Source organism: Solea solea, chromosome 7 (assembly GCF_958295425.1).
Source record: "Solea solea chromosome 7, fSolSol10.1, whole genome shotgun sequence".
NCBI classification, from domain to species: Eukaryota; Metazoa; Chordata; class Actinopteri; order Pleuronectiformes; family Soleidae; genus Solea; species Solea solea.
In genome coordinates this window covers 21,921,934-22,189,413 of record NC_081140.1, presented here as the reverse complement: position 1 = coordinate 22,189,413, position 267,480 = coordinate 21,921,934, and the positions used below count along the sequence as shown (strand labels likewise).

The 267,480-nt window shown below is 40.5% G+C and overlaps 11 protein-coding genes across 17 annotated transcripts; 2 read left to right on the top strand and 9 right to left on the bottom strand.

The window, feature by feature from the left end:
* Window positions 1-63,767: 63,767 nt before the first annotated feature.
* Window positions 63,768-69,258, bottom strand: LOC131462795 (protein FAM181B). The gene has a single exon (XM_058634321.1). The coding sequence runs from the start codon at window positions 65,113-65,115 to the stop codon at window positions 64,129-64,131; it is 987 nt and encodes a 328-aa protein (XP_058490304.1). The 5' UTR covers window positions 65,116-69,258; the 3' UTR covers window positions 63,768-64,128.
* A 113-nt stretch (window positions 69,259-69,371) lies between these two features.
* On the bottom strand, window positions 69,372-84,206 carry prcp (prolylcarboxypeptidase (angiotensinase C)). Its single transcript, XM_058634320.1, has 9 exons — window positions 83,813-84,206; window positions 77,718-77,858; window positions 77,529-77,630; window positions 76,752-76,933; window positions 75,647-75,804; window positions 73,865-74,037; window positions 71,200-71,367; window positions 70,899-71,086; window positions 69,372-70,277 (listed from the first exon to the last, which is right to left on the bottom strand). The coding sequence occupies exons 1-9, from the start codon at window positions 83,990-83,992 to the stop codon at window positions 70,085-70,087; spliced, it is 1,485 nt and encodes a 494-aa protein (XP_058490303.1). The 5' UTR covers window positions 83,993-84,206; the 3' UTR covers window positions 69,372-70,084.
* Window positions 84,207-85,157: 951 nt separating this feature from the next.
* On the bottom strand, window positions 85,158-94,314 carry ppp5c (protein phosphatase 5, catalytic subunit). Its single transcript, XM_058634943.1, has 13 exons — window positions 94,162-94,314; window positions 90,985-91,226; window positions 90,202-90,349; window positions 89,941-90,062; window positions 89,780-89,845; window positions 89,544-89,642; window positions 89,318-89,423; window positions 88,831-88,973; window positions 88,087-88,174; window positions 87,951-87,991; window positions 87,224-87,402; window positions 87,050-87,131; window positions 85,158-86,330 (listed from the first exon to the last, which is right to left on the bottom strand). Exons 1-13 carry the CDS (start codon window positions 94,256-94,258, stop codon window positions 86,268-86,270), a joined length of 1,476 nt encoding a protein of 491 aa, XP_058490926.1. The 5' UTR covers window positions 94,259-94,314; the 3' UTR covers window positions 85,158-86,267.
* A 16,582-nt stretch (window positions 94,315-110,896) lies between these two features.
* Window positions 110,897-122,514, bottom strand: tgfb1a (transforming growth factor, beta 1a). The gene is made up of 6 exons (XM_058632983.1): window positions 119,778-122,514; window positions 114,418-114,705; window positions 114,086-114,329; window positions 113,440-113,590; window positions 112,200-112,310; window positions 110,897-112,065 (listed from the first exon to the last, which is right to left on the bottom strand). The coding sequence occupies exons 1-6, from the start codon at window positions 120,106-120,108 to the stop codon at window positions 112,018-112,020; spliced, it is 1,173 nt and encodes a 390-aa protein (XP_058488966.1). The 5' UTR covers window positions 120,109-122,514; the 3' UTR covers window positions 110,897-112,017.
* Window positions 122,515-124,032: 1,518 nt separating this feature from the next.
* LOC131462075 (cyclin-dependent kinase-like 1) lies at window positions 124,033-129,370 on the top strand. The gene is made up of 10 exons (XM_058632984.1): window positions 124,033-124,489; window positions 125,015-125,205; window positions 125,746-125,867; window positions 126,689-126,761; window positions 126,874-126,964; window positions 127,330-127,530; window positions 128,362-128,444; window positions 128,527-128,583; window positions 128,732-128,884; window positions 129,246-129,370. The coding sequence occupies exons 2-10, from the start codon at window positions 125,038-125,040 to the stop codon at window positions 129,339-129,341; spliced, it is 1,044 nt and encodes a 347-aa protein (XP_058488967.1). The 5' UTR covers window positions 124,033-124,489; window positions 125,015-125,037; the 3' UTR covers window positions 129,342-129,370.
* An 872-nt stretch (window positions 129,371-130,242) lies between these two features.
* Window positions 130,243-136,037, bottom strand: LOC131462073 (cytochrome P450 2F3-like). The gene is made up of 9 exons (XM_058632982.1): window positions 135,819-136,037; window positions 134,886-135,048; window positions 134,406-134,555; window positions 133,903-134,063; window positions 132,735-132,911; window positions 132,500-132,641; window positions 131,193-131,380; window positions 130,956-131,097; window positions 130,243-130,553 (listed from the first exon to the last, which is right to left on the bottom strand). Exons 1-9 carry the CDS (start codon window positions 135,993-135,995, stop codon window positions 130,369-130,371), a joined length of 1,485 nt encoding a protein of 494 aa, XP_058488965.1. The 5' UTR covers window positions 135,996-136,037; the 3' UTR covers window positions 130,243-130,368.
* A 1,423-nt stretch (window positions 136,038-137,460) lies between these two features.
* Window positions 137,461-141,701, bottom strand: LOC131463103 (cytochrome P450 2C31). Its single transcript, XM_058634794.1, has 9 exons — window positions 141,430-141,701; window positions 141,199-141,361; window positions 140,943-141,092; window positions 140,480-140,640; window positions 139,978-140,154; window positions 139,400-139,541; window positions 139,123-139,310; window positions 138,889-139,030; window positions 137,461-138,735 (listed from the first exon to the last, which is right to left on the bottom strand). Exons 1-9 carry the CDS (start codon window positions 141,598-141,600, stop codon window positions 138,554-138,556), a joined length of 1,476 nt encoding a protein of 491 aa, XP_058490777.1. The 5' UTR covers window positions 141,601-141,701; the 3' UTR covers window positions 137,461-138,553.
* Window positions 141,702-143,316: 1,615 nt separating this feature from the next.
* On the bottom strand, window positions 143,317-148,576 carry si:ch1073-83n3.2 (uncharacterized). The gene is made up of 5 exons (XM_058634793.1): window positions 148,498-148,576; window positions 147,202-147,460; window positions 146,039-146,072; window positions 145,578-145,851; window positions 143,317-144,395 (listed from the first exon to the last, which is right to left on the bottom strand). The coding sequence occupies exons 1-5, from the start codon at window positions 148,550-148,552 to the stop codon at window positions 144,040-144,042; spliced, it is 978 nt and encodes a 325-aa protein (XP_058490776.1). The 5' UTR covers window positions 148,553-148,576; the 3' UTR covers window positions 143,317-144,039.
* Window positions 148,577-154,282: 5,706 nt separating this feature from the next.
* On the top strand, window positions 154,283-186,908 carry LOC131462388 (tyrosine-protein kinase receptor UFO). The gene is made up of 20 exons (XM_058633569.1): window positions 154,283-154,865; window positions 159,244-159,454; window positions 159,937-160,037; window positions 160,122-160,304; window positions 164,750-164,830; window positions 164,906-165,021; window positions 168,154-168,349; window positions 173,999-174,138; window positions 174,262-174,406; window positions 174,571-174,588; window positions 176,068-176,197; window positions 176,454-176,545; window positions 178,456-178,551; window positions 178,921-178,998; window positions 179,479-179,571; window positions 181,253-181,374; window positions 181,912-182,021; window positions 182,154-182,313; window positions 183,358-183,494; window positions 183,982-186,908. Exons 1-20 carry the CDS (start codon window positions 154,721-154,723, stop codon window positions 184,436-184,438), a joined length of 2,811 nt encoding a protein of 936 aa, XP_058489552.1. The 5' UTR covers window positions 154,283-154,720; the 3' UTR covers window positions 184,439-186,908.
* Window positions 186,909-193,240, bottom strand: LOC131462389 (galectin-4-like). Of its 4 annotated transcripts, XM_058633570.1 has the most exons (17): window positions 193,112-193,240; window positions 191,801-191,889; window positions 191,216-191,420; window positions 190,542-190,655; window positions 190,358-190,456; window positions 190,240-190,275; window positions 190,128-190,154; window positions 189,978-190,001; window positions 189,869-189,895; window positions 189,361-189,384; window positions 189,238-189,264; window positions 189,094-189,120; window positions 188,950-188,976; window positions 188,808-188,837; window positions 188,350-188,438; window positions 187,422-187,587; window positions 186,909-187,210 (listed from the first exon to the last, which is right to left on the bottom strand). In XM_058633570.1, exons 1-17 carry the CDS (start codon window positions 193,154-193,156, stop codon window positions 187,064-187,066), a joined length of 1,203 nt encoding a protein of 400 aa, XP_058489553.1. In that variant the 5' UTR covers window positions 193,157-193,240; the 3' UTR covers window positions 186,909-187,063. The 4 variants fall into 4 exon arrangements, with proteins under 4 accessions (XP_058489553.1, XP_058489554.1, XP_058489555.1 ...); XM_058633571.1 differs by lacking the exon at window positions 190,358-190,456; XM_058633572.1 differs by lacking the exons at window positions 189,238-189,264; window positions 189,361-189,384; window positions 189,869-189,895; window positions 189,978-190,001.
* A 4,461-nt stretch (window positions 193,241-197,701) lies between these two features.
* Window positions 197,702-266,519, bottom strand: ryr1b (ryanodine receptor 1b (skeletal)). Of its 4 annotated transcripts, none has more exons than XM_058634117.1 (104): window positions 266,215-266,519; window positions 250,622-250,741; window positions 250,419-250,520; window positions 246,976-247,050; window positions 246,791-246,869; window positions 246,380-246,492; window positions 246,207-246,306; window positions 245,575-245,671; window positions 245,400-245,474; window positions 244,946-245,102; window positions 244,663-244,827; window positions 243,957-244,078; window positions 243,585-243,771; window positions 243,309-243,444; window positions 243,116-243,211; window positions 242,678-242,796; window positions 242,360-242,493; window positions 242,021-242,262; window positions 241,735-241,927; window positions 241,152-241,368; window positions 240,957-241,061; window positions 240,489-240,592; window positions 240,295-240,378; window positions 240,046-240,205; window positions 239,780-239,927; window positions 239,485-239,690; window positions 238,981-239,155; window positions 238,650-238,858; window positions 238,209-238,555; window positions 237,590-237,722; window positions 237,265-237,425; window positions 236,592-236,754; window positions 236,408-236,494; window positions 235,999-236,225; window positions 235,005-235,449; window positions 234,375-234,917; window positions 234,059-234,259; window positions 233,821-233,932; window positions 233,586-233,729; window positions 233,041-233,314; window positions 232,717-232,834; window positions 232,455-232,587; window positions 232,133-232,227; window positions 231,911-232,046; window positions 231,650-231,833; window positions 231,437-231,548; window positions 231,201-231,321; window positions 230,946-231,115; window positions 230,638-230,858; window positions 230,425-230,515; window positions 230,021-230,161; window positions 229,778-229,941; window positions 229,437-229,515; window positions 229,236-229,325; window positions 228,958-229,098; window positions 228,023-228,100; window positions 227,850-227,925; window positions 227,644-227,767; window positions 227,374-227,489; window positions 227,212-227,279; window positions 226,932-227,053; window positions 226,624-226,673; window positions 225,417-225,477; window positions 225,185-225,311; window positions 224,980-225,088; window positions 224,805-224,886; window positions 224,448-224,578; window positions 223,995-224,315; window positions 223,041-223,281; window positions 222,522-222,609; window positions 222,320-222,412; window positions 221,889-221,903; window positions 220,334-220,504; window positions 220,177-220,236; window positions 219,938-220,072; window positions 219,719-219,831; window positions 219,512-219,608; window positions 218,605-218,711; window positions 218,469-218,520; window positions 218,220-218,300; window positions 215,376-215,475; window positions 214,935-215,014; window positions 214,699-214,775; window positions 214,509-214,582; window positions 210,574-210,654; window positions 210,227-210,315; window positions 209,530-209,658; window positions 208,598-208,702; window positions 205,542-205,623; window positions 204,057-205,452; window positions 203,712-203,895; window positions 203,541-203,627; window positions 203,182-203,436; window positions 202,966-203,096; window positions 202,305-202,347; window positions 202,067-202,200; window positions 201,930-201,990; window positions 201,701-201,847; window positions 201,485-201,619; window positions 201,239-201,395; window positions 200,279-200,343; window positions 200,049-200,149; window positions 199,469-199,520; window positions 197,702-199,381 (listed from the first exon to the last, which is right to left on the bottom strand). In XM_058634117.1, exons 1-104 carry the CDS (start codon window positions 266,260-266,262, stop codon window positions 199,286-199,288), a joined length of 15,180 nt encoding a protein of 5,059 aa, XP_058490100.1. In that variant the 5' UTR covers window positions 266,263-266,519; the 3' UTR covers window positions 197,702-199,285. The 4 variants fall into 4 exon arrangements, with proteins under 4 accessions (XP_058490100.1, XP_058490103.1, XP_058490101.1 ...); XM_058634120.1 differs by having other exon boundaries at window positions 218,238-218,300; window positions 266,215-266,518; XM_058634118.1 differs by lacking the exon at window positions 221,889-221,903.
* Window positions 266,520-267,480: the final 961 nt, after the last annotated feature.

Below are 267,480 nucleotides of genomic sequence, written 5' to 3'. Positions count from 1 at the left end.
TATTTTAATATATTCAGTACTTTACAATCACTGTTTGGATTCTTATGTCTTATATTTGTCTCATTGTATTGCTTGCAAAAGACATTTCTATCTCAAAGGACTTCCTGATTTAATAAGACGTAAAAAAACAACAAAATCAAGTGGAACCGGCTGAACAGATTGCAAACTAAAACTTCTGAACCACTTGTACACGTGATACTGAGACCTGCAGTTTACAGCACATTAACATCTGACACTGTGTGCGCAGTAACCTGCAATCACTCCATGTGCTGCAGACTTTTCTCATAACTCCCAGTCCCCGGATGACATTTCAATCTAGTCTCTCTGTCAACACAAAGAGGCAGTTCTCATATTTCAGTTTATACTAAAACATCTCTCTCCTCTGCTCACACCTCCTCCTCTTTCACCATCAGACATAATATCTCATCTTCTGCAGCTCCTCACAGTTTTATATTTAAAATGTCTCCGTATTCTTATACTTTCAATAAAGAAAATGTTGACTTGTTGAGTTTTATTGGGATTGTCAACTATTGCTTTATTAATACTGTTTTATTAAGTTGCCTCAAGTTGCATAAATGTATACTTCTGTTCCTTCGCTTTTTATTTTGTGTTTTACAGAACTTACATTACGTGGACATCATCTATATTTCTGATATATTGTTACGTTTCTTTTTAGTATAATCTAGACTAGTTTGAAATTACAGAAGGGCAGCAGTAACTCAAATAACCACTTGTAAGAGTCTACGTATGCAGATGACCATCTCTAAACGCACCTTGAACCAGATGGACTAAAGGACCAGAAGACCACACCGGGTGCTAATCCTCCCACTTACAGTCTATCTAATAAAGAAACCAGTAAGTATATATATATATATATATATATATATATATATATATATATATATATATATATACACATATACATATATATATATATATATATATATATATATATATATATATATATATATATACACATATACATATATATATATATATATATATATATATATATACTCCTGAACAACATCTTGAGACCAGGAGAAATTCCCATTTTGTGCTGGTGAATCATAACCAGGTTGTAAGTAAAGCTTCAAATGCAAAAGAAGAAACAGGAGCGAGAAACCAAAAAATAGAGTCTGCAATTTATTAAAAACTGAGTTTAAACTCAAATGGGCTGTTCATCAGCTGATCAAAAGACCATAGCGTTAAAAGTAAAAAAAAAAACTGAACTAAAAGTGTCAAAAAAGGACTACGTCACTGCACACAGAATTACTTCAATAAATAAGTTTAGGCGTGCTTGACCTCAGTTTTCCCATCACCTCAGTAAAGCTGACCTTGACCTTTTGAACATAAAACCTGTTCACTTACTCATGTCACCTGTTTAGAATGAAAACTGATCACAACTAAACAAACAGGGTTCAATTCACTGTCAAAATACACAATTTTCAAACCCCATACAACTGACATCACAATAAATTAAATGAGCTATAAGTAAGAACTGCACCTTTTTTCCACAACGTAAACATTTGCTGGCTGTAAATTAAAATAAAAATTGCGAATAAACTGCCTGCACTGGCGTTGTTATCAGTGAAGCTGTAGTATTTCAACTTTATACGTTTCCTTAATCCTCTGAAAATATGTTACGGTCATTTTATGACTTGATATAATACATTTCGTACACACAGCACCTTTAACTAACTGTCCACCAGAAAAAAAAAACAACATTATCTCCCATAATCCTGCCCAATTTTTGAAAATGTCACATTCCACTTACGATGTCACTGATATGCCTTGAGCGGACATTAAAAGTGACTCACCTCGTAAACACGGTAAACCCGACCCCGTTCGGAGGCACTTTATACTCGGTGCTTTACTCGCGTCTAAATTGCATCGTGCCACGAAACACTGAATGTCAAGGATTTGACCCTCTGCCTTTGCTGTGACCCGACCGAGCGAGCATCAGCTTTGTGTTAGCGGTTAGTCATTTCTGGCACGACACAGAAGTGAATAACACATTTTTATGCTTTTAATGTTCATTCGCAGAACACGATGGCTGCCTATATAGAGTGATCCATTACAACATCCTCTGTTCAAGGTTGCTTTACAGCAGACTTCACCCTCATCGCTCTGATATCAATCTGCGCGGCCTGTTATAGGTATTATTGATGTTTTGCATTGCATTATGCTAATCTACTTTAAAGCTGACACCATTCCCAAATCGCTTGTTCGTTGGAGCTCCAGCAGGTTTTCGGTGGATTTGTGACCTCTTAAGCTGTCAGTCGAACAGGTGTGCTAACAAGCGAAATGGAAACAAATGAGCTATTTATAATAGCACAGTGATGACAATGCATTTGTGTGTTAAAAAACCGACTTTATTATTATTTTTTTTTTAAAGTTGAAGGCTGTTAACCTCTCTTGGCAAGAAGCAGAACATTGATCTCGTCTTCTAGATGACAACCGGGAGTCAGCTGCAATTGATCCAAATCAATTAGGGCACCAAGTTTCCTGATAGCCATCAGGAAACTTTACAATGTTAAAGGCAGGAGTGTCTGGAAAGCACTCGTTTGTTCGTGTGCACGCACGCACGCACACACACACACATCTATTAGCTGGTACCAGTGCACTTGATGTGATAAATTATCGATATGGAGCGCGCAGGTCTGAGAACACAGGACGGAATACTTGACACAGGAGATCAGAGATGAGAGCAGCGGCTTCACAGGTATTTGACCATGAGTGATGAGTGACATTATGCTGCACTTTATTCTTTTCCATTTAATTTGAAATGCTATTCTCTGCCATGTATAATTAATGAGCTGGATGTTTGGTCACATCAGTCAAATGTAAGACAGAAAACATTTGACTTTTGAACCGTTAATTAGGATTGACTACCACTCTGAACACCACACACACACATAATTAATAATAAAAGTGCATCTTATTAGGAGCAGTTTTATGTGCAGTTTATAAAGATGATGTCGTTTTGAGATCATTTGAAATATCCAACATTTTATCCAGGTCTGGATTTCAACCTCAATCAGCTCTCCTGATAAGACACAGAGACATTTCTGGAGGTTTGTCACTCTATCTCGAGACCAGACACCCCACGAAGGAGGAAAAGCTAATTTTGGCTGCTTGTATTCATGATCCCGTTCTTTCTGTTGTTAGCTCATGATCACAGGTGAGGGTTGGAACACGGATTGACTGGCAAATTGGGAGCTTTGCCTTCCAACTCAACTCTAATCATAATTTTCAAAAGAATCCAATTAAATTCATTAAAATTAAACTCCCTCAAACAGGCTTTTTTTTTCTTTCTTTCTTTTTTTTTTTTAGATTATTACATTTGCAGCTGTTCAATCCTCAGGCTACAACATTACCAAAAAAAAAACATACATTTTTCTAATTCCTGAAACAAAACAAAAACCTTGTGATTCGCTGCCAGAGCAGAAGTCCTGTGTTAATAATCCATGCCAAGGACTGCTTTTTGGTTCCCTGAATCATCCTTCTCATATGTTAATCAGGTCTGCTTCCACAGAACGTGTTCACACTCACTGATAATATTATTATTATTATGACTCTTAGACCTCATATTACTGCTGGTGCACAAGGGTCATCTGTGTCTCAGGGTTTGCTATGATTTCCCACAGTACAGCTAAAGCTCCCCTACCCCAGTAGCTTAAGTCGAGAACAGTGTTTCCTCTAATGTTGCCAGAGGGGGGGCAGCTGTCCTAAATATCAGCGTTTATTAAATGTACGCAATCTAGTGACGGTGGTTAGTAGCATGCAGTTTTGTTTCTAATAGCGAGGAGGCTCATCCTGGCTGGAGTACAGAGAGCTCTCCTGCTGTTACAGCTGCAACCAGCGAACCTCCGAGCACATGAGGACATGCTTTGACTTATTGCTGCAGCCAGAGAGGAAATACTCCTCCTGCCTCCACAAGACAGATACTCGTGAGGTGCAAAAGTAAATGCAAATGTAACACCTTAATGCGCCGCCATAAAAGCTTGTAGCACTCAGAGTGCGATCAAACTGTCCGGCGTTATCTGCACAGAACAACGGAATGCAAACAAAGAGCGATATACCCCCTACCCATCCACCCTCCGCCCTCCACCCCACCCACCCAACTACAAGACATGTTGACATTGACAACCCCCCCCCCCCCCCCCCCAAAAGCAATCAACCTGTGGGTAACACTGGATAACGAGTACATTATCTATGTGCATCCCCAGCACAGATCATCGCAATGCAGCAGAAGCGCCAGAGAGAGGCGAGCGACTACAGGCTGTTCATTATCATTGTTTTTGGCTGGTGTCACACGTCTTCAAGCTCAAAATATGTTTACAGGGTCAATCACCTGCCACCTACTCAGTCTGAGTAATTGAAAATGACAACTGTTACATATTGCATTTCCAGCAGAGAGGCAATTTGGTTAGTGGTTCTGTGCCTCAGTAAATACTTATTGCATCAGTGGGGTCCTTTGTGCTTTACATAAGCAGCTGCTCAAAACGACCTCAAGATGTTGTTGCAGTGAGTTTGTGTTGCAGACTGCGTCTGACAGTGGCCAATGGAAGAGCTCTGAGTGGATCCTGTACATGATATGTGTGGCGAGAACGATCCCAAAAATGAATGTGTAATAAAGCGAAGCACAGACAAAATGATCTTGTTGGGGATAGCTGGTCAAAACAATATCTTTCATATTGTACTGTTGCTATGATTGTGGTGAAATTCACCAGTTGAGTCTGAGGGCTGACAAATATTCATGACGAAATGTCATAAATGAAATGAACGGAAAACAATTAACAGAAAATAAAAATGACATCAATTGCCTGCAAAAAGTCACAGTTCACAATTTTCTCACTCCACTACAGTCTAGCCTTTTAGATTAATGAAAGCTAATCACTAAGATTGTGTGTGTCCTTCACTCCACTCCACTCCGCTCAAATAACATTAGCAGCTCCGCCCCCAAAGTGAACAGCAGTGCTACTTGTTTCAATTAGTGCTGCAGTGCCATTAACAAAAGTAATGAGAAGCACTCTCTTCAATTGTGGTCCAGATGTACCATAGGGTGAGAGTGGAAAAACATTTCTTTATTAATAAGATAATGAAATTGAATTTACTGCACGAGCCATCTCTTTCGTTGCTGATGCACAAACCAACAAAAGAAAAACAGTCACGATTTTCACGCTCATCAGTCACAAGCTCTTCTTTTTAACAAGTTTACAGCCTTCACTAGCTGTGCTTAGTAGCTCGTGCCACATAAATTCAAGATGGCTAAACATCCGCGGATCAATCATTTGATGCACTGCACATAAACAAGCTGTGACAGCATAATGACACCAGTGGTGTCTGTGGCGATCTGCACGACGCAGATTAATCTGGAGTAATTTAGGTAAAAAACTGACGACTGACTCTTGTTTGTTTTTTATTAATAGTTAAAGTAAAATACACTATTAAACATGGGAGGGAAGTAAGACGCTGCGGGCTCTTTGTTCACCAGACTGCGGTATATGTCAGTAATCCATCAATAGCGTGACATGACGTCACTGCTTCCTTATTTAAAGTTAAGTAATGTGTTTTTTTAAGGGTTTGTTTTCAGGCTTGGTCCATTTCAGGCCTCCAAACAAACTCAAAGCTCTAGCTTATTTTTTTTATTCCTGATATGTGAAGATTCCAAAAGAAGTCAGACCGGTCTGAAGCTAACCCAACTCAGATCCCAAGAAGGTTAGAGTGACAGCTGAATCTACTATGCCTCTCCAGATAAATAAGTCCACATCAAATAACTAAGTACAATGCACAGAAATGGTACGGTTTCACTCCAAAGAGGTTCAAAGCAGGGTGCACCACAGGAGGAGCAAACTGCAGCTGCAGGAGGGTAACACAAAAAAAACAACCCATCTCTACAACATGCAGAGTGATGTCCCTCTCTGTGTGTGTGGTTAGCGACATGAAAAATAAAGGAATAGGTCAAATTTTGAGTGATAATGAAAAGAATGCTTTTTTTCTCCATCTATCTAGACATATAGATATATATCTTTACCTCTATCGCGAGCTATATCACTCACACAGCTATCCTTTTAAGGACTCTCAATGACTTCCATTCATTTGGACCAACCTAAACAAAGCGTTATTCCTTACCTGAAACTGAACACCTTGGCCTACAGTTCTGCCTCATTAGGTCCAGATTTTGTACTACTGGTCCTCTCAAAGTCAATGCCAAAAAAGGTCCCAAAGATGTAACAAATACAAACTACACAACATGTGTATGTAATGTTAAAGGTCTTAGAACAAACAGAGGTTTTACCAAGAGGACCAGACAGACAACCAAGTCCAAATGATCAAAGACTGGAATTCAATTCACTTAAAGTGGACCACCGTTACTGAAGCCTGGTTCACGCGACACCACGGTTTTGCTGTCACCGCCAAGTTTTTCAATTCATAGACTCACAGTCACTGATGAGCAGTTGACTGTCAGTCACCAGTCGCTATATAAGTGTAAACTCTTCAAATATGTGATTGGAGAGTTACAGTTGGTTGCTTCATAGTATTCTTGAATAATCGCTTGGTCCTTTCATCCATAAAGTGCAGACACTACAGTAAAATGTGTTTCCCAAATGTTAAAATAACTTTATCAAATGTAAACTAACAATTTAGTTAGTAATCAGTTATTGAATACAACATTCAATATGCTTTCTCATGTCCTTCCGCATGTTTTTGAGACCAAACTTGGTTCAGAGACTAGAAATAAAAGTCGTGGCATATCGTGAAGTGTGTGATCACCCATCGCCAGTCAGCTGTGTGAACTCAGTGCAAACTGCAATCCAGTGACTTTGAAAGTAAAAAATCACTTGTGTTTCTAAAGACAAGAGGAACCATTGCAGATTGGAGGTCCACGGGTCACGACATTGGCCTTGCAAATCGCTGCAATTTAAAAGAAACTTGCCTGAATAAGAGTTCTTTTTCATAACACTATAAATTACAGAAAATTACACTAGCAATAAGCATGGACTGAAATATTCTTCTATTATTAAGTACATTACTTGTATTTAGTCATCTCATAAAAAGCTTGACAGTGCTGCCAGCTTCACCTTTTCCTTTCACTTATGGCAGATGAAAATAGAAATAAAATTTATGACAACAAAAGGCCTGTTATGGGATAATAAAAGCGGTGGATTAACTACTCAGGATATTACAGTGAGTGGAACATGAGCTAAACAACTTTGCATTTCTATTTTGTTTATCAATGCACCACTTAGGAGGAGTGTATGCTGTAATTCTGCTTCTAGATTGGAATGGGGGTACTAAAAAGAGCATATGGCGAGATGTATTATCGTTATTACATTAGATTAATATCTTATTTAATCTCTACATCAGCATAAGATTAATATGAACATCAGTATAATAGGATGAAACACTTCTGGGGGCAGGCAAGGTCACAGCAACCTTTTCGGCTCAACGCATGCATATCAAGTTTTTACATCCAAGAGTACATTTTAACCAGCTGTGTCAAGTCCAGCTCCCTGTGTATGAGTCATGGATTTGGAAATTAGACAAGACATGTGTTATCAATGTGTTTCTTTGAACATAGTCGCCGTTTCAAAAGCCATTTCTTTTTTCTTTTTTTACAGTGAGTTATGAATTTCTGCTTTCTTTTGTTTTTCTCCAAACTGCTGTGTAACTCATCATCCACTATTTTGCCCGGTCACACCCACTCAGCATATGTCCTCTATTATCAGCAACAGTGGAGGAACTGGGGGGGGGGGGGGGGTTTCACCTTGAATGTGTTTGTCGGGGTTGCATTATAGTAAAAATGTGGTGCCGGAGACCTGCGGACAGCAGTATGTCTGGGTAGCTGTCATGTGTCACTATTTTTTGTGGATAAGGCTTGTCTGTGTGTGGATAAGGTTTACCTGTGGACAGGATTAGTCTGTCAACCTGATCTGTACTTCTATTTATATCTTTGAGAGGTCCAAAAAATACATAAAAACCTTTCTTTATGGGGACATTTTGATGGTGTGGAGAGATTTTGTCTGGGCCCCACAACTTAAAGGGCTTTTTCAGGGTTAAGACCTGGTTTAAGGGTTAGCGTTAGTACAAAATGCAAAAGGCTCCTTGTAACGAATCTTTACATAACGACAAGGACGCTTACTGGTCGGCAAACTGGCTAAATACACAGGTGGAGGGATAACGATAAACAGGTGAAACACATTAGGGCGGGGCAGATAATCACAGAGGAGGGAAACTTTACAGGAAGCAGCCTTTTATTTCAAAATAAAACCGGAAACTACTATTTGTTTCTTGCACTCAATGGAGGAATAGTGTGGTTTCTTCATCAGTCCACACATTTGCTGTATCCACTGTTTACGCTATTTTTTTCCATCGCAGCAAAATGTGGGAGCAGGTTTCAGACACACCATTTCTGAACGTCCTCTATTGGATGAAACCATTTCCATGACATTCATTTGTATCCACCTTGTGTCAAGTGTAAAGGCTGATAAAAAAAATGAACAGGGTCTGTCTGTCCGTGTGTAAACAGTATTCGTCTGCAGGCGGTGACTAGCCTGGCTAACGCCAAAATGCATCTCTGTCTCATTAGTCTGGAAAGGGAGTAGTCACATCCCACCTTCAACAGGCGAGACAAACGCTTCTGTCCACAATTGGACAGACCTACAACCAATCAGACCAATGATCCAGATGACGTATGCAGAGTGACTTTTCAACAAAATGTGCTTGCTGAAGTTTTCTAGGAGTGATGACTATCTAGTCATGGCATCCTTCCAAGGACTTTAGCCTCAGGAAGGTCTGTGGAGCAATTCGCTTCAAATGGAAGCAACAGCCAAATCGAAAGACAGCTGCTCTTCAGTGGCCGCCATGTTGGATGTACACAGAAGCTGCTAAATGTCGCTTCTCATCTCATCATTGCATTAGGCCCGCCTCTAGCGCACTAGGGGTTTGTGATTGGTTCTTGATGTGTCTGCAGAGCAATGCGATGGCAGAGAAATGACCATATCCTCCACAGAATTTTCAATGACCTTTAACACCAAGGCCAATAGATGTGTCAACTGACCTCTGCTGCCACCCACTGGCTTTATCCCACACTGTTTTTTGGGTCGTGTTTATGTCTCAGGACTACCATTACAGCATTTGCTGCCATATCAGTTCAGACATATCAGATGCACACATGATATTCTGCTATTTTTTGTTTGTTTGTTTGTTTGCTTCATGTCCGGCCATATAACAGTGTTGAAGTGATAACTGGATATTCATGTAATAGCTTACTAACCTGTCTGTAATAGTGGAGTAATAACCTCCAATACCAATATCTAAGATAGACAGGAACATTTATTTGAACCTAAGGGAAAATTCCTCACACATTTACATCAGAAACATAATCAGAAATAAACACAACACTTACATTCAGGGGACCACTAACGTCCATATGGGAGCATTTCAGATGCAGAGGTGAGAAAATGTCCAATAATAGTCTTTGCCCAATGCATGACTCATTCCATATTTAGTACTGCAAGTCTGGAGAACTTACAACAACATACAAGTACTAATGTTATGCTGTAAATACTCAGTAACCTGTAATATTATAGATATAACTACTACTAATAACAAAACAACAGGTACACCCATAATGTAGGACTAATAATTACTTTGTGCACATGTAATGTAATGGTGAAGCAATAGGAATAGTGTGTACACATAATTATACTTTACTAACTACTAGATACACACATTACAATGCAATTATACGTGTTATATACGTGTTATACAGTACAGGCATCGCTGTCATTGTGCCTCATGCTGGTCTCTAGTTGCTGCTGTGGATTCACTTGTGAAACAACATCCAAACGAACAACAAATAATCACGTCTAATGATGAGTTGACGGCAGGCATGGCCGAGGATTTAAAAAACAGCCCACAGTGTTTACACAGCTGCACCACACTGGAAACGAACATCCTCACAGACAGTACCGCGGGCGACGTGTCACCTCCGTCAAAGCACAAATGTACACAACATAGCCGGTGCTGCTGTCGCTGCGTGCAATTGTCTTTAGCGATGTGCTTTTTGCATTCCAACAGGCACTGCTGGCCACATGGAAATGAAAAGCACTAATTTATGCAAATATTCACGTTGTTTGGAGTCTAATGAATTTTAATGCAGGTTATCAGTTATAGAGCAAGCATTCACAGGAAAATAAGAGGCTTTGCCTTACTAAGCTGCTGTCTGCTGTGCAAGCTATCAGTCAAAGAGGATATTAAGAGAGCATGGGAAACCCCTTTAATCAAATTTCGTTCAAAGGAACAACCACAATCATGTGACGTCTTTCTTTGAAGCGTTCATACTATCCTTGAGTGAGACAATGACTTTGGGTATTATGGAATGGAGGTCGATGGCTGGAGATATTAAGCAATTAAAGTCGAGTCACAATGTATATTAATAATGAAATTAACATGTCATTTAAATAATTTTTGAAGTACAATAGGCAATATGCATTTAAGGTTGATTCACTGTTAAATGCAATTGATTAAATCACTCTACTCTGAATTAACTGACATAATAAGGAAAACAAATAACAACCTCCTTTTTTTTTTTGCTCAGATTTCTCCGCCGATAAAAAAACTACAGCCTTTTGTACAAAGGGCTCCCCGAAGCATGTTAACAAGCAAACAATAAGTCATTTTCTAAACAGAAAGCACTGATTACTTGCTTTAATTAACTTCAGTTTTTCATCTGCTCATAAAGGCCACGAGGGAAGTCAAAGTCTTCCTTGTTTACCCAGTTAAGACCAAAAGCATGTAAAAGAAGGAAAGTGTGTGTTATGGATGCTGCGGTGCAGTGGACCGGGATATTTAATGTAAATAAAGCTGCCAACCACTTAATCCCAGAGGAAAATGGAAAGTGACTTAACTGCTGCAGGGGAGGGGAAACAGCACTCCTCAAGTTGTGACTGTGCATGATTATCAAGAGTGGATAAGGAAATGTACTAATGTCCTGGGGCTCACCTCTATTATTTATGTGGATTAATTATCAGTGTGGAAATAGAAAACAACCACCTCATGTTATTGTAATAAATTGGAATATCACTTTGAATGTTGTTGTTTTTTGGCCTGGGAGTTTGTTTTGTACAAATATTACATTCTCAGAGTGTGAAGATACGTTTCCAGACATCACAAGTAGTAGAGCAACAGCACAAAGAACATTTTAAAGCTTAAAATCCTCCTGGAAGTGACGTTTAAGGAACTGCTTTAGGCTTTAATCTATCAACTTTTCTAAATCACTGAGGTCAACAGGCTCAAAAAGAACGAAAATCCAATTTTTTATAAGACGTCTTGAAGATACGGTAGATTATCTTCAAAGTACAGCAGTAAACTGAGTTTATGTGGCTGTGATCTTATACCATTCTCTCCCAAGTGTCTTCTGTGACAGCAGCAGGGGTGTCTATACATGTGGCGCATTGACTGATTTGACTATTTAGTATAATGCAAGGCATGAACACCCACGGGTGGAAGCTATTTCTAACAACACAGTGGCCAGACATATTCCATGCTGTGATCTAATGGTTGAGCGACTAAACCAGTGAGTCACATGTTCAGGCTGAGATGTATCACTCTTTTGTTTGGAGCCAAACCTGCTGACGCACGGTCCATGGCCAGGTACTGTGAGAGTGTCTTCTGACACTGCACTCACGTGGACTCGTCACCTCGTCATAAAACACATCATTTCAGTGTAATGTTTCCTGAATGGCGCAGTAAATTGTGAGCGGCATCTTCATTTTGCACTCTAAATAATGAGGTCAGGACAGTTGATTGTGTTTAAATAATAAAACCCCATAAATCCGCCCTACTCTTGTGTAATACTGTAGGCATTCCTTATCTCGACAACTTAGGGTCAACAAAGACACCGCCCCACCCCCCGTATTTGTTAAATTTCACGATGCAAATAATTGTATTTGTCCTTTTTTTTTTGGGAAAAGGCAGTTTTGGCTCGTGCGCTCCTGTCCTTTCTCAGAGGAGATGACCTTTTGCTGTATGTAAAGCCATTCATCTGTAGCGCTCCGCTCTGACACAGGAGCTGAATGATAATGATGCTGTCGAGCAGAACCTTTTATAACAAAGTTGAAACCCCCGTGCAACGATGATTCAAGCCAAGAGGAAGCCCAAGGTATTTTCACATTCAATGTTGTATGCAACTTTGTCACTGCGTTACATAAGTAAAAATGTGTGACACTGACAGGAAATATCTTGATATTTTCTGGGATTTTCTGATACAAAGAACAGATGATCTTTTTTTTTTTTTTTTTTAAATACTGTTTCCATCATGATGCATTTCATTTTGGTATAATACGGTAAGGTTGGGAACATTAAAGCCCAGGGTCAGGCTTGTGTTTTGACTGAGAACAGTATCTTTACATTCACAGAGTGTCCACTCTGCCTGATGGCCGTGTCATGTAGAGCTTTATTATTAAAAAACAGGTATCGTAGTCAAATTTAAAACCTGTAGTTCTTTGCGGTAATGTTTGGTAGTGTGAGAGCTCGAAAGTGTATCTCTACCACCTGCAGAAACATCTTCATGATGTTACTAGTGCTTGTTAGGTCTCTTTTGCTGCACCCGTGTCTTTAGCTTGTCATGGAAATGAGTCCTTCACAAGCCATTTCCTGATTAACAGGTGGCAAACAGCAGTATTTTTTTGCATATTTCAGTTTGAACCAAAACCAAAAAACACCTCCATGTGAGTGACTTTTTTTCTCCCGACATAACCTACAAGGCTGGTGGATTCTGCATTTGTGTTTCCTCTTCTACTCATTTTTTTTTAACCTGCAGGGAAATGACTTGTGCAGCAGCTGGTGTAAGACTACCTAGTGGTTATGTGACCTCGAGCCTTGTTCGCTGCACTCACTCTCAGTGATGCAGTGAATGTGTGGACTCTCAAGTAAATGACCATTGACTGCATATAAAGATTGATCTAATCTCAAGGTGTGGAAAACACTGATTAGTATTCTCCTGAGTGGCCATCAGGGGGCAACCCAACTGGTTGCGAAAAAGAAGTCAGTTTGTATGTATGCAAGTCTAATTTCAGGTATTTATTTCAATACAGAATGACATCCGTTTTGTAAATGATGGTCCCATTTAGAGCCAAATTCAAGATAAAACATCAACGAGGGCATGGACATTATGTGATTGACTTGCAACGGACGATCCACATACAATCAAAATTAGATTTCAGCATTAGTTGCACATTCAACATGTTTTTAAAATTCATCAGATGCGTGGATCTATATCTTCTCTTTTGATACATCGGGCCTTGTGTTGTGCACAAAGTCCTTGGCGTTTTGAGAAAACTGCTCTTAATAAGGACATAGAATGTGCCATTATTGCTCCATCTGATGGATGAGCTGCTGGCAGGAATGTGAAACTGCCCCAACCTCCACTTTGAATCAAGAAAGTGCTGTTCCTTGAGGGGAGACAAGCTGTGATTGAAGTATTTACGACAAGACGGAAATGTGATGGCACAGAGAATGTGGGTGACAGTGATGCATGGCCCAACAGATTACTTTGTACAGACTGTGGAGCAGCCCTTTGAGTCGTGATGCCCGACTTTATTGTGCCGAGGTTAAAAGCCTCACCTCTCCGGGTGCTGTGTTACTCTACCTCCTGCTCTTTTTGATATAGCACTCTGAAGAACAAAGACTCTGTCAGCACAGGCCAGCTTAGCCCAGCAGACGATTTGGTAAACTTAAAAATTTACTGTGACAGGACACTGACTAAGACTGATAGACAGACAGTTTCTCTAACGTCTTAAATGTCTTCAAGTGTGCAATAAACCGTATACCTCCTCAAAGCACTCATTGTTCTACCAACAGTAAAAGCAGCCAGTGGAGAATCAGGAGATTCTTTCCTGATACAAATACAGACGACTACATGAACGTGTTTCTCCATCTCTTTATTTCTAATATTGATAATAGCTTGGTGAAATTAAATATAAGAAATAACATCTGTTCCTCCGATTCTGCATATTCCTTTTTTCTTAATTCTTTGCGCTCTTACAGTGATTCAAGAAAGACTCGTGTTAGGGATGTTGTCACTGATACTACAAACTCCGGGCCTGAAAAACAAATTTATTATCACAAAGAGTTTAGTTCCATGTCTTTGCTGTGATATCACTGAGGAGATAAGACGTTCACATGTGCACGCCCGCTCTAAAATAGTCTGCCAAGTATAACAAGACAGTTACACGATTTAAATTGATTGTGGTGTGTTAGTATCACTGGCAAGAGGAAAACAACTGATAAGCCTTATCTTAAGTCAGTTAAATTGCAAGTTCCCCAATGCTAATCAGAGTTTTTTTTTTTTTTTTTTTTTGAATTAATGCTGCATGTTGTTGTTGGCACCGTGCACAGCACAACACTTTTTGTCAGAGCATTCCGTTTTTGTTTGCCAAAGTAAAGCAAAGATCTGCATATGTTTTATTAAACTGAATGGGTCTTTATATGCCATTTAAAATGAAAACATAGTAGCGAAGAGCATTTGAAGTTGCCTCCACGATATACCAGGAGATAATAACGATCAATAATTCATTGATCATTAATCTTTTCAATTAAAAGTGTTTACGTTAGGAAACACTAAAGAAAGTATGATTTTCAGCAAGAAAATGTTTATTCTAAGAGGAAGTACATGCACCAACAACAAACCTCTGTAAGAAGGGAGTTAAATCCTAACTGTTGAACTATTCAACAGAGAAAAAGAAACAACAAAAAAGATATGAAGCCCTTGTAAAGCCTAAGGCACTGAGCCGACGATTTCACAAATTGTTAAACAATACTACTACATTTGTGAGCCATCACAAGAAACAATATATCATAAACATATAGTATTGTTTAGGGCTGGCAGTTTTTGCCCCAAAAATATAATTGAATAAATCTAAAAGACAACGTATAAAAGTGTCCATTACTGACAGTAAATCTAGCCTACTGTTTCTTGTTGAGGAGGATGTCAATCTTCATCATACTCTCATTATGTTAAGTTTTGATATCTTTGACAGCTCATATCCAGGATTCTCCAGTATTCTCTGTCTCCTAAAACATTTGTACTCCCTCCACGTAATGGGAAAGAAGATTTTAGGACTATGACTGTTTCTAGTTATAGTTATAGAAAGTTATAATCAGCTACATTCATACAAACAGTGTGTCTGGGCACAGATGTCGTCTGTTGACCTCAACTGCAGTCTCGTGTCTCGCGCTGCTGTAAATGGTAAATGGCAAACTAAAAAAAAGGATTTGCCCACAGATTCTCAGACTACACTGTAGGGCTGAACAATTAATTGAAAATTTATCGAAATCGCAATATGACCTACTGCCACTTTCAAATCTCAGCAGGTGCAATATTTGTTAAAGCTAAAATGTGTGTCGAAATATCATTTTAGATTAATTATTGTCTTGCCCCATACACATCTTATTCTAGAGAGTGAAGGGAACATATTTATTTCTCACAGACCTGCACAAATATCACACAATAATCATTTTAAATATGTTTTTTTTAATGAAAATGAGAATAATGATGTAAAAATGACCATTGCCTCTGATATCGCAAATCATATGTCAAAAATGTGATATTTATTCAAAATCGTTCAGCCCTACTACACCGGAAACACCAAAATATTGACTATTGACCCCAGAAGCTAATTCATCACCAGCTGATGTAGTCGATGGGTTATGACGCTGCTGCACAACACACACTGCAGAGCCTCCTGCAAAATGAACCTTCACCAATTCTTAATACAAAGAGATACTTATAATATCAAATTTAGAGTTACAGTATGGCATTACTCATGCTTGCCAGAGGGAATGTAGAAAGCACCAGATTGTAAGAGCAAAAGGCCAAACACCTGCCCCTATATATCAAAACAAGCTGTCACAAAAAAATCAGTCACAGAATGTTATTATTATAATTATTATTAATAAGACACACTAAACAAGGCTAAACAACAAGATTAAACAAGACTAAATACTCATTGGTGTTGCATTGGTTTTGTCATTGTAATGACACAATTAAGACAAGGCAGAGGGTTATTACTGACTGATTGAATGTCCCATCCTTCTGTGACATGACAAATGGCCTCGGCAATTTCATTGCCGCATTTCTCCAGATGGGGGTCCACAGTGCACGGTACCGTATCCTCGTCTCGCGCGTCATAAAAATGAGGTGGACTATAAATTACGCTGCCTTTGAACACGTGTACACTCTCCGCTGAGGAATACCGAAGTGTAGCTTGTGTGGGTTTAACACAGCTGCAGACACATATCCATCTGCTCCGTTTCAAGGAAAGCTGATACAGAATGATGTATCGGTGTCAGGATATAAATCCTGCTGTCAGTCTCAGCTGTTGCTATCAGTTTATGTCCTGTGAAAATGAAATGGTTACCTGAGCAGATCATCACTATTTACACTGATTGTACACTCTGTTATACAGCTGTAAAGTCCTCTCTTTCCCATACCGCAGGGTACAGCAACAGTCGCTGTAATAAAAAGAAGCCTGTGGGAGTCAAGAGCATGCCAAGGCCACGCAGACCCTCTGACTTTATAGCTTTTACTTGCTGTACAGTGTGAGCCTTTTACTGATGCGTTGTGCATGGTTTTTGCCATATTTCTGTATTTTTTCATTCGCGTCTTTGGAAAATCAGAGAATTAAGGATTTAAGAGTAACGAGGTTGTTGTAATAATGTACGATTTCTACCTTTGGTATGGCTGCTGTTGTTTTTTACCTAAAAAGCAACATGTTGCTTTTCTTACTTGAGCTGCTGAGGATAAGATTTGATTATTGGAGGCTTCCTCTATCAAAGGGTAGATTTTAAATGGATAATGTTTGTCCAATTAGGGATATAAGGTCTATTTGTTGATAGATACATAATCATGTCATGGCCTCACAACACAGACGCCGTCTAGAATCTCATTAACTCAGGTGATCATCATCCAAAATTCACTGAATCATTAGCAGAACTCTGTGGTGAAAGCCAGGAATTTATGGTGTGTTCCAGTTGTAGTTGAAAGTCAGAATTTCAAATTCCTAGTCAGAAGATGGATCTATGTTTTTTTTTTTTTTTACGACTTCTCAAATGGAACACCGTAAACTTGCAGGTGACGTCACTCCCAGTTCCGACATCTGGTGTATATGGAACACACCATTCCCACGAGATTAAACAACTTGTCTTTAATTTAGTCTGATGTGACCACAGACATGTCACATGACCTCCATTATACACAGGGTAAATTCCTGGGTTTCTCCACACACTTTCAGATATCATGAAGTCCTCTGGACGAGAGGTAAAATGTCTTCAAGAAATCTACAAGTCCTGGTGCTATTCAACGACTTTTATGTGATTATTATTCGTGGGGTCTCAGGTGTTTATTCCTAGAAACCTTTGGGAGCATTGTTAAAGTCTATAACAGCAGGAGGATTAAGTGCTTCTGAATTTGAAAGCAAGAGAATATTATATTTTGACCGATTTATCTTAAAGCCTGAAAAAAAGAACCAGTGTCTTTAATCACTTTCACGAAGCTCATCGTGGCATATTTATTTGGCGATTTTTTTAAGTCTCTTTTGTAAAACACTGAGTGTAAGTCGGATTCAGCAAGAGGCTGAATTAAGAGACTCCTCTCTGCAACTGATTTATCAATTTGACAACTATAACTTGCTGACCTGCTTTTTTTTGCTGTTGCATGTGTAAAAACAATTCCACGTGAAGATATTCTCCTCCATTGTCTAACAGCATTACCAATCAGTGAATGAGTTTTGTGAAGAACCACAGCTTTTTTCTTCCACTTTCATACTTTCAATCTGTCTTATCTGCCTCGGTTAGTGATTTTGTACATGAGACCATTGCTGACCTTCTGTGAACTTGCTGCTCTCAGTTGTGATGTGTGATGTGTTGGTGGAAAGGGTGAGAATGATAGAGATAGTGATAGTGACAGTGAGAGCAACAGATCAAATTTTTCAAATCCCTTACTCAAACTGCATCACTGCTTGTGTCTGTATGGCCTTATTATCTATTGAAGCGACTGTCAGCAGAGAAATTGGTATCTCAGCCCTTTTGTGCAATCGATTTCCTTCTTGTATGATCAAATTTAGAAAGAGCCGTCACAGCATTTATGTTCAGTCAGTTATTCTTATTTTTAAACCAAAAGCAGATCATTAACAGCTTGTTTTTTTTTTTTTTTTAAGAAAAACAGGCCCCCAGAAAATCATCACCCTTTCTCTGCAGCATCTCTCAGCCCAAAATAGTGTTTTAGCACCATTCAGCTGCTTTGTAGTTGTTCTCTTCACAGTTCTGGTTCGGTACAACTGAATATTTCTGCTGCAGCAGCCAAAAGTTTCCAGCAAATAAGCTCTAAAAACCCAAATGTGCGACTACCTGCTGTACACGACCAACATTAAATGACAAAACAGACAAAGCTGGCAAATGGAGATTCATAGCTCAACAGTTGCAGACCAAGAAGAACCTCTGCAGAAGAAACACTTTCAAACCAGACTGAAGTATGCCAAGGACAACCTGGAGAAAGATTACGCATACTGGAAGCTTATGTTGCTTGTGTTTGGAGCAAGAAGGGAGAGGCGTATAACTCCAAAGAACACCATCCCCACAGTGAAACACGGTGGTGGGAGTATTATGCTGTGGGGAGGCTTCAGTGCGTCTGGAATCTCGCCAAGGTGGAAGGAATCATGAAGAAAGAAGGACATGTGAAGATTTTTGAAAGGAAACCTGAAGCAGTCAGCAGGAAAACTGGGTCTGGACCGTCACTTTGTCTTCCAACACGACAACGACCCAACACATACGTCATTCCTGGTGAAAAACTACCTCCAGAAGACCAAGGTGTATGTTATTGACTGGCCTGCACAAAGTCTTCCATTGAAAATGTTTGGGGTGAACTGAACAAAAGTCCACGCCAGAAGAAGAATGGGCTGGGATTCCTCAGGAGACGTGTCAGAGACACGACTGCAGGCTGTTATCCAGCAAAAGGCATACAGTATTGACTATGAGCATCAGGGGGGCTAATAATTTTGTCACTGGTAGTTTTTGGTTTTTGTGGAAAAATTTCATTTCTGTGTGCAAAGTCAAATAATGGAAGTATCCAAAAATGAAATGAGGATGTTTGGAAAAAGCTGTGTTCATTTATTTTTTGCTCTATTAAGCACAACTTGGGAAATACTTTTAAAACAATGAAATGTTCATAGGAGGGCTAATAAGTGTGTCCTTAGGTAGAGATAGAAATAGATAGATAAAGAGACAGCCATGTGTATAGACCTATTTTCAGCAGAAACATGTAAGCAGACTTCTGCCATTATTTGTGTGAGAGACTCACAGTTTGGCATTTCCGGTCATTACTTTGGTCATTACTTCTACTTTCTAGAAAATAAATGTCTTCTGTACAGTCAGGGGTTGATATAATAGCTCTGACCTCACTGAAAATGTGTTCTAGGTCTGTCACGTTTTACCTGAAATTTATATCTGTTCAAACTTGGATGGGAAAATTCAGGCTTGAACCGTAAAAACCCATTCGAGTTCAAAATATACAGCCTAGAAGTGCTTTAGATTGTGTTAAGAAATCTCCAAAATTTCCAGTAGAGGGCACTGTGAGTGCAACTTGGCCAGCATTTATGCTCTCTTTGCTCATCAGAAGAAGGCAACAATGATGTTATGTTGTCTTGAAGTGATAATAGAGGATAAAAACAAGCTTAAATGTCCTCCTTGTCTGCCATTTTTAGATAGTTCTGTTTCTACAACGTAGATGACAAAGTAACTAACAAATCTGTAGACTCAGCTGTTAGATAACCATCTGTCCTTTGATTGCATAGCATGTCACATGATATTCATCCAGAAGAGGTGCAGAGGTCTAGTTCTCTCATTTCTATTATTTATATTATCCAGAAAGGTTATCATTAAATATATATTTTTGCACCTATTTGATAAAAAGTAAATTGTGGCTGTGTGCGTACCCCAGCTTTAACAATGGTTACGTGATTCACGGTGATTGCAGTTGAGTAATGTGTGAAACTAAGGTAAGGAGATGTGAAGAATGAAATACCTTGGTCTAGTTCCACCTTGTTGCAGAGCATTTACTGCAGTGTAGTTCCCCATGCAGAGGGGAACAATTAATAAGAACAGGCCTTTAAACTTTATACTGGCTCCTACGATCATGTCTATCACTTCTAGGGAGGAAATTAAAAGATAACACAATCTGACATGTCTGTCGCCATTGTCTTTTTTTTTTCACCCTGGTTTCTCGCATTGTGACAAGCTAACAATAACATATTTGGCCCTTGGAGACATATCTCCCAGTAATTGGTTCCTCACCTCTCATGTGTGAGTCGTCCTGCCAGCACATGTTCGTGGGTTTATGGCGAGCTGGTGCAGGTCAGAGGCAGCACCCAACGTCCTCAGGGTTGGAGGGGGCAGCTGCTTGTTATCTGTTGACAGGACAACACTGTGGGTGACTGACAGTTATGGTATTGATATTTTGTTTAACAACTAAAACATCTGTGATCTTGTCCCATACGTATTTGTTTTATTTGTTTTCCCACGTACCACTAGCCAATACAGCGATACTAATAACAATGAATCAATCAAAAAAATCTAATCCTATAGGGAATAAAAATCTTATTTCATCACCTATTTGAGTGACAACTAGTTTTTCCAGCTTACATTAACTGATTGTGTGCAGCTGTGAAGATTTTCAGCTGTTTATATTTTACTCATGTTCAAGCTAGGGTTTGATTTTTAAGTCAACTTGAAGTGCAGTTTTATCTGGAGCTGGTTTTGACTCAGAGGTATCTGAAATTCAGCATGCTTTGCCCCTTTCCATTTTCATTAGATTGCTTGCTTCCAAGAGCAGGAGCAGGCAATGAGACGTTACCACTGTGAGAGGCTTCTTCAAAACACATATCGAATGAGTGTTTCCTGGGAGGGACACCGAGTCACATTCTCTCTGGCTTGAAGATTCGGGGCAGGAAACAGGATCCCATCAGCCCTTTAGTGAATCGGTGTGAATGCACGTTCCAATTTTATTCCAAAGTTCGAGCAATGTTTGGGTCAAATAATGCATTCGCTCTTGACAAGATGATGTAATAGAAACTACAAAGTCAAACAAAGTCGTGTCTATTGAGACTCAAAGTTGCATTTTAACAGATACTGTCCAAGGCCTTTGTTTAGCTCATCTGTGGAAGGTTACAGGTCTTTATTGGCTATTATTTAAAATTAATTGAGGCAAGATTGTATTGAAAGCTGGTGTATGATTCGTATAATTAGGGATCCTTTTGATCTACTCCTGGTAAATGAATGAATTAACCATGTTTACATAGATATAACCCTTAATAAAATTGAAGAAAAAAAGACAATTTTCCGCACATGTATTATAGTACCAAAATACTTACATAAACATATATATGACTATATAAGTTGCAAAACATCAGTCAAGTTCAGAGCTTAATTATCCTTCAAGGAAAGATTTGTTTCGCAGTTAAATGTAGAAAAAGAATAGACAATTAAAAGACCATAATAAACAAGTGTACAGGACATTTAAGCAAACAAACTTGATTTAAAACAATCCAGTTGATAAGAACTATCAAAGTAATATGTCAAATTAATAACATTGATTGCACATGGAGCTGCTTCCAATAAATAATCATCCATCCATTATCTATTCTGTTTTATCTTCAAAGGATCAGATTATCATGGGCTGGTAAAGACAAAAGTATTTGTGTAGAGCCTATAGAATATGAATTTTCCTTTTTGACATGGTCCACATTTTCAATGCACATCATAAAAATAACTGACAATGACTCTAGGCTGAAAATCCAATCATAATACAGTAGATAAATATTTGCGAGGGGTGTCCTTGACACAGAACCGGCTGCCAGCAAAATGATTATATTATCAGTAAATTCAGGAATTTTAACTAGCTGTTGTCCAGCTGTGATAACAGATAGGAGAATTGAAAAAAACCTCTAGCTGAAGGCATTTTGTCTTCCCTAGCATCCTGCCAGTTTTGTTCCACTGCCCATTTGTCAACAGTGATGTCCAATCGCTCAGTGCCAGGCGGGCAAATCAGCACCTTGTCACTTTCGAAATGACAATTTGAGTCTCACTCAAGTCTGCGGCCAGTTCTGTGCCTTGGAGCCACTCACTACCTCAAAGCAAGCACTAAAAATAAAGCGAGCCCATCTGAAAACACAGGCCCGCATGCCTTCTAAAAAAACGGACCGTATTAGGTGCCTTCAGGATCGAGGAATCTTCTTTGATAAGAACAAATGGGGAATCAAAAGGCTGAAAAGCATCTTGGACAGTGAGACGACCATGTCCTATTTGTTCTTATTTGCAGACTTGTCTTAAAACAAAACCGTACATGTCCCGGTAAGTCATGTCATATAAGCAATTTAAGATGAGTGTGGAGCCGCGGGAGTGACACTGCACAACATGTACATTATTTAACATTTAAGGGAAAAGCACTCCTGTGATTACCGTGCCATTCGTTCATTCAGGCCAGAAAAACATTGTCATTTGTAGTTTTCTTTGCTCTGCGATTGTTATTCTAACTTGTAAACACACACACACCAGCACGTTCACTTTAGTCAGAATTAATGGACAGTTTGTCAGAGATGAGAAATGAATCAAAGAAAGATGCTAAATCTGTTATCTTCGGGACTGCATGTGCAATTGCCTGGTGGCACAGCTTTTGATCAGTTGACAGCTAACTCATTAAAAATCCCCAGGATGCGCCGCACGTTGCAACGGAAAGCATTTCAATGCATCTTTTGTATCAAGTGCTATTATTGAGCCGCTGTTGCAACAACAGCTCTGTACAACCATTTGAATGCAAACTGCTAAGCTCGCTGTCTTTTCCCCTCTCTGTGAGCGTCGCACAAAGAAGTGAGCATCTATCTGATTTCAGGCATGTTTGTAGTTTTCTTTCAACTGCCTCAGTCTGCAATTCAGATCTATAGCTTTATCAAACCACCTACATGTGCTTTGCATAATATTGCTGAGGCAGAGAAGGTCCATATTCCAGTAAAAATACAGTGGGTGTCATTTTATAACCATCCATTGTAGCGTTTTTGCCCTCTCTCATGAAGGTTCTCATTTTTAACAGAACACACTCTACACTGGGTCTGACACACTCTTGACCACTTTGCATTGTTCTCCTCTTTGGCAGAAATATGTGACTCACAGGTTACAGTGAACTGCAAATCTGTGCTAAACTCAATACAGTTAATATTATGTGCAAACTCTTTGATTATCATCACATTAAACTGTACTGAGTGACATTCAAAGCTGTGCTTATTATAAGTGTGTTGTTAAGAAAATGAAGGACCCTTTTTAATTTATAAAATGTATAAAAAAAAGCAAGAAAAGTTTTTTTTAAACCCAAATGAAAGCACACATTAAAACATGATGCATTATAAAGATGTATACATATTTTTTTTTTACAACCTTGTCCCTAAAATCATGTTCTTCGAACGCAGCTTAACTTCATACTTAATTGTGTTTTATAAAAATGTATTTTGTGAAACAAAATTATTATTATTAATATAATAAGATGTGCATATTAAAGCGAAATGATCTTAGCCTCTAGGTTTAAATTAAGAGAAGATGGTCAGCTGTTTAGGTTTAGGTAAGACTCGGTCAGAACAAGAGTCTGCATGTTCTCCCCGTTTTTTTTTCTCTGGCTTTCCTCCCACAGTCCAAAAACACACAGATTTAAATAAGTGTGAATGTGAGAGTGGATGGTTGTTTGTCTCTATGTGGCCCTGTGATGGACTGGTGACCTGTCCAGGGTGCACCCCGCCTTCTGCCCTACATCTGCTGGAATTGGCACCAGCGCACCCTGCAACCCTCATGTGGAGGATAGAAGATGGATGGATGGATGTATGGTCAGCTGCTTTGAGGACATCTTGTTATTGCTCAATTTGTTACATGCTACCACCTCATTTTAATCTACATGTCAGAAAAAGTCTTGGAGGTAAATACAACATTTACCAAATATAGGACTCAGTGGAGTTGTGGTTTTGATTTAAGCTTCATAGAGGCTGCAGTTTGTGATGCTGCTGGAAAGTGTTATATAATACTGGCAGGTATTCTTATTATTTTGTCTACCCCCATTTATAATGTGAGGAAAGGCTCATTAACGCAAACAAATCTCACAGAAATTATCAACCTCTCTACGACTAATTTCACAAGAAACAGAACATTATAACCTTCGGGGGGGGGGGGGGGGTGTATTGTATTGTAGAGCAGCAGAATTAGACTGCACTAATTTTAGCTAGGTGTTCCTAATTAACCGACATCTGTGTCACAGTAACCTTTGCAGGCATTTGTCGAATATAAAGTATAACATCAGGGTGTTGTCAGAAAATGACATCAAAATTAGTGCTTGTCTCTGGGAATTGTGCGAGTAAAATCAGAAACCTTTCTTAGACGCTGCCGCTGTAGTTTTTTACATTTCTTGGGTGATAAGCAATTAACTTTAGACTGTAAATATGTATGGGAGTAGTTGAACAAAGCCTGTCACCTCCCTTTAGTCCCCACTGCTAAGCACTGAGATGGCAGCTCCAGTCACAGCAACTTGGGTTAACGGTGAGTTTGGAATATTTCACCTGGAAATTAGATTTATGTAAATGAAAATACTCTGCTGAGCTGTTTGTTTATCAACTGAAGTGACTGGAAATAAATGACATGCTGGGGAAGTCGACGTGCACCCATGCAGACACCAGATGACTGATACGCTCGACGCTCTCACTTCATTTGATTAACTTCTGTTCCCCGTTTCGAGAGAGACATTTGGAATCGCGTCAACGTTACAGAAAGGAGAAGATTTAATTCTGGGCGATGCGTCGGAATTAGTGCCGACATCTTGTGAAGTTATAAGCATTGTTTGAGGATGATTAGGTAAGATACTGTATTTCAAGATAATTCAAGACTGCAGGACAATGAGAATTATTTCCCAATTCATTATTCAGTCTTTCTATTTGTACCTACAGTAAAGTAAGGAAAGTATTATGTAGTCGAGAGGTTGTTGAAAACTCCTAACCATGTCAGCCTTTTCCATAAACCAAATTAAATTGTTTATTTTTCCACATCTAAATTATAAAGAAGTACATAACACAGTACACATGTACAGTACATAAATAAAATACCTAAATATGTTGTCTGCTGTACAACACCTAGAATTAATAATAGTCAGGACAGTTTTTTTTCTAACCTCTCACTGCAACATGAAATATAACTCAGCATGGTTCACAATGACAGTATAATAGTTTTATAAAGAATAAACTGACATTAAACAAGTTCTGCTTTTCAAATATCTATTATAATTATATATAATCCCATCTAAGTCATTTATAAAGTGAAGTTCATCAACACAACTCATATATAACACACATATACACACACACATATATATATATATATATATACACACACACACACACACACACACACACACACACACACACACACACACACACACACACACACACACACACACACACACACACACACACACACACACACACACACACACACACACACACACACACACACACACACACACACACACACACACACACACACACGCTATCTTTGTTGAAATAAATAATAGGGAATAATAGCATATGTTTGCATATTTGCCCATGAAGGCATTTCGACATAAACAATGAAGAGTTTGGATGAAAGGATTCAGTCGTGAGGTACTCGGGAGGCAGTTCAGTTCAGTGATGTGTTTTTAATGATAATTAAGGAATAGGCTGTTAAGATTATTGTCTCCACCCTCGTTTTCCGCATGACAGTGTGCTGATAAATTTCTATTCCGTTAGCAGAGCTACACTTTCACTGTGCAATAAATTATTGTCAATTTTTTATTCTCCTATTCTTTCATGTGATAACGGCACACCCGAAAGATCAAACCCTGAAAACGAGCAGTGCTGGCCGAAGGAGTTGTGTCCTTGTCATGTTTTTTAAATGATCTGATCTGGCACTATATGGGCTGGTACATGTGGGGTCAGTGTCTTAATCATCGCGGAGAACATCTAAAAAAGTAACTTTGATGTCGTTCAATGTGATGCTTTGCCGCAGCGACTGCGACTCAGAGAGGGATTCATGGACCCTTTGTGGCACTGATAACGTCTCCAAAACTAGAACTTTCTGGCCCTAATGAGGCCGATCTGCACATTGTGCGAGTACCAGTGTCCTTGATCTAGCACCACATCAAACCTCTGTGATCGTGCACATCAGAGTGGAGAGATGCTCTAAAAGGAGCAAAAGCACTGGAGCCAACTCGCCTGCTTGATATTCTTTTAATGACTGGGGTGAAGAGGTAATCCTCATCACCCAGACCGCGAGAGATGACGGCTCAGTGTTTTCATTGCACAATTTAGAATGTCATTTCATCAATATTCAATTTGCATTTCTTATTTTGTTTCCACACCGAAATGCCACCGTTACCCTGGAAGTACTACTCTCAAATTACAATAAATGTATCACTTAGTTGTGATGGGGATAACAAGATGATTTTCTTTCTTGCTGGGTTATAGTGCGTTGCTATAGCAGAACCATGCATCTATTCACTACCAGGTGTTCTGTCTTTTTTCTCTTCTTTTTTTTTTGTTTTAATTCAGGGAAGAACTCAAACGAGAGGAGCATTTCTGTCCCTTGGATCCAGGCTCATTAAAGCATCACTTTGTTAAATTGGAGAGCCACCAGGCAGACCCACAGCCATGGTGAAGGCCTGTCACGAGCAGGCTGTCCGCCTCAGTAAATAGCTTATTGAAGTACCTTATATCCTGTTAAAATTCTGCTCAAATTCTCATCTCCACAGCACGGCAATGCAGTCCACAGAAAGACACATATATATGTATGTATATATATTTTATATATATATATATATATATATATATATATATATATATATATATATATATATATATATGTATATATATATATATATAAATACACACACACACACACACTATATATGTGTATATATATATATATACATATATACATATACATATATATATACATATACATATATACACACATATATATGTGTATATATATAATATATATATATAAAAAATCTTAATTAATGTTACAATTAGTACAGCCTTCATCTTATTGGGTTGTGCGGAACGTCGTAGGAAAAAATAGGATTTCAGTATGACGCATTATTAATAAGCTTTAGCGGTAAATTGGACACAATTTGGGCGGAAAAACAGACTAATGCTTTTAATTTCATCTTTTATCTTTTGCTTTTCAACCACACGCTATAATTGGTACAATTGAAATCTCTGGGGGGGATTGAAATGCCAGTCAACACACACTGCCTACTGTAATAAAGGAATGTATATAACTGCCTGCGCAGATGGAATGACAGGGCAGAAAATAGACTTGTCAAGGTGAATGAAGCAAAGCTGAAGCTTTGGTGGAAATGAAGACAGAGTGCATCAGTCCATCTCATTTCAAATTTACATTTCTTGTTTCCCTTTATTCAAAATAGCCAAAGGTATCACGGGGTGATAGGTGTGTGCCATAATAAGATTATCGTAAGATTGTATGGTAAGATTTCATTAAGACCTTACATTAAAAAAAAAAAAAAAAAAAAAAAGTGCTCAGATATTAAACAAGGATTGCCATGTTGTCGCCTTTTTCAATATTAATTATTGAGCCCCCACAGTTTTTTTTCTGGAAATGCCCAGATTTAGATTGTCAGTGCAATTTGTGCTCCGTGAGCGGCACATCAGTGCGCTGTCAGTCAGCCTGTCAGCAGAGCAACAGTGCCATCTACGGTGGCATAGCAAGCGGGCTTGCTCTTGCGTGTCACAGTGATGACATGACTGGCCTGCACTCCGATCCCCAATCATTACCATGCCAATGAAGAATGGTTTGTCCATATTAGCAAGATGAGTGTTTTAATGCTTGGCAAAACTTAATGACACCAAGAGGAATAATGTAATGTGCTGGAACCCCATTATATCTTGGCAACACGTCTCAATAATCCCTGGACATTGCAAAAAAAAAAAAACTTTCACCCTCGCTACCCTTTGTAAAAGGTGGCTATTAACCCCGAGATTGCAGTGACCAAGCGTTGCTTTTTATGCCTGGACATGGTAACGGAAATGTGAAGCACTGCAAGGCCATTGGAAGCACTGCAAGCAGTAATGGAGCATGCCATTTTACAATTTGCATGCTGTGATAGGTAGCAAGACAAGATATCATCGCAGTGTTTCACTTATATCCAAGGTCACGCAGTCTGTCCTGATATCTTAGCGCTTTAGAGTTAGTGAACTTTGGAATAATCGTGCTTGTACAGGCTAAGAAATTGCTTTTACACCCTGGCACACAAAAGGCAGTCAAACTATGCTCCCAATGGGAAAAGGCATTTTAATTAATATAAAGTTATGTAATTAAGTTCGGAATAATAACACATTCTTTAATTATGAAGTTCATTTAGTATAAGGTCTCCCTGATTAGATGCCCAAATGCGAATGAGATTAACAAGATGTGACATCCGGAAAAAAAAGAAAAAAAAAAGAGAGGCACTCGAGGTGCAACTCTATCAGGAAATATTCTTCATGGGGTTTTATAGGCTTATGAGGATTTGAGGGGATATTACTCATTCAAATTTATACGAGTGTGAAATTCCCATTCATGTAAATGAAACAATCAATATTAAATCAATAATCTTGCTCAAACCATACCTCTTAATTATTTCCAGAAATTCAGGCAAAAGAACAAAAACTAAAATGCAAATTAAACCATTTTATGTGAACCCCCCCCCCCTCCCCGTGCCACTTATATCCTTTTTTGAAATCCAATTTGTGGTTTTAATCAGAAACTGCTGTGCCTCCATAACCTAGTAATCATCAGTGAAGAACAAAAACCAATTACCAGGCATTCACACATTCTGCATTTAAAAAAAAAAAAAAAAAAAAAAAAAAATCACTCAGCATTGATTATATAAAAAAGAAAGAAATGGAAAATGCTTAGTTGATTCACCGTCACTTATTATCACGTTCATGAAAATACAAATACCAAAAGGCCTTGCATGCCGTTAAATGAGCAGGCAGGACACAGACAAGTGCAGGATTCATACGCCACTTGTCAATGCTCATTTATCTCGCTGACCCCACATGTACACTCAATTTATGACGGCAATGAAAACAAAAAAAAACAATTGGAATATTGCGCTTCTAATGGAATTCCAGGGCCACCGGGAGCACGAGTGTTTCCCTCCTCGTGACAGAACAAAACAAATCCTTGACCAAAGAAAGGGTGTGCTTTAATTTGGTCCCATAACGCGGTGAAATCCGACCCAGATATCGCTCGCAGTAAGGGGAAGAAGTCCATTAGGGTGCAGCAGATGTATTTCAGTAGCTTGGAAACCACCGCAGACGTCTTTATAAGCATACATTTTTGCAGCGCATGCTTTCTACCAAATGACCTTCCCCTCAGAAAGAGTCCATACCAAGCTGCAGTTTTACAATCATATTCATGAGGCCTGCTTTATGGGACTCATAAGGCCACCTTCATCCAGGAGCATAATATGTTTGTGTGAGGGGTATGAAGCACATAATGTGCAGTAAAATGTGTCCTTTAATGAACTTTAAAGAAAGATTGAAGCATCCACACAGCCATAAGTGCAGGGCACATAAAATGGCTAATGGTAACCTCTTGTACAACTGCTAATAGGACAGAGAATTCTGTCTGGTCGTCACCTTTGCTCTAGTTTCTATTTGAGAGATTTAAAATCCAAACACAATGCTTGTCAAAGTTCATGCAACCGAATCTGACATTAATAATTCCCCAGAACGAGTGACTGTAAAAGGTACAGTCTGGGGCTTTCACAGAAAGTTTGCGTTTTCACTTTCATGCAAAGCAGGGAACATGTTGCTCTTATTAATTTTGTGAAGCAAAACATCTGAATGTTATGTTTTGGAAAATGGTCTCATACATGTCAAGTTAACATCTGAGGGGTCGGTGGCATGTAACACAGCGAGCGCAAGCGAAAACCACAGACCACAGATTGAGCCCAGGCCAAGCCTCAACATGTGTGAGACTATATCCTGTGACACAATGTGTTTTTATGGATTTTATAGTGTTTGGTTGGGTTTATTTAGTTCATATGTAGCCATGTTTGCATTTATTTTTGTATAAACAGTGAAGAGACAGGGAATGGGGGGTAAGAGACATGTACTTAAGATGGTGACCAGCTGCAAATTCACCCATGTGGGGTGAACCCAGACCTGTAGGCTATGGGATGCTCGCTCCTGTTTTGTGTAATATGTACACCAAACCCTATCATTAGCAAGAAATGTTTTTTTATAACTCCCCTTTCCTAATTTTTGTCAAAAACAACAGAAACAGTTAAAACACATTGATATACTGTGCATGTCTGAAGAAAAGCATTTAAGTTGCTCCGTCCTTTCTTCTTTGTGCTTTCCATTTATGTCCGAAGTCAATCATATTAAAAGGAGCTAAAACAATCAGAAATCTTGTTTTAATCATGAAAAAAAGCTTCAAACCGATAATCAAAATAGTTGACAAATAATTTAGTAATCGAGTATTGTTTCAGCTCTAATGTCCACATATGAAAATTGAACAGTGTTATGTGTGCGACTCACTTAACATAAAACAAATAAGACAGACAATTAACACTAAAGGTAGCAAAGTGTTTTTACTACTGACGCGATTGGCATCCATCTTGGAATCCTATATGTTGGGTTTTGTGAGGATGCTCCAATACTCCGAGATGGAAATCCGACCAGAGGGGTCGTTCCTGTTGAAACCACCGACTAGGAACTTAAATTCCGAATTAAGATTTGTATTTTTGTGCTGTGGCCTAGTAAATCTTTACAGACTTAATGTCTTTAGCAAATAAGGCTAGGAATAAGATTCAATAACTGATTTAATTTATTAATGCATACACTTCAAGGATTTTTTTCTGAACAGGTCCTTTGTTCAATAAGACTGTGAAAAACGTACAATGACAACACTGTACAATCCTGACAACTGGGCTCATGTCCCATCATCAGTGGGCGTGTCACATTCTGGGTTGTGAAGACGAGCGGAAAGTAGAGGAAGTATGGCCATTTGCCGATGTTGTGTTTACTTCCACCTGAGTAACACAGAGTAACGTCCTCCCCCTTGGATTCTTAAACTGGTGTGAATGCGGTGGTTCGCCAGAAAGCACCAAGGTTCTGAGGCTCTGGCAGCAGAGCGAGAGCCAGAATCAGAACTGTCTACACTACCAGTGGTTCATTTTTGTAGTTTTCTGACAGGTCTGCACTTACCCCTGAGATCATAAAATAAAAATGTCGAGTTGCTGAACACAACTATCACAACATATCTGATTCTGAACTCCATTTACAGTTTGTTTCGAGTTTGATGCCGAAGTTATCAAACCTTGTGAAATGTGCTGCGCGCCATGGAACTGGCTGACACAAGATGGATGACGGCGGCGGTGGGGTTGAGAGGACTTGTGGACAGGGCAGACCCTTACACCTGAGCAGCCAGGGATGGCTTGGCCACATGCTGTTCGCATCATTACACAGCCTCAGCCTAGACCTCTGGTGCTGCCCTGATTGATGGGCTCCACCAGGCCAAACGGCCCAATGGAGGCGTTCCATCCAGACTCTAGCCCAGCCCATCCATCTTGAGTCCCGAGTAGAGAGTCGCGTTACTGTATGTCTCATCTGGAGTTGAGCTGCACGGCCTTAATCCCATCCCCTGATTAAATGGGCCACTGCGTGCAGAGAGGGCAGGATTCAATTTTGTATGCTAAATTGCCAGTGACAATCCAGGAAGTGGGGATGAATGCAACACAACATGAATATCCGCCAAAATACACGCCTTATTGTGAATACTGCATGCGCCGTATTAGAAATGATGGTGTTTATATACAGTTTACTGGGGATGGCAGTCACCCACAACACTTTCACATAATGAAAATTATCATTTAAGACATTTCCCAGACATAAAACCTGCATCAATTGAAATGATTATGGATAAGGACCATTCAGATCATGTCCATGGGGAGAGAAAAATATTTCTACTGTGAAGTACAGATGAGAAAATGTAGAGTAAAAACTAATCTCACTTAGATAAGTTGGACCGGTTTGGGAGAAATTGTTTTTTGATTAGGCTGAGTACAAATATAAAGGCTATTTGTATTACTTAAAATGAAGTACCTGTTTTAGTTTCTTCTTTGTATTTGTTTTCATAAGCAATACATTTGTGGTTTTACTGCAGTCAATAAGAAATTAAATGATAAGCCAGTTTATCAAATCAAGGCTTATTGTATCAAGCATAAGCTATACAAAATCCTTTTGTTTTGTCTTAGATAACAGTATCAAGCACAAGGGTTTTGATGGAGCAGGAATAATGCCCCAAATAAAATTACACTCCTGGATTAGTTGAGAAAAAGCCATTTACAGGTCATTAAAAACGTATATTTTGGGATTGAAGCTCATTGTCCTTGGTGTTGAGGGCGGGAAAAAATGCATACACTTTCATGTACAACATATAACTTGATGTAATCACAGAAGCACTCCACCCAAACTGACTCATGTTTAGTTGAGTCCAACTCTCTTTTATACTCTTTTTATGTTGTTTTGCAGCAGTTGTTACCAATGCTGGATTAGTGACCGTTACACTGAAGGGAAACGTACATGCTCATTTGTGGAACAGCCAATAGGAGGAGCCATCTCCTATGACTGAAGTCTATTATGTCTTCAAGGCCAGAAAGAAAAGTCTAGAGCAGACACAAAAGGATAATTCTCTCTCTCTCTCTCTCTAAGATCTCTTTATTAACACTATGTTGAAAGCTTATTATGGAGCTATTGATCAATAACACAATAACAATATGCCTATCCCTGCTTTATCGTTTCAGCACTGCTTTAATGAAAAGCCAGTTCTGGCTGCTTTGTGTTGCTATTCTTGCCACAGATGAAATTTTGAGGCATATCTGAGCTCCACTCCTCACTCTCACTCTGTCTTTTTGGTCTGTGACAGTGTATCACCATGCAGCCCGTGAGATCATTTTCAGTACATGACAATTACTGACATGCCATTTCTCCATCCACGGGGGAAGGAATGGTTATAACAAATGAATGTCTTTTCCTCCTGCCCCCTTTGGATGCTGTGCCACTGCAGCCAGATGCAGCAACCAGATGCACACAGCTTGTCTGCTACCTTCCCGCTTCAATAACTCTCATTACGGTAATTGTTGCTTAATGTTTTTCATAATCTGCTGCTTACAGGAAAACTGTTTTCTTTTCTCCGATAACCGCCACTACCTCCCCACGGTCCGATTCACAATGCCATTTTTTTGGAACACATAAATTATTTATTTCCGTCCATGCCAATAATGAAGCAAGAACTGTCCCAGCTGGTTGCTCTCACTGATCGAAGACAAAGTCCCGTGCAGGAGAGCACTGCTGGTTTGAAAGGGTGTCGGCGCTAAACACAGAGAGGCCGATGGATCCCACTCTGATTTAATGAGTCACTCACATGCCAAGCTGGCACCAGCTTCCAGCATCTGGCACTTGTGTGGTCCTGCACATTCACAGAGTTTACTTACATTTCACCTCTGCTGTTGCTCAGAATGAGTGATTGCGTACTTAGGCTACAAGGCGTTTTTATCCAAAAGGACCCCCACCGCACACACACACACACACACACACACGCACATGCACACACAGTGGCACATTTGGTTGGAGTGATAATTTTCACAATCACAAAGCAGAGATGCACTCTATTAAAGCCTGCACACAGCAAGGGCCAGAAATTGATTTATTTCCATGCAAAGATTTGTGTTCACCCTGGAGGGTTAATTAGTAGGCAATTACCATTATAACCCTCTTTACAGTGCACTGACAATTATCCACTCATCACTTTCATAATCTGTGATTCTGAACAGAAACTTTTTGAAATGCCATTTAGTGTATTAAAGCCAGGAGTGTGTGTGATGCATTGGTGGCCGATGAAATAATAATTATCCGTCCTACAGCCTATATTTAAAATTCAAACGCGCACCCACATCATCATACCCATCAGACCTGAGATCACATCTGTAGATGAAGCACTCTGTCATGAAGCAATACAATATGATATGCTACGATGTGATATATGATAACGTATCATAGTGGTATATGGGTTCTAAATTACAGTATAAAGGTGGTAAATGAAATAATAATGACATTAAAGCATGATTGTTTTCAGTTATTCACATTTTCCACTCAGCAAGTTGAGGTTTATCTCATGATGTAACAATATGTTATTAGTTAATGTCATAGATGTTCTTCAGTGAGCGTTTTAACTTTCTTTTTACTGTTGTTTATTGTTTTTTTTTCATTTTTTCCTTTTTTAGTGTCCTGAGGTGTCTTGAAGAATGCGTTTTCTAAAAAAAAATATTATTATTCATATAAACTATTTTGCTGTGTAATGCAACTCGTCACTGAGGAGCCACTAGTATCATAAAAAGGAGTTTTTGTTGTTATTACTTTTTCCTGTATTGTACATTTGCTCTTATACATTATCGGATCATTTAGCATCCTTGTATCGTGTCTCTATCTGTCTGTATTTTTGTACAGACACCACTTCAAATAAATCGGCCCAGTGGGATTCGTAGCGTTGTTTGAATTTGAATAAATTATGCCATGTTCTAACTTCAAAGTCAGATGCATCCAACCTGATATGTACATGTTTGGAGGTGGACATTGTTTTTGACCTGAAAAGTCCTAAACGTGTTCTTAAAGCACTCGCATTGCAATGACATATAAAGCAGGTAAAGGCCTCATGGGAACATGGGAACACAAGTTGTAATGTTTGTGTGATTAATGTCACATTGGTACATTGATATTTAATTACCGACATTTGTAGCAGAAATATATAAGAAAGAATATGATTCATGCTGCAATTTAGTTTGATTGTCTGGACTTGTCTGGATTCCTACACATGCCAGTGCTTTTACCTTCACCTATCACATCTGAGCAGCAAAGAAAACATTTTCCATGCTCTATTAAATGAGGATCCATTTTCAAAGAATGAGTTTGCCATCAGCAGAGGCTGACCAACGTATCGGATCATTCATTTTTCCACTAATTATCTCACATGTGCATTCTGCCTGCCCGTGACATTTACCAAGGGCTTTTTCAGTGAGTAACAGGGTGGACTGAGATGCCATTAGGTGATAAGGTTCATTTATTGTGGCCCTCTCATCAGCACATTTTCCTGCCTTAAGGCACAAAATACAATCCACACTGATTAGCATCAGCCCCATATCTGGAGAAACATAATAGCCCCCTTCTCTGAAGGTGAACCTTTTGAGGGCACAATCTTTACACAACACAGACAATTGCGACATATTTCTGTGCAGTTACAGGATTATCCCAGTGGTTTTGTGTCCTAAATGAGGCTTGCAGGATAGAGTTGTTTCACATTTGCATAACGTCAACATTGAATCCTGTAATTAAATTATGAAGTAACAGCATGTCCTTCATACTCCTGACTTGATGTAATGTTGCTGTCAAGGTTTATTAATTGATATAAAGACAAATTAGAATCGAGCCAAAGTGTTTCTGCGGACTCAGTAATTGAAACGAAGCAGTCTCCCGTTTGCCCTTGGGAAACAAATGCAGCTACGAGTTTGTTGTCCAACTGCTCCCTCTTTCTAGACGCCACTCAAATGTCACATTATAGAGAATTTAGGGGGATATCGCAGGATTCTTTTCAACTGCGGTTGTATAAGGCACTGACACGCAGTCAGTGCTGACTTTGAGCACACCCCCAGCTATTCCCCTGTGCTGGCAACCAGCAGTCCTTGTCCCAGTATACATTTCACTAGCAGGGAATCAGTTTGTTGACTGAAAGTGTGTCTGACTCTGCTATGTAAGGTGGCATTTTCCAATTGACCTATTACATTACAGGCAAAACTACTATAGCTGCCGGCAAGTCTGCACCCTGTTGAGTGCCAATTCGTGTCTTTCTATTATAGATTTAGTTATTTTGGCTGACGGAGCATACATTTGGTCTCCTTGTCATTCTAAAAAATCTGTTTCCCCATGTTTATCTTGCCGTTATCGTCTTCTTCTTCTTCTGCCAGCCTCTTGTATTATTTCCAGGTCATGCAAAGAGCACCTAGGTTAGTTTGGGTCCTGTCGGACATGGACATGCATTTGTAATTTGACCCCCAAACCGCAACATCTGGGTGTGTTAGTCCGACAAAGAGAATTTAGCGCATTTTCAGTTGTTTTCTATGAGCTTTGGTGCAGAGGAATGGGCAGTTTACAAACTTTCAGTTTCCAGATGTAAAAGGCAGACTAACACGAAAGATAGTCACAAACATATTTGTTGACTCAGGCAGGCATAGATTGTGTGAGCTTTTTTACGATAAATGTCTTCTGAAATCTGTTTTTCCTTGTGTCACAGCAGCTTTTTTGAGACAGTCTGTGTCTCTGGCTGATTCCTGGCATTGGGGACACACACAGCATTGTCAGCACTTCATAAAACTACACCACAAAAAAACAAACGACTTTAATGGCACAATAAGATTTTTCTGCCACCGTGCAAAAGTGGATTATGATCAGATGTGATCCATTACAAGGTGGAGTGACACAATCTAATAACGAGGTTGATTACGTAAGAGAAACCACCTCCAGCAGTTGTTAGTGGATATAATGGTTAAATCGGCTAATTAGTTGGGTTGGTTGTCTTTGATTTGTATAGTCTTTTCAATCACTTCTTAATCAGCTGAGAGCAATGATCCATGTGGAGACAAACCCAATTTAATTACAAAGCCTGTGATCATGACAGACAAACCAAGCTGCAAGAGGGGTATTTAAGAGCCACGGAAGATCATCATATTTTCTACATTGATAGATCAGATAAGCGAGTTGTAATGAGACGCGTCACATTGTTTAGGCGGCAGCAAGACGACGCGTTCCATGGGAGCAGGAAGATCTAAGAGCAAGACTGTAAATCTGTTATGTAAGCACACTTCTGCCTCAGATGTGTGTGGATTCACTGATTCCTTGAAGAACACGAGACACCAATAACTAAACATTGACCCGTAGTAGCAAATTCTTGGCATGTTCTACTGTTACTATTTCTGTACTACAACATGAGCCAGCTGCTATTATTGGTGGTATTAATAGCAGTAGTAGTACTTTTTGCAACTATTCATGCTACTATTTGTCAACAATTATCGAAATCGCAATACAGCCTTCAAACCACAGGAGGTATAATATATCTTAGGCCAAAACTTGTGGCAAAATATCATTTTCAATTAATTATTGTCTTGATGTATACACATCTTATTCTACAGAATGAAGAGAATATATTTGATTCTCACAGAACTGCACCAATATCACACAGAAATCATTTCAATATATGTTTTTAAAATGAAAATGAGATTAGGGTCAAACGGTTGGTGTAGTCAGGTTAGCACTCAACCCCGGGTTCACGACCCAGTCAGACCAAAGGCCTTTCTGCATGGAGTTTGCATCTTATCCCTGTGTTTGTAGGTTTTCTCCAGGTTCTCCGGCTTCCTACCACAGTCCAAAAATCAGAGAAGTATAGTAACGAAGTAGAACTACTTCACGACTGTACTTAAGTATTAAAATGGTGTATCTGTACTTTACTGGAGTATTTTTTTTCTCCTACTTCCACTTGCAATTCACCGCATATTTTCAATGACTTTGATACTTTTACTCCGATACATTCTTCATGTGCTGCATCATTACTCGTTTACTTTCAGTACTTAAAGTTCATTTTAAAATAAACTACTTGCTATACTTAAGTACAAAAATGTTGAATACTTTAGTACTTCCACTTCAGTGCGGTGCTTAACGAACACTTCAATTTCTACTAAAGTCCCTTTACTACTTTAGTACTTGTACTTCTACTTTATACATTTGCCAAAAACATGCAATATGGGGATTAGGTAAATTTGACACTCTAAATTGAATGTGAGAGATGGTTGTTTGTCTCGTCATTAGTAATTTAGATTAACGACGTTAATGAAAACTCACCCAATAAGTATTCCTGCAGACTTCATTGCCTCCGATCAGATAAGAGGTTGGGGGTTCTTTCCTTTCATCAGGGGTATATGATCCGATGGTAATGGTCCGATGATCCTATGCTCCACAGTCAGGTTCAGCTCCAGCACCGCTCTCCGGCGTCTCGATATCCACGTCCAGACGCTCTCCAAATTCCCTCAAAGTCCAAACCGCTTCCAGCAGCTCCCCCCGTCTTGCGCTCTCGTGAGCGGGTGCGATGACGGCGTTCACGGGATCTGGACCTCCGGCGTTCTCTTCGTTCCGTACTAAACGTGCCTTAAGTGTCCCACAAAGTTCCAACTGGTGCAGGTTTTCGACTAATATTATAGCAGCTCAGCCTCAAACTTCCGCTACTGAGGTTTCTGACTCCGGATGACCTGTTTGACGCGCTTTGCCTTGGCGATCGCTCTTTTGAACTCTGATTGAATGTCCACGCTGTTCGTTTCGTTGCAATATATTGGTTTTATTGATGTGCGTTTTCTTTGCATAATGAAATTCCAACAAACAATCCAAACAGTCATGAGAAGCGCCTCCGCGGTACAGCGGTCGAAAACCGTTTGCCCTTCCGGTTCACAAACCTGACAATGACAGTGATAATGCCACCTATATACACCTGAGTTCCCCCTTCTGAGAGCACAGCGACCCCACACACACATAGAGTGAATTACACCAAACCCTCATACCACAATCAAACACATTCGGCTTCTATAAGGGGCTTCTTGGTGTAATGTCGTCATCTCAGAAGTAACCACTTATTCTCATGTCCTGCCACCCTCCTTCTCTTACGGTCAATCCATCAGTTTGTTGTTCATGAGCTCTGGAGAAAGTTTGCAACGATTAAGTCCGCTAGCTTAAATGCTAACGCGTTGGCATAAAGTCCGCTAGCTTAAACGCTAACGAGTTGGCATAAAGTCCGCTAGCTTAAATGCTAACGAGTTAGCATAAAGTCCGCTTCAATCACCGGTGAAAACACACGCAGGTTCACGAAGCAGCAGCAACAGTGAGCGGCCCTGGCAGCAGCAGCAGCTGCATATTAAGTAGCCATGTGTTTCCTCTGTGACCAGCTGATTGGCCGAAAAAACAACACAAGCGCTGGAATGTGACGTCACTACACTAGCAATCGATTCACAGCGATCAAACAACCCTAATTCAAATACAAAGTGTATGGGTTTAAGACCCACAATACTGTGATTGGAAGCATGTAGTGGCTTCTTCAAAACTTGCATAATTTTGAAAAAAATACTATGATCCCTCATTTTGACTGACTTGTTGCTGGCGGGTCACAAATATCACAAATCATATGGCAATCCCAATTCCTGTCAAAATAATCGCAATTTGATATTTATTTTCTCTCTTTTCTGCCTCTATCTTGCACCCCCTTTCACCCCAACCAGCCTATGCAGATGCACTGACATCAAGGGCTTGCTGATTGTGTGAACTGTTGAGTTTCTATCCTCCTCTCTCTAAAATAGTGTAAGGTCTCTGCCTTACTGTGTATTGTGCCTTGTTGTGATTTGGCACTATACAAATAAAAATGGATTGATCTGATTTGATCTGATCTGATCTGATTTGACGAAAGAAGACTGATCTGAGGTCTGAAAAGAGAGCAGCACCGGAGAAGTCAGGAGAGACACTAGTTCGATCAGGGACGAGAGAGTGGAAAGGAGACAGAACATGAAACTGGAGATATATTGAGAAAAATCAATGGACAAGAGAACTGTTATGAACAGGTTGTGACAGATGGACACACACACGTGTACACACACACACACTCTGCAAACATCCTGTTGTGGTGTTCAGCCAAGTGTTGTTTGCAGTGTTCTTCTTAGAAGTCACAGGCATATGAGTGCAACATAATGAACTGGGTTTTGCTTTTATCTTTAAGGAGGAAGTAACTTCAAAACACGTTTATCTTATCTGTAGAAATCATTTCCATGCCCTGATAACCGTGAATAAATAAAGTTGTTCAAGAAATAAGGAGGAAAAAGTTGCTTCCAGCCATAGTTACACTACAAATAAACATGACCTATCATTTCGTTCAGAAGATATAGAATGACTTTCTGGTATTCCTGTCTGTTACCAACCAGACTGTGCATCTGTGATCTGTGCTCTCACGTGACTTTGATTTTAAAAATCATGCTGAATGAAGAGGCAAACAATGCTGAGGCAGAGATGATAGCCAGAGGTTAACGGGCGGAAGGATCTGTTCTTGTTAAAGAATTCTTGGGAGAATTAAGTTTGGACTCTTACTGACATTAAAGACTTTGCTGTTTGATTGTGTTTTTCTTAATCTTCTTTGTCTGTTTTTCCCTCGGCGTTACATCCTGACCTTATGTGCTACACCTGCATCCAGTAAGGTTCCCCCTCCTGTATTAAATCTCCTTGCTCCCTCTGTTTTTATTGGTTTTGAGTCTGTGATGGATATTTGGTTGTTTTGGATTTTGGATTTTCTTCAGCCCTGGTCTGAATTTCAGCTTTACCTGATTTAATGCAAGTACTACATTTCTTTAATTAGAGACAATTAGTGCTTCGATAAGAGGGCGAGTGGAAGTTGTGTCAGGTTCATTTTTGTGTTGCCTGCTATAACTAGTTTTTCCACAATCACAGACCTTCTAGCTGCAAAATAGCAGCACAATAATGCAACATTTACAAGCAATCATTGTCAACTTCAGCTTCTTTGTGGTTCACGTTTCCAGGTTACCTTCTGCTGTGGTGAATCTTGGAGTGACATGTGCCTGCCAAGATAAGACCTTACCCCGACCCCAACTCTCCAGCTGTTGAAGTCAAAGTCATTTTCTGTGTTTGGAATTTTCCACAGTCATTCTACAGCCTCCATGAATGCTAAATTAGAATTTGCTGAGTGTATACCCCCAGGGTTAATTCATGGGGATGAGATTAGGTAGAGAAAAAAAAAGAAAAAAGGCTGTAGGGCACAAAAAGGAACCAAACTCTTCACGTGTTTAATTACCACATTTTACCCATTGGCTTTCGTTTTGGACAATAGCTGAACAAAAACTTTCCTTGGCAAGTAGAGGTGGCTTGGCCTTGTGGGAACGGATAGATTTGTTTTTCAAACAGATGGTAACCATGGTGAAGCTGACATCATCATCATGCCAAAGCATCTCTCATCCCCTGTAGCAGGAAGCAACGGGGCATGGGAAGACCAGCAGACCATGAGTCCTCCCACTGTCTCTCTGCTGTTCACAATGCAAAGGCACCTCTGGCCAAAAGACAGCAACAAGTATAAAAACAAAACAAAAACAACAGCGCCCATTTAAGTACAGTTAAAAAAATGACAACTGCATACCGTTACAGTACGGACAGGAAATACTGCGTGACGTTTTGTAGCCACACTCACTCGTGAGTGATTTCATACAAAAAGGAGCGCTTGTGTCCGTTGATACGTAAATGCGGACACTGGGCTCTGACGCTGTCACCCCAGAATGAAAAGAACATGGAGGTTTCTCTAGAGTCTGAACATTATATTCAACTGTCAAAGACTGACAAATCCATCCTGGGAGAGACTGAGATGCCAATTTTGTTCCCGCGAAAGTGGAAAATAAAAGCATCAGCAGATGAAATTCAGCCACAAGACCCTGTGTTTTGAGTAGGGGGTAAAGCTGCAATCACACACTGGCTGGCTGGGTTTATGGAAACTCTGAGCTCATGATGACTGTTTTTTTGGAATTCTGCAGGAGCCATAATAAAATAAAAAAAAAGGGTTAAAAAAGAAAAAGTCAATGATTCAGAAAGTTTGTTTGTTTTCAGGTCTACAACATGACTATGTCGTGGCAGATTAAGGAACAGTGCTCTAGTTTTAAAAAAAGGATTTGATAATTGGACACAGAGGAGGAGGAGAAATCTAAACTAAGTGCTTCTGTCATATTTTATAAAAATCTCCTGAAATCCAGACACCAGTGGAGATGGTTGATGATCGGATGAGACTGATGAAGGACGATGGATCAGATGAAAGAAGGGTGGGCGGTGCACATGAGAGCAGAGTGAGAGAAGTTTTGGTTTTTTTTAAAGGCAACGTATTACTGTGTTAAAAATAAGGTGACAATGAGGAGACAGAAGAGACCAGCTGGGATGTGGTGGGTATAGGAACTGAGAGAGCCCATGATTTTGAATAACTTTTACAGACCCACCTTTTTCTCTCTGGCCTTCAATTCGAGATGAGAACATTTTATTCAGATGGATCTCAGAAGATTTTCTTTTTTTCCTTTAACGATTTACTATTTTACTTTTGATTTACCGTGTTTTATCTTCTTGTTGTACCTCTAACCTTGTAAAGCACTTTGTTCAACCCTGGGTGTTTTTTAAATGTACTACAGAAATAAAGCTGATGCTTCAGAGGAGATGAACAGGAAGTGTGGTTTATGAAACATTGATCAAAGCATGCAACAGAATGGTCTTCTTGACTAAACTTGCACTACTCATGACTCAAGTCTCAAAGGTTTACTTTGGTTTCTTTTGACGCGGGTACATAACTTGTTCTTCGCTTACTGCGGCCGACATAGCAGCAAGTACAACACCAAACAATCAAACCAGCACGTGTTGAAAACACAGTAATAATGTAAACATTGATAAATGTCACTATATAGAATCTGTCTGATCGTGAAAAGAACATAGAGCAGAGAGTCCACAGAGTCCAACAGTACCATTTACAACCAAGATTTCCTCTGACACAGTGGCATCTACAGTGATTCTGTTGTCTTTATTTTGATACCAAGATAATTCACATAGAGCTTGTAATTGCAGAGATATATTTCTTTTGGCCATGTCATTTTTCCATCAGGGGCCCCAAAAAAGAAAAGCAGGGATGAAGAGTGGTGCCAACACTCATGCTTTAAAGAAGCAGGGATAATTCCACTGTAAAAGTTCACAGTAAAAATGTTGAATGTCATCATGCTCTTGCAGTGGTCTGTCTCCCATACCTTCTATAAAGTCACTTTTTCTAGAGTTCATTTGAGGAAATAAGTCTCTTCCATCCATTTTGCTTATTTAACAGAATAATACAAGCATAGACCTTCACTCTTTCAGTGAACTAGGTTGATCAATTAGCACCACCTTCAGAGTAAAACACCCTAAGTTATAAGAAAGACAATTAAAAAGGAAATTAAAACCATATTTTCCACATCAATTACCAAGTTTATTTAAATTCAAAATGAAACTACTAATTCAGTGAGTGTTTTTTGTAGAAACAAGTGGGACCGTGCAGCTTTTTTAATTAGATACAACTGCTGACACCAAGTCAGACGTACTGTAAACGATCTGATTGAGTCCAGTTAATGGGCGAGTGGTGTGAAACGGTTGGACAACCCTTTACTCTGGCACTATAGTTTCTCAACATATTACTACAAACATAAGCACTTAATGTTTTACACTCAGCTGTTTGAAGACTGTGTGGAAACCACAGTTAATGTTAAAATTGTTCACTGCTCTCTTAATTCACAGTAAAATAATACATCATATATACTGTTTGTTTGGATATACATATACATATATATATATATATGTATATCCAAACAAGCAGTGCACTGTCTGCTGTCCCCTGCTTCAAAACAAACCGTTGAATTATTAGTTATAAGAATGTGTAAACTCTCCATCCCATCACTGCGTAATAAGCTCAACAAGAAAAACTGAAGATATCTTATAATGTAAGTGTCTGAGGGCGTGTTTTTTTCCTTTTATTCTATTTACCCACAGAGCCCGCTGCCTTGATCGTTCATTGCCATCCTCCGAGTTGATGAAGCCCTATTTGCTCGTGCTATTTTTAGTGCACGCTTTCAGTTTCATCACCAACTCCACAGCTATTTCATGATAATCTCTGGGATGACACTGAGATGATATTACACAGTGTGTTCCACGCCTGCACATTACCAGAGCCTCTATGGCGGAGCAGTGCCAATGCATTACAGTGCATCTAATACAGCCCTGCATGGCACAGGTATCGCTTTGGAGATTCCATTCAGACGCATGTGGCTCATTAAATTGCAATGTCATATGTATTTGGAGAATTCTTTGAAGTGAAGCGGTCCACCGTCGATATTGTCTTCACCTGCAGGAGCAGAGGGTTTGAGGGAACACTAATGGGCCATTACTTTGATTTAAATCTGTACGGCAAAAGCACCTCTGATGGTATTACCTTGTCTGGGAATATGGGGTGCAATTGTCCTCTGTCTTCTGCGACTGTATAATTTCTATCAATCATGATTGAGGGACTGTCAAGTGAAGCAGAATGATGTGAGATAAAAGGGAACAGGCAAAAGACTGAAGTCACATTAATTGGTTTTCGTATGCTTATTAATGTTACTTATTTCAAGTCAGATATTATGTGCAGTGATGTGACAGAGAAATTACTTTTTTTTTTAAGCATTCGTACTTTAAACATCATCAACGCCCCCGTCTCTTAATTTTCATTAAAAGAGAGTCATCTTCATTTGCCCCGCCCCCTGCATTTATCACACAATATACCCCTAAATTAGCCCTTAATTAAAATCAATGGAATTCAATTAAGATGAGCTTAAGATTCATGTATGTTAATTACAAAATGAAATGATACGTAAGCATTGTGTGCGCTGGAAGAAAAAAAAAGAAGTGCTGCTCGGTTTTCACGGCCTGTGTTTGCTGACTATTACAGGTGATATTAGGATAACACCTACACAACACAGCAGCAGGTATCACAGTGTCACATTATCACATCTTGAAGCAGCAAAGGATGCATCTGATTTATCGTCTTTATGTGAAGCTGACATCGCACCACCTTCGACGGTGGCCCCTGAAGTGCAAATCACACTGACTAATGGGAAAACAACAGATTACGCCACTTTTTTTTGTTTGTTCTTCTATTTCTGTATAGGCACTCACATAATGTCCTGATATCCATGGGAGTGTAGATATAAACCCCATTCCAACTGGTCTTAAAACCTTTTTTCATCAGCGAGAAGGTGTGAAATCAGCATTCACTCGTCGATAAAATGACTCTCACACGCAGGGTTTTTATGAGTTTCGCTTCACTTGATCACTGGGAATGTAAGATCCAGGTGAACACGTTAATTTCTTCTTCGTCTGCTCTGTTTTTGGCAGAGATGCAGCATTTCTGGCACAGCGCTACAACGTTCATTCGCTCTCCAGCTGTTGCAATATCCATGAGCATTAATGTTTGCGGCGACCCTTCCTGTTTAAAACTCGCGACAGCACTTATTTACATTTATTTCAGTTGGATCCTCTAAATGCAAAATGTTGAACACTGGAGTTGTTGTTGTTCTTCAACTCAATTTGTTTCTGGCACGAGGATTTATGCATGAGTGATGCAGGGATCACCAGAAAGAAAAGGGAACAATGTTAATCTCCTTTTTTAATGGTTTCTCCCGTGTTTAAAAATCCCGGAGTACACCTGCTAATTGCATCCAAGAGGGTTCTGTCGTTTGTTTTCATGTTTTGTTTTCTTATATCCTGTGGATTTTCATTATTATTGTTGTTTGCTGTGGTGTTTTGATTTACTGTGTATCTTTACTTTCACTAATAAGAATCATTTTTAGGTTATTCCAGTTGGAGGGACTTTTTATGACAAGAGTAAAAAACTAATAAAAAATGCTACTGGGGGAAAAAAAGACTGCTTATTTCATGTACAGCCAAATATGGGGTTCATCATTTTACCCAGATTTAAGTACCCAGTGATCAAAAAAAAAGAGAAAACCCTCTGGTGAGTAGATGACATATGATAAACCTTCATTCAGGATGTTTTTATAGCCTTTAGCCACAAAAAGAACAATTAAAAGCCATTTCATAGAAAGGTAATGTCCCCCATGTGTGTGAATGGATTTGACATGTGAAATAAATCACTGTGTGCAGGTGGACTCAACACAGATTCAGGAAATGAAAAATCAGGTTCACTAATCAAGCAGTCAGTCAAACTGGGCTTAAGTACAAAAACACTCAGTTGGCTACAGAGCAGAGTCAAAAATACACAATGATTGTCATACACATGACACCTTACTGCAGAACATTTGCAAGAAAACTGGTCAGACAACATGACTGAGAAGGGATTTAAAACTGGGTTTATATACAGCTGAGCAGGAACAGGTGAGATTAATTAGGATCACCTGTTTTAGGATTAGGATGAGAGCAAGAACTGGAAGTGCATGAGAGAGAGAGAGTGGTATTTCAAAATAAAACAGGATGTGATAAACGAGGAGAAAAAGAAAACAGGACCTGAGACAGACGTGACAACACGAGTGGAAGCTCAGTCGCCCACTCAGGTAACAGGTGAGTGCAGAAACTATTCACTCGGCTACAGTGGCTATCGCTAACCTGCTGCACACCGAGGTAGACTCAGCCCCCTTTAGATCATAACATGAATAAACATGCATTTGTATAGAAGCCTCAACAGTCTTCAGTCATAAATATCAATGTCACACAAACATCACTTTGTGTCTGTTTAAGTCCATCGCTGCTGAATGAGCTCCAACAGCCCAAGGCTTTTCTCCCCATGTCCGCATTATATTTGCACAAACATGCACCCACAGCCTCGTCAGCTGCTGTTTTACAATCAATAGAAAGTCCCACAGAAATTAATTAATAAGGTCACAGCTGGGCTTGCCACGAGTTCAGCTTTACCTGACCAGAATTAAGTGGCGAAGGTGAGTCAGAGTTCTCAGTTTGCAGATAGAGACACTGCAAGCAAACATCAAGGTATTTGTGTGGGTCAGGAACAAAAGAGAGAGCTGAAAGTCTGAGTGATGTCCGTGTTCAGATGGCGAATATCTGGCAAGTTATTTTTCTGGCCTTCGCCTTTCACAACAAGCAGGAAAACAAACTGTCAGAGTGATCATTTGATCTGTGCAGTTGTTTATTTGTGCAAAAGGATGAGAAAAAAAAATCACAAATGGAGAAATTTACATTATATACATATATATAGATATATCTATATCTATATCTATAGATAGATATAGATATACACGTATATATACAATATATGCTGATATCATATGCATTAGCCATTGATGCTTCTGTGGAGAGTCAGGTCTTTGTTTATGTTGATTTCCTCATCAGCATGTTCCCCAGTAACGTCTAAATCGGGGAATCGTGCCTCCTCCTCCTCCTCTTGGAGGGCATCCACTGACCTTCTCAACATTTTCACTATCATAATGTAATCTGAAAAGGTCACAGAGGACTACGCTCATACTAATGCTATTTGTCCTGATTGACTGGATTGGACCTGTAACTGCACACAAAGCTAAAATGCTATCCAGTGAATATTTAATGATAAAAGATTATCTTTACCCGGAGAGAGGCCACTGTCATGTGCGCGAGCATCTTTGTTTGGCCGTCGGCGCAACTGTTCTGCACAGTGGGCTCAGCGTTTATGGCAGCAATCATTTTCGTTTTTAAACTTGAGTGCTGCGTGATTGACTGTGTATGTACAAGGAGAGTGGTCTTAACAACATCTCGCTCATTGTAATTTATTATAGTTTAAATCCAGACCGAAAACCTTTCTGTTCACAAGTGCTTTTAAGTCATTCTACAAAATATAAGGTTACAATTTGATCTTATCTACTTTATTATAATAATAACTTTATTTCTTAAGTGTTTTACTTCACTCTCCCAAATCACCTAAATGTCTTTTTTTTTGCTCCTTTATTTTTTTTACCTAATTGGTATGAATCATGTTTCTCCAGTTTCTATTGACTTCTTTTAACGTTGTGTTTAGTTTAATTAAGTTTAGTTTAGTGGCAATACAATAAATCAACAGTGCCACGTAGCAATACAATAAGGAAGAAAGAAAATGAAAATGATAGAATTAAAAAGAAAAGACAAGACGTAAAACTGTTTAAAAAATGGATTGAGGTTGACATAGTGATAATTCAACAAGTCATTCAAAAGTAATGATGAAACTTTTGTAATATAGCACCTTGAATCTGCCTCTGTTCATAAAATCTTGCCTTGAACTTGTAATAACACCATGGTCAGAGACTCCCTAACACGGACCAAACCTACTACCATAATGCCAAAATTAAGAGAAACTGGTGCTTGAAATGTTTAAATTAAATAATCCCAATCAAATCCAAATCTATTTCTATAGCACATTCAAAAACAAACAAGTTTTTGTTTGTTGCAAACAAGAGTCAAACAAACGCTGTACACAATTTGAGTTGTCATTTTTCATGTAGAGATGTCATACTTTTTAATAATAGCACCTAGGGGGAGCAGATACAAAGAAAATGAAATAGGCCCCAGAATGAAGCCTTGGGGGACTCCATTTGGGAGAGGAGTGGACGATGAACTAAAGTCACCAAAGCTGACAGAAAAACTTATTTCAGGCAGGTAAGACCGAAACTACTCTAAAGATGTGCAACTGATGCCCACGCACGCCCCAGGTGGAAGAGGAGGATGTTGTGGTCTATGGTGTCAAAAGCAACTGAAAGATACAAAAGCATAAGAACAGCTGTGTTCCCAATGTCAGTGGCTGGACACAGGTCATTGAAAACTTTTTAAAAGGGCTGATTCAGTGCTGTGGAGGGATTTAAAGCCAGAGTGAAAGACCCCGAGGATGCCATTAAGATGTTTTAAAAAAGACTCAGAATATTTTGGAAAGAAAAAGAAGTTTAGAGATTGGTCTAAAATTGTTCAAAATAGAGGTATCCAGAAATTAAATTCTCAGTTTGTGGTTTGTTATTGCGCTGTATGATCTACTGAAGGTCTCGATTGAACCGGGGTTTGGATGATTTGTACCTATGCATATTTGCGTGTGCATTAATGTCAGTACAACACATTAATGCGGGATCAGATGCTATTGTTTTGAGATTTTATTTGATTAGGAGTTTGACAGATTTATTGGTTTGGGACCAGGGTTTGTTGATGAGTCAATAATCTCGCACGTAAATAAATGTGTGATCCTACATCTGTTGCAGCTACTGTGTCAAGCCGAGCTGGAGAGTGAGACCTGAAACATGTTTTACAACAATAAACTCCAGACAGCATCTTGTAGCTCATTACAGCTTGTTTCCCCTCTTAACAGTGGGCATCTGTTGTCTTGTTGCTATGGCGATAAGACACATTTTCACACAGACTGTGACACTGCCTACTGCAAAAATACGTTTTCATATTTCCAGTGCATAATTACCTTACATTTGAATGAAGGAAATTAAGTTATTTTTAATGGATGTCAGTTCTGTGGGTGTAACTGTAAATAACAAGTAAATAATAAAATGGAAACTGATTATAAAATGAAATGCAATAAAAATATAACAGTGTCTGTCTGTGTATATATATATATATATATATATATATATATATATACTGTATTTTCTTACCTTTATAAGACAGTATAAACACTGACAATGTGAGTTGTCCTCATAAGCCAGAACCTCATGCTCGACCCCTGGTTAAGTTTTGGATTAAAATTTGTCTGCAGATAGGTTAGGGATTAATTGGTTGTGGTTATGGTTAGAGATAAGGCAATGCAGTGTACAGTGCACAAATGTGTGTGTCTGTATGTGTGTGTGTGTGTGGCCTCCTTGTCTCTTCCACGTTGATTTGCAGCCCTACTTCTGACTGGAAATCTATAGCCAAGATGACTCAGCACAAAACTGCCCCATCTATAACACAAATAGACAGAAAAATAAAACTGCGTTAGGTACCACCCCAGATCAGGAAAAGCCTCGCACAGATAAACACCATATTTATCTGCCTTGTTACTATTCCAGACCACAGAGAACAGAGATCTATAAAATAAATTTGGGATCGCTGGTTGTCAAAATATTGACGTATTTTGTAAAGCTCGGTATTTGACTCCCAGTGCCGAGGTGGCTCTGCTGAAATGAGTCCTGTTCTCTGTCGCGTTCCACATAAAATCAGCAGGGTTTTTTTTAGACATTTAGTATGGATCAGCAAAAGGGGAGCCATGGAGAAGAAGAGGTGAAGGCTACCAGAACAGAATACAAGGTTTGATCAGCCACGGTTGGACACGAAAAACCCAATGACCTCCAGTGTATATCATTGACAACGTGCTAGAACTATAGTCGTATAATTCTTGGACATGAGTTGATGGCTGGGTAAGACTTTGGGACAACCAGAGTCCCAGGTTCACTCCACTTTAGCCCAGTGGTAATACGGCCACTTCCCAACCATAAGGTTTTGATCACAGGTCTCTGCTAGTCTACATGTCAATAGCACATTTTCCACCACAGGGACTTTTGCAATGTCCACTATAATGAAGGAATATTTATCATTATTTGACCCATTTATTTACTTGCTTATTAATCTTTGATTATGTTTCTTTGCCTAAAAGGACTCATCTGCTCCTGGGCTAATGATGTTGGGCTTTCTTTAGTACGTACACCTGCCATGCCATGTACCAGCCTGTTGAAATCCAAAAAAACGACCAGATTGACGTCAACTCTGATGCCAGATCATCTCTGCGTGTGCGGCGCACATACTGTAGTATTACAGAGGACGTGTACAACAAAGAAAAGCTCACTTTGTGGGAATACAACTGCTGCTCGTAAAACAGCTGCGAGCCATTTGTCCATATGGCCAATGAAGCAGTAGTGAATGCAGCTGCTTGAGTGGTTTACACTCATCTGCTTTGGTCTTTGTAGGCCAACATCGCTTCTGGATACCTGCAAAAGTTTGGGATGATGCCATCGCACATGGATTTCTTTTGTGTTAACTGTTGGAAAGACTTTTTGTCTTGTTATTACTCGCCCCTAGATTTCCCTGCAAACTACAGCGCCGAGCAATTCTCTCCAACATGTAATTGTGTTGTCGGAAATAGGTAATAAATATTGATATTCCTGGAAAACAGGACATCTGGTTATTTTGGAAGGCTGAAGGCATTTTTGTTTTTTTCTTTTTTTGGAAGAAGGCTAATGGAACAACTTAACAGACGTGTATGTGTGTCTTTTTTCTTTTTTTCTTTTCGTGCCCCAGAAATACAATCACTCCACACAGACGTCTCTCCTGGGACGGAGATGCTAACACACCCTCAACGTGCGCACATTAGCATATCACAAAAAAAAACTAAACAAGGACATTAGTGGAACTGTGTCTTCAAAACGACTTTGTTGTAACTCCTGAGTGGAAGGAAACAGTCATTGAGTGTCATCTATGGAAGACATGCTGTTCCATTTAAAAAGCACTTCTAAGTCAAACAGAGGGGCTGTCACGAGACTGTACGCTCGAACACTGGTTAACTATGTGCGGCTTTAGTTCCAGCATTTTTACTGACATCACATTTGCACTAAATTGTTGCACCAGACAGTCACGTCACTTAGAGTTTTGGCACTTGTGTTCAATGTAAGGTCTGGAATGGGAATACAATTTGGCATTGATTTAGAGTTAGTGGGTCACACGGCACGGAAGTTACCGAAAAGACATTTTAAATACAAGAATATTAATATAATAAACATTTAAATGTATTGAATGTGTTTCCAATGTATGCAAGCCTGTTGGATACACCCTGTTATTTAATTCAGATCTTGGCTATATCTTTACTTTCCCTTTTTTTTTTGGTGTTTTAGGGGCAGGTGCATTGTTTATATTTTTTTATTCTGTGTTATTTATATTCTGTGAGTTATATGTCCTTTGTAGGCTGTTTGTTGTCTCTGCAGTGCCGTGTTTTATCCTGCAGCTGCTGTAGCACTTTTGCCCAAGACAAAATGTAAAAAAAAAAAAAAAAGTATGTTTACTATTATTTGATCAGAGGAAAGAAGAAAAAAAATAAGGTGGCTATTATTCACAAATGAGTTAAAACTATCCATGACAAAATTAGCAAGTGTGTTCATCGGGCATGAGTGGGTGAAATGACACTGAAGTCCGTTTGATCCAGAAAAGTATATAAAATATACACAATATTATGGAGCCCCAGACATAACATGGGGGGAAATTTAAGGCCACTAAATATTAAATTGCGGCCACAAAATAGTAATTTGTGGGTTCTATTTTAGGTTAGGAATTAGTTATAAAGAATGCAAGAAATTATTCTTCCCATGATTACACAAATTAAGATTTTGTGTGCTCGTTATACTGATTTCATGGCCACGAATTAGAGTTTTCTTTCCCCGCCCATGTCTTGTCATGTCTGGGGCTCCGTACAACATTTTTCCACTAACAAATCATGCATAGTATCATGACCTGTCCAGCTGGGATTGGCACCAGCAGCCCCGTGACCTTCATCTGGAGGATAAAGTGGTAGACGATGAATGAATGAATACTTATCATGCAGCTGGGTCGGTAGTTTTATATTTCTGTATGCAGTTGTGAATACGAACCATGCAAGAAACTTGTCCGAATGCTCACATTTCTCCCAAATTGCTCTTAACATCTGTCATCAATTAGAGATATAACGCAGAGGAACCACCGCACTTAATGTGTTGCCTCAGGATTTGGGTCTCTGGCATAAATGATGTTGCAGTGGTGTCACGTTAAATCAAAATCTCCCTTTCTAGGATTGAGAGAGGCCAGATGTTGCTACAGGAATGACAAAATGAAAATAGATGCCCCCTAGATTTGCTCTGAAGATATTCTGATATCAGCATGTATGTCGTCCTTCACCCGCCGTCTCTCCCAAAGGGGAGGCTCCAGCAATTATGAGGGAGGGAATCTATACCAGGTAATGGGATTTTCTCTCTTTCTACAGATTATTATGCTGCTCAAGGCATGTGCAGGGTGGTATGGTACAACTTCTCTCCTTCAGATGATAGGCACATCGTTGGTAACTTCAGTGACACAGAGACAAAGAGGCCTCTGAGCAGTGCACGCATTCATCCAAACATCCTCAAACATTTGCTCCTGACAGTAGCCGGGGAGACTTTTTTTTTTTTTTTTTTGCCTTTACATGACTCCGTGAGTCACACGTCAAGGCACTCAATAGAGAGATAATTGCTCCACTAAGACGACTTCGTAACTCAACAGCTCCGTGGGCCTTGTTGGCAGCCAATCCTGACGATTTTCACATCTATTTTCGAGGTGAGAATGTTACTCACATTTCCCACTTTGCATAAAGACGAGCAGCATTCACGACAGAAGAAAGAAAGGAAACGTTATCATGCTGTGTGCAGTCGCAGACTTGGCTGCATTATTTTACCACAGACAGTAATATATATATATATATATATATATATATATATATATATATATATATATATCCAGCCCTCAGTGGTGATGTTACGCAACAACCTAAAGCAAGTAATTGATCATAATGTACATGAAATGCAGCTTTTTATTTAGCTTTTTGCTGTAAGGTATTGGACACAGACCATAATAGGACTTCATCTCGGACTAATAACCTACTGAAAATGGCTGCAAGGGGTGTGTGTCACAGCTTGTGAGTAAGTGTCATTGCTAATTTTGTTAATGTAGCCAATTATAACAAGGTTAATTTCATTGTGCAGATGCTTGAAATATTAATAACCAAGGCATTGAAGAAGAGCACAATGTCAACATCAGATATTCATCACAATATTGTTCTTATTAATACAAATGTTGTGTGTTCTTGGTCGAGATGCAAAGAGGGAGATCATTAACCAGGGTATTGTTTTTTTCATTAGTCAAGAAAAAGTGAAAGGGGACGTTTGACATATTAGTGGTGAAATCAGTAATTAATAACTGAAATAACATTGACTTCTACACAGATTGTGAAACTGTCCGTCTGTTAAAGTGAAGCCGTGTTTCCATGTGTCCAGGGGAAAACAAAATGTAACGCAATGAAATCACAGAACTATGTAATCTGTGTATTACTTATTGTATTGAATTGTCTGGAGTGTGGGGTTATTGAACAGGACTCAGAGCGCAGACACAAATGCTGCAAAGACAAAGGGAGTTCACTCACAAGTCAATAAATGAACGGAGGGAATGAAAGTCCAGGGGAGCGGAGGACGCGACGAGACACCATCGGACTCGATTAGGAGGTGATCATAGAGCAGGGGGAGGAAGAACTGTCAGTAACAATGATACAAAATCACAGAGACGTCTTAAATACAAGAGTGTCCTGACTCTCCACACCACTGGAGGAGAAGTGGGAGATAACTTCAAGGTGATGAGCTAATGGCCGGCAGGTGTGCAGGCAGGGAGAGGCGATCATGAGGAGATTCTCATCAGGTGTGCCAGCAGACGCAGCAGCCGGCGAGGGAGGGGGGAGTGTCTATGTCTGTAGAGCTCCATTAGATGATGTCAAGCAAGCCATCATGTAACATTCAGAATCAAAACAGTCAAGTCAGGACAAGCAAACAGGAGAACATTTTACCCTTAAAGATCCAGAGAGATGGCAGAGGTCGATCAAGGCCATAAAACACACTCTAAGTGATCATTAACTAAAAAACAACAACCTGGAACCCACAAGCATCAAGAATTCAGCAAGATTGTGCTTGTGTATGCCAGTGATCACTTCATATAAGACACGGAATCCAACACTTTCTATAGCTTTAACATCTTGTTTCTTTAACATGCTTTTTTTTCCCCCGGAATAGGATGAAAAGGGGGAAGTTTATAAGAAGGTTGAGTGTGTCAGGATACTGCAGGTGAGGATTAATGTGCTCTCTGGCTGTTTCCATGCTTGTGAAAAGCCCTCATGCTCATTAAACGGGTCAGATAGATTCGGTCTGTCAGGTTCTGCGTGGATTAAAAGTGTGCAGTGAACTCTGATGGCTTGAAAGTGGCACTGGTGGCGTTCATTATTAGTGTAGTTGACAGGGACCATGTACAAAACCAGGTCTATACCAGAGTTAGCTGAATAGCTCATTTGCATGTGTGGATTTGTGCAGAGGCTTTTCCTGCCACCTTGTTGGTATAAACAAACTTCATTTGTGTTACTTTTATGTGTTTGTTTTTTTGGCAGCCCATTTCTGCCACATGGAAAAACAACAATAATTTATACTCAAGTCGTAACTTCTTAGAACTTAGAGCTGTAGCATCTCAGGGTTAATCAGCGATCGACTTAGGGAAAATCCATATATAGTATCACGCCAATGTTTTCTGAACTGAAAGCAGCTCCTCCTCTGGCTTGCTGACGCCTTCCATCTCAGAGGCTTTTCCTGCTACCATGGCGGTTTAAACACATTTCATTTGTGTTACTTGTATGTCCAAGCCCATTTCTGCCACATGAAAAAAAAAAATAGTCATAATTATGACTTTTGACTTACTATCTCATAATTATGACTTAATAATGTATATTTCCATGTCTCAAGTGGCAGAAACGGGCTTCCATACATAACAAGAGTGAAGATCTGGATCCATGCCTTTGGTTACGTGAGCGTCTGTCGATGCAGCACACAGTAATAACCCCCCGGCTGTCAGACTTTATCCATGCAATGACCCCGACTCTTTCAGCCTGTCATCGCTGACCCGCCATCTGTACAAATTGCCACACAGACTTTCCCGGCGCAATCTCACTTTAATCATTTTAACATCCAGAAGTTTCAATATTTCCTTCCTTTCTGTCCTGCCCTGTAGGCAACAACACTATTTTGAATAACACACACACACACTCTGAGAAATGTGGGCTTAATGAATGTATTATCTGTCTTAAAGGTCGGGATATTGTTTAAATATAGTTTTTCCCAAGTGGCAACCAGTCATCATGTCATCTTAACACACATTTTAAAGCCTCGAGATTCGCAAATTTGGATAGAAACAGGCTCCTATTGGACGATATGTGTTGGAAATGTTCATTTAAAAAAAGTAATTTGTTACAGTTACTAGTTACTTCTCCCAAAAAGTAACTGAATTAGTTACTGAGTCACAAATTATAAAGGTAACTAGTTACTAGGGAAAGTAACTATTGCGATACTTTCAGGTACGTTTTAAATGCTCAGGGAATTTGGACCCCATCTCCAGCCCCTCCTTAACAGAACTTAAAATTCATGTGCATGTTCAGTTATTTATGATAAATCTGAACATTATAATGAAATGGACACTTCATACAATAAATTACTAACAGAAACGTTGTACACAAATCTAAACTATTTTAATGTTGCTGTGGGACAAAGTGAGTCTAAGATCCCTGACTTCCAGTTTGTAAAGAGTTGTTTTGATTGTGCGGCACTGTCTTCGTCTCCTTGGAAGTGTGTGACGTTGAAAGAAGTTTCATTAAGTCGGAATTGCTTGACACCGGCGTGCATTCAGCGTATAAATTCTTTCCTTTTATTAAATTTAATTGACGGAAAAGTAGCGGCTATACTTCCAGTTCAAGAAGGCCGCTTTAGGATTAACCGGGCTCTAATATAAATAAGAAATCAAGTTATAATAAGTTATAAATCAAGTGAGACGAAAGCTGACTTTGCCATAGACTTCCATTGAAACTAAGTCTCTCTCGCATGCACTAGTTTCTCCATAAATGTGTTTTTTTATTTTTTGTACCATTTTTGGTACATTGACTGTAACCGAACATGCACGCAGTTAAAGTCAGTAAAGTGCATCCCACAGCTCGTGTTGTTGTTGGAAGCATCCACATGCGGGGACCTTGTCTCTCTGAGGCACTGGACACCAACCACAACCCCAAATGTGTTTCTATGCAGTTCACACTGCAGCCCCCGCTCCACAGCAGCGAAACAAAACAAGCAGACGAGTGAATAAATATGCGCTTGTGAGTTGTTTTTATCTGGGAGACGTTGTGTGCGCGTGCGTCATCAGGCCGTGCACAGTTGCTTTAGGCTGCATCCTATTAAAAGAGACATGCTAATTCTCAATATGTGTTCAACTATCGCTGTACTACATATTAATACCTGCTGCACTGTTGTCTGCACAGCAGGTCATTGTGGAAAATGGACAAAATACAACAGTTATCACTATGATTTCATATTTGTTCGCCTTATTTTTAGAAGAAACTGTGTTTTATTATTATAATATAAACTATGTCAAGGTATGTGTTTACAGGATTTGGAAAAGTCTAATTATGGCTATATGGCTAAATAATAAATGACACCTGTGCAGCAGTTTTGTTTTTCCATGTCATCCTTCTGATTGAGCAATCAATATATTAATCCGTCACACTGCAGTACATTGTGTGAAGTGTGATGTCACGTGAAGTGCTGCACATAATGAAATAAATACCAATCGATCACCCAAACCACAGCGACGCGCGACACAAACGCACCTGCGACGATGGGGAAAACGCCATCATAAATCTCACCACACGAGCAGCGAGGAAACACAAAATCAATACAACTAGGACAACAATTAAACACATGAAACACACCTCCTAAATAAAAGAGTTAAAGTTCAGTGAAAAGTACAACTTAAAATGACAAAGTGACAGACTAAAATGTATGAATTAAAAAACAAACGAATTATCCGTAGTCTAGAAAAGTTAAAGCTGCTCTCACAAGTTTGGCAAACTTCCTGTCCGTTAATAGAGATATGAGCATGTATTTTCCAAGACCACTCTAAAGAATGCAGACTCAATAAAGAAACAAGGTCATCTATCTCTGCTCTCGTGAACTCAAACGTGAGGATCATTATTCCCAGATATAAGGTCACCTGGCTAATCGAGGTGAGAAAGCATGTGACAAGACAAAGATCGGTTGCGATAACATAAACAACGTCCCGGGGCAAGCAAATGAAAATGCACAACGCAAAGCACTTAAATTCTTCTGTCTGACCTTCGCCTGCGATAACCTGCTTTGGATCGCAACCAAAACACAAAGACAAATGGCAGAATTTGAGAGGACGCAGGGCGTCATCAATAAGAGCTGAGTCACTTCTGCTCTCAGGTTTACAGAGAACACAGTTTGCTTATTCGGGTGTGAGGGAACTTAGAGCCGTAGCATTTACGTACACAGTTTCCCGCCAATGCTTTCTGAGCCTGGAGACGAGAACTGCGAGCAGCAGCATCCAAGCGACACATAAAGTTGTGCGTCCAATGTCTTTGGAGTGCTTCACAGAGGACACAAACAGTGCACTGGCACTGAGCCATCTGGGAACCTGCAAGCAGCAACCCCTGTTGCATCATCGCAGGCCACGCTGAGCCTCCGCACACTATACTTTTCCCGTAGTTGCACCACAAGATGAGCTGCATCATAAATACTCTAGCGCTTGTTTGTGTTGAGCTGTCGTCATGAGGCGCAGTGTTCCTCTCTGTGGCGATGCAATATACTAGATCAGCACTTTGAGGCCCGTAAAAAAAAAACAACCTCTGAGGCCGATGCTCGGATCGTGTAAACAACAACACTGCAGTCGGCAAATAACACTGAGTTTTAAATATTTTGTCACCAATGGTGAGTTATCATGATCCAAATAGTACATGGTGTAACTGAGAGGCCTTGTGTCATGAGTGCGGATCAACAGAATTAAAATGAACTTGTGACACAGTTGATATCTTTTAACTTTGAACAAACGATATACAGTACTGCCTGCAATACCGCCAAAGCCCACTAGTGGTCCACAGTTTGAGAAGCACTGTACGAGATATTCAAAGAATATTGTTTATCTCTTTTTAATTTTCCATTTTCAACTCTCCAGGTCAGAAATGATGTTGAAGCTGAGGTGCATCGACAAAAAGCTACAGATACGGAGCCACATTTTGACAAAATACATGCAACTTGTTTATAACTTCAGCTCAGTATTTCTCTTTTTTTTATTTCTTCTTACTTCATTTTAGTTCATTTCACAAAGGGAATGTTGACAATCACATCTTTCAGCAAGGTCAATGTGGTTAAAAAGAAAAACAACAAAAAAGACCCTGGATACTCTTCTTCTTATTTTAGTGTAAAAGAGGCTTCAGTTACTCGAGCCAATTATTCCGTGTGGTCTGAATGAAACTATTTGTTGTGTTAATTACAGTATTGTGAGTGCTACATACTCCAATTTATTCATTTGTCCCCCCTCTCTTCATTTTCATACAAAATTATTTATTGATGGCTAACAGGACGTGAAGAAGATTTCGACAAATATGATTATAGCGTTTCAGAAACTAATTACAGACCCATCCTCTAGATTTAAGTTAACCCTTTATAACACCTGAGCCTCAAAATGTCCGTCTGGACGTTTTTTTTTGTTGTTCCTTATTTTAACCATAAGAAGGGCCAGAAAATATCCTGTGAGTAAGTGCTTTTGTCCATTTTTTCTAGAATAACTTTCAATATCTGGCAGTTATTTACAATTTTACAGCATGTTGAAATAGTGTCTTCACAATTAAAAATGAAAAAACACTGTAGTCGTACATGAACACCAGATTGAACAGTATAGATATTTAAAATAACATTTGTTTGAGTCTGTCTTAACATCCAACTCTCTCCTCTCCGGTGACAAAGATGCTGGTAGATTACCATAATAACCACACGTTGGCTTTGACTTGCAACTTGTCAGCTTTCAGAAATGGTTGTAATTTTTCCGATAGCACAAATCGTCACGTAATTACAGTAACGCAAAGCGCGCTTGCGCAAACGCAATCGGTGTTAAAGGGTTCATTTGGCTCTCCCACTTTTGGCTTTAGTTTATCGTTCATCCAACGAACACTGACGCATTAAAATCAAATGAGTGGATTTTAAACTGACGCTATTAACATAATCTACATAAGAGAGTTGCATCTGAGAAACATGAGTAGCATCTGCTGGAGAAGGAGGCAATATTATATTTCATCTCGCCAAGACTTTTGTCAGCTGCACAGCTTGCAATTGTTATCATAGTGACGAAAACACACAAGATGTAAGCAGGCATACACACAACAGCCCGAGGAGGAAAGCAGTGCATCATCGCTGCTGAAAACCAATGCAAACTTGACTGGGAAGCGGCGAGACATGAAATGCATATGGAACGAAGCGTGCGCGGCTGTGCTGTAAGTAAAATCTCACTTTCATGAACGGGAGAGGAGTATCAGAAAGGGACACATTGTTGCTTTAAAACCAATATTTTCTGACGCTCACTGTCGGAGGCCTTTCAGGAGAAGATGTGAGAAATGCGAGGGGTTATTGTGAAGTCACATTTTTCTGCACTGACCTTGGTTAAAGTCTGTAAAGAACTCACAGTCGTGAGACCTTGAGCGTGTGGGGAAGTAGTCGTCAACAGCCTTTAGGCTGAAATGACATTTCAGAAGTTGACAAAAGACTCTTAAAGGTTCTGCACGCGACCTTCACAAAACTCCAGTGGCCATTAAAGCACAAGTCGGCTCGCTTTTTCGCCAGGAGCTCCCCCTACAGTTCTGGAGTACATGTTTTATACAACACCACCATAAAAATGCATCAATTATGTACCATTTTATCCGACACTCCCCTCTCCCCTTCCCCTTTCCTGGCCATGTGCATTTGTTTTAAACGGACAAACACAAAGTCGTGCATTGTGTTTTTCAATTCTCGCCATTTGAAAAAAGCCGGTGTGATGTTTAGTCGCGTGGTCAGGAAGTCATTTCCTCTGACAACGGTTTTCTCTGCTTCTTTTTCGCCACCTCTAACATGATGAACATGATGATGTGTGTGTGTGTGTGTGTGTGTGTGTATAGTGCCGTGAAGCAATTCATGTTCCTCGCGAGACCTCCTGATTCTGAGGGCTCTGGGACGAGGCTGGTTTTTCAATAACAGACAGTAGGGGGAGTAAAGACGGCCCCCAATCTCCTCACAACAACACATTTAACCATCACAAAGACTCCGAAGCTCCGAAAAATCCTCCCTAGTTCTGCTTTAAGGGAACTGCAGCAGTCTGTCGTTTGTACTTTAGCTGGTGACTTGTCATTAGCCTGTCACGCAGCGTTATGCGCCGTTGTACCATCCACTACTTCAGATTTCCAGTAGTTCTTCAAGTTGACAGAGCATAAATTCTGACTCCTCATCAGTATAAAAAAAAAACTGCACCACTCTCGATTTTGCCATATTTTCTTCCACTTTCTGTGTATCAGGTTATTCTATTATTCACAAGTTATAGCCGGGGAATGAGAAGATGTGCCAGGTGTATATGTATGGATACAGTAATTTGACCCCCGGTCACATCGTATCAGGGTGTGTTGGTCCGGCTTTAAAAAAATGTTTTAGGACATTTCAGGTGGACAAAGATGTACTTAAAGAGTCTGGTTTTAGTCAGACTAACACAAGCATCTGACATCAGTTTAACGACATCATAATGTATGTTATTTACCCCACATTTAGGGGAAGAAGCCAGGTCTGTACCCAGCATGATGTTGATGAGGAAACTAAGGTTGCACGGTTAGACAATGGATATTGTTCTGGTCGACAATGCAAACACAACAACAACAACAACTCTTTTAAATAGCATTAATGAAGTATACGTCTTCATTAAGTGATGTTTATTTTATTAGTTTTGCATCGGCTTCAAGACAACAACACAACAATTATAATAAAAAGCAGAGACTGCGTCTCACAGAAAGAAAGACAGAAAAAAAATAATCATAAACATCATAATCTAGATGATAGGTTGACTGTGGTTTGGCATGATGGGATTTAACTGGAAAAATGAATTGTTGTTTTTGCCTGTTTGTGGTCATATTGTGTGGGAGCCTCTCAAAGCCGTCTTTTTTTTTTTTTTCATCGCATTACTTATTTTTTTCCCTATAAATATAAAAAAAGAAAAACCAACATGGAAAAATTTAATCTTTTACACCAGGCCAAAGTGAAGGGCTATGTGAATATCCCCCGGCACTGTGCCTCCATCCTGATGGTGTTAACAAGATGTGAAGACTAGCTGTGAAAGGTCAGCGAGAGGGCAGGTGTGGATGGATACTCAATTTCTAGTGCAGAACAATGAAGGAAACAACTATAAAATGTAGAACTTTTTCTGCTGCAGTGTTCATTTCAATACCCTGTTGTATATATTTTATTTTATTTTATTTTTTTTGCCACGGTGCGGTTTGAATTCGAATATAAATCCTTACATCATCTGCATGCAAACATTATTTGGCAGGATATTCAATTACGTATCATGCTGGAGAAAATCCTGTTTCCTAGATATCTGGCTCTTGTTATTCAGGTCTGCGCCAACAGAGACCTCGTTAATCGCTTTGACAAACATTGCATCTCCTTTGTGCCATAAATCAAAGCAGGATACAGTTGTGGCTCTATCAGTGTGGGGTCTAATCTGAATGTATCAGCCGGTGTCAACGCGTGGACAGAAAATCCATACACTTTCTACGTCTATAGTTTGCCACGCATTGTTTTCTCTCGCTAATGGCATGGGATGGTGTTGACCAAGAGGAAGAGGAGGAGGAGAAAATATCAGCTTCAAAGACGAGCACCAACACTGTTGCCATTAATATTTACACGGTTGTATATTATGCCAACTGGAGGCTCGTCGTTTACCGTCGTTAATGCCGTCCAACCCGATCACTAGAGGACATATTAATCTGATAAAAAAAAAAATAACTAAGGAACTAAAGAGCCACTCAGCTCTGAACACACAAGGCCACATTTTCAAACATCACACACAACCAGACACTTTTCTTCCTGGATGGGAGTGGTTGACAGCTGGTTTTCAGTGGAACAAGAGTGCCATCTAGTGTTTTAGTTGTGCAACTGCTTGTGGGGGCTGCAGATAAAGGACTATATGTCACAGAGCATGAAGTGTAAATATGTGGTACATCTATTTATCTATCTATCTATCTATCTACATTTCTCTTCTATATGTTCTGTCACCACAACGTAGATTTCTTATCCATCTATAAATGCAGGGACCGAATGATTAAAATCTGTCATTATCTGTCATTGTTATTATTATTATAATTATTATTATTATAATAATAATTAATAATAATATTATTATTATTAAGTCATTATTTCAACGTCTGTATTTATGTTCCATATAAAAATGAAAAAAATATATAAATAATAGTTGTGTAATGGTTATAGTGACAGTCAGACACACCACAAATATACAAAATGAAACCAAGAAATACACAAAAAAAACCGTGCGTATTGCACTAGGTCAACTCCATGTTAAAAGGGAAAAAAGAATAAAGTGGTCAACCAGCAGAGGGGGACAGTGTGGTGTCATGGTGCCGAGTCTCTGGACTGTGGAAGGTTTCAAGATTAAATGTCCAGGCAGCAAAATCTCAATAAACGAATCCTCGCAAACGTCCAAATAGAGCTATGTGTGGAGTCATGGTGGCAAAAACAATGCATTTACTTCAAATTTAAATTATAATTATATCATTGTACATGATTAAATAATGTTAAAACTGATGTTAATGTAAATTAATGTAAAGATTGACACATTGTCTCAGTGCAAAAACTATAGGTTTTTGCCTTATTATAACCTTTACAGTATTACTGTGCGTAATAATGGAATGCAGCGATTTTATGACTATTATAGTTGCATCAGATGATATGCTAAATACACAAGTTCTAGTTTTTTTAATTGACATGTTTACAGACTAAGAAACATACGCCTTCATGCAAATTATTCAAGACTGTGAAATGCAAGTGCTTTGTATACCTCCTTGTATCCTGATGATCAGGCTTCACCAACCATGATGATGAAGAAAAAAAAACAACACATTGTGATCACGATAATAAAGACCAGCTTTATTTATTTATTTATTTATTTTTTTAAATCTTACAATAGCTAGATACATTGAGGCTTTCTCCCAAAGAATGGAAACAAGTGGCAAATCAGAATACGCTGAGAAAAAGGATTTCTGAGTTGTAAATGCTGTAACACAAATACATTGTTGTGATCATCGTTTCACCAAAAAGGACCTTCCTCCCTCCCTCCCTCCCTGCCTCCCCCTCGTGTCTCTGTGATGAAATAGTGCCTCGCTGAGAGATTGTTGTAGCATGTTTTGTCAAAATGTGACAAATTATTCTGTAGTGTCAGTGATGCTTCACGGCCTAAACAAACAAGTGCTGCCGCAGCTCTTGGGGTTCTGTGTTTGAAATGTTGTGAATATTCCAGTAATTAAGCTTCATTCCAATGAGGGGGAGAATAAAATAATATAGACCCTAAATCAGATATATTTTCAATGGAAAATGATGTGGTGTATTGAAACGGCATCAAGAGTGTGCAGCAATATTATTTCCTCAACAAAACAGCGTCAAACACTCTTGGACTAATGTTAAACCCTTGTATCTGCAGCTTCTCATAGAGATGAATAATTAGCTCTGTTGTAACCACCACTTAAATCATAAGTGACCTGAGGTATGGAGCAGTCTGTGAAGAAGTTGGGGAAGGTCAAAGTGCACAGTGCATTGTCATCTATTGGCCCAGCAGCAGCAGCAGCAGCAGCAGCAGCAGCAGCCTCAGACTGACAGTAGACAGGAGGCTGGGCTGGGCCCGTCCGCAGGCTCTCCCCTGGTTTCTTAGAGGGTCCAGAGCAGCTAGTCCACGGCTCTGAGTAGAGGAGACCACTGACTAAATGGTGGGCGTCGTAAGACACTGGATCCAGGCCTCCCATCTCTGGCTGCGGCCGGAGTTGCACATTTTGATATAAGTCCTGGTCACTGACCATGTTGCTGTAATCTGGCCCGAGGAGCTCGAAGAAGTCTGCAGCCTCCGGGTTTCCTCGCTCCAAATCCTTCAGTGTCATCCCAGACGTGGAGCTGACTTTGGAGCAGTTGGCAGGCTCGGTGAAGAAAGAGGGGGGCAGATTGCGGTGCCTCAGTGGTGGCTTCTTGGCTTTTTCGCCCCTAATTTCCTTCACAGGACTGAAGAGGGCTGCCAAGCTCTTGCTCTGTAAATTGGCCTGGACCCCGTCGCGCTTAGGTAGAGTTTTGTTCTGTAAAGGGCTGGGCTGGACTAAAGGGGAGCCCTGCCTCTTCACTGGGGCCTCAGCTATATTCCCCGGTGTTATGATGCCAGTGCACCTTTTGATCTGTTTCTGGAGATACTTCCGGTGGTTGACTTTCCTTTTGGATTTCACCGGCTTGTCCAGAGCCAGCTTGATGTTGCTGGAGGCTGAGTCTATGAAGCTCAGCAGGTCCCTGGTGGTCTCTTTGTAGTCTTCGTCGTTTTCTGCCTCACCCAGGATACTCCCATCCAGACTCTTCTCCACATCGTACTCCATCACAGACCCAGGGAAGCAGAAGTTCATGAACTGAGGGTTCATGATTGCAGTCTGAACAGCCATTACTCTTCTGAGCCCGGCGGCTACACCTGTGGAACCCGCTGTGATTCCTGGACTAAAAGTTTCTTCAAAGCATGTCTTATCTCCTCACACAAACACTTAGTCCTGCTGCTGCTTCCTGTAAACATTCCCGAGGAGAAGTGATGGGCTCTGAGGAGAGCAGGGAGATCTTACAGGGGGCTGGACTAATGATGTCAGAACATCAAAGAGGAGGGGCAAAGGGACTGCGGGACTTAACTCTTTGCTTGTGCCCGACCACCTGCATCTAAGAGGGATTTGTCTGAAATTCCCTGCTGAGTTGAAGACAATAACCTCTGTCAGACCCCCCCCCCACCACCACTACCACCACTTTAACTGTTTGTGTGTGCTCTCAACTAAAAACAGTGTCATGAAACTGGAGGATATTACTGTAGTGGAGAACAGAACAGCTACTGGAGGACTTATTCCTTACATTTATTTTTTTTATTTATTGCTTTTTAACAAAATGCAAATAAAAGCAAAGTTTTAAAAAAAAGGTTGATTATTCACCAAAACCCTAATCTAATCAGCGCCATTATTCCCGCTTTTAAACAGCTATTCATTCACCACGCCTACTTATGTGCTTCCTGTCTGGATTACTAAACAGAGGTTAACTTGTAATCTAATTACATGAAGGCAGTGAAACAAACAACTTCAGTGCTATACAGTAACAAGGAAAAAAAAGGGAAAAAAAAGGGCCTCTTTTGTGTGGGAAAAACTCTGTGTCCAAACAGATGCCACAATCTGGAAGAATCTTCCCAACTGTTCACTTGTGTCTTAATCTGCTCATGGCAAAAGTTGATTTCTAGTGCATTCCCAGGCCAGTGGGAATTTCTGCCCTGGCCTGACAACTATTATGGGCTGCCTTTGACATAAAGCCCTACAGGGTCTAAATAGCCTCTATTCTTTGCCCGGCAGTGAAAGGGAGCTTTGTGCCAGAGATTCATTAAATTGCACCTCACAGCCCCTTCGTAAAATGGGTCTCAATAATGAACAGTCGATTTAACTAGAAAAGCTGCCGGAGCTGTTAAATTAAAGGGGAATAAAGTGCAGTTCAGGCTCAGTGTGCCAGAAGAAATGTTGACCTTACGAAATCCTCGGTATGAAACTTCTGTTGTAAACAATAATACTGTTTACAGGAAGTTTCTTGGCCAGTGCTGAATACAATAAACCGTGTGTGTCCCGCAGCCAGATCGCTGTGTGGCCGAGACTTAGCGCAGTTCAAGAGGAATTTCAAATGCAATTCAAGCTCATTTTGGACTGCACACAAAAATAGCACTCTGTACATTAACTCTGTATAGTATAGCAATGTTTCCATACATCCCAGCATCTGATTGTACAACACCGCAATATCTTTATTCTAATCTTTAAAAGGGACGTTTTGTGGCTAAAAGAAATGTTTGCATGTTTGAGGTGAGACCGACAGGACTGAGGAAAAATAAAGTTGGAAAATATGTTTCTTATGTTAATTCCTGGGTATGAACAGAAAGAAAAAGTGATACATTGCAAAAAATAAGAAAATATAACCACTATTAGGGGAAAATTACTTGTTTCAAGCTAAATTATCTGCCAGTGCAGCAATAACATGGCACTTTTCTTGAAACAAACTAAAAATATTAATAATTATCTTTTTAATTATTGATAATTATTGACTTATAAGTAAATAAGTCCAAAAAGTGGTGCGATTAGATAAATACACTTAATTCAAGTCAAGTCAATTACACTAGTACATATTTTATTTTTTTGCAGTGGCACTGAAAGGAAATCCAGTATCAGGTTACAAAAAAAGAGTCTGGCAAAGTTCCTAACTGGTGTCCAAAGACATGAACTTCTTCTTGCGGTAAGTTGGAGAATCGATTGTAAAGTTTGCACGGGTCACGACCCAAACTAAAAAAAGATTGTTACACAATCATCCTGAAGTGATGTTTTTTTAATTTAAAACATTTGGTTTTTATTACTTTAATACTGTCTCATAATTGTATTGGTAAGGACTATTTGTTGTTGCTTTAATTTCTTTCACTTTAAGAAAAAAAAAAGGTGTATTAACATTTGGTATTTGAGTGGCTTTTACCTTTATGTTTCTTTTTTCTTGCATCTGCTTTGTCTGTGCTATATACACACAAAGTAATCACTGTGAAATGCTGGGAAATGACTATAATAAACGTAAATGAATGTGGGAGACGCACTGAATACTAACTTATTTGAACAGTTCAAACACGTTGAGGGTTAATTGCAGTGACGCGGCGGAGGACAAGGCCGTCGGCTGCAGAAGCATCAGAACCTCTCATGGATTCCTGACCAAACTGGTCCTCCTTCCTTCTCTTTGTAAGCGGCACTGCTTTTTTGGCAAAGTGACATCATCGCAGTCGCGGCAGCCATTTTCCCCGCGATTCAAAGAGGTTTCTCAGCTTTTGTGCTGGTGGGTCATTCACATCAGTGGCTGACGCACAGATCCCGGAAACAAGTTGCTCTTGTTACATAAAGGCTGACGGGGAGAGAGGACGGGCTGCTGTGGAGTAGCTTGGAGAAGAAGTAAAAAAAAATACTGATGAGGTTTTTCTACTTTGGAGATTTTAATGGGGGGGGGGGGGTTATTTGCTAATTGATTTGTTAAATTCCTGTAATAGACCAGTGTTTGTTTTAGCGTTAATCACAAAGGTCAAACTATGGATTGCATTTTTCTAAAAACTCATTATGTTTGGACCTTAAGGTGGAGCAAGTTTAATTCCTGCGGCGCCCTTTTTCCCCACCACCAGCAACTTGTTAAGTGCACACATCCATATTGTTGAGATAGTGTTAAACATTACCACCACGCCCTCCACTTCCTAAGAATTCACTTATTCAGCAGCACCCATCCCCGAAGGTGCTGGGTGCTCAGTGCAACGTGATGTGACACACAGAGGCCTAATCTCTTCCTACTAGTGTGTGGTCCCCGTCTAAGCAGGGACAGACTCGGGAGTCTGGGGTCGAGCGAATACTAATAACAACTTTGATTGATGGCCGGTGTCAGAGACATAGAAAAGGCTGACGAAATTAATGACCTCTCAATGTCCTGAGAAAAGTTTAAGGAGGGCGTTTAGTAGAGAAGAACCAATCCTCCCCCATGTTTAGCTGTGTTTCTTTTAAACAGGGATGTCTGAAACGCAGTCAAGCCTGTGACAAAAATGTTGAGGAGTCAGGCTTTTCAGTCTCCTGGTGGATAATCATCCCACATACCAGCGCAGGACGTGATCCCACAAAATCCAGTGCACAACTTTTTAATAGCCCTTACTATAATTACCCCTACTATAAATGTACAAAGTCTTCCAGGATCTTCCTGGAGCCAAATAGGATGTGAAAATATACTAAATAGCCACCAGGGGGCAACTCCAGTGGTTGCAAAAAGAACTCAGTTTGAATGGAAATCTAAGGGCTTTCCTGTTGGTTTTGGATCATGATCATAATGTAATGTTTTATTCATCCTGACCTTCTACACACGTGTACAGATTTTCGTGCATGTATGATAATTGTGCTGTTCAGGGAAAATTTGAATCCATGAGTTTTGGGCATGGGAAAGGCCTCAAAAACACGATTTGGAAAAAGAAGAATGATAATAACTCCCTGCATTTCAATAGAGTCCTCCAACAACAACAAAATCACCAAAAGTTACTCACAGGAGCATCAAAGGTGAAGGGGGTTACCAAAAAGGCAACTGGCCTGAATTGAAAGAAGATTACAGGACGATTCTGTTCATTGCCAAAGTTCTTCAAGAGTCAGAGGCTTTTATCTTGACATTTAAAAACTGCGACTTCACGCTGAACTACAAAAGGCTTCCTGCTACCTGCCGAGTCCCTGCATCAACTCACTGACTCACTCTTAACCTTCCATCAACCCCTCTCTCCACCTCTCTGCCCCCCCCAGGAGCTGTATTAATAATATTACTAGCAGGGGGGAACAAACCAGTGTCTATGGGCTACCTTGGTGCAGCAATTTAGAGCTTTAATGGCAGCCGGTGAATGAATGTGTGCATGGGGGAATCCCACAGGTTGGTCCATGGGGGTGAGGTTAGCCAGAGTAGCTGCAATAACCTCCCACCACTTGCATTATTGCCCTCCTCCGATTGGGTTTTTATTAAATCTCAAGCACATGCAATTGTTCCTGCAGGAGGAGGAAACTCAAAAGCCCCCACTCTTTCTAAAATATGACAAAAGTGTCTTCACAATGTTGCATCCATATACGATTAAAAGACATTTGGAAAGAGGTGACAGTGTGATTTGTAGCTTTTAATCAGTTTCACTGGTGGAAGTGTGACAGCTTTTAAAATAAAAAATAAAAAAAATGTCTGTTTAACACAAACATAAAAGATTAAGAACTTCTGTGAAAAGTCTTCAAAAACAAAAACAATATTCTTGATTCAGCATTTGGTGTCAGCCTTTTCTCCTGAGACAGATGTGAGACGTTTGAAGAAGCATACAAGAAGATAAACAAGGACTATGATGTAACGAGAACAAAAGACGAGCTTGAAGTGAGAAATGCTTTTCAGGATTTTTAAAGTGGGGATGTATGAGGTACTTATACGCAGTTTGTCATATAAAGCACTGTGCATTAGATTAGTAAAACATGGCAGTGACCAGAATAACGTAAAGTAATTAAAGCCACGTCGATTTTTGGTTCATAACACTGTACCTTTCCATCGTTCAGCTGATTTAAATGCATAGTTTGTCAAACAAAAGTGTAAACCGATACTCCAGCAGGGAACATGACTAAAGTGTTTCAAAAAAATAAATCACGATTTGTCAAATTTTATATACAAATGAATGATTTTCATGTTAAAAGGATCAACACTGATTAAAAAAAAGGTAGAAACTTTGGCTCTTATGATGGACTGAGCTCCCTGTGAAACACCATGTCAATCAAATTAAAACCACGGCTTCTCAAGACTAGCTAGAGTGATTGTGCTGTTTGAGGTGCGTCGTTACCCCTGCTTGATCCACTCCCGGAAATACTTCACCACTAACGCTCGGGCCGCGCGGACAGAGGGGGGGTCAGCGTCATTGCTGTAGCGCAGGTCCAGGTGATGAGCTCCTTCAGGAATCATGACAGAAACCAGGGAATCTGTTATGTTGAAAGTCACTCCACCTGCCGACCACGGATCCAGTCCTCCGTTACTGGAATGGAACAACAGAGACGTGTGTGCTGAGAATGTGTGAAAAAAAACACACCATGACAAATCACAGCCATCTTCTTGTTTGGACTGTGGGAGGAAACAAATATATCACTCACTCAACACACACTGGGATTTAAACCAGGAACTCCAGACTCACCATATCTAATTCATAAATCCACAAATTAAAAATATTTGTTTAGAAAACTGCTAACCTATGCATTTTTGCTCTTAAAAAGCTTTTAAATGCCTTTATTTGCTAAACAACACTTTCATGTCATGTCTCAAAAAGGAAACATGGGTAACCTCTGTTTTTTGCCAGAAATCATCAGGACATTAACTGATCTCACTACACACTCATCCCTCTGGACGGTGACACAGGCTCTCCAGAGTGAAAACTACAAGATGAGAATTTTTCATTGTTCCATTTGCAGGATTCTTGACCAGAGTTGTTGTTGTTGTTTCTTTTATTGACAGTTCTTATTCACGTTGTTCTGTGTCCTTGTGTATTGTGTTTCTTTAATCGTTCTCGTACAGCCAACAGCAAAAACTAATTTCACCTTGAGGGATAAAAAAACAGCTCAGTGAACCAAACAGACTCAACAATGACACTGGCAGTGTTTACCTGAAGATGATGTTGCTGTGGGAGGCGAGGTTCTTCCCTCCGTAGACGACGCCTGCCCAGTCGGCTCGCGGCCTGATGCCAAACATTGCATTGCACTCATCAGAGAAGGCCTGGAAGTTCCACTCCTCGGGCTCAAACATGTCCTGGACGCCATCTGTGCACATGGGCATCACCATCTCTGTGCAGGCCTGGGGGGAGACGGATTGGACACACATTGATTCAGACAAGGTAAAGCTGCCCACAGACTTGTTTGTACATGTGTTTATGCAGCAGGGGAGAAATGATCCCTGCATCGCCACACCTGGTAAGTCCAGCCGAGGAAGCCCAGGCTGCCAGTGGCTGTCTGAGACGTGTTCAGGCAGGGAGAGCTGCCAGTGTAGTTATAGTAGACCTTTGCTGCTTGGGCGACACCGTGCAGCAGCTGGTCGTCGGACACGGCGGAGTCAAAACCGAGATACTTGCACACCACCTTGAAAAATGGAACACATGAACAAGATTTTCATGAAATGATACAGAGATCACGTGTATGGTGAGTTGTGACAACTATGAACAGATCAAATTTGGTGTGGATCTGGATAACAATGTGGATTTTGTAGTATGCAAACAGTAAATGGGCCTACTAATACTTTCTGAAGGCGCTGTTTATCCAAGTTGTTTACAAGACTGAAGATTGCTTTCTTGTGGCCGGTTAAGTGTTTTCCACATAAAAAGTGGTGGCGCCTGATTTGCATATGAAATTCGCTGGAATGAACTAGAATTTATGGCTCTGATCTTGGCTCAGGGGGCAAAAACATCCATTTACTCCAGTGATCTATACGACTCAAGTTGTAGAGGTCTTGCCCGCGTTACTACTGTGTTGTCTCACCGTGGCTGATTTCTCAGAGGTGATGGCATGGACGTTAAATATTTGAGTTTGAGCTTTTGTCTTATTTTTCTGCGTGTTGTTATGGTTGCAGCGGCAGAGTTGGCCGTGGCTGTTGTTCTGTGCTCTTTGTGAGGCAGGGAAACTGGGCTTTCTTGTTTGGGAGTTGGAGGGGAGCTGCGCTAGTGTGGAGTCTGTTACTAAGGCTTTTGTCTGAGGGCTGGGGAGGAGTTGGTGGTCGATGGATGAGGAGGGCCACAGACATGTCCAACCAAAGATTTATACCGTAAAAAAAAACAAAAAAAAAAAGAAAGAAAGAAAAAAAAAAACTGCAATTGCTCCAAAGCATCTTCTCCTTACTTTTCAGATAGGATTAGGCTTATACATTCATCTCTGCCAACAGATTTTCCCCCTCTAAGCCCACAATACCCAGTTCTCACACTCACTCACATAATCACATTAGCTTTGTCATTAAAAAAGCTCCTCTTTGCACCCACTGCCTAAACTGCTTAAACCACCCATAGGGGTCGCATACATTAAAAGGCAAAGAGCCAGGAAGGAGAAAACTCAAAATGGCCATTTTCTATTTGCTCCATTTAATGTGATGATCTCAGGTCTATTCAAGCGCTAAATGATACACAAATAACAAAAAAAAATGAAAAATCAGTCTTGTGAAAAGTTTTATTCAGTGAGTGCCATGTGAGGGACAGGGAAGGGGAGGGGCTACTGAGAGACCGAACACAGAGCCCGGGTCAATAGCAGAGTTTGGTTTATGCACGTGACGTTCCGGGGAGACCGGGAGAATACACTGCACCAAAGTCAGTCTCACACAGACTCTTTCACACAAAGCTAATGACACTTTTTTACATGATTGTAGTGATTGTTTTTCTAATTTTGGCAACTTTAAGTGAAGTATTTGTTCCCGCTCCATTGAAAAGAGGGTGGTGAACAACTGTTTAACGGCCTCGTGAGCTGCACTGGGCGAATGTGAGCGTCCTGAGAGGAACACCTCAGAGATCTGACGGAGTGTGCAAGTGGGGGAAAAAAGAATGGTGGCTTACTAGTAGCTGCTCGCCTAAAGAGTATCTCTTTTGAAAATCTAAAAGAGACGCCATCCTTATGAATATTAATGAAGCTAATTGACAGCTGTTGTAAACAAAGGGACTGGAAGACCACAACAAACACTTGTAACACAATCGAGTGAAACGCACATTCATTTCAATTAAAGACGGGCTGTCAGGTTCAGACTCAGGTGCTTAAGCAAAGACAAACGGAAAATGCAAAGCTGCAAAAAAAGAAAGACAGAAAGAAAGAAAGCAAATGAATCAGTTTAACTAGAAATTAAAATGTGTACATTTTAGAAAACAACTGCGAAATCGATACAGATTTGTTCATATTAGTGAGTAAATTGATCTATGGACTCATGTGAATGTAATATAAATATTGACAATGATTGCTAAGATGTCGTAATTACACCCTTTCGGCAAAGAAATGTGACAGAGGCTTGATATTTTGCAGTAAAACCATGTACTTAGGTGTAGTTTTCATACACAAAAGTAATATCATGGTAAAACCAACACAATGAGCCCACACTGAAAGTTTGAACAGTGTCTCTAAGTTATTCTTACTTGATATAAGGAAGCCTCAGAGAAAGAGTTGTAACCATGTGCACATGCTATGACCGTCTGGGGGCTAAGAATAAAAATAGAATGTCCAGAATTATAAATATGACTTTAAAAGATAATTAAGAGACGGCATAAGCAGCTGGTAAGTGAAAGAAAGAGACAGGTAGATTGCATGTGATCCTGTTCTTCATCTTCTTGTTTTGCGTTGTTTTTAAAAGATAGCCTGTAAAGCCACATCTGTGTACACTAAAGGTTTTTCTACGCTGCAAACATCTAACATGGAGATGATCATTGTAAAGAGGTTAAACACACATATTAATTAAAGTGACACCATTTCCAACACCCATAAAATGTCCCTATAGTCAAACTTAACTTAACTGATACGGATCCGTCTGTAAAAAGGCTCATGTTGTGTGTTTTCATACAAAATCCGGCTTTGGTTCTTCGATACAGAGATTTACCGGTGGTCGTTTTCATACCTGGATCGGCCAGCGAGGCAGCGGCTGGAGGAAATTAGCTTCGTAGGGATAGTCCACCATCGCCAGGTTCACCCACGTCTCCTGGAGCCAGTTCTTGAAGCCGACAGCGTCGCTCTTGCTTTTGAGTGGAGAACATAAACTGAACTCTTCTGACAGCCACTGAAGACCAGAGGCTAAACACAAAGAGAATGATTGGCGTTACCACATTAGTCATTCATTTCTAAATGCACAAGGTGACAGACAAGTCAGGTGACCATAAATAACTATAGATAATTGTAATCATATTTAAATATCACGTAAAAATCACATTTCTGCTGTTGTCTCTTCCTTTTTATATCTGCTCAGGTGAAAAGCCTCATCTGGTTTCTAACATTATTTGCTCCGATTAAGCATTTTGCAACATTATAAACAAATATTATTATTATCATTATTATTATTATCTTTTTAACTCTAAGTCCACAATCTCAAATTAAAACAGCGACACAACAAACAAACTGTCAACAATCCCTTGTGTCTCGCTGCAACACCGTGATGTTTTCCTCTTTTCAAACTGCTGATGATGACAAACACTCGTGCTGCGCCGCAGCTTGTTTACGTGTGTTATGAGATATTGATAATACTCCAGTGCATGATTCGTCTGTGTGTGCAGTGACATTTCAAAACCTGCAGTCTGTGACACGTGGACCATTTATCCTCTTGAGATCTTGTCTGAGATTTGATCAAAGTTTGCCTTGAAAACACTTATTATATTAATCACAGCGATGAGATAAACTACACATACTTTTTAATTAGCTGTTCCTTTACAGCTTCATCAGGTCTGTCAATTATTCACTAACGCTTTCTAGATCTATTTTAAGACTTTTCCTCAAACGTAAGTGTTGCCAGCTTGGAACAATACTTATTTTACTAGTTTTTAACAGTTAACCCAGCCTTACTGACTAAAATTAATAATTCCCAGATTAATAATCAGTCTTCATTTTATTTTTTTAAACTTGCGTATCTTTTAACACAGACATGTGGTTATTTCCGCCGCGCTCCTTGTCACATTTGAAAGGTTTAGCGTCACAACAAAGTGCGTCATTATCCACCAACAATTTACAAATTAAAAATGAACAAATGACTATTGAGTGCAAATACTGAAATGTTGACACTGGATAATTGCACATAAAATATCACAATAACATCAACATGAAAAAAGCCTTTAATAAGCATAAAATACAACTTGAAAATAACACATAATTCAAACAAGGAAGGCTTTGTTTTATTGCTTAAAAGTATTTCTTAAAATCTATTGCACATATCTCACAGCAATTTATTATTAATATGATAATAATATGTGTTTCCATATGCGAATGAGAGACAAAACTTGTGTAATGCTTAAGAAGGATTACTTTTAACCTGGGCTGGCAACCTGACAGAAATTTCAAATACTTTTGGTATCAGAGGATGTTATAATAAAGCTTTTTCTTCACTTAAATCCAAGTAAATTAATAAATTACCCAGATATGAATTTCAGTGCTCCATTTATTCTCTATCACAGTCTGTTTTGTGTGGAGTTTACGCCCAGTAGCACGACAGGTTTTAACAACAGCTGTCTAATTTCAGGCTTCACATGAAGACGCTTGTGTAAACCATATGGACAGAAACTCTCACAGTCCAAGAGGCTTACCCGTGGACAAGAGATCATTTATTACTGTGAATACTTCAAGTTGTATTTGAAATGATTAAAAAAGAAAGAAAGAAAGAAAGACATAATACAGTTTAGACTCATGTTTGACTTACCAGTGGAAGAAATGTTATTAATGGCCTTCCATGACTTTCTGATGCTGGCATCACAGTTGTAGCCACTTCTGGCAAAGTCCTGAGTGACAACTCTGTAGAAGTCTCCACATGGCACCATACCAGGGAACTGCCATATTGGAGCAGAGGAAGCCAGAGCTCTGAAACACAAGACGGAAAAACCATTTCTCATTTTTGTCTCAGTCCATTATCCTCGGTTCTCTCAGAGCAACATTCCTGCGAGATGTCTGCTGGAGGACCAGAGTGTTTCCAGAGTGCAAAATTCAATAGAGACACTGATAATGTGTCACACTTCTGTGATGCCCGGTGTAAAATAAAGTGTGAGCTTAAAGCAACGTTTGGCGCTTATTAAAGACATTTATCTTTAGAAACAGTGGAGCAGAACTCTGTCCACTCAACCCTGCTTTTCGTTTTTAATCCGTACGAATCATATGGTGTGAAATACAATAACCAGTTGGATGAACACGTACGCTGTGTGTGTGTATGCACTATACTACGGGGTTACAGTACATATTTGTAGTACATGTCTGTGTACAGTGCTTCACAACTTTATTAGGCCACCTGCCATAAAAATGAGAAAACATACATATTTTAGGAATCTTTAAAAAACATGTTACTGTTATTTATTTAGCAAATAAACTGAGTCAGAAACTAATTCAACCATGGAAACTAATCTTTCTGTTCAGGAATCCAATTAAATAACTATACTTTGACTTCTTAATCAAGAAATAATAATGTGCTTTATTAATATTTTCAAATCATGGATAAAAATAATATAATTTCGGTTAAAGTGCGTAATACACCATACTGGTGTATTAACCATTACAGAAACATAAAAAAGGATTTAACCTTACATTGGGTGGTTGTCTAATACATTTGTTAAGAACTGTATTTTTTTATGCATTATATGTACGACATGTACATATTTGTACTGCATGCAAAGTGTACTAGTATACATTTGTATTATATGGCTATTTGAACTATGGGACGAGTATTTGTACTAACTATATATGGACAGTGCCTATCTGGGTTAGTATGGTATTATACAGATCACGGTCATCAGATTCTCAGAGTAGTGAAGTATTACCCAACAACAACATTGGGGTATTTCATCCGGAACCAGGCGGAGAGCATCCCTCCATAGGAACCTCCGAGAGCGATGACAGGGCTGTGCTGAGCTCCAGGTAAAGAGCTCTTCAGGTTTTCAATCAGCACTGCGAAATCTGCCAGGGCCTGTTCTGAGGTCAGGAAGTTCAAGTGTTTGCTGTCCTGTAAAGCAAATAACAAAATATTGTTCCCAAATGAAGTAGTCTGGCGTCATCTAAAGGTTTTAATACACATTCTCTGGAAGGTGTATTTATTTTTTATTTTTTTTATTTTCATAATCAAAGTTGATTTTTTCTCAATTAATCGAGTAATCGTTTGGTGCATAAAATGTTGAAAAACGTCAATCAGTGTTTGTCAGTTATAATGATGTCTTTGTTATGTGGCGTAAACAAACCAGAAAATATTTACATTTAAGAAAAGAAATAACAACAGATCAAATTATATACGACACATGTCAAATAACATTTTGGCACTTGTTACTTTCAGTTCAAACATCTAATCCAGTGTGGCTTTTCCCCTCAGGATGACCCTTAGGCAAGTCATCCATCAGAGGCAGCTAAACATCCATAAAAAGGTTGTCATTTCCCTTTAATCTGGCACTCAATCTTTCCATATGTTCAACTTCTTTAACTAACGAGCACTAGACTTTTAGATTGTACATGTCTACACCTCCTGAATCACTTATCCGCGGTCAAACCCATGTTTATTCAGATTTTATTCAGATTTAATCTGTGTGTGACACTGCGTCTCCACTCACGCTGTAAGAGTCTTGTCCAAATGGCAGCGACTCTCCATAGTAACGATGCTCTGCAAAAACCAGCATGGCGCCCAACTCCTCCGCAATCTCCCACATGAAGCCCTGATGAGAAAACAAAGACAGGTGTTGCGTTAGAGCGAGGACGACTGCGCGCGGACTAAATATAAAAGCGACAGATGGGATGTTTACTGTGTTGTTGCAGAACCAGGTGATGTCGCCCTCATTGCCGGTGTAGAACAAAATGGGTCCGCCGGGCTGTTTCCAGTGCTCGTCGGCCACAAGGTATCTGTGTTTGAACGTGCCATCCTCCAGGAATCCAAAATGATCAATCTGAAACAAACAAAATCATCAAGAAAAATGAAATTCTAATCCTCCATATGTTCATAGACAATGAAATAATACAGGGAAACTACTTCAAAAAGGGCTACATGTGTTAATGTTCATTGTATATTTAAATAACACAGTCAAACAAAGTAGCACAGTGAGTATGTAGTACAATAACAAGATTATTATTCAAGTTATCAACTATTTTGATAATTGATTAATCAGTGTGAGTGGTTTATGCATTATTAAAAACAATTAATTGTTCAGCTTCTTAAATGTGAATATTTTCTAGTTGCTTTGCTCCATACAACAAAGAAATCATCAAACATCATCATTTCCAGGTTTGAGAAACAACGATCAACATTTTTCCAAAATATTCTGACGTTTTATGGACCATTAGTTCATTAGTTGCAGCCCTAGTAGTATTTAAAGTACACAAAGAAAAGATTTCTGCTTTTAAAAAAAACAAAAAAACAACATTATTTATTATTAATTATGGCTTTTTAACTCTTGTTGGTTTTGAATACAATTAAATTACATTAAAAATAGAGAAACATCTTCATCTTCATATTCTAGACCCTGTGATCTCGTCTTCCTGTGTGAGGCTTTTAACATTTTTGTTATTGTTGACACGGTTTTCAGCAAATTGTTCATTCCATGTCTTTTTTGAGTCAGGTGTGCAGGACATTATGCGTTCATGCCAAACAGCCATGCAGTTAAAAACGGAGGTAAACTTGTTTTTTATTCAAGCCATAAAGCAAACGGCGAGGACACTTTAACCACATTAACAAAGCCAGTGGTAGAAAATGGAACATGATGTAAAATATCAGGACAGCACGACAGTGTGAATACTGTGAATCTCCATTATGAGGAAAAGTAACTAAAGTCTTATATCTTTGAATAATCCCAGATTCAATATGAAATAACCTCAAATACTACGTTCAAACTCAAACCATTTTTAAAGCCTTTTAGCCTCTTATTCGACAACTCCATTTTACAGTAGAAATAAGCCAGATAACCTTCAGTGTCTTTACAGGCAAATGACAACATTATCAGTGCTGATGTTACAGGCGAGTAAACACCTCCAACTGATCTGACAAACCAACAAAGAGGAAAAAAAAAAAAAAAAGAGTCCACACATGAAGCCGCTCTGAGGTGGGCGGGATCAGCAGACACATGGTCCGCTGCCAACTGTGGTGTTTTCCAAATGACAGGCCTGATTCTGGAATAATTAGCCCCAATTTGTATTAAAATATGTTGGAGCCAGTTTAGGAGGATGTCACATTAGTTCCAGTTATCCTTTTCATCAGACCTCGGGGGATTCTGGGGCCATCTTCATGTCCTGTACTCTTTAAAATACTAACAATAACCTCACATTAAAGCCATGATGCCGCCGCTCCGTTTGGCCAACCCTTGCACAGGCCCTGGCACTCAATACAAAATGTTTCTGTTTTATTTTTTAAACCCCACCCCTCCCCCCCTTCTGCCTCTCTTCCTTGTTTTCTTCCCTCCTCAGTGGAAACAAAAGAAGCAACAATTTTATGAGCCAATGACAGCGAAAAGATTCTGGGAGACCTCAGTGTGTCTATTGAAGCCTGCACTGCTGAGAGCTTGGCAGAGCTTCTACGTGTGAGAGGGGGACAATTAAGAGAGGGAGTTTAAAAGGAGAAGTTCAGCAGCAAAATCAGCTTTAGTTTCCATCATTATATGTCTATAAAGTCCCACCCTTAGTGCACGCTTAAAATCAGGTTTTAAATGGCAGATTTTGACAGTATAACCCTGCAAATAAACAAGCGAGAAGTAAAATCACAAAGTGAAGTGGCTGAATATATCGAGTGCTTTGTCAAACGCAAATCCCTGATGAATATTGTATCACTTGCACCCCACTCAGTATGCACATCACAAAACGTGGGAGATTAGTCCTGTAACAGATCCACACCCTGACGACTACTGCCCCCATGTGGTCGCGACGTGCAGCACTTGTGTGCAGCAATAACTTCCCAGTCCAAATACACTGTGCGTGTGCTGCACCGCTCAGCGTGTGTGCGAGTGTGTGTGGACTGTTCCACAAGAAAGAAAGAGAGCTGCATCTGTTGTTCGGAAATTATAAGACATGAGGGAAACGACCACAGCAGGAGCTCCAGTAAAGCAGTTAATTAGGAGGATGCTAAAGGACACTTCCATTCATTGTCTGCGGGCAAAATGCAGTCAAGAGGATTTCCTCTGGACAACTGTGCTGGATCACTCGGTGCTCTCCTAACAGCCGCTTCTCCCGCAGAGAGTGAGAAAAGGGCAACGTGATGGATGATGATCACCGCGGCAAACTGAAAAACTTTGTGAGGATTATGAGGACTTGTTAAAAGAAAAACAGAGTTTCTTGATAATTGGTTTTGAAAAAAAAAGAAAGACATATGAGATAAGACAATGGGTGTGAGATGGGAGGAAATGCTCTTTATCTTCTTGTCAGATTGGAAGGATGTTGTGGGCTGGGCCAGGTGTGAAGCATTGTCCCCTAATCCAAACACTGTGAACAGTATCTAAATATAACACTGAGGGCGGCAACTGAAGCATTGTCAATTTATCTGATGAGCCACTGAATCAATTTAATTCTTTAAATCCTCCAAACACAAAGATATTACATTTATTAAAAGCATGATCATATTCTAAAATCTGCATCTGTAATGTATTTGGGTATTTTTGACTTCATTAAAAAAGTATATAAAATTGTATCTTATTTCAATTAGGGCTGCAACTAACAATTATTTCCATAGTCCATTACTCTGTTGATTATTTTCTCTATTAATCGAGCAATCGTTTGGTTCATAAAAAAGTCAGAAACTGTGGATCAGTGTTTCTCAAACCTGGAAATGATAATGTTCTCAAATGTTTTGTTTTGTCCACAAACCAAACTGATTCAGTTGTAATGATTTATTTGTCATAGCATGGAGCAAAGAAAGCACATTTAAGACAGTCACTTAGTTGACAATTGATTTAGAAACCGATTAATCAATTAATTGCTTCAGCCCTAATTCCAACTCTTTAAAAAAACAAACTTAGTAATTAATAAACTTAGATGCTGTGTTGTTTTTCCCAGTGACTAAAAACATGGATTGGGAGAGAACTTTCCCGGAAATGGAGACGGACATAACTGACCAACTGAGTTAGAAACTTAAAGATAGATACAGCGAGACACAATATTTCACAGATTTGATGGTTGTAAATTCTAACTACACATCATCTAAGAAAACCCAAGCTGATATTTAGAGGATGTGAAGCAAAAATGATGAGGAAAAACTATGAAATGAATAAAGAAAATAAAGCTCATCTTGGACATGAGGTTCATTACAGAAGCTAGCATTATAAACACGTGAACATTAATCAACTTCTTAAATGTGAAGAAGGTTCAAAGTTGCTCCTTTATGACTGTAAATATTTGGTTGTTGTTTTTGGGGCAAATCAGGATATTTGAAGTTGTCATTGGGAAACACAGATTATTAAATGTCCAAGACGATGCACTTGCTTTTTAAATATATGTCTCTGTATTTATTTTCCTCTGGTATGATATGGTGTAATATTGTATTATTATTTTCTTTTATGCCGTTACTCTCTTGTATCTGCCTCTCTTAATGCTGCCTCTTGGCCGCATTTCGGGAGTTTAAAAGGAGAAGTTCAGCAGCAAAATCAGCTTTAGTTTTCATCATTATATGTCTATAAAGTCCCACCCTTAGTGCACGCTTAAAATCAGGTTCAAAGTTGCTCTCTTAATGCTGCCTCTTGGCCAGGTCGTCACTGTAAATGAGAACTGGCTCTCAATTGACTCTCCTGGTGAGGTAAAGTAAATCCAAAACATAATAGACAGATTAAATGACAATAAAACACGGTGTCCTTTAAGTGGATAAATAACTTATAGGTTGACTTATAAGCTATAAGTCATACAAGGAACTGTATTTGACAACCATCTTAAATAGGATCTTAACATAGATTTGATTGCTTCAAAAACTGAATTATTTATTTCAGTTAGACCTTTGCTGGTTCCATCAATCTTTTAAACTTGAATTTCTTTAGTATTTTAGTGAAAGAAACAGTAAAACAAAGGTCTTCTAAGCTTTTTTTGCTCTGTGAGCATAAATTTATTAAGAAGTCGACGAGCGCCGTAAGCTTATCTGAGCAAATACTCGTTCGTGAATTTATGATAATGCTACGGCACTTACGGTTGCATTTGTTTGTCTATATGATCAAATGTTTGCCCCTGGGGAATAAAAATGGTGTTATAATTGGTGTAAAGCAGCACCTAAACATAAATAATCGCCTGTGTTGCAGGTGATGACTTGAAGCAGCTCACTGAAAAGAACGACTTGACTCGTGACTGCAGACACAGAAGAGTCATTAAGACAAAAGCTCCATCTTGTGATCGTGTGAGTCAGCTTCACACGTCACCGAGCGTGATGGTGTGTTGGCGTTGCACCACATGCGCTCAACATGCAATCCGACGCTCCGTGAGGTAACGGTAAATGGTAAATGGAAAAGCTGAAAGAGGATCGGGTGGCAAAGTGTTTCAGACTCACTGGGCCCTAGAGACCTTTTTAGGCCGGCGGCCAAGAGGAGGGACAGTTACAAACCTGCTGGAAAAAAAAACAAGAGCTGATTGTGGAGGTTTTTCCCTTCACTACAGGAAGCCAGAGGGAAACGTCTATTGTCTATAGACACAACACATTAAACAACCTCCACAGCATTAAGTATGTAGAACACATTAAAAAGAGAAATTGGTGCGTGTGTGTGTGTATGAGTAAAGGGAAAACAATGATGGCAAGTTGTGGATTAGTTGTGAATAAATAATCGTCACATATCAGTTTCATTATGGGAAAACACATAATCCTGCTTGTGCAATCATGATACTTGAACTGCGCTGCATTTCAAGTATGCAGCGCTGTTAAGTGTCTGACACATCTTAACATTAGATATAAATCCTGTTACTGTTTTCTTGTTATTTTTGTAGTAATTAGGACTGAACAATTAATCGAAATTGCAATATTTGTCAAAGCCAAAATGTGTTTCAAAATATAATTTTAGATTATTTATTGACTTGACCTATACACATCTTATTCTACAGACTGAAGGGAACATCTTTGTTTCTCATAGATCTGCACAAATATCACACATATAAATATATTATATTAAATGTGTTTTTTAATTGACAATGAGAATAATGATGAAAATATTACCATTCCCTCTGATATCGTGAATCATATGGCAATGAGATATGTATTCAAAATTGTTCTGCCCTAGTAGTAACATGCACATACTAAAATTATACTTCTTGTGATTCTGAGTTTGCCAATATCTTTATTGCTGTTTGAAACAACTGGATCAATAATATGGAAGAGTATTAGGGGCCCAATTTAAAAATTTAAATTAAGAGATTAAAGTAAGAATTTTGAGATTAAATCAGAAAGAATTCTGAGATTAGAGTCAGAAAGTCAGGATTCTGACATTAAAGTGAGAATTTGATTTGACGGAATTCTGAGATTAAAGTCAGAAACTCGGAATTATGAGATTAAAATCAGAAACTCGGAATTCTGAGATTAAAATCGAAACTCAGAATTCTGAGATTAAAGTCAGAATTCTGACTTAATCTCAGAATTGTGACTTGTCTCAGAATTCCTGCTGTTTTATTTAATCAATTCTTTTTACATGTGGCCATATTTACATGCTCCCTTTTAACACCTGTTTCATACCTAATGTGAATTCATATCAAAAAAGGGGATTTCTTTTCCATTCAATATGCACCATTACCACCTTTACTTCACCTTTACTTAAATTTCCCCTTTAAACGATCATGTAATTTGAAGTGAAGTGAAAGAGATAAAAGAGGAAGCAGCCACACTAACCAGTGATAAGTTATACGCCGTTTTCAATAGAAAAATTGAACATTTATGCATAATAAAGTTGAACAGACTCACCTTCTGGTTAAAGTAAAGTGTTTGATAGTTGATGGGGGTCTTAGTGGAAGAAGGTGAAACGCCGAGCCTGGTGAAAAGTTGTGATTTGAGCGCGATCACGTGTGAACAGCTGAACCACAGCGTCAGGACGCAGGCGGCGGTGACTCTGGGCAGAACCTCTGCCCTGACTCCGGCCATCATCGCTGCTACTGCGCGAAGCTCAGCTCACAACACAGCGGGTCTCACTATGTTCACTCAGCACATGACAACGGTTTCAAACCTCGCCTTTAACAGGGAAGACGAGACCTGTGCTGTCCCGTCCGAGGAAGGAAGTGAGACTCCCCGTGTCAGCAGTTCTACTGTGGTGTCGTTAGGTGGCGTGTGACCTACATTCAGCGTACATGTGTTCATAATAATAAGTTAGCTGCAGCCGGGCAGCAGTCAGCAGAACGAGCAGGCGGTCATATTACAAACATGCTCGCAATGGATTATGGGAATATGAGTTCAACGGGGTCACGTCCAACAACTAACCATGTTACAAGTTTGTTTTTGTTGGGTTTGTTGTTGTTTTAAAAACATTTTTCACTTACAACACTGTAATGCAACATCTTGAAAATAAACAACAATATGAACATATAACTATAGTTGGATCAAAAACTAAAATAGTTGTATAGTTGGATCTCATGATAAAACCACTTAAATATGGATGTTTTTTAATTTTTTAAAATATAAAGGTTGCCTATTAATTATCACCACCAAAACTCACAATATTGTCCCAAAATGTTATCGGACTGTACTCAAGTGACATTCCACTTTCTTGTTAATTGAGGCAATACAACAAAAATGTGGCTTTTTATGCTACACCTTTATATACCAAATAATTATTGCATTTATCTATGCTCTTCTATGAAATTTCCATTTCCTTATGAAAACAATATCCAATGTAATGCTATGCTATTAGCAGATGTGATATATTTACCTTGCTTAACTCTATAATGGTATTTTGGTGTTTTTGATGTGATCAGATACACTTGTGGTTGCTATTTACAGCCACTAGAGGGCAGGAAATGACTAGTTTAAATGTACATTTCCAGTATACAAATGAACTTTATAGATGGATCTTTCTATTTGGCATTTAACACTCTAAGGGAGCACAGGAGGGGCTTAAAAAACAAAACACATGTGCATTACTTTAATAATCTCCTGGCTTTTGTAATTGTCTTTTCTGCAAACCATATCTTTGTTCTTGCTAACAAAAAAGTATTTGGGAAAAAAACACCATCTTGAGTAGTTTGAACTGCAAACATCCATTCACATAAAACCCTGTTGCAAAACAAGGTCTGAAAGAAAGATATCAGTCTGTTCCTTAAATCACAGGACTTGATTTTTTTTATTCAATAATTTTTTCCAAACATTACACAGAATCTTTAAATGATACAGTATATATACATACACATCAGTGTATTTCTTTCTAAAAATTTGAGGGCCATAGGACAATGTAGCTGTGCGTTTCAAGACAGGATTTCCATTGTGGACATTTGTGTACTGGAGACATCCACATTACGGAGGGTTGGGTGAGTGGAGGGTCATAAGTCACCGGTGATCAGGTGTCATTTGTGTTTACCTTACACCAAAGCTACTTTGGAGAGGAGACTGCGAGAGCTGCCCGGTGAGTGGCACAATGACAGTCGGGGGTGAATAACATGGAGAGCAGCAGTATCTTCCTCAGCAGGAAGCTATGCAGCAGTGCAAAAACAAGTGTTAACCAGCTACATGACTGAACCAGCTTAATACACCACTAATGGCAAACAGCACCTTTAAGATTGTACGCAAAGACATGAGTGAGTACTCGTGTCTTTTTCTGGACTGGGATCATTAATGTCATGATTTGCAATTTGGGAAAAGTTTGACAGTAAAACAAAATGACCAACATACTGTAGGATGGTTTGAGAAACACTGATCAACTTGCTGCTCCAAACCCAGCTTACAATTCTCACAACTGTGTACACGGGCAGACAGTACAATGCTAGGTTTCAGAGTCACAAGACGGTCCTTGTTAAAACTGAACAATCATTTAAATCGCAGATCTTTGGTTCATACCATCTACACAATCCCATCTGCTGAGTAATGTCACATAATTAAAAGCCACGCAGCTCAGACGGGACACGTCACAAATTATTTGGGTCAGTTTCTTGACCGTGATCAAACACATGAGCAGACAAATGGACAATGGGGTTTTCCAGTTGTAACCAATAACATGACGGGACGTGTCCAGTTCTGGACTGGGCTTGGGCTGGTACAAGTGCTCTCTTCCCATCTCAACTGCACTGAATGTTTTCTGCGTACAACTAGCGGAAGTCTGTCAGGGAGAGGGATCCCTTAGGTCAAGCATGAATAAAAGCATGTCTGAGCACTGGAGGGAGTGATGTGGCTGGGATGGTTCAGGTCAGACGGGAGATACTCAGTGTCACAGACTCTACATCATCCCCATCTGCATTAGCGTGTTGGCGTACGCCATGGGCTTGACATTCGGATGAGGCTGTAACAGAAGAATAAAAGGAAGGAAAAACATTAGACGACACTTGAACAACATTAGACGACACTTGAACGCTTTTTAAAACATTTGCTGTCCATACTGACAAGTGATAATTAGCCTATTGCTATGTTAATTTCTCAAACGACAAGTAAATAGTAACTATCTTTATTAGTTTGAGCTTTAGTGTGCAACTTTTCAATAAGACCAAATGTTCATTACAGGCAAACGACCGTCAGAAGTTCACATAACGCTGTATAGCAGTGTTTTATTTTTGTGTCTGTGATGACAGTGAGTTATGTGATTTACATCACAACTGATAGAGGAAAGGCAGAAGCATTACAGTTAGTTAAGTGAGACAGCAGCTGCTTTTTCAGTGATCCACATTGTTTTGGCGGAGATATTTACACTGGACGTCCTTCATGACACAACCCTCTCCATTTATCTGGGGATGGGACTGGTACTGGGTGTATACAGGATTTCCAGTGATCCTGCCTACTACAGCTTTATCTAAACATACCCTGTTGTGCATCATTATAAGCAAAAAAGAATAAAAAAGAAAAGTAAAATTGTGCACACTGCTAGCACCATGTTTTATAACTGTAAGAGTGGCGAGTACATTACTAAACTAGAAATAAAAACATTCTTAACATTAGAAAATCCAATTTCCAAATAGGTGGTGGACAGTTTTGATGAATATACAGGTGAAGGTACAGGACACTAACCACAGCAGTGAACTGGTGGAATTCTGGCTTGAGGTCTGATCCCCTGAAGTGGATATACGCTCCTTTGTTTCCCATCTGGTCACTGGAGAAGGCAGAACACACCATAGTTAGCATCAAAGAGCTGGGAGCAATGAATGACTCAGCAATTACAAGTAAGCCAGCATTATCACATACCAGTAGTTTGGAGCTGAGAAAACCGTGATGCACTTCCCTGAGTGAGTAACCTCATAGCCATCACCTTTGACCTCATGACTCCGCACAATGTAGTCAAGCTTGTTCTGTTCGAGGAAGCGCTCGGTCACATCTGGCCCAAACTGACAACTCACACCACGTTTGCTGACCGACCGGCCATTCTGCATTAGAGAACAAAAGAAGATCAAACTTCAAACTTTTAATACAAGACATGGGTGGAGGGTAAGGCTGTCTCTTTTTTAATCAAAAATTCAGATATCCCTTTGAATTTGCAAGGGGAATTCTGTTCTACTTCAAAATATACAGCCTAGACGTGCAACAGAGCATCTGCAGTAAGTACTGTGTGGGCCAACAGACGGTGCTGTGGGCTTCTGATCCACTTCAATCCATTACTATTAGAAAGAGACATTATGGTGTTTTGCAGAGAAAATGGAGGACACAAGACAGCAAAACTGTCCTCCTGTGTGGACAATCACAAAGCTGCCAAAAAGGCATCACAGACAGGACACAACAAGTAAGAGTAATAATAAATAATGCCAACATGTTAGGGTGTGGGGGGCGTGTGTGGTATCCAAATATATTTGAAGGAATAACATGTCATTAAATTTGATAAAAAACTTGATTTTTTTTTTTTTAGTGACAGCCCTATGGAAGACAATATTTATAGACATGGAATAGTATCAAACAGACCAGATGAGTGGGGACTGACCTGAGGCTGTGGATCTGACCAGAGAAGGTCACACATTGGACCTGTCAAAATAAAAAATGAAGAGCAATATTGAAATATAACTCTCTTCCTCTGTTTCTTAAATCCAGTCAATGGTGCATTTAAAGTCTGATCCAACCTGAGTCAGGAGGTTGTCTGTTTCTTTCAATCTTCCTGAGGTCATCCAATGTGACGCCATCTTCACTGAACAGCCCACCGTGCATAACCTGAGATGGACAAGATTGTGTGTAACAGCACAGAATATCAGCCATATTCCAAATGAACAGCAGTCGTTGGTAAAATGTTTGGTGTCCATTTCACAAAAACACACACTATAACATACACTACTGTAATCAGAAAGTCACCATATACTTGAAGGAAACAAACACTATATTATGCTGATTGTAAACCAAAACAATTCAAAGCTATTGTTATCATCCATTTCCCCCTACAATGCTTTTAACCATTTTCTAAAGTAAAGACATTTTTAAGGTGAAAATTAAACTTGAAGTTTAAGAGCCAAACAAACAAAAGAACCTATTCATATGTAAAATGAAAATAATACAGGCTAATGTGCTTGAAGTACAGGCAAAACAAAGTATGATTATAATATTAATCAAATTAAACCCCAAAGATCATAGGGCTACACCTCACTACCGGATGAATCGGATTGTTAAGACATTTTAAAACAGTTAACAAGTTCAGCTCTGGAAACTAAATGATTACAGACAGAAATACTGATCACCATCTCTTCACATTCTATCATGGGGATAGTTGACTAGCATTACTCATCTTTAAAGTGCAGGGTCCTGGAGAGCAAAAAAATACATTGCTCATCCATTTGAGCTCGATATTCATAATATTTCACTTCACATCTACTTACCAGTACTTTGTTGTTGATACACTGGGCCAGAGGCAGCCACTGGAAGACCTCACTGAACAGCTGGAACATCTGGCCTGTGTACTTGGCCTTGACCTCCCCTTCAAATCCGTACATTTGGTTCATATTGTCTGTCTCATGATTACCTGCAGGTGTAAAGAGCTTGTTGTATAAGCCGGTACAAAGCGACGTAATGTAGGATTTCAACCTTCAAAAAAATAATGTCTCCAATATTATTTTTGATGATGCATCAACTTACAACAGGGTGAATGTCACCTCTGTCGAAGCCTGAGTGCGTCTGCATCGGCACAATGCAGGTGATGCAACCGAGAGCAAATCCCACAGTAACATAACAGTCAAATGTCACAAAGTGGCCAACAAATGGCTGTATTAAATGTGACGCATTAACGCGAAACTGAACAGGACTTAGAGTACGTCCGGGTTTTACCCATGCATCCACAGCCTTTAAATGTAGACAGTGTGTTCTCACCTCTAAGCAAGTGGAAGTTGTCGGGGAAGAGCAACTTGAAACCAAAGAGGGTGAAAATGACCTCAACAGAGAAAGAGCCGCGATCCACAAAGTCTCCATTGAACAGCTGAATTCTGTGGTTAAGCTCTGTGACGCACACGTTTTTCAGAACGACACAAACAGGTAGGGTAACAACACTGGACACAAAAAACCTGATGTGTGACTGTTAGCGGCAAAGAAAGGATACGTAGGGGTTGTTCTCTGAGGGTAAGCCGTTTAACTTGAAGATGTTGAGGAGGTCGAAGTACTGCCCATGGGTGTCGCCACAAATGGTTATTTTTTCTGTCTGTGGCAAAGAGAAACAGGTTACCATGAATTAAGAATATTTTGTTTTTATTTACTGTTGTGCTGCTACTCCATCTCCTGAATACAAGAGCATACAGTTGCTCTCAGTGTTCTTGACCTAATTGCAAACAAGCTCACCTCCTTTAATGTGATCTCAACAAGACTTGGTAGCTTTGATAGAACATCTTTAACTTGTACCAAAATCTGAAAGAGAGAAAAAGAAATTGGTGTCATCACAGATAGAGCTGCGTTTCCCCTCAGTGAGTGTAGAGTCACTTTATATTAAGAATGTGTTTTACCTGATAAGCACACTTCCTGTGCAGTTTCTTCTGGTCTTGGAACCATTCCATCATCTCCTTCATGAACTTCAATGTGACTTTTCCATCTTCAAGTTTGGGGCCTACGTAGTCATCCTCAATAGCTGCAATACAAGATCATCTCAAGTTGAGTAAAAAATAAAATTAAAATAAAAAATAGTTTCTATTTAACACACAGCATGATGCTTATGATTACAGAAAACACATCTGTTAAAATTGGTCCAATAACAAAAGGAAACATACTCATGTTTTCAATGTCCAAAGAATCAACGACAGACTTTTTTAACTCATCGCTGGCGATGGCTCTCTCAAACGCCTTCTGTTTCACGATCTTGTTACATTCCTGATATTTCATCCTTGCATCCTTGTCATTTGGTCGAACCCTTACTACCTGCAATCGGAGGAAGAAAAAGACATACATTTAATACAGAGGCTAATTTAAAGTAAATATTAAGTGTGAAATATTCCATTTTTTGTATTATGTAATCAACTATTAAACAAGTTGCCATGTCTGTTGTGTAAATAAAGATCATTAGTCACATACTGCTGTTGATATATCTAAATATGTTACCTCTAGGGTATAGTTACAATAGGAATCTTAATGCATATAAATTTAGTTCCAACACTACAGAGCTTCATGGTATTAAGTCTTACTTTCTGTTGTCATGGTGCTTGGTCAAGTTCATGTGGCATGTGATGACTAAGCTCTAAAGGTCATTGTTGTCAAAGCGCTGGTATATTTAACATAGCTTGTAATGAGAACAGCCCAAACAACAATAGACACCAATTTTGCTGTGGTATGAGTGCCGATACACTGGATCTAATAGGCACCATGGCTGGATTAGCAGTTAATCCTTATTTGTGGTTGTTAGGGCAACATGAAGAGCCCAGCTCCTGTTGACAGTTCAACAGATGAAACGGGAAAGATCTTTTGGGAGAAATACATTTAAATATAGTGTGCACTTTGCACATCCTGTATAAATTCATGTAAACAGCTAAAATGCTAGTATGTAGTTCATATCTTACCGTGTCATAGTCCTTAAGTGCAGCCTTGAACTTGCCCAGTGCCATGTTGGACGTGGCACGGCGGTAATATCCTTTGATGTAGTTTTTGTCTATCTCCAAGGCTTTCGTAGCATCTGCCAGGGCATAGCCATAGCACTCTGTGCGCAGGTATGCCAGGCTTCGGTTGCTGTAGTAGATGGCATTGGATGGATTGAGCTCCAGGGCATCTGTGTAGTACTTGATAGCATTGTCATAGTCTTTATCTGAAATACAAATGTCACATGTTTACCGATTAAATAATAAAGACAAAATGAGCTAAATGAAGATCTTGCTGTGGGTCTTATGTTATGTTCCTCATTATGTTTATTTTAACAATCCTTAGAAAATTGATACATTTAACTCATACCAACAGCAAACAATGGCAGCATAATATGGTTGATTTAATACCGAAAGATCAGATGAATAATTCAACAGTGCTGTGGATGATTATTGGTGGTTTAAATAAATATTTAATGTACAGTCTGAGATGGTGATGTGGCCTCTGAGTCATTACTGATTCACTGTGGATGTACTTAAATAAAAAAGATTTGACCGTAAATCCGGGAAAAACCTTTTTGCTGTATCACCGTGTAACAATAATTACACTCATAGATGTCATTTGGGCTTAGGTTACCATATCAGCAGTCCTGATATGCGTTACTTCAGCTTCAGCTCCGGGCCAAACAAACCAACATCATCAACGCAAGACAATTCTGCACACTTCCCTCTCAGGCTGTTATGAACTTATGAGATACAGTGGAAGTCATCCTATAATCCCATTAGTGAACTTAACAGCCATACGGTCTGTTCAGTGTCACCTGCAATAGAGGATAGAAAATACGAAGAAAGTTTACTGATAATGTACTGTGTGTGGCTATTCTTGTTCCCACTCAACATAGAAGACAAATTGTGTTACTGTTAATAAAAATCAGATCCGTATACAGCAAATACACTCATCTAAGTGAAGTACTGATGACTGAAATTAATCTATAACGTTGGTTTCTACCTATGCCATTACACATGAATGCACCTGTAGATGAAATGCTATTTAGTAGATTTGTTTTTAATCAAGAAATCCCTGCTTTGTTTTTGGCCACATTTTGTCTAACTTTGAGAAGCAAAAAGTAAAAGACAGCTTTTTACTTGTATTTTCTGGAAGACATTATTCGATGCTGTGGTAATCTTGACATGGACAATTCATTCATTATTAATGATTAGGGCGATAGTGGAGATAGGTGCTCACTGGGTGCTTTTAGTTAACATATATCGATTTGATTTGATTTTATACCAGTATGTTTATAGTTAAAATCATATATCTGCCTTTGTAAACAATAGTTTGTCATATTTTTCTAATAAGCAATCAAACAAGTAATTGGCTGGCAGTTTTTGAGGTTTTCATGATGATTTGAAAAATTAGTTTAGTGGGACTATGTGTCAAAATCTAAACTTAAACTGTTGAAGTCAGACCAGAAATAGCTCAAGCAAAAGGAAATAAACCTAAAACAGACAACCTTTATTCTTGATCTGCTCTGACTCGCCACACTGTCTGCAACCCGTCTGGAAAGCCCAAAACTCAACATACAGGAACATGAACACTAACACAACACTTGTGAAAGTGTCAAGTAGTTTTGCACTGAAGTGAAGAAGCAGCCACAATGTTCTTTCACTTAATGACAGAGCACCAAGAGAAACTTTTCAGAATAATATTTCTTTGACCAAAGTGGGAGCTCAGCTCGATGTGACTTTCAGCATTAAGTTGTGCCCTTGTAACAGGCAACACAGTGCTGAGAGTGTGTTGAACACAACAGTAAATGTGCAGACACTGATCCTGCTTGTGCGCATTGGCTGGATTGATTGGATTAATATCAGTGTAAGTGATCTCAGGAGTATAAGGGGGGATCATTTCAGCTTCATTTTTAAGTTTAGTTTGTATGTTTCAAACATGTTCAACTTTCACTTTTTTTTTTTTTTACATCACGCACTTACATTTCCTTCTGGTCACATGTTTGAAAGGAAGTAGGCAGAAGTATAAACATATACTTCTGCTTCTGGGGGGGATTGATGAAAATAAAGTCAAGAAGATAAACAGATACACTAGAGGCTATTGATTTCCGAGTATGTGCTTCATGGAAAATATTTTCACCATTCAAAGAAAGGAAGACTTTGTTATAACACATAACCCAGTTAGAAAAGAAAACAATGCATGAAAATATTCAAAAGATACAAAAAATGTATAGGATATAACAAACGTAATGCCCAAGACAAATGTGTTTCTATTTTAACTCGTTTTTTATAGTCTCAGTGTTGATATCTTTATATATTGTACATTTTTTGGTAATGCATGTTTTATTATCATTGTCTTTACTGTCTTTGCTGCTGTAACAATGTAAATACCCAATGTAAATCTTATCTTCAATGTAGTTGGGAATACCAAGTCATATCATCATGTGTATCTGTAAGTCTTTATATTCAAAAGTTAAATATTATATTTAAAGAAAAAAATGCTTATGAAAACCAAACAGAGTTTGAAATATGGGGGGAATGTCCCGGAAGAGTCGACAGTTTATGTGTATGAATAAAAAAATAGACTGCGTGCACACATGGGCTACACACACACACACACACACACACGTGTCAATATCGGTCATTTCCTCAGTGATAAAATTAGCTCGATTCTAATTTAATTTATTTTAAAATTAATAACATGATCCTCGCGACCTTAATATTTTGACGTGACATTAGACGTCGTTATAGCCCCATAAACAGAGTAAACCTAACACGTTTTTGCCACAGTTGCACCTCACACACATCTACACGAGGGCATTGCGAGTAAATGGTTCGGATCGTTGGATCGTTGGTGTGGAACGTGTATTCAGAGAAGTCACTAGATTCCGGCGTGTTTCTCATTTCAAGAACAGCGTGGACGGCGTGACTTCACATGTTGTGGCGCTAGCTTGAACCGGCTAATCCAATGAATGGGGAATTACAGCTAGCATGCTTTCTGGGGTGAAAGGAAATGTTAGCTTAGCCTAACATTAGCGGCCGGCTTCGCCTGCAGCGTGTCACGCCACAAACGTATGCTCTCGTAAAAACGCTCGCATCTGAATGGGTTCGAGAACACCGTCAAGAGCCGCGGACGCGACAAGTGCACGAAGTTACCTTTAAAGTACTTATTCGCCTTCTCCTTGAGTAGCTCTGCATCATCACCACCCTGCGCCATCTTCTTCTTACTGCCGTATTCTGGTCTGTGCGCCATTGGCTGTACTGTTGCAAATGTCGCAAAAGTCTTAACCCTATGGTGTAAAACGGCGCCCGTTTCCGAACTGCGAGCGGTGCAGTTATTGCACATAATATGCATTCATACACCTGCCACTGTATCAGACACATTTTCCTCAACTGGTCGTCAAGGATAAAAGGATGAAAGGATAGAAATGTTACTAACTTTGCTTAAAAAAAGACACAACATGAATGTTTTTGTAATGAAAATGTAATTGTAAGTGTTTAAAGTGTTTAATTTACATTATTAAAAGTCTATGGTATGAGGGCCTTGTCTTCTTGCTGCAAAGGCAAGCGTGCACTGCTCCCCCTCACAGTATAAAGAGGATGTTATGAGAAGCTATTTTTATATTGTCTGTGACAATAACAAATCTCAAGTGTGTGTGTGAGAGACAGTGAAGTTATCATTTCTAAACTCAAGGTTCTGGTAGACGATCCACACTGAGGACTTTCTGTTTTTGACCAGCAGGCGTCAGTATAGACCTTCCCTGAGGTAGTAGAACCAGTTGAGTTTTGTAGGCAACAACAAAGCTGTGTTGAGATTGTGAGTAATGAGTCATTTCTTAAAATATTTGGAAATAAGTGGCTGGTTTATCTGAATAGTTGTAAATAGACACTGACTGTCCCCGGTCTCTACAAGGGGATATGAAAAATCAATAAATTTCCATTTAATTAAATGCGACAGAGATGAAAAGTACAGCTTGGCCACCTTCCAGATGCCTCCAGGGAAGCTTCCTGTTGCCCGATCAGGGCGATGTCGTGCTTTCTCTCTGGCAAAAGTCCAGACTCAGCACAGCAGTGAGGGGGACTTATATATGGCACAGGTGCACATCTCAACAACTTTACTCACTCACACATGGCATCTGACGCACCCGGGGCCTCACATAACTGGTTTGCAAAAAGCATCACGCAAACTTTAAATGAAAACACATCCAAGCTGAAACACCTTCACCACAGACTCGACAGTGTATACGATTGTTTAAAAAGAAAATACTGTGGCTCAGAGGAGTCAGAAGAAAGAGACATTTCTCTTGTGTACCAGAAACGGAGGGGGGGAGGAAAAAAAACGTTTGTGGTTTGGTGTGTTTAGGCCTCGGATGGTTCGGGTTAGAAGTTCGAGAGAAAGGGAGATGTTCAAGAGAAGCATGCGACATGGACGATTCAGCCCAGTCCAGTCTGCCACCCTGACTCACAGGAGACACCCGCAGTGAAGAGTAAGAGGCCAAGCAGTCGGGTGACTCACTGCGACCCCTATCGAACACTTACTAACTCACTTTCTCTCAACAGGATTACCCATGACTCGTCTCTCTGTCTGAGCCATAAAACGTCTAGTTCTGTGACGGTTTTACTAGTGGAGCTCGAAGGAGCGGTATGAAGAGGACTGAGGACACGCTGACGTTACAGCCTCAGCCCCACATGAGAGTAAACGCAGACAGTGAGTGGGAGAGACAGTGTGGGAGGGAGAGAGGTAGAGAGAATCTGTAACCGCTCGGAGGATGGAGGGAGGGAAATTGCCGTCCTCTTGGGTGTACGATGCATGTGCGTGGGCTTTGGAGGGGTCCTGAGAAAGTTAAAACAAACACAAATGGAGGAGCAGGGAGATATACGAGCCACCAGAGCAAGAGACAGATGAAGGTCAGGGAGAATGTGAGTGACATTCCAGGGTCGTGAGCCAATGAGTGATGAGGCCTCGGAGCGAGTGGAGTATATGTTACATTCTCCTCATCCAGTCCTTCTTACTATTTATCATCCTGTTGCATGTAAGACCATGACATCGTGTTTGAACACCCCATTTTACAATCTCTTATTTTTTTTTCTGTAATTGTGATGTCAGACTCTTGCCAGAGTCTTGTTCCCCCCTCCAAATAATTCACTAATGAGGGCTTGACTTCAGGGGGTCTGTGGGGGGTCGAGCTTATTTGAACCATGTGTTTTTCTTGCAGGCAGGGCAAAGGACTTCAAGCGAAATTAAAGATAAATTGAGAAAAACAGTCATTCTCTAGGGCTCCGCCCTTCCTCCGTTTCTTTTTTTCTTCAGATGTAAGCTGGCACTTTTGTTTTTTCTTTTTGTTTTTTGTTTTTTACTTTGAGTCACTCACGAATCCCAGGGATTGCTCACGTTATACGGCAGCATTACAGAGTCTCGCGTCCACATCATAGTGGAATCTCCTGTAAATCAACATCCTGAAATGACACATCACAAGTTGACTGAAGTTATTTGTGCTGCACGGGGAGTGAGGACTAGGAAATTTCATGCAAGTGGAAAAAGAAACATGATGCATACCTGCCTCACTGCTGCTGGCTTCACCTTTCCACATTAAAACCCCTCCTGTTCTCTCCTGTGTTTCTTGGCCTCATAACGACGTTGGTTTTAGGTGCAGACCAGAGGAGGTAGCGTATAGAAAGCAAATGAGTTTAGATTTTTCTGAACGTCTGTTTACATTTCTTGTAGCACTGTATATAGTACGGCACGAAGTAAGGTTGTTTACTGCTGAGCAAACAGCTGCAATAAATGTCATGTGAGCAGTTATTATAAGAATCCAAACCATAATATTGCAAAAATATGACATTTATTGTGCTTTAAATCTCTATAAGATGGTTTTGGCAGTAAAGTTTTAGATAAAAAGGAGAGATGATGTTTGACTATGATATACAAGATATAGATAAGTCAATTATGGTATTTATCCATAACTTGCTGAATTAATAGCACGGAAAATGTATCTGTGTTCATTGTGCTGCTGCCTGTCTTGGCCAGGTCACCTTTGAAAAAGAGATGTTTTATCTCAATGGGTTTTCTCCTGGTTAAATAAAGGTTAATAAATAAATACAAATAATAAATAATTTAAAGTATGAAAGACATCATGACATTGAAAGAGTGCTATAAGGCAATACAGTGAAAATATGCATATATATATATATATATATATATAGAAACTAAATAGAGATGAATAAATAAGTTAAATAAGTGGATTTACCTAAAGGAGCACTAAAATAGTATAGAAAGTATTTCTAATTCAGATCCATTATAATCTATAATTATCAGAATACTGAATAGCTCTTGCAGGAGAACATGAAACCTCTTTCCATTCTTAAAGGACTTTTTTACTTTATTCCATTCATAAAACTTTATGGCCAATGAAAGCAGAAACAAAACTGGACTTTAAATCAGGTCCATGTCTCAAATGACTTCCATCCTTCATCATTTATATAACATTTAATTTTAGCGCTGACATTCAAAAACAAAAAGCACGGCTCTGGTTTTATTCCACATGGGACTGTGGGTCTGTGCATGTGGCTTATTTTCAGAACATATTTTCTAATCAAACTGGCAGCTTCAACTCGTGAACCGGGACAGTAAGGACAGTTGCAGTAGCCGCTGAAACCACCACTCCACACCTGAGTGAAAGCCCACACACAGCCTGTGAATGGAATCAATTCATGACGATGGAAATGTGAGGCAGTCAACATGAGGTTTTTAATGGCACATATAAGCTGCAGCCCCCCTCCTGAATCGACTGGCACCACTGCCTTGTTAAAGGAAATTTAGTAAATGGCTGACTAAACAGATAATTATAATAAAGCAAGAGAAAGAAGCCCAGATTTAGATCTGGATGAAAAACATGCAGTATGAACTTGCTTTGCCTTATTTGGTCCTGCCTGTGGATATTATTACAATCAACCACTTAGTGTTTTTCCTCTGGTTTTCACTATGTCAGTGACATCAGTTTGGATTTTTCCTTCCACTGTCCTCACATGTTGGCTCAGCCCGATTGTCTCCACTCGCAGTCGACTCTCGTTCACTTCCACTTCTGCCATCATGCCCTCTCACTTAAATGTTTTTCATGCATCCTCCTTCTCTGTCTCTTTTTCTGATTCTGAGCAGCACGAGCGTTTGATGTCTGCTGGGCACTAGAACAAGGGATCGGATACACACCCCAAACAGGAAATGAGAACTCAAGCAAATAGACCCCTGTGTGTGTGCGTATGTGTATGTATGCCTCAGAAAGAAAGAAAGAAAGAAAGACACAGACTTGCAGGGAGGAATGCAAATCGAGAGACACGGTGGACGTTGTGAAATACACTTGCTGAATCAAGAGGTTGTTGAAAAGGTCACACTGTGTGTGATGCATGAGGAAAAAGAGATGAACTCCCAGGGGATGATATTTATAGACATTGTCCACCCCAAACAAAGTGCACTGCATCACCCTATGACATCAACCATCCAACTGAGCCACAGTGAGTTGGCCTTGTAAAATTTGTAATTTAACTAAACTTTCCAGGACCCATCACCGTTGTTTATATAGCTTGGTGGGCCACAGGGGCAGTTCTTCAGGGGGTCCAATAAGGTCAGTACCCTTGTAATGCTCCCCCCCTCCCCCCCAAAAAAATCAATATTCTCAATATTTTAGTTCACAAATGGGGGCCTGGGGACACATATGGGGTCTGTGGCAAACTGGGAAGTTAGAGATTCGACCATGATATACTGTACACTCACCACTAGGTACACTAAGGACACTTAAGAATGTAGCAGGAGTGGGTCCTGGTGTGGATTTCCTGGCTAACTTTTCATACCAGAGCTGTTTGGTCTGCTTTGAACGAACCAGAGTTCGTTTCCTCTGATATTTCGGTTCGTTTGGGCAGGTGTGAAATCTCATCTGAACTCTGGTGCAGACCAAGTGAACCTTGTCTGGTCCGTCTGAAAATGTCAGTTCGCTTGCAAGTGACGTGGACTATCCAACAAACCAAGGAGAGAAAGTGAACCAAAAAAAGGAAGGTAGTGAGGCAATACCACCACAAACAAGCAGCTGTTGTAACTGTGTGACGTTGTCCATGTGTTTTCATCCGTTTACAAAAGAAAGTGAACTAAGCCTAATGAAGGTGCAAAACTTTGCAGTGCGAAATTCTCCGGCCCTCAGAGATTGAGTATGAGTCTGGTGTAGTCTCCTCCCACCTCCAAGACATTTTGGCTGTAGATCAAAATGCCTCTGTACGCAATTGGATACACCTATCAAAATATAACCAATCACTGGTCCGATTGGTTGTATTTTGGATATATACAAGAGCTGCTTCTGTATCATAATAATGTTAAATCCTTGGAGTAGTCTGGCCGTTCTCCACTAACCTCTGGCATCAACAAGGATTTTCTATCCACCCAGAGCTGCAGCTCTTTTTCAGACCAGTCTCTGTAAACACCATGGCTGTGCATGAAAAATCCAGTAGATCAGCTTGTCTGGCACCAAAAAACACAACTCACCTGTCTCCCATTCTCATACTCATGTCGAAATTCAGCAGCTGAACATCACATTGACATGCCTAAATAAAGACAGGTCCTGCTATGTGATTGGTTGATCAGATATTTGCATCAACAAGCAGTTGAACAGGTGTGCCTAATTGCGTGGCCACTTAGTGTGTATTTGGCCTTTAACGTCTTTACATAAGGCCTCAGACAAAAGCAAATGTTACAATATTTTTTTATTATTGTATTTGTCGTGTTGAAATGTTTTTATTGCACTGGATTTGTAAATCAGTGAGCGTGAGTGTATGGTTATTTATCTTTATGTGGCCCTGTGACTGGTGACCTGTCCAGGTTGTACCCCATCTTTCACCCTGTGTCACCTGGGATTGGCACCAGTGCCCCCCCCTCCGATCCTCATGTGGAGGATAAAGTTGCAGAAGATGGATGGATGGTTTTCTAAATCCTAAAATTTTCATTTTGGGATCTGAAATTAATATTATTATCTATAGGGGATCCTTGGCTGAGAACCTGGGTTAAATGAACTGCACTTTTTTCTAACTGCATCTATTTCAGGCTATGAAGGAATGCAGCTCATTTCGCCTGGTGGCAGCAGACGGCTCTGCTGAATGCCCTCAGAAGCAAAACTTAGCAACGGGTTATCTATCAAAGCGTCAGAGGTGCACAAGCAGAGCACTTATGTGACCCGCCGCAGCCCTTTCATCTGCCAGTGCGGTTGTTGTTTCCCCGCTACTTAACGGCAGTGCCGACATGTTGTGGCAGCTAGTTTATTTTACATTACAGCCAACAGCTCCTACTGTTTATGAGCAACGAAGGCTGGAGCACAGCGCACATGGTCAAGCTTTCCCACAGAACGAAAGCCGCATCATAAGTGACTCAGGATGTCTGGGTGCTGCACACACTCTGACCATTTGATGACTATGAGGCTTAAAGGGGAAGAAAGACTCAAATAGGACTCTGCCGCACACGAGGTGGGAAAAAGGCTGTTGAGAAAACACAGCGTCTTATAACAGCACTGAATTGTCTCAAGGTGGCTTGAATAGCTGGGATCTGACGCAGCGAGACAACAATAACAAACAAGCTGAATGCTAAATATGTGTCAACATCACTTTCCCAGCCACTCCATAGCGTGGTAAACACACAAAGCTTGGAACACAGATGCTTAAATTAGACAAAACATTGCCACGTCTGTACCAGCTGTGAAGCACAAATACAGACACAAAAATCCTGTACAGTGTCTGAAAATATCTAGTCACACATACGCAGTCCATCCAGGATGTTGTGGGGGAGAGTTTCCTCTTCCTGTTGCTCTGACTGTTGGACTTTCCTGTCATTTAACATTAACCACTGTCAGACCTCTGGGTGCCTTCCAGACTCATCCCTGGTCCCTTTTTTTTTTATCTCTAGGGAGTAAAATTCTTTACTGTTAAGTATTAGTTCACATCCTGTACACTTGGGTGGCCGAGCAGGAGAGGTAACTTCAGATCAAGGTATTCTGTGGAGCAGATGGCCTTTATGCACCTATTTGTGGGTACAATGCCGTTTAAAAAAGCAGACCACACATGTGTTCACAGGTGGTGTAAAACCAAAAATCAACCACAGGCACCAACAGCCAAACCCTCACTGGACCTCAGTGGAATGTAGGATCCGTGAGGATTTCCAGGAGTCTTGATGATGAAGACTTCACTGTGGTCCAACAGGTTGATCACACAAACTTATCAAAAAATTGCTCAGACGCCCTTCGGGAGTCTCAGTTGTTCCATTGCACTGACCTTCTGCCTTCGTGATTCAGCCATAATGTGGTTCCGATGATAAGGTTTGAATTACTGCCCGGATTTGAAGTCTGATTGTGTTATACCTATGTTCCTGTTTATGTCAGTGTGTTGAGCTCACTTGTTATGGGAGTGTTTACACCAAAGCTGCTGTCAGGTATAATCTCCTGTTGGGTGTCATAAAAAAAGACAATGGTTTATTTAGAGCAGTGGTTCTCAAACTTTTTATAGGAAGTACCATTACTGAGCTCTCCAAGTAACACCATTATCACAGACATTAAAATAGAGCTGTGTAAATAGGCCAAACAAAGTATACAGACTATTCACAGGAGGCAGATTTATTTTATTCCCAACAAGATAACTTGCTCCTCTTCCTCACATATACTTGACACACTGGTATAGTGCAATCAGATTAAGATAGTCCAAGGTTAATTCATTTGACATTTGTTAAAGTACCACCAGAGGCAGCTTGTGTACCACTGGTGGTACACCTACCACAGTTTGAGAATCATGGATTTATTACAGTCTGAAAGCAGGCAGCAACATTTTCCTAACCTCAATAACACTTATCCCTAGTTGAGTTAAATACCAGTGCTGAACCTGTGGGTCATATTCAAGAGTTGACCAAAACGACCCATAGTTACGTTTTAGTTGAAAGACAGGTCAGGGTTAGGGCCCACAGATAAGGTGATGTTAGAGGTAAGGTTAAAAAAGACAGAGCTAGGCAGTAAGTTACCGTCAATGACACATTAAAAAAAATAAATAGCATGTTGCGTGTTATGGTAACAACAGGGACTGGAACCAAACGCAAGACACAGGAGTCAGTAATGCAGTTAAAGTCAATATTTATTTGTGACAGTGAATAAATGTGCAGGGGGGAAGGGGTGCTGGAGAATCTGGGAATCCCACATGGTTTGGTGAAAGTGGCAAGTGAGTCAGTGTCTCACTGTTTGGCATCCCCACCACGTGTAAGGGCGGACCCGTGTCCAACAGGGAGGTTAATTCAGGAGACAAAGTACTCACGGCTGGGACAGGCGACAGTCAGGCAGGTACGCAGACAGGTAGACAATGTCTCGAGCACGAAGCAGGCAAGAACAGCAGGTGAATGGAACAGGTGTCTTGGACCTGAGTAGAGGCAGGGGGGAAAAACTAGAATTACACAGTGTTACCACGCTGTAGAAACAGGACAATCTGGCAATGAGTGGCTGGAAATCCAGAGGCTTTATGGAGTGGGTCTGATTGTGTAAATGAGTTTCACCTGGTGCTGCCTGCAAGAGAGCGTTAGCCACGCCCACACACAGAGCACACAGACAGGGGGCGGAAGAAACAGGGGGAACAGACAGACACGGGAAAACAGACAACAAACAAAAAGGAGGGGCTGCCATGACGTGAGTCATGACATGGCGTGTGTAAAAGTCTAACGTGGGAGTCAAACACATGTCAATCACAACAAAGTACAAAGCTTTACCCACTAAGCGAAATGCAGGTAAAAACCTGATTGAAGCAACTGGATGACGGCACACCCAAGGTACCAGATTGCTGGTATTTATGCTACCGCTAAGTGGGCGCCACTTTTAAAACTGTACCTATGGCTCCTAATTCCTGCGCTTTGAAAGAATGCAACCGATACAAACCACACAACCTCCCACAAGCCTTCCAGTCAAAGCTTTGTCCCCAAAACACTGAAAGTCATTTAGTGGAATTCTGAATTTTGATTCCGAATTTTCCCAACTATCCAGCTAACTTCTCAAGCTAACGAGCTAACTTCTCATTAGCCAGAGGTGAGCTGAATATATGTGGTCTGACTCTCATCCGTCATGTTTATTGCAGTTTATTGCAGTTTTGTAAGGCAACAGACATTTAGGAAGGAGGAAATTGAGGAAATTGTGAACATATGTAAAATCAGATATGTTTAGTTACAAGAGTATTTTGCGATTGGAAATTAAATTGAATAGAAGTTGAACGATTATCTGCAATTACAATAATGAAGTAAAGTGCACGTACCTTATACACCATGAATAAAACACAACAGGTGAAGTAATACAGTACTAGTACACAAGTATTACATTCTGTGTAGTATTGAAGTTTTGAAATACAATAACTTCTCTGGTTGAGAAAAAAAAAAATCACTCTTGCCAAGAATTAGGCAAAGGATCTATGTGTGTGTGAGTGTCCATATATTATATGAGTTCATGTATATGCCTGAGCATGTGTGTGCATACATCACCCAGACCACTATGAATGTCTGTGTTTGAATATGTCCTCATGGGTGCTCATATATTATATGATTGCATGTGAGAGTGCACTAAATGAGGAAGGATTGCATAAACCAAGCGCTGCCCTCTCCCAAAGTGGCCCGATCACAGGAAATGGGTGTAAAGGAATGACTCAGCGATCCACCAACACCACCCCACTGACTCCCGGACACCCCCACCCTCTCCTTCAGGGCTGCTTGTTTAGAAAAGCAACTCGTTTGTTTTTCTTCATCCGTTTTTTTATTAAATGAGCACATCCCAAGTTTGCTGATGAGTCATCGCTTTCTCCTCCACCCATCGCACTCATGCACTCTCCCGCTCCGTGTAATTCGATTGGCCTGGGATTCTGCACGGATGTTGAAAACAGCTGTGATGCAGACGTACGCCCTTATCATACCTGCTCAGGTGTGCAGAATACTCACAAACACACACGCAGACATGTGGCAACTCTGATGGTGTCACATTGAAACGTTTAATGCCCAGTCACTCACAGATAACACACACACACACACACACACACTGCACTCCTTCAAAGGATGGCATGTCATAAACAGAAGGACTGGGGAGGAGGAATGTGTTGTTCATTGGGGAATTCTGAACCAGTGGGGAGAGAAAGGAGGAGGGGGGGGGGGGGCATGCTGACCTAATGTCCCTCCGAGAGAAGGCCACAGAGGAGCCTTTCTCTCGCTCGCTCTCTCTCTGCTGTCATAACCTTTGTACGGCCATCGATACAGCTGAGAGCCCCTCTGACACAGGAGGCCACAGATCATGGCTGACAAATACAAACCAGATGCTGGACCGAAGCTACCTCGAGAAAACCAAACACCTCCCTTACCTCCCTCCACTCAGTCAATTAGAGGAGTCGGGTTTCCATGTGATACCAACAAAATGTGCGCTCCTATAGATGTGTATGTGTCCACAGAGTGGGGAAATAATATTTCTTCCTGTCAACTGTGTCAGTTTAACTCCAGCGTATGTGATTTGTGACTTTAGTCACACCTCTCTCAATTGGAGGCGGAGGCCTTGCCCTTGCTTTACCATGTGTGTGTGTGTGTGCGTATATACTATATATGTATATTTTTGTAACCTCTACTACCTTCTTTTACTTTAAGACTTTTTGTCTACAGGGGTCTGCAACTTGTGGCTCTTCGGTCCCTCGGCACTGGCTCCTTGCAGCTTTTGTGTGTCACGTCCAGTGTCTATATTAAAAAACTTCAACAAACTTGTGTTTGAAGTATGGGAAGCCATTCCCAACACTTCGATGAAGTGATATTATGTACATGAAGAAGTACACATTTGGAGTACTGTCCATGTGTGGCTCCACATACTTATGCCAGGCCGTTTTTCCTCTATCATGAACTACATTTATTTATTACTATTTATTTCAAAGAGGGTTACGTTTAAGTGTATTAATTTCCCACAAACAATGGAAGGACTAGGTCTATATAATTCTGTGTTTTATTTCAGAGTAGTTTTTCCTACTAGAGAACTAGAGCCCTTCACGTTCTCTAGGCTCTGCAGCCGTGGGTAAATCTGACCTGTGACTGGACAATTTGACCATCACATGGCAGTTACTGCAATGCAACCTAACTAAAAGGAGGAGAGTCAGATAATAAATGCAATAAAATGTGAGAACATTGGTGCAGCGCTTCAGAAATGGAGCGATTGCCTCAGGTCATTGTCCAAAATATTAGTATTTAATGACCTGGAGATCCCGCTTCAAACAGCTTTACAATTCATGTGGATAAATCAGATGTAATGCAGTAAAAACCTTCACTGTGGATGCATTATGTTCTTTTCTGTCACTGGTGACCTTGGATCTCAATAGGGCAGAAAGTTGTGGCCACGACATAGAGCAAAGGAAAACAACAATATGAGACTGGAGCTGAATGATGTTATTAATAATTCATAGATTTATTCATAGAAGAAGGTCACTCTGTCTTAGGCTTACTCATCTCACATTTACAGTAAATGTTAGACTAACCTGTGGTAAGAGGTCACAAAATAAAAAGCTGTGTTAAAAAAGATTCATTTCCCGAGTGACCAGAGTCCTTGAAGGCATGTCTCGCCACTCTGCAGCCATCCTGGCAAAGCCCCGGGCACGGTTATTTTTGGTCAAACGAGACCAGACTTCATAACAGAGCCATAACTTCACTTTGTCACCAGGAAATAAAAACTGCATGTTGAATCATCCATCAAATCTGATCAAAACCACATTAAAAAGTTTGCTCCAAAAATAAAACCACTCTTTTATTCTGTAGCCTTTATTTCTCTCTTACAGCAAATGTTTTTTTTAGTGACAAGTTAGAAACCTCCTGTTAAAAACCCTTTTAGGGCTTGCCTACAGCACTTGTGGGACCCTTAACCCTCAACCACTGCTCCATCATGATCACCCACTGGGGTACGTTCCTGTGAGGTTTATCTGCTATTTAATGGCTGCCTCTCCTCTGGGTGCAAACCCTGTGAACACTGTTGTTTCTGTCCAACCCTAGAGAGAGAGATCTTTTCCTTTGTTTATTACCCGGGGAGATAGTAGCTGTTTATCAGGGCAGATTTGTCCCTCTGCATCTAGAGAGGAGAGAGAGGCGGAGAGAAGGAAGGAAATGGAGGGGCAGGACCATGAGAAGGAGCCAATCCAGAGATGTAATTGGTACCTTTCCTTTTTTAGAAAACATTTCTTTCTTACTGAAGTCCTGCAAATGAGTCAGGGCACAGCGTGCTTTATAACCACACTCAGACACTCTCACATGGTTTGTCATACTTTCCCCTTTGTAGTTTTCACTTTGAAGAGGGTTCGCGTTTCTCCGCTGCCTTTGATCCTGCACATATTCAGCTACTGGTTATGAAAGAAAAGGGCACATCTGGTGAAACGGAAGTGACTTCTCATTTGTTAATTTGTCGTCTTTCTCAGGGTTTTGTTTTTCTCTCTCTCCGTGGTATAAAGCAGAAACAAATGGTGCAAGAAAATCAAGAAGATTGCCTGTGGCATGGCTGAAACGCAACAGATTTACCTAAACAAGGGAAGCAGATTTCTCTGAAAGAGACCTGTGGTTTACAAATAACTCTGGCTAATATGATCGACATTCATTTAAACAAACTGGAGATTCCATTCCAGGATCCAATGTTGCCATTGTAGGTTTCATATGGTTTTAAATAAGACTGTGATGAGAAGGTGAAGGATGTACAGGAGAACTAACGCTGAGAGCGACAACATAGGAGACAAGACCAGCAGCTGTGACAGTGAGCATGTTTGAGATGATATGGATTAAACTATAAAACTTAATGTCATTATGAGATGTAAAATCCTTAAAGCACATGATGTTTAATCGTGAACTGGTCTCAAACTCTGTTTGTCGGACTTACAGTCAGACCCTCCTCCCCCTACTGCTGGGAAATACTTGCAAATATTCATCACACTGAATTATTTTTCAGAATATAAATAGTAGAACAGAAAGAACATCTTCAGTACACGCAGTGCTTTTCTCTATCGTCATACACTGCCAGCACAGCCTTCAGGGAGCAATTTGGGGTCAAGTGTGCGGCCGTGGATCCGTGGTAGGGCATGCAGGCCATCTTCTAAATGGGAGGTTGGGGGTTTGATCCCATGCTCCACTGGAAGACAGTTAACCCCAAGTTGAATGGATATGTCGGAAAAAAGCACTGAATGTACTGTAGATACACTGTGTAACTGTGCGGGTGAAGGGGTAAATATTTGGTCAGTGGTCAATGGTCTCACTTGAATGTTTTGGGTCTTCTTTAATAAAACATGATGTCAGTTTAATAAATGATGTTTCCCCTCAGATAAAAAAATAGACAAGAAAGTATGACACATTGTTTTAGAATGCTTTGATTGGTCATCGAGCCGAGAAAAGTGCAACATAACTACAGACTGTTTGCTCTTGACTTTCCAGTTTTTTTATACGCTCATCTTTCAGCCTCTCTGAGTTTTTTTTTTTGATAAGTGTTAAAACATTTCATGAATTCCTTGCATGCAGAAGAGTGTGGTCGTCCCTCTCCCTCGTTCGTTCACCTCGCATGCATCTGTCTTGTTCCCCCATCGCCCGCCTTGTTGTTCGGTGTTCAGGTGATAAGTCAGAAGGGCTGGAGCGTCTTCAAAGAGCTGGCAGTGGTTAACAAAGGGATGAGAGAGGAAGAGAGAGAAAAGAGGCTGACTCAGACCTGATAACCATCTTGGTTATCTTAAAGTGCAGGTGTGAAGTGAGAGGGACGGCACCAGAGACAGGACAGGAGGAGAAGACTGTCAACTCCCTGTTAAAGCTTTTCCCCCTCTTGTACTCAGCAGGTCACGCTGCCTTCACATGAATACATCACAGAATATTTTTCTTACCCAAGTTCTATCAACCGCTCTTTCACTGGTTCTCACTTCCTCAAAGATTCGTTCGAGGGTCAAGATATCGAATTATGTGGAAGTGAGGACAATTTCAGAAACGTGTCAGCAATAAAATCACGTCTTAAAATCTACCCAAACATGCAGCTATGTGTCAGAGACCATGACGTGAAGCCTTACTGTCTGACACTGGAACAGTTTAACATGTATATAATAATAATAATAATATGTTTTGTCCTTTTTAATTGTCCTTAATTTCCTGATCAAGTATGTTATTGTCTGTTTCTTAAGCTTAAAACGTATGGTGGTATAAGAATAGTGAGTAAATTACTGATAAATAAACGCATTTAAACCTAACATGTAAAATAAAATGTTAATATGGTTGTGATATAATATGGCCTACAGTCTGTTTTAACTCAATTTAAATGTAGGTGAGGTGAAACTATAAAAAATAAACACAAATTAACAAATATCTCATGTGAAATTCAGGAAATAAACAGTAAAATAAAGAGTAAAATGTATTCAACCAGAACCTTTACTACAATTTATAAGTTTGCCAACATTAAAAAATGAATGTAGGTAAACACAAAATAAGAGCAAAATCCTAACAACCTTTTTTTTACATTGATAAATGAATAAATGAATCCCTATATGTTCATCCATGGGTTTCCTCCACATAACCAATACCCAATAAGTAAGTTATTAGTGATGTTGATGTTATTTTAGAGGGGAGAGTGAATAAAATCTCTCTCTTTGTACATGAAATGAAATGTACATTAATTCAAAAAATCAAAATACTTTTTAAAAGCAAATGACATCATAAAACAGATCTGTGTGTGTGTCTGTGTGTGTGTGTGTGCACAGATTCTGCACCTGCAGCAACAATGGCTTTGCGCAGCTGTGTGTGTTTGTGTAACGGAGCTGAGCAGCAGCAGGACACCGGGGTGTGTTATTAAGGTCACAGTCAGCTCCGTCTGAGTCCACAGGAATTACACCAGGCCGCCGTACCGCTCCACTTTTAACAACCAGTTGTGGCAAAAGATCAGTGGACGTATAATTGCACATGTCATAGATGTTGTAATGAGACAGAACCCGAGATAGCCTTTCATGGAGAACTCGTAGAGAAGAAAAGGTCAGAGGTCGGCGTCATGTGAAAACAGGCCTTTGCGAGACGATGAAAAGCAGCACGCGGCGGCAATTAAAGGGCCAAATATCGTGTGTGTCAGAATTCAACGACTTATTCGACACAACAACTTTCTGGTTACTCATCGACTCCTATGAACACGGCGCGTGCGGTGCGTTAGCAGTACGGGAACACCTGCTTGACCTTGAAATGCTGCAGGCATCAGTCTTCACTCTTTTCTCTTGTGTAACATTCAAGTTGCCCCCCGTCCCCCCTGATGGAGTGTTTCTGGGATGTGCTTCAGTCTGTGGCAGGAGGTGTCAGCAGTTTGTCTCCGTCCCATAAAAAGCCCGAGGCCTTGAGAGGAAGCAGCTGCTGAGAAATGAACATTGGTTCGAGGAGGATAAGCCTACTTGAATTTAACTTCCCCCTGGGACTGTTCCATTAACACTATGATAGATTTATGACCCCCTTGACATTTGTATGCTTTCTCTGGTCATTATAGCGAAAGTAAAAAAAAACAAAAAAAAGTGTAAGTGCCATTTTTAGGCAATTTTTAGCAACAAAACCTTGTGTTTTTGCTTGTTTAAATTCGATAATGGTTGTGTTTTCTTGCAGAGAAATACGCCTTTTAGCAGTCCAATTACATTTCCCCTGCCAGGATAACACGGTGCACGCTGTGCCATTAAAAATCAGGACCTGGCATCAGATCTGATGGAATCCTTTGGGGAGGTGGGAAGAAACAGGGATTTAATTACGCCGATCGTGTTTCATTTTCCCAAACAAGTGCTCTCTGCGTTGACTTGCAAGAGAAGAATTCCTGTGCTGTCGAGAGGGAAACCTGGGTAATGCTTCCAGCATTGGAACAAGACAGCACAGATCACTGTCACCTTGTTAGCAGCACAAGCATCTCCCCCCAACAACCACTCACTCGCACAAAGCTTATGTAAGGCGCTTGACGTTGATGCACGGGCCATGGCTGTGTGTGTCAGTGGGTTCAGTGTTTTCATGTGCATGTGTATGTGTGTTTGATTTTCCATGTAGTCACTGCCCTTAAGTCTGGGACTTACCAACGGGTCTGGACCTGCTCTCTTCATTCCCAATTCAGCCTCGTGGGCTGCCAGTAATCCCCTGAGTACTGCAGGGAGAGGGGTGGGGCTGACAGGGTGGGGGAGGACAAGGTGCATGGAGATAGTAAAAAAGAAGAAATGTTGCTAAGGTGTGCATCCCTTCAGGTGCCAAGAACAGGGCTTGTGTTTGCGGGAATTCTGGCGCTGGCTTAGCTCTGAGTGGAGGCAGAGCTCGCTGCTCTTCTTCAGCTGAGCTACAGTCGTCCAGAGTAAACAGGGTTGCCCAGAAATAGACCACACACCTGGCACACACCCACACTTTTCCACTGGTGAATCTCTCTTTTCTGACTTTGGTCATTGCTAATTGCACAAGCGGGGTTTACAGGATTTGCTAAAAGGAGCGTGTGCATGCTGAGCGGGGTAATGAGAGACATTAAAGATGAAGAGGAGCCTTACACTAAAAAAAAAAGAAGATGTGAGCAGGTGAGGGCCTTAAACACCAGTGCTGAGCTACAGTCTCATATTCCACTTTCATATAAAGTTATTTGTTTTGTTTTGTAGACGCAGACATGTCTACAACAAACAAGATAAAACCTTGCATTCACATTTTTGTGTTTTGCTCATTTAGTAAAAATGTTTTCTGCCTGAAATGAAAACACATACACATACATGCGCTGACAAGTGCAACACACACACACACACACACACACACTGACACAACACAGGCCTCTCTGACAAGTGGAAACATCACATGTGGTTTTACATTTCAGTCACAAAATCTTTCTTTCTGACGTGATAATTTAACATCAATGTTTATTGCAACTTTTTTAAAATATTTACAGATACAAATTTTAAATGGTAAGTGCACTATAAAAGACGGTAAACTGAAGAGAAATATTTATTTGGACACTGAGTTGTGCAAACGGCGTCACACTACAGACGAAAGCGAGATCTTATCCTGAAATAAAAGGCAATGAATTTAATTTACTACAGTAAAAAAAATAAAAAATAAAAAAATAACAGAGTGCGTGTATCAAGTCTTGAATGGCTCTTCCCTAAAAACCAACACCACAACCACATTCTCCGACCCGTGACCATCTAAAGACAACAAACTGGATGTAAATTCCAAGAGGGAAAACAAAAACACGGTGTCATCACTCTTACAACCAGCGATATTAGTCAAGGTTCTAACAGCCTGAGGATAAGCAGACATTCAGTTATGAACACGAAAAAAATCATGTGAGTTGAAAAAACAAAGTAAAACTGAAGGACTTGGTCGACTTGGCTGAATGCAGCAGCCTTTCAGTCAGGGGGAGTTCCCCCAGGTTGGACTGTCCCTGCGGTCGTCTGTCGTCCCTTTTTTTTTTTTTTAAGGTGGAGCTCGCTCCAAAAACACCTGCTGCATTTATTGTCCAGGAAAACCCCAACAACCTCTGTTTTCCATACCTGGGATTTAGCACCATTAACTATGACCTCTTCAGGAAGATGACGCAGCAAACAGACACAATCATCAGACATGTGAAAGCACATGTTCTTCTCTGGTCATTTTGGTCCACATGTCCTTTGGCCTCTTTTATCCAATTCTTTTTTTTTTCCACGTCAAAACTGATACACATTTAAACAACACACAAAATCTGTCCAACCAACAAATAAATTAATTCATTTCCAGACAGACAGTTTTGCAAAGAAGAAAAAAAGTATATCCACATTTAAAAAATATTATCTATATCTATGTAAAACAGTCCATGGTTTGGTGTGCTTCCAGCATGAAAATGGCAGAGCTCACTGGAAGTAAGCTTGGCCACATTGATCCAGATGACTTTTCATTTTCCTCGTCCCCTTTACGTCCTTGCGCCTGTGGTCTCAAACATGTCTCCTTCCATCTCTGCATGTCTTTGAGAAGGGGCTGCTGTATTTTTAGCTACACTTGCAAGATTTCACAATCATATTGGACAGCTGTTCCACCTAAAAAGTGAAAATAACAGTGTTAAGACCGTGTGATAAATCCCCCGAAAGTGTTCCTTTCGTGTAAAAAAATGCCCTGCAAACATTTCACCTCGGAGAGGTTACTTGGCTGTGGGACAGTATACTGAAGGTACCTTGTGTTGCCTGCCCACGTAGAAGAGGATTGGCAGTGGCTCCAGAGCCTGGGGAACGCAGCAAGGCTGGGCAGAGGCTCCGGGGTTATGATGCTTATACAGAGCCAAAATCTGTAAACAATTAACATGATGGAAAACACAGGAGAACACAAAGAAGTTAGCCCAGAGAGCCCATTACAGACATGACATGTGCCAGAGCAACTGGAATAGACAAGGGAGTTAAATCCGTGGTCTTGGCTGCGGATAAATCTTTGTTAGTTTTGTATGTCAGATCTTTTCCAATTAAAGCTTTAGTAAGAAAAATGGCTAGAAAAATAGCTGATACTTGAGCCTCATCGCCAGGAGATTAAAAACCAAGTGTGAAACATTTAGGAGAATCTTTTGACAGAAATTGGATAAAAACAGCAGCAAATCATGGCATGGGTTTCATGTTTTGAAGCTGAAGCTTACTGCGTCAATTAATAAGATCGACATCCATTCTGGTACACAAAGACCACCGTAGTTCCCTTGTGCACTACGGACAGGGAGGGATGAGCAGAGCAGTCCTCTGTTTGTCACTAAGTCTTACACAATAGACATTTCATGTCCGATGGATGCCTGAGTGGATAGGTGACTGACGTGTCTGGAGACCATGGACCTTTAAAAACTATTGTTTTGGAATAAAGCCCCATCCATGAAGCACTTTACTATGTTTATTGTCTGACTCTCTTTTAGCTTCTTTCAAAAAAGGTTTAGGGTTAGGGTTTAAGGTTGATTTGAAGCACAGGCATTTGTTTGTATTGGATAAGAAACATTTCAACGGAGGGGACTAGAGCAGCCAATAGGAGGACCCTATCTCTCTGAACTGGACTTTGATTGGTTTTACCCAAGATCCTAAATGGATGCAAAGGTCTAGTTCTCTCTCAGATCACTCAATTTACATTAACCTGAAAGGTTATTGGAAAATTATTGATCAACAATACCTAAATATCTCCTTCCTCAGCTTTACTTTATTATTTGAAATATGCATTAAAGTCTCCTTTACAGTTAACTACCTGCGATGAATTGTTTTAAACATGAATTTCAGTAAATTTCCCCCGAAAACACAACTGAGACCAAATAAAAGTGATGCAGGACTTCACTAGAACTTCTCTGATGCCATACTTTTGCACAGCAGGGCTTTAAGCAACACTCTGTGTCAGCACTAACATGTTGATGTTTACTGTGGTCGCTCACTCTCCGGTGAGGTGCGGCACTCTACCTGAGAATATTTGTTTTCGGCGTTCCAGATGTAGGTGCAGGAGCCCATGCAGTAGTTGGCATAGTAGCCCGTCGGCCTGTGTATCCACTTCCAGCCCAGATCTTTCCTGAAGTCAATATACAAGTTTCGCACGCAGCAGGTCTCTGTCTGGCTGCAAAAGAGAAGACAGGAAAGGAAGGAAGGTGAGGACCCAGCGGATGGTCCATGGTTAAAGCGGTCAATTCTACAGCTAAGGATAGTTTTAATGTAGGTATTCATATATCTCATCAGTGTGTGAACTGCAGCTGTTAACCTACAGGAAAAAAGTGAAAGATCAAAACTGAAGAGCTAAATACAAAGTGTCTGCTGACAGCACTGAGCCAGTGCTCCAACTGTGGCTGTGGCTCAGAGGCTTGAGGGTTTGTGGTTTGAAACCCTTGAGCAAGTAAGACACTGGACCCCAATGAGGATGGGGCTGTCTGCCTCACATGGCAGCTCTGCTCTGAGTCAGCATGTGTGTGACTGAGAGGCAGGTTGTGAAGCCACAGATTTGTAAGGCAAATAAACAAGAATGTTTGGCCTTTTGTTTTAGACTTTACTTCTCGCTGCCAAGGACAGGGAGCTTCCCTGCTGGTTTGCGCTCCTGGCAGCGCTCAAAAATACTTACGCAGTACATGTGTCCTTCCCGTCTGTGGAGCGTTTTTTGCGGGAGGAGGTGAGGTGGGTGCTGACGTTTTGAGGGATGGACATGGTCAGGATATAGGGCACTTGCTGGTTCAACTCTGCTACCTTTTGTAAGTCTCCCCTCCCAATCGAGATCCCAGACATGGAAAACATAAAGCCACTCTCCATAGTTTGGTCCGTCCCGCTGCATCCACAGAAGATCCGAAGTTGGAAACCCTGCTCGTCCTCTGGTGAGACATAAATTACAACCTGTTAAATAAAAGTCAACAATCTACTAGATCACTAGATAAGCTACCCAAGTTTATTGTAACCTACCAGTCCCTTTAAGCCAGGTCTGCAGGGTCTCAGTGACATCGAAGGATAACCACTTGTCTTTTAGATTGTTATTGATGAAGCGTGAAGCGAGGTAGTAGGCTGAGGTCCCCAGACCGCGGTACAGCTCCACCCGCTGCTCAGAATTTAGCTGTATGTTAGTTTTCGTGATAAGCATCCGCAGCTCTGCACTAGTCAGCAGGCGGTAATCCCCGACACTTTGCCGTATCTTAGAGATGTTGAAGAACATTGTGATGCTTTTGGAGTTCTTGTCATATTTGTCATTTTTACCTGTTGATTTAAAAAGGGGCAATTACTTACAACATTTCAGACAAGACAATTGTATCAATTGTTGGAGAAAGAAACAAAAAACAAAAAAAAGCTCACATGATCTTATATGCTTGTTATTAGTATTTAATAATCTAACACTCAATTCCTGTATAAACATGAAGCTACATAAATGCATTCATATAATGTCAGTTCCTCACGTATATGACGACCAAATAAGTAGACAGAAAGAAACTCAATAATAAGAAATGTGATTCTAATCTCTCATTGCATGTGGCCTCTCTGTTCCACTAACCACATTGGGGCTAAATAGACTTGGAAAAGAATAAGACTTTTCTTCCACAGAGAGCATTTAATCTATTGAGACGAACAGGGTAATTAATGGAGATGGATCAGTTCTTCCCACATGTTCTCGATGGACTTTGGAAAACATAACCAGAATGTCTTTTTTTAAGCTTTGCTTGTTTTTTTGCTTTAAACATTACATTTAAACATAATTTTTATAATAAATAACAAGAACACACAGATACTACACATTTAAAAACTCATATTAACAGATCACTAATTTCTTCATTTGGGTTTACTGATTAATACATCAGAACCAGAAAGTGAGAAGTCATTTTGGTGTCAGTTTTGTGTTCATTGACGGGTGGCGGAGCACTGGTGGTATAGTCACAAATGCACTAACTTTGACATAAAAACACAGCATTTTGCTTGACAATAGAATATAGGGCATGAGGGTCAAAGAATCAGATTTGTAAAAAAAAAAAAAACACATGATTCTTTTTTTGAGAAATGTCTAAAACATTTAATCCTGCTGTTTATTACTCTGCCTTTCATCATAAAAGGTTGTTTCAAACATGTTTTTCATAAATCTGTCTACACATTCATGGAAAGGAATCGCAAGATTCACAGTATTACTCAATAATCACGACTGCAGCCAAACACTCATCTCTTCCAGCTGCTGTAAAGTTGACCATAAAGATCATTTTTGTTTTCTTAAAGTTTCCCATACTAGCAACTTTTCTTCCTTTGCCTGCCCATATCATGACAGCAGGAACATTCCCCACAAAGAGCTTGACAGAGAACAGAGCAGAGCTACTGAAGGCTTTAACACCACACATCTATGAATGTTACATTACAGGAGGATTTAGTCAGATTGAGAAGTGTGAAGATAAGCACGGGAAGGTGAATGATTGAGCGAGAGAAACGCTGTGCAGGGAGAGTGAGTGGAGGCAGATGAAGGAGGTGGGACAGGCTCAATGCAAAAAAAACAAGATATGATATGGGGTGAGGTGTGGAGGAGTGTAAGTGTTGAGAAATTTGGAGCCTGGGGTCTGACCCAAGCCCAAACACTCGACTTTGCTGTAGCCTGCCAAAGCCAAGATGCTAAACTCTCAGATCCAGGAATTGCTCTATGACAGCAGCTACAACCCCACCTCACATATTTGTGTTGCATAGTCGATCAAAGCTGTACCAGGATCCTCCGTATCAAGGCTGCTTGTGTATCATTTACCAGCATCACCATCTGTTCTGCTGCATAGCTAGTGTTTCAGCCCTTGTGTTGACGCCAAACTGAAAGTGAAAAGAGCTGGTGTGGAGTGCAAAGGGAAACGAGATGACATTTCAGTGGTCCCACCCAGAAGAGTCAAATGTTCGGTTGTAAGCGCATGAATGGAAAGACAAGAGTGTCATAACTGCGTACCGTATGTGGAGATTGAGATGACCTGGCAGCGGCATACCAAGCAACACCGAGCACAGAAAGTCCTCATCTCCAGCTAGTTTAAGTAAACTGTGATAAATGTGTTACGGGTTAACAAAGTGTTTATGAAACAGGAAATTAAGTCACCTCCCAAAAGAGGCACGCTGCGGCAGTTCAATTAAAGTGAAAGCTTTATTCTTTCTTGTACTTTCCAAATAGCATAGTTTTCACGGTGCAGAAACAGTTTGTGTGATCTAAACACAACACAAAGTGTAAACTTTCTTGTCTTTCCCATGAACAGCTGAGATAAGGCCTCGCTCTTCCAGATAAGGGTAAAGATAGCACCCAAGCCAGTATACTAACATGGGTGTGGGGGGAGATTTGTGTCCTATCCGCAGGACAGCTGTTGTAACAGGTAGAGAGACAGGCCTGTAATTACCAGTGGGAGGAACCAGATTCCAGCAACAGGCTAAATACCTGCCTCCTCCATATACTCAGCTCCACCTTCCCACATCCCACTCGTCAATGTCTTGTTTCTCCACCTCACCCTGTTTTACACATGAAGCGTCTGACCCTGGTCGCCATTCTTCTCCTTCATAGGGTGTTAGCAGCTTTATTCTCTATTAAATGTAACCATCAACCTGCAGTCATGAGCTAATTCCAGTGCTGAACGGCATAAAGTGGCTCGTTTCCAAACTAGGAAAATGAGCTAAATAACATTTGGACCATTTTTGAAACAAGAGGTCAATTTGTGTGAGTTTCTAGAAAGGGTGTTACTGCTAACTGACAGCAGGAATTTAGCCTCATCCACCACAAAGTTACCACAATCGAGGTTAAAACAATTAAGCTAGAACATGCTGTGCGTAAAACTGTGTATCCCTGCAGCTTGTTTTCTAATATAAGGAAAGTGAGTTGTGCAGTAAAAAAAAAAAAGCCACAAATGAAAAAGACAGTTGATGAATATTCGAAAAACTTTCTTTCCAGTGGGAGTCTACTTAAATTACTCTGTTAAAATAAAGTCATCTTTCATTTACTTCCCAGCAGAAGTTGGATTGCCTCCCTCCCACACATACTCAAATAAGGGCTGAGCTTTTCTTTTTTTTTTAATAATTGCAATTGCACTTGGCTTTCACCCTTTTTCCCAGTGTGGGAAGGTTGGCTCTGTTTAAGAAGACACACTGAGGGATAAGGCTCTGTTTTAAGGGGCTGCACAGAGGACTAAGGCTGCAGAGGGGTGTTCTCTGGCATTCCACAGAGGTAGGAAACACATTGCTCCCCATGGGCACTGCTTAAACCGGACCTGAGTCAGTCAAGATCTCAGTGGCCATCAGCCTGATTTCCTTCCTGCCAAGCTACCCTGTCACAAACACGCTGCAAACACACTGATAATAGGCTCAGGAAACTCAGCAGAGAGAGGCAAGAGGGGAGAAGAGCGAGGGAGGGATAGGTAATCAAGGGCAGAGAGGCATAAATATTAAATAAAAAATAGTCAAAAAGAAAGAGAAAGATATGATGGAGAACAAGTGACAGGATAAGTAAGGGAGAACCCAATGCTCAGGTTTCAGGAAACCCCCAGTCCCCAAGGGACAGAGGGAGAGAAAATGAAAGAGAGAGGGAGACAGAGTGAGGGTGAAGGAGTACATTTCATGTTGTCTTTAATCTCATTTTTCTATTTTCCCCTCTCTTTGGATTGCATCTAAGCAGAACAAAATCATGCCCCTTCGGTCTGAAAGTTGCTTTGTTCTCCATTTTGGGCTCTCAAGCACGGTCCATCCACCAAAGTCTTTCTTTTGAAGTGGTGAATAAAAGAGGGGTAGTGTGGATGCCTGCCTGATAGGGTGAGCAGTGTAGGCATGTAGAGAACAATGGAGCCAAGCCACAACACCAGAGAAAAATATGTTTATCATAATAGCTCAAGAGTCATTGCAAAATTACAGCCAAAAACCATTTGGCTGAACAAACAGCAAAGGCAGGCTAGCCAAACAAACAGCGCTAATAAAGCAGTAAAAATGCTGTGGATGCCATGAAAGCAACGCAGAGCATCAGACCAGATGCAACTCTCAGTCCTACTAACTTGTAACGCCTGTGATCTCTGAACTCCACTGGTTGCCTGAAGATGTTGGGTGGAGATCAGAAGGGATACACGTGTTCAGGGAATTTATGGATGAGATTGGAATTCACAAAAACCCATTAGGCAAACAATGATTAATTCGGGGCCGTGGCCACTATGGCTTTGTACTGCAGGGTCTACTGTACAAGTGGAATAACAAATTCATTCTTTTCATAGTTTTTAAAACCAACTAGAATTGTAGGACAGTTAGGTTTAAGGTTTTGGTGTGTACTTTTTTCATTATATGTATTATATGTATGTACGTTTTCAAGTAACTACAATTCAATACTGGTCATAATCACTTCATCGTATATCAGAAAATGTCAAATCTAAGTGTTTGCATGTCTCCTTTAGAGGCCGATTAGATTCAGGCACAATTATTTTTAGTAGGGGACGAAATGGTTTAATTCAGTATGATTGGGTTTGATTTGATTCGACTCGATGTAATACAATTCTTTATTTAATACAGACTTTGTCTGCTATTTGCCAAGAGGCACTTGATATCAACTCCCACAAGAGTTGCTTGTGAGGAGGGGAACACCACAGCAGCATCATTAAATCATTTTACAACATTTAAGATGGGACACTGATTGGTTCATACACATTTTATATCGATACAGTGGTCTGTATATCGGGTGTATTCCTATCTTTTACTTTTAAAACCTGCTACAGATTAGTTTTTTTGTTACGCACCTACAAACTTGTATAATCACATGTCACAAACATCACGCCACTACAATCATGTGACCAGAATGTGAATACATGTGAGCCACTGTGTTGGAGTATCAGCACAGCTGTGTTATTAACAGCTTAGTTGTTTTAAAGGGATAAAAATGGCTGATATCGGGCTTAGAGTGGCATCGTTAATGTCCAACATTAGAAAAAAGTGGTATCAAAGTGGTATCACTACATTTCGTTCTCATAAAGACCACAACGGAAATAGGAGTGGTGAAATTTTTTTTTTTTGCATTGTTCTGATTTATATTAGTAAGAAAATGTCAGGTTTCTTGTACACTACATTTCATTATTATGCAGAGATTTGGTTGGCCAACAAATTGACAATACATCCATGTGCAATAGTTGTTATTGCAGTGTAAGATTGGAAAAAATGACTAAAGAATGGAAACAGTGCGTCTCCACTGTGTGAGTGTGTGCCTGTGAATAACGGAGTTTAAATCGCAGACTTCACGTAGTCTGCCTTTATTCGCAACAACGGGTGCCCATGTGTGTACATTACTTAGATGTGAGTTCTGTGGTACTCACTGGTCATGTTGAACTTGTGGAGCACCTTGGAGAAGTACTCCTCTTCCTCCTGTTCTGTGGAGATGTCTGTCTGGACCTCTGTCAGCTGCTCCTTCAGCATCTCCTTGGAGCTGTTGTAGAGGGAGAGCATAGCGGAGGGAATCTCCTCCTTGTCTCCCGCCTGATCCGGCTCAGGCTCCTTTGCCAGACGCAGTTTGCTGAGGATTTGGCTCCTAATAGCCTCAATGCGTTTTTTCTTCACCATCTCAAGGTCCACTGTCTGACATGTAGACATGCTGCTTACATTGCCCACCGTGTACACAACCATGAGCATCAACAGTGCCAGCTTCATGGTACCAATCTCACTGTTAGAAATTATGTGAGTGTTTTTTGGCAAATCCTCCCTTGCTTTTTATATTTCACTAGCTGCCCCCAATGCTTAGGGAACAGTGAATCACTCCACCGTGGAAAGGTGGTGTTTACACACAGCAGAACAATTAAGGCAGTGTGGAGAAGTCCTGAAAGTCCAGGACTACCAGCGCCACTGCTGTGAAAACCACCTAGCGCCTGTGACTTGTTTGCATAGAAGCAGGTGGAGAGAATCCCAGTGCAGAACAGACAGACATCGAATGACGAGCCAACCTCTGACTCAGCCAAACAGGTAACTGTGACGTCCCAGACACTGAAGGAGTTCAGAGTGGAGCTGTCAAATGCCAACAGAGTCCATCCAAGCATGTAGGTAAACACCTCCAAGTCTATTTAACACTGTCAGTCCAAAACAACCAACCAGCACGGAAACACTCAACTTAGCAGGTATGGTACTTACAGAACAGCTAAAACAAATCCTTACTCCACGTGTCAGCACAGTGCCATGTAGCTCACTAGACGGTCTGAATGAAGCAGTATAACACACAGCAAAATGAAGAGCAACTGTCAGAATTTACTTACTAAAACAAGGCTTCACAGAGGAGATTAAGAGGTATTCTGAGCATGAATCTAATGATCTAATACCTTTGTAAATGTCTCTGTAAAAGAGAGGACAGCAGTGATCTGTCCTATACGACCTTCCTTTTTCTCTGTAAGTGAAGTTTGATCAGATGACCTCTTACTTCCTTTACAGCCAAGATACAACTCTCAGGGGCTTTGAGTCAACCAAGCGATGATCGAGTGTCCACAGAGAAGGGAGTCAAAGTAAAATAGAGTGTTAAAAAAAATCTTAAATCTTATTCAAAAAACATACACAGTCAAGTTAATAAAAACTGTCCCTACAGAGAGAAAAATGTGACAAACTTGTTAACGCTCTCCAATCTGACTACCTCTTTTTCGCAGTAACAGCATGTGATCAGTGTACAGCTGCAGTTCACCAGAAGTTGCTTTCAACACCTCCAACTCATGCCTGTTTCACAGACAGAGCAGCTGTCCCTCTATAAATGTGTCCTCATTCTCAAATGCAATAGTATGTTAGTGCGTGGGACGCTATCAAATCTCTCTGTCTGCCAATGATCAGCTGTCCTCCAGTTAGAAAATATAAATTACCAAGCTTGACAAACCTTCCCTTTAAATGACCGTACCATCCAGACACAGCAGCAGCAATGACAACAACAGCAACTGTAACAGTCCCACTCAGCTCTCGCTGCTTTAGGAATCAGATTGCAGCCTCGTCTGTGTCCACTTTCTATCCATCCATCGGTATCACCTCGTTTCTGCACGTCACAGCTCCTTCACACCTCCCCTCTTGAGTCTCCTCTGACACAACTCCCTATTCACACCTCTGCCTTTCTACTTCTGCGCTCCCTCTTTTCTGGTGCTTGTCAGAGCTTGCTGGTGACAAAGTGATTTGTGGGAGCTCTAAGCTCAGCTAACTTTTCCTCTGCACTCCCTCTCTCTCTTTCTCTCACTCTCTTTTTCTGGTTCCTGTTACTTGTCTAATAGAGCGAGGAGCTCTCCGCCCAGGAAATGAGGGTAACGGCTACAGTGTAAAACATCTGCTGTTTAACAGAGTTCTGCTGCCTGCCTCCCATCCACATCAGGAAGCCAGGAACTGAACGTGCTGAATTACTGATATTAGAGGCACTAGCTCACTCACACTCTTCTGGCCTGTCTGAGACTGAGGCTGTGAAGAATGACTGACAACAAGCCTTGCATGGCATCTAGTGTCTAGCCAGATGACCGCCACATTTACCTGGTGGTTGAGAAGGTGAATGCCTGCCAGAAGAGAGTACTGAAGCACAAGCTGGTCTAAAAGTAGACTGGTGAATTTCAAGTCATGGAGAGCCAACAGGGCAGGACCATGTGATGCACCCTCCAAGGTCTGGGTTTTTTTTAGAGGTTGGATTGTATATTTTCAAAAAGGAGGGCCAGACTAAAACAAACTGTTGATGGTTTCACTCATCTCGCCCCTGTCTGAGGGATGATTCAACATGGAAATGAACATAGTAAATTGCCATTGTAGTCTTAGGGTTTTTTTTTTATGTTTTTGCTAAATGTGTTTCACATGGGCGTCTATTGTTTTCCATTCACTGGGAAAGTTTTAAAGAATGGTGACATTTACCATAAGGAAACTTAAGGCAAAAATCCCCTACGATAGTAGCAGAAATGTTATTCCCACAGTGACATCAGCTCTATCTCACTGACTTACCATTAATGATACGTTGTAGTGATTAAAATGAGGGTTGTTATGTCAACAACTATTACTATCACTTATCTTGTTATGTGGGTCTGCCGGAGCTTTAATGGATGTGTACTGCCACCTGATGGTCTAAAATGGTATATCATTTGCCTCATGTTTTAATTTTCCCTCATATAATCAATATGTATATTTTAATTACGAGTCAATAAAATACCTTAAAATGATTAAGTCCTCAAAAATATTTGTCCATGAAAATATTCAATTTACTCTCAAAGAGGAGCAAAGAAAATCTTAACATTTAAGAGGCTGAAATCAAATACTATGTTTTAATTTAAGATATTTATCAATTATCAAAGTAGTTGGTAATTCATTTACTAATCAATACACAATCATGTGCAAACATAGAAACATATATGCTAACTTGACCTTAGTAAACGTTCTGGCCTATCTTATTTATTCTAAATTGGTGTTTTAACAGCAGTACCTGAGCACAACAACTCTGGTGCCTCACTGACTCCAACAAATCTTACCAGTCTGCCATGGGGCATTTCATAACCTTTGCCACATGGCTTCGATGCCAGCACCTCCGGTGTCTGTGTGTCTCTGAACACTTGAGTGCAACAAGGTCTGCTTTCCCACCATTCACCTTGAAGTCCTACATGCGATTCTGCAGAGGGTCCCATTAGACGAGCCAAGTGAGGACGCTGGGAGGAAAAAAATGTTCACAGTCAACAAAGAGAGCAGATATATAATGAGTCATGTTACCACATCAGAGCTGGTCCTGCACATTTCACATCTGTGGTAGAATGAAATTATGCTGTAGCTCCAAACAGCTTGTATTAACTAGTACTGCAGTGCATATATAGTTATATAAGAGTTAATATAGAGCAGGGGTCTCAAACTCAAATGACCTGAGGGCCACTGAGAGTCCAGTGTGGTCATGAGGAGGCCAGTCAAGTCAAGATGAGTCAGACTTTTTGGTAAAAGCAGCTGTTCAGTTGTTTGTCTGGTTTATGGCTCATGTTTATAATACATTCATCTACATCAGCATAATTAGGCAATACACCCTCCAATATTATAGAATGATTATAAGATTGGACTTTTTCTTAATTTTTAAAGTAAATAACGAAAATTAATTTAGCAGAGTTGCTCATGACTTAAATAACTTGGTTTCAACAACACTTGCTTCATTTAAGTTATTTAATAAAGACTGAAAGTGCTTCATATTCTATTCCATTATTTTGTTATTGTCTACTGTTTAATGCACAGTATAGTTTATATCCTACCTACCAACCAAACAACCAAACAACCTATCTACCAACCTAGCTAACAACCTTTTTATTTATAAATAACAACTGCATTTTTGCCAGCCTATCATTGAATGCACACTAAATAATGCTTAACAAAATGTCGGTAGTCTAACACAACAGAGATTTTAAAAGCTATGTTTACAGATATAAGGACATATATATGGATATATGTCACTGAAGTTGCTGTTAGCTTTATTAGCATGCCAGGCTAGCAGGAAAACACACCTGGTGGCTGCGTCACTGCCTCACCTGCCGCTGCTGTGTCTCCTTGTCGAAATATATTTCAACTAAACCGAACCACAAGGTGGCGCTGCGGTAAATGAAACACGTCAAACACTCGATACTACACCTGTTCCGGTCGCCAGTCTCCGTGGATACAACGCAAGTGTATTCTTGTACGTGTTATAACTGACGTAGTCAGGTTTGTGAATAAACGTCTTCACCGTAGCATTGTTGCTCTTGTTTTCGCCGTTTCTAAGGGAGCGAGTTAAACATCGTGATGTTGAGTTTGTGTGTTTGCGAAGGAGCGTTTCACGATGAAGAGTAATCAAAGAAAGACGAAAATGAAGAGTCAAAGTCATAGATAGTGGAGTAAAAGTGCTGGGGAGGAAACACTGCGTAGACTGTAGGCATCAAGGACGAAGAGACAGACAAGAGTAAGAGTAAAACAGAGAGAGGATCTCCATCAATAGTCCCTGCTGATGTTGTGAATTTATGAGAAAAGTGTCTGCACACATAGATGCAGCTTTGCGGATTAATTTGAGGCACTTCTGCAGACTCCCTGCTGAGCACAGGTGAGTCTTCTTCTCAGCTGTTATAGGTTCAAATAGTGTTGGCTGGTGACATAGAAGACGAAGAACCAGACATTAGTTTGAACTACTACGATGAATCTATTTAAATGTGTTTTTTAAAAATGAAAATTCAACATATTTCAGCTTCTTAAATGTGGATAAGTCTGCTCGTTTGTGGACATTTCAGATATAAACCAAACAACTAATCAATTATTGGTTTAAAGAATCAAAATCTTATTATTATTATTATCATATAGTTTATTTATATGTGTACATGTGAATATATAATCATTGTTTTACACTGTTATTATAACGACATTATAATATACTGTATGTGCATTGTGATTGTTATTAATATTATTATTATTATGTAATGGCCTATTAGGCATGTACATGCTACACACACACACAAAATAATCATTATTCAAGTTGTAGCGCCTACAACTTGCGCCTTCTTCCCAAATGATACTCCATCGTTAAACCAGTTTTCTAAGAACATTGTGACTATTATGAACCTGGGTTTGACAGGTGACAGCAACAAACTTGCACTGATGGAGAAATATGAAAAGCTGGCCAAAATTGGCGAGGGCTCCTATGGCGTGGTGTTCAAGTGCAAACACAGAGATACCGGCCAGATCGTGGCCATCAAGAAGTTTGTGGAGTCTGAGGACGATCCAGTCATCAAGAAGATAGCACTGAGAGAAATACGGATGCTGAAGGTGAGAGGAGACGATCGTACGAGCACACTCTAGCATCAGTTCATGTCTAATACACCTGGAGGCACACGGCTACAACATGCATGGGCAAAAATACAGAGGTGGGGTTGTCAATGTCCCTTGTTCCTGTTGCAGCACACAGTAGTGAATTACACTGAGGTACAAAACTCTTATGCATGAAACAAACAATACACCATGTAGCAATAAGAGCCCTAGCCCAGTGGAAGGGAATTGGGCTTGTAACTGGACTGTTGCCAGTTCAAATTCCCCCCAGGTCAAGGGTACCCCTGAGCAAGGTAACCAATGCATACTGGTCATTGTTAACTGGACACACTAAATTGATGGGTTAAATAACCCAGCTTCTACAACACCAAGGCACCAAACACCATGCAGTCCACTCTCTACATTTACAACCTAAGTTACAATTATTAAACTGCTATATAATTTGTCACGTGTGAGGTAACCTCAGTGGATTTGATTTCCATCATTTTTGTCTGTAAAATGCTGATCGGAAGTGTTCATCTTGTCCTGTTGGTCCCACAGCAGCTGAAACATGTCAATCTGGTCAACCTGCTGGAGGTGTTCAGGAGGAAAAGACGCCTTCACTTGGTGTTTGAGTTCTGTGAACAGACGGTCCTCAACGAGCTGGACAAACACCCTCGAGGGTAGGTCACATGACGTACAACAGTCTGATGTGCAACCGAGTAGCAACCAGTCTCAATGTCACCCATAAGAATCTGAACGCCTGTTTTGAGAGGCGTCACCTGCAACCAGGCTAGATAACTAGAGAAGATAGAATTTACTTTTTGGGAAAATGTGAGTAAACAAAGTAAGAAATTGGCTCTTTAAATTCTTTCCACTACCAGATGTGTCGCCCCCTGGTGGCTATTCGATATCATTTTACTTCCGTGTTGGCTTCATCGAGCAAATCAGAAGATCATGTCCAATTCACATGTAAAGATGAATCTACCCAAACATTAGTGGGAGTGTTATTATTTTGTTTGCACAGCTCTAAGTAAAGAGTATGAATGTTTTTACAACTGTAAAGGTGAAAAACAGTCGTATATTACTGTTATCTCATACTGTAAAGAAGAGGCAGCAAAAACAAGAGATGTCAGAGATGTTAAATGTTGAGTTAGCGAAGAGTTAGAAGAATGGCTGGTACTATGAGCAGTCTTCATGCAACCTGTGGTCACCAAATATGATATAAATTTAGTTTTTGCAACAAAAACAGCAAACCTAAGCTACGAGGCCAAGTTGCTGACAGTCAATATTTCTTTTCTTCTCTATGTCGTGAGGCTGTGTGGCAGAAACTCTAGCTGCTCCTGAAAACAAAAGGCACAGTTGCTGTTAGAGACAGGCCCGAGGTCACCTGGGTGACGAGAGGACTGTGCAAATAAAGAGTTTCTTTATTTGAAATCATTGGGATGATGAATGAGAAAACTTTTACGACAACCAGTATTCCTTTGTGTCTCGTTTTCTGCAGCGTACCCGAGGCTCAGCTGAAAAGCATAGTGTGGCAGACGCTGCAGGCTGTGAACTTCTGCCACAAGCACAATGTCAGTATTTCTTTATTGTATATGGTATTTGAATCAATTTGAATCGATGCTCGGAAACGAAAAGATGCATCATGTTTTCCTAAATCCCTGATCCTGAGTGTTTATGTTCCAGTGCATCCACCGTGACGTGAAGCCAGAGAACATCCTCCTGACCAAAACCGGAGTCATCAAGCTCTGCGACTTTGGCTTCGCCCGCATCCTGAGTAGGTCACTCTGAAGGCCACGGCATTTATGTGCATTTAGTGTTATTGTGCCTCTAATGACTTATTCAACATGGAACCTGTATTATCCCCAGCTGACGGGCCTCCACACTTCACTGTTTCTATAAATGCATCACATAGGAGGAGCATTCAGCCAGTTAGTTTGCCTCTGTGTAGTGTGTCTCTGTTTAGCCTCCCCGGCCTTAGGTTTCAGTGTTGTGTTACCATACATTAACAAGTCATTCAACGTGCCTTGTAATCCCCTCCTGTACAATGTATGTGTTATTTAGTGTTCATTATTCAGTTTCTAAGTGTGTGTGTGTGTCCGTACAAGTCATCTCCATCTCTTTGTGTGCTGGTTTACTCAGCGGGGCCAGAGGACGACTACACGGACTACGTAGCGACCCGCTGGTACCGAGCCCCTGAGCTGCTGGTTGGGGACACTCAGTATGGGCCTCCAGTGGACGTGTGGGCTCTGGGCTGTGTTTTCGCTGAGCTGCTCAACGGGAATCCACTCTGGCCCGGGAAGTCTGATGTGGACCAGCTCTACCTCATCAGAAAAACTCTAGGTATGGATGCACAGACTGGGGTTGAATGAGGTGCTGGTACTAACTGTATACATAGTTAGTGACTCCCTGTGTCAAAAAAGCAGCTGCAGGCAGACACATGTGTATCAGTGGCAGCCAAACAACCCAGAATTGCACAACTCAGTGGGAAAAAAGACTTGAGGTTTAATAAGATAATCAATGGCAGAAGTATCCAAAACAACAACTACAACAAAAAAAACAGCAGACAAATTGTAGTCTAAATACACCAGGGAATCCCACAGAGAACATAAATGCTGCAACACTTGAATAAGGACAGAGAAAAACTGTCAGAGAACACCAGGGAAGGGCAGGTATATATACTCTAGGTGAGTGGGAGACAATTAGGCACAGGTGGAACACATTGGGGCAGGTGCAGGTAATCAAAGGGGTGGGAACAACACAGGAGGGCAGGAAGTGAAGACAGCACATGAAATGTACATTTCAAAATAAAACAGGAAATGGAAAAAAAATGGGCTAGTATAACATAATGAACTTCCCCAGAGCAGAGTCCACTGGCAAAAGCAACACTTTCATAAAACAACACCAGAGTTACAACTTATGTCATTTTATAACTTCAGCTTTATAACACAAGCTTACAGGAAGAGGCTGCAGTAGACAAACTGCAGACCAATTCTGGAAGTGAAATTGTTGTTTTTGTCAATGGACTCTGGTAAAGGCAAGTGAGTGATTTACAAAGTGACCTATTTTAGGTTTGCAAACCATTTACTAAACACATACACACACACACGCAGACCTGAATTCAAATGATGGCACAGGATAACAATTCTGATGACTCTTTATTTCGGATGTCAGGTGACCTGATCCCTCGTCACCAGCAGGTTTTCCGCTCTAACGTTTTCTTCAGTGGAGTCAGTATTCCTGAACCTGACACAACGGTAGGAAACCGATGACATAATGTAGAAGTGCTGAAAGTGTGATGTAGGAGAAATCGTTCCACATTTTCTTTTTTGCTCTTAGGAGCCGTTGGAAAAGCGCTTCCACGGTGTGTCATCTCAAGCCCTTCAGGTTATGAAGGTATGTTGAAGTTTAACACTGTGTGGTAGATATGTTGGGGCAATATTAGCTTATGCTTAATGAATTAGTATTGGCTGACATGTCGTCATCTGACTCTTTGGGTTAATGTATCAGAATTTATAAACAATGTACATGTCTGTGTGAGCAGTCGTGCCTCCTGATGGACCCCTCTCTCCGGTTGTCCTGTGAAGAGCTGCTGGAGCTGCCTTATTTCCAGGAAGAAGGGGGAACTAACTGGGGCCGCGAGAGTGAGCGCCCAGGAAGACGACACGACAAAGGCAGCCGACGCAGACAGGCAGGGGTGCGTATGTTATGCCAGCTTTTTCCTTGAGTTGGTCACACAGCCTTTGCCTGTTTGAAATCTTGGCCATTTATTTATACTCTTATTTATACTGCTTTTTTTAGTATAACAGATTCACCTCTGAGGATTATTTGGTGCCTGAATCTGCAAGACTGTATCATTTGCTGATCACAAAGAAAATTGATTAACTTATGACTTTCAACTGTTGCACTGTATTTTCATAACTCCATACTGGAGTACAAGCTTGGACCAATTTCTGCAAGGCTGTTTTGTAAGGTCACAGTAACCCTGACCTTTCACCTTTCACCACCAACCTGTAATCCAATCTTTGTTAACTGTTTGTCTCCGTCTCTCTCTGTAGGCACAGTACCTGCCTCATCTACCAAACAGCAACATCTCACCAGCACCGGATGTCAAGAAACAGGTGAAGCATAAATATCATCTGCCCAACATTTAACCACTCGGCAGCTACACTTTTGTGTGTTTGCCGAACTAAGAGACAGTACTATGTTCTGCTGGAAATCATATGAATACAGCTCAGTTTGAATACACTCAAATGTTTGAAATCCGGTGATTGCTTCCCCAGACATTTTCACTTTCTATTCTTTACATGATCAGTTTTAGGCGAGTTTGTTCATCATCGTATAATTACATTAAATATCTTGTGGGAGTCACCACTGTGCCATCATCACCATGACACAAGCACCAGGGATGTCTTGTTTTCAAGCACAGTCAGTGTTAGAGGCTAGTTAGTCAATTCAAAGTTGGCTAAACTTATTTTGGGTGTTACTGATCAATAATTCTATTAAAAATCTTTTTACGGCATAATGCGCTCTGGTCCATTACGGGAGATAAACATAAAGCCAACAACACGCTGTACTTAATATATGATTCGTCTTATAAAGGTTTAATCAAATGTGCTGACAGCTGACACTCTGAAGTAATTTGATGGGTCCTCAGTATGTTAGAGCCTTTGACAGTGATCCAGGGAGTCCGACATGGTGGTTCACTCTGTTGCTCAGACACAGGATAGTGATACACTGGAACATGCATTCACACGCTGACGGCCTCACATACCACTTGATGGATCGCCTGACCTTAAACTTATCAGATTACCGATGTCACTCCTTGTCAAACCTCACTGTGCTGAGGCCTTCGGCCGGGGTTAAAGGCCTCACACCCGGTCACAAAGCGATTGGGAGAATTTGGGTAAATGTTAAGTATTTCTTGTTTTTTCTGTGTAGCATGTGTTTTTTTTTTTTAGGATTTATCGATTTGGAAAAGAATAACAGAAATAAATGACCTAAGAAAATACAAACTTCATCAAATATGATGAAATGTAAGCAGAAGGCAGTTGGTAAAGTTAAATTTTTAACATGACCAGAGACCATTCATGTCACAGTTACAGGCAGAGATAAGACAGAGGCACCGGCAGGGAATTAGGGTGTCTTTTCCAGACGTGAAGGTTAAGCTGTAAACTGTCCTTACTGCCGCGGCGTGGCAATGATGGCGTAACTGCGAGGCACGTTGCCGAAGCCGCTGAGCTCGGGGGTGAGGTCGATGCTGTCCGGTCCTCCAGCGCAAGAAAGGGTGAAATACTGCAGGAGTGACACCATGAAGAGGAAAATCTCCATGCGAGCGAGGGACTCGCCAACACAAGATCTTTTGCCTTTGAGAATAAAAAAACAAACAAAAATACAGTCAATGTTGACCAATATGGATTTTTGGAGGCCAATGTTAGAGGGTAAAAAAAAAAGTCTGATGATAATATATTAGACATTATCTAAAAACAATGCAAAATGAGACGGTATTACACTTTAACCATACATTATATAAAATACATATTAAATAAAACACAAATGTAACCAATTATATAGTACTTTAAATAAAAATTGATTTACGTAAAATGTAAAGAAATTCACACTTTGCCTTCTTTTGAAATGGGAAAAATAAATACTCTTTACATGTCGGCAAACTTAAACATCTGCAAAAGACTCATGTCTATCGATTTTTTTATTGGTCAACCAGTGAATCAACCAACGCTCATAAATCAGTTTATTTCATAATTTACCTGCAGAAAATGGCAGAAATGCAGGATTTTTCTTAAAGTTGCCATTTTGGTCCAGGAAGTGCTGAGGGTTAAAGGACCACGGGGTGGACCACTGTTTCTCCTCTTTCAGCGCAGAGTGCAACAAAGGAATGATCACTGTATCCTGTAGACAACAGACAATGACTCAGAGAGAACATTTATTAAATGGAAAAAAAAAACTTTTTTATATATATTTACACACTGTATGTCTATGAATACCTTGGGAATCGTGTAACCCCTGAAAGAGATGTCGTGGAGGCTGTAGTGTGGGATGCTCAGGGGGATAAGGTCGAGAAAACGCTGAACTTCATGGAGAACAGCATCTGTGAAGGGGAGGGACTTTCTGTCCTCCATACAAGGACACCGCTCCTGTCCAATCGCAGTGTCTATTTCCTGCTGTATTTTCTCTTCAAAGTAAGGACAATGCAGTGTAGAAACACAAATGAATATCTCAACAGAATATCGCAATAAATCATTTAAAGGTCCAGAGCGTAAATATAATGACATGTCAAGGTGAGACTCTTTTCCCTTCTTTTCCTTTACGGCCTAAAGTACACGTTGAAGCAACAATAACAACCTAACAATTCTTATTTTAAAGGGTTTCTACACCAAGACAAACATACGTCAGTCAGTCAGTCAGTCATCATCTACCGCTTTATCCTCCACCAGAGGGTCGCGGGGGGGGCTGTGCCAATCTCAGCTACATCGGGCGATAGGCGGGGTACACCCTGGACAGTTCGCCAGTCCATCGCAGGGCCACACACAGATAGAGACAAACAACCATTCACTCTCACACTCACTCCTATGGTCAATTTGGAGTGTCCAATTAACCTATCCCCACATTGCATGTTTTTGGACTGTGGGAGGAAGCCGGAGAACCCGGAGAGAACCCACGCACACACGGGGAGAACATGCAAACTCCATGCAGAAAGGCCCTTGTTCCAACCGGGGCTCGAACCCGGGTCTTCTCGCTGCAAGGTGAGAGTGCTAACCACTACACCACCGTGTGGCCCACAAACATACGTATGGGTAGTATATTCAACTTCTGCCAATAAATCCTCCTAGATGTTATACACTGGAGCTTTAAGTGATTCATTTGGCAAAAGATGTCCAAAATCTGCTTGATGTCAGTGTTTGCGTCTTTGTGACAGTGGGCTGAAACAATTACTCGATTAATCCATTATTAATCGAGTACTAAATTAATTGTCAACTATTTTGTTAATCTATGAATCGGTTTGTGGCGTTATCTCATTATTGAGACAAGCTTTTGGATTTTTCAGTTTCTTAAATCTGAAGTGGCAAATAGCTTAAAAAAAAAGTGTGTGTCATTTTTGTTAGCTCTGCCACACTAATGCATGTTAAAGTGAAATGTGAATGTTTGATGCTATAAAATCAGGGTGTGACATCATTATTGACAGCTGAGACTGACTCATGATTGATTGAAGACATATCTTTGTATATAACGTTCATGATACGATCCAACAATGATGACAATGATGATGTGAAAATAACTGGTTGTGACCTACCCTGAAGTTGTGGGTATTTGATCATCACATTCACTGCAAATCTGATGGTTGAGCTGGTGGTTTCTGTGCCAGCAAAGAACAGATTCAACACGGTTGACACCAAGTTGTCATAGTGGAACTCCGTTGTGGGAATGTCTTTTTCCTGAAGTGACATAACGAAAAAAAAATATTGTTAGGACAATGAAACCTGCAGGATACAAACAACAACAACAACTCAATAAATACTCTGTTAAACCTGGTTCATTCTCATGAGGAAGGTGTCGACGAAATCTCTGGGTGAGCTTGGGTCCAGGGTGTCCATGTGTTCCTGGATCTTACCAATAATAAATGCCCTCAACTCTTCGACTTTGCCGAAGAGTTTGTGCTGTGGACCCGGAAGCCACTCCATCAGCCGAGGGAAGACGTTGTACATCTGTGATGGGAAGTGGAAAAAACTCCAGATGTGTTCTCTGAGAAAACAGCCATGGGCTAACGAATACAAACCTCATATTCTTTAAATGACTAAGTGAAAATATTTTAGCAGGATAAAAACAAATAATATCTGAGGGGGCAATTAACACAGTTACACAAAAAAAGAAAAACAACTTTCATCACTGATCAGCAAAATGAACATTCATAAATATTCTGTAATATGTATTTATATTTTACAGATATTGTAATATGTGCACTACCCTGAAACAAACAAATCACTGTGATTCTTTTCTGCTTAATATGAGACGTAAAAGTCTACACACTCGGAAAGGGTTTTCTAGTTGGTTGCAATTTGCAGCCTCACCACTAGATGTCACCAAGTCCCCCCCACACACACATCCTTAAACCCATGCTGAATTATCACATTAAACGTATGCACTAATTTGATAACTGCAAACATAAACCTCTGCTTCAAACACTAAAGACTAAACTATTTATTCCTATGTGACATCAAACTGCTGATGTATGTTTTCATTTCCTTGGGTTTTGCACGCCTGCTAAAATTAGAGAAACTTCCTCAACAAAAGAGAAGTGACAAATGAAAAATATATAAGCTTACTGTGTCCTGTGGGAGATGAACTGCAGTTTATGTCGCTCTTTTCTGGTCTTTTCTGGCCTCTCAAAGTTGCTTTACACTACTGTTTTTAGCCATTCACCCATTCACAGCCATTCACTTACACAGCCATATAGCATGTGTTTATATACTAAGTGTCTTGCCCACGCACACATCAAATGTAGACCAATAGGGTCCAGGTATGTTAGTCCGACTAAGAGTAGCACTCGATTTTAGTCTGACTAACATGTTTACACGCCATTAAGACTATCAGACTATTAACATGCATGTAAATGCATTGAGTGTAACGATGATTCTCCCTAACCACTAAATATCCCTCTCAATCTCCCCTCACACCACACTCCTGCACATCACGTACCTGACCCCAGGAACCGCTGCCAAATTTCAGGAAGCCCGAGATTGTCTGCAGAATGTAGTCAAAGTTGGCGTCGCCATAGCTGGAGCGCTGACCAAACACCAGGCAGCCGATCACATTGGACACTGAGTATCTTATGACGTAGCTCGGATCAAAAGACGCACCTGGAAGGAAAAACACGGGAGAACGTGCTTAGGGTCTTTAATCAATGTGACCCACGGCCTTCCCATACTTTTAGAAAAGCAGAGACAAGCTTTTAAAAAAAAATTAAATTTTTAAATTTTAAGATTGAGACCCTGTGGTACCTTCTTTTTAGTTCTTTTGTGATTAACCTTTATTTAACCAGGGATAAAACTCAATTTAAATATATTATGATATATAAATTTACATAAAACATACAGAATATTGTGTAAAATCACATGATCCGCACTCTTATGAGAAAATGATTCCAATCCGTTTTGAAAAATGTACAATAAATAAATAAATAAATAAATAAATAAATATACCATTGTTAGTGTTTATATGGGCCACCAGATGTTTGGCCTCCTCCTGGATCCACTCTTCCATCCCCTTGCGTCCCATTCCAAAGTCTCGTAGTGTCGTGAGAGTGAAACGACGCAACTGTCGCCAGCGGTCTCCATTACTAATCGCCAAACCTTCAGAGATATAGGAATAGTAGCCAAAAACTAACTTGTGGGAAAAAACACATGGCCTCTACATTTAAAAGAAAGAAACAGAAAATATGTTTCTGCTATGAGATTTAGTGCAGAAAATTGGCAAAATTAGGAAGACAGAAAGGAGGAAAAAGAAATGGACACAGAGCAAAAAAAATAATTAAGAAATGAATTTGCAGTGTCATGACTGCTGGGTGTGGTTTGGTGCAACAGAGCCTCAAGCTTTCAGTTTTCAGTATGTAGCAAAAATGAGCAGCAAATGTCTCACACAACTGAGATGAGGTCCACATTATTATAAAATTCCTGTATTACCGAAACCCCTGGTGGCTCTGACCAGAAAAGGAAAAGGCCCTCTGCCAGTGAAGTCATCTGCCTGGTCCACCAGAGCCTCTTTGATGGCATCATACCCCACCAGAACCACAACACGCTGAGGGCCCAGGTGCAACGTCATTACAGGGCCATAACTCTCACTGAGCTGCAGGTAGCACAAAGAGGAAAAACACTGAAGTCTTATACAGGTATACGTATAAATTAACATTTATTTTGCAACACTAATGTTTCTACTACTATTATTATTGTTATTTAACATCCATGTCTTGACATGTAGCTCAATCTCAATTTTATATAACTTAAAACAGTATAATGCAAATTAACAAATACTAAAAAAAGAAAATACTATATAATGATATGATGATAAATATACTATATTGTAAATGTAGGGGCTGTGCCATTGTTATCACCCAAAATGAGACAATACAGCACATATAATGTTGTTTTAAAGTGAAATGGATATTTTAACTTAAATGCATACATCAGCACTCATTGAATGATTGTGGGGGTCAAATTAACGACTGTTGGAACATGTAAATGGCTATATTTATTACTTATTTTATTTCATTTACGAGTCCACATCCTGACAGTGCTCCTGATTTACATAGTACAGTCTTATAATTACAACACATTTACATCAAATTTGAATTGATTTAATTTCACTTAAAACGAATGCATGTCCTGCATAATACAGTGCGCTTTCCAACAGATATAAAAGGATTTATGATGTGTGGGTGATTTGGCGAAGGAATGGGGGGGGGGGGCAAATGGGGGAGGCCCCAAAGTCCCCAAAGTCTCTTGAAACACCCCTGCTACAAAAAACCCGCTGAGGAACTCAACAGCCTTCTCGCTCTCTGTGAAAATCAACCCGTGTCTTCTCACACTGTAAACAAAAGCGTAGTGAGTGAGTGTCACCTTTAAGAAAGTCTTGAATGGCGCTTTTTTGTCCAGCTGGAGGACGTTTCCTACGACAGGCAGGCCGGAAGGTCCTGGAGGTAAACGACATTGTCCACCACTCTTCCTCTGCCTGAACAGCCACAGCAAACCTAAGCTGAGCCCCGCGAGCAGAAACACCGTGGCAGAGACGTCCATTTCACTGTTGTGTCCTCTGTTCTGTAACACTGCGAAAACACTGATTGCACAACAGTTTTCCTGACTTATATCACCCGCCTACGTGACTTCACTTGTTTGTGTGCACACGTGCTTTGTTTTAGTTGTTTTTTTTAAATGTTAATAAATAAATAAATAATAAACAGCATGAATTTTGAGATTAAAGTCAAAATCCTGATCTTTTTTCCTCAAAATTCTGACTGTAATCTCAGATTTATGACTTTTTTCTCAGAATTCTGAATTGAATGTTACTTTGAGTTTTTCGTAATATGGAGTATTTGGTGCCTTCCGGCCTGCAAAAAGATAAAAATAAAAAAAAGTGTGTCATAAAAACCCAACAAAAAGATGAACTAAACCCCCTGAATCTAATCATAACAGTGTACAAGTGCAAAATGTGCATCACACTGCTGATGTTGGATGCAGTTAGTGTGCCAGGTATACATCAAATATCCAACAGACTAAAGACACACATGCACATAAGATAAATAGTAATACATAACCCTCATGAGACACATCACATTAGATGAACTAACCCAATTAACTTAACGTGCATAGCCATATGTCCCACATTGTAAAGAAAACAAATTGATTTTATTGTGACTGAAAATACATTCCGTTCACTATAATAACCTCAGTATCTACCCCAGGCTTTTAAACACATTATTATCTACCAGCAAAAGTGAAAGGGGTTGACTGTATTGTTTTTAAGGTGTGTTTTTTGAGGGTGTTGTCACATTATCAGCACTAGGTTGGTTACCTTCGGCCTGGTTTTATGCACAGCTGTTATGATTTGCACATAAAAAGCACCTCAGTAGGTAGATGCAAATGAGTGCAATGTAGTTAGTGTTTGCCAGTCGACCATTTCACTGTAAAAGTGGAGGCAAAACGAAACACCAATCAGCCGTGATGTTGATGTCACATGACTGAACTGTCCGCATTCTGATGATTTTGAATAGCACTGAGCAAAGAGGTGTGCGTTGGCTGAGGAGGAAACCACAACATTCCTCCACTGTCCTTCTGTTGGTGACAGATTTTTGTGGCAGATATTGATGGAAACACAGAATAATTTTCTTTAACCAAATCTTTTAAAATTCAGTTAAATATATACAGTGCATATTCATTGGAAGCCGAGCTACAGACTTTGCTGAGTACAAATCCGGTTTGGGATTCAGATATTCAACATGGACATGATAAAATCTGACTTTTACTCTCCATTAGTCAGCATTTTCTGACAGAGAACTGATGTTTGTAATCTCCCGTCGTCTTTTCTTTGTTCATGCTTCACCAATGTAACATAGCCACGTGACCGCATGACCACAAGCGAAGCACGGCTGAAACAACGGCCTATGTTTACCTGAAAGACTACAAACAAGAACTGCCATGTCATCATGCATTGTCACCTGTGTCTGCCTGAACATGTCGAGCCTACAAGAACTCCACAGTGAACTTGAGAAAACACGTTTTTTAATTATTGTTTTAGCTGTGGATAGGTTAACGTACACACACACACACTATAAAGTTCATGTTTTTCCATGTGATCTCTGCCTGCTGAGCCTGTCGTGCTGTTTTACGAGTTTCAACAAAGAACATTTATTTATAATCCAATCCGATCTTTATCTATATTTTTAAGTGCTGTACAGAAGAATAAATAAAAACCATAATGAAAACAGATCAAATAAAATGAATAAAACAAAAAACAGACTTAAATGGAAATAACATCAACAACTTAAACTGTGTCAAAGGCCAATGAATAGAGGTGAGATAACAGGCAGGGAAGAGGCCTGTCTGATGTGCAGTGGCATGGTCCCCTCTGAGCTTGAGTTTAGTTTCTGACACAGTCAGGAGCGAGAGGTAAGTTGGGGAAAGGCCATTAAGGGATTTAAAAACTAAAATGAATCCTAAAATTTGTGGGCAGCCAGTGGAGTGAAGCTAAAACGGGGGGAAATGTGCTCGTAATTACGAGTTCCAATTAAAAGACTGGACACGTGGTCCTGTTAGCGTAACTGTTCTAGGAATACGGTCCCGTCCCCCTACGAGTGGGTCTTAGAAGTGTGGAATTAGCATCACAGTTTCAAGCCTCGGACCGAGGCTCAGACCAAAATACTGAGTCAGTCTGACTTATTCGCCTCCTCGTGTAAATTATCATGTTATATCGCATTATGAGGTATAAATTATAACGCTATATCACATCATGTGATGTGACAGTATCATTCTGATCCTTGTTAAGAATTAGACACAACTGAAAAACTGTGAACAAAGATTCACATCGACAGTTAAAGAGCTGTAACTGCAGTTCCCCGCTGCCTTACTTCATATACTGTGCATATAAACACAAACCATACTCTGGATATTTAGATTTTTATTAAAAAATGTGTGAGATATATGATAGTTGTTACAATATGTATGCTTTCTGTGTTGTGTAAAAACCATGTCAACAAAGAACCAAGAAATGGAACACAAAAATGACAAGACAACATTGAGGGGGTGAAGCTGATCCTTAAATGCTGCCCTGTAAAGGCCTGTAGGTGGATGTCCTCTGTTCACCGTGGCATAGCGACGATCTGGTGACAGCGAGGCACGTTGGCAAAGCCACTGTACTCTGGAACAAGGTTTATACTGTCTGGTCCATCGGGGCAGGAAAAGGTAAAATGCTGCAGCAGTGAAACGAGGAAGAGGAAAAGCTCCATGCGCGCCAGAGATTCACCAACACAGGCTCTTTTCCCTGTGAAGAAACACAGGAAGAAAGCGGGAGTGAGATTTAAGTACCCTCTGTTTGTAAAAGGACAGGAAGTGAGTTATAGATCGGGGTCGTGAGATTGTTTGGAGGCCAAATCGTTATGTCGAAAAGATAACTTGTCACGGCTCGGTGTTTTACCTGCAGAAAATGGCATGAATGCAGGACTTTTCTTAAAGTTTCCATTCTGGTCCAGGAAATGCTCGGGGTTAAATGACATGGGATTTGCCCAGTACTTTTCCTCTCTCAGCACAGAGTGCAGCAAGGGAATAATCACAGTGTCCTGTTGCAACAAGAAATCATGTGAACTTCATACAGTAACATTGCATGTTGATCCATTTAATGCTGCAGGGTGTACAGTAAACAAAAAAATACCTTGGGAATGGTGTAACCCCGAAAGGAGATGTCGTGCAGGGCATAGTGGGGGAGACTGAAGGGGACGATGTCCATAAAACGCTGCACCTCATGGATGAAAGCATCTGTGAAGGATAGGGACTTCCTGTCCTCCATGTTGGGACTACGGCCTCTTCCAATTACACTGTCAATCTCCTCCTGCAATTTTTCTACAAATAGGAAAGAAAAAATATCCACAATTGAAAATGTCCCATTTGTTGTAAAATGTAAGCAGCTGTGTCTTCGTGTGAACACCTACCCTGTATTTCGGGGTATTTGATGAGCACGCTAATGGCGTATCTGATGGTGGAGCTTGTGGTTTCTGTTCCTGCTAGGAACAAATTCAGCAATGTCGCCTTCAAGTTGTCCTGGTGGAACTCGGTTTTGGCATTGTGCTTCTCCTAAGAGGATTAAGAGGTATTATTGCACAGCACAATACAACATTACGACACGTTACAATACAGCTTTTAACAGCAGGCAATTTCTAACACCTCATATGCAATGGAGCCTTCAAGTGAAACATTGCTCTTTCACTCTGAATGAGGCGGCGTCCCGCGTTGATGAACGTCGTTGAGCATGCACAAGTGTATTTAGATATTGTCATATACTTTGTTTTCTATGTGCATACTTAATGTTTCCAAAAAGTTGCCAAACTAACAAAGTGGACATTTTTCAGTTACTACATTTTTGTGTTTGAGTCTGAGAGGACATGAGAAACATGAAGTATACACATGTACAAAGAATGTGCATGCAAAACATACAATGTGGCACAAAAATAACGCCAAACATTGTACTGTGGTCTCGAAAACAATGAGTGATCATAAAGTTCTCTCCAACCTGATTCATTTGGATGAGGAAGCAGTCGATGTAGTCTCGTGGGGAGCTGGCGTCCAGTGTCTCCTGATGCTCTTTGATTTTCATATTGATAAAGTTTCTCACCTCTACTATTTCTGCAAAAAAAGTGTGTTGAGGGCCAGGCAGGTGGTCCATCAGCCAGGGAAAGATGTTGTACAGCTGTTGGAAAGAGGCGCACAGCAAAAACACCAAAGCTACCTTTAAAATCTACATAATAGATGTACTATATTATATATATATTTGTAGGAAGCTGTTACAAAATATTTTCTTATAAGCTCCAGTGCCGTGCATGCTGTGAGAAACAAGTCACAGCATGCCTTATGTTTTATGTCTAAGCCAAACTATTGCTGTTGCTATTGCTTTCCTGAATTAATATGGTTTATAGTTCTTAAAGCTGGTGCATGATTTAAAGGGCGTTGTATGACATAGACACCGGGAGTAGACTGGATGCAACGCTGTCAAATCATTAAACGAGTCCACTCACCTGACCCAGAAGACCACTATTGAACCTCAAAATGCCAGCTATGATGTCGAGGAGATGCAGGAACTGCTTGTCATCATAAGTAAAGCGCTCGCCAAACACGATGCAGCAGATCACGTTAGACACGGTGCGGCTCAGTAAGGACGATGGGTAAAATGGTGCACCTCGAAAAGAGGGAGATAACAGAGGTCTTATTTTACGTGACAGGGGTAGAGTGTGTTGGGCCACTGCACACTAAAGGGTTGTTGTTATAAACATACAACATCCTGCTAACATTACTCCCACTGGCACATGGTTTCTGAAAACTAAGCAGATATTATTGCGGGTTATCTCCCTCCCTGTTTATTATCTAACCAGCGAGATACAGTCATCATTTTTAACTTTTCTTTGCTCTCATTGTTGATCACATACTGATCTTGCATGAAAACTGTGATCTGATGACAACAACAACAGCTTCAATGCACACCTTTGTACGATTCAATGCAATCCCGCATGTGTTTGCTCTCCTCCTGGATCCACTCTTCCATGCCTTTGCGTCCCATCCCAAAGTCTCTCAGGGTGGTGAGTGTGAAGCGACGCAACTGCTGCCAACGCTCCCCATTGCTGATCCCCAAACCTGGCAAAAATGAAGCGAGTGCTTGTTGACTGCACACAGTTGTGAAAACTGCGGAAGCATGACCGATTCCTACACAGAGATGACAGATTTGAAGTGTGCATGTTACCATAGCCATCGGTGACCTTTTCTAGAAATGGTAGTGACCATCTGCCTGTGAAGTCATTTGCCTGGTCCACCAGTGCCTCCTTCACAGCATCATATCCTACCAGGACAACCGTTCGCTGCCAGCCCAGGTGCACCGTCATCACTGGACCGTAGGTTTCACTCAACTGGAAAACAAAAAGCAATGCAACTCTCAGTTGTTTTTTTATCGTGTAAAAAGAGTTCCTGAACTCACCTTTAGGAAGCTTTTAGCCGGGGCATTTTTGTCCAGTTTTGCTAGGTTCCCTATGAGAGGAAGTGCAGCAGGTCCTGGAGGCAAATTATATTTCTTACTGCTTTTTTCTCTGAAAAGCCACAGTAGAGCTACGATTAGCCCTGCCAGTACCACAGTTGCACCGAAGTCCATAATGTTCTGCCCTTCTTGTCTCTTGTAAGCAGATCTTTCTTGCGACCGCTTTCACTCTGCTCTGACTCTCTGTTATCTCTTACATTTGTAGACCCGACAGGGAACTGGCAGGTGTGCTGCAGTGGGCCATGGGTGAACCTCGTGTTTACTATTTGTGCACCTTTCCCTAAAAACACTGGCTCAAAACCAGTATGGTGCAAGACTGACGATACTGACATGACATTGCATCTTTTTTTTTTACTGTCTATAACAACAGTTTACTATTTGTGCACCTTCACCTTAAGAAACACACGATTACGAGATTGACATGACATTGCATGTTTTTTTTTTTTACTGTTTTCATGATCACAGTTACAACGGATGCATGAGTGAAACTTTCACAACTGTTAGGTCGAAGATGGGCTTACAATATGTGGTAAATAAATAATTTGGTTAAGAAAGCGCTGCCCTTGTGGTTGGTCTCATAAACTTGGACCCAAGTTAATTTGGTTGGTTGGTTTCATTTTTCAACACTCACACACCACAAGGTGTCCAGCCCACATGGACTTACAAGACACATTGACAAAAATGAAAATAAAAACTAATAGCACAAATAGGTAACTCTCCTTGTCTCCCTCATATTTGTGGACCCGACAGGGAGCTGGCAGGTGTGCTGGAGTGGGCCATGGGTGAACCCTGTGGTTCTTGTGTTTTCTGTTTGTGCACCTTTCCCTAAAAACACTGGCTCAAAACCAGTATGGAGCAAGACTGACGAGATTGACATGACATTGCATCTTTTTTTTACTGTCTATAACAACAGAGCTATTGAGCAATAATGCTTTGACGTTTTATATTATTGTGTTGGAGGTTAATGGGTGGAGTTTACCAGCATACATTGCATAATGTGTTTCAGTTATTATAGGTTACATCTAGCACCTGCTGTAATTAACTTCATTACTGGTCCTTGTTCGTTGTGTTTTTGTGTATGTCTTTTTCTTTGCTGTTTTCAAAAACGTTAACACAAGATAGTTTCAGGAAATAATGTCTGTTTGTATGCGGTTACGTTTCGTGCCGTTTCCGTGTGCATATTTTGCGACTTCGCAGACTTTAGCAGCAGATCTAGCGACTTTCTGTCATAAACTCAATACTTTACCAGAAGGAAAAGCACAATTCTGCCGCACAAGTGAGATCCATTTAACTGTATTTACTGTGGGCAGAGAGTCAGACACACACACAGAGCACAGATAGAGAGTCAGAGACGAGAACGAGCTGTGGATGTGCAGGGTTAGGGTTGCTTTTTCATTCAAGTAAAAAAAGTTTTCTCCTCTCTTTATTTCACGATTCAACTTTTTTCACCCCTGTGTGTAAAATCGCTAAAGACAGGACATGTTCTAGTGATATCGAGCGTCTTTTCAGACTGACTTTAGTTACTTTTCATTGACAGTAGTTGGTAACACTGTCAAACAATCTCCAAACACAAGACAATTAATGACAGCGCGAGAGAGAACTGGGAATGTGACGTCATCGTTTTCCTAAAGTAACTATATTTGCTGTATTTGTACGCGTAAAGGCAAGGCCGGCGTATTTCAGGTCCCCTAAAACAAACCCGTTTCCATGTGGACGGCCCCTAAAGCATGTAGGCTGAAGGATTTTCCATCACTGATGCTGGATGTTTCTCTCAGCACATACTGTAAATTCCTTTCTGGTACAAAAACAGAGCACACATTCAAATCCAGCTCAAATCCAACAGATTATTTTTACTGTAATACAAAAGCTCAGCAGCACGCCATGGTGATTCTGGGTTACAGTGTGCTCTCCCCTCCCCCAACTTCAAACATCCTTCCTCTCCAAATGTAGGCATTGGCACCAACAACAAACAGAGGGTGAATGTTGAGAGATTGCAGCACAGTCACGATTTTTTTCAGAGCTTCACCGTTGTGCTGCGACTTAAACGTGCGATACTGGTTTGTGCAGGTGGTAGGTGATGCAGCAATTTGTGAAAGCAGGGCAAAAGGAAGTCAAACAGATTGACTTGGAGCAATGGAGCAAATGTGAACGAGGAACAAATATTTACAGCAAGCGTGGGTTTAAAAAAAAAAAAAAAGAAGTACAAAATCAATTCAGTGAGGAAACTCTACTGCTTTAAATGTGAGGCATTTGATTCCCCATAAATGTCTGTGTTGCTTCGTGGAATCATTTTACTTAGTCACCTGTGGCATGGAACAAGTGACACAACACAGATAGAGTGTTCATGAGTCACAATCATGAATGATTCACCTGAGGAGCATGGGCACGATGCCAGGAAAAACACCTTCATTAATTTATAAACTACACATACACTGTACAATATATAACTCAATGAGTAATTAATTAATTAACAACAATGCCTTTATATTATAAAGGAATACCAACACAGGGGGAACAAAAGGTCTTTGAAACAGTTCATCTTCCACATCGCACTTAAAAAGCAAATCCTCCACAGTCAAATGCGTCAAAGTCGGAGTCTCCCTCAAAGTCAAAGCTGTTGAAGTGCGGGGAGTCGATGTCCTGGCCACAGGCGTGGAAGGAACCTCCTCCAGGAACCTCAGAGAAGCCTCCTGAGCCATGACCGATCTCTGGAGCTCTGCTGGTGAGGGGAGAGGTAGGGGAGCAGGAGTTGAGGTAGGCCAGAGCAGAGGAGGCAGCTGCCCCTCCCATCAGCAGGCACACTGCCCTCACTGCCCGCGCATCACTGCTGTTGCCATGGCGGAGGCAATCTGACACACGGTTAGGAGGGGCAGAGGAAACGCTACACAGAGGCCGCCGTGGTCCACCACCTGCATGGACAAAACAAACTGACTTGTTGTATACCAATCACAATATATAAAGCATGTTTGTACAATTGTATCATCACTTTAAAATCTAATTTATTTGGTCAAATGAACCCATTCTATGTGCAGAGGTGTTTGCTTAATGGAGGCTGCATCTATTAGGCAAAATTGTTTCCACAGCAACCTGAACAGATACGATATTTCACACTTTCAATGTTGAGAGGCTTTGCTGAAATCGAGCTGACGCATAAACCAACAAAAGAGAGGAGATGCCAGAGAGTGGGAGAGCACTTTCTGGTATGTGAGGGCCTGCATAGTTCCCTAATGTAATTTGGAAAGGGAGGGGTGAGTCCTCCAGTTGTTGCACTCTGCGGTCTCACCACTAGAGATCACTAATTCTCACTCACTGGACCTGTAGCAGGTAAATAGTGCGTTTACATGCATGTTAAAAGTCTGATTTTAGTTAGACTAAGACAATAATTTGGTTTTCTTAATGTCTTGTAAACACTTGAGTCCGACTTAGGCTTAGTCGGACTAACATATCTGGATAATGCAATTCATAGTGCGATTACTCCTGCATGTATACGCTTAGTCAGACTGGAGTGGGACATGGCTCCCAGGTCTTTGACCGAAAGTAGAAGGAGACAACGTATAAACTACAGAACTGTTGCCGGAAAAGAACAACAGAATAGACGACACAAAGCTACGGAGATGACTCATTTGAGACATGTACAGCAGGTACGAAACATACTGAAGGGTCCTACATTGCACTTTGCCGTTTGTTTTTCTGTGACGTAAAGGTCAACAGGTCAACTGATCCAATAAGCACTAGCTTATAGAGAGATACAGCGCCACCTACAGAGGCGGAGTACACGGCCAATAAATCCCTTTTCTCCTCCGTGTGCATACATGAAATCAGCAAGTTGTCCGATTGCCTGTCTTAGTCCGACTACGGCCTTAGCTCGGTTAAACTGTGCATGCAAACGCATAAATGCATAATCGCTTCATCTCCAAACATTTTTTTATGGGGCTCCACTTTTTTTTTATTTGACAACTCTCCAGCAACCTGTTAAGGACCAACCCAATGTGTAGGTCCTGAACCCGTTTCTGAGAATGACTTACTATAAAAGCATGGTTTAACCACAGTCAAGTAACTACAGATGACCAGACTCAGACTCTTGAGCTCACCTAGGTTTTGGCCTCTGTCTCTGAAGGAGCCTCCTCGCTCAGCGTCTCTGAAGGAGCCTCCTCGCTCAGTGTCTCTGAAGGAGCCTCCTCGCTCAGTGTCTCTGAAGGAGCCTCCTCGCTCAGTGACTTGAGACAGAGGAGGTGGAGAAGTGCTTTTACAGACCAGGGGTGACCCAGGGTCTTTGTCGATGCACGAGTCTGGCAGGGAGTCCCTGTCTGTGATGCAGGGTGTGATGCTGTGCTGCCTCTGAAGGGTCATTTGCTGCATGACACCCTAGACAATGACAAAAAAACAAAACAAGGTCATTATATAACAGAGGCAAACCTTGTTAACATTATATCAGTATTTTCATTGTAAATTACTCAGAGATATACATGTGTAGCTGTTATTTCCCATGTCTCATACCAGATATTGTTAGATAATATGTAAGAAATGAGTCATGAAACTTCTGCTGACTCACCTCTCTCACTTTTCTGATCAAGTTCAGCCACAAACTGTGAAAGATAAACATAAAAGAATGTTTTGTTACGTTTGACACAAATATTTCACTGACAACTCAAAGGAAAGGGCAGTGAACAGTTCCCAATCTGATAACCAGGTTTTGTAAACATGCCTGATAGTATGTGGGACAAAGGATGTTTGTGCGTGTGTGTGTGTCTTTAGAAGGCTGTGTGGACCAGTTGTCAACCAAACCTATCTTTGTGAGGACATTTTGGCTGGTCCACCCAACCATCCAGGCCTTTGAGGATTAAGACCTGATTTTAAGGTTAGGGTTAGGCATTTAGTTGTGATGGTTAAGGTTAGGGCAAACATCATCATCGTTAAAGGGCTTTTGGGGGGTTAAGACCTCATTTTATGGGTCAGGGTTAGAATTGGGTTTAGGTAATGATTAGGGTAAAGATTAGGTCTGTGTGTGTGTGTGTGTGTGTGTGTGTGTGTGTGTGTGTGTGTGTGTGTGTGTGTGTAACTCAGCAATGAGAACCTTAATCTGTCTTGACCAGTCATTCCACACTGGGTTATGATGCACAGACGGTTTGCAGGATATACTTTTTTTCAGTTTGCATAATAGATTTGCTGAATTTCTTCAAGCTTTTACCAAGCATTTATTAAGTAGTGCATGTTGTAATTAAGCTATCAAACACAAACACACAGTTTATCTCTTGGAAATAGCTGGTGCACCTATTCAAAATAATACAAAATGCCAGTAAAAATATGAATTACTTTAATTCTTACTCATATTGTTTTTTATTGCACTACTGTATATTAGCAGGCCTTATGAACTTGAAATTTGATTGGGATTGTGTTGATGTCAAGTTTGGTTGTACTGTGTGTATGTGTGTCTACTGTATTTTGTCTTTTTTATTTGTTTTTGTACTTCTATCTGCAAAATTGTCACAAAAAAGTGACAATAAAGCTCTGAACTGAATTCGGAACTGGGCTGAACTCATTATGGGGACTTGGACGGTGGACATAGTGTAGAATTTTAACGTTAAAAGGGTATGTTCAAAGGGTGACTGTTTTTTATTCAGGTTTAAATGAGATTTGGATTCAGACAAATACAGGATAGTAACAGTGTGTGTGTGTGTGTGCACACTCATGTTCATGTGAGGCAGAGAGACTCGCCTGCAGTCGTCCGGATTGTCTGTGAGCAACAGCAGGAACTTGTTCTGTGGCAGAATGAGAGCAAAGCAGCAGTCCCTCCTGCCCCCTGGAGGCAACCTGGGCAGGTCAAGGATTTCTCGTCCCTCTGCAATGGACTCACAGCTGGTTTGTAATGCTATCACCTGATCTGGAGGGGATTCAGCATCACGGCACACCAGCAGGCTGCCCTCCATGGTCAGCACGAGGTACTTTTCTTTCCACTGTTTGAACATGAAGCCTCCTGCAGAAACGGCAGTTTAACAGAGGGATTACCTTCAGTACAGTTTGTCAATTTTTACACATCCCTTGTTGTCATTTGCTCTCATTCACTTTGATTTAAACAGCTGACAGTGCCCTGATGCTGCCTGACACAGTATTCTGTAAATCCACATAGTTATATTGAAAAAATAATAGCTAAATGTCCCAGACATTAACCATTTGTGTAATGACATTAATAGATGAAGAGCACATGCTCTATTTCACCATATAGAGGATTAATGATGAGCTGAGAGAGATGAACTGTCTATTCATGATATATACTTTGAAATACAGACTCATTATACTTTTCATATTATGTAAAGTATACTAGTAAAGTTATTTTTATTTTATCTACTAGCACACAGAGCTAAGAGAGCAAAAATCTGAACTCCTGACAGAGCTGATAAACAGTATCATCTGCATCCGTCCTCTGACGCCACCGTTAAATCAAATCGAGGGAGATTTAAAACAGATGTAACATAAATACAAAGGCGTAAAACATTGGCTGACTCTGTCTTTGGGAATTCTATAAAAACATCTGGCAGCAACTGACGGTGTCAGTGTCAAATATTCACTCACGCTTAGAAAGACGTCTGCATCAGGACAACATAGATGTCCTGATAGAATAATATTTGTCTCATATGTGATAATAGCAATAATAATAATTATAAGGATTTAAAATGACAACTTTATCCTTACTTAACTTGACTTAACTATTTAACTGTTTTCTGGTTGTATTATTTCACATAGTATAGCTTTTATCCTCCAGATCTGCTCTAAATTCAAAAGATTGTTGCATGCGTGTGCTTCTTTGGGCTGTTTTTATTACTGTTAAGCACAAATAAATGTTGTTTATGCACGATACAAGTCGCCTTGCCTTGCTAGTGGCTATTAATAATGTTGTAAAACCTGATACATGATATATTTGACTCAGATTTAATCAGAAGAAATACAAATATCAGACATTTCTGCACACAACGGTGAATAATTGCATGCTAATGAAGAGCTGAAAGGGCCTACCATATTTCTTGAGGAAGCCTTGGTGAATGCCTGCTGTGCTCATGCCTGTGGTCATCACTGCACTGTGGGATGAAATGAGAGGCAGAGATTCTGGTGAGGGAAAAATAGGGCAAAGGAGAGAGAGAATAATCCCCCACCCCTGTTTAGGCCCTCCTTCTTTAAACCTGTGAGTGGAATTGGAGCAGTTCTGACCAATGGGCACAAACTCGTGCGAACATGTGAGGCCCAAATAATCAGACTTGCAAAGAATAAATCCCAAATAGGACAAATCCAATGATTTTCATCACCTCCATCACCAGATGTTGTATCTGACATTCTTGTACTGTCTCTCTCGCTCAGGAAAAAAATCACAGATTTAAGCCTTTATTTGCAGCTCTGTGTGCAATGTACAAGTTGGTCTTTGACTCATACAATTATGCTCAAGCGTGTCTTGAATTAAGCCGGCGTAATAAATATTAGTCAACATGACTAATGACTATAAATCCTTGACACTTCAACCCAGGAGCATCAACCTCAAACAACCTGGGGGCCAATAAGCATCTAGTCTGGTCAAGAAGGGGCCGGTCTAGAGAAAAACAACCGTTCAGTAGTATATGAGTTTAAAATATAACCCAATATTCCATAATGATACCGCGATTAAGATATTCAGGATGATTGTTCACAGTATTTCAGAGTAAAAGTGTTTGTTTTGATATGAAACAATGTGAACTTCACAATAAAAACATATTTATGATGCAAAATAAATCTAAAATTAATTACAAGTGTAATTGAAACGCCAAACAAGATGTATATGTCCTTAAATGTTGAATGTTATACATCTAATAATGTGATATTTACAATCAAATGTCTTATTATTACTGTTCTAAAAATAATGCTGATAACTAGTGTTGGGCCACAGCACCTCTGCTTTAAGAAACTGATAAATGTGTTATTTTGAAACTGCATACATGTTTACCATATTTTCTGGATGTGCTCCAATAAAGGGACTGGGACATAATTATACTGTATGCTCATTGTAGCATTGCTAAAACAACCTATTGAATTTGAATTTTGGCACCGGACTAATTCACAAGAGCTTGTGATTAAACTGTGATCAGATCTGCATCTCAGTGTATCTCTGTGCCCTTGGATGTCCTCTGAGTCAGGGTCTGCCCACTCAAGCAGATTAAATTAAGGGAGATTATTATACTTGCAGAGCGGGAAGCCTGCTGTTATGCTGTGGATAGGCCCAAACAAAACTTTAATCTGCCCAAGCGAAAAACCTCCAAGATAATAACTGTTTTTCCAGTGTGGCATATCCAAGCTGGATTAAACTCTCCCCTCATTGTCTCAGCCTGTGCTTGCACATCACAGCTGGAATCATATTATATAACAGGAGGGATCATAGAGACACTCCCATACCTCAATCCACCATATCCCATAATATATCCATGATAAAGGGTCTGTAAAATGGTGGTAGCATGATAGAAAAATATGTTAAAAAAAATACACACATTTTGAATAAAAAATATTCAATTAAAACTATAAATGACAACATATTGGTAATTATACTGTAGTTTTCTCCAGAGATTCTATTTTCACTTTGCCCTAATCCAAGGAGGTCAGAGGAAGTGCAGCATTTGTCTATTTATTCACAGCATGCAGAACAAAGTGCATAAAGTCTATTGAATGTGGATGGAGCATCTCTTAACATACAGTAGCTTTCTCCACCATTATCCCGCGATAAACTCACTCTTCTTCTACCGGGTAACTTCCACCCAAGTTTCCCTCAGTCACTTGAGCAGTGCCGCCGTGAGGAGACATGAAGTAACGACGCCCGTCTTATTTGGGCCAGTGTATCATATTGCACTAGGAAGGACGACGATATTTCTGTCCATCACAGCTTATGCTTGTGATATAAATCATTTAAATTGTTGGTCCCAAGGAAAATCCAATATGGAAAATGACTCAATGTTCCTTGATGTATTTGGTTTTTGGTTTAAATAATGAGCCTGGCATCCATTCAGAAACACAATCTTTGTCATTCTTTTGGGATTCATATTGTTGTGGGAGTTACTGTATAGTCTTCATGACAAACAACTTCCCACACATTCATTCACTTGGATGAAGGAGAGATTAGTCACTTTACAACTTTTCTTTACACATGGAACCAGAGAAAGATACAGATTTAAAATAAAAAAATACTTGAAAATCAAACTATACACCAATAAAAAGCCTGCTGTTTATAGCTTGCTGTATAACAGGACTGGATACTGAAAAGTCAAGTGATAATGGAACATGCACATCATCATCATCATCATCATCCTCCTCCTCCCCACAGTGACTGCTGTGACTTTTCCATTTACCAGATGTGTGTTATCAAGTTCAGACTCAGACATGAATAAAATAAAGCAGATGCTCTGAATCTAGGAGTGTCACACTCAAATCATGGGTTGGGCTCAGTAGGAATCTGAACTCCAGTGTCCTCATTCTAGAGACTATGACTCATTTGGCAGACTGAACTCTTTGAGGGGTTTTTTTTGTCTTAATGTTCACAACACAAAACATATTGTGACATGAACAAATAAATAAACAACAAATAAATAAATAAATAAATGTCCAATTTTCACCCTGTTTTTTATATTTGTCTCTCAAAAGGAAAAAAAAAAGAACAGAGCAGATGTTTATGCTGTAGCACTAAAACAAACAAACATGCATTTAAATTTAGTTGGACTCAAGTATGTTAGTAAATAGATTAATTCAATTTGTTCTCCTAAGGGATTGATTCAGTGGCTTATTAAAACAGTCAAACATTGAGGAACAGCAGAGAAAAACAAAGAAATATGAAGAATAGCTATATAATGTGCAAATTAACGCAACAACAGCGCAAACTGTCGAGTAATTCTTTGTGTTGAAATGGTGCGGTGCTCTAACCGTGGTCAATTTGTGGCTGTTCTTTCCTTAGCTCATTAAAAGTACCTTTATTTATGTGCATTTTACTGTGTCTCATATCACTGGTATTTTCCCATTTGTCTTATGTTTTACAAAAAAATGGAGAGTTGGAGAAAAAGTTAAAGAGCATTTCATTTTACAAAAAGAAAAAAAGGCTAAACTATCTAAACCAAGATGAGAAGGAATAAAGTGAAACACACACAAAGAATTACCCAAAAATACAAGTGACTGAAACACACTGAAATGAAGTGAAGTGAAACTTAAAGGAACCAAAGCGAACACAGGAGAACACAGAAACTAAATACACTCCAGGGATAATTAAGCACAGGTGGAACTAATAAGACACAGGTGCAGACAGGACAGGAAGTAATGAACACACAGGCAGAAACTACTAAATAAATCCAGTGGTCATGACAATTTCAGCCGTCAATAACTATACACATCATGGCTGCAACCAGCTTATGTTCATTATCAATTCATCTGTCAAATATTTTCTCAATTAATCCGTTTGTTATTTGGTCCATGAAATGTCTTTGGCATAAAACTAACAAAAGTGCAATAAATACACAATAAAAAATATGGGCTTATAGGAAAATCATCCTTCTTAATTAAACAGTTTTTCATATGTTTTTCTAGTGCTTTTTCAGACACAGAGTGCCTGTGATGCAACAGTATGTGAAGAGTGAGGGATTTGTGGTGTTTGCCACCAGCAGAGGGCAGAAGAGCCTCAGTAAACTCCTGGGCAGACTCAGGTCATGGAAGTCCCTGTGATGTATCAACATGTTGACAAGAGGAAAATGTTAGCTCATTGTTGGTGACTCTGCATGACGTGCCTGTAGCTGGGAGAGCAGGAGGAAGGTGTTTCCCATGTGTTGCATCCAATCTCTCTCCCTCTCTCTCTCTCCTCAGTAACCAACAGGTTGTTTTGTTTAGCAGACAGTGGAGGAGCCCAGTGAGGATGTTGGTGCTGCAGCCTGCCTTTGTGTTTGCAACTCCCTTCACTTTAAAGTGTTGGTGTTTGGTGAATCGGGTTTGCAGGAGTTTGTTGTTGCTTAAACCTAAACACTGGAATCCTGGTTGCTGAAGCCCCTCCCCCTAACCCCCCCCCCCCCCCCCCCCCCCCCCCCCAAACACTCACTCCTTCCAGGTCCATCAAGCCCCAAAGCTGTGTGTTTTTGAGCAGAACACCCCTCTTTTTTGTGCAGGACCCCCTGGTGACCCTCTTCCCTTTCTCTTTCTCTCTCTCTCTCTCTCTCTCTCTCTCTCTCTCTGTGTGTGTGTGTGTGTGTGTTCCTATCCGGGAGCACTGAGAGCACCATTGCTCAAGCTCCTATTGAAAAGAGAGCATATACAATGGGGTCTTTCTCAGTCCCTCTCTGTCTCCATTAAAGACCCTGTGGGAACACAACACTGTCCACAGAGCCACTCTTAAAGGGCCAGTGGGACAGTCACAGTGGGACCCGCAGGTCTTTGCAACCTGACTCCCAGTTCTTCCTAATCGTTAAAACACGGGAGAGGAAACTTCAGGTTATTCCTGCACGGCCTGTGAACTCTGCAGGCCGACAGACGGAGAGAGAGCGCACCAGCATCACTGCTGTTCAAACAGAAACATCAGGTCAGACATCACAGTCTGCAACAACACAGTAAACACCACCACCACCATGCTGATGCATCTGATGGGAATCACCGTTTATTTAGACGGCAGCCACAGCACCCTGCAGTGATTCTGCTGATGTAATCCCCCCTATATGGTAGAGCAGCAGTAGATGCAAGCAGAATAGTTTTGTCCATAATCACTTGATCCAAGATTTGATCTTTTATATTTGTAACTTCTTTAGACTTTTGTACCTGTTTGCTCCCCATGTTCAGACCAAAATAAATAAAATAGAAATAAATACATTATACATTCCCCTTTATCTTTAACTGCCACTTTAATTTGTTTTCATTTTTAGGAATGTGTGTTTTTGAATTGTTATTGTTTTTGAGTGCCTGTGTGCTTAAAGGTGCGATGTGTAAGAACTAGTGACATCTAATGGTGAGACTGCACATTGTAACAAACAGAAAACTCATACTTTCATACCAGGAACTATGTTATTCTTCTCTGTGCAGTAAAGTCCGGCTTCAAACCATGAAAACCAAACAATTTGTATTATTATTTCTACACAAAAGTATAAAATAGTCTGTATCTGCCGATAAACCCCTCCTCTAAATGTTACAGACTGTACCTTTAAATGCAGCTTGAGAAATTTAGCAGCAAATCATTAAAATTCACATTATAATGTGACTTGGCATAATTAGTTTAAAGGTCAATGTTGAAGTTGATAAGAGGCTTCAGGTGTTAATGTGTTTGTGTATTCAGGTTTTTTGTTTGTTTGATAACCAGGGTGTGAGTATTGTTAACAATAATATAAACCATGCAACATTTTTTTTTATGAATAAGAAACATCATTAGAAACAGATGTGCGTACAGGTGTCAAAACAAAGCAAATTGACTGTTGTGAGGGGTTTTTAAATCAACCTGCCACGTTTTTTTGTCTGTGCGTAAAGACACTCATTGACGCTCAGCACAGGTCTGTGATTGACACAGGCTCACGTGCATGTGCTACTTTGTTTCCAGAGGGAAATGGTTGATTTACTGCGCCATTTACAACCTCGTTGGACCCGCGGGTAATTAAAAAGCGAATGGGGGATTGTGATACAACAATCAGCATGCCGCAGGGTTTCTCACACATCCTCTGAGAAAAGGAGGGAGACCCAGGAGGAGGAGGGGGAGGAGGAGGGAGGAGGAGTGTGAGGAAGGGAGGAGGGAGGGTGGAAAGAACTTGAGTTGAGGAATTTGAATCCTGTTTGAAGGGGGTGAGAGGGAAAAAGAAAAGAGCAGGGGGGGAATGTCTGAGTGAGTCTGAAGGAACCGGTGGGCAGGAGAGGACAGACGCTCGGGACGAGGAAACACTGGTTTAAAAATACTCCCCCGGTGTCTAGAAATAGACTCAAGCTTTTAGGACAACTTGACCAGCGGCAAAAAAAAGTGAACTTTTATCTGTTTTGTTTTGTATATTCTTACAGTAGTTCTTTCTATGCGCTTTTTCGGTGGGGGCTAAACGTCTGTTGGACAGCCGTGCGCATTTTGGATCAAAACAACAACACAAGGGAGGACATAAGAGGACTTGTGAGTGTTGTCATTCTGTTAAAAAAGGAACTGAGAGGATCGGATTCACTTTCCACATTTGCGGATAACCATCGGATCATTTCGGGATAAAAGCGCACAACTTTGGATGTTTGAGATGCGGTGATGGAGTCCGGCGCTGTTTCCACCGTGACTTCGCCTCTCGTGAAGCTGCTTTTCACAGGAGCCATGAGTTCGTCTAAAGTGTCACTTTTGATCCTCACGGTCGCTTTATGCGTTTGGAGGGACGTAACCGCGGGGACACTGACAGGTAAGATGTCCACCGACTCTGCGCCAACCACAGCCGCGCTCTATCCAACCAGGCTGATGTTTGGCAACTTTAGTGCAAAGCAGGCAAACATCGCTAATGAGCAATTAGCTCAGTCAGCCTTTTTTTCTCTGCTCATAACTCGTTAAATCAATTTGTTCACGGGTGGAGAGTGCAACCACAACTGCAAGTGTCTCCTCCACATCTGGACAACATGAACATTCATTACGCACGCTTTAAATGAAGGGGCTGCAAAAACAAGGTGAACAGAGAAAACAAATAAAGGATCACTGTTAGTGGTTTAAACAGGCTGAGGGTTCAAATAAAAACTGCTGATGTTGAGTAAGTGGCAAGAGAAGGAGATGAGTTGGTAAGTTTTTGTTTTTTTTCTTAAGAGCTGATACAAAGCTAGAGTAAAGACAAGTCATGAGATCAGGTGCAGCCAAAATCCTCATGCAGACTTCAAGAGCTTTCATTCTTGATAGGGCCAGGGAGCCTTAACCCTAACCAGGACTGCTGTGGAATGTTATCCCAGGCAGGAAAAGACTCAAGAGCTTAAAATAAGTCATGCTGGGAAGTGATGGAATATCATGAAATCCACTTCACAGCCCCACTGTGGAGGAGAACAGATAAGACTTCAGTCTTGAATGTTGACTCCCTTAAGAAGCATTTATTCTCATACTTTGCCTCAGTGGGCTTTACAATCTGTACATGAAGCAACACCCTCTGTCTTGGTTCGGGGGAGGAAAGAAACCTCAATGAAGAGCCATAGATGATGACTGACATGCAGTTGGTTTTCAGATGAATGTATGAATCTCTGGAATCTATTGACATCTGCAAACAGTGGATTAAAACATAGAGTCCCTACAGGGGCCTCCACCTGTCAGCTCATGTGTTTTGACCATTACAGTCACGCTGGCTCTCTGGGAGCTGCACTTCTGCCCTCAGTAGATGTATGAGCAGGAGGGACGAAGATGACTAGACACTGCTGTGATTTATAAGCTCAGGTCGATGTTTTCTCCTGAGAATTCTTTCTCCGTGTCTCAGTTCCTATTTGGATGTAGGTACAGTGCAAGGCTGGGGGGCCCAGGGGTGAGGGGCAGAGGAGGGGTTCCTGCTTTGGTTTGTGAGTCAGAGTCAAACCAGCTCTGACTCAAGCAGTGGGAATGATGGATGGGGTGAGGGTGCAAGAGCAGAGGGGAAAGAGTGGGGAGGGGAGGTGGCAAAATGTGTAGCGATGAATCGGAAGAATGGCATGAAAAGGAGGCTAAATGTGAAAAAAAGGGCAGAGGAGCGGCAGTGAATGGAGGGGCTGAATTGTGCAGCAGAGAGAATGAAAAAGGAGGCGATAAATGCTCGGACTGTGTCGGGTATTTTTGGTATGTGCACGGCCACTGACATTTAACATGTGAGCATTTTCACTGAGTAGCAGTCGAAAGACGGGGTGGACAGAGACAGATCATGAAAAAAAGTGTGGGACCTCAAGGGAATTCAGGGGACAAAAGAGAGGAGATAAGCAGATAAGTGAATCAGGGGGCCACACACAAAGGCAGCTATTCTTGACACTGCATTGACTTTCATTCATTTGGACATGATCACTAACCATAACCATAACCAGTTAACGTCTAAACCCAACCATAACCAAACCTCAAGTCAAATCTTAGCCCTAAACTTAACCAGTTCCTATGAAATGAGGTTCTGCCTCTGTAGGACCAGGTTTTTGTCTCCATGTCCTGACAAAGTCAATGTTTATGCCAAAAATGAACCAAATAGAGACACACAATTGTCCCTCTCTACTTGTCAGGACATTCATAGACATAATTCCTCCTCATAGCCCTGTACCCAAACCAGAATTTTTCTTCACAGCCTTATAAAGACACATTCACACATGTTTGTGCAGCTATTCGTCTCAGCACACTGCATTAACGACACATTAACCAAATCAGAATTTATATTTTAGCCCTAAATTCAACCAGTCCCTGAGAAATTAATTCCTGCCTCATTAAGACCAGGTTTTGGTCTCCATGAGAGCTACTGGTCCCGACAAGGTCAGTGTTTATGCCAGAAAAGGTCCTAGAGAGGTAACAAATACAAGCACGCAGACACAAACACACTCAGATTGACCATGACCTGCTCTCTTTGTTTACCTCTGCATCCTCATAAAAGGGTTACAAGCCTATTGTTATATGAATGCAGCACTAAAGAGACATTGAAAGAAAGTAGGGCTGTTTTTGTTCAATGTGGCACTAGGAGGGAAAAAAGAGAAAACAAGTCAGGGCCATGCGGATTCTTAAAAAGGCTCAGTGAAGCTTAAAAATAAAGGGAGGAATGACTTTTGACGCCAAAAAAGCTCACAGAGACAGTGAGGCAGTGAAGCAGAGACACAGCCGGCTCCCAGAACAAGCTTCCACAATGCTGCTGACTGTGTGTGTGTTTGTGTCGATCATATGTTCTACATATGAGTGAAAGACATGCCGCCAATGTGTGTGTTCTTTTTTTTACTTTACAACACGGCGCTGAATCATGTGTGTTTACATCTGTGAGAAAGGTCACAGTGACGGGGTCAAAGGTTTAAGGTTGACCATGAAATGGACTAGCAGGGCGTGTAGACAAGCTTGAGAACGTCCCAAAAAAAAGAAACAAGTGTGATTTATTCTTGGCTCGAGTCAAGTTGGAACGTTCCCAAATTATTTTTTATCTTTTACCGTTAGCGCTTTTTTTTTTACTAAGTGCAGTGCAGATTTTAATTTGATGGAGAAGAAAGCGGAGGAGTCTGTGTCCTTGCCACATTTAATGCAAAAATCCTCAAACATGCGTTCTTTCCACTCAGCAGCATCTCTACTCTCCGCTCTGTCGGAAAAGTAAAAGAAGCCAGAGGCAGACAAACAAGTATATAATTCAGCATGTTCACGATCACCTTCCTCGTGTCACTTTGTGGACGTTGAACAGTTTCACAGACATCTGAGCTGCGAGCTTATCAACGCTGCCCCTGATTGTGTTTTTCCTCTGTGTGTGTGTGGATTTTATTTTAGATTACCTTTTGGACCTTTTTCTGGCATAAACACTGACCTTGTCGGGACAATTAATCCTCATAGAGATCAAAACCTGATCCTCACATGGCAGAACCTAACGTCTGAGGAGCTGGTTAAATTTAGGCCTACAATATGAATTGGTGGTTAAGGAAGTTAAAGTTATGGATAAGGCTTTGGTTCCACATTGAATGTGGAATGGAAATCATCATGGACTCGTTAGAATTATAGCTGCGCAAACCTGCGTGTGTGTGTTTGTGTTGAGCTCTCTGTGCTCTGACACTGTCGGCGCAGTCGTCCTCTCACAAGGACCCTTTGTCCCAGTATCAGTGTCTGTCCTTCTCAGGTCAACTCCTCTCTCTGTGAGGGACACGAGATAACGAGACTCACTGAAAACCTGGTGTTGTGCAGTTGAAGGTGTATGAACTCTGGAGTGTGATCACGTCTCGTCGAGTCGGTCCAGCATTAACGGACACATTAATCAGAGTGAACACACAAGCAGATGACGGCAGCAGATAAAAAAAACCTTGGGATATTTTTTTAAAAGAATAAAGGTGGAGACAAACACAATGTCACCGTATATAAAAAGTTTATTTACAACGAATAAGCATAATGTACACTTAAAATGAGCTGCTCCAAAAGTAGCTGATTGGCCCACAAGAGAGTGAAAAACAGTATTAATTTAAACAGCCAGATCAGATCAGATCAGATCAGATCAGATCAAACCAAACTTAACTTAACAAACACACTGCTCACAGGTTATCTGCACAGAGCACCAGCCCAGCTTTTCCGCAGCTTTTTAAGTCCACAGCTTGATTGCTGAATTGGAGACACCTGTGGAACAAGCAGAATGGGCGGAGCCACAAAGCACACACAGCTCACAAAGGAAAAAGGATGTCTCACACAGCTCCCTGGCACATAACAGCAGTCAATAAGGGATCCAAGCCAATAATTCAGACTAAATAAGTTCATTAAAAGTAATCGATGACTTCAGTTATTAAAGTATTCATGAATTAATAAATCTATAGTTTAGTCAAGATTTACTGAATACTATACGGAGGCAACCGTGATCATGATTATTTTCATGATCAAATGTCATGTTATGTTGTGTGTTATGATTCAGTGTTAGACAATGTTTTTATATAAGAGTTGTTTCTTTAAGGATAGATAAGGGGGGGAATAAGGAATTGTGCATCGTGCATTTTAGTCTAAAAGGCCAAAGATGTGACTTTTATAATGTAAACTCCCATTTATATACTGCATGGACATCAGTGCAAAAAAAAAGCACATGTTTTTTGTTCTTGTTTTTAACACTAACTCGGTCCTCTGCTTCTTCCCTCTCTTACTCAAAGATCTAGAGTTTGAGCGGAGTCCTGCTACTGTCATCTCCTCTCTGGGCAAACCTGTTTGGCTGCACTGCGCCCTGACAGGGACAGGGGGCGAGGAAGAGGACCCTCCTGATGTGCTGTGGCTGAGAGACGGTATCCCACTGCAGTTTGCGGACACCAACCAGTTCCAAGTTCACACCGGCAGCAACAGTTGGACGATCATGAGCACACTGGGGTAAAGAAAACAGATTTCAGATGTTGTGAAGCAGCCACGCCCGCCACCCTAAAACTGTCAGTCGTCTGCTGTGATTGTTTTGTATTTCCTGTTCCTCCTCCTCATCCTCTCACCTCGCTCAACCAGTTCTGCCGCTGGTATACACGTCAGCAACCGCGGAGCACTTTGAAATGAAGTCTGAAATACATGTCATAACCCAAACACAATCCCATGGGCCTCTGCTGCTGTAGCTTAATCCCATAAAATGAGATGGTAAAATATAGAAAAAGAAATTAATCAGAGTGTGAGCATCGTTCTGCCTCCAATTCCCTTTCATATTTCCAGATTTCTAAATTCCTTTAAACACAAGTTTCTTTTCCTGCACTGTTACTTTTAGTTAAAAATGTATTGTTTTTATTGTGGAAAACTGGCAAAGTAATCATTTCACTACATGGTCTGCTTTCTTTTTTAAATATGCTTTTATTTCATGTCTTGTGTGACAGTATTGACAAGGTCCAGCTTCTGGACATGGGCTCCTACCGATGTGCTGTTCTGTCAGAAAGCCACCAAATTATGTCCGAGGAGGGGGGCATTCAACTGGAGGGTGAGTTCCTCTCGGAATAGTGTGCGCTACAGTCTCTTTTATTTGGACTGGTCAAAGGGTCTGATTCAGCCAATTCTCTCGCAGGCCTTCCTCATTTCTCTGTGGAGCCTCAGCACATATCTGTCGTGGCCAACGTTTCCCTGAGCCTGAGCTGTGTGGCCCACGGTCCTCCAGAGCCGGTCAGGGTCATCTGGCTGCAGGACGGTGCTCCTCTCAACTCCCTGAGCGATGCAGTGGCCCTGTCGCCCTCCACACTCAACCTCACAGGTATCAACTCTCACTCTATGACACAGTGTTATAATGTAACAAAGTACAAATACTTTGTGACTGTACTTTAGTAACAAAATGCACCTATCTGTCCTTTACTTTGTTATTTATATTTCTTTTACTTTTACTCCACTACATTTCCTCTTTGTTACTTGTTACTACCAAATAAAATCAGAAGAAGAAGAGTTGGTATTATGGTCTGTATTTACATAGAGCTTTTCTACCCTTGATAAACTGCTTTACACTATAGTTTTGCCATTCAGCCATTCACACGCTTCAACATGGGGTTAAGTGTCTTGTTCAAGGACACATATACAGTAGACTAGCAGAGCCAGGAATTGAACGCACAACCTTCCAGTTGAAAGACAACTGGCCCTACCACTGAGCCACCAAAATACTTTTACTTCTAAAACTTAAGTACATTTTATATCAGAAAATTGCATTTGGCACTTAAGTACAGTAAATGTCATATACCTTAAGACTTTTAAAAAGTTCTACCAAAGTCCTTTTCTGTTTGTACTTTCCCTTTAAGGTACTTTAAGACTACTATTACGTCATTATCATGAACATGGGCCATGCTTTGACTATTTTGATATGTTATTACTTGAAAATACGTTGACATTAAGGTGACGTAAAGTAGTGATACAGTGGACCAAGCTAACCTGCAGTGAACGTTTCCTTCCTGAGGTGCTGGCCTTTTTCTCCAGGCCTTAATAAACATCATGTTCAAGCATCGGTGTCAGTGTCATCATCTGTGATCTTAGGTCGGTTTTGATCCAGGACATCACTGATATAGTGCTCAATAAATAAGCCTGGGAGCTAAATACCAATAACATTTGAAAAGCTGAAAACAGAAAAATGTCAATTGACTTATTTACCAGTTACTACTTTTTTTTTTCAAATAAGTCAAGTAAGAAGTGACATTTAGTTTTGTGGCCCCAGTAGGAAAGACTTTAAATGACCGTCAATAAGACAAATTATAAAAAAAAAAAAACCAACACACTCTTGATATCCAGTTAATCCATTTTCTTTGATTGTAATTTGCTCCTTAAAAAGCCACAAAGCAACTATCTTCTACAGTTTCAAAGGCTTCCAAATCCCCCCCCCCCCCCCTCCCCAATTCATGGCTTCAACAAAACCATCAAATAAGAGCCCTCCCCAGAGAGAGCAGGCTGGCTCATTGCCAGTGGATCCACTGAGGACATGCAGTACCCTGCGGTCGTGTGGTTAGTGGGTAAAGGCAGAGCTGCACAAGATGGGCTACTGGGAGAGGAATTAGACGAACAGGGGAGATAAAAGGAAAAAAGTATAAAGGGAGGAGGGTAATGTTGCGGCCTGAGTGGAGACCACAGCTGCGTGCCACACATGTGACCTGCATTAAGTCCAGTAGTAGGAGGACGGGCTGAGTCAGACTGGAGAAGGGAGGGGCAAACACAAGTGGTCATTTGAATGATCGGCTTTGACTCATTGAAGCACGCTGCCAGGCTGCTGACCGGCACCCGTTTAACGGTAACCTACACTCACGTCTCAGGAATGGGCAGCTGCTCTGAACGACCACAGGTCTCAAACTAAAGCAAATAATCTTTCATTAGGACCTTTAAGAGCAAAGGCAGAAGTACTGTACGTCCCTGTAGTTTCCATTTACAGCTGAGTGACAGTGAAGAAACCAAAGCCTCCACTTTTAGTCCAGGAGGAAACTGGACACGTTAATGTAAACTTTTAGAATTCCACTTTGTGCGATTAAATTCAACATATATAACCTGAGACGAGACAGTGTTTTAAAAACGCAGGTTTTTAAAACACTGGTAAACCTGTTTACACTTACATACTAAAAAAGGTGCAGAGTCAGTGTCTAGACTGCCAAAACAAACCAGTAGAAGAAGAAACACACGTGTCATGTTTTTATCACTGCCAGTTGCACTAATTTGGCAGGAGAGTGAAGAACCACTGCATCCATTCCCGCTGCAAACAAAAGCCAGATGATAGTGGGTGTTAATGGGTGATTGTTGACCAGTGAAAGAGACGTCTACACAGTGATTCTTGGATTTTCACATTTATCCATATTCTTATCTTGACCCACAAGCTTTAAGTGAATTATCTTGGTATCAAAATAAGAATAACACAAGTGTAGCTGCAACTGTGTCAGTGTAAATGCAGATGGAACCCAGCATAAATAAATAAAGGATTTTTCTCGCCTAAAAAATTATATAATTTTAAAGTAAATATCACCTTTGTAACCATGTAACAACATGTGAAAATTAGCTGTGCAAAGACTGATGCTGCGGAAGTGAAGCAGAGCAAAATCACAGAGGTCTTAGTAAAGAGAGGCCTAGGCGTTCTCTAGTTTGGCACAGTTTGGCACCATCTGTGCCATTTGAGATTTCGTAGTTACCAAATGATATGTCTCTATTGGTCTCAAAAAAATGTACCCACACATTAATATACAGTAATTACCCTATTAAAATAAAACAATTATATTTGTCTGCAACTGTAGATTTACTGGAAACACAAAGAGCCTCTTAGTATTTTACTTTGGTGTATATAGAATTTCAAAACATTCCAAAATCTTAAGTTTTATTAAATGACTCATTTAATCAACTACAACCTGTGAGTGAAATCTTAAATCCAGTGAGCTGAAGAGCATAAACAGAGCATTGAGAGTGAGTCACGGTGCTGATGAGTCACCACTGTAGTGCCCATGAGTTCTTTCTGTTGACCGATATTTTCAGCTGTTGTGGGGATGTTGTGTCGCACGCTGCTGTCAAGGAAGGAAAGAGGCCGAAAGAGCGAGTGGTGCAATCTCGAGATGGCCTGATGAGTCGTTCATTCACACTCACAACCCCCTGTCTCTCCCAGAGAGGATCGCACCTCCCCCTGTCCTTTTTCCGGCCACAACACAATAGAGGCATGGTGCTGTCACTGACGACTGACTGACTGACCGACTGCGTAATTCTGCGTGTGTGTGTGTGTGTGTGTGGCACGGAAAGTGTTGGGGTCTTAGATAACAGTGATACAACGTGATTTCCACATGTTTCTGTGTGCGTGTGTGTGTGTGTGTGTGTGTGTGTGAAAGCCTCGGCTGTCGTGTGGAGTGACATGAGCGTGCTAGTACACTGTGAGTCACATCTTTTCGTTGGGATGTCAGTATGTGTCACAGTGTTTTCGCTCCCCCTCTGAGGAGCCCCAGTCTCATGAAGGCAGCAGCTCAGCCCTGTACACCTGGACCTCAGCAGGGCTGCTCCCTTTGCTCTCAGAAAATACACAACAAACTGCAGATGGCAGGGCAATAGAGGCCAAAAAGTTTTTATTGATTAGGATAGTCAGAGATTTAAAATTTAGTAAGCCAGTTAATCTGGGCTTTAAACTCTGCATACAAAATGTGTTTGTCGCATGCACACGTATTGGAGCTAAACTATTTTTGCTTAATTATCAAATTTATTCTGACAGAAATGACATTTTCTGTATAAAAAGTCACGCCTCACTTGGATGGAGGATGGAGCGTTACCTTGAATTATCATCACACTACTAATGCAAGAATAAGAACTATATGAACTATTTACTACAGATATATGAATTGTTACTAACATGCATTTTTTAAAATGGGCTTAACCTTTTCACACCGAGCGCATCGCAGACGACACGCTTGCAAGTGCAATTTGCGTTACCGTAATTACGCAATGGTTTGAATGGTTCTGAAAGCTGAGAAGTTGCACGTCAAAAGCCAAAGTGTGGTTATTAAGGTACGGGCACCAACAACTGTGTCACATTCAAAGTTAAATCATCGCTCTGATGGACTTCAGCACACCGACGAGACCACGTCTACCTGCATATTTGAATTAAGGAACAGTTGAACAAGTGTACCTAAAGTAATGGCTAAACCTATGTTATATACTGCACTGTGAGTAATTATTTTTAGGGATTTGCACACGAAGAGCTGTATTCATGTATTCTTAGACTTATTAGTGTGGCTGTTAGTTAAGACTGTGTGAAACAGTACAAACAGACCTTGTTCTCACCCTGTAAGTGGATTTGGAGATTTACTGACGAGTGGAACCAAATTTAGATGTCTGATTAAAAATAGAACAGAACAACACTGAGGATCTGTGTACATGTGCCGAAACAATCATTTTGATAAAGTTTAAAGAAAGTTTGCTTCACATTTTTGTTTGAGTGATAATTTCACATTCTCTTCAAAAGATGTACATCCACACCTACAAGCACTCACCAGCCCTAAAACTAATCACAGCGCCGTGGACGGGGGGATATCGACTTACTTTACGGAAACTATTACCCTCGTTCTGTTCTCACTTCAGTTTGAACTTTCACACCATTTCTTGCATCGGCGTTATACGCGACTCAGCTTGCTGAGCGAGGACTGTTGGTTTGTGAAGACCTCAAATGTTTTCCGTTTCACACAAGCATGTTTCATTTTTCTATTTGTCCAGGTTTGAACAGGACCAGCACTTTCTCTTGTGAGGCTCATAACCGCAAAGGTGTGGCCACATCTGGATCCGGAACCATCACCGGTAGGTGTCAGAAGCCCAAACACGTCGAATCAGCCATCTTCACCCAGCTTCTAAAATTGTGTTTTGTGTTTTTAGTTCTTCCATCTCAGCCTCAGAACCTGACAGCTGTGGAGATCACAGAGACCAGTCTCCTACTGTCGTGGCAGCCAGGGTTCGGTGGAGACTACTCCATAATCCACTGCACTGTTCAGGTGAGACAACCTGAGATAAATGAATGTGGGAGGAGATTAAAAAAAAGTGCTTTTGAGCAGAGTGAGGGAAACAATCACTGCTGTTTGACTTTCATGTTAAACAAACCCATCACTCACGTTGTGTTTGTGGGACCATGCAGATCACAGACTCCTACTCCAAGCTCAATATTTAAAGAAAAGAGCGTTTGGTTTTCTTTTCTTCTCTAAACTCATCCTCTACTCCTCCCTGCTTTATTCGTGGACCAGTGGATCAGGTTTCACTCTGGGAAAGTGGCCTCCTGGACCAGCTTTATGCAGCACCACTCCCTCGCTCTCCCCTTCTTTGTCAGTGACTCTCTGCCACTCTCCTGCTCTGTGGCCGTTACAGTTCAGAGCTGAGGGAATGGAAGGGGGGAATGTTTTCTCCTGGAGAAAGGGAGCAGTGCAGCAGAAGCAGCAGCACCACCCCTAAACGTCTGGTTCTAATAAAGCTGCCCCTCATACCTCTTGCTGTTCTTGCCCCCACCCTCCTCCTCCTCCTCTTCCCTCCCCCCTTCCCCCCTCACCCTCTCAGGGGAACAAGGCGAGGGGCCAGCCTCTGAAGAATGGGGCAAAAATCTAAATTTTACAGTTCTTTGTGTAGCGGGGAGAAAAATGACAACAGAAAGTAAGAAGGAGAGAGAGTGTAAGAAAGAAAGAAAGAGCAGTGACAGCAGGTATGGTGGGTCTGAGCCATGCAGAGGGAATGTAGTCTCAAATGTGACTCAGGGCTGAGTTTTACAATCAGATTAAAACACACTTGTTTACAGACTCGATGGTGACTCATCCAATCAGGACTGACGCTCTCTCTCTCTCTCTGACACACACATGCGAGCATTCATACGCTACTTATTCATACGACGTAATAAAGCCTCCTTAAAGTCACACCACCCTAACTCAGGCCATAAGGCAACATCCCACATGTGTAATCTGAAGACGTCTGTTGTTTTTGAAAGTTATTATGCATAACAGGACTTACTCACAGGGAGAGAGAGAGACTTACATTTCTTTATTTCTGCCTCACTGAAGCTCAAACTTTCTTTGAACAAAGGAACTTTTAAGCAGCACAATCTCTGAAGGATCCAGGCAAGAAGGTGTCACCTGGCTTGAGCAGACAGGAGGCAGTAGACTAAGAGAAGTTCCGGAAAATGTCCAGATTGACATTTCCCTTTCTCACATACAGAACACTCTCCACATAATATCCAGATTTCAGTGCATGTGTGGAAGTGTTTCAACTCTAAATTCAACACAACCCTTAATTCAAAGCTGCTGTGAGTGAAATACTTAAGTTTAAAGTCTGTCTTTGATAGTTCTAGATTCTTACAGCTCTCGCTCTGGAGTGTTCAATGACATGGGTTTCTCAGTCTCGAGGCTCTGAAAGAAAATCTAGGAGAAACTTTTCGAGTAACGATTCATACAAACAGGAGCCAGAGCTTCACGCTTCATCACGCTTCATCACGCTTCACCGTTATACAGTTCTAGCACGACTTGGCTCGAATCGTCTCGACTCGGTTTGGGTATCAGGCACGTCGTTTTTCATTACTCGGTAGAACCTCCTCGACTTGGGAGGGGTCGCCATCGCACGGCTGCGCGAAACTGCAGTGGCGTCGTTTTCTACGCGGCACAAACATGCTCTGTCCAGCTTTCTCTGGAGCCTCTCGTCAGTCACCAAACACAGGAACGTCTGATTGATTGATAATCGAATACTTGTTGCAGCCCAACAAAACTTTCAATTTCTCTATGGTATATTGTGCCGCTACATCTCCCTCTTATGCCTTACTATTAATCCTTACTTACTTTCTATGTATATGCAGTATTTTGTTTGTAAAATATGTTACGTCTCTATTAATCGTGTCGGGTGTGGAATTCATGACTCTTCCAGTAACGATACTCTCTGTGTCCAGCAGTCTGTTGATGTCACATTTTAGTATCGGCTCAGCTCGCTTGGAACCTTGTCAGAGCAGGTACCAAAATTCTGAGCCGAGACGAGTAGTGCTAGAACTTTATGATGGAAAAGCCCCATCTTTCTGCTCGCGAGGTTAAAAAGTTGGCCCATACAGACAGTTATGAACTCCAGTCTTTCCCTATAACCTTAATTCTATGTTTATTCACCCCAAAAATCCCCAAAACACTCTTTGTCATAACACACAAAGAGACATTTTCTGGCTCTGACTGGACCATTGAACACCCGTGAGATGCAGCTCTTTTAGCCTACAGCAGCCAGTGCAGCAGGGAACAATGGCCCAGACCAGAAACACTTTAATGTGGTTGTAAAATTGCTGCAATGAAGGATTTTTTCTCTCCGCCTCATGTTCCTCTTTATAAGTGTTTTTACCGCTGAGGTTGTGCAGAGACAGCAGGTTGGTGCCTGTGATGTTTGCTGTTTACTGGTACCTTGCTGAGTCTCCGCCAAGTTCAGAGAAGCAGTCGGGGAGATTTTACACAGAATTAAGAACATTTAATGATCACACACACACGCCAATGTTTCCTTCACAGGACTAATTCTGTCAGCCACTGCTCATACAGACATGATAATACCAGCAGATAACGACATGTAAAGTGAGGAAAGCATACATAGAAGTAGATTATTATGACTAAAGGTCATTTAACGTAACACAACAAGTGTGGTTTAGTGTTTCTTTCTATTACTGTTATCAGCAAATATAATGTAATAATGGATGCAAAAGGAAAATCATAACGTAGGTTCATACTTCCAGTTCCTTCCTTCTGTTAAGACTTTAAATCAGTTTAAATGAAGAAAAATAAAGTGTCTAAGTGTGTAAAATGGCAAATTATATTGTTTCATCGTGATCACAGGTCCCACAATTGTCTTAAATTCACTAAAATTGTGCCAGATTTTATGATTTTCATAAATATTGCATTGATGTCCAGAGAGTTAATTACACTCTTTATGAAATAAAAGTCACTTCATTTCACTAAAATTAGGTTTGTAGTTGCTGTTTGAATATATTTGAGTTCAATTTTGATTATGGTTTATGGAAAAACATTGGCTTTTGCCCTGGCAAGAACAACGTCCTCTTCCTGTTTGTGCCATAAAACAATAAAACACTTTTCAAACATCACATCGGAGCTTTGTTTGTCTCAATGTTCCAGGCCAAACACGTGGAAGAGTCCTTCACCTCAGGACCAGATAAGATAATCCACCACCAGAACGTGAACATCCCACCAGCCTCACACCTCATCGGGGACCTGGAGCCCCACAGTCTCTACACTGTCAGAGTGGCCTGTCACAGCAGCCAGGGCCCGTCGGAGTGGTCGCCCTGGGTGGAGCTGCGCACCAGAGAAGGAGGTGAGCGAGGCCTCCTCCACTTGAGATGTTTGTTTTCTCTCTGGAAATCTTGTGTGTGGGATTGGCTTCTTCTGAGGCGAGTCAGGGTCAAGGCTGCATTATCTGGCTACTGACTGAGCCTCCTCCTGTTTTAATAACAAGAAGCAGGCCCATCTGAAACACCTTTAAAGGTGTTTGGACCATATAAACCAATTTAAACGATTACTATTTGTTTTATAAGTGAGTCGAGCTGATCTTGTGTCATTTCCAGAGTCATTAGGAGTGAGTTATTGTGTTTTTTTGGCCGGTGGAAAAATGCTATTCACTCCATTTAAACACTTAGATGTGTTGGGTTTTGACTTCACTATGATCATGTGTTGGAGATTACGGCGTTGCATGACCTTGCTGCTGTTATGTGAATGTGTTCCATGGGTTTTATCAGATCTGGTTCATTTTCAATCAAGTTGAGCAGATTCTTTCTTTGTTATATTCCGAGGATCTCTTGTGCTTTGGGCTGTTTGTGTGAGTTTTGGGTTTCTTCTTTTTTTATATCTGACCTCGAACTGAACCGTTCATAGCCTCCAGAAAGTCGGCCACAGTGGGGACATTCTTTTTGTCAAACTGTAGAAAACATGTCTTTAACAAGTGTTTCTCTAAAAGCATCTTTGCCCCAAGACACATTTTTGAGTGTGTTATCAGCTAAATATAATTCACCATGTATCCAAAGCTGCTTTTAGACACAGGGACATTTTTTCTGGTCCAGATAATCTCCCACTGTACACCGTAGTTTTCCAGAGGCTGTGTTTGAAAACGGTTCTTGACGGCTTCACAGTTCTATCAGCGTCAGAGAGCGGTTGTTGGCCGTAATGTTGCCTCCTGTGCCCCTCTCACTTGGCCTGTGTTTATGAAAAATACCAGACACAAGTCACTGTACCTCTGTAAACCTGCTCCAAATGTAAACTCCTGAGGCAGAGGGCAGGCTGGTATTGGAGGGACAGATATGTGGAGAGCAGGGGGAGGGAGGGCGGACGTTATATTCCCCTGAAAGGCTTCAGTTAGCTTCGCTCAAACTGTAATGCTAGGCTGGTGGTGTGTTTGACTTTAGACTGAGGTGGGATTTTCCATGCCAGCTCATGCTGTCTTTATCCCAGGATGAATGGGAATATGGAAATAGAGTGGACTAAGAGCAGAGATATGCCACAGGAGGGATGACGGGGGATTTCCACAATGGAATCTGCACGTAATCTGAAATTGTTTCTCATGAGCAGAGGAGAGGAGAAGTAGCTCTCTGAGAAGTTCCAAGTCAGAATGTTCAGGGGTTTCAGTTCCTTATTCAACAAAGTAACAACAATCCTTGTTTCGCTTCAGCGGAACAAAGAATCTCTGTTTTGCTAAATTATATCATTTCTATTTGGAATGTGTGTGTTTTTTCTTCTTGTGGCTGATCTCTTTACACTTGTTCTAATGAAAGTATGTAAATAAGATGAGATTGGAATGAAGGGGAGAGGTGGACTTTTCTCAGCTTTTTCCCTGTAGTTTCAGCAGCGATAAAGACCGACACTCCCATAAGGCTTTCCTGGTGACTTGTTCTACTCCATTTGTTTCCTATTAATAAATTGTGAATATATTTTATGTGCTGCACTATATTCCTAACATGTGTCACCCTGGAACCGTTTTGCTGCTCTTCTGTCTCTTCACTATTTCTTCAGTGTTTCGATTTATCGCTGACTCTCATCCACATCCCGCCAGGTCCCCTTTTTGTTTTCCTATCCAACCTCCACAATTAGATCAGATGAACCTGCTCTCGTTTTATTAGATTTCTTTTTTTCTTTTTCCTTCTTCAAATCCTTTTTTTTTTTTTCAAACAAGCTGAGTGAGGTTTTTTTTCTCTTTCTGGATCCAGTATTTTAACTTCTCTTCTTCATCTCTCATTTCCCTTCTTTTTTGACCTCAGGCGACCCATGATTTCTCTTTCCAGAGCACACAGCGAGGCACTGTGGGAAAAAGTAAAGAAAATGGTGGGTTAATGATCAGAGGAGGCAAAGGAATAGATGGAGTGGAAGACGAGGGAAGAGGGGGGAAGGGGGCGCTTTGAGAAAACACTCATTTAGCTATTTTCCCAAAGCCCACTATTTTCCCGGGAGGACGAGAGGACAGGGGGGGGGGAGTCGGTGGGAGAGGAAGACAGACGACCCACGTCCACCCTCTTAATCCTGAAGCTGCAATGAGATTATGTTTTTACACGTTTGTCATGTAAACAGCATTTTTGGTTTGCGTCCTAAAATACAACTAACTTTGTTTGACAACTGCTGATGTGGCTACTTAAAAACACTTAACATGACAAAGTAAATGTTTTGATCAAAGGGATAGTTCAGGATTGTGGAGACAACAGGGAAAAAAAGAAGACTTGGACCTCGTCATCAGTTTATGTGTACACATTTTGTTGCTTTAGCCAGGCTTTTACAAGAGGAAATTAAAGTCTGATTCGCTTCATAAACAGCTCACTTTCTCAAACCAAAGTCTTTAGAGAAAGTCAGTGTTTTCACACAGAAACGGGTTTAGATGAGTATGCATATTTTTTTTTTTTGCCCGGAGAGGCGTTCCATCCACACGGAAACAGCGTTTTAGCGGACCTGAAACGGTATTCCCAGAGTGGGAAAATCTCAAAAAGCAGGCCTTGTGTTTCCGTGTAGATGGCGAATGCGATACTTTAGGAAAACGATTGACAGTGTTACCAACTACTGTCAAGTAAAAGTAAGTCTGAAAAGACGTTAGATATCACTAGAACACGTGCTGTCTTTAAAAAATTTCACACACGGGGGCCAAAAAAAAGTGTTGAATCGTAAAATAAACGGAGGAGGAAACGAAACCTATTTTTACTTTAATAAACAAAACAGATCAGGAATTGTTAAGCTTGCAGGACATGAGCGTTACTGGTCTAATGCTGCCTAACAACCCAACAAAGCACATTTTTACTGACTTATAGAAGCAGCAGTGGATCAACAATTTTATATGTGGAGAGTGAGAGGATTAACAAGTGACACAAACCAGTTTTTTGGTGGAAAAATGCTGTTTAAGGGCAAAGACAATGTGATTAATTCTTAAGACAGAGTACATGTAAGCTGATTTCATTTGGTCAGTCATTCCTTTAGTGGCTAAAATCCCTTTCTTCTGCTGTCCTTGTTGGAATCTTTTTTACTGAATGAGCTTGTACCTGCCTTCTTGAGTGCAGTCAGACCTAATCCCTTACCTATCCCTTTCAAAGATTCCCTTTTTTCCCTCTAAGCATTTGTTGGATCACATCTGTCCGTAGACCTTAAGAATGAGTTACAGGATTCACAAACTCACCACAGTGAGTTGAAAGTGAGTCAAGACAACGTGGCACATTCCACACACACGCAACAACAACCATCGAATGACAACAGTCTCCTGGACGTCCGTACACGTTGTGACATTTGTGATGACACCAACATTTGTGCTCTGTCTGATCTGGGAAACTTGTTTCCTGTGTAGTGCTGAGTTTGTTTTTATTAATAGAGACCAGACTCCAGATCCCAGGCTTTTATGAGTCAGGCTCTGGCTCGGGGTTGACCCTTTTCCATCTACGTGATTGACCCACACCGAGGCCAACCGGACTCAGAGGACGAGGCATATAGAATAAAGAACTCCAGGCCTGCATCCACAGTGTTTAGATGCTGTTTCAAACCTGTTAATGTGACACTGCGTCTTCACAGCACAGTGTGAAACAGTCTTTGCCTTAGATGCAGATGTTAACCTTTACAGTTGTGAACTAATTGCGCCCCAGAAGTGTTTGTTTCTCAGCTTTTAATGCCAAGTCCTGTCTGCTTTCATGTGGAAAACAAAGGAACTGCACGGAGCCCCTTTTTTTTCTCAGCGTTTTTTTCTTAAGAAGCTTCCCAAATCGTGCAACTGGTTTTCTTCCAAGTTTTTTTTTTTTTTTTTTCCCTCCTTCACAAAGTTTTACGTCAACAATTAACATCTCTGTTCACTCGACCCAGAGAGAGAGGCATTACCACAGGGCAGTGAGGGAGAAGAAAACTTGGAAGGAAGGAGATGGAGTCATGTTGGATAGGAGGCAGGAGGAAAGATGGAGAGGAGAAGAGACGAGAAGGAGAGAAAAAGGCAACACAAGAGGTGAAGAAGGAAGCAGAGGAGAGGGACAGACAGGCGACGTAGCAAAGGTGGACAAAGTTCTGGAACAAACCTGACTTGGAGGTTGTTTTGGTTGGTAGGCAGAACACGGAGCACATGTGGAAACAATCAGCCGCCAAACGCTTCCTGATAACATCATCCATAGGCTGGGCCATGTTTCCCAAACTCACACTGACTTGGTGTGTATGTGTGTGTGTGTGTGTGTGCGTGTGTGTTTTAGTGTGGGGGTGTCCAGCTAGTTTATGCGACTTTGGAAAAGCCTGCAGACGGAGTGAGACGCAGAGACAAAGAAAGCCTTAATTCAAACGCCAACAAAGGAAATGAGGCACTTTTGTCTCCCGGTGAAAAAGGTTCTTGGATCTCTGAGCGAGCCAGAGCATCAATCTCTCTCTCACATGGACAAACACACACACATTCCTCACACTATTTCTACTATGCAGTTCAGCGAGGTTCTCGGTCCACTGGGTCTTTCTGCTGCCAGCAGCAGTTTTCGCTCCCTGCTCCGAAGCCAGAAAAGAAAAAAAACCACAACCTGAATATAGAGAGAACAAAGCAGAAATACAAATGTAGATGGGACAGCATGAAGGACGGAGACACAGGCCTCAGCATGTGTCCAGTTCTTCCAACCGTGCTGACACAGAACGAGCACACTGGCTTCTTAACTCAGCTAATCATCCCTGTCTGCCGTGCCCTTAGCCTCCCTTCTTTGTCCTAATAAAGGCGAAATTCTCCGCATTCTCTGACATTTCCAGCTGCTGGACTTATCCACACCCTCGAGGTTTCAGCCTGTCAAAACAGCAGACGCTTGGCTAACCCCCAGCCCGGTGGCCCCTGACCACGGGGCCTGCAGCCGCGCGCCGCCGACTCCTCATTCATACCCAAAAAACGTCCTGACACACCGATGACTGCGCCCTGAGATACTTACTTACTCAACCGCACAGCAAGACGAATCGTAACTGTGAGGACTGACTGTCTTCATGTGCTTGTATGTTTATATGCAGTATTATTAACTAATAATAATAATAATAATAATACATTTTATTTGTAAACGCCTTTCAAAAACACTCAAGGTCACTTGACATCATATATAAGAAAATAAATCAAACAGACAAAAGTTAAGATAAAATGGACTTCAAGAGGATAATGTGCAGTTCACCTCGATTTTCTTGCAAATCCAAGTGCAGTAAAATGAGGCAAAGTGCAAATGATCTCACACTTATATAAAATATAGCACCCATAACTTTTCACTTTGGTTCCTTAAGGACTTTGAACATTATGGTCCCTTTTTTCCACAGCTGCATCACATGTTTTAAGTTATCTTCATCACCTGGAACACAGCGTATGCGGTTTTTCCTTATCTACTGTTAGTGTCACTTTTATACGTACATTTATTTTCTACTTGTGTAACATGTTGTATTCCGTCAACCTGCCCAGGGACCACAGATGTAAATTAGCCACTGACCCCAAATAAATAAACAAATCATTTTCCCCCCACAGTGCCAGAAAACGCTCCTGTTAACGTGACGGCGACGCTGAACGGGACGGAGGTGCTCATGACGTGGGAGGAGCCTCCAGGGAAGCTGAACGGAGAGCTGCAGGGCTACTTGGTGGAGTACAGCACACCGGACACTCAGCAGGTCAGTGAGGGACGGACACAAAACAACAAAAGCAAACCTTATTGTTCAGCAATGACATAATAAAAAGGAAAATGTTTGAATCTGACAGTTCATTCTTTACTTTTTCCCTCCTTCTGTCGACAGTTTGTCGTGGACGCTGGACTGGACAATGAGCTTATGGTCAATCTGTCTGTCCCCCTGTCCAACGTGACCTTCCGGGTGTGTGCCTACACAGGAGCGGGAGAAGGACCCTGGACGCTCACACAGACCGTGACACTTATTGCCCCCGGTGAGTTTTTTTATTATTACTAAACTAGTAGTAAAAATCATAAAAACTTTATAAAGGAGTACACATCTCATGTCAGATGTGACTGTATTTAAATTTGATGATATAATGATTTTCAAATAAGTGTCAAACGTTTGATGTGTGGTTTTCTGTTTTCATTTGCACAGAAATGGAGGAGTTTAGAGGTGAGTCATCAATCACTCACTCACTCACTCACTCACTCACTCACTCACTCACTCATCTTCTACCGCTTTATCCTCCACATGAGGGTCACGGGGGGTGCTGGTGCCAATCCCAGCTGACATAGGGCGAAAAGCGGGGTTACACCCTGGAGAGGTCAATCAATCAATCAATCAATCAATCCATTTATTTATAAAGCACTTTTCAAACAAATCAAATGCCATTCAAAGTGCTTTATACAAACATGTAACTTTGAACAAACATTCCATTAGAGTCTATGACATGGAACAACATGTAAAATAAATAATAGTTAAGCAAATATAAAGCACGGCAAGAGAATAAACATATTTGTGGATATGAAAACTGGATATGAAATAAGAAGTGTGAAATAAAGTACGTGATCACCCTGACCCTCCAGAGTGACACATGGTGACACTGGGGACAGTGGAAGTGAACTCATGCTGTCTTGTTTGTACCACAGGACTTCTCTTTCTCATTCTCTGTCACTTGGTTCCTCAGCGATGGTTCCTTCCTTTTCAAATCCACAGAAAAAAGGAAGGATGAGAAAAAAGGAGAAGAGAGGACCTCAGAAAGAGAGGGAGAGAGAGAGAGAAATAGACTGGAAAGGGGAAGAAGGACAGAGGGTGGGAAGTGGCGTGATTTAGGAGACGCATCATAAATATTTATAATGCTGGCAAGAACAGTGCAGCATCTCTGTTTGCTTAGTCTAATAGGACCAGACAGACAATGTGGACAACAAGAATGGCAGATAAAAAAGAAGGAGGAAAAACACAGAGGCAGGGAAAGTTGGGGGAGGATCAGTGTGAAAGGGAGGAAAAGTTGGAAACAGTGGGTGGAGGTTGTGAGTATTTTGCAGTGGCTTGCGGGGGTGTTGACCGAGTTAATATTTAAGAAAAAATATATATAACTATTCAGTAAAAGAATAAACATTTAGATTCAGTATGACGACAACAACAACAACAGAGCTCAGTCAGAACATGTGAAACTTATTTTTTATTGCACAATATTATTATAATTATTCATTTTACCCTGTCATCAACAGGCAGGGATTGAAAGTCAAAATGTTTGTAGTGTATGTTAAAGTAGAATTGTAATTTTGCCAACATACATCTACTTTAAATCGTCCTTATTACGCACAAGTATTCAACATGTGGGCAGCACACATTTGTGCCCAGGGAGCAATTGAGTTGGGTATCTGGGGATTCAAACCTCCAGTTACAAGCCTGATGTCCTTCCACTTGGACACAGGTTACCCCAAAAGAGAGTATATCAGGGATTTGAAGCCGGCACCTGTCGCATCATCTTTTGCACATGCCCTTTTTGGATTAGCAAAAAGGTCACTACATTGCTTAATACCTGAATACAACACTAAATCCAAACTCACTTTTTCCAGGTCCTAAATTCTGACATTTACATTTAAAGACTGTCTCTGTCTCTGTCTCTGTCCACACCCCTTCCCACAGGTCCGTCGTCGCCCCCTGCCTTTTCCTGGCACTGGTGGTATGTGGTGATGGCCATTGCCGGCGCCGTGTCCATAGCTGTGCTCATGGCTGTTTATGTGGCCAAGCTGCGGCGCAAGGAGACGCGCTTTGGGTGCGTAGGCTGTTAGTGCTGTCATGGTTAGAAGGGTGGAACTCGATAGCTGTGCCAAACACCCAAAAAAAGAGAAAAAAAAGATTTCTTTTTTCCCATCCACGACCTAGTTGAGTCACTTAGGCGAGAATTTGGACGCAGTAGAGAACATCTGTTCTGACATTCTCCTCAATTATGGAGTGATGCCATACTTTCAGCTGTGTCGGTGCATCAGCTGAATTGACCTCTCGTTGTGTGTGTTTGTGCGTACACACAGAGAGGCCTTTGAACCCATGATGGAGAGCGGGGAGCTGGTGGTGAGGTACCGTGCTCGACGCTCCTACAGCCGCAGGACCACAGAAGCAACATGTGAGTTAATTTGTCTCGCTCTGCCGCAGCATGCTTTGCAGGGAAGATGACACTCTTGTATTTTGAATCTGTCCCTGCAGCACTGAGTGGTGTAGGTAAGAAGCATGCCCGAACATGCCACTGTCTTCAGGACAGATAAGAACACTAGTAAAGTAGCATAACTGCATCTCCTCTCATGCCGTGGGACCGGATCTGTAAAGAAAGGAAATATCTGACAGGAATGACATCCTTGGCTTGATCAAAGGTGGAGTCTTGGAGAAGTTAAGGGTTAATGATTCCCCTCAAGTATGAAAAACAACCTTGAGTTCCATGAGTTAACATACTTGAGCAGAGAAGGTGTTTCAAATCTCATCCAGGTGGAGTAACGACGTCTTACTCTAGGAATTCCTAACATGTTTTGTGAGCTTATTCATAAAATCCTCGTGATTTCGGGCCGAGATACGTACGTACCTGTAAACACAGTACACGGGCTCCGATTTCACACAGCTGGGTTACATTCAATCCTTCATATTGTCCCAGGCGTGTGTATGATTATTTGTAAAGACCTCACATTCAAGTCTCAGCTTGCCAAAGCCACAAAGAGGACAGGAGAACGACAAAACTGCAGAGAGAGGGAGGAAAAAAAGAGTTCCAGTGAGTAAAATGAGAGGAGCGAGGAGAAAGAGATGAGGAGATAACGCTGTACTCTCAGTGACTGATAGTGAGAAGCACTCTGGGAATAGAGGAAGAGGAAAGATCGGAGGGATTTGAGCAGGATTTATGTTGCAAATGTTGACCGGTAATTTTGGCCCGTTCTCTGGACAAAGTCAAACCCCCCGAGGCTCCGGTTATTGCATGCATTGGCTAATAGCTGGTCACGCCAGCATGTGTTGGAACATGCTTGTGGACTGAGCGCATTGTTGTCTGACTGAGACAACAGATTGATAGTGTAGCAGCAGCTGGGGGAGAGAGAGGAGGTAAGAAGGGAGGGGGGGGGTGTCTCTCCTCCGTCCATGTCGTTATCTTGTCATATCCCGGTCCAGATGTGGAAGCAGAGCTAACGTGTTTAGCACAGTCTGCACACAACTCAGTGACGGCCAGGTGGTCGAGGAGACACAGAGATGCTAAATCAGTCATGACCTCATCCTCTCACTCTGACCTGGTCCCTGAGGGATCACATGGGCTCACACCTGAACAAACTGTCTGAGAGGACTGAGAGGACGGAGAGGCTCCGTATCAGACACAGTCTGCAGTTTCAGATTTATATTTCAAGTGTTAATGGTCTTAGACATACTCAGCCTCTTATAGACGTGTGTGTAAGACAGAGTCCATTGACAAAAACAGCCATTGAAGCTCTCAGGACACAGAAATTGTTGATTGTTTGTGTTACTAAGGTAAATCCAGACACTGAACTCACTAAATAATACTATTTAACTTAATAACACAATAAGACAACAACAACTCCTGAGCGAGGAGTGAGCACTTTTACAAAACGACCCAAACTTTAATTTCCTGTCAGAAAAGGCTGTCTAACAGCGAAGTTAAGACAGAGTGTGAAGAGTGCAGACACCTGTATGTAAGTAGTTAGGTGTATCTTGATTTCATGTATTTTAGAATTTGCAACAGTGGTTTGAGTTTGTTTCATTCTAATTAATCAAAGAGGTTATTGCTTTGCACGCAGATGAATAAATAATGCAATATTGTTGGGGCATTTTTATTTATAGATAACCCAGACAGTGTGTATTAACACTGTTTTTGGCTCAGTATTGTGAAATGTGTTTTTGGAGAATAAAGTGATTGATGTTTGGTACAATACGGCTGTTTATCCCCTTTCTTTTTCCTTTTTGTAATGTTGTTTGTTACAGTACTTAAGGCTTTAAGGGCCATTAAAATTCCTTAATGCTCCCCCCCTCCTCCTCTTCCCTCCTCAGTGAACAGCCTGGGCATCAGTGACGAGCTGAAGCAGAAGCTCCAAGATGTGATGGTGGACAGACATAAACTAACCCTGGGAAAGACCCTGGGAGAAGGTAGTGCTTTGTTTTTAGCACAGACAGATGTTAATGTGCACCATGTATCAGTGAATGGAGTGTTTGACAAACAAAGGGAGGTTTTTGAAATCACTTGTACATCAGAGCTGGTGCTTGGCACATAGTCAGGACTTATATGGCAAAGCACCAGTGCTTGTTTGCTTTCCTCTTATCTTTTGTTGATACTAATATGCTTTGACCCTAAGTTTAGTGTAACAGTTTTGCAACGTGATATCTGTTCAGCCCTGTTCAGTGCCGGGTCAGTGACGTAACTATTGTTCACTGCCAAACAAGATATTTAATGGCGTCAAAGCTAAAACTGCATCTGAACTGAGCTGATTGTGTTTTTCATGTCTTTTCTTTCTTCAGGGGAGTTTGGCTCAGTGATGGAGGGTCTGCTGACTCAGGAGGAGGCTGCCCTCAAAGTTGCTGTCAAGACTATGAAGAGTGAGTAGACAGCAAACAGCACTCACTCAATCACCAACAATGGATCCCTTCATGTCAGGAACACTGGCCATTTGATAGACATTTCACCCCCCATGGGGTCAGAAATCAATGTTTGGGGCAAATATCTCGGTTTTTGATCATAAAACAGACAAAGACACAGCTTGTAAAAAATGTTGGCAAAAGCAAAAGTTGCCCCCGTATAAACTGAAGTGCCAGAGTAAAGGCAATTGTGTAGAGTGACTTAAAGGGAGAAGATGCATATTTGAGGCATTATGGGGAAGAAAAGAGCCTCACCCTCATCTGTAAGAATTCAAACTGTGGTGAAGTTAAAACTGCTGGCGTTTAATAAAGGCAGGAGCCAAAACACCCACATTAAAAAAAAAAAAAAAAAAAAAATGCTCTTACCCCAGCAACCTCTTAACTTGACTGTTCCCACTTTCCTGTACCAACCGTTTCTCCTCACCTCTTTGTTGTCTCCAGTCGCCATCTGTACCCGCTCAGAGATGGAGGACTTCCTGCGTGAGGCTGCCTGCATGAAGGAGTTTGACCATCGCAACGTAATGAGACTTCTGGGTGAGACAGGGTTTATTTACGCTCTGGCCACATTTCATTAAAATAAAAATAAACGTTTTGTGATGGCCCTCATGAGACCGGTTGCATGCATAGCTTTATGCTGAGTATGACTGTTTACACTTGCATTCAATTGCATCTCCTGTGACCACATATCATCAGATCTGGCAGTAGACAACTGGCAACAGACAACTTTTAAGAAGTAATAGATTTGGTCAATGTTGTAAAATCACCATCTCCTGAGGAAAATGTCCACACCACTAGATAATTGAGAAGGTCCCACAAAGGCCCACAAAGAACTGTAACTGAGCTTGAGTAAGATGATTACTTTTTTACAACACAAACCATCAAGACAAACAAACAAACAAACAAACATGGGGTTTCATCTTGTCCAGTGACTTTAATTGTCCTGTTTAGTGAGTAGCGTCCATTTCTCCCATCTTCTGTGAAAGCTTGCTCCTTTAGACCTCAGGCAGAAAGTCATCTTGATTGACACTTGGGGACTCAGTTTTATATCAGTTCTTCATAATTCTATTTTTTTACATGCCGTTAGTAAGATTTTACACAAATACCTGTCTTCCTTTACAGTCATACTATCAATCTTGTATCCCTTGTATGTTTCCTATAGTAAGACGTATGTATGTTACCCCAGACTGTTTGGATTTTTGGGCATGGGCAGGAGTAACATTATTGCTTTGCATAAATGAGTAAAAATATCACACGTTGGCGCAGAATGCAAGGCAAGAGAACAACACAGTCAGTTTTGTACATGGAATTTGAAAAACACAAAGTTATTGTGTAAATCCGACTAAAACAAGACTTTTAGAATACATATAAACATGTTTGATGTTTGTCGATTGCTTCTCATGGTTGGACTAACACACCTAGATCAGACCAGAGTCGGTCTAAATGACCAGGAGAAAGATGTTATATTCTGTCAGCTTAAATAATGTTTAATATTTTTGAGTGATCTATAGACTCATAATGGAGCGAGTTAAATTGAAAACCAGCTAATACTGACAAGCTGGGGGACACACACACTTCTTTCATCAAATCATTTCCCCACTAGTGCTTGTATCCTGGGACAAGGGCAGTGGTCCAATTGAAAAGCAATTGTGACTTTACTGCGCATGGAAACTTGCAGACTGAAAACAAAATGTGAATGGTTTCAATTTCCCATTAACATCACGATGACATGCATCAGCCAAAAAGATGTCAGCTCTAGTTTCAGATTTTACTGTAGTTTCCGTTGATCAGTCAGCGTTATTGTGACACACTGGAGAGACGAGCTGTTTCTGGAGTCTTTAAGACCAGTTTCTCAAAACCAGAGCAAATGAAACCGACTGCTTTTGTTAGGAATGGGAATCGGTATCGGTTCGATACGGGTCAAAATCATTGGAACGGATGTTGGACAGATAAAAATGTAAAACCGAATCATTCCAAAAACCCTAAATATGTCACATGCTTCACTCTGCACAGACTGTAATCAGCGAAAGCATTTTAGCTGAGTCATGTTTGGGCTGTTCTTTTTAGGAGAACAATATTTGTTACACAGTTGGAGAATTGTGTCTTTGAAATATCGGAATCACAAAAGACACAAAAAAGTGGTATCGCCCCCAACTCTGATTATGATGAAACTGTGTTAATGTCTTGTGCACAAAACTGAATGGATGTGTTTTTACAGGTGTTTGTCTGCAGACTGTGGAGAGTGAAGGTTACCCCTCCCCTGTGGTCATCCTGCCCTACATGAAACATGGAGACCTGCACAGCTATCTGCTGTACTCACGGCTGGGCGACTGTCCAGTGGTGAGTCTGATTTACATTAAACATGCACACACACACAAACTTGCACACACATAGAATGCAACAGCTTAATGGGTTCAGGGTGTAGAAGTTCACGAGAGAGTCTGTCAGCAAAACAGGATCCAAAGTTCAGCAAAAACGTGAAGAAAGGGAGTCTCCACCCCACATCTTATTGGCAGCGTGAGCACTGTGAGATCATGAAAACACTAGATTAGTCTCTGTGGCTGCTCTCTGCGCTTTTACTTAGAAATGGATGAGGTGTTTTATTTGGAAAAGACGGCCATTATACGCAATAAGCCCCGGAGGGATAGAGAGTCACAACCCTGATCACAACAACATTTCCCCAAAATGTTGAAACATCCATGAGTTTGGCAAACTTTCATTAATAAAAAAAACACACACATACACTGGAGTTGAATCTTAGTATTTGGAACAGGGAGAACTGAGAGTGTAGGACCATACAAAGGTGATCTTTAGCGATCTCTGCTGGTGAACATGTGAATGAAAGCCCTTCCTCTCTCTGTGCGTGATGCCCTGCAGTACCTCCCGTCTCAAATGCTGGTGAAGTTTATGACGGACATCGCCCGAGGTATGGAGTACCTCAGCAACAAGAACTTCATCCACAGAGACCTCGCTGCTCGCAACTGCATGTAAGAACAATCTGTGCTTCTGCTTCTCAGTTCCCGTTTGTGTTCTCACATGCTGTTTTTCAACATGTATGCAAATGTTAAAGGAAAAGTTGGTGTGAAGACTGCTCAAAATGATAATGGTCTGTTCCTCAGGCTCAATGAGAACATGAATGTATGTGTGGCCGACTTTGGCCTCTCTAAGAAGATCTACAACGGCGACTACTACAGGCAGGGCCGCATCTCAAAGATGCCTGTCAAATGGATCGCCATTGAAAGCTTGGCCGACCGCGTCTACACCACAAAGAGCGACGTGGTGAGTTGTTGTGCAAAGCTGCACGGACCATTTTTATCTGAGAGCAAAAACAACCCTCTAATAAGGCAACACTTGCTTTAAACCACCGGAGCGGGGGCTTCTGTCACTCCACGAGGAAGCCTGTGTAATCACCAAATGCACTAACCAAACAAAAGTATTGATTCTTTCGATAAACTGTGTGTTTCCTTTTATCTATAGCTTCCACAGTAACTGAAATCTTGCAGAAATAATTGAAAACAGTGGGCGAGGTCAAAGGTAAAACATGAACAAAATAAAACAAAATACAACTGAAAACACTAAAACCCTCAAACAGTGAGTGAATGGGTGAAGGAACAGGGACCAGAACACAAGGAAACAGGAGACAACGTAACAGCATGAATGAACAAAGACACTGAGGAGCAGAGGGTCTAAATAGACTTGGGAGGCAGGGATAATTGGACACAGGTGAATCACATCAGGGTGGAACAGACAAGTCACAGAGATGGGAGGGGAAAACAGGACTGGAAGGAAAACTAAAACAAGGTACACACACTAGGTAGGAAGAAGTACAAAATAAAACAGGAAACCAGAAAGAAAGAACAAAAAACTCAAGGTTGATGGAAACAAATAGTCCAAACCGAATATATGTAAACCGGGAGTAACCCAGGGCTCAAGATTCAGTCATGACAACCAGCTTTTTATCCATAGGAACCTGCATTTCTGGAGCCTTAATACAAAGCATAGGGAATTTTGGGAAATCAGTAGCTATGTTTACATGGACACAAGAAATCGGAATAAAAGCTTTATGCACTTTGAAAAAAGGGAGGGATTCCATACTCGTGCTCATGTGAAAGGTTTTCATGTAAACATTGTAACCTGTGCATGAAGTCGGATTTCCGGATGTTATGTTTCCATCGTCAGTGTTTGACAAGAGCACATGGTAAGTGGTAAGGTGTGAGAGACTTAAAGAGACTTAAAGAGACTTAAAGAGACTTAAAGAGGCTTAAAGGAATTTAAAAACTGCTCACCTTGGTAACCCCATCTCTCTGTCTCTCTCTCTCTCAGTGGTCCTTTGGAGTCACCATGTGGGAGATCGCTACCCGGGGCCAGACTCCCTACCCCGGCGTCGAAAACAGCGAGATTTATGATTACTTGAGGCAGGGAAACCGTCTCAAACAGCCTCCAGACTGTCTGGACAGCATGTGAGTGTCTCACAGAACACACTCAGGCCCTTTGACATTACAAGTACCTTGTTTTTCCATAAAGCAGTCAAGGCCAAACACTTCCTGTCTATCAGTTCCTTTAAGGGTCTTTGGAGAACATGTTCAGTGATTATTATTGTTTCAAGATGAGCAAAAAGACAACAACTTTATAGTTGTTTTTCTGTCTTTCATGTTAATGTCATAAAAGAGTAGTATTTAAAATGTTTAAATTAATATTTTTATTAAAAGAATGTTTTATATCATTGAAGTCATGGACAAAGTGGTTGGCAGTTGATTCAGTAGTTATTATTATTCACTTATTCAATTAAATGATAAATTGATGCTGCACCTTAAATACGTATTATTTGTTATAACGTTTAAGAAATGAATATAATAATAAAGTGTAAATGTGGCATATTCACCCTAAATTACAAAAATATTGCCACTAACAACGTGTAAATAATAAATATTCCTCTGTTCCGTGCAGCTACGCCTTGATGTTCTCCTGCTGGCTGCTGAGTCCAAAGGACCGTCCTTCATTTGAGTCCCTGCGCTGTGAGCTGGAAAAAGCCCTTGAGGATCTGCCGGACCCCCAGGACCCGGACGAGATCCTGTACGTCAACATGGACGAGTCCTCCATGGAGCTCGGGGCCGTCGGGGGCCGTGACCCCTTGGCGATGCCGTCCCCTCTCTGCCTGAAGGGCTTGGACTCTGTAACCACGGTGGAGGTCCACCAACCCAACCGCTACGTCCTCTGTCCCCAGCACGAGACGAACCGGGCCCTCTCCGACTCCCTGGAGAGCCTGGACATGCCGGTGTCTTCGTCCACAGCCACGCTGCCTCTACAGGCGTCCTGCCACTCCACGCCCAACGCCACTCCAGCTCCAACACCCAACGTGGAGCTGCTGGAGGACAGAGAAGGGTCCAGAAAAGTTCCCTGGTAGTGATGTCATGTCCTCACTGACTGGTCATTACCGCCATTACCTTCACCACAGTCCAAGAACTAGATCCCGTCTCTTGCTACTGACTGAAAGAAACCTGATGTGCCCTCATGCATGTACATATTTTGCACACACACATACACACATGCCGGCGACATTCCAGGGAAGTGAAGGATAAGGACTACTTTCCTTTATCGTCTCCCCTCCTGTCAGACCAAGCACAGTGTAAATCAAGGAACGATGTCGTTACTCACACTGCAGCACAATCAGAGAAATCCATTCCCCGTCGCTACAGCAATAAAATACCACGTCTGTATCAATACAACTACCTGTAAACAACAGAGCGATCTCCTTTATGTCATTAAGCTAAAAAGAAAACAAACCCACAAAAATCAAAGATCTCTGTCGGAGACCAGCTCAAGACACTGCCACACTCAATCTACGAGTGAACCAACTCAGGAGCTCCAGCTTTCCAGAGACTAACACGGAGAACTGTCACCCGAGAAAACCTCGCCTGTACAAACCTGAGGATTGATGGGGGAGGAAAGGGAGGATAGAAGGACTGAACAAGGATTTGTAGGCTCATACTCGTTTGTCACAACTTGAAGTGAAATATGACCTGAAATGCAATTCCACTTTGGCCTTTAGTGGCTTTTTTATGTGAAGCTTTTGTGAATGAGTTTGTGTCACAGGCTGACGTATGAAAGCACAAACCAATCACGCGTTTCCTCGCTGACAGGTGAAGTCACCTGCTCTCAAGGTCCGATTCAACTGGTCACAGGTCAAATCATGAGGGTACAGAAAAGGAGAAAAGGTCGGCAGATGCACTGAGGGTCGACACGGGCGATGGACGATTGGAGTGAAGCTCCTCACATTTTGGCACAAGCACAGTGTTATTACACATTTTTGTACAATTCTATTTGATGCTGATCTTTTGTTTTTCTACAACTTTTGCACTAATGTTTTTTTTAAAACTTTTTTTGTATATCTTTTGTGTATACTCTCAGTCATTATCAAAAACCTTTCCACATATATAACCCATATTTTCAGAAAGGCAGAGAACAAGGCCTGTGAAAGTGTCGATTTCTGTCCATGAACGCAGACTGGGAAACACACGACTAACCTCGTCATCTGACATCATCCAGCCACTCTTTTTTTATTCGAGTATATATATATCCAGTTTATATATAAAACCTTTTTTATGCGAGCCTTGGCACTGTAAATAAACGACTGTTACCGACAGAGTCAAGGAAGTAGCTGAAAACAAAATGTACGTGAAGATCGTCCAACATATCCTGACATTGTGCATGCACTTATTTTTAAAGGGGACTTGACCATGTTCTAACACACATTTTTTGGGAGTACGACATTTGTTAAAACAAAGCGCTGTGTGTCTCGGTTGTATACGTGAAAAGGTACTTATATATATATATATATACACAGTATAAAGTGGTATGTTATACGTGTAGCATTGCTGAATTCCTCATGAAAAGATGGTGTACGTTTCTTGCAATGTCTTTGGTACTGTAAGCAAGGTTTTACAGTGGTGCTGAGGCTTATAACGGACTGTATATATACAGTTTTTACCAAAACTGTTTTGTACCAGGCGCAGTGTTTGAAACTGATAGTTTAGGTGTTTTTGAAGTGTGGTTGTGTGAGTTACTGTCATATAATCAGCCGGCTAATGTCTGCGACATCTCAAGAATACCTTTGTCAGTTTTATCTCGCCATTAAACAGCCTTTTGTGACTCTTTACCACCCACACCACACAAGTCCACACAGAAAATCGACGATTTCACGTCACAGCACACAGATGTTGCTGATGCGCTACTGCCTGCATCATTAATTTCACGTGTGTTATTCTGTCACTTCTGTGTTTTAAATCCGTTGTTTCGATTTTACTCAAGTGGCACAAACTTACCAAATGAGGCAGCAGTTGACCAGCAGCTCTCATGTACCTGTAAGCTAGAAATGCCATTTTTTCCTATGGATTTTGGTGTGGAAGAGTGAGTGATTTACAAATTTCAGTTTCCAGATGAGAGAGGCTGTCTAGTGGTGAGCTAAAGCAGCAAAATACTACTTAAGATATCGCTCATTTAAGCAGATTTCATCAGCCGAGCCTATTGTTAAGTGGCTTAAGTCATTTTGTTTGTGTGCTGCAAAGTGAGGGCGAGTGCTCGTGTCTCGTACCTCATTCAACCACGTTTTTAAAAATCTGAACCATCAATTTCATTAAAAAGAAAAAAAAAGATTAAATTGTGATGAAATCTCAGAATTTACCAAGTGCCTTCAGAGAGCCAGTATTTGTGTCACAGATGTGTGTGTGGCTTGTGTTTCTCCTGGTGTGTTGAATTGGGAGAAGACTGTATAAACTGCCTTTATATTGTCTCTGTCATGATTTATAAAACAGAGGGTTTTTTTTATATAGTGCATACAGTATTTTGTATAAGAAATAAATGTGTTCATTCATGAATGGGCTTTTGTGATGTGATTTAATTCACTTAGCCAGATGTAACACAGGGCTTCAGATGATAATCTAACATTAATCTTTTAATGCAGCACAATCAAAATGGTGGTTGACATATTACTGAAACATTTCTACCACAGCGTGTAGGTACATGTGAGGTCTCAGAAGTGGAGGTAGGAGATCTGCACGTCACCTTCGATCTCCACCCTGTCGATCTCGTTGAAGGACGGGAAGCGGTGAGCGAAGTCGAACAGGTGCTCGCCGTTCACAAACACCTTAAACCTTCCGTTCCCACAGCGAATCGACATCTGGGAAACAAAAAATAAAAACACATGCTCAGCATGAATAACACATTAATACACTCCTGCATTATTCAGATTTAACCTTCTGACCAATTGTTTAACTTGTGGTCTAAGTTATTAGTTCCATTTTGTTGTTTCCGCTTTGTTTCTGTGTATTTATTGTGTGAAAATACACAGAAAAATGAAAAACAACAACTCTATGCGCACTCATACTCACATCAAAGTACTGTCCCTCCCTGAAGGGGTTCATGTTGACCTCTCTTTCCTCATGACCCCAGGCTCCTCCAATCTTGCTGTTCCTCACGACAATTTTATCCTTCACCCGTGGGTTCAAGTGGAACGCAATGTCCCGAGATCTGCTCACCATGAAGTTGAAGGACATTCTGCAACAAACGGAAAACATCAGGGTCTTCTTCAGGTGAGGGCACACCAAACGGAAATAATTAGAACATTAAGCTATGTTTTTATTTACGACAAAAAAGAGCAAAAGATTAACTGAGTTTAAAAAAAAACAAGGTCATTTGTGGCACACACACACGTTTACCAGGCTAAGTGGGGACTGTCATTCTACACTAACCAACAGTGGAGTTCTGTTTCTGGCTGTTTTGAGTAATAGAAATACAAATAGAACAGAAACTGTTATTTTAATTTCAATTTCAAAATGTGCCTTTCAACATATATATATATATATATTATTTTTTTGAATTGTTGCGCAACCTCTACCTATCAAACAGGGGAACTTCACCCTATCACCTATCAAGTGCCTGTTTACTTGCCTTTCATTCTTTCTTTCTTTCTTTCTTTCAATAATGGACAAGTTATCTTACATTTTAATCAATCTTAAAACCTTTCACCTCCCCTGTCTTATTATTTCTCATTTTTATGACCTGTGTGGACTGGTGAAGTATAGACTGTCTTCATCATAATTTTAGCACAACTTAAAGCCTGACCAGCAGGGGGCCTGAAAAAATGTCCCCTGTTAGCATGGAGGTCCCCTGTTGGTGAATGTGTAACTACACCAAGGTCTAAACCTAATACAAACTTGAACCCTGAAAAAGCACCATGGGACCAGACAAAATGTCCCTACAAAGATAGGTTTGTATGGGTTTTTTGGTCCCCACAAAAATATAAAAACATATACACACTTCTTTGCACCATGAGGCACCATGCCTCTGATGATGATGGTTCTCTTTGGGAAAAATCCTCCTGGGATCATGCCAGCATAAGGGATAGGCTTAAAAACAAAACAAAATAAGACACTTAACATAATAAAAATAAAAATAATTCAACACACTCCTGCTACAAAAGACAACCAACTTTAATTGAAAACAGCACAAGTCTCATTTTTATTATCTTGCTATCAAAAAAATCTCTTTCTCTTTGCGTGTGAAGGGTGTTTATAGAAAAATAAAGTTTATAGAAGACGTTGATCATCATGCACAGAAAAAAAACAACACTCCAGTAAATCTATTACTTTAACTCAGTTCCCCTCTGTTACCACAGGAAGGCAGTAATGTTGTTAAAAGAAAAAAGAATATGGGAACAGGAAAGTCCAAATGTCATGACTACATCATCTGAAATACGAGTAACAAATGTTACTTACAGGGTTGTAAATTGGCTGGGCACCCATACCCTGCAATTAGATTAACAGACACAAACATGAGTCAGCAAAAGTAAAACAATATCTCATATTAAAGTATCAAAAAGGTAGAGAATGAATGAAATCTATAATGAGATGTTCTCACTGGCAGTTGTGAGCCCGGGTATCCTTCCTGAGAGTAGAAAAAAAATAAAGTAACATTCATAAACTGGTATGTATATCAGTTTCATTTAGCTGTTTAGTATAACAATATCTATTTATAAATGACACAAAAATAAAATGTCCATACCCCCATATTGCCTCCTGGATATCCACCCTGCATAGAAAAAATATACATATATTTAAACAGAAAAAAGTGAATATGCTCTGATTTTATATTTATTTTTACATGTTTTTGACCATTTAAGATGATAAAAATTAAGTTTTTATTCACCCCCATGTCACCTCCTGGATATCCACCCTGGTGAAAAGGGGGGAGGGGAAAATATTTAATCAATTATACTCAACAGTTAACAAAGGCATACATACACTGTATTGTATGTAAGTATCTACTTACAGCCGGGCCTGCTGGATATCCACCCTGTAAAAAAGCATGATTTATTTAGTTGATAAATTGATATGTAGATATGTCTGATTAAAGTCAATGGCTCATTTACATGCACACATTTACAGCTGTAGTCCCAAAGCAGGTTGATGGCATAAGACAAAATGCTCCTTTACTAAAAGTAAATTCAATAAATGGTCGCGGAAACAAGAAAAAAAATATATAAAGAAATAACAATAACAACAATATCAACAAATAAGGAGACGTAGTATAGGCTATGTTTCAGTTAACAAAGACAATATGTGATTTAGCAATTGTAAACTGGGAATTAGGGATTAGTTATTGAGAGTTTGAGAATAAATTGCCCATTGTCTTCATATGTTACACTTAGATTCACATGGTGAATCTATTAGTAAAGTCACAGGCATTTAGGTCTTAGTTTTTAAAACAGCATTACAAAACTGGTGTAATGTGATATTTTTGGAAGAGTAGGATTTTATATAATAACATATTTATTCACCCCCATGTCACCTCCTGGATATCCACCCTGGTGAAAAGGAAGGGAAAATATTTAATCGATTATACTAAAGAGTGTATGTAACTGATACTGTATGTAAATATCTACTTACACCCGTGCCTCCTGGATATCCACCCTGTAAAAAAACCCCAAACATCAATATTTATTTAGTTGAGTCAGTCTGTAGTCCAAAACCAGTGCGATATGTTGAGATTTGGGTGTTTTTGGAAATGTAGGATTATATAACAAAGTATTTATTTACCCCCATGTCACCTCCAGGATATCCTCCCTGTTGAAAGGTAGAGAAAGTGTTAACCTGACGCTATTTAAAAATACCAAACATATTTTACTCCAATCATGAAAGTATAACTTACTCCCATGTCTCCTCCTGAGCTTCCTGGGTATCCTCCCTGGATAAAAAAACAACAACAGTAAAACTCTCTTCAAAGTATCACTTTATTTATGTTTATGAATATTTTCCCAGTGACATACCCCCATGCCACCTCCTGGATATCCACCCATTCCACCATCAATTCCTCCTGCACATCCTCCTCCCCATCCACCACCCATTCCTCCACCCATTCCTCCACCCTGAAAGACCAAACACCAGCGTGAAAATCACTTGGATAGATAGATCAGACTCAACAAATGGAACAAAATAAGAGCATTGCTTCACCCCTATGACGTTAATGGTCTGGATGGAGACGTCTCCTGTGATCTGCAGCGCGCGCACACTGTACAGCGGGAGGCGGTGCTCGAAGGTGTGGAAGTCTTTCCCATCGACGGTGATCTGCAACACAGAAATGTCTGATGATGACGAGCAGAGGACGCCAGTAACACATAATTACATGAAATCTGGTTTGCTTTGCAGTTGCCTATGTCAGCTAAAAAGTCTTAACAACTGCATTAAAGTGCATTTCAGGTGTTACCAGTGAAAGATATTGTACTTAAAGTGTAACTATACTCCTAAACTACTTTTCTCAGGTGTAAACCAGGGTATATGGGTATCTAGGTATGTTTATTCTTGATCCAGGTGCAAATCTTCACAGTTTAGTCTCTGTAATCTGAAATTATACATGTGATTAACTGGGTGTAGCTATTGCGTATTTGGTCAAACATTCTTAGTCCATGCTTGTGTCACGTGTCACCTTCTTGTCTAATCAGCATGAGGGCTCATTGTCCCAGACTCCTCCCCTTTTAATCCAATTTGAATCACTACCAGACCACGCCCCCTGCACTGCTGCCCACTCTCCCTCCCACTTCCTGGCATTTTTCAAAATCAGGGACTGGGTGGGGTTCTCTTCAAAACAGTTACCATCCAAATATGCTTAAACTTGTGCTTTTTCTGACCTTGTAGCCTTGTGAAGTGACCATGATGACCATTTCAAAGGACTTGCCCTTGTTGAAGGGCATGCTACGGATCTTGTCCTCTGACCCCCAGGATCCACCCTGACAAGAGTTGAAGACCACTTTGTCCCAGCCATCAAATCGAGGGTTGAAGTGGAGGGCAATGTCGCTGCCCTCGCTCTGGCCACAGAGCAGGTTAACTTGAAACCTGCGGGCGAAAGAAGTGAGGTCACATCACTGAGTCCTGAAGGGTCTGCAGAGTTGTGTCAGGAAACAGGACAAATGCAAACACTGCAGGTACAGAGAAACCAGAGGACCCGTGTTCAAAAACACTTCTCCAAACAAAGGAGCGACAGACAATGTGAAACAGTCAGGTATGTGAAGTGTTTGCCTTGTCGACTAATGGCCTGTAAAAGTGTCTTTTACAACTCAGATATGACTATTTCGAAAATGGGACAATAAAACAGAGAGTGTTGATTCTGCTCCACCTACATTACGATTACACAGGGCGTTTCCTAGTATCACTAGCAATTCAATTTTGTGTTAATAAAAGTACAGAAACTGAGAAAAGACCACTCTAAAATGTACCTGGTAATGTCTTGAGGGACAGAGCCCTGGAGGTAGATGGACGTCCCTTCTCTCACACCTCCATAAATGGGCCCCAGGTATGGAATTGCCTGTACAGTGTATTAAAAAACATACTTTATAACATTGTATCAAGCACAAACATCTGTGATGATTGTAATAATGATATTACAAATATTAGATTTATATCAGTAGAATAATGATAATATTACCAATAATGAAAATATTAGTGAAAATTATAATATTACCAATATTAGTATTATATATATATGTACAGTAAGTAGGATTATTGTGATTCATAATGATCAGGAATTTTGTGTATATGATGATATTAATATGTCTAAATAATGCCAATGATAATATGTTTAATATGAGTATAATATATAAGTATATATGAAATAGCCAAATAGGGTATTGGTGCAGAGAGAAGGGGTGGGACCTTGTACATTTCTTCCCACTCCTAATCTAATGTATAATTTAGATTAATGATTCATCTAATCTATTTTTTGTCATTTATATTTTATGTACATGCTTCATGTCTCAAATAAAATGAATCATCATTGTATCAGTTTTATGTGCTTTTACTGTTTATTCTATCATTAATTTGTAAAAAAAAAAATACATATACAGTATAAATAAATGTAAGGAGGCATCTGAGGATCTCAGGGAGCAAGAGTGTGTTCAGAGTGCTGCTAAATAACCTGGAGCAAGACCATGCAAGGCTTTAAAATTTAGCAATAAAATATAAAATCAATCCTAAAAGCGACAGGTAACCAGTGTCACACAGCCAAGATGGGGTTGTGATAAAAAAAAAGTCTTTAAATTATTGGTGGATCGTGATGGAAATGGTCAGATTTTAGAGATATTTCTGAACAATTTTAATATTTAAACTAAATCTAAACAAATTTAAGTACATTCACCTAAAACACTGATGCATTAGAGTGGAGTTCATGGCAGCCATGAACAGATTTCCATAGTTTTTTAAGCACCTTTGTAAATAACATAGGTGTCATCTCCAAACAATAATCTATAAATATTAATGCAAACCTCTTTTCAAACTGTCCTTGGAAAAAAAATGTAAGAATAAAAACATTGCAACTTCCAGCAAATGCATTTTCCTGAATAACAAACAAGTTTCAAATTGTTAAATGCACAGAAAATCATTTGTTATGATAAAAGTGAGATAGAAGTCTACAATGAGTTGTATAAAGAAAAACAGGTGAGAAACGTTTACATCTTCATTCTGAATTCATTTGTATGAATGGAAGACAAACCCTGATAAAACCTCACACTGGTGTGTGTGCAGATACTTACAGGACTGTAGACTGGCTGATAACCAGGAGGAGCGACAAAGGACATGGCTGCAGTCGGCAACACAATGGAGAATCAGATGGAAAAAGTAGAGGTGGGTTGTTGTTTTTTTTGGGAACAGTTTTGTGCCGGAGACCTAGGTTTTATACCAGGGATGAGGGAGGGGCTACATCAACATATTTGCCTTTGGAGGCACTTCTAGGGAATTGACCTTTGACACATGAGAGAGGAGTGGCTCTGTCCACGAAAATGCAAAATGTGTTTGTGCGCGTGTGTGTACATGTAAGAGGCTGTGAGTGTGAGGGCAAAGTCTGCCTCAGGCCTGTCTTTGTGAGGACACTTTGTGTCGGGTTCTGACAACTTTTAAGGGCATTTTTGAGGGACTTTGAGACTTTAAGGTTTTACGGTCAGGGTCAGGGTAGGGTTTAGGTATTTAGTTGTGGGCTAGAGAATAAATGATGTCATCAAGAATGCTGTACAAGAATGAGTGTGTTTGACACCACCCGTTTCTGTACCATTTTGTTCATTTAACCTTTATTTATACAGGTAATCTAAGGGTCTCATTCACAAGAGAGACCTGTGTAGATATGAATAAGAACATTTACAATGTAACAATGATAATAATAATACAACTTTGACTTCTCTTTTAATTGCGTTGCAGTGTATGCATTGGGATTCTTGGGCAGGTCTCACATTAGAGGAAATAACAAAACCAAAAAGGAACACTATACAATTAAATGATGTTTTAATGATGATGTAGATGTCTATAGAAACAAGGTCTTTAACAGGTGAGTGCAGACTGGCCTATGATGGGCATTCTGCTGCTTCAGTCTTTTCACTACGTCCTCTTTATAGGAAACTGTGATTCTGTGCATTTCTTTGTGGAAACACAGCTTTTTCCTCTTTCTGAACCATGTTCCCCATCTTCTCATTGTGGAAGCTTATGAGTCTGCGTCCATAGTTTCACTCTACACATTTTTCTCCCAGAGTTATATAACATGCTTGTTAACTCAAAAAGGAATTTTAGACGAGACAGGGCATGTTCAGGGTGAGCAAAACTATCAGGTTAAAAAGGCTAAACTCATGTTTTGATAGGCCACAGCAAACCTGAGTTTGTGCCAAATAAAGAAAAAAGCTTTTAGAGGCCACAGTGACATCAGAGCTTTGACCACCTAAATGTAATTGGTTCATCCTTTCTGCCAAAGGTCCATTCAATCTTTCTTCTTTCTTTTTTCTTTTTGACATAAAGCCATTAAAAAAATCATCCAACAGAAAAGAGGAATTATGATACAGTGATAACCTGGTGAAATGATTTGCATTAAATCAGAAAATCCAGGTTAAAAACTCAATAAGACTAAAAGAATATAAATAGCAACAAGAATATGCAAAACTATTATAATAATAACAAGATAAGCAAAAATATAATACATTTAAAAATGTATTATTTCTACTCATGTTCATGAAAACACAAAATTATTACTAATGTATTCAAGTGTAAATAAGCATTTTACAACTGTAATTAATTGGCGAATTTGAACACATGGGTAAACTGTAATCCATGGGACTAATCATGTTTCCTAAATCTAATCTAAACAGAGTTTAGTACTGAGTACTAAACTCTTTACTATTTATTTATTCAGTACTAAACCAAATAAAAAGAGTACTGAAATATTCAAGTAATATTCAAACTAAGTAAAAGTACCACTATTTTGATATAAATATTTACTGAAAATGTACTCAAATTAAATTAAATAGCTTGTTTAAAATGTACTCAGAGTAAAAGTTACTTAGGTTTGGGTTCTTTCGTGTGTCTCATGAAATGACTTTAACAAGTACAAGTACACAAAAAACCTACTCAATTACAGTAATGCAAGTAAATGTAATTCATTACTTGTTAGAAACATGTCAAAGTATATAATCTGATTAAAAAGCACAATTTCAAGTTAAACCAAACGAACCTCAAATATTTCTACAGGTTTGTGAATGAACAAAAATACAATAAGAAACTTTGAACGATCCTGAGTTCCAGATCGGTTTCAGACGTGATCTTTGTTCAGCAAACACACGTCATTTAGAACCACTCTGAGATTAAACAAAGAGAGGGTGTGTGATTGTGTGTGTGTGTGTTTAGTTGTATTTATATCTTTGTGGGGTCCAAAAATAACTGTAAAAAACATTTTGTCTGGGCCCACAACAAGGGCTTTTTCAGGGTTAAGACCTGGTTTTAGGGATAGTGTAAGGGATAAGGTTAGGGTAAGGGGCTAGTGAATGCTTAATGTCAATGATGTGTCCTTACTAAGATATAAAGGTGTGTATGTCTGTGTGTGTGTGTGCGTGCGTGTGTGTGTGTGTGTGTGTGTGTGTGTGTGTGTGTGTGTATATACATTGTAAACCTACAGCCTCCATTATTAATTGCCAATGTTCAACTGACTGGTAGATAAGAGTTATTTGTGTCAGTGTTTGTCTTTTGTAGGCGGGTTGGTCGGAATATTCTATGAATCATACACACACACACACACCCCTACACACACACATAAAGCTGAACCTTTATATTTTCTTTCAAAAACAAAGAATTGTGTTTCAATAGACTGGTTTCTTCACTAAGTATTTTGATGAATAGCCCTACTACTATCTGAAACTATCGGGGGTGGGGTAGTTTAGTGGTTAAGACCAGTACCCCCATGTGTAGAAACATCATGGTCACAAGTTCAACTCCACCCCAGGTTATACTCAATTCCCTTGTAAGTCGCTGTGGATAAAAGCGTCTGTTAATGACATGTAATGTAATGAAAGACTGTCTGGGGCTGCGAGCCATTCAAATAATGGAGGAGTTTAAGAAACGACATGTGTGAATGAGGTGTTTAAATCTCTGCTCCAGCCAGCAGGGGCACTGCTGAGTATGGGCTTTAACACTCACACACAAGTCCCCACTTTGCTTATTATTAAAAAAAAAATCACCAGAGTGTCTTTGACATGATTGTAGCTTGATTTAAAGCACTGCTAACAGGGGACCTGAAAAATGTCCCCTGTTCAACGTGGAGTCCCCTCTTTGTGAGTGTGTAATGACACCAAAGTCCCCTGTTCTACTGGTTCACAGGTACACACACACACACACACTATATGGGTGTTTCCTGACTGAAAAGTCTGAAGCAGAAAAATTATATTTGTTTGATATTTGATTAATTTCTGCAGAAGACAAAGGAACATTTTATTTAAGACTCATGTCAGTGTCAGAGAACTGAACACAAAAGCTTTTTCATCCATGCCAATATTTTACCTTCATTATGGCAAATATGCAGTAAATTAAACAAGTTTCAAACAGGCTACTATTAAGAGTTAAACACTCACTTTTATAACATATTTATTTTAATAACTTCCCAATCTTGTTGTCTTATTACCTCCAAAGGCGTTCAACGTCGGCTCAGAACAACAAAAAACAAAAGCTGCTGAACCATAAACACAAAATGTTTTTAAACTCACTTTTAAATGCCCTTGGAGTCACATGAATCTGGCAAAACTTTATAAATAAATGAAAATGAAGATTACTGGTCATCTCTATCTCATATAGTCATGGTACATATTATTGAGTTAATGTCAGTGGATGCAGTACAGCGATACCTCGGTAAAAGTATTGAGGGTGAGGTCAGTCAGGAAAGCCAATGATCCTGCCTGACGCTGAAAAACTGATATTACAACAAGTGTGTGACATATCATGTTTTTCTCCACACTCCACATTTGCTTGTAACAACATTTGCAGTATCTCATGTATGCATGCGTAAACAAATGCAGTATTTATCCAACATAAACTTTGAGCCAGTGTTTCTCAATCCACTTTCCTGCGTGTTATAGATGCTCCAGCACACCTGATTCCAATGAATGGGTCGTTAGCAGGCTTTTGCAGAGCCTGTTGACGAGCTGATTATTTGAATCAGGTGTGTTGGAGCAAGGGGAAACATCTAAAACCTGCAGGACAGGGGATCTCCCTGAGGATCAGGATTGAGAAACAAAAACTTGTTTCTGGGCCAGAAATAATTATTTTGGGGCATTTTATTTTATGTTCTGACGTGACCTCTGGGAAAGTCTAAGTCTAAGACACCACCAGCGATTAATCCACAACGACTGAGAGTTCATCTTTTATTGTAACAAACTGGGGTAATAAATAACATTCACGGCAGATATTTGTCTAATATGAATGAAATAGTAGGACAGGTTTCTGTTAACATTAGGTTTAATAGAACCAGGATTGTACTTTTGTTCAAGTGTAGTTCAAACTAAATGTTTCACTTTACCTGTAGAAGCTGCTTTTTTCCTGATAAAGGTATAATTTTAAAACGACATACATGTTTTCCATATTTTCGTTCCAATAAAGTAATTTAGAAATAATTATGTTGTGTTGTCATTATAGCATTGTTAAGTCTTTTGCTGCACAGTACTGCACATAAACCAGGAAGATGAAAGAAAATGAGATTGATACTTGGTTTTGGTCTCCATGAGGACGAGGTCAGTGTTTCTGTGAGTAAAGGTCCTAAAGTGGTCACAAATACAAGTACACACACACACATAATTACTCATAAATGAGGACATGTGCTCTAGTTCTCCTTAAAATAATCTGTTTATTCTGTATTGAAACACAGGATTCAGTCAGAGGACACTCAGGTGGAAAGTAGTGATCTCCATTCAGCTTCATACCATCAACGGCCGCACATGCACACTTCAGAGACACCGACAAAGGCCAGTCGTAGCGCCAAATGCGAGATTGTGAGTTTGAATGAAGAGCAGCGACACAGAAGTGTCTGAGATCAACGCGTCACACGTGGCTTTCTTGATCGAGAAAATTAACCGATACGCTGGATTTACTAAAAAATATCTATCGTAAAAACCTAACTAGCAAAAACAAAAGCCGTCCTCTCGTCTGACTGCAAACTGGGCATTTTCTTCAGTGTGAGACCAGTTCTCTTCACCACTGTGGTTTCCACTAACAGGACGCGAGGCGCGTTCATGTCCGACAAAGTAGCATGGATGGTTTAAATTCTTCAAAGCCTTAAAGAAAAATAAATATATGTATCTATGATTTATGTAAAATATGTCTCTTCATCAAAAGGCCTCTTAGTAGCCTCGTCATTACTCAGTTATACAGATGACCCTTTGGCAAAAATGTATACATTAAATACATTCATCACTTATTTAAATGCACCGACAAAAACCTATTTTGTGCATCAAGTGTCACAAAGCAGGCCGTGGCCAGAAATACAGACGGGCTAAAACGGTCGTCTTCAGAAGTTCTGATCTGCATATAAACAATAAATAAATAACCTTGGCATCCTCCTGCACTGTATGTGTGTAAATCATCTCTATCTTATCAGGTACAGCGACACCGGCGGAGATAGAGGGACGCATACGTCCAGGGACGCGTTGTAAGACTTCAAAGTGCAAACTGTGTTTGTCTGTAAGATTCTCCGATCATTACGAGTCAGTCCAACACCAGTTTCCATACGTGGTCGCTTGCTTAAAAGATGAGATTCTCTGCCTTGAGAGAGGAAGAAAGGGACTCGGGTGGGACAAGGCTAAATGTTCGCTGCTCCCTCAAGGATCTCAGAGACTCAACCGTGAGCTGCTGAATCATTTCTTTCGACAACAAAAAAGCTCTCTCACTCTCACCCACCAGAGATCGGAGATGAAATACCATAATATCAAAGCAGCCACATATATATGAAACAAATCTCCAACATTACAAACGATAATCATAAAACATATACACTCTACTCTGAAGGAAAAGCATTTAAAGCTAAAAATCGAAACTATTTGATCGCTGAAGCAGTGACGTTGCTATAGGCACTGTAATGTTTACAGCAGTAGCTACTCAAAGAGCCTGTTGTGTGTTTACTTTACACAAAAAAGGCCATGTAGTGTTTCATAGCAGAATAAAAAAAAGGCCCCTGGCTTCTTGTGTGTATTTATGCCTATCTGATGTTTTTTATTCTACTTTTCTCATCCAATCCATTAACACTCTATTGCAGGTGGTACAATAGTGCAGTCAAAGTGTGCATAGCTTCAGCAGAGGAGAGAAAAAAGGCAAAACTAAGACCTCTCTATTTCTTCCTCCCTGTAGATTTCCCTTCCCTCCTCACTCCTCTCTTGCATCTACTCGTTCGGACGCTCGTGCACGATGGCGGGACGTTATCCGAGCTGATCCTCATACTGCTTCCTGAAGCAGTCTCCAGCAGGGTAGAAGTCCCAGCATCGCTCTTGGTACAACTTCCACACGTATGACTCCTGAGAGACAATCAAAAGAAACGAGTGAGGGCTGCAGCTTTATGTCGTCGACCCTTTGTTAATCTGAAACGACTTCTATGTACTGACCTGTCCTGTGTGTTCCGTCTCATCTTTATTGATGAGATACATCAGGAAGAACCTGAAAGAGAAAATGAAACTCTAGACTGCATATACTACCTTCTGTTAGCATCCTGTCTTCGCTGACAGGATTTGGCATGCGTACTTCTCATTACCGTAACTCCTAGACCGTTTGTGATATCTAGAGAATTCAAATTCAATGGACTGACAATGGGTGTGACCCTGCTTTTTGCCCTATGCCAGCCAAGATTGGCACAGCACCCCCCACCACCCTCATGTGGAGGATAAAGTGGTAGAAGACTGATAGATGGATACCGGAAAGCAGAGAACTAGAGCTTTTGCGCCCATATACTTGTCATTACGGTAGCCCTCCGGACTTCTTGTGTCTACTTGTGACGTCAGCTTCGTCAGTACCGTAATCCCTAAACGGTTGGATCACTGCCAGATGATGAAAGTGAAAGTTATCTTGGAAAAAAGGGGCAGAAGCACTCACTCATTGAACATTTTCTTGAGAATTCTACAGCCATAAAATCAAAATAAAGTCATAAAAATAAGATTATCATGATGGTCATAGGTCACCGTCACTCACATGTAGTTAGCTAAGTTGTGCTCTTCTAAGGTGTGTGTCTCAAAGCCGTGCGGCGTCGTGTCAAAGTAGTCGCTTCCAATTCCGCAGATGAAACACTTTGTCTGGAAGGAGGAAAGAGACAGATTACATTACTCACATCCCTCTTTTTCTCTCTCTCTCTCTCTCTCTAAGAACTGAAGGAGAGTTGAAGGTGGATTTCACTTAAAGCCCTCAGAGACTCATGATCTTACCTCCATGTCCTCTCTGACCTGCTCCTGCTGGTCTCTCAGCTCTCCAAAGGCATCAATGATCAGACCTGACAGAAAGAGACAGCAGTCATTCCCTACTACACAGAAGATCAGAGTGATTCACAACTGTTGAGGAAGGTGAAGGTGTTTACTTTCATATTTGAAAGAGGCAATCTGAGAAAAATAACAGGATATGAAATCATGTAAGACGATCGACTTTGACACAAGACATAATACAAAAGGTGGATGAGTATCTTTTTGAAATACTGCCAGAATATTGGCAAGTAAAAAAGCAATTACAAGATTATGTTATAGAGTGGAACCACCGACCGAGGACCAATGGCTGAGCATTGTGGAAGAGACATTTGTAATGGAAAAACTGACACATAAATTGCGATTATAAGAGACAGTTTAACGAAAAATTGACTGATTATAGAAGCCAGGAAGAGGACACCACCATTACCACTAGACAATAAGGACTTTGAGAAAATGATCATTTTCTAATGATGTATTTATGTTGCACCTTGACAAAGTAATCATAAAAATCTTAAAAAGCTTGTTAAAAGAAGAAAGAGACAACCTGAAAACCTTCCTTAAAGCTACTGGCTTTCATCAGACGCTGCTTATTATTTGCATTTCATGAGCAAAGTTGAATAAGTGCAACTTATTTGTATTGTCTAATTTACCACACGTACTGACACGAATCCGAACCTTAAAGTACCATCACTGTTTTCAGCCCTGTTTTTCCAGGTGCTGCATTCCAAAAAGTCCACAAATTCTTCAGATTTAATGCAGACGTGGCCAGAAAAACGTGTGCCATGATGTGTGTGTCACAACTGTGTTGTTCACGTGTGTGCGGGTGACTCCTTTAATAAGAACGTATTTATACACGTGAATATACAGTATGTTATAATACATGACACTAAATCACAAAAGAAATATCACTGGTAGGACCGTTTGTACCCTGGATAATAGCCAACAGGATGACAATGACAAAGAAGAAGAAGGTGATGTCGAAGACCACTCGGTAGAGCTCATATTCATCTCCAGCTGGGTCCTCGATTTCATCTCCAATACCACCACCGGCACGCACGCCAACATACATGTGGAACAGGTAACACTGCAGGGGGACATGAGCACAGCGGTCAGGTGTGAAGTGTAGTTTTTGTTTAGTTTGGTTGTTCGAATAATCCGCTCAAAATAACTCACCGTCATCATGTCGTCACACTTCATGTCCGGTTCGTCCTCGTCCTCGCTCTTGTTGTAGAACTTGCGGAAGAAGTTGAAGGCCACCACGGTGTACAGGTACACCACCACGGCGAGCAAACCCACCGTCATCAACAGCTGAAAGGAACGGGGGAGTATATGATCAGTATATAGTCAGTTTTACAGTTTGTAATATAGAAAAGGTGGAAGCATGCAGACCTGTTTGCCATTGTGAGTAACGGAGGACAGGATGGTGCGCAGGGTTTTAACTCCCATTGCGATGTCCAGGAGATGGCAAGCGAAGAAAAAGTTGTTGTAGTGTCCGAGGAGAGACATCAGCATGTACCAGACCAGGTAGAGGAAAGTCTACAAGATGAAAGAGAACCGTCAGTGACGCCATTTTCAAAACAGATTCTCTTCAAGTTTCTAAATTTTAAAACAGACTCACGTTGTCAGTGAACACAACACCAAACTTCCAGATCTGGTACTTGATGTCAATAGATGTTATCCTGCAGAGAGATGGATATGTTTGTGCTGCAGCATTTTCTGAAATAAATATTTGAATAAAAGTGTTGCTGTAAATACCAGCTGAACAGTGAGGTGTCTTGTTCAGGCTTCTTTTCGTGTGTCATGGCGCTGACGTCCAGAGAAGCCAAGTCCATGCCGAGCAGCTCTGCGATCCTCTCTCTGCCATAGATGTCTCCATATTTATCCAGCACCTGCATACATCGCACACAAATGTCACTTTCACTCTGAACACGAATCCCTGCAAAAACATTACTCACTAAAGTCACTTTTGAACCAAAGTGTCAAAATAACTCACCTTTCTTTTGACAAACTTGTCCCAGTAGTTGTTGGGGAAAGAGCTGTTTTTAAAGAGAAATATGAAAAAATGAAGTCATTTTTTTTTTTTTATAATTTTGTTGCTGGTGTAAAAGCATTGCTTGTGTTTTGTCCAACCACTGTGTTACTCATTTTTCTTTCTCAGCTTCTTGGGAGAATTTAGATACTGAACATGCTTAGTGAGAGTCTTTTTTAAAAGAAATCTAAATTGCCTGATCACAAGTGGACAACTGTGATGAATCTACCCAAATGCATCCTGAACGCGACGCATCCACAACCACATTTGGAGGAAACAGCCTCCTCAACTAATGTTTGACCCGCTTCAGTTTCATAGTGAATGTGTGAACACTTCTCAGGGCGCATACTGCATGATTTTATGTTTTTTTGTAGGTACTGCTGTAATAGTAGCAGCATGATTTCTTTTTTTTCTAATCGTTGAAATCTTATTTCATGTTACAGGGATATGTGCGTAATGATTCTCTCCTATTGTTCATGTAAGAATGCGTTATATTTAAATAAATGAAAATTAATATATCTGCACAAGCAGAGTGGTAATAACATAATTTGGTATTTGTAAATACCCGGTTTAAACTGGGCTAATACATATATCCATTTATCTGATAATACAGCTGGGGGCTTACGGAGTGTTGAGCACCATTCTGTCCCACTGGCCCTTAATGTCGTCGTCCTCTGGCTGCTCAGTGACATAAAGTCCGTCAAACTCCAGCTTTCTGGCCAGCTCCTTCTCCCTCTTGAAGATAACGAGAGGGACCTGAAAAGCATGGAGGGAATCCGGAACAAAATGCGTAAGAAACACATGGATTCTCTTGCAGCAAAGCACAGAGACCGCTACGTACCTTGAGGCAGTTGTAACCGATGATGCAAAGGAAGGAGATGATGGTGTGGACGATACCAAAGAAAGCCATGGCTGGTTCCATGTAACCAGTACTCTCCTCCAAGAAGTAGTACATAGGACCTTCTTCATCATCTTCTTCTCCTCCAGCATCTAATCCGGAACCATCCTCCTCAGCGCCAGAGCCTTCAAACATGCCAGAGCCCTCAAACAGACCAGAACCCTCAAAGTCTTCCTCACCTGGAGGAGTGTCAGACACCTGGAAAGAATAGACATTGTTTTGTTTATATTTCATTCATGTAGGATGACTGTAAAAAGAGGTATTTTTCATCATGGATGTATGTTTTATGTAAGTTAACAGACCTTGTAGAAGAGCAGGATGAAATTGAGAGCGAAGGAGATGAACAGAGCCAAGAACCGAAAGTTGTAGAAGTTACGAGAAAGGTAATTCTGGCAAGAAATAAACATTAGACACGAGTTAAACTTGAGAATTATGAATTATTGTATGTGCTGCAACAAACAACTACTGCTCACCATGAATTTAATCCTCTGAACCTCCAGCTCATTCCAGAGCTCAAAGCCCTCTTCAACAGGTTTCTTGTCTTTCTTTGTCTTGGTCGTCACTATTATTTCCTCCTCCTCCTTCGGCTCTTCTGGCTTTTCTTCCTTTACTTCAGGTTCAGGTTCTGCCTTCTTATCCTTCTCTCCACTCTCAGTGCTGGGAAAGTCAGACGACGTGAGAAACATAGAAATTTTACACATTTAAACCATCTGAAGACTCAAGACCAGCGCTATTTTAAAAATGATTTAAAGTTTATAACCAAACAAATGGGAGACAACGTGAACAGCTTATAATGAACACTGAAACAACGATCTTACTCTGCTTTCTCAGTTTCCTGAGGAACCTCTTCTCCCTCACGTGCAACGGGTTGCTCCTCTCCTTCCACTGTGGAAGCCATCTGTTCCACCAGTTTCCTTTTCAGCAGTGGCGTCCCCTCTGGAGTTGGAGGCTCTTCTGGTGTCGTCTCACCAAAGTCTCCAAGTCCACCAGGAGTATTGAAGCCAGGCAGACGACCTCCTTCTCTCTCCTCGCCATCCCCTTCTTCCTCCTCTTCCCCTCCTGCATCTAAGAGTTCTGCTGCTCCATCTGCATCTTGGACTTCTCTAGCTCCTGGTTCAGGTGGAAGGTCACCATGAACTTCATCCTGCGTTGGATCAGGCATACTCGCTAGAATCTCTGTCACTGTCATCTTCTTGGCACCCTCCACTAAACCTCCACCAAACAGCACCTTCCATATGAATGTGAAGAAGCCCTTACATATGCTGTAAACAAACATCAGGATGCCCATCACAACAGTGTAGATAAACGTAACCAGGCCGATCACCATATCCTTCACTGTCATTTTCCTTAGTTTGCGGTACTGACGCCGCAGATTACGGAAGGTGAACATGTTGAAGAAGTCAAACACACTATTCAGGAACTCTGCAAAGGCGGACGTCGACTCTGCATCTTCACCTTCTCCATTGCCTTCCTCCCCTTCTCCAGACTCTGCTTCCTCTCCTCCACCCTCCTCTTCTTCGTCATCATCTTCCTCTGCACCGTCTCCCTCTGGCTCAGAGATGGATGCAGCGATGTTCATCTCAAAGATGGTGTCCTCACAGAAGTTCACAAACATCTCCATCTTCTCACTCTCACCGCCCTCGTTGACCACATCAAAGATGAACTGCCGCTTGGACTCTCTGACTTGTGGCATTTCCCACTGATTGCGGTTCGCCTCACTGATTTCAAAGTAAATGCGCTCAATCTTCCTACTGGCTCCCATGATCTCGATGCGGCCCAGGAACGGACGGAAGTAGTTGAGAACACTCTCGGCCTGCTCCAGGAAGTTCTGTAGGCGGGTATCATGAGGCACATGCTCTGACAGGTTTGTCAGCAGAACAGCGATATTGAAACCAATGTCTTTGGCTGGCTCCTGGAAACGATCAGCAAACTCCTCAAAGTTGATCATCTCGTTCTCGTCAGCTTCTGAGCAGGAGAGGAGGAACTGGATTTCTGAGGGGGAGTACTGCTTCTGGCTGTCCATGGCCTTGGAGAAGTCCTTCTTGGAGATGAGTCCACGGGGGTCAGTCACGTAGTCTCGGAAGGCGTCAGATGCCACAATGTCCTTGAGCTTGAGGAACATGTCGAAGAACTTGAGGATCATCTCTACATTGCTTGACGACTCAACCAGCATGTCGACCATCTGCCTGGCAATGGTGCCGTTCACCACATTGCCTGGAGAAATACAAGGCAATGGTGCTCAGGAAAATGTATGTATGTGACAGAAAAAACAGCATCTCATTAAATTGTAGCAGATAATGTACCTTCAAGCAGAGACAGAAGCATCACTACCATGTCCTTCTGCAAATCCAGCAGCTCTTTCAGCAGTCCAATTTGACTGGAGTCCTACAACATGCACAAACACAGCAAAACACAGACAAACAAACAAACATAGGATAAAATAATATTCTTCAGATGTGCTGTGTACAAAGTTATTATTAAAATATATTAAGAGGACATATCACAGTTTAATTTGACAGTAAGTAACTTCTCTCCGAGACTTAAAACGTTGAAAGACGCTACCTCAGAGTGTGCTCTACTCCAAAAGTGATCCTGGGTTTGCATTTTTAAATAAAGAACAAAGATTTTCAACATTGTAAAGTGTACATTGAATGTGATGGAGGGCAAGACATGTGAACGAGAAGGAGAGAAAAAAGCCTGTGCTAGACAGCACTGTCTTTTCCCTTTATCTGAAAAAGTGGCTGCAGCATGGGAGCATGGAAGGAAAACATAATTGGAGATGCCGATCTTAGCACTCCTGAAGACCTGCACCAGCAGATAACAAGGGCCACACATAATGTATGTGAGACAGTCTAAAGAGTCTGGCTGGTGGAGATCTTAAGGAAAAAGGGTATCAGGGGAGGCAAGCACTCGCCAAGAGTAAAATCACAGGGGGACCTTTTAAGAGAGATAACTCAAAGTAGACAAAACAACACAATACCGTGGGATTTTAAATGAAAGCAAAGCAAGATGTTTACATGCTTTAGAAAGCAACATAAATTACATTTATCATCTATTCTTCTCTCTCTATATATATGCCTTATATTCATTGCTTTTAAGAGGAAAATTTAATTTGTCCATCTTTAAGTACATTATTGAATGAACTATCAGAAATGTTCTATGCATTTTCACAATTCATTTACTGTAAATTTTCACAATTTTTGTAGCATTTATTTTATTTTATAAAGAGTGTTATGTACCTGGTATATAGTAATATAACTATACCTGATGTAAAGTGGTACAGTGTGTAAAATTTTAGCAACATTTATTTGGTGAAGTTGCCACTGAATGTCCCTCACTCGCATTCACTTAGCAGCAAAACTCAAAAGATTTTAAGTTTGTCCATTGTGGGCTATTGTACAACGTGATGGTCCAAAATGACGGCCTCTGTAGAGCTAATCAGGCTCCTGATATTTATATAAAAGGCTTATTATACTGAAAGGACACTAGGTGACTGTACACTATGTATTTATTTTATCTTTCATTTCTGCCAAATGAAAAATTATTTCACCTCAATTTTACACACTGGATCTTAAATGGCTTGCTAGGAAAAACAAGCAAATTGTAAAACTGTAAATGCAAAATGGAAAATGTGAGTTGCTGCAGATGAAAAACACAAAGAGGCAAATGATGTAGGTTGTTAAGCTGTGAAACAAATAATGGAGTGAAGCATGGGGGCCCTGCATTCGCAGAGAGACACAGATTCTTACGCCATTTCGTTGTCCAGGATCAGGATGCATCTGACAGGATTACACATGGAAATAAAAATGTAATCCAGAAACATTTTTACTTCGTTTTTGTATTGCCGTTCACCACTGTTACTGATAATTTAATTTCTTACTGTCTTCTAATTAAAATTACACCAACACCTGTTTTTAAAAAGCTAATTTTAGTGTTGGCACAAATGATATAGGCCAGGGATCCTCAGTCCTGGTCCTGGGGACCCACTGCCCTGCATGCTTTAGATGTTTCCCTGCTCCAACACACCTGATTCAAATTGTCAGCTAATCATCAAGCTCTGCAAGAGCCTGATAATGATTCATTTGAATCAGTTGTGTTGGAGCAGGGAAACATCGTAAACATGCATGATTAAAGAAACTCTGATATAAAGTAATCTGCAGCATTATTAAACCTTGTTACCTGCTGCAGTATTGTGGCTGTAGTCAGTAATTATATCAGAGCATAATCTTATGCCTCATAACCTCATGAGCAGCTGCTGTTGGATATTCTACAGGTTTTCCTGTCTTACTTTTACGTTTTTAAAAGGAAACTCTAGTAACTCGATATATAGTACAAAGCATATAAATACAAATATGTGCTTTAAACAGCAGCATCAGGTCAAATGTGTCACACAGAATTAGTCGGCATAGAAAACACTGCAGCCTTGTGTTAGGTCAAACAGACACACAAAGCAAAGCACACGTTAGACTCTAAACACAGGTCAGTACAGTATGAAATGAACAGATTGTTTTATACACAGTCAGAAAATATAGAGGGAAGAAAAAGGTTTTTTTTGTTTTTACTCAAATTGTTTCTGCCATCTTTACTTGTGTTCATGTTCAGTGGACTCGACTGATTAATTAATTATTTTATCCGTATAAAAAACTTTCTACAGGGTACAGCAGCATCCATATAGAAAAACAAAAATGTTCTAATTGCTCATTAAATCTGAAGTCACAGATAATCACAGGTAATAAATGAGTTGAAAGGTAATTAAGTGAGCATTTAACCGAATTACCTTTGAGGTTGACAAAAGTTGTATCAAATTGTGGAAATATTGTTTTTTATATAAGGTTATACATTCATTCATTAATACCTGAATTAAGAATCTCTTATATTACATACAAGTACAGCATACACATCTGTGTATGTACTGTGTATGAATCTGAGTCCAACTCTAACATGACAAATATGTCATAGTGTGTTTTGATTTATTTTAACTATACTCTACATGCTATCATCACTTCTGACAAAACGTATTCCAGTAAAGAGGCAGATACAACATGACAAAGAAAAGCAGGGATAAAGACGGTTAAGATATGAAAAAGTTTGATTAAAAACAAAAGGGTAATAATCAAATAAATACATACTTTACTCTGCAGGAGAGAGACAGTTCACATAATTAGTCATCTCAAAGTGAACAAGTGAATTAAATACAACCTTTAAAATACATTTAAAGGTTCACTTTATTTCAAAATTGGTAAAAAAAAAAAATGTATGCTTTGGTCAACTGTAACAAACATATCTTTTTTTTTATTTAGAATCAGAACAGAAAATAGAAAAATGTGAACATGAAGGTGTTTGTTCAGAAACCACTTACCTGAGCAAGTTTCATCATCATATGAGCAAAGACGTGCAGGAAGCCCACAACGGCATCCCACAATCTGCTGTGGGCCAGTGACTGCTGGTTTCCAGTGCACGGACCCTAATGGAAACATGAGGATAATATTTTCAGTGGTTTCATTACTTAAGGAGATCAAATTTATCTTCTTCAAAATATTCTTTTCTGAAAATCTGTGCATTATATTGTTATAACAGCTTTGAGCTTGACTTAGCTTTCTTGTTATTGCTTCATTTCACTGACTTCAGATTTTGCTTTTGGAAATTAAAATTGTCCTCTATATACTGTTTTCTTTTATTTAATCAAATATTGAATCCAATTGGGATTAAGAAACTCTTTTCCAAGAGCGACCAAGACAGGCAGCAGCACAAATAAACATCAAAGTTGCAGACATCAAAGACAACGAAAAACAAACAAAATGAGAGAGAGAACAATTTAACTTAATAACTAGTTCAACTAATGATAGTGACATTCTTGGAAGTCTGCCTCTACGTTTTTCATTTTTAGTGAGCGTCAAGCTTCAAGTCCTTCCGTAGCTCCTTCTACTTTGAGCTTGACACTTTGTAATTACCCACACGTAAGCATAGTAAACAGTGTCAAACATCAGTGATGCAGTGCTAGGTTATTACAAAGTAGATTTAGCCCCTCACTCTGTGTCTAGATTATATGCTGTGCAACTGACCAACCAGGAGGTGGAGGTGGATCAGCACACCTGATTACAATAAATAGGTCGTTATCAGGCTTCTGCAGCTCTTCCTGATGAGCTGACCATTTGAATCAGGTGTGTTGGAGCAGGGAAACATCTAAAACATGCCCAGGGCAGTAAGTCCCCAGGACCAGGATTGAGAGACCCTGCTTTAGACCATGCACTACTGATCGTTTAAATAGAGCCCCATGTGATTCTTTCTTACCTGGATGTACTCAGTCAAGCTGTTGAAGACCTGTTTGGCCACAGTCATTGCTTTGGAGAAGTTCCTCTTACCAGGCTCATCGATGATGTCTTTACCAGAGTAGTACCAGTAAAAGTCACTGATCGACTCCTGTAAAACAAAAAGGAGGAGGAGATTCTTTTAAATTTCTAAATTGTTCCAGATAAAACATTTATACATCGTTTTATGTATGCATCTGTTTGGTTTTGGCTTAGAATGAACTTAAAATTAAACTTACATACATTTAATTTGTTTATTTAAAAGTTAATTACAATGACCTCTGTTGAGGAGTTTTGTTTTTTCAGCCATTTTTTTATTGTTTGTTTGTTTGTGGTGTGATTTTGATTACATTCTTTGGTGATGTACTAGATTATGGGCCAAGGAAGAATTAGATTTTACTGGTGAGCTGGACAGGATCTGGAGTTATTCTATCGAAGATTTGCAAGACAGGTGAGTGTACCGACACTGTGGCAGAGGTTTATTCACTTTGCCTGGTTTCTGTAGTTACATTGTAATTTTAAGTGTACTGTTTGATCATCAGAGGTTCACAAATCTCTCAAACATGCTGACAAATAAACTGAAATGTACTCAAGCAAAGTGGGATTTCACAATGTCTATACATTATTTAGAGGTAAGAAGTTTGGAGACAGTGGGACTGAGGTCACAGTATCATAATGACCTGTAGTCGCAGCAGGTAATCCACAGTGCAGATGATGATATTGATGGTGGTGGTGCTGCCTGTCTGAGTTCTCAGGTAGTTCTGAAAATCTGAACACAGAAAACATCAAAAACAACAGTTTTCCACTACTGAAATTGAACAACACGCAAGTCTTATTCAGGTAGAACAGATCAAATGTGAGGACAATACAAGTGTACCCCCCGTATTTTCTACATGTAAAGTACAAACAGGCATAGATATAGTTTAAGTTGTTTATAGTAAGTAAACAAGCACTCTGGCAGCTGGAAATTCACTTAAAACCACTCCGATGTGTGGAGAAGAGACGGCCGTGTCCTTCACCGACTCACCGTTATTGTGGCCTTCACACAGAAGCTGCAGGAAGCGGAAGAGGTCACATGTAAACTCATCGTCTGCCATCACTTTCTCATCTGAACAGAGGAACAAAAGAAAAGCAGATTAATCTAATCTAAAAGTCCTCATGCAGGGTACAATGTGTTATTCTATTAGATTACATAGTTACAACCAAGTACTGCACAAGAGATTAGGTATATTAGAAGAAAATACCAGATTTGCTAATTCTGCCGTTTTGTCTCATATTACTGTGTTTAGAAATATGAGTTTTGTTTTCTTTTTTTCCTGTGTAAGATATTGATCATATTACTTCACAACAAAAGAAAATAACAAGAGATTAATTACAATACTTGGGTATATTTATTAGGTATTCCAGCTATTATTTTACTTGCAATAAAATAGCACACTGGTAAGAATCTTTAGCTTAACAAGTCATTTGATCTGTGTTAGGGCCTGAAATCACATCTAAATCTTTGTTTTCACAACAAAGAGTAGTAGCAGTAAATGAAAATCTGAATCTTAATCTTAATAGAAGTACAGCCTCTATTACAATAAAAATATTGGAAGGAACACTGTACTAGAAGATGACTTTTAAGAAAACACTGTCAAAATCTGAATCCAATGACTTGTTAAGGAGGATTAGATTTTTAGACTATTAGTCTAATATTATTAATCTGTGTTAAAATTTCAAAACCAGCACTGGTGAAATGGTGACTATGATAATACAGCCTTTCACTTCAACTATGAGGAAACACAAGTAACACTGTGAAGCAGGTCAACATTAAGAGGCAAAGCTGTCATCAACCAAAGCAGGAGTGTGTGCATGTGTGTGTGATGACACTGAGATACATTGTCCAGTGGACAATTTTGTCCATCATCTGACTGTGTGTGTATGTGTTTGTGACTGTAAGTGTAAGTTTGAGTCAGCTCATGCCATTCTCCGACTGATTAGATTATGTTAGTAAAAAACACAAAAACCTCTGAGTCCCTGTCCATTTGTCAGCAGGAGAGGGAGGTTTTAACAGAAAACAAGTTTTCAAGTAAATTCAAATACACAACAGGTCACTTCACATTGAAATGGTGTTTGACATACACAGATAAATGAGGACAGAAAACCCACGGACACACACATATTTACATACAAACACCCTCAAGGACACAAATGTGACGTTGGACACATGGATAACATCAAGGCACACGGTCATGCAGGACAGATCAACTGAACTCTGCAAACTTCAGGAAGCTAAAAGTTTGGATGTTGGGGAAACTCATTTTTATCTGATACTGGAAAATGCAGATTTGGTGAGTTTGTCCCTGTAGTTTTCAGAGTGGGATTAACAAATAACAACTTGTTTTTTTTTTTACATGTGAGCATTTTAAATCCAATCAATAACAAAATACACATTTTGGTCTTAGATCGTTCTTAGCATGCTAGCAGAGATGGGGCGACTTAAAAAAGTACTTCTTTTTATCAAAAAAGCACAAACATGCTCAGATTTGATCATGGCGGTCGATAGAAAAAAGAACAAGATCATCACAACATGACATATTCTCCAGGCACCAAACAAAACATTCGGTGCTCTCACATTAACCTGGCGATGTGTTATTTCCCTCTGATAAAGAAAAGCCCATTGTGTTGTTTAATGTACAGATAAAGCAACACCAATCTGTAATTCCTTGATACGGTAAATATTTGGAGTTGATCTTTTCATACCCACACAATGTAAACCCAACAATAACTAAGTTACAACTAAGTTTACATGGACACCAACAATTCAAATATGGCATATAATCTGAATTAGACATTAGTCATTACGAGTGTGATGTTTATAGCAGTTGTGAACAGAAGTCTAAATTCTGTTTTGTTTTACACAGCAGCACACAGTCGGATTGCAACTTTCTCTGCTGTGACAACATAGTCCAATTACGGTGTGTACATGTCTACGTATGTTTATTATTTTTAGGTACACTTTATAGTACTATTAGAACAGGGACAGGAATGGAATCGACTGTGATCCTCTGCTGATGGAGCTCATCTCCTATTTGAGTTATTTGAGTTGTCTCTATCATTTTGAACTGCTGCTCACTGGATATTTTCTCTTTTTTGGACCATTCTCTGTAAACCTGAAAGATGGGTATGCATGAAATTCCCAGTAAATCCGCAATATCTAAAATACTCAGACAGACAACCATAACAAGAAAAACAAAGTCACTTACAGTAAATCAGCTTTTTCTTTTCCCATTTTAACAGGTTGTTTTGACCATGTCACATGACACATGATTGTCTGATTAGATATCTAACATTAACTCAAATCAGATATAATCTGACTAAAGTGCATACATATCTAAATAATGTGACTAAGATCCGACCACTCTATATGTCTTAACCAGATTTTTTCTTATTCTAAGTATAACCTTATTCAGATGAATTAATATGAGAATATTGCTGTCCATGTAAATATACTGCACATCTGTTGCTTATGTTCTCATTGCCATGGAAACACAAAAGACTAAACAGGGAATTATATTTGGCAAAGAAAATCCTGTTGCCTTGGAAATAGCCTACAGATGAAAACAAACAAAATGATCAAACCCAAAGAATTTGTGTTTTTCTCTCCAGAGACAAAATGATTGGAGACAGACAGGGGTTTAGTGGAAAAGACAAAACTGAGGTGGCATATTATTATCTCATGACAAATATGGACACAGGGCTGAAAAATGTAGCCATGGAGACTATTGTTAAATAATAACATATCTTTAGCAAACAAATGAGCGGGACTACATACAACAGAGACAACAGGTTATGAGTACAAATACATAATTACTGGGTTGGTGATTAATTTTGCACTAAATTATTATGTTTAATTACATAACACATATTACATGTATGGTTTTGAGGTTTTATATGCCGTGGTTTTAAACGTGTATTGCCGCAATGTGGAACAATTGTGGACATAGGATTACATACTGGGAGAATGGGGCTAGTGAGAGAGTCACGGAGCTCAGCGAATTCCTGCTGCAATTCATTTCACAGTTTTTAGGACACCGGGTCAGTTTGTCGCTCTACGATCTATTTGGGAAAACTAAGTGAGAGGGGGAGAAGGAGGGTACTGCCTTGACTTTGCACGGATCTGTCCTAAGACTGAGTTGACAGAGTTACAGTAGATCTGTGATATAAACACTCAAGGAGGAAAGTCAAGCTTTACAACCACTTGCTATGCCTGAGTAAATCTACAGCTACATGTGTATCATTGCGAGGTTTCTGTTATATGACGTAGGAGTGAGCAAGTGAGTGAAAAGCTTGCTTTCACTAGATCCTTGAGTGTGAAATGAAATGCATATTAAAATCACAGCAGGGAAAAGGCCAGTGAGGTGTTGACTCAAAGTTCAAAGAGACAGAGGACATAGAGGAAGTGAAAGAGAGAAAAAAGGGAAATATATGACAGCAAAGTTTCATTTACCACGTTCTAGCTTCATATCTGAGAACCGTGTGAGCAGCAAAATGACGAGAGGGGAGGGCATGGGCATGAGGGGTAAAGGGTTGAAACGGGCAAAATGAGCGAGACGATGGGGGGGAGGGGAGAGAAAGACAAAGAGAGACGCAGTGAGTGCAAAAATCTCATGGCTGTCAGTGGATGATAAACAGTTTCATACATCAACATTCAAAAATGCTGTCATGGATTTTAACACCCCTGACACATTCACATGAGAACATACCTGCAACCAAGACATCCGCAAACAGGCACGTTCAAACACACAAGAAAAGACACACACCAGAACTACAAAAATGTCACAAACTCACATGAAATGAAGTAGGAGAACAAAAACATCTTGTTTTTGTGTGTGTGTTTGTGTGCCAATGTAAAAGTCTGTATGACTGTGTGTTCACATACACAGCATGTGACAGCAAGAAGCTGTGGACCATACTCACTGGTGCCTTCCTCTGAAACCATCCCAAGTCCTTCAGCCTTGTTCTGTCTCTCAAATGCATTAAGATCCAAAACGCTGTCAACGTGAGAAACAAGCAGTCACTTTTTTTTTACGATATGCACACTATGCTTACACTCTGAGCTTCTAGAGCACAAACAAGAAGAAATGTTGCATGAGAATCCACCACAGACCTGCAGGTCTGCATCAGAGCCTGAACACTAAGGAAAAATCCCACATCCTTTTTATCCTTCAGATAATCCAGCATTCTCTACACACAGACACAAAAAGAAACACAAACAACTCATCATGTCAACAGAAAGCTGCTGACAACATTGAGATCTACAGCAGCACTGATGTTAGGCTAAGAAACAGAAAATGGAATCTCATTAAAATATGGTACAGACACCTAAAGTGTGGCTCCATTTACCTGCTGTACATCACTGTTGCCGCCATTGAGGATGGAGATTCCTAGTTTGAGAGTGGAAGAAACCATGGCACCAGGTTCACCTGCAACAAGTGGAAACATTAGTGGTTTGGATCCAATATTTCACCTCACAATGAAATCAAAGTAGAGTTGGTTTAAATTATATTTCAGCAGCTCATATCACTTCTGTATGGCCTGGGGTACAGGTCCACAGCCACAAAAGTTTTGAGTGATTTTATTTGTATAGATTTTAAATATTATGACTCGCTATCTATAGGACCATGCTTTGGTACAATGGTTGGAAACCCCCTTCACACACCTAGAGCCACCAATATCTCTTGAACCGCCTCTAGGTGCAGAATAATGTGTACAGTTATTGGAACTAGTCTATAGTGGAATAGTTGTGATGTAATATCATCATATATTGCGGTGTGTAACAGCTACCTTTGCAGGCACTGATCATCTGTAGCACCATCTCTGCAGCCCCACGGTTGTGTAGACGGGACTGTTGGTACAGAAGCCTCTGTTTCTCCATCTCCTTTTCCTGTGGGGCAGAGCAAGAGGATGACAGCTGTAACCCTGCCAACAGGGACTGCACTGCCCCCCGCACTCACTCAGTCACTCAAACACACACACACACACTTGGAGCTCAGCTTGTATTAGCGACGGTAATGGTTAGTCCGGCTGTTGACGTCTTGTAAAGGCAGCAAACACTCGATTGCAGCAAACATCTTTTTCCGAGAGCACAACATACACTTCACCCACTCTTCTGAGGAAGCAATATACATTTCATGAGTACCACTTACACCATGCACTTCCCCATTACAACCGTACGACATAATGCTTTATCTTATACGACCTGAAGTGCTGCAGTTACTCTGCCTGCAGCAGCATCAGTCAGTTTCTCTCTGCTTTTATTCACTAGTGTGAAGTCACAAGAGCCACAGAGTTCTTAATGTACTTGAATGAATCAGTGACTTTGACTTGATATTTAAGTTTCTAATATTTAACTACTTCAAGTAACACTATATATTAGCTTGTTTAAATGTGTTAGACATTGTTTGCTGGTGTTACTACATGATAATACGTAATGTGGCTTAGAAATAAGTTTTATTAGACTATAGAATGTTTTATTACGCTGCATATTATACTTCAAATACAAAACTCAAGTGATTCAAAAAGTGGGGCAGTTGCTGAATTCAGTTCACTTTCATAATTATGCTTTCAATAACAGTAAAATACTTGCCAATGTATCCGGAGTAACAAAGGATCAAATTGAAATGATGTTATTATTATATTTCTGTCGAGCTAATGGCTTGAATCCTCATGTTCACACCATATTTGATGAAATACTTATATTCATATACTTATATGGTGCGTCAGACATGATGGAGATGGATTCACGACAATGCAACTGTATTAAACATCTCCATCCTGAATATGATAGCGGTTAATTGTATTACAGTTTCACCGTACATCTGCTATCACCAACCATCCTGCTGACTGAAGAGGTTACAGTTCATCCACTCACTGCATACCATGCATGAGGCATCACCCGGTCCTCCCACATCCCACCCCCCCACCCCCCCCGCCCTCCCTTGTAAGCCTGAACGTGTTTGAAAATGGATATGGAGCAACTTTTTCTCTGGTTACAGAGGTCTGTGTGTGTGTGTGTGTGTGTGTGTGCGTGTTTGTCTGGACGTGTATTTCCTTTGCTTGCGTGGGTGTGTGCCTTGTGGTCGTATGGTGACTGTGCAGGCTTTTACCGTCATCCTTCGTGAGCACAGAGAGGGAGTTGTCAACAGTTTCCAATTCAAAGTAAAGACAAACAAAAACAGTAGCACATCCGATGTTAGAGTTTCAGGTGAGTACGTCAGAGTGAACACAGCCTGATTAGCAGGTGAGTAATGGAGGGTTAAAGTCAAAAATGGGTGGTGCAAGTCTGAAATATAGCTCAGCACAAGAGAGCTGGTTCTACAGTTAAAAAACCTGCTGAATGATTTCGCTTTAAAACTATTATTATAGTTTCCAATAATAGCTGCTCAATTCAGTCTTGGCTGACAGCATCACATCTCTGTGGCACATATCAAAAAATACATAATAATTATCTGAATTTGACAAAAAAATACCCTAAACTCACTAAGAGAGAGAGTGTAATGCTGCCACCCAGGAAAAGCCATGGGTCTCTAGATCTACAACATTATAGTGCCCAAACCTCCAAATCATATATACTGTAGATATTCATTCCAATTGCCAAACATATAAAGGGGATGATTTACTAGTTAAAGCTGAAATAGACAACTTTTTTTGGGTTAAACTTATCATTATGATGTTAAAAAAGACTAATTATAATTATTGAACCTCACCAAGTCAAGTTTTCTTTGATAACTCGAGAAAGAAACTGCGTTATTCCACATCCAAAACAATACAGAGAATAGCCTTCACCGAGAATCTATAGAGGTTTTCATGCAGAGGTTACTTATTATGACACAACATCGGTGTCTTGTTAACGTTGTGTCTTTACATTAGTGATCAAAAATTAACTGCTGCAGACACACAGAATGTGTTTGTTGCCTCTTCACATTGAACTGTCTAAGTGTTTGAATACGCTTTAATATATTTACAGCAACATTTTGGCCAAAAAAACCCTGTTTTAATGTGGGTAAACAGCAATCAAAATCACTTGTGTGTATTTATTCAATTGCTGAAAGCTCTCCTAGCGCTTACTTCTAGCTCTTGTTTGTACCCAAATATTGAAATGCACTTATTGTAAGTCGCTTTGGATAAAAGCGTCTGCCAAATGACATGTAATGTAATGAAAGATACACATTTAGTTCATATTTTAAAACTGGAAGTAGAATGTGGTAATTCGTGAAAGGTCTCAGTTAATCAACCCCTTACAAAATTCAGAAGCACATCAGGCTTGGGAATTGTGATTCTGAAATTAAGCAGCTTGCAAAAATTCTAAACTGTATTTTTTTTTTTACCTGATGTTAATTTTGTTGTCTTAAGTTGCACCATCTCTCTGCACTCAAGTCATGCAATTTTAGGAAGAAAAATAAATTGAGTCTGAAACAGTGAGTTGACTGGTGTCCAGCAAAGGCATGCACAGGTCAGTCCACCACAGCAGGAAATAGACAAGTAGTGTGAGTGAACGAGGAAAGCCAGGAAGAGAGAAAAAGAGAAATGTTTGGTGTCGGGGGGATGTGCGGACTGTGATGACATATCGTGGCGGGGAATCGTTTCTCCGCTGACTCCCTTGTCTCCCTTCCCCTGGTCCCCCCATACCATCTCTGTCTGCCGCACCTCAAAGGCTGGCTCATCCCCCTCCTGCTCTTCACCTTCGTCTTCCTCACCAATGTGGCAGCTCTGAGGAAGAAGACAGCGAGTCAGAGACCAAGTCCAAGATCATTTTAGACTCAGTAATCTAACTCCAAATTGCAACACAGCCTCATAAAACACGATCATGTACATGAGGTTTGCATTTTGCAAACAGATTGACCTGCAGTTACGGATAAGAGATCTGCACACATTTACCTTTGCCATAATATCAGCATAAGACATATAAAGATGATCGATGTCCAGTTTGCTGTAATGACACAACACAAAACAGGAATCGGTGAGTCTCACTGAAGAACAGCGCACAGAGGTGCAGCAGGAGCGAGGCTCTTACGACTTTTCTGTGAGAGCTGTACGACTGAAGTGAAGAATCAGCTGATGAAGGGGGTCAGGCTTCGTCTCGGTCTCCTCTTCCTCTTCTTCCTCTTCCTCCAAGGCTTTCTAATTATTAGATCACAAATTGTGATTAGAGACTTAGTGTACAGTCTACAGTCTAATCTGTGAATCATTTGCCAAATGCAGTTTCTCCTCTTCACACATGGGAAATAGTGGTTGAATAACAGTTGAGTAAAGACTGAATACAGTTTATCTCCAGTCTTCTGTTCAGGATGTATTAGGTGTGTCTAAAAATATGGTTCATGATGCTCTGGGACCATAGTAAGCATAACTCCAAAAAATGCTGTGATGATATCAAAACTGTCAGTGTGCGCTTACAACAGTTTACCTGTTCACTCACGAGTGACTGCACCTGCTCCTACACTACTGACCGCTTTTGGTTTGCAGCTGAGATGTCTTTGTCCCGAAAACGTGTCTTTCCTCGATATAAAAACACTTAGAAAACCACTTTATTTAAAGATAGGGAAATGAAGTAGAGCAAAAGAACAGAAAGAAGAGCAGACTCTTGTTTGATGCAAAGGCCGTAGGTACTACTGATGGAGCAGAAGAGAGGGCAGGATTATGTTTGAAGTTTGATATTGGTGCGTTCATGTTAATATTCTGTACAAACACGAAAAAACAGCGACGTTCAGTTGCCAGTTGCCACTGATGTGTCCATGTCTATGTGTGCTCGGCTTCTTCACCAGTGTCTCAGAGCAGAGAATGTTGATGAATTTTACATGATATGAAACCTATGTTTTCAAAAACGTAGTCACTTTTTTTACTTATTCAAACACGTTTTCCTGTGGGGTGACAAAGTCAGAAATACTTGTATCACTTCACACAATCTTTGAAGACTGACTTACCGATAAGTCGTCAATCATCTTGTCCTCAAATGAGTAACCCTCAGTCTCTAACCAGTTGCGTTTGTATGCATCCAAAAACATGTTCGTTGCCCTGTGCCTGTGAGACAAGAGGTCATGGACACTCGATTAGAGAGGGCTACAATGGCTCATGTAAACCGTCTGGATTTTATTATTGCACATTTGTTTTTATGAGCATGAAATTATTACGTGGGGATGTTGTACAAAGGCGTCATCCTGAAACACGCAACCACTGCCCTGCGGCGCTGTTTGGACAGCAGCTTGTGCCACACCATTTTCTTTGACTTGAAGGGATGTTCAGTCTGAAGCAAAAAATCTTACTTACAACAGCTTTTCCTTATATTAGACAGTGAATGAATACAAAATGTTGCCTAAACCTTGTGTGTCATGAGTGTTTTCTATACTCACCACCTCAATGTGGTAAAGCACAGCAGACACCTCTTGTACCCTCTTCACAACCTTCTCAGGGTCCTCGGCATCTTCAGCTTTTCCAGACATCTCCTTATAAAGAGACATCTGCCAGCGCATAGCTGGATCTTCCACCTAACACCAAGGAAAAAAATGGAAAGACATAGACAAATGTTGAGACATTTGTAAGCTTTATTCTCTCATCAATATATTTAATACACCTCAACAAATTGACTCACCTTGCCTTGAAGATGCAGATTGTTTTGCAAGAACTCCCTCACCTCTTCATCTGTGTCTTTCTACAAGGAAAAATCCATTCTTTTATATTTTGAAACTATAAATGAAGAAATGTACCAATTCTATTCAGAGCGTTGCCTTATCCCCACATCAATTTACCAGTGAGTATCTGATCTTGGCGATATTGATGAGCTCCTGGTCTGCAGGAGAGCACATATTGAGGCCAATGGGAAGCATCTTCTTCAAGGCTGCTACAATAAGGGAGGTCTGTACAGAGTAACGGTCTCCACGCCGCTTCTTCTTAGTGCGCTCCTGTTCTGAGCCTCCGGACTGAAAAGGGGAAGGAAAAGTTTCATTTACAACTCACCACATCTCATATACCAAAAAGCTCCTTCTCAAAAATATATTTTATGACACAAAAAAGGCTATTTAATGTAGGGAAGAAGAAAAATGCACAGTTTGAAAGAAAGATTGCTGCCAGTAACATTTTATGCAATAACATGCTGATACAGTGAATGAATAACTAAGTTAAATATACTTTACCTCATGTGACAACAGAACAAACAACTACACTTCTCTCATTTACAGGTGCGTCATTGCTGCATATGCTACAGTTGTCTCACACATTGCAGCCTCACTGTTAGTAGTGCAGTGGCCAGTAGTACAGGGCACGTCCTGTCTATTCAACAGCATACAGAGCAGCACAAATCTATGGGGTCAGCTCCATCGCCCTAGAGCTCTTCTCACACACTCCTGTCCTGGGGCTGCCAGTGCTCATTACTGTCTGTTGTCTGGTCTCCCAGCACCCTCTCTGCCCTTGCTTCGTTGGTGTGTGGGTAGAGAAAGGCGATGTGATGATCAGATAACAGCTCACTACAGTAATGCCCAGCTGATAGCCACGGAGAGGAGGTTTTCTTGTTTATCTTACAGAAACCATGTAAAACATCAATAACACTGATTTAATATTCAATGATTTAAACTATGTGATGGTGTCAATGAATTAGACATGGAGTCCAGTTAGTGAAAATGATGACAGCTTTGTGGTGATGTCGAGATGTGTGTGACAGATGGACCAAGCAAATCTAAGGGTAGCAGTAAAGGATGGTATGACTTTTTGGTGTAAACATTGGACAGAGAAGAGACCCCCAGTGCAGGAATCTTTACCTCAAAAGAAGTAAATAAATAAATCCAAGCAACAATAAAAAACATTTTCAAAATCACAGATGGCACAGTAGCACGGGCTCCACATCTGTATCCACCAGGGACGATCTAAAGGCAAACTGTTTATTAATCAAACAACAGTAGAGTGATGGTGCTCGGCTGCAGGAGTGCACGCTCCAAATGAGATACACAACCGCTCGACCGGGCGCCATGAATCCTCTCAGGCCAATCTACAATCTACTGCAAAGACCTTTCATCAAGCCGCTCCAGACCCTTGCTCACATATACGTATATAAACACACACACACACACACACACACACACACACGTACCCTGCACACACACACAGTTAGCAGTTTCATCTACATCTACGTTACTCAGTGTACCATTTCATCCGTATCACCCTGTTTGTATGTATGTATATGTGGTGGTATGAGTGTGGTATTGGTGTCTGTGTGTAAGGAGAGTTGTGGTCCATAGCTTGATGAAATGCCCCCCCAAACTCAGGGTGCCATGCGATCAGCACAGCGCTCGTGCACAAACACAGTCTAACCTCTCCGTCTCCGGCCTAGTGGCCCAGCGTCCAACCCCGACACAGGATATAAGGAGAAAACACAGTTAGCGACACTCCGACTTCTATCTACAGATTAGGAATACTTCCTCTTACCGTGTCCTGGAAAAGAATGTAATTTACTATTTAATACCCCCTTATTCTAGTGTTCTAATATCTACTGCATATAAAAATACCATCACTATTTACAGAATAATCATTGACCTGACATTCTTATCCAATTTAAAGTAAAGAAAGGAAATAAAATAAAAAAAACGGGTTAAATATTCCCCAGCTTGAAATGGGTGGTTAGTCAAATATTAATTATTAGAGTTTAGTTTCTTAATGAGTTTCAGCTCAGGATATAAATAAAACATCTAAGTCAGGAACAGATTATGTTTAGGCAGGCCGTCGATGTGCTTTTCCACTCTCACCTTGGTCATCTTGCTCTTACTGTCAGCAGTCAGGAAGGACATGTTGTTGATTTCATTCATCACCACGAAGTTCTGCTCCTCTCGCTTAAAATTCTGCAATAAAAATCATCAAAGAAAAACATAAAAATGTAGAAAACAAGACCATGTAAAATAACGTAAATAAAACCAGAAAAAAACAGGCAGACAAGGCCAGACAACTCACGTGAGATTTAGACCAGAAAATGAAGACCTCTCCCACCATCCTGAACAGTTCCTCGGCATCTGGATCTGGACAGGTCAGCCACCTTGCTCTACAGACACAGACAGCAATGGCAGAAAAACATTCAATCAACTGTTGGAGTCCAAGGTGAGGGTCATTATGTGACTTGAGATGCTGAGAAATGATGTTAAGTATGACTAAGGCTCATTTCTGAGTTCCGAGTCAGAGGTTTCAAGTGGAATGCTTCCTCAGGTGTGAAAACACTTGTCAGTCGCACACATATTACTGTTCTGGTATTGCCAACAATATTGTTTTTCAACTTCTTAACAGGAACCAGTCAACTCAGAGGTGAGGTCAATCCCAGTTCCGACTTCCGACGTAAATGGAAAGAACCATAATAGATTGTGGTCAGCTGATTACAGCTGAGGCATAAAACTACCACGTCCTACATGAACAAACATGCTCACTGATGTTGAGTCACTTAGTAGGCTAAAAGGTCAAACAAAATTTTAAAGTCGCTACCTATTATTGTCCACATAGCGGATGAGTAACGGGTAGAGAGCATACAGGTCCCGACACAGCACAGCAAACTCATCTCGGATGGTCCCATTTTCGCTGTCCACCTCTGTCTTGCCCTCCATACGCAGATGATCCTCTTCTGCAACAACTTTCCCTGAGCGCTTCTTCAACTTTTCCATGGTGGGGATGAAGTGGGATTTAAGCATCTCTGGTTTAGCCCTGCTGACGATGGGCTGAGCAAACACTGGGCAAGGGATAGACAGGAATCAATGGTTAAAAACGGGAGATACGTTTCTGGAAATTAGATGGACAAAATATAACAGCATATTTTAGCAATTTTTAGATAAAAATACTAAAATGTGTGATTCTCAAATCATTGAAATAATGGATAATAAGGACTAGGCCTGTACAACTGACCATACTAAGTTTTATGCAAAACATGTAATACATGCATGTTGGAAACAATTCATATCTTTAAGTTTCCATTTCTGAACTATGCACCATGAATATGTTTCAGTATGTAGGGGGGAACAATATTCAAATCTATGCTTTTATTTATTTAATTGTTTATTTATTATGACCTTAAATTTGAGTACTGCTGTGCTTTCACAAAATCTGTCATTGGATTCGCTTGGTTGCAATATGCAACTTCTTATGCAACCTGGTCCTTTCAATGCTATTGGAGCAATGCTCCATTACATTTTGAATCTATTATATAATAAATATTGAATTGATGTAAAAAAATCTATCACAATACCAGTCAGATGAATCCTATTACATTTTCGCAGAAGTGTTCTGCTGTACTGGCATTAACTTGTGTTCGGCAAACAAACAAACAAACCCCTCAGCAACCTTCAACTCACCCAATCAGAGATGTTCACCACAGAAATTCTCCTCAATGGTAACTAATGTCACCTGAAAGCCCAGTGTCTCATCATGGAACCTAAGCTTTCTCACCTGCCAATCTCTTCATCCAGGAGGCTTCGTCTATACCCAGGTTGTTGACCACAATCTTCATTATGCTCCCCAGAAGATGGTTAAGCTGCTCAGAGGTGACAGCTGTGCAGAGCTGGCCCTCCTGCTCAGGGAAATTCTCCAGGCCTCTTTCCCACCAGCGTGGGAGATAGTTACACAGCATTGGAAGGGTAATTTCAATCACGTGGGGCATTTCTGTGTAGCGAGCACCTGACTCAGCCAGATCATGGATTTCCTTCATCAAGACATCCAGCTCTGGGATGTCAGTGCACAGCTCCTCCACTTGGTTGGGGAGACCCAAAACTGCAGATGAAGACAGGACATTTTGACAAAACAAATAGAGTGGGAAAATATTGAACATACTTAAATATACATGTATAATTAACTGTAAGGTTAATGTGGTAGTAAAGAATAGAGTACATGCTGAAAACTTACTTGATCGCTCTCTGGGAGTCTTGGTGGTGTAAACAGAAAACGTGTTGAACTCATTCAGTTCTGGCTCCAAGTAGGCTACTGGCATTGCCGCTGCTAAGTGGGCCAAGCATTCGCCAAGAGCTGGTCTCTGTCTGTACAAGAGAAAAACAAGTAAAATTAAATTATACAATCAATCACCGAAAACATCAATTTTTCATTTCCAAGATAATTGTGCAGATTTTCCTCTGAAGCAAGCCTTTCAGGATGAAACTTCACATTTTTGGTCATATATATGAAACCAACTTTATTTGACATCCTATATCAATGCCAGTTAAATAAGGAAATTTGTTTTACAGACAGAGAGAGATCTTCACTTACTTCTCTACATGTGGAGTCTTCACAGTGCCCAGAGAGTAGATACTGCACATTAAACGATAGCAGGATATTTGCAAGTCGTCCACTGAGGGAGTAAAAAAAAGAGAGGCTTTGCAGTGAGTCTTTTGATGAACATGCAATGAACAAGACAGTCAATGGAAAGAAGCACTTCACTTACAAATGACGTCATCTCCAAACTGGTGCTGGGCAATATGGTCAAACAGTGAGGTGAGGACGGGCAGCAGGGCCGTGGTGGTGTAGCCGATGTTCTGGGCCACACCCTTAACCTACAGGAACACAAAAAACATACACAGATACAGATGTTCAGGAAAAGTGAACAACAATGTGAAAACAGCCTGAAGCTACATGGTGCTGTGTCTGACCTGGTTTCGGCTTGACAATTTGCCCAGCTTTAGATTCTCTACCATCTTCTCAATGTCGTCTGCAGCACTCTCAAAGAACTGACGCAGACCGGCCTTCACAATCTCAGGGCCTGATTTCATGACAGTCCTAAAAAAGGTTTGAGACAAAAAAAGAACACGTTTTTTTCTGTTGTTTTCTGTCTGACTGGAGTCAGTGATGTTGGGTGTTCACAAAATAGGTGGTGAGAGCTACCTGGCGTCCAGTGACCGTGACAGAATGTGCAGGCAGTTTACCACTGCATTGGAATCCGTTCCTGAAAACAGCATAAAAAGATTGTGTTGTCAGAGCAGCGCCTCTCCACAAATCCACTGAGATACAATTACAGATATAGTAGTGTGTTAGAAAAAACTGAAAATGCATAGAAATCACTCCTTTTTGCTCATCACACAGAGTGTAAATTATGTAACTGAGACAATTTAAACAAGTTATTATGAAGCAGTGATCCCATGTGCTCTTCAGTTCACCATGTTAGGATCTGATATGGATAATTTCCATGTAGTAGAGCAGTCACGGTGGTGCACATACTACACAACGTCGATAAGTCAGGCTAAAGGGCACAGACTCGGACTACATCCATACTACTATGTCTTCATTTGAAGGATGGATTTCTGTGTTCCGAAACCTATGACAATGTGAAAGTGAAAGCGTTACTGGAAATTTTAATTCACAGCTGATAGTCAAGTCTTGGCCGATACAAATGAATCAGGAAGTGAATGCAGCTAAATGCATCATTATTTACAATGGTCTCTGTTTATGCCCGTCCAGTCTAAAATGCAGCCCCAGAGATTTCAAAGGAAAACAGAGCAACAGCATTATTTTCAAACCTCTCATTTTTTGTGACTCTGCAAAACCAGAGTAGAACTTGTGCATTTTTAAATGAAAATGGAGTAATGTAACCTCAGTGTTAAGTGCTTGCGAGTGTCTGGAGACCACTGAATACACAAGAGTAGCTGACTAATAAAAACACATGGCGGTGAAAGGGAAGGATAATGAAGATAAAGCAGGTAGTGCCTCATAGAAGCCAGGCTAAGAGCACATCACACAACAATACAGTACAATACAGTACAGTACAATACAATCTGTAGATACCTGACACAACTACAGACATCCATGCTTAAATCACTCCCAGTTTGTGAGTACCACCCTGAATTTAGACAATCTTTACAACTTGTGATCGCAGAAAACATCAAAGCCAAGCAGAAGCTGAGCTGAAGAGAGAGAAGCATTAGACAAGGAGATAAAGTAAGGAGAGAATATAAGTGTTGGAAGATGGACTAAATCTGAGACACAACACTGATTAGTATGAACATGAGAAAGAAAAAACATCCCAACAAAAGAAAACATATACAAAGGGACTGAGGTGGTGACAAGGCATAACGCCACCATGCAGATTTCTTACCAAAAAGAGAAACTCTGTGCCTCACCAAAGCAGCCAACTTACAGAAGATACTGAGGCAGGAGGAGAAAAGAGGAAAGGTAGGGAGAGCGAGGGAAAAAACAGTTAAGGGTAACAGGGAAGGAAAGATGTTTGAAGTGACACAGAAACCAAAAGGGAAGTGAAGGATATTGCACAATAAAAGGGAGATGAACAGATATGAAAGAGGGAGAGGACAGACTCTATCATACAGTACCAAAGTACTAAAGGAGAGGTACATGGTAAAGTTACATTACTCCCAGAAGATACTTGTCATTTGATGACATACATACCTTGCAATCATCTCCTTCTCCTTATTGGAGGAATGTCCTCCACTTCCCAGGACTTTTGCAGGTGTGGAGAGGAAGTACAAGCAGTGGTTCTTGAAATACTGATTAACCAGTGGCAATAGAATCTGTAAGAATCAAGATGACATGTGAATTAAATCAATAAACTTTCTATGAAACACACTTGTAAATAGTTAAAATCCTCCATGTTTCATTTAAAAATGTAAGACTTAAAATCCAAAATTACAAACAAGAAGCAAACACATGGAAGCATCAGGAATCTCACCTTGGCAAAGAATTTGATCTCCTGCTCGTGTGGTGACTTCTCCACTCTGCCACTGCTAACCACAGCCTCTGTTTTAGTCAAAACAAAATGAAAAACTATGTCAGGTCTTTGTCATGAGACATGTACATACGTGCCACCAAAATATAAGGCAAATCACGGTACCAAGATGAGCGATGAACTCCTGCGCGATGTCCATCCATTTAAGGAGCTTTTGGAGGAAACCGTAAGCAAAACGTTTCTCAATAGAGGAAATGTCCTGCTCCATGTCCTTCATACCCCTGAGCATGGAGACAAAATGGAGGGGAGAGAGGTGGAATCATTTAGTGATGCACAGTCTAACAAAATAAAGGTGTCAGAGATGAGGTTTCCAACATTATCTAACAATTTAAAGGGGAACTATCATAAACTATCATAGCGACATTTTCTCCCTACCTAGTTACAGCATATCCATTGAGCTGAAGGAACTTGAGGAGGTCCTGGGCCTTCTCTCGGTCTCTGGCCTTCTCCTTGGCCGTCAAGGTGTCATAAGGAACAAGCAATGGGTGACTGCCACAACCTAAAAGGAGCACAGACGGTTAAAGAACTACAAAGACTGCAAACCATCGACATGTAAAGTTGATGTCGTAAAAATGTCTTACCTTTGGCCTGTAGCTCCAACTTCTTCTTCCTGCCCCAGGTGTTGTGATAGTTTTCTGCCAGCTGTTCAGCCATAGACTGTATGGAGGTAAAAAAAAAAAATGCTCTGTCAAGTTCCAAACAAATTCAAAATATGACAGGTAAAAGCAGTGACAGGTGAAAGAAAGATACAGACCTGTAGCTCTCTGGACAGGGCCATACCTGCGAGATCTATTGGCTGAGGGCTGTAGCCATGACTGGGATCATAAGTGGCCTGACAAAAGTGAACACAGTAGAACAGGTGAGGTTTATGGATCTTTAAATAAACTCAGGAGGTTATTAGAAAAAAATGTGGAAAAATTAAGAGTGATGTTAAATGTGGAACCAGGACACTCGCTCTTACCCATAACGTGTCTGTCAGCAGGGACAGAAGTGAATGTGTGTGTTTTACACTTTCTTTATTTTACTTTCTTTTTCCAAACTGACATTTTTTGTTTGTTACTGATCTCCCACCATACCAAAGTCCATAAAGAAAATGTGAAATTTTACACCTGCGTACATGAGATTTCTTTATCAACTGGTACCTCCATTAGCAAGCTCAGTAAATTCAAATGTGTTATCTTGTGACTTCAGTGTTAGACATTCTTTGTTTGGATTTACCCAAGTACACAAACTTACCAAACAAGGCAGCATTAGACCAGCAGCACTGGTGTCCCAGTGAGGTAAAACACAGATTTTCTACATGGACTTTGGTGTGGGTGAGTGAGCATTTTACAAACTTAAGTTTACTGCTGGAAAAGTCAGATTTGTATAGATTTAATGTGATTTAAAGTGTCAAAAATGCTGAAAAACATCCTCTTCAGGCATTCAGTCACCATGATACATAGGAAAGGGCAGATGGCTCAATAACCTGCCAAGTAAAGAAAATACAGCCTTTCCATGTGGTTCCGATTAACAAACCATCTGGTGTATGAGATCAAAAACAGAGCCCCTTTTTTAATAGATTCATACACCATATGTATAAGAATGTCTATATTAATAGTTAATCTAGACCAGTGTGAGATCTCTCATTGCCTTTTCTGGAAGAAAAGACTGCATGTGACTACCAAATACTAGATGTATGAGAGATACCTGTGCAGTTTGGGAGATCTTGCGTGTGGCAGCCTTCTTCTCTATATCTCCTTCGCCGTCTCTGGCTTTCTCCAGGGTCCACTCCCATGCCAGCATGGCTTTGACGGATTCTTTGATTGGCCAGCGATAGATCTCCTTGTCCTGAAAAACAAGTAGCAGTAGGTTTAAAACTTTGATACATTCAGACTGTTTAAGACTCTTTTCACAAGGATAATAAAAAGGCTAAGTTACAAATAAAAGTAGGTAGATTATGAGATGATTGGTGACAAAGTTATTACCTTTTCAGAAAAGGTTTTGTATGGCCGGAGCATTGGGTGGGTCTTAGCATTCTCATCTAACACCTCTCCATAAGTCCAGTTGTTCTGAATCTGCACAGAAAGTTCAAACATTCAGACAATCATTACAAAGTAATAACAGTTTCAAATAAGACATGTGGTCTAAAATCATATCAATGGCAATCCATAGTTTTCTTAATTCACCTTTTCAAAGGCCCATCTGTCATGGGTGTGCTCTGCAAACTTGTTGATGAAGCCATCCAGCCTCTCTGGGATAATGGTGCTGTAAGGCAATTATCTCATGGTAAATACAGCCCACATTATATATATATCTTTATAAAAATTAAAGCATCAAAATAGTTATTATGAATCCTTAAATAAATTGCACAAATGTTAGTCAGCGAAAGAAGGTCACTTCTCATTTCACAAAACCTTAATAAGTTTTAAGAAACGTTATATTTAATTTTCTTATACGTATTTGTATTTTTTAGAGCGGGTCTTTGCGAAGTACTGTTTGCTGGATCTGTACTGGAATATGTGCCTACTTGGTGGTCTCCACTGGTTTGGGATCAAAGTTGCCTTCAGCATCCACAGAGGCCTTTTTCTCCGTGTGAGAGGAATAGGTGGCATCCACATAGTCAGGAGGGATGGCACCTGCTATACCACAAAGGCAGGGCATGGCGATCTTGAAGAGTTCTGCATCGAATTTCTAGAGTTTGGGAAACATGAACATGAACATGAACATGAACTTCATCCTTGTGACAGTGTAAAAAGGACTTGGCACTTACCTTGTGTGCAAGAGATTCAAAGATTCCCCAGAAAAGTTTACGGGAAAGATGCAACTCTTCCTCTGAGGTCACACCAAAGTTGGCCCATCCATTAGGCAGGCAGTAATACTTCCAACAGCGCTCATAGTGATTCGTCAACAGCTGAAAAGATCAAACCACAAAGATTAATCAAGCTAAAGATGTACACACTTCTATGTTAATCTATGCTTCTTAATTAGTGTTTAAACTAAACAACACATGTGCGTATACTGCATGTTGCATTTTTTTTTTGTGTACATAATTTAAATGTACCCGCGACCCTCATGTGGAGAATAAAGCAGTAGAAGATGAGTGGGTGAGAGTGAATTTAAATGTATTGTTGTAAAATAAAATTATTCAACAATCATATTGAGCAGAAGACAAACCTTGAGAGGCATCTTTGCATATTCATTGAGGATGGGCACGTCAAACACAAGCCGTCTGAGCAGATGCTGCAGCATAGATGGTCGAAGGTACCTGTAAATGTCATCACGATGCTTTATGAGAAATATAACTGTTTAAAATGGTTCCTTTTTGTTTGATCATTCTCGTAAAAGAGATGACACATATCAAAGGACGGTTTTGGTTTTAGCTCTTACTTGCAGAGCGACATCAGGCACTCCTCGATGACGTCCCTCTGAGCCTTGGTCAGGGCTCGGCCTCGAGACAGACGATAGATAGTGTGGAGCATGGAATCAATCATGATGGCACGGTGATCCGACCCAGCAAACAGCGGGGCACACTTGGTGAGCAGAGGCAGAACTGCTGAACAGAGGTAGCGGTTCAGTGCCAAGGCCATTTCAGTTGTACTGAATGCCACCTACAATCAGAGAAGAAGAATACTGAGTACAAAACACTGACAACACAAATACCTGCAGTTAACAGGTCTCTTGTTTGCTTTACTCACTGTGTCCAGAGAAGCTGCGGCTCTCATGTCAGGCAGGAAGCCAACCTCCAGAACATGAAGCAAGAAGTCCTGATTATCAATGCCATACACTCTGTCAAGGAAAAGGACCATGGAGGCTTTGTGGTCTGGCACAAAACTGGCTGACATCTTGGGCTCAATAATCTGACCATCTGTGATTTGGAAAGATGAAATCATATATTTGCAGAAAGATAGCAAAACACAATCTTCTTACACAATCATAACTTTGTATCTAACCTTTGCCATAGGCAGGAATCTGCACAGGCAAGCTGATGACTCCCACCAGGTCCTCTATGGGCACCAGAGACCTCAGGATGGCTCTGATTCTAAGAGCTTCACCCTTTGCAGCTTGGATCAGCTGCAGACAGAAACATGAACAACATACTGAGTAAAACTAACCTCTGCTCATCAACCTCCCCACTGCTCCTACAGGCGTAAGAGAAATCAATGGTGTGAAGAGTCCTTTCACTCACATGCATCTCAGGGGCACAGCGTCCCAGCAGATCAATAAGGGCTGAGTAGAAGGACATGATTGCATTTCCAAGATGCACACGGTTCTCCTCGTGCTGTTCCTCACCACCAAACCTGCCAACAAATCAAGAAAAGATCAAATCCTCTTCTCTTGTTTTTGTAGAATTGATATAACAACCCAGGACATAGACAGTAGCTACTGTGCCACCACTTACATGAAGCGTCTGTCTTTTTTGACAGTTGGTCCATCCCTAGCTGGATCCTCTGAGATCTTAATGGCCTCCTCCATGGCGGCCAGCAGACCGTTCCCGCCCTCTCCCCTCAGGGCCGGACCAAAGCACTCAGGTCGACGAATAAGCAGACGGACAACAACGTTGGCGTTCTCTTCCACGCTCTCTCCTGTGGACAGCATGTGTGCAAATGTTAGTGAACGTTACTCACAGCTCAAAACTGCATATTAAATGACAGGGGCTGACCGTTAACAAAGACAGCAAAGCGGAGGAAATCCAGGTATCTCTCCCCTCCTACTGGGCTCCAGCCAATGTCAGGGTAACCCTTGGACAGGAGCATTGGACAACTCTGCAGTCCACAGCCCGCCAAGTATGTCACCACCTATATCACCAACAGAAATTATAAGCTAAAAAAGTTCACCGTACCGAGTAGTTTAAAAAAATATATATTTTTTTAGTTTCTCAAACCATTTCCAGGTCCTGTTCTTGCAAAGCCAAGGCCAGCTCATTGTTGTCAATGCAGGAAGCTGCGGCCACATCCAGCGGTGTGGAACCACGCATGCCTGCAGATGTGAAAAAACAGTGAGTCTATGTTTGTTTGTTTGTTTTTTGCAGGTTATAAAAATATATTGTTTGAGATTTTTAGAAAATGTTGAACCTGTCTTATCTGGATTTTATTTATATTTATTTGGAGTATAATGTATGGAAATTTGTTTTAATTCAGTTTTGAGGGCAAACTTGTTCACTTCATAAGTTGTTGTGTTCAGTGCAGCACACGGGTGTCACTGACCCAAGCCGATGCCACTGTTCTGTAGAAGGTAGCCCAGATGGTCAAACATGGAGCGCTGGTTCTGTCGGCTGATTCGACAGAAGTAACACAAGAAACGACAGCAGTTGGTCACCATTTGAGGGAATCGAATCTCCTGGAGGGAACAAGTGAAAAAAGATACACCTGTGTTTGTTCTGTGATTGATGATGGTAAAGACGAAAAATGACTCAAGTGTTCAAATATCTGTAGATTCAGTCTGTGACATAGATAAACTAACTGTTACCTTTGAGTCTCCTCCTCCACCCAACACATTGACCATCACTTCCATGACAGTCTCATGCATACCAAGAGCTCTCATCAGATTGGGGTGTTGGTAGAACACCTTGTTGTTCATGATGTTCCTGAAATAAAAAAAAAAATAAAAAATTGAATAAGTCACAATGACATCAGACCTTCCTGTTGAAATGTACAGTAAAAAAAAACTTTTGCCTAGTAAATTATTGCCAGGAAACTATACATATACACTTTATATATATATTAAAACATCAATATCAGATTTCTCCTGGTTATTTATTCACAAGATACACTGCACCACCCACACACTGACCCGATGCTCTGGATCATGAGCCGCTCTTCCTCTGGGCCCATCTGGACAATAAGGAGTGAACGGATCTGTCCCAAACACTCAAGTAGGTCCATTGTGTCCTGGACAGACACGGCGTTAATGGCATAAGCTTTGGGCAGCGCTCGGATCAGCTCGCCCAAGCCGTCGTACTGCCTGTGGAGCAGACTGAACATCATCCGAACCAGTTCAGGGTTCTGGATGAACGACTCCTGTGCCCAGTGGATCATGGTGTGGGAGATGAGTTCCTGAAGGGTGCCTTAACAGGGCGGGAAAAAAAAATATTTCTAATATTCAGCTATTGTGGATTTATAAAGGATAAGTTTGATATTTTTAGACGGAAACTGACGGTGGTCTATGGTCTGTATAGCCAGTGAATTGTTTTTCAAAATCAGTTTTCCAACATAATTTAAAATGTGGCACTAAAATTCCAGTGTAACACTCAAGTAAAATGAATAAAATCAACTCATGATACAAACATTAGCGTTAACTAAAAGTTTAATTATAGGTAATGTGGCTGTTGATCTTACTGGGCTTTGACTCCTCCTCGGTGTCTGGCTTCACCTCCTCCTCCTTCTTGCGCAAGCTCTTGATCTTGTCCACCAGACTGAGGAGTCTACCCTTCAGTGAGGTGTCCACCTCCTGCTCTTCTGCCTCCTCCTCAACATGTATACCTGTATGTGGAATGTCAATATAATACAGCATTAAAGCAACTAATATCAAAAAAGATTCAAAATAATAAATGAATGTAGAATCATTTCTCACCGCAGTGAAGCAGGAGGTCATTGTGGAACAGCGTCAGAGAATCTCGCACTTTCTCAGGTACAGGACACTCCTCATCCTCTGGACCATGTTTAAAGTTGGTCAGCAAAAGAACCTTGAAAACGAGCAGAACAAGAGAATGTTTAGTACAATTAGCCAATATCAATATCACTTCTCACTTTCCTGAGAAATTAAGAGTTTAAAGAACTGTAAAAACATATCATTTAAAATGATTTAGTACCTGGTCTTGTGGAGGTGAGCGGAACTCGCGGGTTCTGCGTGCAGTTTCAGCTGCAGACATAGTGAAGGCTCTCATTAGCGCGTTGTAGCGAACACGCTGATTTCCCTGAATATTGTTGACAAACTGGTCAGAATAAGCCACAATGGCTTCAACTCTGTGCCGCAGCTCGCAGTCACAAAAGTATTGTAGGAGAGTGCACATCTGAAAGAGGGAGATAAGAAATGAACTTAAGTGTATCAAACATGAGTGAGAATTCTGTCAAATAAACTCTGCAGAGTGGTCAGTGTTACATTATGTTATATCATATTAGACTGACCTGCAGTTTTACAGACTCTGGCAACTTCATCTGAAGTAATCCTTCCTCCAGACCTTCTTCCTCTTCTTTTGCTTCTGCCTCCAGTGCCTCCTTCTCCTCCTCTGCTTTCTCTCCACCCACTTTCTCTGCTTTGGCTTGTCCCTCCTTCTCCCCATCTCCTTCCTCCTTAGGTTCAGCCTCATCCTCCTCCTCTCCTTTCTCCAGAGCTTTTAGCTCGTCCTCTTCCTCGCCAACTCCTTCATCCTCAAGTTCCTCCTCTTCTTCCTCCTCCTCCTTTGCCTCCCCACCCTCTATTTCACCCTCCCCGGCTTTCTCTTTCTCCTCCTCTTCCTCTACTTTTCCACTGAAAACACTTGGATCAATCATCTTGAGAATGTGCTTGGTGTCTTCATCGTTGAAGATGCCCATAATGAGTAGTGTACTGATCAGTTTCAGGATTGGGACAAAGTGAAACTCTACACTGCCTCCTACTGGATCCCGCATTGCCTGGCTACCATCAAGCACAGCCTCGGTCAACATGCTAATTGCCCTGGTCTTCAGGTCCTGGAAAAGAAAGATTCAAAACAAACAAAGATTATCACAAATGTAGGGTTTTATTTGCACATATATGAGTCATCTCTTGTGTCTTACTTGTAGAGGGAAGACAGGACTAAGGGTGTACAGGTCAGGGTCAGTGCCGACAAAGTTGATTGGCGAGAAATGCAGCTTGGGCCGTAAGCAGGTGGTGAGGCCAACACCAGGGAGAGAATAGGCCCTCTCTGTATCAGGATAAAGATGAATGCTGAGAGTATCTTTACTCATGGGGACGATAAACTCCCTATTGGTGCCCAACCGTGCCCGTTTGGCAGACTCCAGGTGGATGCTAATGAGCAGGTCATAGTAGCCGCTGCGGAGAGGTCCGGGCAGGTAGGTGTTCTCAATGGCGTAGAACAGCTGGGATTCATCCACGTGGCTACACAGGGCATGAGCCACTCGGTTGTTCCCAAGTGCACACACAGCGCAGTAGAGCATTAGAGTGTGATAGTGGAACTTCATCAGATCCTGACGCTCTGACAGCTCCAGAATGTCAATGCATCTGAAGAAAAAACAACAACTTTATAATATAACTTTCTAATAAAAATACTGAGTGCCTGGCCTTTCTGCAGTGACAAGGCAGGCTGTACCTTTTACAACCTTATTCGACTGTAGACTGACCTTGCTTGATTAGAAGTTCACGACCATTAGCTTAACTCCATTAGGCAGCACAATTTCAAAAAAATGTTTGTGGCAGCGTCTTTGTGTTTTCAGTCATACTTCAACCTGTTTGCTAGTGCAATGCTGCTGTTGCCCCTGTCTGCCTTCACATAAATAAATCACTTTCTGTGTGCAGTGTGGGAATGTTGCTGGGTGACACACAATCTAAACACCGCTATACTGTGTGGAGCTGATAGGCTTGATCAGCATTTGACAATAGTCAGAATGTAATGGTCTTACAATGGATCATGTAATAAAATACCTAACATAAAAATTGTGTGAATCTGCTGCTTACCTGCATTTTCTTCACTCAAACCAATCACATACAACGCACCATGCGAAAAGGTTGGGGACCAATTACTATCTGCCTACTGTGGCTACTGTCACTGACCTGTTCTCCTCTGGAATGTGCAGTGCCATCATGATGAGAGGTTCAGTACACTCCACCATCCAGCCCAGCCTCTCGTTCACTTTGCCCACCTCCGGGTTGAGAAAGTGATTGGGCATACGGCTCCAAATAACTGGGGTCAGCATCTGGACATCCAGTCTAGGAGGGCACTGGGGGACTGGATTGTTACGTTCACTGCGGAACATGGCTGCTGAGATGGGCATGATATTCTGATATGAGAGAGAAACAACAAAGAAAGACAAGGAAGTTTAAACAACGACAAAGAGAAGAAAAAGACAAGCAGACAACATTTAAGGGACATGAGAGAGAGAAACACCGGGAAAGATATTGACATTGCTCACATTTACTATAGGTGGTAGCTGGAGCATAAGATGCATAAGAAGTATCTAACCTTGAGTTTGCCAAGCTCCAGCTGCACCAGGTTCTGATTGGTAGGTTGAACAAAGACGGCAGGAAACAGCTTGGTGTTAGGCTCCACCTAAAATAAAACACAGATGCTTAACAGCGCCACACTAAGACAGTGACTAAAACGCATACAAATACATAGACAATCCATCCTGGTAGACCATGCTTACCTGATAGAAGGTGTTTATTTCCTTTCCATTGGCTGTGAAGGTCATAAGACCTGTTGCAAGGTCAACCAGACAGCCAACCACCATGTCCTCCTGGCTGAAGCGGGTCTGCTGGTTACTGACCAGGTCCCCTCCCCACACCATGTAACAGTTACTGTGCTTCATACTGCAAGGACAACAAATACCCTGCTATGTTGAAACTGTTACAATATACCATGTAAAATGCTTTATATCCACAAAAGGCAACACATTTAGAAATGGAGTCTTATTTTCTATAGTTATTTACCTTTATAAGGAACCATCAATGGAAATGGAAATTAAGATAGAAATATAATAGAAATATATAAATGGGGGAAAACAAGTATCAAGCCTTGGGGAATACCACAGGGAGGAAAGAGTATGATTTAGCCCCTTGTTTTTTTCATGTGGTCTAGATAGTCAGAGATACACTGGTCAAACAATTAAGATGTAGTGTTATTTAAAACCATTTCTGTCATTTAAGAATTTTCCCGTTCTGAGATTCTAATACGTTACTCCACTGTTCTCTCCACCAACTGCACATGAATTAAACGGTTAAATCACATTAATGTCACTTTAAATCAAAATTGAAGGTATAACAAATGCGTTACATCAGCAGCTTGCAGTCCGCATCATTCTGGTAAATAAAAAGACAAACCTGTTGTGTATGTTGCCTCTGTCATCACCCACGGTAACAGTGACACTGCGCACTTTGGAGAGGTCAAAGGTTGGATCAAACTGGTGGTAGTCAGGGGTGACCCAGCCGATCCATACACCAGACGGCTCCTGCCCAGCAAATATCCTCACCGAATAGTAATACTGCAAACAAAGAAAAGATAAGGAAGAACATTTGACTAAATATCAATGTGAAACATCTAAAAGCAACACTACTGGATGCAAATGAATGCTCCATTAAATTCAGGAAATAATGCCAGCCTGATACATGAAGCTACAATGTAAACCACAGCACAATGTTAGCTCACAGTGGTGGTGTGAAGGATAATCTCCGGGTCGTCTCTATCATCAGGGACCACGTCCTCATGCAAACGTGGTACAGCAGGAGGTGGGGGAGGCGCAAGGGGTGTCATGGCAACCTTCTTTGCCTTGGAGAAAAAGCTAATGTGCACAGAAATCAACATACATTTGTGGAGTTAATTGTGATATGGACAATTAAATATCAACATTGTACTCACCGACTTTAGTCTCTGCAGGAGTTAAATCAGAATAGAAACGACATGAGGTAATAACGTTAATGACTAATGACTAATGACTAATTTTTATGGAAAAAAGAGAAGGAAAACAAGAGAAAAAATGTCTAGTGATGAGTTGCTGGAGGGATCACCTGAGGTGTTTAGGACACATTTTTAATCTAATATCAAGTTTGATCACAGGCTCTCATTTTTTCAGGTCAAGACATTTTTCTTTAACCCAAAGAGGTTGTTTTCAGCTGCATTTTTTTGCTTACACAATTAAAAAAAATTTTTTTAATTGTGTAAGGTAGAGAAATGTACTGATGATGTTAGCAGCCTTGGTAGAGGTATGAGTGAGTTCTCGAGTTTACATAATAAAGTGCACTTCACTGTATATCCACTGCAGGCTTACCCTTTCTTCTTTCCCTTTTCCGACATTGTGTCCTTCTCATTTTCCACTGAGAGCTCCTTAGGTACAGATTGCTCCTTCTTTTCTTCCTCCTGCTCCTTGCGACTGGCAGACTTCTTCAGTACTTCAAACTCCGAGTCAGGCTCAGTCACCACCACCTCCTCCTCTGGGATGGTGAGCATACGAGTGAGAGGGGTGGTTCCTGCTTCAATCTTAAATGTCTCATGGAACTGGACAGGCATGCTGAGTCTAAAGAACATCATATCTGTCTTGGCATTCTGTGAGCCAAAGGTCTTGTGGGTCAGCTTCAGACAGGGGGCACTGTCCACAGTACCATCCACACGGGAGACCTGGGAGACAATATATTTACAGCAATATTAATTATCTATAATAGCTTCAAAGTCCTCACTTTAATAAACTTTAAAACTCAATCTAATCAGTTACCTCAATATGACTGTGATCAATGGGTGCAGGCACAAACTGGGGCAAACTTTTACTGAACCACATTGTAATGTCTCTCTTCATATTGATGGCAAAAGGTTCAAATCCTTCCTGCAGGCCACAGATGGCAAAGTAGCGCAGACTGCTGACATTCTGACCAAGATTAATCCTTCCGACCTGAGACAAGCCCAGCGCGCACACTGGGATGAAACCTGAAGGGTTAAAACCACAGGAAAGTAATTAGGCACAACTGCTGCAACAAACTGCTTTAACGGTGTCCCGCCACTTACTGTACGCCATGAAACATAAACCTTACTGCAACTTGTACTCTTACCTTCTCCAATTTCAATGTCTTTGAAAGCCATCTCTGAACCGGAGTCACTGATCAGCATTTCTCCGTTGAGTGTGAACATGATGTTCATTTCTGTGAGGTCAATCATACAACCCACAACATCACCAGACTGCCACTGCCGACCAAATGGTTCATTGCCAATATGCCATCTCTGAGCCTGCAAAGGGTTACATAGATAAATTATGCATAAAACACAAATTTAAATCAAATAAATTATCTTTAAAACATGGCTTTAAAATGGGGAACTTCAGCCAAGGTTAGCTACGACTGTCCCTCCCCCTCCCCCCTCACAATGTACGTGAATAATTAACCTTAAAATGCCAGGTATATGAGTAGGATCTTATTTCCTTATTTTGAAAAATCTGGCAACCCACTTGTACCTCATGCAATGTCTTGAGTTGCACTAATCCAATATACATACTATTATATACATACATATACAATTTTCATCACCATTAATGATGAAAATTAAAGATGCCCACTGACCTTATTGCCATTAAAGACATAGGCCAGTTCATCTGCTCCCAGTTCAGTGTCTGAGCGGACATTCGGACGTGCCCAGCCCACTCTCATCTCCCCCGTCGACACTGCTTCAAACTCAAAGTACCACTTCCCTTGGGTGATAGCGTAGGACCTCTCTGCCCTGAAGATTCGTACCTTGTCCCCGCGGGAGTTCTCAAGGCCATGGCCGGCTGCAGGGGAAAAAAGAACACACAGTTACGATTAAGAGCATTGAAGATATTAGACACATTATCCCTAATAGGACAATAAGTTGACTTACTGCTCTCCTGGTCTGGAGGTTCAATGTTGTAGCCATAGCCAATGAGGGTGCGGACAGCGTTGTTAACACTGTCTCGGTTGGTTTTCTTAGTTCTCTCATCCAGAAGGTTGTAAGGTACCAGACGAGGGTTTCGCTTATTTATGATGTCCTAAGGACAATATCACAAAATAAAAATTGAAGAAAAAACAAACAAAAGCTTATCATTTGTCTTGTCTTGTAAAAAATAAGATTTATTAAGGATTGGTAAAGGACTGGAAAACTGTTACCTGCACAATACTGTAGGTCCATCCTTGTCGTACCCGATCCCTTGCCCAAACATTATGTCCATTTTCTGCCAGTTTTTCTACAAGCTGGTTCTGATTCGGTGTCAGTTTGACATGGTTGAGGTCAAGGGGGGCAGGCTTGTATCCATTAGTCATCACATATCTAATAGAGAGACCACATTTAGATTAAAAAGTAGAGATAAAGTAAAAGATAAAGCAGAAGAAATAACAAAATGATTTGTGTTGCCATACGTCTTGGGCAGCTTGATCTTCTTTAGATTCTCTTCTGCTTTCTCATCTCCCATACCAACATGACAACCCAGTGCCAAGAGAGTCCTATGAGATGACAAGGAAACAGACACGGTCATCCGTGTCCAAAAAAAGACAATACGATTCCTCCAATGACCATTGGATCTCTCTCAACAGAAAGCACATCAACAACTTACTTCAGTGTCTCCCCAGACATCTGCAGGTTGTAGTTCTTTTCTGGCTCAGGAAGACCCTGGAAGTCCACCAGACAGGGATGGAGTTTCTTGTTATCATCCCTGAACTGTTGAAGAAGGAGACAGTAAATTAAACGAGTAATGCCCAGATCCTTGTATAACTTCATGTTTATGTATCATGGGTTTGGAAAAATGCACAAAATAAATTTGGATTGGAAAAAATTAATTCAGAAGTAATCTCTACCATGTCACTTGTGCTTCTTTCTTGCTGTGTTACATGTTAATTATGTAGATTAACCTGTATTCTATGAAATAATGTGACACTTTTGAAAATACATTCCTGTATTTTTAAATTTAAGTTTGAAATTGGTATAACTGTTCCAATACTATTAGCAGTATCCCGCTCATCTAAATCTAAGGCTGTAAAACTTTACTCTTGCGACTGAACTGCAGTGCTCGCTCGAAACTCACAGTCCCAAACGTCCAGCCCTGCTCAATACGAGTGACAGCCCAGAGCTCGTGAATGTTCTCCGCCAGCTTCTCTCGGATACGCTCCAAGTGGGGTGGCAGTACAATCTATGTAGCAAGAGAAAGCCAGAAAGCAAAAAATAAACTAAAGTCTTTTTGACATGTTCAGAGTTTGATTTCACGTTGCTAAACTTTTACCTGAACCGTGTCCACGGGGCAGGGGGTGAAAGAGGTGTGGGTGAGGGACAGGATGGGACCCAACAGGTTGCGCACACCACTATAGTCGTGCTTGTACTCCTTGATGGGCTCAATGCGCATCCTCTCTCTAGGCAGCAGAGCCTCATAGCACGGAGCATAACCCGGTGGGGGCATGAACTTGAAGTCTCCATGACGACCGCCAAGAAGGAACCGAGCCCTTGGGTAACAGAAAAAGAATCAGTCTTCATCTATTTCACAGTGAGTTCCTTATATATATCACTAAAGCACTTAATGGCAACAGCATCTTGATGTTTAACAGACCGAAGATAAATTGTTGAATGTCTGTGTTTGGGTCTTCCCTGCTGACATTTGTTAGTTTTACCGTAACACCCAGATAAACTCTGTAAGGAATCGTAACGCGTGATATTTTACAACACTACACTACATTTACTTTTTCGTATTTACAAGCTGCAAAATTTGATTAAACCACAAGTATTAGTCAAATAATTCAATTAACATGACAAACACCAGTGAAAATTAGGCAAACACACAAAATCACACTATGTTTTAATTCTACACTGACTTGACTCCAGCAGAGAAGCTGATGACAGGGAAGAAGAGGCTGTCCACGTTGAAGTTCTCAAACATGCCCTGAACTGGGTGGCCATTGATACGGAAGGAGATACTGGGCACGCTCAGATCCAGACAGCAGCTGACAACGTCATCGGCAGCAAAAGCGTGAGCAGTGGGTGAAGCCACCTGGCGAGGGATAGTACCTGAACAACAGAGTGAACAAGAACACAATGTAACAAAACAAAAAGCATCATAGTATATAATATAGAGTAAACAAGTTATGGAGATTGTCTTACCTGACCATAGATGCAGTCCATCAAATGCATAGGAGTAAAGGTCGTCACCCACACCGTTTCCTCCCCAGCCTTCTCCTCCTCCAGGATAAGGGCTGTAGCCCTCGGTCATAGCCCAGCCCACACGCAGGTGAGTAGCCTGTGCTGTCACAAAGGGTTCCACATGGTCTACAATCATCTCATAGTACCACTTCTTAAACTGCGTGGATCCCTCACAAGTACCCAGGAAGATGTTGGGCCTTACACTAAACACAAAAGAGACAAGATGTCAATAGGATCCTTAGACAAAAGCCAGATCCCTGCACTTCTTCAATATGATCAATATGACAGCAGTTTATTTACCTGGTTACATAGTTGACAATGTTGGTCTGCAGCAAGAGCTCACGACCTGGAAGCAGGTTTTCAGTGATGAGGTTTTGATTGGACCTCACAGCTACACCATTACACACACAAAGAGAGCGCAAGACATCCAGGACCTAAAGACAGGAACAACACAGACATAACTATCATTTTTATTTTTACATGTGGGTATAACAACATTATAAAACCATCAAGTGTTTTTTTGTTTTCTATTTCTTCGCAGACATGGTGTCAACCTGCTAAATGGAGGAGATTGGTTTGCTGCCAGTTGATGATGTTTTCTACCCTGTTCCTACAAACCTTATGGTTCCTTCCGTGTTTGTCCAGGAGAGAGATGATTGATTTAATGTGGTTCTCCTGGATGATGTTCAGAACCTCAGGGCTTTCAATGAGCACACAGTAAAGCACCTCCAGAATACCTGAATGCACAAATAGACAAATTACTAGCATTAACTCAAATATATGCACACATGAGAGAAACTATTAAGTATTAGCATTATGAAACAAATCCATAATAATTTGATTAAAATAGCAAAAAAACAACATGTATTTAAATTATAGATTCTTCTACTAAATCAAGTTTGTTTTTTAATTTAGTTAAAGGCTGACACAGATCTGTGCCTAAGGATCTCATAAGTTGCATCAGATACCATATTTGATGGCAATTAATCAGTACTAAAAAACAACTGTAATGTGTGGCTTGTGGATGTATAAGTGAATAAGAGGCAAATGTGATACCAGAAGAGGCCTCCAGACGGTCCAACTTGCTAACCAGCCAGTCCAGGTTGTCACAGAACAAAGCACAATTCGAGCGGTTTCCCCTGATTAAAGAAGCTGTGAAGTGGAGACACAGACAGCGGAGTATTATTATTGAATTTAATATTTTAATTTAATTTATTGTATCATAGAGAATATAAAGTGAGTCTTCTACCCAGCAGCTCATAAAGCAGGTTCACAATCTCCTTCCAGGACTCTGCAGCTTCCTCCCCGGCAAATTCAGAAAAGTGAGCGGCAGTGTTGTACACATTCAGGCGGTCGATGCACTCCAGTACGATGGTGATCATACCCTGAGAATTTCATTACTGTTATTGTTGATGCCAGAACTCTAGTTGTATGTAGGACAAGAACTGAGCTGAGACATGCACACGTCTCATGGTTCAGACTTAAAGATTTGGAGTCCATAAAAGAGCAAAGGTGTGGAGATTACCTCCTCTTGAAAGAGATTCTGCCGGTTGCGCAGGGAGCGGAGCTTGGTTTGTTTCTCCTCGTGCTCTAGTTCCTCCTCGGGTGGACGGAAGTAAAAGATGAGATCCTGAAGAGAGAGGACGACGCCATCCAGAGGGAGTGACACACCCCCTGGTGACTTGTTCTTCCCTTTCAGAGAGTCCAATCCCCTGAAAGAAAACAAGCAAACCAACACATTTTGTTCTCCCTATTCATTGTTTTAGATCAAAGCATGGTCACAGACCCTTTTGTGTGACAATACTGAAGGTATTTAAGTCATGCCACGTCTGTTTTAAAACCTCTTTCTTCTGGTGACTAAGAGCAATTTTCTTCTCAGCTCTCCAAATATACATACTTGATGAACTGCCTGAAGAGGCCTGTAGTGCTGTAAATCATTCGAGCAGCCTGAGACTCTTCAGTCTGTGAGCGGGACACAGTTAAGGCATCGTCCATATGACCCTCTTGGTGCAGAATGACCTGAAGACACAGACAGCATAATTTAATCAAGGATGATATTCTCCAGTTCTGTCTATCAATTGCCTGCTAACTGTTGTCTACTGACGGTTATGAAAGTGACTGCACGAGAGCATAGCAATACCATTGTAAACATAATCCATAGTAACTCAGCTTTTATTGCTATATTAAAGGTCCTGTGTGTAACATTTTTGAGGGTTTGTTGACAGAAATTGAATACACTACCCATAAGTATGTTTGTTTAACAGCATAAGCTCTTTGGATGTCCAGTGTCTAACATTTGAAATTCATTTTAATAAGCAGACATGATATGGTAATTATAAATACAAGTGTACACTTGACTGTATGAATTGCTGTTTTTCATTACCCGAGAATAAGCCTGTCATATTTATGTCAGTAGTCAGTTCAGCTCTACGGAGGCTGCCATTCTGGACCATCATTTTTTTACAATAGCCCACAACAGACAAACTAAACATCCTTTGAAAGTGAGCAGAGGAGTCCTCCGTTTGCTGTCTATGCAGACTCACCATTAGATGTCACTAATTGTTACACACTGGACCTGAAAGGCAGTCTCTTTTTGGTTTTACCTTTCTCTTCATCATTCCCAAGCGAGCAGCTTTGGCATCCAGGGCTGCATATGTGAGCCACAGTGCTTTGTCCACATGCTGGACGAAGCACATGGACTCTCCATACTTTATCTCTGGAATGCCCATGCCCTCAACATCACGCTTCTGAGCCACATCCACCTTCTCCTGCTCAGGTGGAACCAAGAGGAAAGAAGAAGAAGAAGGAGGAGAAGATCATAAAGCATTAGATGAGAGAAGTGCCTAAAGGAAAGTGTACAGAGAAACTTGAACAGTTAATTCCGACCTTTGATGCACGAAAGCAGAAAGCAGACAGTTTGGTGTTGGCCTTCTCTGGGTCAACCACCAACAGACCCTTCTCTTCATCCAGACACAGGTACCGGCCTGTGGTGATATGGCGAATACGGAAAGACTGCCCCCATTTCATGTGGCTACCGCTCCAGCTGCACGCCAGAGGAAGGAAAAAATCATGCAGTAACTATAATTATGATTTAATAATATTAATATTTCTGTGTCTATGTTTTTGAATCTTTGACTTTGATCTTTACCACAATACAAATCAGTTCTAAAACTTGTCCAGTGATTGTTGCTATAATTTTACTACACACCTATTTACCTAGTATCTACCTACTGTCCTAACTACAAAAAATGTTTGTTTCCATGCATTTTTGTACAAAGAAATGTCATTTTCTACACATTTATATACAGTAATAACACTAATCCCTTGCGGGGACAATCACCTGATTCTAAGAGGTTCCAACCTCCACAGGGATCGAGCTTGACTGCACACAGCACCGCCTTCATAGTGAGCCAACCTGTAGCAGAGTCAAGCAGACGCACACATATGCAAAGATTGAAAAGACATTCTATATCTTCTTTATGTTAATGTATACATTCTTAGATTTGTTATTTCACCTTCGCTTTTCCTCTCCTTCCTCTGGTGTAGAGATGGCCAGACACTCGTCCATGTGCCCGTGGAAGAGCCTTAAAACGTGACCTCCGGTCAAATAACCTAAGAACAGAACCACGGACCACAGTGAGTGTGCATTGCATATTTTGTGTGTGTGAATCTGAAAGTATATTTCTAAATTTGTAAGTGTTCACAGTTAGTATTTCAAAGCTGCAGTGTCTAACTTTAAATTATAAATGAATGTCCATTATATTAAAGCCATTGCCAAATGAGTTCCCACAATGCTGACTAAGCCCATCGGCTCCAAGCAACTCTCTCTGTGTTTCCCAGGAGAGCAGTAGAGAGTGCTTAGTCTGTTGGTGTATGGTTGAAAACACCAAGAAAAAACTTCAAGAAGTTTGACAGGATAAAAACTTTGAGCTACTGTGTAGCGTAAAGGTAGGGGTAGTGTGAGATCACCTAGGCATTATGTTATTTAGAGAGAGTGTTTTGGTAATATTCAGAATTCCTCCAGGGGGCAGCATAAGTTCTATAGCTTTAAAACACGACTATAAAATGAGTCAAACAAATGACTGTGTGTTTCCATGGTTGCACAGCTCTAGTAGCTGCAAAGCAAGTAGGTAAAGCAGGTTTGTACCTTCAGCTAGTTCACACCCTGAACTGATGGGGTTCATGTTCCACAGAGTCTGCATGAAGGAGGCATCCACCATCAGGTCTCCACTGGCATATGACAGATGCTGAGGTAAGGAGAAAAACATCGGTTTAAATGAAATCAAAATTTGTTTACCAGAGGAGTGGATTGAGACTTACCAGGTATCTCTCAGAGGACACGCTAACAAGGATGAGGTCGTCACCCACCCTGACCTTTTCACCTTCTGACCTTTGCTTAGAGGCTGGATGAATCGTCCACCAACATGCCTCACCTGCAATTAGAAGGATGTATTTCTAGGTCAAAGTGAAAGATGAGCCAAACAATTGAAAGCTGCTTTTCCTGAAATCGTCAGAGGGGAACACAAATGTCAGTGGTGTAACAACTAGTGTGTAAAATTTCCAAGCCAGGCCCCACCCCCTCATCAGACATTCTGCTGTTGCAAATGCATCTGAAATACAAAATCTCTCCCTGTGTTATGTGAATGACTGAAGTCGATGTCTGAAAACGGCTTCACAGTACTACCAGAGAATGCACAGTATAACATATTAAAATAATCTTAAAGGTTTTACCAATGGAGTCTTCTTGTAAGCCCACGTCGAAGGCCAGCTTGTCCGTGAGTGAGCGAGATGTCGTCAAACAGCTCAGGTACTGAAGAGAAAGTTTTTATTCAGGACGTGACCAGGAATGTTCAGATGCCATTAAAATGTTAGCTTTTATCTACAGTAAACAGTAAAATAGTAACAGTCAGTCTTACCATGCCTGAGTGGTGGTGTCTTAGAAGGATGGCATGTCCATACAGTAAGGTACGATGACCTCCACCTTGGGACGACTAAAGAAGGAGAAGATAAAGATAAAGTATTTAACGGACCAGTCCAACATATAACCTATCGTTGTCTTCAAATAAATCTTGATTTAAAAAAGTGGAAAACAAGGATGTTTTTGTGAAGGTCAAGATTATGAGGAGATCATAACTGTCAGTAAATTAAAATGAAAATGAAACAGACAACAGACTGAAAATGACAACAGACTGTCACAGACAACTGCTGAGGACCATCTTGTCTTGTCTTATAATCATAACAACACTGAACGCTGATGTTTTAGACAACAATATTTAAGCAAACATCATAAAAAAGAACCACATAAATATTAAAGTGATTAAGAGATGTTGTAACCCTTAATATAAGTGTATTAATATCAGTCAGTCAGTCAGTCATCATCTACCGCTTTATCCTCTGCCAGAGGGTCGCGGGGGGTGCTGTGCCAATCTCAGCTACATCGGGCGATAGGCGGGGTACACCCTGGACAGTTCGCCAGTCCATCGCAGGGCCACACACAGATAGAGACAAACAACCATTCACTCTCACACTCACTCCTATGGTCAATTTGGAGTGTCCAATTTACCTATCCCCACATTGCATGTTTTTGGACTGTGGGAGGAAGCCGGAGTACCCGGAGAGAACCCACGCACACACGGGGAGAACATGCAAACTCCATGCAGAAAGGCCCTTGTTCAAGTGTATTAATATAATATATCAAATTATTTTCTGTAAATACATGGCAATGATGTATTTACATGATGACAAAAAAACATGAATGAATAAAATCCTTGACTCCAGTCACCACAGATTACAATTTCACACAAAGGTGGATAAATGAAGCCATCCTACCTTTTCTCAACATCGAGCCAGGATGCAAAAAGAAAACACAATTATTGTGGCAATTGTAGATGGATGAACCTAAACATCCATTAAGTTGAGCCAACAGGACGATAACACTGAGCTGTAATGTAGGGTTAAGTACCCATAATCCACTGGGATGAGTCAGGGGCAGGTATGTTAAGTGGTGGGTCTACAGACAGGCCTTTCCAGCATTTGCTTTGGTTAGGACAGGTGGTCAGAGCATTTTGTATGTGTGTGTACTTGTACTTGTATTTGTAACCTCTTTAGGACATTTCCGGCATAAACTCTGACCTTGTCAGGACCAGCAGTCCTCATGGAGACCTGATCCTAATGAGGCAGAACCTAATTTCTAAGGAACTGATTAAGTTTAGGGCTATGGTTTTAATTGTGGTTAGGTTAAGGTTAGGGTTAGCATTGAACAGGTTAGGGATATTGTTATATTTAGGCTGTCCAAATGTATTGAAGTCAATGCAGTGTTGGTGTAAGAAGCTGCACGAACCCGTGTCTGTGCTTGCTATATATTTGCGGGGTCTGTACACAAGTTTTGTGCTGTAAGACTTGATTTTATGGCTAGGTTTGTGGTTTTCAATTTGGATTAGGATTAGGTGGAGAGTTGGGGTTAAGCATTTAGTTGTCATGGTTAAGCTTGTGGGAATTATGTCAATTACAGGTCCCCACAAAATCAGTTGTATGAATGTGTGTGTGAGTCTGGGCTCTGAGAGGAAGTCAGGCCTATACAGAGCTCCAGGGGTATCTGGTTCCCCCCATCCAACTCTGACAGATATGGGGGGGGTACTCTCTGCTGGGCTGCATTCCATGCTATTCTCATCCCTCGACTCACCATACAAAGGCCTGGCTCATCCAAATCTTTCAACTCAAGGGTGCCCCCAGAACTGCCCGAAATATCTAAAATAATGTGGCTGCTGAAATTCTGCAACTAGAGCGCCTTCTTTAAAAAAAATGCAAAAACTACATCACAATGCTTTGCAATAAAAATAAAGCATTTAAGATGCAGTGCGTAATTTTTAAATATAAATTAATGTCTGTTAAATTCAAATTCATTACCAAATTGGTTCACCTAATCCAGATTAAGCCTATAAACTCCACAACTCACATTCTCTCTGTCTCTGTTTCTCGCAGGTTGGTAAACTGATAAATATGCTAAAATGGGTTCACCTAAGATGCCTCTCTTTCTGAATGGTTTTTGGTGTTGATGCAAAAATGAGAAGCTGCAAAGCATTGCAGTGGTTTCAGCAGGAGTAATATCATAAGTCTGGGGTGCTCGGTGGCTACATATGAATCAGAAAGATATAAAACCCTCCCTGTGGATTTTCATGTCTATATCAACCACATTCGGTACCGAAGGTGGAACAGAACATTTCTTGCCATCATCAAAGAATAAAGACAAACTGTGTTGAAAAAACAACAACATCAAGCTAACAGGGTAAAATATTATTATCAGGGCATGAGGTCAAATGTGCTGGTGATCGTTTTGCATGAAATGTAGATGAATGATTCAGTGGTCTGATCATTTAGAGGAGCCAAATTAATCACAATAGATACAAGTATGACTTTGTCTTTTGAACTGTCATATTACTGAAACCAATAAAATGCTCTCATAGCTTTGTTTATCTTCCTCTAGCAGTAATAGTAAAGATTTTTGGAGACAAATAACATCTTATACTGAACTTAACAAACACATGAATCAAAACATGTGAACAATACAGCACTAGTAACTTCGATAGGACGACAAGAGAACAACAGGACAGGAACGAGGACAGCTGCCAGTTTGGTTTGACACAAGTTACAGCAAATAACATGTGGTAACAGACATACCCATTTGTCCAAATCGACTGTCTGCTTGGATGTGAGCAAGAAGGGAAGGGGAGGGAGTGTCAGATAGGAAATGAATAAAAAATATAATAAAAAAATAAAGCAAAGGGGAAGAAATAGTCCACCTATGGTGCTCATTAGAGTCGGGACTAATCCAATATCTGCATCAAAAAGATCACTCATCAGATATCAATCAAGAAGAGTAGAGCTCCAGTCTCAGGATTGGTATTGGCAGATCCAAATTCATAATCGGGAGGGTAAAAAAGTGGATCAGTAAATCAGTATTCACATGGACTGAACCATCATGAAGCATCTCAAGCAGTAGGAAAAACTCACAGTTTCTTGTTAGTGTTTAAAGTCAGAGTCTGTGATACATACAGTATAGGTAAAGAAGTAGCTCAACCAAGAGAAGTCAGGTAAGAAATCTGATGTTTTAAAACACCAGGTGATTCTGTAGAGGATTCCTCAGAACGAAGGGTATAAAAAGAAAACTCTACACCTCAATGAAATCAGATTAAATGTCTCAAATCTAAAGCAGTAATCCCAGCTGAAATTGAGAACACTGACCTGTGAAGGTGATTGGAACAGTAAAGTAGAATGTAACAATAAGTGCCCATTCTCATATCGGGAAAAAGCAAATGATTGTCTTCCATCTCTTCCCTTTTTCTCTGTTTTTAACTCCTACCTCAGTCATCTCCACCGTGTTGGCCAGCATCTCCTGCAGAGCACGAACCGACAGGGACTGCTCCAGAATCAAGGTACATATGGCCAGATCTGGGGGCACATTCTACAGACATATGCATACAGCATAAACATAAATCAAAGTTACTAAAGATAAACACAAACACAAACAACATTCAAAAGGAACAAAGGGCACACGCATTTTACCTGAGCGTTGGATGTGGTTTCCAGGAAGCAGAGGCGGTTCCCGAAGCCCTCGCAGGAAAGACATAACTTAATCTGCTCCTTCAGGACGGAGGCAGTGCACTGCAGAACAACCTGGTCATCCTGTACAACAGAAAAGCAAAGTGTTAGAAACACATTTATTCCCTTGCACATTATTTCAAGCTCAGTTCAGATTTATGTTCTGCTTGTCTGCCTATTTCATATTCTATGCTTTTCAGTTAGGGCTGCAACTAACAATTATTTTGATGAACCATTAACTGAGTTTCCAAACCTCAAAGTAACACCCTTTTTTGTAGATAAAGGCAAATATATTCACAAAAATTAATACATTCACATTTAAGAAACTGAAATCATAGAACTTGTTTTTATTTAATTCAAGAAACATTCAAACCAATGAATTTAATATCAAAGTCTTATTTAAGTAATCACTTTGTAATCAATTCATTATTACAGGCCTATATTGAGAGACTAAAATGGTTATTTATGTTAACCGTGTTTGGTTAACAACCAAGCTAGAGATGATGATAGATGTACTGTTTTCAAAGTACTGTACTGTTTTGAATTGTTCTTACTGTGTGGTCATCTTTAATTAATATCCATAATGTATGGGCGTCATTTAGAAAACTCACTCTCATAGTCACCATCAAGTTTGCATTCATTTACATCACAGTCCTGTGAGTGTTTTACATTAATTATTGAGACAGCAGCAGCACATTATATTCTAATTTGTCCCACCACAGTTCATAAGGAGTCTGTCTACGTGTCACTGGGACTCAAACTGCGTTTGCATGCACACATGCCTGCACTGATGTCATAGATTGTATTCATTCTGTGGTAAACGGTGGTCCTGTGTGTAACTTACAGTAGAACCGTGAGTACTGATGGATAAAACAAGCAGCGGTAATCAAAGCTGGCAAAACCACTGATGTAGTATTGTAAACAGACAAACAAAATCTCTATTACTCAAGCAGAATGCTAATAGACAGTCATTTGTTGTTCCTCATCAATCCCTGGATCCTTCAGAGACCAGTGTAAATGCAGCAATAAACACCCCCTCCCCTGTGAAACCCACACCTGACACTCAGCATTCTCAGCTGCTCATTCCACTCAGTCATTATGCAAGTGAACCCATGGCTTAACCTGCCTGATATTCCTCTTAATACGTCAGGACAGAGTTGTGACTTTTCTCCAGTCTCATCTCACAAATAATCAATGACTATGTCGTCATGTTATAAACCCACTCACTGTTTGGCCCTGGTCTGTACCACAGACGTGTTAGGGCTCGGAAAATAGAAATAAACAGTCAGCATGGGAGTTTACATGTCTATGTTTATGGCACATAGTGGTAAAATGGAAAGCGATGCATATCAGTGTCCTCATACAGCTACTCTCTTAAACCCAGAGCCCTCTACTGTTTCCTTGGATCAAGAGTGCCCTCTCTTCCTTTGGCTGGGCTATCATCTATCTCTCCTCAGCCTAGAAATGTCTCCTCTGTCCTGTCCTCATAGTCACCGCTTTACGCTCCAGAAAGTAGAGCAATGTGTCCTCTCTTTGCCACTGCAGACTGCAGAGCAAATCCCACTCAATACACAGACTCAAGTGTTTATAAAACTCACTGAAGATCATAAAAATATTGTTTTCTACAAAAAATAAGTGACCTTCAGAGCCATCTCTACATAGAAATCAAGTTCTCAATCACGTAAAACAACTTCTCTTGTACAAAATCATTATGTTGAACTTACAGTGCATCTAAGCTGAGCTTGAGACCGATATTAGTACTTACTATGACCAGACAGCTCTCTGTTTTTGGTGGCTGATTTTAGATTAAAACAGCTCTAAATCCTGGCACCAGAGCAGAGCAGTCAAAAGGTCACGGAAAGAAAGGCTATGGTGAAATGGGCAAAGCTAAAGTGGCCATGTTTGAGGACAGTGCATACAGACTCACACTGAGCTAGTGGATATCCAAAAGCAGAGTGAAGTACCTGAGTGACTCACTGTTGCGAGACAAGATGTGCGGTCAGATGACAACCGTGGACAATATATGCCCAAGTAATATACAGCAGTCCTGACCATATATTTCAACAGAAATAAAAAGCAGACTCATACACTACCTCTACCATCCCTAACTGCCAGAGGTAAATATTATAGGCTCAAGTCTCATATCTCATTAAACATCCATCCATCTTCTATTGCTTTATCCTCCACATGAGGGTGTCAATCTCAGCTGACATAGGACATATAGCAGAGTTCACCCTGGACAGGTCGCCAGTCCATCACAGGGTCACATATAGAGGTAAACAACCATTCACTCTGACATTCACACCTAAGGTCAATTTAGAGTGTCCAATTCACCTAATCCCCAAATCTCCAAGTTTTTAGACTGTGGGAGGAAAACCCACGCACACACAGTGAGAACATGCAGAAAGGCCCTTATTCTGGACTGTGTTGTAATTGGCCAGCCAACGAGAGCTTTCCCACTTTCCTGTGATTGGCCAGGTACCTGGAAGTGACGTAATTGGTAGGCCAGCTCTCAGATACACAGCTCTCCCTCTGGCACGGTGGATGCTCTGCATCTCAGCAGCTACAACAAGAGTAGTTCTTCTGCGGTTGAATGTACGCAACCGGATGTGACCGGACTAGTGCCCGCACCAGGAGGCACTACGGTGGTGAGAGGAGTGGTGAGGTATACTGATGACAACATCAACATACAGAAGTGCCGATCTACTTTGCAGAGCCCAGGAAAACAATAAAACCCTATTTTCTCAGCAGTGGCTGAACTGTTTGTTCTGAAACTTTAGGGTTTCATAAACGAGGTAATGACGCAGATACACACACAAACGCAGCGTTAATTGGAGCTTCTGGTCTATGTCGCCTTTAATATATGAAAGTCTTATTCTAGGGCTACAAAAATGAAATTATTTTTATTTATACACTTTGGTAGTGTCTTCATTTTCTGATAATAAACCCTCCTAAATGGGACAACTGGTTTCGTGCCAATGTGACTGGCGGAGCAGGAAAACACAATACTCAGCCAATATTTGCAAGCACTTTGCTAACACGTGGTTGGACCCGCTACTCTGCTCTGAATGTCAGGGCAATCAGACTTATAATAGAACACTCTCTAATTAATTCCCAACTAAAAAGTTGTGCCCTTCCAAGTGTCTGACAATGTGAATCACTTCCAATCTGACCATGTGAAAAGCTCACTTATACACCACACAAACTCTTGAGCTTAACTCATCCTTTTATAAATAGAAGCAGCTCTCAGGATTTGAAGGATATGCAGCTGACGCTTTGCTGCGAGCCAGCCACAGCATCTGATTATTTGTTAATCTCACATGATTGTGTCTGATAGAGCAAAGACAGGACAGGTGGAACTGCGTAAAATCCAGGAGGTGCTGGGTATCACCAACCTGACCCATCACAGTTATGTATCTGCTGTAAGGCAACGATTTATGTGGAAGAAACTCATTTGATGCCCCATCAACATGGCAGGTGTAAAGTTACAGCCAAACCATGTTTGGAGTTGGCGGCTGAAGCATGTGGGCAATGTGGAAGCTCAGGTCAGAGAGAGAGGTAGAGACAATTGGACAGACACTGACAGACACTTACATAAACAAACACACTGATGTGTGCAAATAGAGGTGTACGCAACACGGATTTACAGCCAGAGGCATAGATAGCGCCTGAAAGCAGACACCTTTGTTTATTCTCTGAGGCTGTCTGATGGTGCACTTGCAGACAGAGGGTAGCCAGGATTCCCACGAAGAGCAGGCACGATGCCCACAGCCCGACTCAGAGAGCAAACAAGACAACATATGGAGAATGGTGAGAGGTTCAGTATGTCATCCACACTAATGATATGGGCATCAGTGTGTGATCCTACAACCATGTTACAGTTCAGTTTGGTGACCATGCAGTGATGCTTCACTTTATAAAGCATATCCTTGTGGAACAAAGATTTGTAAGTGTTTGTGCCCATTCGTTCTGTAGAGTATTTATGAGGTCAGGAGTATGTCCTTGCTTTGTGCACTGGGGCACAATCATGTCAGAACAGAAAAGGACCTGTTGCCACAACGTTGGAAGCATAGCATTGTCCAAAATGTCTTGGTATGCTGAAGTGTTAAGATTGTACTTCATTGGAGATAAGTGGGCTAGCCCAAAGCCAGATTGAAACACTTGAATTCAATACTTAACAGCTGTCCATATAGTCTAAGTCTATAAGTGAGAGAGAGAAACTGTAAGATCTGTTTATCTGGTAACCTGCTGCGTGAAGGATTTCCTTTGTGTGGGCACTCGCTTCACTGATGGTATTATGCTATTACCAGCATCCAGCTAAGTGCCGATATAGTTTAAAATGTTGTTTGGAGGTATGTCTTCTCCAGCAGCAGGTGATCAGCAGTCTTTGGGATTTATTGTCTTGTGAAACTGGAGCTGATGACTTTAATAAAGTGTTCTGATTCTGATTTATAACAGTCACTGGTGCCATGTCAAAACAAATATTCCTTGCTTGACCTGCAGAGTGTTGGTACAATAAAAAAAAGCCTTGCCAACAGTGTTAAGCCTTTCTATTTAAGACCATAAGAAAACACAACAAACATGGTACATGACCCTGTAGCAGCCAATTATGTAATAACCAATATATGCCTGTCAATAATGTCAACATTTTCTGTCCTTGACACAGCTAAGGCCTTTGCACACCAGATGTGTTTAAAACCAATCAAGACCTTCCTCAAATCTTCAAACTGACTGAACGACATTATAAAGTATGCTATGAACAAAGCAATATCTTTTCTTTTGTTCAGTGTTGACTCTATCTCTTGCTTTTGTTTCTTGTTTAGTCAAAATGTCACACCTACTGCAGTATGGTTGAAGAATTTTGGGTTCAGAAATTGTATTACAATATCCGACAGTATTACATTAGTGTTTTTTTAGGAACAAAAAATAAAATTGACACATGTTACAGTTACAACATTGATTTTTGCAATGTCCTTTATTTCAATTTATAAACAGTTTGGCGATATAATTAATGGAATTAAGCAGAACACAAAGTGTTATACAATTGAATCGTAGTTTTAAAAAAAATTTGCTGTTTATTGAGCGTACAGTAGTATATAGAAGAAGGTGGTATTTATATTGTACCAGTGTACAACACGTAAATAGCATTATTTCGTGTCAGTATTCAATATCACATGGGGACCTTATTTAGATTTAGTCTAATTATTTTTTCACAGCAAAATAACTGCAATGAATAGGCAGGTTTTAGTTCATTTTAGTTTGCTATTTTCCCATTTTTTGTATGTTCATTTTCTCCCACAGCCCAAAAGCATGCAGATGTGGGGATTAGGCGAATTGATTGTGTCAACTGGGATTGGCTCCAGCAAACATCATGTGGAGGATAAAGCAGCAGAAGATGAGTATTTGCTCATTTTTATTTCATGATCATCTCGATTCCGAGTTACGATTTCAGGCTTTAAAGCCACATTTGTCGATCTGTCCAGTAATCAAATCATTCATTAAACTAATGACGTCCACTTTTTCCTAACAGTATCATATTTCTGCCCAGTTGTCATAGAGCAAAGTGTGCTGATGCAGGCCACCCAAGATTGTTCATCATATTTATGCAGCCATTAAAAAAAAGAGTGAGAGACAGCACACTGCATAGGATGTACAGCAGGTGGAGGGGAGAGGGTCAGCTCACTGTGTTGGGGGGGGGGGGGAGTGGTGCTGGGGTTTCCCTTTGAAAACTAGAGGAGACTGTGCAGGTTCACTTTCAGCATCTACGGGGGTCAGTGACATATATTTATATATGTTGTTTATTTATTTATTTATACAGGGAATATCCTTGAGCTCAAGCTCTCATTTGCAAGGATGGCCTGTTATAGTTTTGGCAGAATAGAAAAATACATTTAAATAAATGAAAGCAAACATAAAACAATTAATACTGGTAGAAGACAGGGGAAAGTGGGGAAAGTGCCAAGAAAATGAGTATGTTACATTACATTAATGTAATGTAATGTAATGTAAAATGAGTATGTTCTGGAGGTTGTTCCATTTGTCCAAGTGCATAAAATGAGAAGGTAGTCTTCCCTAAGAAATCATATATTCTCAGTTACAATCTGAATGTTTTTGTGACCTTTATCACAATTATGTTTCATTTAGTAACTGTCGTCAAGCTTGTAAGAACAACATTAACTAAATTCTACTCATTCGTAAGTTCTTATATTTTTAATGATTTTGAGATAACACTATTTATATTGTCTCGGAAAAACAACCACCTCATCACCTGGCAGTGTAGCATCAGGGACTGTGGGTGTGAGCTACCTGAGGATATGACACAAGTGTAAATATAAAGGTGTGGCTACGAGTTTAACTTTAAAACACAGTACACGGCAGGTTTACACGCCGTATCTTACACACCACCTTTAAAATAGTCTCATCATCTCATCAACTCACCCCAGTGTGAACAGATACAGATTTAGCAGAGCAGTGGACTAGTCAAGGGTCTTTTTTTTGCAAGTAACCACTGCAGCAACTACGAAAACAGGTTTCACTGGTCAGCTCAGTGTTGTATGATATTTATAGACACATAAACCTTTGAAAACCTTTTCATCACAAAATGTCAAAATGAAAGTGAGTCATATTATATTATAGTGGCAGTGGAGTAGCCCATAACAACATTTGCTTATTATTATGACTACACCACAATCCCTTCAATCAAATGTTAATAATAATGCAATAAAAGCCATAAAACGGACACAAACTTATATTTACATATGCAACATGGTCTTCCAACCACTTTCAGAAGTGAAGAAACCTCTTGAATGAGAACTGAAACTTGAAAACCTTTCCATAATTTTAAGCGTTAAAGTCTGTTTCCTCTGTTTTGGCATCTAAATAAAATCTCATTCAGGTCATGAGTAAATCCCAAGCTACACATTTATAAATGTTGGTTATAGGAGCAACATTACAGGAGGAGGATATGACACACCAAAGCCACAATCATTTTATTACAGCACTTTGAGTGTAAATGTGCACATGAGCCAGTGATGTCTAAGTGACAGGGCTTTTCAGAAAACAATGTACAAAAATATGTAAAGCTTAAATAAAGACATATTATTTCACTGCCATCCTCTTTTCCCTCCCTCTTGCCATTGCTTCCAGTGCTCTGCTCTGGGCCTCCCCCCTCCACTTAGCTCCTATTTTGGGTGGCTGCACCTGTCACTATCACATTCCCTCCTACTGCTGACCAGCAGATACTCCGAGGTCTTACTTAGAGATGGACACTCTTGCTCACAGGGAAGGCACTGAGTACAGGAAAAAATAGCTGATAGCTTCTGATGAGCAAAAAAAGCAGTAAAAAGTGAAATAAACCAATCCCTGCCCTAAAATATCAGGTTATGTTCATTTACAGGTATTATACTGTTATTATAGCAGCACTTGTAACATATTTCCGGAGAACATTTTTGATTAAAACAACCATAATCTATTTTACCAATGCTGATATGAAGACAGTTCTTAAACACCAATTCATGAGAAAATGTTGTAATGATTAACGTGTCTATATTTCTTTTATTTTTCCTATAACACTTCCTGTATGCTCAGACAGAGTTAGACTGCCATTCATCTTAGTTCAACTGCTACAAATGACCAGAAATCAAAGATTAAAGAGCCTCTGCCCTCTGAAAGACTGAAGTCTGGCAGACAGACGCATTTCAAAGGAAATCGATGTTAGAAATAAATCATTTTAGCTGGCTGGAATCCAAAATCCATCCTTTTTAATATGGATTATTTGCCCTGATAGTAAGCAAAGTCCTGACTAGTAGACCTACATAAAACATGGCATAGTCCAAAATTAAATGGTGCCTTAACTTACTTAAGGCACAGAGAGGTTTATTGTGCATGACAAAACACATCCCATCATCCAAGTAAAAATGAAGCCTTAAAAGTAAAATGAGAAAGACTGAAATGTGAAATTATCCAGTATATTCAGGGCCAAAGACAAGGAAAAACTTACATGTTACTAACAAACAACTCAATTATCATTTCTAAGCAATGGACACTATGAATTCTTGTCACTGTATTTCAGCTTTTACTCTAACTGACAGCCATTTTAAAAATCATTCAGCCACGTTTTTGGAAAGTTCTGTTATATCCAGTCTGTCAGTTTCTGCTAAATGCTGCTCGATCTCTGTGGATTTCAAGTGCAGAGTGAACCCTAATGCCTAAAAACGGCTACTTGTGCTGTTCATGTTTGCAGGAGTTTTCCCTGCCAACGTGGCAGATGTGTAAACATGTCATGTGATGCCCAGAGCTCTATATTATTGAAATTGACTAGTGGTAGACTTCATTACACAGACCTACAGACTATTAAGCAGAAACACTAGACTGTGATACCATCACAGTGACATAAATTAAGGTCTTTTTTTCAAAAATCAAAAATCTAAACCTTCGATTTGTTAAGGATTATACTTATTTTATGTGTGGTTAAACATGTCATGGTAGAAAGGTGTATGTTAAAGCACACACACAAACACACACACGGGTTTGCATAACAGCTGTGTCACTTCGTTTCTCTCTCGTCTATCCTGTGCCTGACCGATCAGACCAAACCACCTGTCTATTGTGTAAACTGCTGAGAGTCAAGCAGACTAACAGGTGCTGCATGTGTTAATGTTGTCCACCTGTGGACCTCAGCACTCTGAGGCCCTGCTTGCTCCCTCACACCCCATCTGTCATGCATGCTCTCCAGATTCAAATCAATAAGCAGGGCTAACGGTTTAATGGCAGTTAATTGTGTGGTACCCATACCCACTCCTTGAAATCACTGTCACTGGTGTCCAATATGTGCCAAATATACAACCACAGCATCACATTATAACCATGACTCTTTGTTGCATAACAATCCCTGGTTGAAATTGAGGCAAAAAGCAACACCCAGCAAACCAAACCAGCAAAACAACTGACTTTTCATTAGAAAGGTTAAGTTGGATGAAAATTAAAGACAAGGCATGACAAGAATCAAGAATGCTGCTGTACCAAGTTTAGAAAACATCTAGAAACCAGGTAGAGTGGTCAACTAGTGGGCCAGAGTTATAAAAGTTGTTGTTTATTAGCAGTTTACACAGTATATGGCTTTGTGGCTGAAAATGTACCAACAAAGCTGCTGTCTCCGGCTTAATGAAGCGGTCAAAGAAACAATAATGTAAATTAATGATGCTTGCAGTTTTTTTTATGAAACAGACATAGCTGTGCTATAAGCATCAATCTGGAGGGGTCAAGGAGGCAGCATACATGTGTACATCTGTAGAACACCTAAGAATATCACTTGTACCATTGACTTCTTTGGTTTGGTTTTCTTAGCATTACAAGCAAGAACAAGCTCTAAGTCACACAGTGATGCCTGCAGCTGTTGAAAGGAAGTCTCAAGGTCATAAACAGCCTGTCCCAAATGGGGGGGGCAACTGGGTTGAGTATCATGTCATCTGCATAAAGGTGCACCTTTGTTGTTAATCAATTATTTGTCAGCCTTTTAACTTTGAAATCAGTGATGCTCACATGACTGAACACAATTTATGAGCCAAAATGTCGTATGTGGCAACCAATAAAAAGCCTCCGTGATCACTTAACACACACCGACTTATGTCCACATCTGCACATATACACACACACATCATGTGTCCCTTAGGATGCTGGCAAGTAGGCCACTGACTCCTCTGGTTTCTCCTTCTAGAGCATGTGCACGTATCGTGGCATACTAAAAAAAGAAACTGCTGTTACAGACTGGAACTCAAATGCCGCTTCTAACTCCACAGGCCTGTGTATTTCACACGGCAAGTGTAGCATTGTGAAACAGTGACATAGCCAATAACAGTCACCAGCAGGGAACAGCATTGTTATAGGGACTCTATAGGACCTAATGTAGCCCTTGTGTGTTTACAATGCAGTGAGACCTTTCAGCAGGCTGTGGCAGCGTTACAAGATTTTTCTAAAAAAGAAAGGCATAGACTGCTGGGTATTGCAAGCTCAGCAGATCACTTGTCAGTAACCCTGGGGGTTGAAATGCTTGCAGGCTGGTAAATTTTAAGGTGGGATGTTGTCAGTAACTCAAAGTTCTACAGTTCTTTGTGTGAATGAAGAGAAAACCTGCTTCTTTAGCCTAGAGCCGGTGGCATGCTTAAGCCTTTAGCATCTTTACTGTAATATGCAAGCCACACAGTGATCACTCTATGAGTCACAGGTACGGGCTGTGTTACAGTAACACAATAAAGCTTAGAATAGAGCAGTGCTGCTGAGTAATCTCTGTGTGTAGCTCCTCTTTGTCAAGTTAAAATGATCACAGGAGATGTGTTAAAGATGGCTATTTCCCTACATCTATTGCACTAAACAGCATTAAAGGCATAAACTCTCTTCTCTTCCTTTCTCTCAAACCCTCATCTGAAATAAGTGCAGCATATTTGCATTGCATTGCCTTATTCCCAAGCCCCCACAGTTCTACACAATAACTCAATTTTCTTAAAATTTAAATTAAATTTAGTGCCACTTATCACTAAAATTTTCAACCACAAGTTATTAATTTTCCAAGAATTACATTAACATTTATCCCTTGTCTTGGCTACCTGACTATCTTCTCTCATCTAATTGACACTTTATTTAAAGTTGTCACAACTTATTAAAGTAGAGTGTTTCAAAGTTTTGAGGTTAAAAAAAGGGGCGAGGAGGATGGAAGAGGTCTGGATGCTAAGGCGGAAGTTGCTGCTGTTTCTGAGAAGCTAGTACCTCAGTATTTTAAAATGTTTGGTTGGCTGCATCTGTCACTTTCTCATCTTCTCATTCTGCTAACTAGATATGTCAAGTCTCACTTGAAGGGTAGACACCACGGAAGGGTGCAGATGTACTTTTACACTATCTAGATCCTAATAGATAAGTAGGGTTACTCCTCTCTTTTGCAATTTTACAAATGGTTTACCATGACTGACTTGGTCAAAAGCTTTGAATGCATTCAGGAAGCACATATAAACATCGTCTTCTCTGCAAATGTATATATGTTATATGTATATAAATCTGTGTCATGTTTACTTTTAATACTTTCATCAGTATGCTATTCAGGGCAATTGATATGTCATTTTCTATTTTTGCAGGTATGTCTTCAACTACTGGCACAAATAAGACAGATAACATAGAGTCAGGCTGTGTATGTTCTGCATTAACAATGCAAAAACACATGGCAACTCACACTGAGATTCAGTATATATTTCTAGGATAATTCAAATCTTCCACTTGTTTGTCCACTGCCATTTTTTCCACTGTAATATTACATTACATTACATGTCATTTAGCAGACGCTTTTATCCAAAGCGACTTACAATAAGTAATAACCAAACTATCACTAAGAATATTACTCTTAACAAAGTTTTTAAATATCCTTTCAATGTTTCCACCACAGCTATGTGACATGACACACAGTGGCATTTTACTGTTGTTAATAACCTTACATTCTTTCCAAAAAGCATGACCATAATTTTTCAGTTTGTTTTTTGCCTTTGCCCACATGACCAGCTATTTTCTTTTAAGTTCCCTAAGGTTCACTTCTTGGTCCCATCCTCTTCTCCCTTAATTTTTCCACATGGTTTTTTTTTATTTTGAATTATGGAATGAGCTCCATCCCCATGTTAGTTAGGACAGCCCACACTTAATCTTTTTTAAAACTCGTCTTAAAACAAATATTTACTGCTTGGCCTTTTAAATCGAGATTGGTGATCTCTTAGTTCCCTTAGTCCCCTTTTTCATTTTATTGTTACTGTATAAATAATTTTTTTTTGCAGTAAAGCAGTTTTATTAAGTGCTACATAAATAAAGCTGGATTGGATTGGAATAAAGCATACAGCATATTTAAATCTGGCAATTGTTTGTTTCTTGTGCTCAAAGTCTGGGTCTTACCTTTTCCTGATAACACCCCGTTTTTAAAAGCTTATTTGGCTTCTACATGGAGTTCATACACTTATTCATTCCACCCTAGCCTGAAATGGTGTTTAGCCCTTTTTTTGGCAAAAACATTTACCGCTGTTACTCAAACAATTTGCAATTCTGTCTTATTATATACACTCAGATACACTAGGAAGCAGGTCATATTTTGTTTCTAAGTTTAACCACCTTAAAGGCACATATTTAGGATGAAAAAAACAGCAAAAAACTACTCAAGGGAGGAGGGCAGCCTGAGTGACAAACTGTTTGGCTTTTGCATATATGAAACATTATCACACTACAAATGACGCCAATGAACGTAAATTACTTTAGTATTGCAAAGCTATAGTTCACGGAATTCAAATATTCTCACCCAACATCAGCTGGAACGGGCTCCAGCTCAACCCATGAGCCTCAGAGGACAAAGGTATAGATGGATGGAGTTAAAACTAGCTCTTCCACCTTGGTCCTGCATCATTCAAACACTTTATAGTTTTCAAGATATTAAGTAAGTTTTCCTAAAACCAAGAGGACATCAATTCTAATCTCATGCACAGAGACAAGATTCCTGGCCTTGTGAAAGGATAAACCTGTGCACAGTAAAAAAAGTAATCTGCTATTTATTAGGGATTTGCTCGGAAACACCTGTGGCTAGATGTAGCAATGAAGGCTGCAACTTCTTCTGGGATACAATTTTCAACACATAAACAAAGTCAAAATGATAGCTCATACCAAGTATGACTATGGTCTCCTGCCCCAGTTGATACAGGTGAGGCAAAAGCTCTACTGTGCACACACTTTGTCTGTATCTCACTTCCAACCTCCAAAATAAACCAAACAAGAACCCCAGCTGAGAAAACCAGCTGACTCACATAATGCTCTCATCACTAACCTCTAATTACTAGTGAAAAGACAATTTGGTGGATGCTTTAATCCAAAGAGCCTAACCACTTACATTTTTAGCCCTGCAACCCTGGTGGGGTTTGAACCCCTGACCCAGACAGTGCTGGTGTTAAAGATGAACCAATTGAAGTGCACATGATATAAATAATTCACATGGGGCTGTGATGTTTTTTCCTTTTAAGTGTAGGTGTCTGACAGTTTCCTATGCTACTACTGGCTTCATGAATAGAGGGACTGAAGGCATTAAACGTGTTTATCCTTTGTGTTTAACAGACAGTTTGTAGGTTTCTGAAGAGACGAGACAAAAACATAGAGTTTATAGCCGCGTTGCTGTCTGACACTGTCGTGGTTATTATGAGCCGACACCACAGGCCTGACAGGAATCCTATCCATCAGTGATTTGTTTTCTTTATTCCTCCGTCTGGAATATGTGGATTAACCATTAGTAATTAAACATTAGAGAAACATTAGAGCCTCGCTTTAACAGAAATACATGTAGCTGTCCTCTCACACGTGATGTCTCACAGAACAGTCAATGGAAACAAAGATTTTGTATTAAGGTTTAAACACTTCATATTAAACAAATCTGAGGTCAAATTTTCAATACAATTACATGCGTTATATCACAATGTGGACAGTATATGTTAACATTATATGGGTTTATTATTATTATTGTTGTTGTTGTTGTTGTTGTTGTTGTTGTTGTTGTTATTATTATTATTATAATAATAACAAAAATACTTTCAACATAACATTTCAATATTAAAGATACTGATTTCATTTCATTTCATACATACCCTTTGATAGTAATTCTAACCACACTGTATTTATTGATCTATAAATGTAAACAATAATTTTTTCGCACAAATGAAGCTGTGATGCTTCCAGAACATGAACACCAGTGACAATAATTAACTTGATGAGGTCGTCAATTTTCAGTTACTCTACCCTGAGACACGTGTTTAATTAGATTCCAGAAACTGTGGTTCACTCTGACACAACTCTAAACACAAAACAATACACACAGCTATTATACACTTATGTCTCCCGGAACATCAAACAAACACTAATGTAATTAAATCAAAACACTACCATCAAAAGAGCTCATTTATGTTCATATACTCTGTGTTTAGTTTTTTTTGTCTACTCAGTACTACATGTCTAGCACAAACATGTATGTTCTCCCAAATGAGTTTGCGCAGGTGTAACATAAGTAAGACACTTTAAAGGTTAAGTGTTAGTGTGCTAAATTTTGTCATTTATGTTCAGAGTTTTGTAAAGCTTTGATTTAGAATGATATTTACAAATTTCATATTTACAAAAATCAGCCCTTTCAAGCATCCCTAGTCCATAAAGAGAGTCATCAAATCCACTATTGATCAAGTTAAAGTTAAAATATAATGCAAATAATGTATAGAACTCATCAGAACATTTTGCCTACTAATATTCAGAAAGGATTTTTTTAAAAAGATAGAGAAAGTCATTGTGATTTAAAAAGGAACAGGGCCCTTTTGATGGGAAAAACTCCATTGTTCCATCAATCATGCAATCTATATCAAATATAAAACATACAAACTGATAATTAAAGCCAATATGTTGCTAAATGAAACGTATCTGAGAATCAGTTGGATGTAAGAGCCTGTGTCAGCCTTACTTTATTTTAACTTTATTGTATTTGTGGGGGGTTTTGCATGCGTTTGTATTTGCTATTTGCTTGAGGAACGAGATTAAAATAAAACTAAAAACTATCACACAATAATAATATTATTTAAGCTGTGTTAAGCAGTTTGGAGTCATGTTGTTGAAACATGAGCTTCAAGATGGTGTGCATAGTTCTTTTTTCGTGTGTGTATAAAACAGGAAACAAGTGTTAAAAGTATATTCAGATCAGTTTGATCTCGAAATTACATCCCACTGCATTTTTTTTCACTCTCTCGCGCTTTAGATTTAGAGGCCATCTCAGGAGTTTTGAGACGGTAAAGTGAATATCTCCACACTGTGTCAGCTTCTCCACAGAAGACACGCCTGTCGTCAGCTGTGCCCTGCAGACTCTGGGTAGCTTGTTGCTTTGCCTCCTCACCCCACACTGAGAGGCTCTACTTTCCTCAGATATAAATAGATAACGATGCTAACAGATGCACCAGCTCCTGTCTATCTATCTGCGTTCACACACACACACACACACACACGCACACTCACACTATTCTTAAACTGAGAACATTCTGGAATTAATATGAAAGAGATTTGGTGAGACAATTTCTAAAAAAAAAATGGTCATGTAATGGAGGTTAACAACCTGGGATTTGTGCACTAAAGAGAAACGTAAGAAATCAATTACCAAGTTTAAAGAGAGCAACTAATAAAGCAGGTCATGGCACATTCAGGACGCTGCAAAAATAGTCAACTAAATACAGAAGCAGGCCTTGGCTCTGACAACTGCAACTTCAGATTCGACTTGAATATCCAAAGCCAGAAAAGCTAATCTGATATAAGTGAATGCACTGTGAGACCAGGTGACAATACAGTTGCATGAGTCAGTTGCAGGTCAGTAATGAAGAGTCTAAATTAGTTAGAAATATTCTCGTGGTCCTTCCTTCCTGTTCTAATTAAAACTCAACCTGTCCTTCTACAGCGTCAAATCCTCCAAACTCCCGTGCAGCAGCCAGTGCAGGTTAGATCTCCTGAAAAGGAAAGTAAGCAGGACTCACCGTTCGCAGGAACTGGATCTCCTCCTCTCCCTCTCCCCCTTCTGCCATCCTTCACTGAGGGTTATTCGCAGCTCCTCGGGAGAAAAGAGAAAATCCTTATGTTTTCTCTCCTTGGGATGTAGATTTTTTTTAATCTCCTTTGCTATGTGCCTCCCTCTCTCTCCGTCCTTCTGTGTTCCTGTACCCCTCTGTCTCTCACACTCTCTTAATGTCTCTCACTCGTGTGTGTGGGTGAGCTGGTGGACAGCATGAGTCCTGTGGCTCTCACGCTGTTGCGAGAGAGAGTGACGGGAGAGGACACTAACCCAGGCTCCTCTCTCCTCTCCACTTGCATCCCCCAACCGCAGATTTGAGAAGGGAGGGAGGGAGGGATGGTGGGTGAGGGAGTGAGGGAGGGGCAGGCACCTTGTTAGACACTTACACTGCTCCCATCCCTTCTTGCCGCCATGTTGAAGAAGTGGGACACTCCTTCACATAAGCTTCCCCCACTCCACCTCACCACGCACACACCTCCCACCCTTCCTCCTCTCCTTCCATATGTCTGAGGCTATAAAAGGAAAAAGGGGTGAGGAGTAGTCTTTGGGGAGCGTCCTGTAAAAACACACACACACTCAAAGTCCTCAAAGTGAATAAATCAGCTGAACTCTTCTTGAAGACCTTCAGAACCAGGCGTGTGAGTGTATAACACTGCATTCTGATTGGATAATTAAGATGTGTGTGTGTGTGTGTGTGTGTGTGTCAGCTGTCAGCTGATGAAGATGTACCATAACACAGAATCTGACATTCGTAAGGACAAGTGGTAATTCAACAGCATTGTGTGATATGGAAACTTTGTGCTGCGCCAACAGAATGTAAAGCGCATCATGTGTTGGCTGAACAGCTGCCTGCTGCTTTTTCCTTCACTATGCAGCTCCCAGATTCCTGGATGTAGTCTGGACTAGTAGCTAGGGATTACTTTCACTTTTTTGGTCCATGAAATGTTGAAAAATAATGATTGGTATTTACCAAACCTGAAAGCAATGATGTTCTTGAATCTCTTGCTTTGTCCACAAACCAAAAAGATTCAGTTTTAAGGATTTCTTCGTTATACGGAGCAAAGAAACCAGAAAATATTCACATTCAAGAAACTGAAAAATCCAAAAGCTTGTTTCAATTATTGAAAAAACATTGTTGGTTTGTCGATTATCAAAATAGTTGAGGATTAATTTAGTACTCAAATTGATAATCCATTAAACTAGGGTTGCACAATTTTATCGGTATCGGCAG

What these genes read in the sequence shown, in the direction of transcription:
- LOC131462795 (XM_058634321.1), bottom strand. Translation starts at nt 65,115, where the DNA reads ATGGCTGTTCAGACTGCAATCATGAACCCTCAGTTCATGAACTTCTGC.
- prcp (XM_058634320.1), bottom strand. Translation starts at nt 83,992, where the DNA reads ATGATGGCCGGAGTCAGGGCAGAGGTTCTGCCCAGAGTCACCGCCGCC. An exon ending in CCTGGTTCTGCAACAACACA is followed by an intron (nt 77,631 to 77,717) that starts GTAAACATCCCA and finishes TTTTCTCATCAG; the next exon opens with GGCTTCATGTGGGAGATTGC. An exon ending in TCCTCGGCTGGACTTACCAG is followed by an intron (nt 71,087 to 71,199) that starts GTGTGGCGATGC and finishes GTCTCCCCCCAG; the next exon opens with GCCTGCACAGAGATGGTGAT.
- ppp5c (XM_058634943.1), bottom strand. Translation starts at nt 94,258, where the DNA reads ATGGCGCACAGACCAGAATACGGCAGTAAGAAGAAGATGGCGCAGGGT. An exon ending in GGCGAATAAGTACTTTAAAG is followed by an intron (nt 91,227 to 94,161) that starts GTAACTTCGTGC and finishes TTTGTATTTCAG; the next exon opens with ATAAAGACTATGACAATGCT. An exon ending in TCCACCAGTTCACTGCTGTG is followed by an intron (nt 86,331 to 87,049) that starts GTTAGTGTCCTG and finishes CTTCTGTTACAG; the next exon opens with CCTCATCCGAATGTCAAGCC.
- tgfb1a (XM_058632983.1), bottom strand. Translation starts at nt 120,108, where the DNA reads ATGAAGCTGGCACTGTTGATGCTCATGGTTGTGTACACGGTGGGCAAT. An exon ending in GACCTGGCTTAAAGGGACTG is followed by an intron (nt 114,330 to 114,417) that starts GTAGGTTACAAT and finishes ATGTCTCACCAG; the next exon opens with AGGACGAGCAGGGTTTCCAA. An exon ending in ACGTGGGCAGGCAACACAAG is followed by an intron (nt 112,066 to 112,199) that starts GTACCTTCAGTA and finishes TTCACTTTTTAG; the next exon opens with GTGGAACAGCTGTCCAATAT.
- LOC131462075 (XM_058632984.1), top strand. Translation starts at nt 125,038, where the DNA reads ATGGAGAAATATGAAAAGCTGGCCAAAATTGGCGAGGGCTCCTATGGC. An exon ending in TGGCTTCGCCCGCATCCTGA is followed by an intron (nt 126,965 to 127,329) that starts GTAGGTCACTCT and finishes TGGTTTACTCAG; the next exon opens with CGGGGCCAGAGGACGACTAC. An exon ending in CCTCATCAGAAAAACTCTAG is followed by an intron (nt 127,531 to 128,361) that starts GTATGGATGCAC and finishes TTCGGATGTCAG; the next exon opens with GTGACCTGATCCCTCGTCAC.
- LOC131462073 (XM_058632982.1), bottom strand. Translation starts at nt 135,995, where the DNA reads ATGGACGTCTCTGCCACGGTGTTTCTGCTCGCGGGGCTCAGCTTAGGT. An exon ending in CATTCAAGACTTTCTTAAAG is followed by an intron (nt 135,049 to 135,818) that starts GTGACACTCACT and finishes TGCTACCTGCAG; the next exon opens with CTCAGTGAGAGTTATGGCCC. An exon ending in TCCTCATGAGAATGAACCAG is followed by an intron (nt 132,642 to 132,734) that starts GTTTAACAGAGT and finishes ATGTCACTTCAG; the next exon opens with GAAAAAGACATTCCCACAAC.
- LOC131463103 (XM_058634794.1), bottom strand. Translation starts at nt 141,600, where the DNA reads ATGGACTTCGGTGCAACTGTGGTACTGGCAGGGCTAATCGTAGCTCTA. An exon ending in CGGCTAAAAGCTTCCTAAAG is followed by an intron (nt 141,362 to 141,429) that starts GTGAGTTCAGGA and finishes TTTGTTTTCCAG; the next exon opens with TTGAGTGAAACCTACGGTCC. An exon ending in GGGGTTACACCATTCCCAAG is followed by an intron (nt 139,031 to 139,122) that starts GTATTTTTTTGT and finishes TTGTTGCAACAG; the next exon opens with GACACTGTGATTATTCCCTT.
- si:ch1073-83n3.2 (XM_058634793.1), bottom strand. Translation starts at nt 148,552, where the DNA reads ATGACCACAGGCATGAGCACAGCAGGCATTCACCAAGGCTTCCTCAAG. An exon ending in AGGCTTCCTCAAGAAATATG is followed by an intron (nt 147,461 to 148,497) that starts GTAGGCCCTTTC and finishes CCGTTTCTGCAG; the next exon opens with GAGGCTTCATGTTCAAACAG. An exon ending in AGACAGAGGCCAAAACCTAG is followed by an intron (nt 144,396 to 145,577) that starts GTGAGCTCAAGA and finishes TTGTCCATGCAG; the next exon opens with GTGGTGGACCACGGCGGCCT.
- LOC131462388 (XM_058633569.1), top strand. Translation starts at nt 154,721, where the DNA reads ATGGAGTCCGGCGCTGTTTCCACCGTGACTTCGCCTCTCGTGAAGCTG. An exon ending in TGGATCCGGAACCATCACCG is followed by an intron (nt 164,831 to 164,905) that starts GTAGGTGTCAGA and finishes TTGTGTTTTTAG; the next exon opens with TTCTTCCATCTCAGCCTCAG. An exon ending in GCTGCGCACCAGAGAAGGAG is followed by an intron (nt 168,350 to 173,998) that starts GTGAGCGAGGCC and finishes TTCCCCCCACAG; the next exon opens with TGCCAGAAAACGCTCCTGTT.
- LOC131462389 (XM_058633570.1), bottom strand. Translation starts at nt 193,156, where the DNA reads ATGTCCTTTGTCGCTCCTCCTGGTTATCAGCCAGTCTACAGTCCT. An exon ending in GTCCCTCAAGACATTACCAG is followed by an intron (nt 191,421 to 191,800) that starts GTACATTTTAGA and finishes TTTCGCCCGCAG; the next exon opens with GTTTCAAGTTAACCTGCTCT. An exon ending in GTGCCTCATGGTGCAAAGAA is followed by an intron (nt 187,588 to 188,349) that starts GTGTGTATATGT and finishes CGTTTGTTGCAG; the next exon opens with AATGTCCTTCAACTTCATGG.
- ryr1b (XM_058634117.1), bottom strand. Translation starts at nt 266,262, where the DNA reads ATGGCAGAAGGGGGAGAGGGAGAGGAGGAGATCCAGTTCCTGCGAACG. An exon ending in AACACGGAAGGAACCATAAG is followed by an intron (nt 242,494 to 242,677) that starts GTTTGTAGGAAC and finishes TCCTGTCTTTAG; the next exon opens with GTCCTGGATGTCTTGCGCTC. An exon ending in GTCCTGTCTTCCCTCTACAA is followed by an intron (nt 234,918 to 235,004) that starts GTAAGACACAAG and finishes TTTCTTTTCCAG; the next exon opens with GACCTGAAGACCAGGGCAAT.